At 41.7% G+C, this 249,032-nt stretch overlaps 5 protein-coding genes across 10 annotated transcripts; 4 read left to right on the plus strand and 1 right to left on the minus strand.

Moving 5' to 3' along the window:
- Positions 1-482: 482 nt before the first annotated feature.
- Positions 483-30,562, minus strand: CFI (complement factor I). The gene is made up of 16 exons (XM_084626232.1): positions 30,454-30,562; positions 28,689-28,977; positions 27,862-28,015; positions 22,036-22,211; positions 20,826-20,933; positions 18,701-18,817; positions 17,301-17,330; positions 16,878-16,901; positions 16,661-16,690; positions 15,243-15,278; positions 11,947-11,985; positions 9,812-9,915; positions 6,915-7,021; positions 4,364-4,641; positions 2,508-2,609; positions 483-912 (listed from the first exon to the last, which is right to left on the minus strand). Exons 1-16 carry the CDS (start codon positions 30,514-30,516, stop codon positions 695-697), a joined length of 1,875 nt encoding a protein of 624 aa, XP_084482358.1. The 5' UTR covers positions 30,517-30,562; the 3' UTR covers positions 483-694.
- A 6,609-nt stretch (positions 30,563-37,171) lies between these two features.
- Positions 37,172-48,318, plus strand: GAR1 (GAR1 ribonucleoprotein). The gene is made up of 7 exons (XM_084627527.1): positions 37,172-37,331; positions 40,897-41,087; positions 41,172-41,326; positions 44,933-44,992; positions 45,665-45,788; positions 46,746-46,820; positions 47,188-48,318. Exons 2-7 carry the CDS (start codon positions 40,907-40,909, stop codon positions 47,199-47,201), a joined length of 609 nt encoding a protein of 202 aa, XP_084483653.1. The 5' UTR covers positions 37,172-37,331; positions 40,897-40,906; the 3' UTR covers positions 47,202-48,318.
- Positions 48,319-53,391: 5,073 nt separating this feature from the next.
- On the plus strand, positions 53,392-62,896 carry RRH (retinal pigment epithelium-derived rhodopsin homolog; the record flags this gene model as incomplete). Its single annotated transcript, XM_084627143.1, has 7 exons — positions 53,392-53,530; positions 57,284-57,474; positions 59,048-59,147; positions 59,956-60,109; positions 60,494-60,662; positions 60,770-60,948; positions 62,411-62,896. The coding sequence occupies 7 exons, from the start codon at positions 53,392-53,394 to the stop codon at positions 62,511-62,513; spliced, it is 1,035 nt and encodes a 344-aa protein (XP_084483269.1). The 3' UTR covers positions 62,514-62,896.
- A 1,595-nt stretch (positions 62,897-64,491) lies between these two features.
- On the plus strand, positions 64,492-80,321 carry LRIT3 (leucine rich repeat, Ig-like and transmembrane domains 3; the record flags this gene model as incomplete). The annotated part of the gene is made up of 4 exons (XM_084625647.1): positions 64,492-64,607; positions 65,947-66,422; positions 76,247-76,552; positions 78,981-80,321. The coding sequence occupies 4 exons, from the start codon at positions 64,492-64,494 to the stop codon at positions 80,045-80,047; spliced, it is 1,965 nt and encodes a 654-aa protein (XP_084481773.1). The 3' UTR covers positions 80,048-80,321.
- Positions 80,322-101,099: 20,778 nt separating this feature from the next.
- Positions 101,100-210,508, plus strand: EGF (epidermal growth factor). Of its 6 annotated transcripts, XR_014711241.1 has the most exons (26): positions 101,100-101,681; positions 114,432-114,563; positions 118,816-119,015; positions 120,078-120,259; positions 124,148-124,378; positions 126,926-127,128; positions 132,643-132,768; positions 134,028-134,150; positions 145,681-145,803; positions 147,903-148,028; positions 150,175-150,311; positions 152,839-152,987; positions 154,584-154,688; positions 157,194-157,417; positions 161,351-161,518; positions 162,466-162,615; positions 164,133-164,291; positions 165,197-165,313; positions 168,590-168,715; positions 169,552-169,674; positions 171,099-171,249; positions 173,745-173,909; positions 177,722-177,824; positions 182,254-182,356; positions 200,044-200,222; positions 209,709-210,508. XR_014711241.1 is itself a non-coding variant. In XM_084625645.1 (25 exons), exons 1-25 carry the CDS (start codon positions 101,555-101,557, stop codon positions 209,750-209,752), a joined length of 3,597 nt encoding a protein of 1,198 aa, XP_084481771.1. In that variant the 5' UTR covers positions 101,100-101,554; the 3' UTR covers positions 209,753-210,508. The 6 variants fall into 6 exon arrangements, 5 of the variants coding, with proteins under 5 accessions (XP_084481771.1, XP_084481770.1, XP_084481769.1 ...); XM_084625645.1 differs by lacking the exon at positions 200,044-200,222; XM_084625644.1 differs by lacking the exon at positions 209,709-210,508 and having other exon boundaries at positions 200,044-200,930.
- The last annotated feature ends 38,524 nt before the right edge of the window (positions 210,509-249,032 follow it).

Consider the following 249,032-nt stretch of genomic DNA (forward strand, 5'->3'; position numbering starts at 1 on the left):
TAAATTTAGGAGGAACCAGAATTGAGTTAGAACACTCCTGCTCTGTGCTCCCTTTTTGTTAATGCCCCCAAGCTGTAGTGGCTGATCCTGTACCCACTGAGGTCCATGACAAAGTTCTCACTGACTTCCTTTGTGTGGGATCAGACCCTTACTCTCCCTCTTGGCTGATGCATCCTTTGTTTACGTTAGTGTTTCATTCCTCTGTACCTGGTGCTGGTGGAACGTATTATTCTGAGTGTCTGTTTTAAGGCTTTAGGCATTTCCTCGAGGTTTGTAATCATACTCATGCTGGTGTGACTGACTGGATTTCTTCAGTGTTAAGGTTGCTATACTCGCTGCTCGGTTTGAACAGTCGTGTATTCATTTGATTATTTCTTGTTTTCAGCATAATTTTCCATTTTAACAGCCCATCCCACTGCACAAACATGAAATGTAATATCCCCCTTCCCCAAAGAATCGGATGTTTTAATTTCCTTATAGTATGCATGCATTTATTGCAGTGAACTAATTTCAGTACAAAACACTTTCCACAAGAATCATTACATTTATCGAACACTAACAGCATTTTCAAAGATTTGTTTAAACATTTCTTCCAAAAATTGCAAGTATGTAATAAGATTGCTGATTCTAAGGCAGAACTAATCTTCTTTTTTGTGTGTAGGTGCTGTGAATGTAGTATTTAGTTCCCAAAGCTTCACACATTATATAAAGAAATAACGGACCTTCCCACATGACGGCTAATCCAATCAAAGTATCTGGCTACTTTTGTGTAAACTCCAGGATATCCTTGAACTCCACAGTTTTCACCCCAACTCACAATACCCCACACGTATGCCCTATTATTTGAATCCAGACAGACCAAGGGTCCTCCTGAGTCACCTTTACAGGAATCTATGGAACCATCAAAGGTACCTGAGGCAAAAGAGAGGAAAAACACCAAGGCAAATTTGTTATATGCATGTTTTTCCTATTGTGAAGACTGCAGAACTTATTTTCTAAAATCATAGATGGCCAAATTCTCCTCATTACACTAGCATAACCTTCACTCAGTTACTAGACAGTAATTGAAGTTTTATACCAGAGTATCAGAGCAGAATTCAGTCCATTGTATTTTATATTGTTTCAAAAGTAATCTATAGAAAGTGAACCAAAATAAGCACCAAACATCCTTTTTAAGTGAATACAGTGGTTCTGAAAAATAGATCAAGTATGAAGAATGTGAAAATACAATAATGCAGCACCATTGCCACAGTACTAGAGCATTGCCTAGGACTTTAGCTGTTCTCTTAATAAGAGGCCATCTCCATGCCTATCAAAATGTGGCCTCTCTTCTGAATTTTCCCAAAAACTGTCAGCTGTTGCTGATGGTGGTGGTGTGTTTTGTGATGTGGACAGTGGAGTGTGATGGCCAGCCACACAGTGCTTGATTATGCAACCCTTACTCATGCTGGTGGGTACATACTCTCACAAGTAGCAGTCCTCCGTTCCAAAACCATATTGAAGGTTTGTGTTTGCTGTGGGGACAGAAAGCTTCCCCTTTTCTTCTTGATGTCTAGGAAGTCGATAAGTTCTCTAAAAATTCACCTTTGATTAATATCTTAGGCTTTTAGACTGCTGCCCATTGCTGCAACAGGTGATTGCCTTCCACATAAAAGTACAATCAGTTGAAAAGTATGGCAGACCTAGGAGATAACATGCGTCCCACAGGAGCCAATACTTTGCAGGCATCAGACTCAATTCTCTCACATCTTAATGAGACCACTTTTCACTATTTTTTTTTTAAGCATTGCCTTTGCTTACTTGAATTAAAGGAGGGACAGAACCATCTGTCATATTAATTGGCTACATATTAAATTTAAGAAAGCTTGTGGCAATTCTTCTAGTAGCTTGAAGTTAAAATTTTGAATTCAAGGCTCTAAACTTCAGCTTTTGGAACAGTAGCCTAGAGTGCTAATGCTTTCTGACCAGGTTTGATCATTTCTTCTTTTAAAAAGTTGGTAACATCTTCCAGGGGACAAAGAATGTTGGATCAGGTCATTTCCACCCATCAAAGTGCTTAAGCATGCAAATAGTTAAATTAAATTAAATGGGAATACTCATGTGCTTTAAGTTATACATGCACTTAAATACCTTTCTGAATCTGGGCCAAAGACAGTAAAGGCCAGATTTTCAATTGACAGTAGCCCACTTGTGCACATAAAATCTCTCACAAAATTGCTGAAATTTGCATGCATAATCACAGTAATTGCATGTAGTCATGATAACTGCATTTACAAACATGGCTGTGTAGTTGTACATGCAAGTTGGTACTAAAAGTCTGCATCACTTTACAGCAGATCTAGTAAGAGCATTTTGGCTCCTTACCACTTTGCTAAGAGCTTCACTGTGGTATCTAGTTTACTGTACTTCAGAGTTATAAGAGAGCACTGTGTGGTAGGACTTCAGATTTTCAGGGTGGTGGGCTTGATGAGGACACCAGAAAGAAATAACAGTGATGAATTACTTGCCTGCACATTCCATTTTGTTAAAAAAGCGCTCTTTATAGATATCTGAACAGTTTGGAAATAAATTAATGTTGCCCCATCGAAGAACAAATTGTTTGGTAAAACCTAAAAAAGAAAAGAATAGAACCTTTGAATTTGAAATACATTTTAGATACATTGTCATAAATCAAAAGTTTCATACTTGTTTTCCTGACTTAATATAACCTATTGTGTTATATACAATACATAATTTAAATGCATGCATACTTTCTCCATATATGTAGTGCAAGCACATCAGCCAGATAAAAGAAGTTCTATTTAACTACAGAATCACACACAGCAGTTGCATTTTCTAACACATTTTTAGCTAATCCCAGTTCTTGACCCCCTAGTTTGTTTCCTCATTTTCTGTCGGTGCTTTAAATTTATAGACTACACAATATGACAAACAGTGGTGGAATGCCTTTTGTATTTTCTGTGAGGAGGAGAATGTTAATCTAGGCAATCTCATTTAAGGGAGGACATTATCTATATCTGGGAATATCAGAATCCTTAAAGAATTAAATCCAGACCACACTCAAGACTTACTTTTGTTCAATTTCAGTCTGACCTTTTAGGGGCCTCTAGATAAAAATGTCATGCTTCCCATTCTAGCTCTTCATCTTGGCTTCCTAAATGGACCAGCATCATAAATCCTCACGATCTTGTTCAGAGTAAACAACTCTTGTGATAGCTTGCAGTATTTTCAATGTTTCAAATATTTTTTCTTTCCTCCGCCCATCTTTCCTATCTTTATTTCCCCTCCCTCTTGATCTCTCTTACGTTGTCCTTTTTCTTTTCTTTCTTTTCACAAAAGGAGGGCTACCAGATGACTGAGTCACATCCTATCTTGTGGACAAACTATACTTTTTTGTCCCTCAACAACATTTGATAGAGCGTAGTCTCTTTTGTACCATTTTAATCACAGGCCACTTGCGATCAAAATGGAAATTGGTTTTCTAAGTGGAGTGTCACAAGAGGGTAATATAATTGTAGCCATTGTAAATGTAGCTTCCATGCCAGCCTTTTAATTCACCATATGCTATTAATCCACTGCTGTAATTCGAGAGGGAAATGATCGCCTCTTTGGCAAAAGGAGAGCTCATTAAAAATGTCCAGTGTTTTTACACTCCTTGGAGGACTGGAGCACAGGGCTGCACCTTTGTGTGGCTGAGGTCCAAGAAGAGAAGAGTGATAAAGAAAAATAGGTGGATGCGAACTTTTCAGGTTCCTTCCCTGTGACACACGTCCAGGCCTTTACCCCATGCAGATTGGCAAATAAGTGATCAAAATACACCATTCATCTGTGCAAATCAGTCAGGATGCAGAGTTTTACTTACTATTTCCCTTAATCCTGCCCCTCTCCCATCACTGCAGTACCCTGGCTGCCCAGCCTGGCTCTCCTTACCACCATATTTTTTGCCCTCTTTCTCTTTCCCCTCTTTCCCATTCAGCTTTGCTCTCCCTTTATGTAATTCCCCCCTTCACACCAACAATAATATCCTCCTCTTCACTTCAACCTTGAGTGCCTTCCTCACTCCAGACCAATTGTAAAGTTATGTTTTTGTTATAAATAAAACAAATATACGACAAATAGACATTTAACTAACATGACTTAGTTGATCACTTTACATGAATGTTGTATTCCTTCCCCACCTCTCTCCATATGTTTTTGTTTTGTTTCTTTTTAAAATTTATTTAGATTGTAAACTCTTTGGGACAAGGACTGTGTCTTCCTACCATTTTGTACAGTACTTAGCACAGTGAGGTTCTGATCCAGACTTGAGCCTTTGGACACTACCATAATATAAATAATTCATTATAAACTAAAAATCAAATACCGTCTGCTAGTCCCCAGCCGGAAACCTTGCATTGATGTCCAGATCTAAACAGATATTCTGACCAAGGAACACAGGCAGGTGTGCTGTATGCCAGTGAGCATGGTTTTCCTTTCTCATTAGTTTTCATCTCCAACAAAGCAATGTCATTCAGATAGTTTGAGGCATTATAGTTTTCATGGATTATCACTTGGTTTAATCTAAAAGTATCTATCTCTTTATTATAGAGGATTGTATCTAATATTCCGGTCCATATCCGATACTGATGAACTCGACTTTTTCTGTAAAAGAAATGTCAGTTATATTTTGTTAATAAATACAAGCACAGATGTAAATTCTGGCTTGCAGTAAGTGTTATTCCATTTAGCAATTCATCAACATTTCTGTAGAACAATAATTAATACTACACATATTAAGTATTACTACTCCTCTGCTCAGGGCTTTCTGAACTGTATCAAATGTGGAGACAGATGCCACTTATTGTATAGTGATGTATCTGACATGGAAAAATAATTTAATAGGCCAAAATATATTGTTACCACTGCTTAAAGAGGAACACTAGGAGGATCATGCTTCTCTGGTTGTGCCCCAGTACATAGAAGTACTGTGGTATAGACTCCTCTCTCCTCACCCCACTCTGGTGCGGGTATGCCCAGACCACTCCCTGGGCCAGAGTGGAGAGGATGTTGGGACCATCACTTCCTTCTTCCCATTCATCTGTGCACCCTTTGGGGAAAAGTACACTCCCAAGGGGCACACACAGGGAATAGTTCCTGTTCCCCTCCCCCCCACAAGGACAGTGAAAGATTACAACCTCCCCTTTAATGCATGCTCTGCATTTGACACGGGCAACAGGGACTTTTTCAGTTACTACGCCAACCCCAAACATCCTGCCTTCTCTAATTCTTCTGCAGTAGGTTCTGTTTTCCTGCATCACCTATGCATTGTATAACTTAAGATTTCATGTAAAATGTAGGAGAGACAGAAAAGTTGTCTTCATTCATTTATACATGTTATGGTTATTGAGTCCATGGGAGTTCTGCCATACGGTTTCAGTGAGAGCAGGGTCAGACCAATGACCCAAGAAACACCACCAATCACATCAAGCAACTGCATAGACCTCCTTATCTTTTCATCTTCTAGGTGTAAATGTACATCAACAGTGACACTTCTTTAACAGTAAATAACATCTTAAACAAATAAAATATGTATCTTGGCTGAACAAATTAAATGAACAAGTGGATTAAAAATATATATGGATGAATTTTAGACTTGGTACTCATGCAGCACCACTAAAGCCTTCTTGCAAACTCTGATATTCTAATCCACAACCTGCCAGTTAAATTAAATGGTGACAAAATAAAGCTCACATTTGCTCTATGTTGTTTTTCCACACGTAGGGGAAAGGAAAGGGAGAGTTTTGACTCAAGGAATTTCCTGTTCATTTTTTCAATCAGGTGTATGTGCAGGCTTTTGTTTTCCCCTCCCCCAATTCTCCCCACACCCCTGTGGAACAGATAGGAAATTCAGCTCCCAAAAGAGCAGGTCGCCTGAGGAGGTGTCCCACAGTAGATCATAATCCCTGTCATACCTCCCCTACTGATTTCCCTCCCCTCCACTGGCTGTGTACTAATGCTGCTTCAAGCAGTTGAGCTGCAGTAATCATATATTGGATTCCTGGGGTGAGAATCTGTGCTGCGCTTCAGAGGTGCAGCATTGAACTTGTAGCCCAGGGAGAGTGGGGGATTATGGGGCTTTAAGACTAGAGGGAGCTGGAAACAAAGCCACTTGGGCTGCAGGCCCTTGACTATGCAGTTCCCTTCCTCAGGAATAGCAGACCTAACAAGACCACGTTCAGGACAAATTGCAAGATCCATCCTTTTGCCATAGCTTTTCTATAACACATAAAGAGAAAAAGCACTCAAATCCTCTCCACTGTCTGCCTTTGGAAGAGGGGAAAGAAGAGTAAATTTAGGAGAATCTGGAGGCTGCTCTACTTGCATGAGAATCATGCAGGAGCTGGCAGAATAGCCTTAAGATTTTCTCTAACTCACACGTGGCTCATCTTCCTCCTGAAAAGGAGAAGAGAATTCAGCTTTATAAGAAGACCCCTAATTATAGAATTATGTAATTTTGATACCATAGTGCTGTTCGCTGTCTAAATGCCTAGATAGACAGTATTAAAAAGCAGGAAAGGCTTTTCAGACATTAAGAAGGACCCCATCTGGAAATCCTTTATGGTAGAATCAGTGAACATGCTGAGGGGCTGAGAGAGCTAGAGGGAGTCTGATGTGATGATATTGACCGGGCTGAATCTACCCGACAATGACACTAAGAATTGAGGAGCGGAGCACAGATATTGGTGTGCAGACTCTCTCCTGGGTTTTTGGTGTGTTTCATTATAATAATTTTTGGTTTGCTGACTTGTGCGACTCAATGTATTTTTTCCTCTATGCAATTGAGAGTCAGCAAAAAAGCTGATGAGAAGTACAAGAGCCTATAACATGTTTTCTGTACTTTGCAAGAAGCAAATTGTTTTCAGAATGGTTTTTACCTGACACAATGTGCAGCAGTCAGAATCCAACAGCCACCGATATAAATTCCTCCACAGTTCACTGTACCACTACCCTCCCTAATTGCCACTTGCCAAGGGAATTCACCCTATAAAACAAATCTGCATGGTTCATGTGATAGGATCTGACCCTATATGATCAAATATAATATGTGACTGTATCATTAGGCACTTTACTCAAGTTTTAATTCTGCTTTGACAGGATACTCTTTCTAGCTACAGTATTTTGCTAAATTATTTGCTCCAGTTTTTGCTGGTGTATCTTCACTACACCACCCACTCTGCAGTGCTGAATTACATAACTCCAACGTACAGTTTGCAGCTCTTTAAAATGGTGCAGTAAAAAACACATGCAGTTGTTCAAAATACTACTAGTAGTTTTACAGCTAATATCTTTATTTTCTTATCTTAAAAAAAGGAGAATTGAATGCAAAAATCTTGGTTAAGAATGCATATTGGAGCCAATCCTGTGACACACACTCAACTTCCTTTGAAGAAATAAACTTTCTATTCAAGCCTTAACTATTGCTTTTCCTGACATCTTTGGGTAAGTCTACACTTCAAGCTGGGGGTGTGATTCCCAGCTCAAGGAACATACTCACACTAGCTCTGATCATGCTAGTGTGCTAAAAATAGCATGCATTTGCAGTGGCGCGATGGGCTAGCCACCCTGAGTACGTGCTTGTGTGAGACCATAGGAATGTACTTGAGTGGCTCGTGCTGGTACAGCTGCATTCTATTTTTAGTAGATCTGTCAAGCGATTAAAAAAATTAATCGTGATCTTAAACAACAATAGAATACCATTTATTTTAAATATTTTTGGATGTTTACTACATTTTCAAAGATATTAATTTCAGTTACAACATAGAATACAAAGTGTACAGTGCTCACTTTATATTTATTTTTATTACAGATATTTGAACTGTACAAAACAAAATTATTTTTTCAATTCACCTCATACAAGTACTGTAGTGCAATCTCTTTATCATGAAAGTTGAACTTACAAATGTAGAATTATGTACAAAAAAGCCTGCACTCAAAAATAAAACAATGTAAAAATTAGGGCTGTTATTAGTTAATTGCAGTTAACTCACGTGATTAACTACAAAAATTGATTGCGATTAATCGTACTTACAACAATAGAATACTAATTGAAATGTGTTAAATATTTTTGGATGTTTTTCTACATTTTCAATATTGATTTCAATTACAACATAGAATACAAAGTGCACGGTGCTCACTTTATATTATTTTTATTACAAATATATGCACTGTAAAAATGATAAACAAAAGAAATAGTATTTTTCAATTCACCTCATAAAAGTACTGAAGTGCAGTCTCTTTATCATGAAAGTGTAGCTTACAAATGCGGATTTTTTTTTTGGTTACATGACTGCACTCAAAACCAAAACAGTGCAAAACTTTAGAGCCTACAAGTCCACTCAGTCCTACTTCTTGGTCAGCCAATCACTCAGACAAACAAGGCTGGTTACAATTTGTAGGCGATAATGCTGCCTGCTTCTTGTTTACAATGTCACCTGAAAGTGAGAACAGACGTTGGCATGGCACTTCTGTAGTTGGTGTTTTTTGTTTGTTTGTTTGTTTGTTGTTTTTAAAAGGGATGATTCGCTTTTATTTCAAATCAACTGATCAGCGCCTCCTAGAAATCACTATTACAAGCATGCGCCCTGCTATGGGTGGGGGGGAAGAGACGGGATGGTTAGTGTTACTGATTTCTTTTTATTTCTTTTTTCCCAAATTGCAGACGTGACGAGCTGATGAGGAACGAAACTGTTTAGCACCCAGGGAGCCCAGCAGGAAAGAAACAGCCCAGACGATCAGCTCAGCTTGGAAAGGCCGGCAAGCTACAGACTCTCCTTGTGATCTCTGATTTCCTCCGCGGTGGCTTTCTCCTTCCCCTCTGGCTTGGCCTCTCTTGCGTCCGGGACTCCAGTGGGGTCACTGTTCTTCTCTTTATCCCCTTTGGGGGGGCCTGGGCTTCTGTTTCTCTCCCTCCTTGGGGGCTTCTTTGTTCTCTACTTTCTTCTCCCCTTCCTGGCCCTCCTCCTCTTTGGTGTGTTTAGGGGAGTCCTCCAAGGCATCTTCCAGTGTTGCAAGGTATTTACAAGTGCCATGTGAATGCCTGTTCTCACTTTCAGGTGACATTGTAAATAAGAAGCAGGCAGCGGTATCTCCCGTCAATGTAAAGAAACTTGTTTGTCTTAGCAATTGGCAGAATAAGATGTAGGACTGAGTGGACTTGTAGGCTCTAAAGTTTTGCACTGTTTTGGTTTTGAGTGCAGTTATGTAACCAAAAAAAAAAATCTGCATTTGTAAGCTACACTTTCATGATAAAGAGATTGCACTTCAGTACTTTTATGAGGTGAATTGAAAAATACTATTTCTTTTGTTTATCATTTTTACAGTGCATATATTTGTAATAAAAAATAATATAAAGTGAGCACCGTGCACTTTGTATTCTATGTTGTAATTGAAATCAATATTGAAAATGTAGAAAAACATCCAAAAATATTTAACACATTTCAATTAGTATTCTATTGTTGTAAGTGTGATTAATCGCAATCAATTTTTGTAGTTAATCACGTGAGTTAACTGCAATTAATTAACAGCCCTAATTTTTAGTATACTAACTCAATCAGAATAGCAGGGCTATGTCTCGTTAAGCTGGGAATCACACCCCTAGCTTGAAGTGTAGACTTACCCCTTCTGTTCAAAATTGCAATCTTACACACTGATTAGGTTTCTGCATTTATTATGCTTTAAGACAATACTTCCATTGGTACATCAAGGTGGTGAAAAGCTAAAGACAACAGTGCCCATATACAACTTTTATCAGACTAGGTCACTTTTGTTGTACCTTTCTAGCAGTGTTTCCTCCTATGATTCGCTTCCGTCGAGTTACTGGGTGGCTTGTAACACCACACTTTAACTGAGGCAACAAGGTCTTTAATGTTTTCCTTTCTTTAACAAGGAAAGAGCATGTCATTTAAGGAACACATTAATTTTCATCAAAATGAGATTTTTTTTTAAAATAATTTTATTTCTATGGCCATTCAGGGCAAGATTCAGGGACATTCAGGGACTTAGGCACCTGCCACCAAGTGGAATTCACAGCCTGCAGTTAGGTGCCTAGTATACAATGCACAGGGAGAATTAGGCACCCAAGAATGGAATCCACAAAAGCCAGCAAGCTGAGTGGGGGAGGTGGGGTTCCGGCTGCCTACACCAGCCATTAGGACAGTGGTGCCCAAACTTTTCCTGTCGCACCCCTGATTACCAGTAATGGAATCTGCCTGCATGCTCCCCACACCATTACTGCACAGTTGGCTCAGCAGAGGGGCTTGGGCTAAAGGTGGAGCTGGGGGCTGAACTGGGGCTAGAGAGGGAATGAGGACAGAACTGGCCTGGGGGTGGAGTGGAGCTGCGGCCCAGAGAGGTGCTGCGGCCCGGCCCAAAGCTGGGCGGCTCTCCCTCCCCGCCCCCATGGGGACTGACCCAGGCCCTGCCATGAACCCCCCTAAAAATTCGTCCTTGCCCCCCTACAGGGGCGTTCCCCACAGTTTGTGGACCACTGCACTAGGAAGTTCCAGGAGAGGGGTGTGGCCGGAGCTCCACCCCTCAAAGGGAGCTAGGGATCTAAATCCAGATCACAAGGAGGCACCAATCTGTGCTTGGGAATCACAGGTGTGAACACGCTCCTGAAGTTAGACACCAAAGCTGGTTCTTGCAGGAGGAGGTATTGGTGGCTGTGATCTGGTGCACAAGTTGCAATGCTGCTCAAATTTGGACCAGCTTCCCTTCCGTCATGATGGAGGGGAGGCCAGGCCAAACTTGAGTGGTGGTACGATGCAACCCTGTGTGCCAGGTCACAATGCCACTCACTCAAGAGTGATTTTTTTTTCTTTTCAATTTGTGTGCAAATCTGCACTGGCAAAAAAACCAACCAAACAAAAAAATAAAACAACCCACAACAACAACTCCCCCCGACACCCGCACTAATTTGGGCCCTAGGAATGTTAGGTGGCAGCTGAATGGGGGTTTTGTGAATCCCAATGAACGTTGGACCTAGGTGCCTAACTGCTAGTGAATCTGGCCCACAATTACCTCAGCAATTGTAGGAATTCAACACAGTAGAAATTGGAGACTGATTTAAATTCTTGTTGAAAATATGACATCTGTGAGATACTCTGCATGCTGGGTTCAGGACAAGAGTAACAAAGAATCCAGGGCCACAATTTCTTATTGCTCTTTTTTGTTTTTAAAATCTTGTATAGCTTAGATCAGTGGTTTTCAAACTTTTTTTCTGGCAACCCAGTTGAAGAAAATTGTTGATGCCTATGACCCAACGGAGCTGGGGCAGAGGGGTTTGGGATTTGGGAGGGGTTCAGGGCTGGGGAAGAGGGTTGGGGTCCAGGGGTGAGGGCTGCAGGGTGGGGCTGGGAATGAGGGGTTTGGGGTGCAGAATGGGGCTCCAGGGTGGGGGGGGCTCTGGGTAGGGGATTGGGGCGCAGGCTTACCTTGGGCGGCTCCTGGTCAGTGGCACAGTGGGGGTGCTAAGACAGGCTTCCTGCCTGTCCTGGCACCGTGGACCGTGCTGCACCCTGGAAGCGGCCAGCAGCAAGTCCGGCTCCTAGGCAGAGGCGCACAAGCGGCTCCACGTGGCTCTTGCCTGCAGGCACTGTCCCGTCCCCCCAGCTCCCATTGGCCGGGAACTGGGGCGCAGCGCCATGTCAGCTCAGGTAGGGACTAGCCTGCCTTAGCCGGGCAGCACCACTATCAGGGCTTTTAACGGCCCAGTTGGCAGTGCTGACCAGAACTGCCGAGACCCAGTGCCTTACATTCCGCGATCCAGTACTGGGTCGCAACCCACAGTTTGAAAACCACTGGCTTAGATAAACAATGTAAATGCTCAGTTGAAAAATGCCTGATTGCTTTGGAAAGTTCACCCTGTGACATGGTATCCACCTAGGCTGGAGTTTTAATGAAACTTACCTTCATCCATATTAGAATTTGGGACGAAGTCATGTTGTTCTATAGTAAAATAATGAAATATTAGTACCCAAATATTTACAAACATTTCAAGTTACTCTAGCACTTAAACATATGTTTTTGTGTCAAAATAATGGTAGCATGTTATTTTCCTTAAAAAACAACAACACATATTTCATCCCAGTTCCTAGTGGATGTTGCTGTATATCACAAAATCACTACGTAACATGACGCTCTTTGGCCGTCTCTCTGTAAGTGATCCCCAAATAACAAATGATCCAATTAATAAATATATACCCCATTATTCAAGATTAGAGGGGTATTTTGCATCTAAACTATTACATGCTGTCACTTTCCTCCCTTTCTTTCTTGTTTCACTTGAGTAATATCATCTGGTTCTCCTCCACTATGAGGCCCCCAAAAGTCTTCGTTCTCTGACACCCATCTCAGGAAGTTTTGTGGAGCTCAAAGGAAGGCATGCAGCAGGGTTATTTTATATTTCGATGGTGCGGTCGTGTGTGAAATGCTTTCTTTAGCTTGCTTAATGGAGGTAATTTGACACATATGAAGTTCCTTTACTGGACATGATCCTCCAAGTTTTATTCAAACAAAACATCTAGTGAAATCATTATTGATTTTGCCTAAATAAGGGCTGAAATGAAAGTGCTTTCATTGTTGGTCCTATACCATAATAGCAGAAATGCTGCAGGTCAAGATTAAATGGCTAGTTGATATGGAGATCTTTGCACAGTCTATAGTTAAATATATAAAAATAAAAAGACTTCAAAATATTTCAAAATAAATAAAATTTTGCATTTTAACCTTTGCATATGAACACTCTGTGAATAAAATACAAAAAATCAATATACACCAAATTCTCTCTCTCTCTCACAGACACACATATGCAAATACTCCCCACACTTGTACAGCATTGAGTAGGGAAATATTTATTATACTGCAGTGATTGAAATGACTATAAATATACATACAATAATAGAACATAAAAATATTTGCCTGGAATGTCTGACTTTGTTTTTTGCTCATGTAAGGCTAAAACACAAAAACATCAGTACAGTTTGAACACACTGGTTTGCTGTACATTGTTCCGGTGAGAGAGTTTCCAACTCTACCATTTGCTGATTTTGCAGAAAGCAGTCATTAACTAGATGTTTGGACAGCATTGGAAAAGTCTACTTGCCTTGGCCAAATAATTTATTTATTTGATGGATGAATAAAATACTGTTAATTTCTTTATCATCCTCATAGATAGGTGAATATGTTTTATGCCTTCGCTACTACATTTTGTTGGTGATTTTCCAAGGTTGTATTAGATATGACTGCTGGGAAAAATGCCCGGATTATATGAATCAAGAGTCTTTTTGTTTTTATTCAGAAGAAATATAGTCTTTTCAGAATATGCTATGCATAACCTGAATGTGAAGCTTCGGCCTGATTAGACTATTTCACTACAACAAAACCCACAGCCAAGCAAAAGACAGGTAAAGATGAGTCAGTGGACAAGACACTGTAGAGCAGTTTATCAATCCAAAATGCAATTAAAGATAGGAATGTTTGGACAAATTCTACACAAATAAAATACATAAATGTAGGATTAATAGCTAGAAGGATGTGCTCCTCATTTTCTACTCCTTCAAGTTCAAGCTTCTTATCATCCAAGCACTTAGGTTCTGTCCTTTCCGCTTATTCTCTCTTATCTCTTATTTGTCATTTCCCAATTGCACCGTCTGCTCTGACTGCTAATCTGTCCTGTTCTCCTAAAACCTTATTTGTGCTGACCCTTACATTTGAAACACCCTCCCTCAACAAATCGGTAAAGACATAATCATCTCCTTTAAATCATTCCTAAAGGCCTACTTCTATTGCAGTTTACTAGAAATCAGCTAGCTAATAATGGCCAGATCACAGGCAAACCGCCCTTCCCCAAACCCCAATGCTTTAAACAATTTGGCACCATCAAGCTGTGCATACAGCTACTCTGTGTAACCACATAAACCTCTCCCCATTACCCTCATCCTATATCCCTCTTCCTTGTTGTCTGTCACACTCACTTGTCTTAACAATGTGTCTATAAACCAGTGGTCTCCAACCTTTTTATGCCCAAGATCACTTTTTGAATTTAAGGGCAACCCAGGATGTGCCCTGTCCCGCTCACTCCATTCTCCTGCCCCCGCCCCCACCATCACTCACTTTCATCGGGCTGGGGTAGGGGATTGAGTTTCAGGAGGGGGTGCAGGCTCTGGGCTGGGGGGTCAGGGCTGGAGCTTGGAGTGTAGAAGGGGGTTTGGGGTGCAGGAGAGGGTATGGGGTGCTGGCTCTGGGAGGGAGCTCAGGGCTGGGGCTTGGGGTGTAGAAGGGGGCTTGGGGTGCAGGAGGGGGCTTGGGGTGCTGGCTCTGGGAGGGGGCTCAAGGCTGGGGCTTGGGGTGCAAGAGGGGGTTTGGAGTTGCTGGCTCTGGGAGGGGGCTCAGGGCTGGGGCTTGGGGTGCGACCTCCCGCCAGGCAGCACTTACCTCTGGCGGCTCCCGGTTGGCGGTGTAGTGTGGCTGCCGCTAAAGCAAGCTCCCTGCCTACCCCGGCCCAATGCTGCTCCTGGAAGGGGCCAACACCCCCCTGTGGGGAACAGGGGGCACGTGGCTCCACACACTGCCCCTCTCTGCAAGCACCACTCCTGCAGCTCCCATTGGCCACAGCTCTCCATTCCTAGCCAATGGGAGCTGCACGGGGCAGTGCTTGCAGGCAGGAGCAGTGAGAGGCAGGAGAGCCCGCCCCCAGGGCCGTGCTGGCTACTTCTGGGAGCGGCGTGGAGCCAGGGCAGGCAGGGAGTCTGCCTTAGCAGCAGCCCTGCTCCACTGCCGGAGACTGCAATCGACTGGGAGATCCTCTAGGATCGATCGGGAGATCACGATCTACCAGTTGGTGACCACTGCTGTAAACTCTTCAGATGTGTTTTCTTATGTGTTTGTACAGTACCTAGGACAATGGGATACCCATTCCTCTGTGGGAACCACAATAGTACCAGTAATAACTATGGCTCAGATTCTCAAAGACATTCAGGCACCAAATTCCCATTGGTTTCCATGAAGACAGGTGCCCAAATACCTTTGTGGATCTAGCTTTCTGATATAAACTGAATTTGACTCCCTTTCACCACCTGTTAAACAAAACTAGCATAACTGGTCTGAAATTTCTCATGGATGATCCTCCATCAGAAGAGAATTTAGGGAAAGTTCATCCCATGACATGGCAACCAGGTAGGAAGTGGAGCTTTAATCAATCTTACCTCCATCCATACTGGAAGTTGAGATGTCTTTTTGTTCTGTAATAAAATAATGTAATATTAGTTTAATGTTTATAAACATTTTAAATTACACTATCACTTAAACATGTTTGTGTTAAAAAGGTAGGTTTTTAAAAAATGAAAATATATTGTTCCACACATTATTAGAAATACTCTTTCATCCCAGTTCTTTGTAAATATTTCTCTAAATTTTAAAATCTCTACATAATATGACACTCTTTGGCTTTCTCTGCTTAAAAGTAGCATGCAAATAACAAATGGTCTAATTCATATGTACGTGCTAAATAGACAATTAATCAAGATTAGAGGGGTATTCTGCATCTAAACAATTGCATACTGATATTTTCCTCCCTTTCTTTTTGGTTTCCTTCAAGTAATATCCTCCTCCACTCTGAATCCCTCAAAATTTATCATTCCGTGACACCCATCTCAGGAAGCTTTGTGGCACTCAAAGGAGCAGTATGTGGCAAGGTTATTTTAAATTGTGTACATTGACGAGTTCATCTACCGAGGCTGCAATCAGAGTTCAAACAGTCAAAGCAAAATGGATGTTCTTCAATGAATAAGGCTTGCTGCCTCCTGTGTGACGTCCATGTCTTGCTAATGGATGCAAAAATGTCTTTGCGCTAAGACAAAGTTCCGGATCTATCAAACTTGTGTACTACCTATATTGCTATACAGATGAAAAGCCCAGACTCTCATGCAGGCAGACTTGGAGTGGCTAGAGGCAATCTATATGTGCTGTCAGTGCTAAATCCTGAGCATAAAGTGGTTTGTCTTTGTGTGAAATGCCATAATCTCATAGAGATCTGGCCTTCCTTCAATTTGCTCATTATATTTGAAAAGCTGCGTTGCATACACGTTGGCAATATCTCCAGGATGGACAAAAAATAACCCAGCATACCATGCTCTCAAACTCTCCATTGACATACAAAAGGGGGCGTGCTCCGACCTTACCTCATGCTGTCTGTGGGACCATCCCAGAGATTATTGGATTTGCGGGATTGAGCCAAATCTGGGAACTTCATTACACGATGCCTGGTGTGATGCCATCAATTGTGGTCACTCTGGCTGGCATAACAGTCCTCAGTAGACTATGTGTGTTTGATGATGATTTGAGTTCTGTGCTAAATGCCTCCTTTAGCCTGGTTTTGGGGGTATTTGGATCATAATAAAGTAAATAAAATGTTCCTATTGGACCTTAACCTTCAGGCTTTATCCAAATAAAAACACCCATTGAAATAAATAGGAATTTTGATAATTCGGACCTCCATTTGCAGGTCTTGTACCACAGTAGTAGTAGTGTTGCAGGTCATGATTAAATGCTAATTGATGTGGAGAACTTTGCACAGTGGCGGTCTATAATTAGCATACAAAAAAAAAGACTTCAAAATGTTTACCTTGAATGTTAGCATTTGAATGTGAACGACCTGGGAATAAAACACAAAAACATCAATATATATTAAATTCTTGCTCTCCGTCTGACAAACACACGCAAATGCTTCACACAGGTACTGCACAGCACTGAGAAATATTTATTATAGTAGAGTGACTGAAATGCCTGTAAATACACATACACACACAAATCTGTAAATAACAGAACACCAAAATATTTACCTGAAACTTTTGGCTTTTGATCACCTAGGAATAAAACACAAAAACAACAGCATAGTTTGAACACACTTCTTTGCTGTACATTGTTCATGCAACAAAGAGTTTTCAACTCCTGCACTTTGCTGAATTTGCAGAAAGCAGGCAATAATTGTTTGGACAACCTTGGAAAAGCTTAACCTTTTTTAATTATAACCTTTGCACCTGAATGCACTGAGAATAAAACACAAAAACATCAATATATATATAAAATTCTTGCTCTCCGTCTGACATACACACGCAAATGCTCTCACACTTGTACTGCATTGCTCTGAAAAATATTTATTATATTAGAGTGACCGAAATGTCTGTAAATACAAACACACACACACACACATGCACACACACACACAAATAAATCTATAAATAACAGAACACCAAAATATTTACCTGGAACTTCTGGCTTTGGCTTTTGATCACCTAGAAATAAAGCACAAAAACAACAGGATAGTTTGAACACACTTCCTTGCTGTACATTGTTCCTGAAACAAAATATGTCTTAAATTTACTTTGTAAACACTTCAGGCAAGTCTTCCTATATGTTTGTACAGTGCATAGAATAATGGGATGCCCAATTTGGAAACCACTACAGTACAAATAATAACTATGGCCCAGATCCTGAAAGTATTCAAGCACTTAACTCCTATTGATTTCCATGGAGATAGGTGCCCAAATACCTTTGAGGACTGATCATCTGTCCTCTTTTCCTCAACCATCTTTGTTCTTTCTTCCATGCTGCTCTTCTAACACCCTCCCTCAACGAATCTGTAAGGATACAACCTTAAATCCTTCCTAAAGCCCTACTTCTACTGCACAGTTTACTAGAAATCAGCCAGTTTATGATGGTTGGATCACAGGCAAAACATTCTTCTCAGTACCCCAATGTTTTAAAATAATTCAGAACCATCAAGTTGTGCATATAGCTACCCTGTGTAAACACATAAACTTCTCCCTGTTACCTTCATCTTATCTCCCCCATCCTTGTTGTCTGTCAAACTCACTTGTCTTAAATTTAGATTGTAAACTCTTCAGGACATCTCTTCCTTTATGTTTGCACAGTGCATAGAGCAACATACTGCCCAATTCCCTTTAGACACCACCATAGTACAAATAATAACACAGTGATTAGCTTTCTGAGATAAACTATATTTTGCCTTTCTTCCTTCACCTCCTAGACAAATCAAACAAAATTTGTCTAAAGTTTTTCATGGATAGCCCTCCATCAGAAGAAAATTTGGGGAAATATTTGGAGGTAATCAGATAAGGGAGATGACTGTGTAAGAACTAGAGCAAGAGACAGTATATCAAGCTTAAAAGAAAAAAAATTTTTTTGAAGAGTGGGCTGGTAGCATAGACAGGTTGCATTAATATTTGGTTGGATTCCTCATGGAGCTATTGGGGTGAAATACTTCCAGTACTACCCCCTCCCCGGCCATGGATCTTTGGCACAACCAGTGGCTCTTTGCAAAATCTAGAGAAAATGGGGAGAATAGTACAATACTCCAGATGCAAATGACATTCCCTTCCAATGAAGGTCCCCAAGGCATGTTCTGTTTCCCCAGCCCCTTAGTTGTCTTGCTTTTCCTCTTCCTCTAGAAGGAAGAGGAGAAACAGGCTGTAACGCAACAGAAACCATTAACATAACATTATTACAAATGTCTGCAAAACTTTTTGGAGAATGGTGCATTCTCTTTGTTTTGCAATCAGTTGCATATTTTAAAATATAGGAATTCTTTATTCTCTAGTTTAAACTGACTGGAACAGAGAAGATAAATCTATGAAAGTTTAACCTCCACAGAGAGCTTGAGATTCATCCTCTCCTGCAAGGCAGTCTGCTTCCCTGTTACAGAGGTACTTATTTGGAATACACACGTCGGAGTTACAATGGAAACTCTTGCCTTTGCATTCTGTAACAAAAAGATAATTCAGTTTGTATGGGATGGAGTCAAATTATTCACAAACCTCACCACTGTAGGAGACCTAATTTAACTTCACTACAATGCAGCCACAATTATGACAAAAGTAAACTGTTCATAAATACGTAATGGAACCAGACCCTGGATACATAAAGCAAAACTGATGCTACCAATGCTGTAGACTCCCCATTTTCCAACTTTAAAGCAGAGTTTCAACTTTTCAGGCTTTATTCAGTGTAGTGCTGTAGTTCTCAAATGTTTTGAGCATGACCCGTTACCAGTTTTTTCCAGAACTTCTGCCCACACACAAACCGAGCCAAACACCAACCCACCTTTCAGTCTTGTTAGTGTTCTGGATGATTTCAATGGGAATTTAGGGTGCTCTACATTTCCCAAGACTAGGGCCAACATTTTCAAAAGTAGGAGCCTAAAAGTTAGCATTCTAAACCCATATTTAGGCACCTATATGATTTAAGAGCACAAGTTCTATTAACTGCAATGCTTTTGAAAATCCTACTGGGAAGTGCCTAAATATAGGATTAGGAACTGAACTTTAGGCTTGTACTGTGAAAATGTTGACCATGGCCCTTAATTACAGTCAGGCACTCCTCTATTGGGTGATACATTCCTATAAATTCAGGTAACTGACTTTCTGCTCTATTAGCACAAAAATGTGATACATTTTGAAGGGCAAAGCCAATGGTTTGCCAGGTTTTCTTGACTTACTTTATATTCTCCCATGTAAATCTATATTCAGGGATTTTTTATTTAATGGAAAAGTTGATGGCTCCTTAATGCCAGTATAAGGCCTGGGGAAGAGTGCATTTGATATCAGTAGGCTTTGGATCAGGGCCAGACTGATGAAAAACAGCACTAGTCACATGAACAAGCATTTCTTGGAGTAAATCCTTTCATGCACAAGCTTTGGGGTCAGGAGGTCTGTTCCTCAGGTTCCCATAGTTTAGCATCATCTTTGAAATTTAGAAACTTGATTTCAGTATTGTAAATATAATTTAAATACCATGTGAAAAGGTGAGATTTTGTTTGACACTCCGAAAAATCTAATTTTTATCTACACTTTCCTCACAAATGTTATGTACATTGCAAGAATGTCAGGACAGGGACCTTACCTTCACATGTCTTACTATTAGTAAGCACACTTTGGGTGCAATGATAAAAGTAAAAAGTAATAACTAAGACTGGCAAATACTTTTAAAAATCCATGTATATATGTTAGATTTTTATTAAAAAATTACCTTTTGACTGTGTTTGAACCTCTTTTTTGTTCACTTTCCAGGAATATTCATGCAAATGAATTTACTGGCAGGAACAATCACCAAAACAACAAAATCAACAGTATTTGTGGAAAGATAATATTGAACTTGTAATCATGAGTTCTGGCATCTGAAATCCAATTTCTAAAAGTATGTTCATTCAGTCAGATCACATGGCCTGTCTTTGTTTCCAGTCAAAACAGATGGAATTTTAAATATTTGACCATAGTGACTGCTCAGGAACAAGCTCCAGGCAAAGATATTATTCTGTGAGTAATTTTTTATAAGTAATAACTTAAAAAAATATTAATTGGCTTTACGGACAATTTGCTCACAGAAAAAAGATTTGAATTATTTATTATTTGTCCATCTCTAATAATCCATTTTCAGTCCAACTAGCCACACTTTTTCCTTGGTCTGTGACTCTTTATATTAAATAGTAAACCTTTATATTAAAGTTTGCCTGCTTCCTAAAAATCTTTATTCTCTTTGTCCTAATACTGACAGATCATCCACATGATTCAAGAAGTTAACTGGTGCCTAACATTTCTTGCGTAACTATAAGGAAGCTGTAGTATTGTCACCTTAGAAAGTTGAAAGACCTTTTCCTCAACGGAATTGAAATGTACTGATAGTGCCTTATAACTTTAAGAATTGTTTGAAAGTTTTCTATTGTATTACTGTCCATAACTATGAGACAGTTTAGAAGGGAGAATTACTATTACCTTTACAACACAATTCATCACTTAGGTCTCCGCAGTCATTGATTCCATTACAGGTTTCAGTCAAAGGAATGCATTTCCCATTGACACAAGGGAATTCGTTTGAACATTCTGCAAAGCAGGAAGAAAAATAAAGTTCTTATTTAACTTTCTACATCATCAGAAACATACAAGGAAAAATTTTGTTTATTTTATTTTTGCAACACTTGGGTCACAGCCTTCTTAGGGCCTGATCCAAAGTCCAGGAATCTTTTCATTTATTTCAATGGACTTTGCATCAGACCCTCAACATGGCCTTTTCTTTTCCCCATCCAACTTCCAGCAACTTGGCAAAGGGGATCTGCATTTCTCTTTGTTAAGGACTAAGATGGAGATGCCATTTCAGACCCACTGCTAGGTGGTGCACGTGAGTAATGTGGTGTACACTCTTCTTCTGGAAGGATATTTATCATATTTTAGGTGCCTCTACACTCTTGCTTTTGCCATTGGGTCAAAGACAGAGAACCTCTATCTGTATCTCTCTTTTGACCAGCTGCATCTCCCACTGATGATACTAGAGCAGCCAAAGAAAGCCCAATTATTGTCAATTTCATCACATAGAATACAAAACTATGAAATGTTTTAAGCAAACACCTGGTTTAGTTTACACCAGTGCAGGAATTAAATTGGGACCAATGCTGCAAGGTGCTTAGCACTTGGCAGAAGCACTAGCAATTCACACAATTAGGCTCTTGGCTGGTACCAGGCTACTGGATTCTTCAATGTTCTGAATTGCATGACACAGTCATCCTGTACAGAGCGATGGCTAAAAGGATGCCACTGGCCACCCCTCCAGCTGATCAGGGAAAGACAGAACTTACTAGAGATGGCACAAGTTTCCCCAAGAGAAGGATTTTAAGAAACATTTCTTCAGCTTCAGGGCCTTCATTAGGCTTGGAGGGGGAAGGGAGTTGCAGGCACAACATTTTGCTATGTTTTCTTTTGTGAAATTTTACTCAGAATATTTTGTGAAAGAAGATGAATTATTTTCCTTGTTGAACTAACTAAAGGCTGAAAATTATTTTAAAGACTATAAAATGTGACTACAGTTAGAAGGGGCGGTGCCTGTGGTACCATACTTGATAGGTTATAATGCAACTTCCTAATTGGATGCAGTGATTAAACTGAAGAACCCTAAGTAGAGTGTTTAAAAAAAGACACATATTTTACCAACCTTTATCTTCTTTATGGCACACGACACTAGCAAAATCCTCATTACTATTTCGGCTCTCGATTAAAGTACATTCTGCCAGGCTAGTCTCTAGCCCTCTGCAAGTAGCATGAAGACATTGAGATGAAGTTAAGGCAGATTCTGGGACTTGGAAGGTCTTTTTGTGATATTCAGCTCCTCTATGAAGATGCAAATAAAAAAATCAAAATATATTATCCTTGCACAGAGAATTATCCATATCAGTTACTGTGTAGCAGTGACTTGATTTTCCTCCTGTACCATGAAGGTAAAGGTGTTTACGACATAGCTGGGAAAAATTAACACACATCAACTCCTGACAACACAAAAAGGTACTAGGTCACACTGCATGAGTTTTTTGGAAACAAAATGAGGCCCTCATCCTGCAAATTTTTCCTCACAGTGTGCCTGTGTGCAGCTCCATCAAAGTCAGTAGGGCCAGATCCTGAAGAATATTTACGTGTCTAGTGGAAGTTAGGCACCTAAATATCTGGGTCTCTGCAAGGCCACAGGGGTCTGCTCATGTGGAACAATGTGTAGGATCAGACCTTTATTTGTGGGTGGGTTCTAATGATGCAGAATTTTAGGACCATCCTGCATGATGCTAAGCACCTTCAATTACCATTAAAGTCATTACAGGTTTATGGTGCTGAGGACATTGCTTGATCACGCCCTTAATAAGAATAAGTTGTAAACCTTAGTAACTGCCAGAGTTCCTCCAAATTGTCTAATCTTCCTGACCATCAGAACTGCAACAACAAATATGTCTTTAAAACATCCTGCAACTTTGTTCTTGTTCCAAATTAGACTACCCTAGTCATCTGATTTGTATCCTTATTTTTACTTTATTAGTGCCCTATCATCATGCAAGAAATCTGCATCAAGTAAATAAGGAACCAGAGAGTCTTGCCATGGCTATGTCAGGCATGTAAGCCCCATCTAGGACTGAACGCTCTGTCTCTGCACAAGGCTCAGCCCGTGCTCTCTGAAGAGTTAAAGACCAGGGCTGGGAATTAAACCCCAGTCTCATAGGGACGGTGTGGGGCACTCCAGCAAGATGTCCAGCCCTCACACATGTTTAAATTGTCACTTGGCCCTACGTGACCATGTAAGGGAGTACAAGAGAACAAGGCTGGCCCCTTACGTGTCTCTGCCTGGATAACCCAGATCATGAGTCTGGGCACAGAGTGGAAAACAAGCTCTGTAGAGCTGCTCCTTTGCACAGAGTGGAAAACAAGCTCTGTAGAGCTGCTCCTTTGCACAGAGTGGAAAACAAGCTCTGTAGAGCTGCTCCTTTGCCCTGTGACAAAGTGGGCTGCGTGGTGGTGGAGGAGAGGGCAGAGAGTGGGTGGAGGCTTGGCTCCAGCCCCCAAAATTTTGACCAGTGGAGCACAGCTGGTCATATAGGGGAGCGTTCAGCTGTTGTGACCTGCACTGGATGTGGCATATTTGTCTTTCTTCCACAGGACAGAAGCGACTTTGTCTGTACAAAGTGCAAGCTGGTCTCCATATTGGAAGAGAAGGTTCAAGATCTGGAGCAACAGGTATCAACCCTGTGTTGCATAAGAGAAACTGTAGATTTCCTGGACAGATGTCAGGATATGCTTCTACAGACACAACATTCTGAAGATTCAGAGCAGGCTGCACTGTGGGGACAGGACGACGGTGAAGAAATTTGGCAGCATGTGACCTCCAGAAGAAGAAAGGGGAGCGTCCATGTACCAGCAACGCAGATACAGGTAAGTAACCATTTTCATGTTCTCTCCACAGGTACTAATGCGGAGAGTGGACTAGATGATACATCTGAGGGAAAGGAACAGAAGGAGACTCCGCTGATTGGAAGGCATGAGATGCACTGTCCTAGGGTTGGGGGTTCCACGACCACCGCTCCCAAGAGAAGGAGGTGGGTGGTGGTGGTCGGGAACTCTCTCCTCAGGGGGACTGAGTCATCTATCTGCTGCTCCGACCGGGAAAACCGAGAAGTCTGCTGCTTGCCAGGAGCTAGGATTCACGATGTGATGGAGAGACTGCCGAGACTCATCAAGACCTCGGATCACTACCCCTTCCTGCTTCTCCACGTGGGAACCAATGATACTGCTAAGAATGACCCTGAGCAGATCACTGCGAACTACGTGGCTCTGGGAAAAAGGATAAAGGGGTTTGAGGTGCAAGTGGTGTTCTCGTCCATCCTCCCCATGGAAGGAAAAGGCCTGGGTAGAGACTATCGAATTGTGGAAGTCAACGAATGGCTACGCAGGTGGTGTCAGAGAGAAGGCTTTGGATTCTTTGACCATGGGATGGTGTTCCAAGAAGGAGGAGTGCTAGGCAGAGATGGGCTCCACCTAACGAAGAGAGGGAAGAGCATCTTTGCAAGCAGGCTGGCTAACCTAGTGAGGAGGGCTTTAAACTAGGTTCCCCGGGGTAAGGAGACCAAAGCCCTGAGGTAAGTGGGGAAGTGGGATACGAGCAGGAGCACGCGAGAGGGGAGGGCTCCTGCCTCATACTGAGAAAGAGGGACAACCAGAGAGTTATCTCAAGTGCCTATACACAAATGTAAGAAGCCTAGGAAACAAGCAGGGAGAACTGGAAGTCCTGGCACAGTCAAGGAATTATGATGTGATTGGAATAACAGAGACTTGGTGGGATAACTCACATGACTGGAGTACTGTCATGGATGGATATAAACTGTTCAGGAAGGACAGGCAGGGCAGAAAAGGTGGGGGAGTTGCATTGTATGTAAGGGAGTACTATGACTGCTCAGAGCTCAAGTGTGAAATTGCAGAAAAACCTGAGAGTCTCTGGATTAAGTTTAGAAGTGTGAGCAACAAGGGTGATGTCATGGTGGGAGTCTGCTATAGACCACCATATCAGGGGGATGAGGTGGATGAGGCTTTCTTCCAGCAAGTTACGGAAGTTACTAGCTCGCAGGCCCTGGTTCTCATGGGAGACTTCAGTCACCCTGATTTCTGCTGGGAGAGCAATACAGCAGCGCACAGACAATCCAGGAAGATTTTGGAAAGTGTAGGGAACAATTTCCTGGTGCAAGTGCTGGAGGAACCAACTAGGGGCAGAGCTTTTCTTGACTTGCTGCTCACAAACCGGGAAGAATTAGTAGGGGAAGCAAAAGTGGATGGGAACCTGGGAGGCAGTGACCATGAGATGGTTGAGTTCAGGATCCTGACACAGGGAAGAAAGGAGAGCAGCAGAATACGGACACTGGACTTCAGAAAAGAGACTTTGACAACCTCAGGGAAGTGATGGGCAGGATCCCCTGGGAGAATAACATGAGGGGGAAAGGAGCCCAGGAGAGCTGGCTGTATTTTAAAGAATCCTTATTGAGGTTACAGGGACAAACCATCCCAATGTGTAGAAAGAACAGTAAATATGGCAGGCGACGAGCTTGGCTTAACAGTGAAATCCTTGCTGATCTTAAACACAAAAAAGAAGCTTACAAGAAGTGGAAGATTGGACAAATGACCAGGGAAGAGGATAAAAATATTGCTCGGGCATGCAGGAGTGAAATGAGGAAGGCCAAATCACACCTGCAGTTGCAGCTAGCAAGAGATGTTAAGAGTAACAAGAAGGGCTTCTTCAGGTATGTTAGCAACAAGAAGAAAGTCAAGGAAAGCGTGGGCCCCTTACTGAATGAGGGAGGCAACCTAGTGACAGAGGATGTGGAAAAAGCTAATGTACTCAATGCTTTTTTTGCCTCTGTCTTCACGAACAAGGTCAGCTCTCAGACTACTGCACTGGGCAGCACAGCATGGGGAGGAGGTGACCAGTCCTCTGTGGAGAAAGAAGTGGTTCGGGACTATTTAGAAAAGCTGGACAAGCACAAGTTCATGGGGCCGGATGCGCTGCATCCAAGAGTGCTAAAGGAGTTGGTGGATGTGATTGCAGAGCCATTGGCCATTATCTTTGAAAACTCATGACGATCGGGGGAAGTCCCGGACGACTGGAAAAAGGCTAATGTAGTGCCCATCTTTAAAAAAGGGAAGAAGGAGGATCCTGGGAACTACAGGCCAGTCAGCCTCACCTCAGTCCCTGGAAAAATCATGGAGCAGGTCCTCAAGGAATCAATTCTGAAGCACTTAGAGGAGAGGAAAGTGATCAGGAACAGTCAGCATGGATTCACCAAGGGCAAGTCATGCCTGAATAATCTAATTGCCTTCTATGACGAGATAACTGGCTCTGCAGATGAGGGGAAAGCAGTGCACGTGTTGTTCCTTGACTTTAGAAAAGCTTTTGACATGGTCTCCCACAATATTCTTGCCAGCAAGTTAAAGAAGTATGGGCTGGATGAATGGACTATAAGGTGGATAGAAAGTTGGATAGATTGTCAGGCTCAATGGGTAGTGATCAATGGCTCCATGTCTAGTTGGCAGCCGGTATCAAGTGGAGTGCCCCAAGGGTCAGTCCTGGGGCCAGTTTTGTTCAATATCTTCATAAATGATCTGGAGGATGGTGTGGATTGCATCCTCAGCAAATTTGCAGATGACACTAAACTGGGAGGAGAGGTAGATACGCTGGAGGGTAGGGATAGGATACAGAGGGACCTAGACAAATTAGAGGATTGGGCCAAAAGAAATCTGATGAGGTTCAACAAGGACAAGTGCAGAGTCCTGCACTTAGCACGGAAGAATCCCATGCACCGCTACAGACTAGGGACTGAGTGGCTAGGCAGCAGTTCTGCAGAAAAGGACCTAGGGTTTACAGTGGATGAGAAGCTGGATATGAGTCAACAGTGTGCCGTTGTTGCTAAGAAGGCCAATGGCATTTTGGGATGTATAAGTAGGGGGCACTGCCAGCAAATCGAGGGATGTGATCATTCCCCTCTATTCTACATTGGTGAGGCCTCATCTGGAGTACTGTGTCCAGTTTTGGGCCCCACACTACAAGAAGGATCTGGAAAAATTGGAAAATGTCCAGCGGAGGGCAACAAAAATGATGAGGGGACTGGAACACATGACTTATGAGGAGAGGCTGAGTGAACTGGGATTGTTTAGTCTGCGGAAGAGAAGAATGAGGAGGGATTGATAGCTGCTTTCAACTACCTGAAAGGGGGTTCCAAAGAGGATGGCTCTAGACTGTTCTCAGTGGTAGCAGATGACAGAACAAGGAATAATGGTCTCAAGTTGCAGTGGGGGAGGTTTAGGTTGGATATTAGGGAAAACTTTTTCACTAGGAGAGTGGTGAAACACTGGAATGCGTTACCTAGGGAGGTGGTGGAATCTCCTTCCTTAGAAGTTTTTAAGGTCAGGCTTGACAAAGCCTAGGCTGGGATGATTTAGTTGGGGATTGGTCCTGCTTTGCGCAGGGGGTTGGACTAGATGACCTCCTGAGGTCCCTTCCAACCCTGATATTCTATGATTCTATGATAGCTGGCAGGTGTGGGAGAAGTAAGCTGTGTCCTGTAAAGGGCTACAGTAAATTATTTCCTCTCTGAGTTACAATTATTTCCCAGAGCTCTTTCTGGGGTGGCAGATCTGCAAATTGTCCCTAACATAGGGCTGAGAGAAAATTCCCAATCTCGCCTGCAGTTAATGGTATTTTAAATAAAAATGCTTATGATTTGAATATAAAGTGTGTAACAATTATTGATAATATACTAGATTATCAGGATAGAAATCTCTTGGCTTTTACTCTCAAATGACGAATTACATAGTCTTTATGAGAAGATTACAGTAGATACACTCTCCATGGCTGTCCAATCACATAATTGTCCACAGGTGGGCCACAAGTAAGCAGGAGTGCATTTTCATAAACATTGTGATTATCTAAATGAACACCCCCATACACAAAAAAACTTACATTTTAAAACCAAGATGTCTGCAGACAACATTTGCTTCATTCATACTCCACTCACTGTTACATATAAATAACTTCTCAGTATGATTCCCATGCTTTACTTGAATAAGACCCTCTGATTGTGAATCTGCATAGTCCAAAGAAACTTCAAATTTTTCTAAAAAAAAATTGCAAGAGTGTATCAGATGTAGACAACCACAGCAACAAATACGTCATTATTTTAGAACTTGTAGATAAGTAACATTCATATGGACGGGAAATGCATCAGTGGATAGGGCACTAGATTGGGAATCAAGGGCCTGGGTACTATTTCTTACTCTTCTGCTGACTGACTTTGTGATCTTGGGCCAGTCACTTCATCTCAATATATCGCAGTTTCTCCTTTCAGTAAAATGGGGATAAAGTTTCCCACCTTTGTAAAGTGCTTTGAGATCTATAGAGAAAACTTTCCATAAAAATGCTGGCTCTTATTATTATCTATGAAATACCAAAATTATGGGACTTCTGATAACACAGCCCTGACACTTTGGGCCAAGGGTCAGATCCTGCTCCCACTAAATTAATAATAAAGCTCCAATTGTCTACAGTGGAAGCAGGACTGGGCTGCCAGGAACAGAAGTGCATGTAGGTAGGTAGGTCTGTCAATTATTTGATTTTTTTATGAGTATCAATAAATACTGCCTCATTTCAATTACTTTTCTTTTGCTGCTTCACATTTTACAATTAAACATTTACAAATAAATGACCAGGCTCTCTGAGAATAAAGAGTTGAGCATTCACCATCCACCTAACAGTGACTGATACAGTTTTGGAAAAGGATATTTCAATACCTGAAGGCCCACACTTTGCTTTACTCAGAAACTTCTCTTGCGGGTGCTGGCATTCATAGGTCTTTAGCTGACAATAATTTTTGAATGTCCTTCCATTGGTAGAACAAACCGAAGTGGTATTCTTTGGGCATTGGTAGGGAAGCTTGCAAATACAACTTCCTCCAACACATCTCTGCCATGGGTGACAGAAAACTTTCTTACAAGAGTTATGTGTGTACTGATTATTTAAGCATTCTTTTATCAGGAACGTCTCTTGCTGAACTTGCTCTTCACCTTCAGAGGCTCTGTGCTGCAAGACAGGAAATAAAAAATCAAATAAGATTAAGTAGCAAATCAGCCGATATATAGGGCCCAGTCCAATGCCAACTGAAAACATTGGGAAGTCCCTTCATTGATTCCAATTGGGCGTTAGATCAGTCCCATCACTAGCTTATTCCTTGTATTTTTACTGTCTTCTGTGTGCAACAATGAAGTGTTTCACTTCAGGTTTTTGCAGTAGTATCCTTGGTCACTCCACCTTTCTTATTTCTTATTTTTCTAGGGTTTGATTATCCCTCTTCTCTTTCTTTTTGGATGTTTCATGCAGGATGAGCTCTGCGCTCTCTGATTTGCTTCCAACAGTCCTTGACTTTTCAGCACAACAGATTATAGATTTTTTAAACAAACTCAAATACTGGTGTTGTAGGCAGTGGGATTTACAGTAAATTGTAATTAAAAAGTCTGCAGCTGGATGCTTGGAAACAGATGTTTTTACTGGCCTACTCTTGTTTAATTTTAAAAGTAACTTGCAAATATTTTTAAAGAGCCACAGGTAACCAAACAATAAAGAAAGAAACATGAATCTACACTTAACTTGTTGATTTGGTTTAGGTCAACTGAAGTGACAATTATTTATAACATCCCCTTGGAAACTTGAAAATGCAAACCCCCTGATGTCATCGCAAACAAAGTGCTTTTATTGGCTTATTATTTAAGAAAAAAGAACGTTGAAGCATAAAAGTTGCATGCATGGAATTTGCATATAGAAAAAAAGATAAACCAAAGGGACTATCAACCTTGAATGTGTCCATTAAATCAATACAACTCAAGTCTAAAGCAGCTCATGAAAGCTTATGCTCAAATAAATTTGTTAGTCTCTAAGGTGCCACAAGTACTCCTTTTCTTTTTAGTACTAGAGTGAAATCCTGGCCCCATTGAAGCTGATGAGTGTTTTGTTGTTGACTTCAGAGGGGTCAGGATTTCATCCAAAAACTTTACCCTGTTTTGTAATCGTATTACATACTTCCTGCTATTCTGAGGCCAGTAATTAATTCAGTTAAACTAATTATGCCTCTAAATGTACAGCCCAAACTAAGAGCCAGATCCTGCAGTCCTTATTCTGGCATAACTCCCATTACTCCACTGTACATTTTGCCTGAGTATAAATGGACTGCAGGATTTGATTCGCTAGGGTCCCAATTCTGCAACTGAATCAGGGTAGGCAGACCCCTGGGCCCCTTCAGAACTCCTTGCAGGACGGGGCCTGGGACTATAATTGCAGTAATTTTTCTCTAAACCCCCTTTTTCAGAAGCCTTCTGACATACATTCCCAATTACAGTAATTACATTAAATAAAAATGCATGTCACATTTCAAGTATTCAAGTTTGGATTAAAATAATTGCATCAGTACCATTACAGGAAAACATTTAAAAATAAGATATTTTCACCAGTTATTATTGAAGAAAAACTTGCAGAGGAATCACCTTATTTAAAATAAATTCTTACCTGAAATCCACAAATACAAAAGAAGGAGCATGAAAAAACCAAGAGAACTAGTAATACTTTCATGATGAAGACTTTTTCTCTGTCTAGCTAGAAGAACTTCTCTGTGTCTGATTCTTTTTAGGCTTAGGTATTTGTCTGTGATTAATTTTTAACCATTAGTAAAATATTTAAAAAGGTTGTTTAGAAATAAAGTGCAAGAACCTCCAGATTTACAGATAATTTTGAACTCTTCAGTAAGGATCCTGCCTCAATCTAACGTTTTTTACCGTAACTGTAATACAAGATAACAAAAGTAAAGTCTTTAAAGTAAATGATTAAAAAGAGGATCCCATTAGGAGTTTACTTTTCCATGCCCTAACTCACAATCATTGGTTCCACTGCTGACTTTTGCCAAAGAATACCATTGAAATGCTCAGGCTGCTTCCATTGCTTCTACACTAGTTGTTAGCTGTTTACGTATGTTCCTCCTTTGAGTTATCCTGGAGCAAAACAGACAAAAAGCAGGAACACCAGGATGTACTGAGTACTGTAATTTAATATTTCAAGATTATGCTCAGTACATGTTGCTCAACCGCTTGGCAAGTGAAAGGTCTGTGTATATTGTGTGGTTTATTATGGGAGTGTCAGTTCCTAGGAACACTAGAATGAAGACAAAACCAGAGAAAGGCTATCCTCTAGCACAAGTTACCCCAATTCCAAAAAACTGCAAACAACAGAATTATACACACACACACACTTATACTCTCTTTATTTAAATAACACCTTGGTAGTCAGACAAAAAGACAGGCTTGATCATCAGATAACAGGTTAAAGAGTATTTAGATAAGTCAGATGTATTCAAATCAGCAGGGCCTGACAAAATTCACTCTAGGGTACTTAAGGAGCTAGCTGAAACAATCTCAGAACCATTAGTGATCTTTGAGAACTCATGGAGATGGGTGAGGTCCCAGAGGTCTGGAGTAGGGCAAACATAGTACCTAGCTTTAAAAAGAGGTACAAAGAGAACCTGGGAAATTATAGGCCAGGGTATGCCTACTTGAGCTACGGTCATACCCTATGATTGCACAAAAACATAGCCTGAGTGATCACTGAACCCCAGACAGCTATTTGCTCTAGCATCCTAGGCTGGAACAGCAGCACTCTGGGGAGCTGTGTGTTGACTGATTCCTCCCTGTATTTCAAGGAAGTGCTGCAATTCGGACTACTTTTGGAACCCTCTGGTCACTTGGCCCTGACAACTGCCTCCTGTACACAAGGGTTACTTTGTATTACTAAAAGTCTAAAAGTTGGAGCTTTTGTTTTTCTGAGCAATTTGTGATGTAAATTCCAGCACTTGCATGTTTTATTGTGCATGAGGAAATGCTCAAGCCCCAGGAATTCTAATATATAAACCTAATGATTACAGCTGAAATGTGGTAGACTAGATAACTAGCAATGGGAAATGGATCCTTTCATCTCTAATCACCTATTTGAATCCAGCCTAGGTCATTACCACTAGTGACTGTTTGGTTGCCTATGTGAAATGAATTGGAATCAGAACAGTTCTTAAAGGACAAGTGTCTATGTCCCAAAAATTTCCATCACAGCTTGCACTCTTGTTGGCAGTCTCAGCAATGACCACTGCACGAAGGGGATGGAGACTTACCCTCACTAAGAGAGATCCAAGTCAAGGTCTAAGGCTTGCAACACTGCTGCCCATTCTGACACAGAGAACTTCACTGTCCTGGGGTGTAATTAGGTACTCCTCATGGATGTTAAATACATTTAAAATTATTTCCCCCTCCACTCCTCAAAAAACCTAAAGGGTATGAGAGGCCTTTTGGTGTTTTCTTCTCATGATTCCTTTAAAGTTGTGGGTTAGGAGGCTGCAGAGAATGCAGGAGCCTTCAGAGCCCAGGGAACCCTGAGAAACATTACTTCCACCCCCATGCATCCCAGAAGCACTATTGCACTGTTCCTCTGATGCTTCTTCAGCAGCCATGTGTCCAGGAGTTACCTTCCCAATATACAAAAAAAAAAAGGAGTACTTGTGGCACCTCAGAGACTAACCAATCTATTTGAGCATGAGCTTTTGTGAGCTACAGCTCACTTCATCGGATGCATACCGTGGAAGTTTCCACGGTACGCATCCGATGAAGTGAGCTGTAGCTCCCGAAAGCTCATGCTCAAATAAATTGGTTAGTCTCTAAGGTGCCACAAGTACTCCTTTTCTTTTTGCGAAGACAGACTAACACGGCTGTTACTCTGAAACCTTCCCTATACAGTTTGCAGTAGAAACCTTGAATGTGGATGCAGCATTTACTCCATCATAGATTTCTGCAAGAGTTTGGAGGGAAACATACTGAGGAAAGTGTCTGCTCCCCAGCTCCACTTCCTTTCTTCCCATACCCAAACCCCACACAGAAGGAATTTTGTGGGGCTGTAGGGAATTAGGGAGCATACTGTAGAATTGGCATTCCTCCTCTTTCATGTCCTCATTCTCTCGGGTTTTAATTCCCTCTGCTAGTGCAAATGTTGGAGAGCACAAAACATGAGTCCTTAATTTATTTCTGTCACACCCTGCATTGCAGATTAAGGACAGAATATTAGGCTTAACTTTGATTTAGTGAGTTTTTTTTTACAGTTTGCCTCCAAAAATATTGTAATTTAAATGAAGTAATATTATATTAATATTAAATGACTTTATGTGTTGTAATAATCTCTGGTGAAAACATTAATCTAAAGGCATTTCAAAATGCAGATTATTTACTTGGTTGACCAGAATTTAGTGAAGGAATTGCTGTAATTCATTGCATAGATGCTATAGAAAATAATAAGAAGAAATTAAACTCCCAAATCCTTCCATTATTTTGTCCAGCAGTATCATGAAATCAATATGCAATAAAAGTACTTTTACTTATAAAATGAGTTAGATAGATAACCAGTGAGTTAATACACAGAATTACTGCTACCGCATCAGTATTCTTGTTAGTGCCAGCTATCACTCAATTGATAAACATTTAAAATATGAGGAACTAAAATAACATAGTTAACTCTGCTAATTTATCACTCACTTCTGTATTTCTCAATCATTCCAAATACTAGGGAAAGATTGCAAAATCAGCTGAAGCATTTAAAAAGAGCAGAGGGAGGGAAAGGGCCAAAATATGCTTACATACACCTAAAGATATTCATAAAGAGTTCTTTAATGTTTATAATGATCTGTACAAATTGGAAACAAACCTTTTCATACATGCTTTGGATCTGTTTTTCAAAAAATTTACATTACCACAAATTACACCTGACCAATGTGGAAGACTTAATGCTCCCCTAATGGAAGTCAAGTTAATTGAGGAAATTAAGAAAATGAAAGTAGGGAAAGCCCCCAGCTGGATGGCTTCTCTGCCAAGTTCTATAGATGCTTCTTTGAACTCCCACTGTCAAGATGCTTGAACTGTTTAATGAGTCACTTCTGGAGACCACCTTTCCCTACACACAAGGGAAGCTCTATTATCGGTTATTACTAAACCAAGAAGATATACCTGTGCTCCAATGACAGGCCAATATCACTTAACAGTGATATCAAAATATTGGCAAAAGTTCTGGCAATGAAGGTTGTGGGCTGTGTCAGACACATTTATCAGAGGCTCTGATATAATTTTTTTCTTTAATCATACAAATGCAGCCCAAAGCTTATTCAAGTTTAAAGCAGGAATAGACAAAATATTGTACAACAGCTGTTGACATTAGCTGTAGCTGAAAAAACCCAAGATCGTAGAGGTCTCTAGAATTTCACAGTTCAAAGGGACTTCAGTGTGATACTGCTGGCATATATTGCAGGATCAGGGCCTTTATACAGATTCCCTTGCTACTTGTAAGGGTTTTTCAAACAGCAACGGGGGAACATGTTTTTAAAATCAGGGAAATGTGATTGTGCAATAACAAATATTAGGAGGCAGGGTCAGGGCAGAAATGTTGACCTCAAACTACTGGGTTAATATGATTGAGATTAATTAGATTTCTTTTTGAGGGTTCTAGAATTATAGAAATACAGGGTTGGATGGGACCTCAAACGATAATTTCGTCCATCACCCAGGCTGAGGCAGGATTGAGTCCACCTAGACCAACTCCGTCAGGTGTCTGTCTGACCCGTTCTTAAAACCTACCCAGGTAACTTGTTCCACTGCTTAAGTTTTTCCTAATATCTACTTGAATCTCCCTTGCTGCAAACTACGCCAATTATTTTTTGTCCAACCCTTGGCAAACATGGAGAACAATTGATCACTGTTTTCTTTAAAACAACCTTTTACATATGTATGTTATGACATCCCCCTTCAGCCTTCTCTTATCTAGACTAAGAATACTCAATTCTTTCAACCTTTTCTCATAGATCATGTTTTCTAAACCTCATATCATTTCTCTTGCTCTGGACTCTCTGCAGTGTTACCTTTCTAAAAGTCTGGTGCTCAAAACAGGTCACAGGAGTCCATTTGAGGCCTCATCACTGCCTGGTAATGGCGAGACAATTACCTCCAGTGTCTTACTAATGATACTTCTATTAATACACCCCAGAATGAAATTAGCCTCATTTGCAACAGCATCATACGGTTGTCTCAAATTCAGGACTTGTCTATCCTTACCGCACTGCAGCTGCGCTGCTGTAGCACTTAGTGAAGATGTTATCTATACTGACAGGAGACCTCCTCCCATCGGTGTAGGCTCTCCACCTCCCCGAGAGTCAGTAACTACGATGACGGGAGAAGCCCTCCCGTCGACACAGCGCTATCTACACCAGGAGTTAGGTGGGTGTTATGTGTAAGGTTGCCAACTGTCTAATCGCACAAACCCAAACACTCTTGCCCCACCCCCTGCCCCTTCGAGGCCCTGCCTCCTGCTCACTACAGCCCCCCTCCCTCCATCGCTTGCTCTCCCCCACCCTCACTCACTTTTACTGCACTGGGGCAGGGGTGCGGGCTCTGGGCTGAGGCCAAGGGGTTTGGAGTGAGGGAGGGGGCTCCAGGCTGAGCCTGGGGCAGGAAGTTGGGTGCAGGAGGGAATGCGAGAGGGGGCTCAGGGCTGGGGCAGGTGGTTGGGGTGCGGGATGGTGTTCAGGTTCTAGGAGGGAGTTTGGGTGCAGGAGGGGCTCAGGGCTGGGGTAGGTGGTTGGGGTGCAGGAGAGGGCTCTGGGAGGGAGTTTGGGTGAGGGAGGGGGCTGGGGCAGGGGTTTGGGGTGCGGGAGGGGATTTGGGGTGCAGGCTCTGGTCAAGCGGCGATTACTTCGGGTGGCTCCTGGAAGCAGCAGCATGTCCGGCAGCAGCTTCTATGCCCAGGGGCAGCCAGACCCCTGGCTACAGGCACCGCCCCTACAGTTCCCATTGGCTGTTCCCATTACTGGCCAATGGGAGCTGTGGAGTCGACGCTCTGGACAGAGACCCCCCTGGGTGCGCCGCTGCTGGATATGCCGGCCGCTTCTGGGAGCAACGTGGAACCAGGGCAGGTAGGGAGCCTGCCTTAGCCCCACAGTGCCTCCAGACTTTTAGCAGCCTAAAATCTTCCGGATTGGCTTCAGTAGCCTTCAGGAGATGGAGCCCTATTCCAGGAGGGTTGGCAACCCTAGTTATGTGTTGCTCAGGGGTATGGATTTTCCACACCCCTAAGCAATGTAGTTTTACTGACATAAATTTGTAGTGTAGCATAGTGCTTAGTTTGTGATTCACTATAATCCCCAGATCCTTTTCTGCAGTACTGGTGGCTGGCAGCTATTCCCCATTTTGTAGCTGTGCATTCGTTTTGTTTTGTAGCACTTTAAACTTGCCTTTACTGAATTTCATCATATTGATTTCAGACCAATTCTCCAATTTATCAAGATCATTCGGAATTCTAACAGTGTCCTCCACACTCCTCCTCCCAGCTTGGTGTCATCCACAACTTTTATAAGCATGCTCTTCATGCCATCATCCAAGTCGCTAAGGAAACCACCACACAGTATCAGCCCCAGCCAGGACAGCCCCCCCCCCCCCGAGGCACCCCAGTAGATGCAGCCAGCCAGGACAGCCCCCCCGAGGCACCCCAGTAGATGCAGCCACCCAGTCTGCAAGTGAACCACTCAGTACAGTTCTGCACCCCCAACAGTGACTCCCTCTAGTCTCCCGAGTTTGCTCATGATACAGTCAAGTGGGACAGCGTCTAAAGCCTTGAAGTGTGGTTTGACGCGGGGTCACCCATCTGCTGGGCCGGGCCCGTCCATTCGATGCGTAGCGCATCTGGCAGGCTGGCCACGGCCCCCGCCTGCGCCCCCCATCAGTCTAGAGCAGGGCACAGCAGCTACACCTGGACCCCCCCCCCCGCCCCGTGCGCAGGTGGGCGACCCCAGCCCGCTCAGGGAGCCTGGCGCCCTGCTGGCAGCACGCGCTGAGCAGGGCAAGCAACAGCCTGAGAGCGCGCGGGGCGGGGGGGGGGGGCGTGCTAGGATTGGCGAGGGAAGAAGGAAACGCCGGCACCATCCTCCTGCGCATGCGCCTCCCTCCTCTTCGCGCCTCCGTGTCGCCACTGAGGAGGAAATTCTTCCTCTGGGCGCTACTCTCAGCCGAGGGGGCGGGGACGCGAAGGAAGGAGGCTTTCTTTCATTGGTCCCGCAGCAGCGCTCAGCAGTGCTGCGCCGGCTTGCCGCGGCCCCCAGACTGTCGTAAACATGTTAACTGACGCAAAAGCAAATCCGCGTTGGTGAAAAACGGCCTTTGCTTTACGGCAAATTCCTCTGTCCGCCTCTGGGATTGGCTGAGGAAGAGGCGCGGGCGACCGGAGGCGCGCGCCCGTGTTCGGTCGCGGTTTGTTGACGACATCGGTAGCGGCCGGCTGGCCGGGCCTGTGTAGGGAGCCACGTGGGGCGCTTGTAGTGGGTGAGTGAGGGGTACTCGCACGGGGGGCTGCCGCTACTTTCTCCTAGTTGGCTGCGTTGCTCGGGGGGTCGAAGCTTCCGGCTCCTTGAATAACTGGGTTAACGGTCTCTTCAGAATGAAATACTGACTGCCCCGGTCTCTGGGCTGGGTCCCATCGCACCTCAGAGCCCCCGGTCCCCGGGCTGGGTCCCATCGCACCTCAGAGCCCCCGCTGCCCCGGTCCCCGGGCTGGGTCCCATCGCACCTCAGAGCCCCCGCTGCCCCGGTCCCCGGGCTGGGTCCCATCGCACCTCAGAGCCCCCGCTGCCCCGGTCCCCGGGCTGGGTCCCATCGCACCTCAGAGCCCCCGCTGCCCCGGTCCCCGGGCTGGGTCCCATCGCACCTCAGAGCCCCCGCTGCCCCGGTCCCCGGGCTGGGTCCCATCGCACCTCAGAGCCCCCGCTGCCCCGGTCCCCGGGCTGGGTCCCATCGCACCTCAGAGCCCCCGCTGCCCCGGTCCCCGGGCTGGGTCCCATCGCACCTCAGAGCCCCCGCTGCCCCGGTCCCCGGGCTGGGTCCCATCGCACCTCAGAGCCCCCGCTGCCCCGGTCCCCGGGCTGGGTCCCATCGCACCTCAGAGCCCCCGCTGCCCCGGTCCCCGGGCTGGGTCCCATCGCACCTCAGAGCCCCCGCTGCCCCGGTCCCCGGGCTGGGTCCCATCGCACCTCAGAGCCCCCGCTGCCCCGGTCCCCGGGCTGGGTCCCATCGCACCTCAGAGCCCCCGCTGCCCCGGTCCCCGGGCTGGGTCCCATCGCACCTCAGAGCCCCCGCTGCCCCGGTCCCCGGGCTGGGTCCCATCGCACCTCAGAGCCCCCGCTGCCCCGGTCCCCGGGCTGGGTCCCATCGCACCTCAGAGCCCCCGCTGCCCCGGTCCCCGGGCTGGGTCCCATCGCACCTCAGAGCCCCCGCTGCCCCGGTCCCCGGGCTGGGTCCCATCGCACCTCAGAGCCCCCGCTGCCCCGGTCCCCGGGCTGGGTCCCATCGCACCTCAGAGCCCCCGCTGCCCCGGTCCCCGGGCTGGGTCCCATCGCACCTCAGAGCCCCCGCTGCCCCGGTCCCCGGGCTGGGTCCCATCGCACCTCAGAGCCCCCGCTGCCCCGGTCCCCGGGCTGGGTCCCATCGCACCTCAGAGCCCCCGCTGCCCCGGTCCCCGGGCTGGGTCCCATCGCACCTCAGAGCCCCCGCTGCCCCGGTCCCCGGGCTGGGTCCCATCGCACCTCAGAGCCCCCGCTGCCCCGGTCCCCGGGCTGGGTCCCATCGCACCTCAGAGCTCCCCTTCCACCGGTGGGTTCCATTCAATGTCAGAGGTCCTTCCCCCCCATGCCTGAGGCTACTGCCTGCAATTGATCCTCTCTGAGCCCATTCACCTTCGCCTGGTGCTGCTTTGACGGGCCATCGCTGGGCTTATGCCCCAGCATTGAGGTGGGCAGCCACATGCGAACTGCTCACCTTCTCCCTCCACCTGCTGTGGGGTGTGGCTGCAGATTTCTGCCCCCTCATCAGTGGCCTGGTGTTGGGGATAGTCAGAGAGAGAACCCAGCAGTGCTGGGACCAGGCCCCGTGTGTGGCCAGGCCATGCTGTGCCCCGTACCTAAGCTGGCGCTGTTGGCCGGGTCCCGTGTGCGTCTGACAAAGGGATGTGCTGATCAGTAAACGCAGAACCCACACTAAGCATAGGCAGACTGAGCAAATGCTTAGGGCCCTGAGCACCTCAAGGGGGCCCCAATTCAACTTTTATTATAAGAACTTTTCTGTTTTAGTATTGAAGGGAGCACAAATATTCCTGCTGCAGGCCTCCAATGGGTTCTGAGTAAAACCCATCCTCTGTGTTACTAATAATGCCTCAGCCCGGCAGGTTTCAGGTTCACATGAGAAGCCTGCAGTGTGGAATATGCTGAAGTCATGTCGGGCTGTGTCTGTGCCAGGGAAAGGTGTCCCAATTCCACTCAGCTAACTTGTGTACAATCCTAGTACAGACAAGGCAGTTTGTAGTTTTCTCCTGAGTTAGCACATCAAGATAAACTCTAGGCTACCGCTGTCTCTAAGCCTTCTAAGGGTATGTCTGTACTGCAGTTAAAAACCTGTGACTGGCCCATGCCAACTGACGTTGGCTCATGGGGCTGTTTAAGTGCAGTGTAGACGTTCAGGTTTGGGCTGGAGCCTGGGCTCTAGGACGCTGTGAGGTGGGAGGGTCTCAGAGCTCCGAACACCTACACCGCAGTTAAACAGCCCCTTAGCTTGAGTCCCATGATCCTGAGTCAGCTGGCATGGGCTAACTGTGGGTGCCTGATTGCAGTGTAGACTTACCCGAAGGGTACGGCTACACTGCAGTAAAACCCCTGCAGCAATGGACTTCAGAGCCTGGGCTCTAGCCTGAGCTCAAATGTCTGTATTACAGTTTTATAGTCCCACAAGCCCGAATCAGCTGACATGGGCCAGCTGCAGGTGTTTTATTGTAGATGTACCCTAAAAGTAAGTCTTCACTGCAATGAAAGACCTGTGGCAGCAAGTTTCAGAGCCTGGGTCAACTGACCCGAGCTCATGGTGGGGGGCTAAAAATAGCAGCATAGGTGCTTGGGTTGAAGCCCAGTTCTGAGACCTCACAACCCAAGCCCAAATGTTCACACTGCTCTTTTTTAGCCCTGCAGCCCAAGCCTGAGTCAGTGGACCCAGGCTCTTAAACTTGCTGGTGCATGTCTTTTATTGCAGTGTAGACATATCCTAATTCGTTCTGCCTACTCAGATAAAAACTACAAATTGACTCATCTCCACTAGGATTTTACCTAGATTGGCAAGGTAGATGAAATATTTGGTCTCTGTGTATCCTTACTTAGCCTGCAGCAATACTGGGAGTAAATAAGATTCATTTTGGAGACGTTCAGGATAAAAAATTCAAATGTATGCTAAATCGTGCTTGTTTCGTGGCAATCATTAATTTGTGTCATAGCTGAAATCTGTTGCAGTGTCCAGTCATAGAAAAAGAAGGGGGAGAAGTTTGTCATACAGCACTGTGTGTGTAAAAAGTACCAGTCTAAAATCCTTCCTTTCCCTTCTGCTTCTATGAATGGACTTTGTGGTAGCTTTAATTTTAGATGGAATCTTGAATTGATCAATGAACATATATTTCAGTTAAGAGCCAAATCAATAAGCGTTAAATCAGCAAATGAAGTTGTATGGTCTCAGCTAACTTGAAAACCTGGATTTGTGCTGGAAATGGCCCAACTTGATTATCATACGCATTGTAAGGAGAGTGATCACTTTAGATAAGCTATTACCAGCAGGAGAGTGGGGTGGAGGGAGGTATTTTTTCGTGCTTTGTGTGTATAAAAAGATCTTTTACACTTTCCACAGTATGCATCCGATGAAGTGAGCTGTAGCTCACGAAAGCTTATGCTCAAATAAATTGGTTAGTCTCTAAGGTGCCACAAGTACTCCTTTTCTTTTTGGAAACTTAGTAAGTTATGAAGTGCCCTTGACCATTGCTTTTTAATTGACTGATTTTTTCCCCCTTCCTCTCCCCATTTAGCAGGTAGAAAATGTCTTTTAGAGGCAGAGGAGGAGGCGGAGGTGGCTTCAATCGTGGTGGCGGAGGTGGCTTCAATCGTGGTGGACGAGGTGGCTTCAATCGTGGTGGACGAGGTGGCTTTGGGCGTGGAAGGGGTGGACGTGGAGGCTTCAACAGAGGATATGACCAAGGACCTCCTGAAAGTGTAGTTAGTAAGTTATCTCGAGAGATTGTATTCATTTTCGTTTGGAATGAATGTTCCAGTTTTCAGTACATCTTTTTTTTCCTTACTGCAGTATTGGGAGAGTTCATGCATCCTTGTGAAGATGACATTGTTTGTAAATGCACAACAGAAGAAAACAGAGTGCCTTATTTTAATGCACCAGTTTACTTGGATAATAAAGAACAGATTGGCAAAGTGGATGAAATATTTGGACAGCTAAGAGACTTTGTATCCTTCAAAAGTAGATTGTTCTGGATATTTGTGGTAAAGCCAATTACTGAAGAGAGTTGCTCTGCCATTTGAAAATAGCATAGGATATGTGTACACGAGAATGTTTACTAGTCAAAGTGATATGCCAATGTAGTATGGACGCTTATTTTGGTACAATGACGGCTTTTTTTGGTTTACCTTAAACTCCTTCCAAAGTGATGTAAGCTAAACTTTAAAAAAAAAAAAAAGGGGGCATGGGGGGAATCTTATATTGGGATAAGTGTTTCTACAAGAGGAATTTTACCACCATAATTATATAATTTTAAATTTAGGCCTTGTATTGATATAACTTTCCTGTTAAAGAAGCCCTTAGCCTCTTTGTTTTAGACACTGGAAAACCTGAATTATTTTTTCTTGACTCGTGCCTAATATAAGTCGTATACATAAATATTTAGTCCTGGGGGAATTGTGCGCCACTGCGCGTGCACAGAATTCATGTCCCCTGCAGATTGCTGTGCTTCCCCGCAGAAAAATTACTTCCTCACAGGGAAGAAAAGGAAGCTGCAAGAGTGGTCACGAACCCCTCCGTAGCAGTCCAGGCACCCTGAGCAGTTGGCAGAGAGGTAAATCACCGCGGGGCTGGGGACACCCCAGCTAGTGGCTCCTACCCTGAGCTGGGATCAGCTGCTAGTCCTGGCTGGGCTGGAGGCAGGAGAGGATAGGACTTCCTCTTCCCCGCAAGGAGTGGCTGGGGCTGTGTCAGACCCACCCCCAGACACCTCCTTCAGCTGCAGGAAGCTCAGCATCCTCCACTGCTTCCTGCCCACATCACTCCTCAGCTGTGGGGGAGGGGTCACTATATGGGGAGCTGCTCCCGCATCCACTCAACCCCTGTGCCCCTGGACTTCCCATACCCAGACACCCTGCCAAGCCTTAACCAGTACAGCCAGAACCCCCCTAGCCCTCCATACCTAAACCCTAGCCCACTGAGTCTCAACCCCTGCATCTGGAGCCCAGATCTTCGGATCATGTACTGAGATCACTCCCCACTGACGTCCCTGCACTCAAATTCCCACCTTGATGCCCCACCCCCACACCACTGATCGCCAAACAGCTGCACCCAGACCCCCAGCCCACCAAGGCCCACTCCCCCAGCATCTAGATCCCCTGCTAAGACCCCCACACCCAGACTCTTCTGCTGAGTCCCAACAACCTTTACCTGGAAACCCCTGCAGAGTCCCATTGCACCTGGAACGCCCCCAACAAGCCTCTGTGCATCCAGATCCCCCCCACACCTAGACCCTCCACTGAGCTGCCTGCGCCCAGATTGTCCCACACAGAATATTCTCACCCCACACCTGGATCCCCTCCACACTTGGATCCTGCTTGGTTGAGCCTACCTGCCCCACACATGGTACACCTGGTGCAGAGGGGCAGGGTCCCAGGGTGTTTCTGGAGCAGGCCCAGGCTTTGTGCTGTGTCAGAGTCGGGTGCAGCCTCACCACTGAGTCTGTGTTGGGGGGATTATAGGGAGCTGAAGGGTGATCTTCCACCTTTGTGCAGCCAGTGGCCTGTGCTCCCCACTGCCATGCTGGAGCCTCTGCATTTATTTTATTTATTTTGTGGGGGGGGGGGGAGAGAAAACCTGGATTTGTGCTGGAAATGGCCCACCTTGATTTTCATACACATTGTAAAGAGAGTGGTCACTTTGGATGGGCTATTACCAGCAGGAGAGTGAGTTTGTGTGTGGGGGGCGGAGGGTGAGAAAACCTGGATTTGTGCTGGAAATGGCCCAACTTGATTATCATACATATTTAGATAAGCTATTACCAGCAGGAGAGTGAGGTGGGAGGAGGTATTGTTTCATGGTCTCTGTGTATATAATGTCTTCTGCAGTTTCCACAGTATGCATCCGATGAAGTGAGCTGTAGCTCACGAAAGCTTATGCTCAAATAAATTGGTTAGTCTCTAAGGTGCCACAAGTACTCCTTTTCTTTTTGCATTTATTTATTGACAAATAAAACATGCAGAATTTTAAAATATGGTGCACAGAATTTTTAATCTTTTTGGCACAGAATGCCCTCAGGAATAGATATTGTTTTTGGAGGGTCCTTACATTACTTAGTATTTTTCCTTTTACTATGAACCACAAGAATAGCATTTTCCATTTATAAAACTCGACTACTGTTTATAAGTCTGGGTCATCTCAACTTTCTGTGAAAACTTGTGTATGGATCTACTGAAGGGCACGCTGCAGGAGGAGCAGAGATGGTGGATCCACATGGGCAGCAGAGAATCTATAATATCTTAAAACAGACTAACTTTATGACTGTAGTGATAGAACAAGACAGGCAGGCAGTGGGGTTTTTGCAAATATAGTTTGTTTGGATAGTTCATTTCTTTAAGTGGAGTTCACTGTGCTGGGTATTGGTAATAGGATTGAATCATCCTAGTTATCAGCTCTTAAAAAAACTCAACCAATTCCATTTCCATCTCACCCCACAAAAAACTGCCACCAGCACTCAGTACTGGAATATCTGAACTTGAAACACGGGTGGTATTGAGGATTAAGTTTGGGTTTTGAAAGTCAGGATCTTTTTCCACCATGTGTGACTTTGGGCAAGTTGGTTGACTTTCATTTCTCATTTTCCCCATATCGTTTTTAATAATGCATTAATTTGTTCATTAATGCAAGTGTATTAAACAAATACTAACCTACGTATGGGTGAAAATACTGTGTTTAATAAGTTACACCAGCATACATTTTAGACATTAATGTGGTATTCCAAATGGTGGTGACTCTGGATTGTGTGTGGGTTATGACTTTGTTTTGCTGCTTTTTTCACTTTACTGTTGATGGTATTCATAATGAATTTAAAGTGGGGTTGGTAGACAGAAGCAGAAACCTACAAAGCAAGTTTAATAGATTTGTCTCCTTTTTAGTTTTACTGCTAAATTTTCTCCCTCCTTTTTTGTCACTTACCATAGATGGTTGAAGTTAGGCTCCTAAGTCCATATTTAGGTACCTAACTGAGTGTCCTGGTTTTTCCAACATGCATGCCTCCTAGCAGTTCTCACTCAGTGACTTTATTGGGAACTGGAGTGTTGAGTATATTTGAAAATCAGGATACTTAAGTTTATAGGTCCCTGTTGACTGCCTAATTTTTGGCACTCTGTTTTGAGAATGTTGGCCTTAATGTATTAACTCATGAAACACTTAAAATCTGCAGCTCATTAGTTTTTCATTGTCTCAGTCTTTGATTGTCAAGACGCCAGAGATAATTGAAGCCTAGTCTCTTCCCCTGCCAAATGTGTGGTTATGCAGATTACTATTACCATTTTGCCTTCCTCCCGTTGGTGTGTTTCTGAGTTTCTTCCTTCCCGTATTAAGGTTTAACCATGCCCACAAAATGCTGTCAAATGCACAAAGTAAACTGAAAAGAATAGAAATATGTCTCTAATCTTTCACTTATAGTAATCATGAGTGTAACAGTAAAGAAAAAAATCAGCTGGCTGTGATTTAAATTGATAACCTCATTTTTAGAATACCAACATCTGTCCGTTTATACTGAGAATTATAAATGCAGTTAAGTTACCTTTTATGTTCCTTAAACAAACTAACAGTATTTTTCAGTTAAACTGTCAGAGAACATGAAGGCTTCTTCCTTTAAAAAATTACAAAAGGTGGGTATCTTAATTGCATAAAATTATTCTGATATATTCAATGAGAGAAGAAAATATAACCTTATGAAGAATTTCCAAATAAACCTTTATATAATCTGAATTTCCTATCACCACATTATCTAAAAATACATTCATAATTGAAGTGAAAAACACTAGAGTGCATGTTTAATTGGGACCTTATGAAATGCATATGCAGTAAACAACTATTTTTATGTTGTGCATTGGTTTAATATACATTTAATCTCATTAGGAATTTACTCTCTTTTTTACATGACACTCTAACCAAAAATCTTTAATCTGTTTATTTCTATAGTTATTAGTTCTCTGTTAACATTATCAGAATTTGTGTTCATTTATGTTTCCTGTCTGCTCTCATGTACACTTTTTTAACTACCTCTTTTTAAAAAAAATCGGTGCCTTTGCAAAATCTACTCTTTTAACCACAAATCTTAATCTGCTTACAGAAATAATTTTATGATGTTGACACAAACTACATTTTTAAAAGTTTTGGGCATTTGATGTCCCTCTTTGCAAAGAAGACTTTAAAAATGTTGATGACATAAAGAAAAAATAAGCCAAAATTCTGCATGTATAGAAGAGAGGGAGGAAGGTGGTGAATATTGCACTCATGTTATGCTCTTCCTGAAGCCTAACAGCAGTTATCTCCTGCAGTTTTATATTGACCCAGCAAAGTTATTGCCGTTGCAAAGGTTTCTGCCTAGGCCTCCAGGTGAGAAAGGTGCTCCAAGAGGAGGTGGTAGAGGAGGACGTGGAAGAGGAGGCGGTAGAGGTGGTGGTAAGTGTCTATTTAAAAAAAAATTGTCAGATTTTTTTGTTAAAACCTACAGCCAAGCAAGCACTCATGTGAATTGTTGTATTTCATTAGTATATTTTTAAAGAAATACACGTTTTATACATACTTTTATTTGAGACCACAATGAAAGCTCGTGAAATATGGCTTATTGGAGAAATAAAGGCACAAGATTACGAAAAAGAAAACTTGGTGAATACCAGCGATAATTTTCCAGTGGTAAAATCTATTAGATGACGAAATATACTCCCAAAGTTAATGGCAAAAGCCCCATTTCACGACACATTTAAAATCTATGTTGGACAAAATACTTCAATATAGTGTCTGGTAAACTGTTTTGGGGTGTGGGCTTGGATGACCTGCTAGATCTCTTCCATCTCTTATTACATTTAACTTCATTGTGGTAGCTGCTCCACAAATAAGGTCAAAGCTAGGCCTCTGCTTAAAAGACTGATTTTTCTCTTGACATGCATCTGTACACACAAACACCTAACTTCTCAAAAAAGAAAAAATTGTTCTGAAACTTTATTTTGCATCTCCTCCACGAGTAGATAGTTTCTGAGAAGTTTCATGTAAAACATGAGTTTCAAAGTTATAGTGTCTTGAAAACTTTACCGGTTTACTTTTAAAAAAAAAAAAAAAAAAACTAGCATGTTTTGGCTCTCTATATGTCCAAAATGGCTTGGTATAGAAATTCCAAATATGTTTTGTTTTTGATATGCCTTCTGGTATTTTGAAATGGCTTCTGGTATTTTGGGACAGGAGTTGCGGTGGCTCATGGAGAAGGGGACTGGCGTGAACACTAAACCTTGCTTGTCTTAACAGTTATTTTTGTTTCATTTTCTCATACAGAGGATGTTTGTGCAGTAACTTGTTACATTCTTAGCACAGAACAGACTTGCGAACTAACTTCTGAAAACTTATTTCCTTGCCTTCTTGCAGGTGGCTTCAGAGGAGGAAGAGGTGGTGGAGGCTTCAGAGGAGGAAGAGGTGGAGGTGGTGGCCGTGGTTTCAGGGGTAAGAGTGCTGTTTAATTTCAGGGTGTTTTTAAAAGAGAATTTCAGGACACACAAAAGTTATTGAATACTTGATTCACTTTAATTTTTCTGCCATCAGTCTTGTAAAGAAGCACACATTTCTACTAGTTTTATGCAAAAAGTTACCTGTGTGGTAGTTTCTGCACTTCGCAACAGATTCTCTAGTCCAAGTTCAGTTTTCTGTATTTCCATGTAAGACCAAAACTAACTTGAGCAAAAATGGGGCATAAGAATGGATACCGCTCTAGTTGGCTTCTCAGTGTAGTACTTTGTGCAGTATTTGTGCATTTCAGACGTTTGCTTCAGGGTATGAATTTTTTAATGTACACTTTTCTCTTTCAAAACAGGTAAAGGACGTTAAAAAGTGGAGATATTGGCATCTAACTGCTGAATTTTCTAGTGGACCTGAAAAGTAAAAATTTGTTTTTAAAGCAATCAGAGTAACTAAATGTATTGCCAACCTTAATTGTTACAACTAATGGATACGTATCCACACATGAAGAGGACGTGTTCCCTGATGAAGAATTGGAGGCAGCTCTTTATTCCTCACTTGAAATATACTTGAACGTTTTTTAATTATCGAAGCAGACTTTAAATTTTATGGTTTTAGATTCTTCATTTCTGACAGTCTGTTTTAGTTAGTGCTTGACTTCATGTTGAAGTTGAAAGTATACGATCCACTCAAGAAGTAAAAAAGAAGCTGCAGATTCTCTAAGGGCACAGATATGAATCTGTGTTACACATGGCTGATGTCTTGTTCTCCCTGTCTTTTTATTGTTGCATTTGTTATGCTCTGTATCTTGCACATACCGCGCTTAATTTTTTCTCTTGTTTACTCTTTTGGAATATTTTCAATGATTAACAGAGTCTAAAAGACAAATATTTCAACATTTGTCTTTTTAAAAAATTGAAAATTTGTATAAAATGCACCATGCAAGAAAAGGAGGATAGTAAAGAATGCTTAATACACTTTCCTGAATAAATCTTAATTAAAAGTAAAAATGGGCCTGTAACTTTTGGGAAAGTCCAGGTTGTTAATACCATGTACTTCTATAGGCCACCTCAGTCTTCATCCCAGATTACGTGGAATAATGAAATGGTGTGAAGTGTTTGTCCCTTACAGGTGTGCTGTAAGACAAGTGTTGCAGTAAGGATTCCACAAACTGCTGGCGTGTGTTTGTCCTATGGATCTGGGTTTTGGCAGGGTTGTCCAATGAGGTGCATTGTGGGATGGGTGGAATGCTAATAACTACGGTGGCTCTTCAGAATTTGGGTGGGGGGACAATCTGTACTCTGCAGGCAAACGTGAAAGAAGATTTTTGTAAAACCTTCTTATCAATCAGCAGGGGAAGCTGTTGGTAATATCATTTATACCATGTACTGGGACATTTTATAAGAGGTGTACAAAATAAAGTGGAAATATATGTTTTGTGTAGTGTTCTCAATATGGAAGAAAATAAACTTTGGAGTGGAACATACCTTTATATTCTCATTAATATTAAGCTCATTTTATTGTGAATATATTTTAACATGTTCACCCTTGGTAAAATATTTATTTTTCAGTCCTTGCCGTACTTGGTGAATTATTATTTGTATTACCATAGCCCCTTGCAGCTTTAGTCATGGACCTGGAATTCACTGTACTATGCACTGTACAAACACAGAACAAAAAAACCCAGTTTCTGCCCCAAGAAGCTTACAATCTAAGTATAATAGATGGGTACAGACAGATGGGAGAGTATAAAGTAAAATTCTGGTAGTTGCGTTTTATGGGAGGAAACTGTGTCTACTTGTTCAAGCACAGGAGCTCTTGGATTCAGGAGGTAGAAATTTTCTTCCTAGTTTTGCTACAGACTTGCTGTTAAACCTTAAACTAATCACTTAAACCGAGATTTTAAATGTATTTAGGTAGTGTTCTGTTAAGTGTAAATTGAGTCTCCATGTTTAGTTCAGTTCTTTGCTTATCTGTTGTCATTAACAGTCATGATTTAGATATCTATATGCTGGATACAGGTGGAGATATTCTTACTGATGCCACTAATGACTATTGGATAACAACAAAAACTTTCCATTGGTCTTAACCAAACTGGATCCAATGAAGTGAAAGGTTCCATTTCTTGTAGTCACAAAGCATGACCCCTATCTTGTGTTGCATTACTCATACAGTCCAACAGACAGGCTTGGTATTTTATGGACAAGAAAGATGTGCTATGGCAAAGGATGTTACAATTTTAGATTATATTTAACATACCAAAGACTGACAAAGTGAGAGGATGAAAATGAACATGGGACGATTACTGTTACGTATGCATAATCTTTGGTCCCCTGTCATTTTTTAACAAGGGGAACATTTGCAAAGGCACAAAGAGTGGTCAGGCACTCACCTCCTATTGATGCTCAAAGAGAGGTCGGGTGCTTAACTGCCCTTTTTGCCTTTGCAAATCTGCCCTTACTATAATTTGGGAATAGTGTCCCGAGAAAAGGGCTGGAGTGGAGGACAGTGATGGAAGTGTAAATGTTTTGAGAAGGATTTGAAGACTAGTGCTCAGACTGGGAGGATGTTCTAGGAATGGAATGCAAGAGAGTGAGTAGTTGCTTGTGGAAAAGTCAAATTTGCATGCATAGCACACACAAAGGAAGGGAGGCTATTAGATGTGAGGCAGAGCTATGTATAGCCTTGAAAGGTAGGATGGAGTGTTGAACGTGATACTGTGGGGAAAATAAAATCCATTGTAAACTTGAGGGTGGGGTGGTGCCTGGTGATAGAGCAGTGGTGAGAAAGGTGATCTTGGAGTTTAAGGGTGAATACAAGAGTCAGGATGCCAGAGAAGAGAGTTTGATGTTTTTGTTACAGTTGTGTTAAGTCTTTTTGTCCAGCTCAGATGTTCAGCTATCTGAAACCTACAAATAGTCTAGGATGGAAACAAGCACTATAGATATTGTATCCTTTTAAGATGAATGAAGAGTCTGAGAATAACTCAGAGCAGAACTCACTAGCATCAAACAACTCATTTTCTAGTGGTTCCACATACTAGTGAAACTATACAGAGTAATTCACAGACAAGCTGTAAAACTTTTTATAGGTAAAAGTTGTTACAAGCCAATTGTGAGTAGCAAAAAGCAGCCATTAAAAGGGCAGGAAATTTTAGAGTAAGCTTACAAGAAACCCAAACACTTGAAAATATGCAAATTCACAGTTAAGGTACCCACACTACCTTAATATTGATTCTGGACAATTTCAGTATCCCATCTTTTCTGAGACTCTTGCATTTTTTTTGCAAGATGCTGGTTTTGGATGTCAACTTTTTCTAAGACCTTTTGAGAAGGCTCCAGCCTATGGCTTAAACAGCTAATGAACTTGTAGGTTCACAAGTGGGATAAAAAATGTGTACCTGAGCACTGGCTTTTCCTCCTTCATATCTCCATTGTTGGTTACATCTAATGCCACTGGATCAGCATTAGAAGGCTCAATCCACTGCCTACCAGAGTACTGAGCACCATCTGCAACCTTGCATGACTGGGCCCTTACAGAGTGGGGAATGATTGCCTTCAGTGAGCTATTTGTGTTCAGAAATTTTTTAAATAACATTTTCTGGGGAGTGGCTTTGACATTTAGTAAGGCTAGATGTGGCATAATCGCTATAAGACTAAATCATTCTAGTTCTTGTCACAGGTAACACTATTTCTTATTAACTGATAAAAGTAGTCATGCCAAGAGGCAAAGTGCTAAGTATTTATATATTTAAGGTAGTTTGGTAAATTAATTGTGCATTTCCATATGCACATCCAAATATTTGGGTTAATTATATGCTTTAATTCTAAATTTCTTGCTTTGTTTTTTTTATTTTGTTTTGCCAACTGCAGTGTTCTTATAAGAATTTTTATCCCTAAATTAATGACAGATATTCTTAGTCTTAATTTAATTTTGACATTTTTTGGCTGAGAATTTCCTTACTTTAAAAAAAAATCCTAAATTTGGGAATATAAGGTATCTAAAACAATATGATACCTCTGTGATATTTAGCTGGTTGCACAGATCAGAAAACTGCAATTTTTCTGATAACATGCAAACTTTTATACCTAGTCTTCATTAGCCATTACCTGCGTTTGAAATTCAGTTTAGAATGGAAATAGTTGTGGCCTGTTTTTCATAGGTGCTAACCTCTCTCGACTTACATGGAATTTACAGGAGCTATAGAACTTCTGAAAATTGTGCCAAAACATGTAGGCAAAGAACAGATTTCAACCAGATATCCGTATTCATGGAGGAGAAACATTTTGTGGTTTGGTCTTGTAAAATAAAGCATGGTGCTGAGAGAGTAGTTTCATTGCCAAGACAACATCATCTCTTCTCTCCTCACAGACTCTTCAACCCTGCCCCCATTCCAAAGACCGACTCAAGTGCTCTTGTGACAAAGAAGTACAAGTACTAGCGGCAATGTGAGAACTTACACAAGTGAATGCAGATCTCTAGTCCTAATAGAGGAGATGGGGCTAACTCACAGACTTACCCAGGATCTTCTATAGTATGTGCTCAGCAGTCTAAAAGCAAAGCCAAAAAGACTTTTATGAGGGGAAAGCGGTGGCACACCTCTTACTTTACAACTTGTAATCATTTTTTGTACTGAGAAAAATTGCAGTATGTAAGCTCTCTAGGGACGGAGTGTCATTCACTGTACAGCATCTAGCACAATGGGACCCCAAATTGGTTGGTCTCTCAGTGCTACTATAATGTAGATATCAAATGATAATGTTAAAATGTTTATAATGGTCAAGAGTTTCAAATGGAATTAGTGATTTTGGGCGTTGTCATGTACACATTAGGTTGTAGGGCTGCTACTAGCAGGTCAGGCTTCTGTACCAGGTTTGGACTTGCTACAGAGCTTCCATCCTGGAGAGAGATACAAGAGATGTGTTCTCCTTAAGATACTGTAATCCACTGCCAAGTATGGCTGTTACCAACTGAGGTAAGATATGTTACGCATGAAGCCACCTAGTTTTAGCATTCCAGCACAGGCGCCTTAAGTTTTGGCTGTCCAACTTGAGCCACATCAAAAGGGCCTGCCTTTCAGAAAGTGCTGAGCACCCACCCTCAGAAAATCAGGCCCCTTCAAAGTGTGTCAAATTGGCTGCCAAAAATCGCTACTTTTGAAAATATTGGCTGTTGTTTTTTCTCATTTCAGCCATTCACTTGATTGTAGCGTGTTTGAATTTACTAACAGGGAGATGGCAAAATAACAGGCTCAAATGGAATTATTTAATTTAAAATATTGAAAATTATTTAATTAATACAGTATTAGACTACGTGAAGGAAACCTTCATTACCTCCTCCTGTTAATGGTGAAAGGACGGCACCCTGGTCTCTTCCTTGGTAACTGATGGAATTCTGGCTGTGGTCATTCCCAAACTTTCCTTTTATAGAGTGTGAGGCAAAAATGACTTTTTGGTGGGAAAACTACCTTCCCAGTCTTAATTTCACTATGTGTTCTGTTTTTGATATCTCATTTTATGTGTTTACTTACAGAATTTATTTTATGGAAACTTAGTTTACATAATTGATAAGCTAAAGGAATTTCTAATTCAGTTATTAAGAACACCTGTTGTAATAACCACTTCCTTTGAGTTAAAAACATCTTTCAGTGGGTCATAATTTGTCGTCACAGATGTTTTCTGCGATTTATGAAATGTCCCTGATAAATGACAGAACGTAATTGAGATTATAAACACCCCCTTATCAATTACCCAGTCTTATTTATTTTAACATACTTCCATAGGGTCCCTTCCCTGGATGTCTTGGCTATCTTTGTAAGGTCAGGGTAAAAGGTTACATACATTCCATTACTGGGTTCACTTTCCCTTCATGTACTAGGTTCAACTGAAGGACAAAGAACTTTTCAGTTTCAGTAGGTATAGGGCACTAAACATATAAATATACAACATAAAAAGGATTGTGGTTAACATGTAAAAAAATTATGAGAGTTTAGCATACAGAAATCATGAAAGGTTAATATTTACTAGTAGGATTATTTAAGTCAAATCAACAAAGACTTCTGAGAAGTTATAGTAAGGAGTAAAAGTGGAGTTTAGATGAGGTGTATCCTACATTTTTAGAGAAACTATTTTTTATTTTTAGTGTTCCTATCCTGTGCTCTCTGTGATTATTAGAATTAATTCCAAAGAAGGCTGAAGTTCTATTGAATCTAGCCAACTCTTGTCTAGATCTTCTGAAATGTTGCACAAGAAGTTGAAGTAAAAAGTGTGGGGGCATGTGACAGCTAATCTCTTTAGCAATAAGACTCTGAAATGTAAGCATCTTGTTGGAAATGCACCTAGTTCTTTGCTGCTCTTTGTTTTGCTTAGAAGCTTTTCCTTGCACAAATTGGGCATGTAAACTCCTTTGCATAGTCCAGTTAAATCCTATTGGTAGCTTGTCAGCGGAGGGTGGGGGGACGGGAGTTTTTTAAAATTGTTCAGTGAGTCTGTTTCATAATGGAAGAATTTGCCTGAAAGGATCTGGGAGTGTTTTGTGTATGTCCTCTTGAAGAACTGACATGGAGGGAATACCCCAGTTTCTTCAGTCTAAAATGTTTTGGAATGTTTCAACTAACTCCTCAGAAAGTGAAAATGAAGCTCAGTCAGTCTTTTCACAGACTGAGCACAATATAGTCGCAGCTTACTTAATAACAGCAGGTATGAAGGTTGGTGGGTTATTTATTTTTTTTAATGGGAAGTTAGGCTTCAATATTCATTTTGGGTTATTGCCAATGAAATATCTTTTATATACAAAAAGCAAAAGGTCTAGTGTCTCTCAACTTGAAGGTAGATGAGTAGATAAACAACCGGTGACTGTAAAATGTATAGAAACTTCTAAAATGAGGGGTACAGTTTAAGACTGCATTATTTAAAAAAGTGTATTTTGCTTATACGTGATTATAGCAAAAACTGCGGAATTCTGCCAGCGTGCAAAAGGAATAAGAATAGAAGTTGCAACATTTTGCATTTTTCACTGATATGCTTGAAGTTATCCTGATATGCCTCTGAGGGTCACATGTTCACAACAATGTATGTGTAATCTGAGCATGTGCATGGGTGTCTGTGTGGAGGTTGTAAGCGGAAGTGTTGGAATGTCACTGATAGGGAGGGGACTGCTCATTGATGGGAGATAAGGAGACTCTTGTTTCAGTAGTATGTTTGTTTCACTGATGACCCATTTTTAGGAAAAGTAGCACACATGTTGGGGGCCTGATCCAAAGTCAGTTTACTCCCACTCATTGCAGTGGGCTTTGGGATAAGAGTTGGAGGAGCTGAGATCAAAATATGAAGTAAATAAGATCAAATATGAAATAACTTTTCTTCAAAACTTGTTTATTTCAGTACGACAACTGAATGTTTCAAAAGTAAATTCTTTAATTCTACAATCTAGCACATTTAAAAATATGTCTGGGTTTATTTTATGCCTGTTCAATTGAAAAATTAAGCCATTTTAGGTATACATATTTTTGTTAGGAAATATTGTAAGTTTTGGGCATACTTTTTCCAACCAGTTTCAGCGTTATTAGTTTATGAAGAATTTTCAACTAATTATTCTGATTTTTATGGTTTATGTGCAGTAATTATGAAGGTCAAATTTTACTCAGTGAATCTTTTTTGTATAGAATTTGACAAATCGTTTTTCTGTTTAAGATGAACTCATTTAGTTTTTTTGATACCAAGGCTGATATTTTAAACAGCTCTAATCTTTTTTAAGTTCTCCTTGTAGTTTTGCTAAGAATCTATTGTACTCAATAATAATCTATTGAAACTCCAGATATGCTCTTTTACTCATTGGTGCCACCAGATCATCTGCAGATAAATTGATAATACTGGCACTCTCAGAAATGTAGGTCATTTGTCCAGACTTTGATTTAACTCAAATTGACAGGATTAGGGTTGTAACAATGTCTGGTTTATCAAATAATTTGACCATTTTATGAAGAGCAATATTACCAGGAGATACAGAGATTAGCAAAGGCAAAAACCTCTCCTCTTTCTCTCCCACCTGGGCAACTGACATGTGGGTCTGTTGTATGTATTTGCCAGTTGTGTAAACCTACAGTGCTGGGTTTTGAGTTAAAGGGACATAGTCTACCCAACATTCACACTTCTGTCTGAAAACATTTTACTAACTGTTACAAATACGGTCTGAAATAACTGTAGCTGAAAAATCTTTTTCTTTTCTTTTTCCTTTTCTCTTTCTTGTTACTTTGTCTTAGTTGATTAGGGAAGCAGTGCTAGCAATGATTGCAGCTATAGTATGAACCAAGGTTAAGTGCAGGAACTTTTGCCAATGAGTTTGGTCCATTTCTGAACACCTCATTCTAACAAATTCACATCCTGAACATGTTGGTCAGTAATTGAGTTCCATTGTCATGGGAGAAAGAGCTCATCAGTGGAAGACTTTAATCTCATTGTATTAGTTAGCAGATGGAGAAGATGACAAAGGAAAGGAAATACAGATACAGTGGTCACCATTAAGTCAACATTTATCAACAGCTATCATGCTATAGTATCAGCAGATATTTCACCATGCTCTGAAAATGAAATAACTGCTGGAGCTTGGTTTACAGGGTGGTTATTTTTTGTTTTAATGTTGACCACTGGTATGCTCAAACCATTTCTGTCTCTGTGGCTTGCTCACAATGGTGAAATGGAACCATCTTAAATCAAGTGCTTCATAGTCACAGAATAGCTTCATTACAAGTGAAGGATTACTAACTGAAGCTGCAAACTCCCTCTGTAGTTAAAACATTGTATCTATTCAGGAGTTACATTCTACTTAATTATTTTGAAGTTCACAGTAACAGGGTCCTGCTCTATTGCCTGTTGAATAGAGACTGCCTTAATTTTCTTCCCGTCCGTTAGAAAGAAGAATAAGAGAGGGGAGCCCCCTTTTGCTGTTCTTGATCAAAAAATGTACAAGGCTCTGTTACCTTGATCGTGGCAAATATCACAAGGTTTAATTGAGGAAATCCTTTCATGCCAAGACATCTCACAGAACAAAGTGGAGGCATCCCTATGCTATTTCTGAATCTGGATACGTTTTTCCTTCATTTTAATAGTTTGTGCTGTGCCGTTCCTGCCATTGGTAATCATCAAAACATATGTGGCCTTTAGGTACACTCAGCACCTTCTTGTCATTTAAATGCATGCTGTACAGGAAACTTTTCCCGTCTGAACACATGCCCACTCTGATAGCTGCTAATGTTCTGAACAGCTTGTGATAATAAAAAGAATGCAATATAGCTGAAAAATCAACAAGACTTTGCTACATTTGTGTTTAAAATATTTGATTTAAATATAATAGTTTCTGTAATAAGATTCAGAGCTCAATTGGTGCTGTTGTTTCAGTTTCTCTGGCTGTATATTCAATGAGACAACCATACACTGATGCTCATTGTGAAGCTGTCCCTACTGGTTGAGAATGTAGGAAAAATTAGGGTGCTTTGTTTTAAATGAAATCATTAATGGAGAGACAAGAAAATGGAGACTTCATTCATATTGATCCTGCAGATAGCATGCTGAGCACACGGAAAATAGTGTCTCCAGCATAAGGGCAAGTGCTCAGCACAAAGCAGCTGTGCAGAATGGCCCTCACTTTGGGTCCAACCATGCTACTCGTGAAGCCAATTGGAAAACTCAAAGGAAGCAGGACTGGACTTAAAGGAGTGGAATATATACAATGTGAGCAAACTCCTATGCCTGCAATGAACTGACCACCGATGAGCAGGGAGGAAGTGGGTGTGCCTAGGATGGAGATGGATGATCAAGGCACTCTAGCTTACTCATAATTTAGCACATGCAAATTCTGTGCATAGTAGCCATTTTCATTATTTTAGAGTTCTGCCGCAGAGCTGTCCTTAGCAGAAAGCAAGTTACTGCAGTTGCTGGGAGGGTCTTCCACATAAAGGCTTCTGTTGCATCTTGTGAAGCAGTATCACAGCCAGCAGTTCAATGCCAGAGTGTTTTTGCCAGCCCAACCAGCCTGCCGCACCCACTCCTTTCAGTGTACTTCATTCTGCTGGATCATGACAATGCAGTGTGTTCAGCAGTGCTAGTGAGGGCTCAGCACTACTTCAGCAGGATGGAGCTTTTAAGATTCTAGTCTGAGAGATTCTGGATACTTGCCATACCCATTGAGCTCAGATAGTGAGGCCCTGATTCATCAAGATACTAAAGCATGTCCTTTTGTACTTAAAATTAATCATGTCCTTATAAACCTTAGTGAATCAGAGTTTGAGACCGTAAATTAGGAAAGCTCTCTCTGTTAAATATGATCTTTGCAGATTCAAATAAACCCATTCTATATTTAGATTTCATTATGAGTATGTATTTTGGTTTGTTACTACCTATACTGTATCTTTATTTCTGCCACTTGTAAGGCTTCCTTTTTCTGTGTTTTCACAGGGGTGATAAGCCTTCTCAGTAACATAATTGTGTTAGGCATCTTTGTTAAGTACAAGGAACTTCGGACAGCAACAAATGCAATTATTATTAACCTGGCTTTTACCGACATCGGTGTTAGTGGCATTGGTTATCCTATGTCTGCTGCTTCAGACCTACATGGAAGCTGGAAATTTGGCTACACTGGATGCCAGGTATTTGGGATTTTTTTATATTAAATCAAGGACCAAACAAGTACTAAGCAATTAAACACAAACCTGAATATATGAAAAATACCTTCCTTTTGATTTTTTTAATGTTCTTTAGCAATGGGTCCAGGTCTGGATCTGAACTTCCTTAAAATTCAGTGGTATATGGCTCTGAGGAGTTGCTTAGGACTCATTGCTAATTTTCATTATTTAAACTTTGGAAGATTATTGAAGCATAAACTTGTATTGATGTTAAATATACAATATTAAAATAACTATAATAAAGTAAATCCCATTACTTATTGTAGAATTCATGGATGCTTCTCATCACTCAGTAACCAAGATTTTCAAAGTAACTAGTGATTTTGGGTGCCTCAATCTTTGGGTGGTCAAACGGATACACTTTAAAGTATCTGATCTGCAGAGCTTGGGAGCTTAGCACTTTCAGAAATCAGGCCTCTTTAAGGCATGTCTATTAAGGTACCCATAAAATAGACTTTTGCATAACCAGTAGTCATCTTGAAAATCTTGGTAAATATTCAAAGAAATGGCCATCTTATTTTAGAATTTGCACAATTTTTCTCTCTTCATGTAAAATTGTCACTAAAAACATTGTATCATTAGCAGAAATGTAATAATCTTTGCTTACTGCACATGCAGTTACTTAAATATGATTTTAAATGAGTATTTAGCAGCCATATTCATTATACACCCTGCAAATATTTGTCTGGCAAAAATTAAACAGGACAGCAGAATGCTCCCAACAAGATCTGAAATCACACACAACTTGCCTGATTGCAGATTTAATTTCAAATTCAAAATTTAGCCAATGTTCACCAGCGATCCAGGGCAGCTCATTTAATTGCATCTAGGATGACATATTTTGTGGATGAGATTTGAGAGTTTCCACTGTGCCTTGATTTGAGTTCTTAGGATCTTCAGAACTCTAAACTCAACTTGATCTAAACTGAAGAAATCCTGAAAACTGAAATCGTAGAATAGTGTGAATTTCTGTTTATAACTTCTGCAGTAAGAAAAATGTTTGTGTTTCCCCAATATGCAACAAAAACATTAATTAAAAAATAAACAACTTTGCATCCCAGGATCATGAAATTCATTATTTAACATGAGTTAAAATAAATGGTGACTTTTGGCAAACTTCTTCAATGGGATTTATGAGGTCTTATGCAAGCACACTTATCTTAAAATGTTTAGTTTTACTTAAGCAACTAAAATTGTTAATAAAAAAAGGAGTACTAGTGGCACCTTGGAGACTAACCAATTTATTTGAGCATAAGCTTTTGTGAGCTACAGCTCACTTCATCAGATGCATCAAATAAATGGGTTAGTCTCTAAGGTGCCCCTAGTACTCCTTTTCTTATTGCGAATATAGACTAACATGGCTGCTACTCTGAAACCTGTCAAATTGTTAATAGTTTGTTAAACAAATTGGTCATTGATGAATGCATTGAATATGACCCATGATAACACTTAGCTTCAGGACACAGGAGGAGACTCAAACCTTTGGAAGCATTTGCAGTCGTAAGTGCAATGGACATGTTATCTTTTTAAATTTCAGATCTATGCTGCCTTAAATATCTTCTTTGGAATGGCAAGTATCGGGTTGCTTACAGTTGTTGCAATTGATCGTTACCTGACAATCTGCAGGCCTGATATAGGTACTGTTCTCTTGGATATAACTCTTGCACAAAAATGATCATTTTAATCATTTATTAGTTGACATCTATGAACCTTCATGCAAGTTCTTTTATTTCCTCTTGTGGAAACCTACTTCCAAAATTTGGGCATGGTTCTGCAGTAATTGGTTATGTGAGCTATCCCATATATAGCTAACAAAGTCATGTATATAGAAGGAAGCCATTGGCCTTTATTAGTGGAATGTTTCCTGACAATAATTGAAGCTGGGGGGGGGGCGACAAAATGGGTTAGTTAATATATTTTATTGGATTCACTTCTGTTGGTGAGAGCGACAAGCTTTTGAGCCACGCAGAGCTCTTCAGGTCTGTGAATAATTTAATAATACTAAGAAGACTAATTGAAGCTGACCTGCATTCTTAATATCATTCATTTTCTATATTGTATTTTTCCCTTGATCTTTATTATGGGTTTAAAAATTATAATGGTTAATTTTTTCACTTTCCCTACATCCCCCCGGTCTTTTTCTTTCTCTCAATTCTTTGATATGGCATCAGCAACATCTATTATTGCTAGCTTTGTGTGGGGGAAGGTGTGATAATGCTGAGATTTATTCCTGCTCTGTTTCTGGGTGTATTTAAATGTCATTTATCTGTGATATAGGAGAGCTTAAGTAAAATGGGTGAGCTGCAGTATGCCAGGTGTTTGTAAGGATCATTTATAATTACTATGCTAATTGTCTTGCTTGGAAACATTTTTGGTTCAAATAAAACCTTGGAGAGAGGTAAAAGAATAGAGTGGTTTGATGTAAAAATATTTGCTTGGTTACAGGAAGAAGAATGACTACCTGTACCTATACTTCCCTGATCCTAGCTGCTTGGATAAATGCATTCTTTTGGGCCTTGCTCCCTGTTGTAGGTTGGGCTAGCTATGCCCCAGATCCAACAGGAGCCACCTGCACAATAAACTGGCGGAAAAATGATGCGTAAGATTTTGAAAACTTTGTTTTACTTTTCAAATGTAGACCCATCACTTATTTTTATTCACCACTGTGGTCAATGTTTTCTCCTAAGAACATACCATGCAATTTCTAAAAGTCAATGGCAGTTTAGAAGTAGATACTGAAGTAGTCTATAATAAATCAAAAAAGGATGTTAGAATACTTGACATTGGAAAGCGTTAGGAATCCTAAGTGTAAGAGTCACTGAGCCTAATAAAACGTATCAAGTTGAAGAAATTGTACTTACCTTTTGAAAATGTTTTTTCTGACTGTTTTATTAATAATAAAACATAAGGGAACAATGCATTTTTCAGTCATTTTTCAAAGCTGCACAGTTGTAATATCTTGTATTTATTTTTTGGCTTACAGGTCCTTTGTTTCTTATACAATGACTGTAATTGCTGTTAATTTTGTCGTGCCCTTAACAGTCATGTTTTACTGTTACTACAATATTTCCCGAACAATGAAACAGTACACTACCAGTAACTGCCTGGAGAGCATCAACATAGACTGGTCTGATCAAGTAGATGTCACAAAGGTGATGGAGGAGGGTCTTAATTCTTAAATTAATATAATGTTTGATTTTGCTATTGGTAAGCATATATAAATGGTTTGGTCTATCAAACATTTTTTCTTGTTTTACAGATGTCTATTGTGATGATTGTGATGTTTTTGGTGGCTTGGTCTCCATATTCCATTGTATGCTTATGGTCTTCCTTTGGAGACCCAAAGAAGATTTCTCCTGCAATGGCCATCATAGCACCTCTATTTGCAAAATCTTCCACATTCTATAACCCCTGTATTTATGTCATTGCAAACAAAAAGTAAGTGTCCCATTTTTAAATTAACAGCCTCCATCTACTTTATGATTACTGGGCATCCTAGTTGTGTAGAAAGACCTTCTGTAAGATACAACAAAATGTTTAACAAAGAGATGGAAAGGTTAAACCAGTGTTGAGTTATCTGTGATGAGTTGGATGATCTTTTGGACAGGTTTTAATAAAGGTAGGGGGTAGTATCTGTGCTATATATGTCTGAAGGTGTCTGACAACATTTCCATGATATCTTCAATTTTATCCTCATAAAAATATTTTGCAAAACAATTTCAGATACAGTCCTTTGCCAAGATGGGATCAGGGTGAAATTTGAATCCTATCTGAATCTGGGACTGTCTGCTTTTAATTAAACTGGCTAAAACGTATGGCTGCTTAGGCCCAAGAGATCCTCAAAGTATTTAGCCTCCTAGCTTCCATTAAAGTTAGGAGGCTAAATACCTTGGAGGATCTGGGCCTTAGTGACATGTAGCTCCCATGGATATAATTGCTTGGCTTGGGAAGTGTCCTAGTGGGGTAGTTTGAGACGTTTAAGAGCAAACCTACAAAGCTGCTGGCTCCTCTTCTGTCAAAATAAAACTATATCATATTTTGAGCATAGGTATCATATTGAATTGAGATAATAATTTTGGGACATATTCCTGGTCTCACAAAAACAGCCAAAATCAAAAGGGTTTTGCTTGTGGTTCGGAAGTATACAGGGGTTGGGGATGCTGGAATCCTCCCCTTCCCATTCCCCAACCTGCAAGCAGGGTCTGGGACATCCATACAGATAAGCTGAACTGTTACTGCTGAGTAGTTGATATGGTCTGACTCTTCTCTCCAACCCTGTTGGTTTAGATCTGCCCTTTACCTAGACCCTCATGTACCACACAACCAGCATGCTTCCATTCACCGACTCATGTCCCTACATTTTATCACACAGCTGTGCTGGCGGGCAGCCCAACATGTGCTGGCCTGACTCATGGGGTCCACCAAGCACCACAGGCGGTGCTGCTGTGGGTGCTCTCCCCAGGGGCTAGGGCTGAGTTAAATCAAGTTCTAGAGTTTGCACCAGTATCCCCTGCTCGGGAAATGACCAGTGTTCCCTCTAATTTTTCCCACCCATGTGTGGAATGAATTTTGTTTTGTGCACCAATATGGAGGTGATGTGTGACAAAAAATAAAAAATGGGACTGTCCTGAAAAAAATGGATTGTAAAGGTCACTCGAACAAAATTCCACGCATGCTAGTTTCACACTGATGCAATTCCACAGACCTCCACAGAGTTCCTCTTGATTTACACTGGCAGAAGACGAGACTAGAGACTAATTGAATTCTAAAAGTTTTATTAAAATAAAAAGCCTTATTGTTATAGCACATTTGAGGAATTTGATCTTAATTTATCTCTGTTTTTGCTTCTTTATCTATGCCTCTAATCATCTGAATTTTTGCTTCCCTCCTCACATTGCAGGTTCCGGAGAGCAGTCCTGGCAATGGTTCGATGTCAAACTCGGCAGGAGATAACTATTAATAACACCTTACCAATGAGTGTCTCTCAGAGCACACTGACATGACGAGAAGCTGCTTGAAAGCACTGCCACTTTATTTACCCTATCGTATATGTTTTGTACACTACATGGAAATAAGTGGTCAAACCTGGGCCACAATTAAATTTGTATTACACTGTAATAATAATCCACTCCAACATGCCAGTTTGTTTCTCTTTGTCTCAATAATATTTAATACAGTTTTTTGTAAAATGCCAAGATTTTAGTACTGAAGACTAGGCCAATTGGCATAATATGCTTATCCCTCTTGAAAGGCGATCGTGAATGCTCACTGTGTTTTGTAACTCTTGGATAGTGGGATAAAATGGTGTGGGAGAGAGGAAGGGAGAATAAAGCAGGATCTGCTTAATTGTGCTACAGTAACAGAAATAAATTTTGTGTATGCGTAATTCTTTTGGTATGTGTAATTTTGCTCTTTGAACTCTAAACCAGTTCCCAAAACTTCTGGCACAGTACTACTGTATCCTGCATTCCCTTCCGTGTCTTAAATGCACAGATTGATCTGACCTGAAAAGGTTGCTTCTGTGCGTACTGTAGTATGCAGGCCTATTTAACTCCAGTATTGCCAACTCTCTTTATTATCAGTTTTGCGATATTATGTGGTTTTCTGCCTTCTGGAGTCAAGTGATTATGTGAGAATCTCAGCTTTCATTTTAGAAATAGTAAGATTCTAACCTTCGTGACTGCAGAGAAAATCTTGAAAATGTGACCCAAGCACATGTTAGAAGTTCAAACCAGAAGGCAAGTAACCCCCCCCCCCACACATTTATTATTTTAAGAAAATCTCATGATATTTGAGGCCTGACTCATGGTTTTTGAATGCCTAGGGTTGGCCATCTTGGGAGAATCAGTTTATTCAGGGCTGAAGGGATGAATATCTTTTCAAAGATTCAGTTATAGGTGGTAGTTAACTTGATATTGGTATTTCTGATGTTTGGAGAATAAATATCTTGTCTACCAGTAATATAAAATATGAACAACATTCAGGCAGATCTCAACTAAAACTGCTTCATCTAACTACAGCGACTTAACATATTGAGTTCACTTCCTCTTATCCAGTTGCTGTGCCTTTTTTAAAGAGACACAGACCCTTTTGGAATGCTGGATGTTGAACTTTTTACCTTTCACTGACAATAAAACAGAGAGAGAATATAGTTTGTTCTGACATCTGCTAATCTGTTCTAAAAAGCAAACATTCTAATGCTTCAAGGAAGAATGAAGAACACACATTTTAAAGCACAGTCTAAGGGGATTTCACTTCACATGATATTTTTGGTGCTATCAATTGATAATCAGTAGATGGCACCAACAATTAGTTTATTTCTTTGACTGTTCTATTAACATTTAAGTTTTATATGAAGTCATCTACATTCTTTTCAGAATGCAACTATTATTTAAATATATTTAAGCTTTTTGGTAAAGCCCCAAAAAATTGTTTTAAAAAAGTTGTAAAACCTAACTCGTGCTATTAATCTTGAATGTTTTTAATATTAAAATGCAGGTACATTCTGCATTGTACAGTTATTCAGTCTTAGAATATGCCCCTTTGAGCTTATTATTTCATACTGTCTTTGACATGTTACACCTATATAGTACATTTTCTTCCACAATCGGAGTGCTTTACAAATATTAGCTAACTAAACTGCACAACACCCCTGTGAAGTAAAGGGATATCTCAAAATATATCTAGTAAATCTATAGTCAATATAATTAACTATAAAGATAGTTAATTATATTGCACTGATATGTGATAGGTATAATTTTAACAGAATATTTTCCTTTGGCATAATAAAGAACAAACTGGTTCAACTGATCCTTTTCAGGATACATTTGAAGGTTAAGTAGCTACAGATCTCAACTAATCCACTGTAATCTGCTATTACTAAATGGATGTCTACATTCACATTCATAGCACACAGCACACGAGTGCCTGGGAATAAAAGTTTTTAGATTTTGTTCATATCAATTTTGCTGGGAGGAAGTCATGTATCTGTTTGTTTGTTTATGCATCATGATTAGCTTTTTTGAAGAGGTAAACAGTTTTTGTCCTTCACAATGCACTTGCATTTACCATGGCAGAAGTGATGGCACCGGAACAAGGTATGCCTTTCTTTATTGCCGTTACACAACGTAATTATAGGAAAATAGGTTGATGGAAATTTAGAATAACATTCTCTGACACCACTGATGAATACAGATTGTGTAGTTTTAGTTTTAGTTCATGTACTTTTTAGAAGTATAAAGGGGAAAGTTTATTCCATTTTTATGCCACTTTACATAGTAAGCAATGTGCATGGATGTTAACAGATAGCAATAATTTCTTGTCTTATTGATTTTTACTTAGCAGCTGGATGCCTTTTAAATCTTCAATTTTTACAGAAAGAGACTTCTCTCTGCACTCTAACTTACTAAATGTCGATATTTCCTTGAAAATTCCATTTCTCAAACCAGTTATTCATGGTATGGTAATCCTGGTTTTAGATAAATGCAAACATTTCCTTTAATCTGTAGGAAAATCTCATTGTTCAACAATAGAAAAAGTATGATGACGAAGAAAAAGCTTAACCACTTTGAAATATTTTATAGCAGATGCACTGGACATTGTATTATTGCTCATTTGGGGAATTACAATTTCAGCTAGTTTTATTCTTGTGCTATATCTGATACAAAGTTCTGATGGGAAGAAAGGAAAATGGATGTTCTTCGTAAATCAGCATCTATATGGAGAGAAAGGAGAGACATTAACTTTGATCAAAATTCTCAAACCTGGATGCCTAGACTCCTAAATCCATATATAGGCACTTAAAATAAATTGAAATGGCCTAATTTTCAGAGGTTCTGAGGAAACCCAGCACCACTGAAGTCAATGGAAGTAGAAAGTCGGCAGAATCTCTGCAAACTAGGCCACTTCTATTTAGGTGACTACCTGTGGATTTAGAAGCTTAAATTTAAGCACTGAGTTTGAAAAATTTGTAATCTTCAACCTACTTACAAAAGTAAAGTTCCACAAATATATTTACCCTAGTGCCTTAAATATCTGATATCTCCACACTTGAAGAGAAATTAGAAAAAGTGACACAAACAATTATAGACTTTTTATTAAAATAGAGGTCATGAATCTCCTGTTTCAATGATAAAAATACAAATAAAATCCTTCTGTTCTTGAATTACATTTCTGGCCCTAAAATGACTGGATAAAAGATAGCATTTAAATTTATCTGGAATTAATGCAGCAGTATCATTAATATTTTATATTCACTTTCTCTTTAGAAAGAAAGTCCACCTCTTAATTGTCTCTGTCTTTTAAACATAGAAGACTGCAAGTGATCTGATATTTTGGCAGTAGTGGTGGTGGAAATGGTACTAACACTTTAATATGCATTTGAGATGCAAGTCTCTGGTAATGAAATACAGATCTTTCTTTGTTGTTTGGTGCTAGGTCTGTGCTGTGTAATGACCCTGATATGTTTGAGATCCCTGTGAATGTTCCTGTGGACACAGTAAAACTTCGTGTAGAAAAAACTGTCATACGAAGAATCCCCACTGAAGCCTTTTACTACTTGGTGGACCTTAAATACCTGTGGGTGACCTACAATTGTGTGGCTAACATTGATGCCAGCAGCTTTTATAATTTGAAGCAGCTGCATGAATTGCGTCTGGATGGGAATTTGCTGTCAAGTTTCCCTTGGGAGTCTCTTGTGGAGATGCCCAACTTACGAACCCTTGATTTACATAACAACAAATTGACCAGCATTCCATCTGAGGCCGGTAGATACCTGAGAAACCTCACCTACCTGGATCTATCCAGCAACAAACTAATCACCTTGCCATCAGACCTAATGGACATTTGGCCCCCCTTCTCAGAAGCTACACCGTCCAGGAACACAGATCCGGCAGCACAGAGACTCATATTAGGTAAGCTCACGAGGCCATTGGATTCCTTATTAAAACATCTCTAAATATTCTCTTTAAAAGGGAAGCAGCTTAGTTTAGTGGATAGGACCCTGGACTGGGAGTCGGCAGATCTGGATTCTAATCCTGATTTTGCTGCTGGCTTGTTGTGTGATCACTTATCCTATCTTTGTCATCTGTAAAGTGGAGATAATGAGAGTTTCCCCTCTTCATAAAATAGGTTGGTATCTCCAGATTAAGAGAGCTAAGTAAATATTGCTGAAATCCTTCCCGTAAGTGTGCATGATGTATGGAATATTCAACTGTCATAAAAACTTGTGTTTTTTATTGTTAAGGATTTTTAAAGAATATATGTATTTAAGATGAGATTTCCCTTGTCAATTTACTTGGTGTAGCATTACACCATCTATTACTGGAAACACAGCCATGCCATCTCAGGCAATGATCTCAAAATGTGCCCAAACTAAGCAGGGGGCAGGTTTGATCAGCACTTCAGTGGAATGCCCCAAATAAGTACTGCAGGATGTGGTGTTTGTGGCTCAGTAGAAGGGACTTTTCCCTCTACTATTGAACTACTGTGCCTGCATGGTGACAGGGGAGAGTGAGTTGTTAGAAGAGCTATGTTCCAGATGATATGCTCAACGGAGGCCCTGAACTCCCATGGGGTCTAACTCCCCTCTCAAAGTGTCTGTATGTTGGTGTAACTCCACAGACTCCAGTGCAGTTATTCCTGATTCACACTGGGGTAACTCAGAGTAGAATCAGCCCTGTGGTTTTTAAAGATGCCCTGGCATTTATCACTACAGTGGTAGTGGGAAGGATGTGAGAACTGGCGCTCTGGTCAAACTCAATTTTGCATAATTATATCCTGCCTATTGCTGGGTTCCCTAACTTGCTATTAGTCTAGACCACATCATAGAGAGAGGGTCCTCTGGGTCACCTACCCCTCCTATTTACAATCTCACAGACCACCTTGCACTTCCCCTCCCATTTCTAATCTTGTGTCCTACCTGCTGGCCCCACTTAGCAATTGCATAATATCACCAGGGTAGCTCTAGTTATTGCTTTCTTTCCTGACATTATTTTTCCATTTATTTATATACTGTTAGCCATCTTTTAATACAATGGGAGAGCTAGCACCATGTAACCAGCCAGCTCTCCATAGACAACCACCAGTGAGTCCATACATCACAGCTTGGGGAACCTCCGTCCCATAGTTGTAATTAAATACCATTGTGTAATGTTGTGTTTAGCCATTGTGTTCCACTGCAGAGGCCTGAACCTGCAAACCTTTATTAAGGTAAGAATAATTATCGTGAGTGAGAACTAGTTTGTGCCCACCTTGCTAATACTCTTATATAAGTAAGCAACTCTGTATGTGAGTGGTGCCAGTGGGTTACTTGTATGAATAAGTGTTTGCAGGGTTGAGGCCACAGTTTGTAAAGGGCTTTGGGAACCACTGCTCTACACTGATGGTTACAGGAGGGAGGAGAGTAGGAGCTGGCTATGGGTATGTCTGTACAGCAGCTGTGAGGTGCAGGTGCCGGTCGACATACCTGTGCTCACTCTGCATGAGCTAGTTTGCCTGTGGTAGCTTAGGCTAGCTGCCCTGACACACTCTTTTTTGACCCCCTGACTATGCACTTGGGCGGCTAATCTGAACTGCTGCCTGAACCGCTGTGGCTACACTGCTATTTTTAAGTGCTAGCCTGAGCAGTATGTCTATCTACCTGTGCTGGGGAATTAAACCTCCCTGCTGCTGTGTATGTCAGCTCTAAACCTGCTGATGATTTACCCCATGTCGAAATCCTCATCTCGGGAGTTCTAGCCAACTTCCAGTCTCTTTGTGCTGCCCTTGCTGTGCAAAGATCATGGAATCTGGTTGAGTGCTTGCAGGCACTGTGTAAACTTTTTTCACCAGTCTTTGTCAACAGCCTTTAATCATGACAAGCCTTGCAGCCCTAGCACCTGTGTTCTCTTGAGCACGTGTGACTGATTGTGCCATGTTATGTGATGATTTTATAATGTGCAAAAATGTCCTCAGGAGAATTAGCATGAGACCGTTAGCTCATTTTCATTTGTGAACCAAGTCTGGATTTGAACCTGTATCTCCAGAGATGAAAGGGCGTAGATTCATGGATTCAGGTGTCAATTTGCCTCTAGTTTTTGGATCCTATGTTCTGTGGAGATGGTATGCAATTGCCTATCTTCAGACTTACATACTAAAGTCAAATACCCTGAAAATAAAATGATGATTTCTTTGTAGAGTTTGGAGCAACTATAAATTAGGCTAGCTGTGAATGATTGACTTCATTTCCAGTCATTAATAGACTCACAATAAATGGCTTTGGTAGAGTGCGATCAGATAATGATTGTTATACAATTAATCGGAAGGTGAACAAGAACATTTCCTCTGGAGATCTGAAGTGTCACACCGCTTGTGTTTTGGATTGTTCCATGACCAGCCAACAATCCCCTTCCCACTAAACCTTCTATATTGTCCTCTTTATTGATTGTATTACTGTGGTGCCCTGGTCATGTTTCTCACTCATGTGTGAGCGCATAAGTGGACACACACTCGTGCGCACACGCACACACCCACTCATTGCAGGAGTCTCACCTTCAGGTCTGTGCCACAGGGACAGGGCTGTAACTACCTGATAGATTTTAGGATCTGGTGACAACATCAGAGAGAGGCCGTCCCTGTTGTACTTTTGTTGCTTAAAAATGTACCATGTTGAGTAGGATTTATATGGGCCTGACTATCTTCTTCACTTCTCCAAGCAGAAGGGATTCTGGGTAGAAATAATGAAAAAGGGAGACTGATGGCTCTGTGACATTGCCCTCTCTGATAACCCATGGAAGATCAGCTGGGACTCATTGAGGCTTTCGGGGCTGGGAAAGGAACCAAAGAGCAGTTGTTCTGTGTAGCACTCTCCCCCTTCCCAGAGGTGGTGAGTATCTGCTTGGATTCCATGCCTTAATTAATTCTGCTTGAATTCGTGTTAACTAAGGCTACATTTCTGCACCTCTCAGAGAGGCTGGCCTGCTAATGGTAGCATTTCTCCTGCAGGAACCACATTGCCAGGGGTAAGAAGGGGCCAAAGGAGCTGACCCTCCATTGGACTAAAGCTTCACTTCTTCGCAGATCTGCAGTTTTCTGCACCTTCTGCCTTCTCTGGATGAAAATTCTGCAAAGTGAACCTTCAGAGAGTCCTGGGTACTTTGTCCCCCTCCAGCGGGAGCATCCAGTTAGGTGCTCTATCTCTAGCTGGCTTGTTAGCTGAAAGCATAGTGTCACTGGAAGCTGAAACTCAGAGCTTCCTAGCAGTACTTACAGCAAAGTCAAGTTGTTGAAATGCTGCCAGTAAAATGGCAGTTAGGGTTCTGCTCAATGTGGGCAATGGTTGGCGGAACCAGGACAACCAAGATTATTCGCTGCTGTGTTGAAACAAAATCCAAACCAAGTGATTTTTAACATTTAGAAGGCTCGGCTAGCTGCAGTGTTATAAGTGAACCTGAGGAGGGGAGAGTGCAGGAGAAGGCTCCCTTTCCAAATCTTCAGGCGACGTGACTGCCTGTGCCCCTGGAATACCAGGAGCTGCTTTTGTCTAGCTGACAAGAACCTGGCCTTTCCCTAGCCTTTGTTAGTAATCCCCAACTTTACTTTTGCTTGACCCATTTTGATTCCTTGTGTTTCTTCAGTCAATTTGGGCACTAAGGGCCCAATTCTGTTCCCACTGAAGTCTGTGGTGGCAGGGCTGGGCTGTAGGAGCATACTGTGCTTTGAAATCTGAGGCATGCACAATGGTAATATCATTCCCCTTGTGGTCTCCCTCCTAGAGAGCCATTGAGAGTACGACGGAATACAGCATATGACAGAGCTGCAGTTTGCACTGCATGAAATCTATGTGAAGCCACTGACTAAACCCCAGAGGAGCAGCAGGGGCTGCAGATGGTATTGTAGTTACAGAGAGCCTTGGGTGGAAGAAACATCACAGCTGGGGTGGAGGAAACATCACCTGTTAATGACATCCAGGTTTCGTTTTGAACCTTGACTATTTTATTTATTGCCACTTTACAACCCAGTGAAAGGGGAATAATGTGCATTTAATTACGCTCCGAGGCTGGTTACTGATTTACAGAGAAAATTTCCAACATAGCTCGCCTCTAAGCTAAAGTCCATATTGACACAGTGGCATGTACTGGTGCAGGGGAAACTGTTTACCAAGAAGAAGGGACTGCATAAATGTATTCTTCTGTGATACACATTGGAGTATATAATTCACAGTTGTAACTATGGGCTGTTATTAGGCATTGATGGGGATGAATAACCAAGTGAGTTACTGAGGAAGCAAATTATTTGAGTTTGTTGTGATCACTGCAGCATCCAGGCTTGTCGCCAAATGAATCAGATAAGGACACTTTGTGGGATGTGGCCATTTTCTGTCCATTTGCACAAAAACTCCATTGTGGTTCATTAGGAAGGAAGCTTTGTCTGTTGCTTATTGTACAGTGCTGTCTACTTGTACCATATCATATCCATGTATGGAAAATCAGTGCTTATTGTGCAACAATTTAAAATGTTGGTTTCGTATTAGAAGAAAACCCTGGCTCATAACTGGCTGGAAATAGCCATCATGTGAATGAGGAAATTACCTCCTCAGAGGTCAATGTTGGACATATGGAACTGAAACAGTGTTAATGAATCAACTGTAAATAACTGCATTTTGTTTGGCTGCAGTGAAAACAATTATTTATCTCAGAACCAATTAGATAACTTACGAAAATCTTTGCCTCCCTTATGGAAGACGTTAAGAAAAGAGCCACCTGTCTCTACCTGCAGATTCAGGAGTATATTTATATGTTGGGAAAGAGGCCAGGTGAGTAGCTCTGGGGTTCTACAGCTTTCCCCATTCACAAAATCCAGTGCTTCCAAATGATATGGAAGCCTCAAGGCTAGCCTAAATAACCATGTGACCGTATTACCTTGTTCTTTGCTTCCCTTTCTCTTCTGCTGTTTGTTACTCATTGCTCAGTCTATTTCTATTATACACTCTGTGGGTCAGGGACTGTCTCATATGTTTGTTTGTACAGTGCCTCAGCCAGTGGAGTCTGGATCTGGACTGAATCTTTGGGCACTACTGCAATATGAGCAATAAATAACAAGTCATAACTTCCTATTGGAAAACCTGCAGGAGGGGAAAAGTTAGCCAACGAGGCTTTGTCACAAGCTGTCCATGGGGAGAAGACTCGGCCACCTTGTGAAGGGAGACAAGCTGCTCGCCCTACCAATCTTGAGGGTCCATGCGGAAAGCAAACTTCTAACTCTGGAAATCCTGGGGTCTCCTCATGCCTGAACTTCACTTCCCCACTGCATCGCATCCCCTCAGCTGTATGTTTCTACTCTCTTTGAACAGGAAAGAACAGAGGCCTTATAGGGTAGTTAATCTGGCTTTTAGCATAATTTACTGGTGTGGAAAGCTGACGGTGTTTAAGGGCTTGTTTCAGGAGCAGCCACTCTCCCTTCCAATATCTTAGCGGTACTCTTTTTCTCCAGTCCATAGGGAAGAGAACAGGTCATTTTTTAAAATATCAAGAAGGAATAGATATTTCTCTGAATAAGAATAGCCTCTGCCTCCAGAACAGTTAAAAAATAAAACTGGACAGATTTTAAAGGTAGGCACATGCAGTTGTGTACTTGAGTGAGTTGGACTTGTGAGCAAATATCTGTGCATATACACATGGACAGCAGGCATTCAATTTGTACACCCTCAGCTGTTGTATCTGACATGTTCATGAACACCAGCTATTTTCAGGCATCAGTTAGTCATGTTCAAAGGTCAATGTGCAGTTGCACATGCCTGACTTTGAAACTCTGTCTCTGCAAATGTTAATAATTTCCAGTGGCAGAGAGTTCAACAGGTTACGAGGGTTAGTCGCCTTTTTGAGTAACACACATCTTTAAATGTTCACCTTATATACCATAAGAATTTTGCAATGACTATTAGAGGTTAATGCAGCACAAAACAAATCTCAAATAGTCCTGACATTAATACCTCAAATGAGACAACATATTCCACAAGAAGCTTCCCTAACGTGTTATTACAGCTCAAATTTTATCCTAGCATATATTTAAAGTGCACTGAATGTTTTATTTGGGAAGAGAATTCCCCGTGTGCAACTGAAATAGTGGTACATTCCTCTAAGACAGTGGTGGCCAAACTTTTCCTGCCGCCCCACCTTACCAGTAATGGAATCTGTCCGTGCCCCCTCCCGTAGGTCATTACTGCACAGGTGGCTCAGCAGAGGAGCTGTGGCTAAAGGCAGAGACCTGGGGATGGGGGAGGAGCTGGGGCAGGAGGCAGAGCTGGCCCGGGGGTGGAGAGGAATGAGGGCAGAGCTGGACGGGGGCAGAGAAGTGGGTGGAGTGGAGCTGTTGCTGGGTTGGAACGAGTCAGGGGGAGAGCAGGGGGCTGGGTGGCACTCCCCCTCTGCCACCCTGGGAGGAGGGGGGTTGGCTTGGGCCCTGTGGGCCCCCCCAACCCTCCTCCAGTTTGGGGACCACTGCTCTAGGAGAAACATTGTTCCCTGTCAGTCTGGAATCTGTGTTTTTCTGACGGCAGTAGGAACAAATGCTGCAGTTAATCTTGCCATTCTCCTGGGCAAAACTTACACTGATTTCAGGGAGAGTGTTTCCTAAGAAAAGGATTGTGGCATTAGGACCACTTTCAGTAGAATAAATGTGCTCCAGAGAGCATGCTGGAGGACACTGAGAAGCTGTCTTACAATTAATTCTCTGCAGTGAGATTGGTGGCAGTATCCTGACTCACAAGCAGGATGATGTAGGCAGTGTTGTTCAAGCTGTGTTGGTCCCAGGTTATTAGAGAGTCAAGGCTACAACTGCATTGTACCCATCTTGCCTCTCTAAGTAGGATGTTGCTTTTTTACTATACGGCATTAATATGTCTCACAAACTTCATTAACCATGTATTGCCCTAATAAGAAGCATTTTGCGAAGCATGGACAGATTAGTGAGAAATGAATTTGAGTTAAGAAGCTCCTTTGCATATGAGGTGCCTGACTATTAAATTCTTAATCCTACAACCTTCACTTTCTTTTGCCACAATTGCTTTCAGTGGAATTATTTGTTGATATTTTTGTGTGCCTTTTTATGTTTTAAAAGTTTCATAGTAGACTTATATATTTCAATCACTTGGCCATATTGGTGAATAATTTACCTGTCTAAAGGATTAATCCTGCAAATCCCTATTATCATTATTACTCACATGAGTAAGACTTTGCAGGATCAGACCATTAAAAATGTGATTTATGCTATTTAATTTTTTTAAGAGACATAATTGTCCCAACTCAGCAACATACAAATATTCCAAAATGTGAGAAATGTATATTTAAGAAATGTGGGTAAGTAACATTAAGTAAACCTGGCAGAGATGGTGTCCCTAGCCTCTGTTTGCCAGAAGCTAGGAATGGGTGACAGGGGATGGATCACTTGAGGGTTACCTGTTCTGTTCATTTCCTCTGGGGCACCTGGCATTGGCCATTGTCGGTAGACAGGATACTGGGGTAGATGGACCTTTAGTCTGACCCAGCATGGCTGTTCTTATGTTCTTGGACACCTTTACTTTGCACAATGGTCTCAAGATCCTTACATGGCATGTACATTTACACATCCTGGGAATCAGGGGCCTTACATTGGATTTGTTTGCAATTTATGGCTTTTGGGACACCTGTACTACATATATGAATTGGAAGGAAGTTTATCTTATGTACTAAGGGAGTAGGCTGGAAATTAAGAACATCGACGTTCTCCTTCCCCTGCTAGTTTTATCCACATCCCCACCTTAAGTATACAGTGCAAAGGGGCAGCTACAGATAGGATGGACTGATGTTAAAGGAAACCTGTTGAAATTCACCTCTGGTGAAAATATATATATATATAATAATAATATGCCCAGTTCACCAGAGGTTGTCAGGTTGTATATGATATAACATCACCACAGCTGTATATACTCTCCAAAGCATGTGCACGCGCTCTCTCTTTCTCTCTCTTTGGAGATTAGCTTTTAAAAATACAATAGTTGAACCAGTTTTCTTGGATTTGCCTATTCCTTTTCTTGTGGGTAATAATTAGTCAATAGATTTAAAATCATTCGTGTCTGGAAGGAGTACAATTGGATTGTGATGTCATAAATTTATAATCAAGGAATCTCTTCAGGTCAAGTCTTGTTTTTAAGGGTGGGATTAGTCAGGGTTTATCACTGGTATAACCAATCACTGACTTTGTGTTTAAGATAAGATAATCTTGGTCAGGTGATTAAAGGAAGCATATATTTCTACGTCTACAGATTTTTTTCTAAAAATGCAAAGAGATTAGAAGCCAATGAAATATTAAGAAAGGAGAAAAAGAAAGGTGTTGGTAACATGGAATAATTCCAATTTTTTATTTAATTATTCCTAAAGTTAATGCATCTTTTCACATCATGAGCTGTGTACTGTGTCTCCTTATCTGGGTTTCATTCATGACTGGTTTGCTAAACTGTTCAGAGTGTCCAGTAATTATAGGTTTTCACTGCAAAGTAGTAGCTTTTATTTTATATCTGCCTGCCCACTTTTAATGCACCCATCATGATAGCATTGGAGGCTGTCCTGTGTTACCTACAAAAATAGCTTGGATTGGGAATTAGTTCTATTTATTGTTAATATTCAGAGGAAATAGAGTGTTCCAGGGAGATTTGTACAAAGATCTAAAGTCAGATCAGAAACTATTTAAAGGCATGAATGAAATGCTGTGGACTAGGTCCTCAGCTGGTATAAACAGATATTTCTCTATTGAAGTCAACAGAGCTATGCTGTGTTACACCAATATAAGATCTGGACCTACATTACTATAAAATGGCCAGTGTAATTCACCTGAAATCAAATTCAACAAGAGAAGAAATGTCCCCTCACTCATGCTCTTCATAATCAAAGGGCAAATAGTCTGAAGTCAAATGGGCGGCTCTGGGTCCTTGTGTGCCATCAAAAATGTGAATATCTTTTAATTCTTTCGACAGTTCCTCTGCCCTCCTCCCTCTCTCTCCGCATCCCCCCACAACTTTTAAATATTTTGTATGTAAGAGATTGGCCTGAATGAGATCTCTGAATCCAAACACCCCTGAGCATAAGGAAAGTTCAGATCCAGATCTAAACTTTGTTCGCTTAAAGCCATCTCTGTTCTATGGCAGAAGAGTTGGTATAAGTCATAAACACTTTTATCATTGTTCTCTCCCCAGCCAAAATCCAAGCACTGAAAAAGGTGCCTGAAAAGAAAAGAGAAGTTTAGAAAACTCCATACTTAATGAAGGGGAAGGAGAGCAGAGGAAGTCAAAAGACAACCATAGTTGTCCATAGTTAGAAGATCTACTTGTATTTGAAGGGTCTGCCAAGAAGCCAAACGCTGGTGAAATACCTTACTTGGCAGCTAACCAAGGCTGCTCCTTCTGAGGTTGTTCAAAAGGAATTGAAAAATGGTACAATTTAGTGTAGAATTTGTCAACTCATGTACCATTTTCTGTATAGGTGGTTGTGGGGAAAAGATCTAGTTTATCAAATGTTAACAAAACAGCTTTAACACTCCTTCCTGAACCTCCAAAAATAAATAAATAAATAAAAAAAGAGTATAGAAGGAACAAATTAAATATTTAATGAACTTAAGAGGCACATGACTCTCCCTATTAGCATTTAGATACAATGGTATGTCCCATTCTAATTATGAAATCCAAATAATGCTTGAAACTAACTGTATACTTTTTTTTCTGCTTAAGGTTTGCAGGACAATCCATGGTTTTGTGACTGTCGGATTTCAAAGCTAATTGAATTTTCCAAAATAGTGGACACCTCTGTTATACTTCTGGATCCTCTTGTGGCTTGTAGTGGACCTGAGAGCCTGGCAGGTATCTTGTTCCAGAGAGCAGAGCTGGAACAGTGTCTTAAACCATCAGTGATGACTTCAGCAACAAAAATCACATCACCTCTGGGAAGCAATGTACTGCTACGCTGTGATGCCACTGGATATCCAACCCCACAACTTACCTGGATCAGGTCAGACAATTTACCGGTGAACTATACAGGTATTTCATAATTTATTACTAAGAAATATGAGAACCTAGAAATATTGATCATTCGTGCTTTGAAATGATCTTTGAGATCATTACTGAGGAATGGTGAAAAACGAACAAGACCAAATATTCTCACAATATTTCCACCATTTGGGGCCAGAATCTCTTCACTCCTGTTTGTGTTAAATTCATCCATATCTGAACATGAACAACGCAAACAGGTCACTTCCAATTCTGAACATGACATGGAACCAAGACTGGATAGGAGGCTTAGATTCAGTTTCCCAAAATTGGAGGGAAATTTGGACTTTAAATTTCAGTTTTGGCTTGTCTCCGGTACAAAATGGAAGTTAAAAAAGACAGTGCAGCCATAACTGAGCTACTTAAACACAGCAATTTTTATTATAAGCATTGGCTTTGCAATAAATATTAGTTTTTTTGAATTTTGGTCATTTACCACCAATGTCCATACCGAACGGTAAAGAGACAGTGAATATCAGATATTGTTTTTGAATATCAGCCAATTTTAGTAATTGCATCTAGCAATTCAGAAGTTTTCCTATTTCTAAGTAATGGGTTCATGAGAATGAAACTGTATGACATCTTATTGTAAACCCACAATCATAAATTGTTATATTTATTATGAAAAATTCTTTTAACTCAAAGCAGTAAGCTAATATCACTCATTTAAAACAAAATAAGCTTATCAGTGGAAATGAATTGTTATAGTGCAGTACTGGAGGCTGCCAGTAGATGACATAGTTAGCATCTAAGGATTATCTGTAGGATTTAAGGAAGAACTGTAGAAGAGAAAAGACAGAAAAAGGAAGGGGCTGAGAGTAGGGGAAGCTAGCGAATGTATAAAATCTGCAGCTCCTAGAAAAGCCTGGAAATTAAACTGTTTGCCTCAGAACTCAATTATTTTAATAACTCAAAGTGTTTTGATGATTACATATTCTGTAGAGGTGGGTTTGAAGTCTGAACTCAAAGCCAAACTTTTCCAAAATTTTGGTGGAGAGCTTTTGTAACTGGAATGCTATATATACATATATATATATATATATATAAATTTTTTTCTTTGCTTTTGCTGTTCATGTCACAACTATCATTGTAGAGCACACAAATAGTGGAGATGCAGAAGTCTGTAAGATCGAGATGTCATACATTACAATTGATTTATTATTTATAGTGCCTGTCTTTCACCCTGGGAGCTTATAATAATTAAAATATACAGGGTGAAGAGTAAAATCCACATAATAAAAATAGATATAAATCTATTAATTGTTACGGATCTAACTTAATCTCTTAATCTTGATTTAAAAAACTGGGGGAGAGGGGCTGGGGGACTCTTAAGGGTTCTAGATAGACAGCGCTGGGAAAGTTCAGTCCATAGGACAGGTTAAGCCTGGGTAGTGCAGGCTGCTGCTTCTTACTCCAGCCACAAGCTCCAGTCCTGAGCTGAGGGCTACCTTTAAGTGAAACAGGATAATTCAATTTCCAATACATGTTTAGACTTTAGCCTCCCTTGTGAGGAGGTGTATAAAGTTCCTGGATTAGATGATGATAATTGTCGAATGGGGTTGCATCAGTGCTCTATGTAGTCCAAAACAGTGCCTCAGACAGTTGCGTCAAGCTCCTTAATGGGTAATTATGCAATAACCTGCCCATGGGGAATGTTTCTTGCTAACCTCAGGCAGTCAGCAGCAAGCTTTTACCCTTAAACATAAGAGCTGATGGGTGAAACCTTCAAGACCATTTAAGTGAATTAGGAGCCAAAGTACCATTTCCTAAAGTGACTTAGACGCTTAGGGTTCAAAGTCTTGTTGACAGTCAGTTTAGCTTCTAAAGTCCATGGAATTCAGGCTGCCAAGTCACTTATGCACTTTTGAAACTTTACCCTATATCCCTTTAACCATTTTTGTTTTGTATAATGAAACGGCAAATATTTTTATTTCTCATATAAATGTCTAATTTTATTTTTGAAGCGTACTCGGGGCGAGTCTACACTTAAAACACTGCGTCAGCACAGCTGCACCGATGTAACGGTAGCACTTTAATGAAGACACTCTCTGCTGACGGGTGGTGGTAGCTATGCCAAGAGGTGGTAGCTATGCCAACGGGAGAAGCTCTCCTGCTGACAGAGCTCTGTCTGCACAGGGGGTTAAGTCGGTATAACTATGTCGCTAAGGGGTGTGGATTTTTCAGTGAGTGATGTAGTTTTACTGATGTAGGTCTGTAGTGCAGACCAGACCTCAACTCCTTTTTTCAATACTATCATATGGCAGGGAGTTTTGCAAGTTGTGTTTAAAAAACCAATATGTTCAGTTCAAATGGTTCTTTCTAACATAGCAAAAGCATGGAAGGGGTAATGTCATAGCTTTTTCTCTTTTTTTTATGTTCCTGTTACACTGTTTTACTATATGCATTCATTTTCCTTTAGTAATTCAAGAAACTCCAGGAGAAGGTGTCAGATGGTCCATAATAAGTCTGACAGGGATTTCATACAAGGATGCAGGGGACTACAGATGTAAGGCCAAAAATTTGGCGGGAATGTCAGAAGCTGCTGTTACTGTCACTGTGGTAGGTGTTGTCACTACGACTGTGTCACCACAAAAGTATGGGAAGAAGTTTGAAGCAGACCAACAAAATAACACACAGGAGGAAGCCAAGCAAGAATCTGAAAAAAGCACCACACCTCCTCCACCCTTAACATCGCTACCCACAACAATGGCTACCACTGAAAGGCCAACAGGTGCCAAGATCACAGACAAAAAGCAATCCAAGTCCACTGCTGATGGGAAAAAAAGTTCAAAGGGAGTAACAAATGGAAACAACAAAAAGCCTGAAGAAACCAGCAAAACAGATGAGGAGACTTCATTGAATGCAGCAGCACTGGCTGAACAGAATGTCACCATAAAGTACCTGAAAGTTATTAGTGAAACGGACGAAAGAGTTACCTTAACTTGGAAAACCATCAATGCCACAAGCAACTCTGCAGTGACTGTATTGTACTCAAAGTATGGTGAGAAAGATATGCTGCCTCTGAGTACAGATCCCAGCAAAAACAAAGTCACAATAGATGGTTTGCAGCCTAGTACACAATACATGGCATGTGTCTGTCCCAAAGGAGTCCCACCTACAAAAGATCAATGCATTATTTTCTCCACTGATGGAATACATGATGAGAGTGGTTCTCAAGTTTCCATTTTGGTCATGACTAGCAGTGTGGCATGTGTGATTGTTCTACCTTTGATATTTTTCTTACTCTATAAAGTTTTAAAACTTCACAGGAAACCAAAATCTGCTAGGGAAGCTGACCTTGCAAAAGAGACCTATGTCAAATTTGAAACACTTTCCTTGAAGCCCCGTTCAGTGGGCACAGGAGGAGAGCTCTGGACTCGAAGAGACACTGGTGAGTCAGAAAGACTTCTGCTTTGCTCTAGGTCAAGCATGGATTCTCAGATGACGTTCAAAAGTGAGGGCTCCAGGTCTGAGTACTTCTGTTGAGTGTTGTATACAGTGGACAATGTGAAATACACTAAGGGTAAAACTAATTCCAAACTGCAGTCTTGTATCTGAAAGCAGATCAGTGCCAGGTAGGAAATGCCACTATGAGATATAGCATCTGATACAACTCAGACTATTGTGGTAGGAGGGGGAAAGGGAAATTGATACCAGTATTTGTTTTTTTTTTTGTCTTTTTTACATCCTGTCATGCATCCTGTGACTTCTGATATGAGATAGTGATGTTCCTAGGAGAGTAAATAGAGCATAAAGTAATTCTGCCTGATTTATGTTCTTATATTTTCTGTTTTTATTAAACATTCTGGTATTTATCTTGTCATCTGATTTCATGTGTACAACCTGCAAGTTGTATCCATCAAATATTCCCCGTATTTCTTTTAAAAATGTTATGTACTGGAGAAAAGCTATAGGAGTAGAGCTTAAACTCTGGCTTTGCTTGTGTCGAAGATAGTCACTTATACTTAACGTTTGAAAATACAGATTTTCTGATGACAGCTTGTGCTTCAAAATGTGATAGAGCATTACATTGTATAATCTCTTGGAGTGGGAGTGATTTTGGGTTAATCAAAACTCAAGTCTGTTACCCAGAGGTCATGTGCTTTGTTTCTTGAGATGCAACATAGACCATCTTCATCAAGCTACAAATACTTTTGGAAGGAGCTTCTCGTGGCTTGTGAATTTAAGGTAAGGTTTTGCTGTGTGTAGCCTTGTAAGAGACAATAAGTTGAAACTACTTAATATGGTCCTGTTGCAAAATCAGAGCCTTAGAACATTATACATACTGCAATTTAATTAACGTTGACAGTTATTTACCTTTGACACCATATATCATACATACGTGTATGTATTAGACACATGGTAAGATGAGGTCTTGTCCTCCAATAGCTACAGACAAGATGCAACAGGAGATGTAACAAATAGCAGGAGGGAATGAGGCGAGAGGATGAGGGTAACATTTGGAACGCGTGATTGTGTCAGCGACTTATGAGCACAACTTGACATTTCCAAAATCATATTATATGTTTTAAAAATAAACATCTAGGATTGCCTATCATGAGCCCAATCCTGCGTCCATTAAAGTCCATGACAAGACACCTATTGACTTTGTTGCTGCAGGTTCCAACTCCATGAGTATCACTGTGTGTAAACAGGGAGCCACAATACATGCCAAAATGGATTAAAAAAAAAAAGAGCAAGTATCTTTGATATCTTGGGCCTTTCCATGTGAGTGCTGTGGGAAGCTGGGAATCTTCCCTTCCCAATGGGATGATGATAATTCCTGGATCTTATGTAGTGCTTTTCATCCACAGATCTCAAAGTGCTTTACAAAGCAGGTCAGTGTCTTTCTCCCCATTTGACAGATGAATAACTTGAGGCACAGAGTGGTTAAAGTGACTCTCCCAAGGTCACCCAGTAGATCAGTGGCAGAGCTGGGCATAGAACCCAGGTCTCTTGGATAAACAAGATAAAGCTCCTGTTTCTGCCCCTGCAATAACATGACATAATGGGTTTTCAAGGCGTAACATTTTTAGGTATTATTAGGCTGGGATTAAATCTTTCTCATCTTGGGCAGGTTTAATCTGTGGGGAAAATTTGGGTAAGGAAGAAGAAATATTTTTGTCATAAATTGACTTAGTGTAAACCCCTCACACCGAGGCATCTCTTTGAAGCTGCTCAGTGGGTTAGGATGATAAAAGGAGTGCTAGAGAAATATGGAGTAGTGGGCAGAGAGCAGGTAAGGTAGTCAAAGGTGCTTGATAAATTTATTTGCATAATAGCTCTGTAGTTTGTTAAATTAATAAGAAGTGTATTACTGGTCAGACCAATGGTACATTTAGCCCTGTATCCTGTCTCTGACAGTGCCCAGAGCTGACAGAGCTTCAGGGGGAGTGTACAGAACAGCGCAGTTCTGGAGAGATTCATCCCTGTCTTTCCCTCCTGGTTTCTGTTAGTTAGAAGTTTAGGGTCACCCTTAGCAAGAGGTTGGGTCCCTGACCATCTTGGCTAATAGCCATTGATAGACCTATCCTCCATGAATATCCAGTTCTTCTGTGAAGATTCTTTCTTTTGTCCGAAACACCATCCCATGGCAGAGTTCCACACGGTGATTGTGTGTTGTGTGAAAAGGTATTTCCTCTTGTTCACATTAAACCTGCTGCCTATTAATTTCATCAGGTGACCCTTGGTTTTCATACTGTGGGAAGGGGTAAATAAACATTTCTCTCTTTGCTTTTTCCACACCATTCATGATTTTGTAGCGCTCTATCACAATGGTTCTCAACCAGGGGTACACATATCCCTGGTGGTACACAGAGGTCTTCATAGAGTCATAGAATATCAGGGTTGGAAGGGACCTCAGGAGGTCATCTAGTCCAACCCCCTGCTCAAAGCAGGACCAATCCCCAATTTTTGCCCCAAATGGCCCCCTCAAGGATTGAACTCAGAACCCTGGGTTTAGCAGGCCAATGCTCAAACCACTGAGCTATCCCTCCCCCCCCTTCCCTCTTCCAGGAAGTACTTCAGCTCATCTAGACATTCCCTGAGTTTTACAACAGGCTACATAAAAAGCACTAGTGAAGTTAGTACAAACTAAAATTTCATATAGACAATCACTTGTTTATGCTTCTCTATGCACTATACACTGAAAAGTAAGTACAATATTTATATTCCAAATGATTTATTTTATAATGATATGGTAAAAATGAGAGAGTGAGCTATTTTTCAGCAATAGTGGGCTGTGATACTTTTGTATTTTTATATCTGATTTTGTAAGCAAGTCGTTTTTAAGTAAGATGAAACTTGGGGTACGCAAGACAAATCAGACTCCTGGAAGGGGTACAGTCGTCTGGGAAGGTTCAGAGCCACTGCTCTGTCATATCCTCCTTGTCTCTTTTCTAAGCTGAACAGCCCTAATATATTAGTTTCCCCTTATGGAACCCATTCCATACCCTTGATCATCTTTGTTGCCAGTCTCTGAAACTTTTCCAGTTTCACTGTATCCTTTTTGAGATGGGGCAACCAGAACTGGGCATAGGATCAAGGTGTGGGCATACTTTGGATTTATATACTGGCATTATGATATTTTCTGTCTTATTTTCTATCCATTTCCTAGTAGTTCCAAACATCCTTTTAGCCTTTTTGACCACTGCTGCGAATTGAGATGAAGTTTTCAGAGAACTATCCACAATGACTCCAAGATCTCTTTCTTGAGTGGTAACAGCAAATTTAGAACCCATCGTTATGTATGTATAGTTGGGAATATTTTTTCTAGTGTTCATTGCTTTGCACTTAACAGTGAATTTCATTGGGAACCTTCACAACTTTCCCAGCGCAATGCAATCCACAGACTATTCAACACAACCACCCATGCAACAACACAACCAGCACACACACAGCCATACACATTTCCAAGTTCAACGCAACCCACACATAAAACACAAATCTCCCAGCACAAAACTATGCACACACAATTCCACACAACTCTACCAGCACAACACACACATTTGCACACCTTCACTCATAGTTACCATAAAATCATAAACTTGAGCATCAATGCTGCGAATTCATTGCTAGGAGAGATATAATATGAGTAACACAATTCTCTAAATCAGCTCCAGGTAACCTTTTTTCATAGTCTCAGTCTCTTACTGCAAGCAGCTGAGAATCATGATAGAATCATTGTGAGACAGATTCAGCCACCCTTACTCAAGATGAATAATATCTTAATCTGGGAGATGTCCCATTGATTTCAGTGGGACTATTTGCAGATAACGGTACTAATCAACATGAATAAGGGTGGCAAAATCTGCTCTACTATATAACAGTAAATGATCATGATGATTCAGAAGGGGTGCAGTATGACATGACAATTCTGGTGCACCATACATCTGGTTTTGCAGATTTCTTCCATACATATAGGATACATATAGGATACAGGTGTGATTCTATTGGTTCAGCTAACACCTTAAATTCCTTTCTTTAAAAAAATCTACAATTTCAAAAACAAACAACCCTGTTAATGCTAAAAAGTCTTGAAATGAGCAGTTAAGAATCCCAGCCATTCCCCCTGCTGCCATATAATCCTCCATCACTCACTGTCACTCCACTCATCTTGAACTCTGCAACCGAAAATTTACAAAAATATATGCAAAAATCAAAACAACAAATTAATGGATTATAAAATCTCATTTCCTCTTCAGGGTGTCCATTTCAGATATGCCATAAAACTAACACATACAACAATTTACTGATGACAAAATACTATATATATTGGTTAACAGAATTGAAAATACGAACTTTCAAGTTCTAAATACATGTGCATAAACCTGCAACAGCGTAGAATCAACACAATTCAGAACATCAAATCAGATCTGTCATTCTATTTCTATACACACAAATATTCTCCTCCTCAACCAGTTTCATCACAGTACAGGAAAACTGAACTTAATGTAATCTAGGACTGCATTTCCTGTCAACATCTACACTCTACATAAAATATAAAATCAGATTTATACATTTTAAAACATTGTTCCACTACAGAACAGAACAAAGGGGAAAGTTCAACTTGGGTGAATGATATAAGCGAAGTGGGATGATATAAAAAGACTAGATCCCTTAACTGATCATTCCTAGACTTTTTAATATCTTGAGCTTTACAGTATTTTTCTTTTTTTCTTTTGAAGTTTTAGATTTTTTTTTAAAGTAAAGAGTGCAATTTTGGGGGATGTCAGCTAAATTCCACTGAAAAATTCTTTCAATTTTAACTCTTTGTTAATGCAGGTTTGCTGATCGTGGATATTTTATTATACAGTAGGCATCCATGCAAATAATTAACATATGCTGTGTGCAAGTGTAAAAATGTGTAGTAAAGATTTTGACAGGGATATAGTCCCACATATAATAATACTTGAACATAATGGGCTGCTGTCTACTACAACTTTCCTTTAACAGAGAGCCATTAATAATAGAAAATTCTATATATTCATTGTTGGGAGAGGAAGACAAATTGAATTTCTTATTTGGGCAGATGGGAGAACCACAGTGACCTTGAACTATATTTTTTTACAATCTACCTGGTTGTAGACTTAAACTCATCTTTACCCATATGTCACCTTATTACACTTGTATTGTATATGCTTTGACCTGTGCTGCCCACTTCATATCTTAGTGGTGCGTGAGCAGTTAAATGATAGTGCCAGCTGCCCTGATTGAATTTTAGCATTATTGCTCATTGCTGCTTGCTAGGGTTTTATATATAACAAGAGCTCTGTGGGACATCTCCAACTGAAGGTTTAGACTGGTCTGCAGAATTCAATAGATTCTCTTACATGGTACGGTTTCACTACAGAAACTCTGAGCTAACCCTTTTGATTTTCTCTGTAAAAAAGCAGTATGTGTGTGTGAAAGTGACTGAGGGTCAAATTCTGCTCCCTCTGAAATCAGTGACAAAGCTTTCCCATTGTCTTCAATTGGACCAGGATGCAAAGTATTCCTATGATTAATAAATACCATTTTCCACACTATAATGAATATTGAAGCCCACAGGGTCTCTTTCCCAACAATGGCAAAAGTCCATCTTGAATTGCGTTCCTAAGCAATGAATGCCAGTGATGAAAATTCTGTTTACACTGCCTGTACTGTACAGCATAGATCAATGCTTAGGACAGGAATCTTTACAGCTATCATCACAGTAAAGAGACTTGAGCTAAAGGATGTCTGTCCCAAGACCCAAATAGTATTCAGAAAAGGGATGGAGTTTTTCTGAGTGAGTTTGACTATGAAGTGACTTCCCATCTTCGTTTCTAGAAAAGAATCAGGAATTACTCCAACTACTGCAGCCAATGTGAATTCCATTTTCAAGTACATATTCATCTTTGGTAAAATTCTAGGTCTGGCAGTATTGCAAGCCCTGAAGTTGTTCAGTGTTGGAAGTTTATGAATAGAGACTATTGTACAGATGACTAGAATCTGAACCTTGGATGGTGATTGAAGTCGAGCACCAACTTCCCTACAAAACACAGGGTCACATCATGTTGCAGACCTGGAAGGGGCTCAGAGAAAGGTAGCAAGAATGATCAAGGCCCTAGAAAATCTCTCACGTGAATATAGATGGAAAAGATTAGGAATGTTAATGTAGAAGGGAGACTAATTTTAAAGGGTCATGATAAAACTATATAAATAACACATAGTCTAGAGAAAAATCGATTGGGAACTTTTATTCTCCCTGTCTTGTAACACAAAACAAAGGGACGTGGGTGGCAGATTATCCCACAGCTGCCTAATGCAGTGTTCTTGCACCTTCCTCTGAAGCTCCTGGTATTGTCCGCTGTTGGAGACAGGATACTGGATTAGATGCACTTTGGCTCTGATCCAGTATGGCAATACATTCATTTAGCACAAGTCCATTTTGAATGCCATTGGGCAGTTAAGTGCATGAAACAAATAATTTGTAATTAAGTTGTTAATATTTTCATTCAATAAGTAGAACACTTGTGGGATAGCATTATAGTTCTCAAACAATTGCTTCTTTCTCCAAAACTCTGAAAAGTGAAAGTAAAAACTAATTGTCAAATCATGTTCTTGCTCCCCTCTCGTATATTTCTCATAGTTTAATTTTTTTTTAAAACAAGGAATAAAACAACCAAGGGCGTTAGCCTTGTAGCAAGTTTTTCCAGTCTTTGAAACAATTACATCTTTGTTGATGAGAAAGTTAAATCCAGTACCCATAAGTATTTATTTTCATGTGAAGCCGATTAACTAATGATGCTGAAGTCTAAATTTCTTAACACAGCTGATGCCATGGACTGATCAGGTTGACCTCTGAGTCATGTGTCTTGAATTTTCGAGCTGCTAGCATTGGGCCAAATATTCAGGCTTCCAAAAATAGCTCTTAGCAATTGTATTTTTTAAGTCTTCCTCAGCACAGTCCTTTGCATTTAAGATTAGTGGGACTTTGAGCCACAGGGGAGGAAAATATGAGTGTACTGTAATAATGCACCTGTCCTTTTAAGTTCAGAATATATATAAGTTATGCTAGCTTCTGCATTTGCTGAAGAATTCAGTAATTGGTCTGTCTTTTGGTGGGAGCCTCTGTCTTTTGTTAAAGTAATCTTGCACTATGCTCCTGGTCTCAGATTATAACTGGAGGCAGCAGCATCTAAGGCTGTTCTTCCAAAGCTTACTTTTATTGGTCGTGAGAGAACTTTCTCATGATGGTTGCTTAACACAAAATAATATATTCCTCCCACTCCCTAGCACAAGATGGCCTGGCTGTGTGACATTTTGTACCTGCCACTGCCAGGAGCCTAAGGGGGCTGTGTTATGCCCAGATTGCTGTGGGCTCTGTAAATCTAAGCACTGAGACTCACTTAGGCACCTTTCTATTATTGGCTTCATTGGTCGTATCTGCATTGCATAAATATCCACACAGTACTGAATACCCTTCCAAATCTCTGTCCTGGCAAGCCTTATCCTGATTGAAAAACCTGGGAAGGATTTAATGGGGGCAGGTTGCTCAAAAGTCCTGTTGCTTCTACTTTGCATCTACGTTTGCATTATATACATTTTTTAAAATAAGTGCACAGAACCACAGCATTTGGTTGTTCTTATCTCTTTGATAGCTGAACTGACATGTGATAGAAGAAAGTGACTTGTTCTGTGATTCTTTACCACTGTTACATGACACAAGTGTCAGAAGTTGACTGAATTTGAAACAGGGTTAATAAAAGATGATCCAAAAGTTCAACCCTCCACAAGCCTTTCAGTTTGATGAGGTGGAATTTTGAACCCAACAAATCTTAACACAGCAATGAAGTACAGATCAAGTCATTAGTTCATGCAACAAGGAATTAAGCTGGAGCCTGGAGATATTTAAAAATCATTTGCCTTCATTGAGAAAGAAGAAGAATAACCATTACCATGAAATCATTCTTAGAGAGTTTGATCAGCATTTTGATGCTTAAAAGAATGTAATACTCAAACGGATGTTCTTTTATGGGTGTGCAGAGGCCCAGATACTTCATGGAAGCCTTAATAAAGGCATAATATGAACAAGCATAAGAACACATCAAGGATTGTCTAGTAGTTGGAATTTTAAACGCGGGAATGTCAGAAAAATGAATTATGTCTGAGTTCACTCTGAAATAGGCCATGCAGTTGATAGCCTGATCTAGGGAAAGTGCAAGTTAGTAACAAGAGTGTCATGGAAGCGTGGTACAAGAAGTAGCAAAGAAAAAATTCCCGTAGGGAAGAGAGAAATACAATAAAAAATACTGCTTAGGAGCATTGAGTCACTGAAAAGTAGGAGGTATAATGAAGAACACATTCAAATGAGGTGCACCCAACCAGCGGAGGCATGTGCAAGTAAGGTAAGAGAGAAGGACATTGGGACCATGTCAGTCGAAGCAGAGGGATGAGGATGATAGCCAAAGCAAAGATGAATGATGCTTGTTTCCTGGCATCAGCATCCAAACACACCATTCTTGAACAGGATTTGAATGCTAAATTTAAAATTGATTCAGGTGTTGAGGTCTGACACTGGTTTGTAAACAGACTTTTTAGGAGGTGTTTTCCAGTCATAAATTGGAGCAGCTCTGGGTAGTGCTCAATTGACCCCATGCACAGATAAGATATTTGGGTTAATTCAAAGTCCATACTATCTACAAAGGCAAGGAAGTATGTGTTTGACACTTTGGTTATTAAGGTGGCCGCTGCAAGTTACTACAATCATTGAGGTGGGCCTCACAAAAAACAAAGGAGAAGCTGGAACCATGTTTGGTGAAAACTACCTGCTTAAAGGACAACTAGAGTGGATTGCACTAACAAAAGGGCCTTTCCTTGTGTGTTGAATGCAGTCTGGAGGCTTCCAATCTGCCTTCTTTCCATAATACAGGAGGAACTGGGTAGGAGAGGAAGAAATAGTGTACTTAAAGCACTGACAGAGTGATGTGTTCCTGTGGGGTCTGTCAGTGTCATAGAAAAAAGGACTATACCATATCTTGAGTCCTGAAGGTAGTAGAAGCTGTTTGACACAAATAAGTGTAGAAAAAATGTATGCTACAAGAAATCCCACCATAGTTCAAAGGGCATGTGATTGATAAAGAGGGCTGGGGGCTAGATCCAGAGGAAGTTACAGCTATAGTTGAAATACCATGATCTAAAAGTATATCTGAAATGATTAAATTTATTCTTCCTCTGGTAAATTTTTGGAGCACATTCCACAAAAGCCCAGTCTCCTTATGAACTATTTCAAGCAGACTTTGTGTGGATTTGAGAGAAAGCACACGAAAATTTGGTGGATCTAAATAATCTATTGACCACATCACTGGAACAGGCATTTGATGATGCTTCCAATTCTACAGCCGTTTCAACAGATGCCAGCAGTTAGAGTTGTTGGCGTACTACTCCAGTTTCAGTGAGATGTTTAAAATCCTGTAGCATGTTGTTCCAGACAGCTTTCTGACGCCGAGATCAAGTACACACAACTAGAGAGAATGATTGACAAGTCTATGAGCATGAGAGAGATTCACAAAATGTTTGCAAGGTTTTGATAGCTTCAAGATCGTGACAGACCAGAACTTACTTGTTCTATTAATAAACAATAAAGATTTCGATATGATGTTCATTAGATATCTGATTGCTTATGCATTTTATGAATTTCAAGCCTCTTTTTGAATATGCTCCAGGGAGATCCTTATGGGTGGCTGACACGTTATTGAGGAGCCCTATTAATCACCCATATTCTCCGGAGGCTTGGGACAATTCAGTGGCATCTACCTGTGCTCCTGTATCTCCTGCTAGCCTCAACATATGAGTTAGGACTCATTAAAATATCTGCTAATGCTGATACACAACAGCAAACTATCCATGATTTTAAGAGATAGTTGGCCCTGTTACTTAACAGGGGTCCATATCCAGCCTGTGATTTTTATGCAGAAATTCTAATTACCTATGGAAATCTCATTGTAGTCCTACATTCCTTACAGAATAACATTATTAGAAGACCCAGGGGGCCTTACAGAAAGCTGGGAGTAAGCCTGAATGTCTGTGTAATAACTCAGCACAGAGCAGGACCTAAAATACAGGTTAGAATCCCGCAAGTCTTGCCAAATGACCAGAGAGACAGCTCAAAGAACCTCTCATAACCACCGCTTTGCCAGATAGACCTTTGAAAAGGATAGCACTGGGCCTATAGGAAGAAGGAGGCATGGTTTTCTAGATTTGTGGAAATTCTGCTTCTTAGTAGACTCATAAGTCAACCGGGCATGAAAAAGTTATAAAAGATATTTTTTCTCATTTTGAAATTCTGGAAGAAATAGTCCCTAACTCTGAGCCGCAATTTGCCGGCTCTGAATTCCACACTTTTGGGATGCAATATAGTTTCAGGCATATTATTTCCAGTCCTCACCACCTGTGTGGGAATTGGCTGAGCAGTTCAGTTTGCCAAGAGAATTCTAAAACAAAAGGACTCCACATTATCTTGATTGGACCATAGGGCAACTCCCCCATCAGCCATAGGAGTAGCCCAGCTCATTTGTTTATGGGTTGAAAATTGAATTCTGCCATCTTCAGAGATAAATCTTCATTATGCATGGCCCTGCATTAAGAATGTGAGGCTGATGTGCAAAGACTAGGAACTCTATCTTCTTTAACCATCTGAACATACTCCCAAAGCCTAAACCAGGGGATCCAATCCTGATCCCAGTCTGAGGAAGAAAAATATGGACACCACCAGCTGTGTAACTGCACGCTCAGAGCCTACTAACCACTCAGCATTGCTACACAAACAGCTCTCCCCACAATATCTCAGGTTGCTTTCTGGTTTTGAATTTTTCCTTGTTTAATGGAATTTTCCCTCTCCTTCATTTTATGGCTGAGGTACTGGTAACCGTGAGACTGTACTTGATCCAAAATAGCACTTGTCAATTTAAGATATTTTCACCAGCTCATGTTTCTGAAGAGTAATCTGCATGTTGAATTACAAGTGATTTTATTGGTAGCAGGGACTAGACATTTTGACCTCAATCGCTTGCTGCTGTAGTCACTGAACCCTCCCATACAAATGAAAGAGACATGCAGAAATGGCTACATGGTATGTCCCAATCCCTGACAGCCTAGAGTGGACTCCGGTATAAAATAATATACAGTAGAGGCCAAATCCTAAAGTCTTGATCTGGTTTTATTCAATTCTTACTCAGACAAAGCATGTTTTGACTTCAGTAGGAGTTTTGACTCTAAGATGGAGTAAGGATTTCAGATTTAGGGTAAATACATTTTAAATTATTAAATTAATAATAATAATTGATCAAAACAATAACTTGCAGAACATAAGACTAAAATATCCTGTTCTCAAAGGACCCATTGTCATCCTGACAGATTCACAATCCCATTGAAAAAACGTTTACTTCAGTGGAGCCACACTGATTTACACTAGCTGAGAATCTGTCCCTTTGCTGTAGATAGACTTAGTTCTCCGCTTATTGAAATCCATGGGAGTTTTGCCATTAAATTGAGCATGATCATTTCCTATATGCGGTATAGCTAGAGGGGAAGAGCTGTCACTCCAGATTCTTAATCCTAGAACATGAGGAAGGGCATGTGCTCCAGCAACATGATGAGAGCCCACACCCAAGGTCCACATGTTTGTAGCATCAAGGGATTGTGAACACTGAGAATTCACACAGGAATCGGTTTGTGACTTTTATGCCAACATGCTTAAGGTAAGTCCTGAGATGTCTGTCTATGGATATTGAGATATTATTAGAATGTTACTATTTGATCCAGGTATTTTAGGTATTTAATCTTTTTTTTTTTTTTTGACAACATGTTCTGCATTGCCTGGGAGCCAAGCTCCAAATAAGGCAGGCAAACTCCATACTCACAAATGGAGAGGTTTCAGTAGCATTTGGAAACACATGCAAACTCTCAGAATAGAATTCCCCCGCCCCTCTCCCCTTACTAGAGTCTTGTTTCATTTTGGAAAAGTGGACACAGAGGGTTAATTTTCAAAGCATTGCCCGAGAGGTAAACCTAACCCTTTCCCACTTTCCTGGAAAGATTTGGGTGTGTGACTCCATTTTGAAACTGTACCCCACTGAGCATGACTTGTAAATACTATCATATACTACAGAACAGCCGCAAACACTCTTGTTTGTAACGGTGATACTGCAGTATTTGGAACACTCTTGAAAACTGTGGGTACAGTACTTTGGGGCTATTACAGTAAATAAAACACAGTCATTTTTAATGGCGGTATCTAATAAAATGACACAAGAGGATGAGGTAGCTATCTTTCTAGTGTATAAGCCAGTGATCACTGAGAAATGTTTCCGGATTATTTTCGACTACCTTAGTACTTTTCTAGAGATGTGGTCTGCTAGATTTAGTAAAATCACAGAGGGCTCCTTTGCATGTTGCCTTATCTCGGTGTGTATAGGGACTTTACATAGTTAACCCATTTTGCTCTTAGCTTCCTAGATAGAGTGTTGTGATTTCAGTATGCAATAAAAATATTTACATATCTCAAATGAAAAATTGATATATTTTACCATACTGTAGACATGTATATTCAAGATACTTACTGTTAAGGGACAGTAAATAATATTTTGTAGTTCTCAATGATTTGCAGAAATGTTATGATAATACCATATCATACTCATGGTACAATTCATCAGTACTTTTTCCAAATGCAAATACAGTATAATCCTAACTGGATCTTTTTTTGGTTTGTTTCCCCCATATTTGTTTTCTCTATGTAGTATTCTGTTAGTAGTAATAAATTATAATAAGTGCTTTGCACTTTTGAATTGCACCTTCCATCTGAGCTCAGTGCACTTGACAAATGTTAATGAACTAAGCCTCAAGCAGTCTTTTGAGGGAGGGGAAGTATCAATATCCCCCTTGTATAGGTAAGGAAACTGAGGTGGGGAGAGATTGTGACCTACCCAAAATCACACAGGAAGTCTGTGGCAGAGAGGAAAACAGAACACAGGCCTCCTTGATGCTCAGCGTACATACAGAGGCAGCAGGCTGAGAACTACATGTTGTAGACTTTTATTTTTTCCCTTTCATTTCTGTATATAATGGCTGAGCAATCCCTGATGCCACCTTTTTCCTCCCAGGGCTGCCAGATGCTGGGTTAGACCCCTGTGTAAGTTAGAGGCTGCTCTAACTCTCACTGGCTGGATACAGCCCCTAAAGGGGCTGCTTTGCCAGCTGGGGATTGCCAGAATACAGCAGCACTCCAGCTATGCCTGCTCTCTCCTTGGCTTGCTCCTGACATATCTCCTACATTGTGGGAAGGGAACAGAGTGGTGCAGATCCAGCTCTATGTTAGCGGAGTATCACTCGCGCCGCCCCCAACCCCCACCGTCCCCCGACCAGGAGAAGCCTAATTTGCCCAGAGAGGAACAGAGGGACCATCACGTGAGCCAAGATCTGTCCGAATGTGGCCGATAAAACTGCATCCAAGCATAGCCTATGCAGCTAGTATACATTGCCATATAACTGAGTAGACAGTTTGCAGGTATGCTGCTGATTGATTGTTAGTCCTGTACACCAATAAGAGAATCACTCCACTACTGGATTACAATGAAGCGATTTCCCAGAGCCCTTTAATGCTGAATCCCCTGCACCTTGCTCCCTTGAGTAGTCTCCAATGAAGTCAATGGACCTACGTGTGGGAAACCAAGCAGGATTTGGCCCCTAGGATATTTAGTTGCATGAAAAGCACTCTGGTAATACTCAGTGACTGAGCCAGGTGTTGCAATTGGGTGGGTGGTGGTCTGAAGAGTGAACCCCCCTATACCTGTCTTCGTCAGCTCCTGTACAATGGGGCGTGGCCTGGCTCCCCACTCTGGGCACTGAGACCTGGTACATGGGTTCACAGCGCCGTTCAGGTTTGATCCCGTGACAGAGGGGCAGCCAGGTCAAATTTGAGTGAGTGGCATTGCGTCCTGGTGCCTGGGGTCACAGTGCCGCATGACCCTGTGTGGCATGCTGCAATGCCCAGAGCGGGGATCTGGGCCAGGCCCTATAGGACAGGAGCTGCTGCTGCTGGGTGAGTGTGCAGTGGGCTTTCTCTCCAGCCCTTTGTGTCTCTTACACCTCGTTTTGTCAGTTGCACAATATGCTTGACAAGGTGCCTCACCTAGACCTAATGGCTGTGGGGGGAGGCAAAAAAGGGAAAGTGGCTGGCCCCCGTGCCCTCCATTTGCGCCGCCTCTGGGAATAGTCATGTTTCTGTCTGCTGCCTACTAAAAACACACTTGTGATTACTGCATCACATAGATCCTGTCACGCAGCAGCAACAAACAGAGTAGCGTTACTGTTTGTTTGTTCTCTTCTGAAAACCTGCACATTCTGACTCCAAGATGTTGCATCCACTCAAGCCTGAATCTGAGCCTCCATATGCAAAAAAACTCACTTCTTCCAAAAGTAAGACACCTGTCTGCAGATTTAAAATAAGCAGTGAGTTTATCTGATAAACCATCAGTGCCCTTTAAAAATCAAGCGTAAGTTGTGCCTGCATCGAATACTGCAGCCTGTCTTCCCACCCTGCTCTCTTTTTCTTGTCTTCCCCCAAGAGGAGAATTGACAGCTGTGGCCTCAAACAGGGTGTGTCTTGGATGCCAAGTTCCGGGATATCGTTCTCACAGTGGCATTTGAGGTCCATGATAGGCTCTTTGGCATTGTCTCTTGGCAGCTGTGAGGCTGCTTCTGAAGTTGTGTCAGGTCAGACTGCTTTGTGTATGGCTGGGCCCCTTGCCGATGAGATGCCCCTTCCCCTACCAACTGTAATTACTTCCTAATATGGTACAGCAGATCCACATACAAGACTCTGATGATCAATAGGGAAGGATCCAAATAACCATATATTTTTCACCTTAGATCTATGCAGTACCTTTAGATGAATAAATTGCACTGCAGCTAGCTTTGCTCACTTTTCAGTGCAAGACTCTGCCTTAAGTGGATTCTTCAGGAGGTTCTACAACTTATTCATTACATTTTCTGCATCCCAAGATCACCTCACTGTTTACTCAATACACAATTAAAAATAGATAAATAAATATCACCAGCAATTGGCAACACATTTTATTAATTTTGCTCTTTGCCACCCCCAAAACCACCCCTCAAACCAATGCCTTCTGCCAAATTAAATTAATGGAAATTTCACTGTGCTCAGAAAGTCATAACAAAGGCTCTGCTTAACTGTCGGAGGAAGAGAGTGCCAGAGTTTGGCACCCTTCACTAAGAATGTCTTGCCATCTGCCCCCAAGGAGTTCCACATCTCAGTCAGTCGCAGCCACAACAATGGAAAGAGGCGCTGTTTATTTTTTACTTTGAAAAACTGGCCTACGATGATGTTTGCGTCTACATCTGTTCATTTGTAATCTGCCATAGTATTATGGACAGTATCTGATTTAACTAGACATAAATTAGGAACCCTACAGGATCCTTTTGTAAATGTGTGTACATACATGTGTATCTCTGTGTGTCCTCATATGTGTTTTGATTCTCCTCTCACACCAGTTACACACAAACACACACATTTACCTGTGTCAAGCTGGTGTAAGTTAGCCGAGAATCAAGCTAGCTGGAGATATGGGGCCACACAAACTTGTCAGAGTAAAGGGAGCTAATGCATGAAACTAATCAAGAGATACCACTCCAAATTTCTCAGGAAGTGTTTGTAAAGAAAACCTTAGAATAGACTCAGACATTTATTTACTATAGAGGAACAAGCCTACAGATGAGGAGAGAGAGAAAGTGAGTCATCTGCAGAGATTTGCAATCCACAGACTGAAATTGGCTTTAAATAATTATGTAGTTATAACATTCAAAAACCAGTCGGAGAACACTTCAATCTCTTTGGTCACTCGATTACAGACTTAAAAGTGGCAATTCTTCAACAAAAAAACTTCAAAAACAGACTCCAACGAGAGACTGCTGAATTGGAATTAATTTGCAAACTGCATACAATTAACTTAGGCTTGAATAAAGACTGGGAGATGGGATGGGTCATTACACAAAGTAAAACTATTTCCCCATGTTTATTCCCCCCCCACCCAGCGTTCCTTGACGTTCTTGTCAACTGCTGGAAATGGCCCACCTTGATTATCACTACAAAAGGTTCCCCCCTGCTCTTCTGCTGGTAATAGCTCACCTTACCTGATCACTCTCATTACAGTGTGTATGGTAACACCCATTGTTTCATGTTCTTTGTGTATATAAATCTCCCCACTGTATTTTCCACTAATGCATCCGATGAAGTGAGCTGTAGCTCATGAAAGCTTATGCTCAAATAAATTTGTCAGTCTCTAAGGTGTCACAAGTACTCCTTTTCTTTTTGCAGATACAGACGAACACGACTGCTACTCTGAAACCTGTAGTTATGTTAATTATCCATCTCCCCAGCCAGAACTCATGGGGAAAAATGGTGCACACACAGAGTAGCAATGCATCTGATAATTTGCCTACGGAGTACAAAGGTGTCCTGATAGTCCAAAATTCTAATCACTGCAGCTCCCATTGACTTCAATGGAAGTGTTGAGTGCTCAGCTGCTCTGAAAATCAGTGCCAGATTTCACCCCAAAGGATCTCGCAGCATGTCTGTGTTCCGATACACAGATTAGGAATCATTTTACTACTGGGGGGAGGGAGGGGGGCGGAATACATTTTTGACCAAGGACAGTGAGACGAGGTAGAGTACTGTCAGCCACACAAGCAGTCTTATACTCAGGTTTTAGGTCTCCTCCTAAATATCGTCACATGGTAAATGGTACTGGTATCTATAGCAACTCAAAATAATGAAGGTCTGCTTCAATTTGAGCCATTTGGTTCCAGGGAGTGTCGGTATTCTGAAACCTGATGCTTAGCAGACATAGTGTAGTCATCTAACAGAGAGGTCTAAGGCATCACCCGATAAGGTAACACAGTGGGCTCTACCTGACAAAATAGGCAGATCACTAAATTGTTTCCCTAGAATATTAATACGGTGTTCTATTAAACTGTCTAGCTATTATATTACATTTAAAAAAATTATAACTTTCAGAATATTACACCTCTTTGAATTACTTGTGAAGTCCTTTGAATATCTTCTATCTGGAGAAGTAACTATGCATGATGATTGTTGTCAGGCATCATGTGAAAGCCTACAAGTCAAAATTTAAAAAGTGAAAGTGCCGAAAGTTGATGATGCAAGTTACAGCTAATGCTGTAATTGCTGTTAGTGTAAGAACTTTTTCATGGCTTTTTTGCCTTAAAAAAATCTTAACAGAAGATCCTATTAGAAAAAGGAAAAAATTGTATTTATAACAGAAAAAATATAGAATGTAAGTTGTGAAAACCAGATCAAGGGAGGTATTTGGCACATGAATTATTACGAAATAAATAGTGAGGACAGGAAGCAAAATACTACTTAGTATTCCTAACACTTTTCATTATTAAAGTCCTTTATAAATATCAATTAAATAATCCTCATGACATCTCAGTATTATGACCGTAAGAATTATCCCCCATTTACAGATGAGGAAACTTAGGCAGAGAATTCTGCCTAAGGCCACAGAAAGATCCGTGTCATAGGCAGGCTTAGAATTCAGAAAGCCCTGGCTTTCAGTTGTATGCCCAGAGAACACTAGAATATGGCTCTCGCTTTGTGCCCTTCCTGCTTTGCCTGTGGCGTATGGAATAGCATGAAGATTTATATTCCTTGCATCTGTCCCATATTAAAGCTGTCTGACACACACTTTCAGCTTGTTGATCATATGATCAATAAGTGTGAGAAGGAAGTGAGCACTACTCAGTGGTGTCTTCAGCACTGTCATGGTCATTGGAAGTATTTTCCCCAGGGATGGTAATTCCAGAGATCCACATAAGCTCTCGGTGGAAATGGCACGTTAATAAATACATCATCCTTTTTTCCTGGAGGTTAGCAGAAAACCTCAGAGTTAGGTGCACTTGAATCACTCAGCTACTGTTGTGGAGTTGATTCCCTGGCAAAACCCTGACTGCGAGAAGTCAACTTCAATAGGTATTCTGTACCTGGAGCTTCTACAACTCAGGGCCACTGGGGAGGAACCAGAAGCTGGCTTTTGGGCTTTTCTGTCCAGGACTGTTCCTCACTTCCCCAGTGACAGTCACACTATAAACAGCCACTACATGTTTAGCATCCTTGCCCATTTGGAAGTAATGGTCCTGATTACAACATCTCTGCTCCCTTGTTGCAGCATTTCTCTCCTAAGCACTAAATAATAATATTACCACCTCTCTCTTATATAGTGCTTTTCATCTGTATATCACAAAGGAGGTCAGTATCCCTATCTCTATTTTACAGATAGGGAAACTGAGGCATGGTGAGGCTAAGGCCCAGATTTCTAAAGGTATTTAGACAGTGCTGCACTCAACCTTGCAATGCCTAACTGATTTAGGAGCCTAAATCTCATTTTCAAAAGGGATGTAGGTGCCAAAATCCCATGGCTAGCTGATGGGATTTAGGCTCCTATGTGTCTAAATCCCTTTTGAAAGTAAGATTTAGGCTCCTAAATCAGTTAGGCATTGCAAGGTCGAGTGTCTAAATACCTTTAGAAATTTGGGCCAGGCTGACTTGCTGAAAGTCACCCCGCCAGCCAGTGGAAGAGACAAGAATAGAATCCAGGGTCTCCTGTGACCCAGTCCAGTGCACTCCCTGTATTATGACAGACATTTTAAAATTAGGGTGCTGTAGCAAACAGCCCATGGCACATTTGGACAGGTCACTTGACTGTTGTGGGGCAAGCCAGCGTGTTCAGTGTCCTCTCTTTCTTGGAGATTCCTACTTTGGATTAAGCAAACGAGGCATGATCTCTTTTATCCAGATTTCAATAACTTACATTAAATATTTGCTTTTGGTTTTGTCAAGTCTGAGGCAGCTCTAGCTTTTGGCGATGCCACCACTGATAGAGCGTCTCTCCGGTTTCTGGGGACCCTCTGTGTTTATAGGACAGTCCTGAAATTAATGGGTGATGGGGGTCTGCTGTTGTCTGACTGCACCCAAAGGGGCTCTGCCTAAGGTAAAGGTCGTTGTGGTGTTGGCTGTTCAAACTTTCTCCTTGCTCCCACCTGTGATCTGGGATCTGAGATGGAAGGGAAAACAAAAATCAGTGGGCCACCCTTCTGAGCATGTGTTTGGGTAGAGGGAAGACTGAGTAAAGAATCAGGATAAAAGATGAAGGAGAGGTTGAATAGAGCCATGGGTGGAAAAGGGAAGACTGAGAGAACGAGTCTCCTAGGAATAAAATTGGCCCTGGTCCTAAGGAAAAGGGAGAGATTATTTATTTTTTTCCTCCTTTTTTGTGGGCTTGTTTGAGCCTGACCTGGAAGAGGTCAAAGCCCTTCAGGGGAGGCCCACCTCACAGTTTGGCAAACACTGCCTGGTGATTACTCACAGAGAAGTGATGCATTCCTTTGGTACTGCTCAGGCACTTTCACCCCCACCCCCAACTTGAACTTAGAAGAAAATATGGGGGAAGAAGGGAAGTAAAGCCATGACCCAAAGTCATTTGGTTAGTGAAAATGTACCATTGGGTGAACATCACAATTTACAGCAGATTGTGCAAACCCCAACCTTCAGTGAATACCTCTCATTCACACCAGTAGTCCCATTGAATTCCATAGGGCTTTTTGCATGGGTGAGTGCTATTCAGCAGGAGTCAGGGCTGCAGTTTCTGGCCCTCTATAATTGACATTACTGTTGTTTTATAGTGCACACAGTTGTGAATCCACTCCTGAATGTCTTACAGGAAAACAAAGTTTGCATTTATCAGTACAGATTTAATTAGTGGCTTTCCCCTGTTCTTGCAAGGAAGGCAGTGGATTAAGCAAGCATGGATGTCATGCATGGATATCAACATCAAGAAACAGTTTCACATAGTTGTTCTTGGCAGAGAGTTACACAGCTTAGAATCAATGTTTCATGGTTATTATTTTCAATCAGTACAAGTCCACACGTTTCGTCAATTCAAGCAAATATAGAAAAAAATTCCCAGGGATGGACTAGCATACAGCTGTGCGGGGTTCTGGTGCTGCCAGTGTTCCCAGCTGCTGTATTATCAGAGTATTTATTCCAAAATAATGCCATAAGAATAATATAAAAACCAAACACCGCACAATAGTTAGTGTAACAGGCTCCAGTCCAGCAAAGCACTTAAGCAGCTATTTAAATTTTAGCGCATTTAAATCCATCCATATTCAGCAAATCACTTAGGGACGTGGTTAAATACTTTGCTGAATTGGGTCCATAACGCTCATATGTCGGGGATTTTTGAAGCGGCAGGAAGAAAGTGAGCCTGTTTCATCACTACCTAGCATCTTGTATTCATTTACTCCTGTGAAAAGTGGGTGTAAAAGGCCACTCTGTGAGAATGGTAGCCTTGTATAGCCTCTGTGCATAGATATCAATGACTACAGCAGGTGCAAAACAGAACAGAATCAGACCACATATTGTCTCAGTTCCTAACCATAGCTATCTGCCTGTGATTGTGAAAGAATGATAGGCCAAACTCAGACCAATGTAAGTGGTTGCCAGTTCTGACCCTAATATAATCTACCTTTCCAGGCAAAAATATACATAAGGGAAACTGGAAGAATATATTTTTTCTGTTTATGCACAAATATGTATTTAGGATAAAGTTTGTTTGTGGTAATGAAACACATGATGTTTAAGATGAGTGATTAGTTATTCATAATCATGACTGCACATAGCTTAGTGTAAGTCTGGATACAGCCTCTGAGAAGCTAAAGTACAGCCAGCGTTAAGCAGGTACCTGCTAGGCACCAGGGACTGCTTTTTTTAGATACTGAGTATTTATTATGCATGGTGGGATATCTGCACTTTGGCTGGCTTCCCTATAGTATAGAACTGACAACATTACTATTTGCAAACACAGGCTTCACTCAAGTGGCACTAAAAAGAGAAGAGGTGGGGCAAGCAGAGCTTTAAAAAGGAATGGGGAGTCATTCCAAGTTTGTATATAAAGAGAAACTATGTTTTAGGAGGGATAATACCTATAGATATCTACCCACAAACTCATTTAAGGTCTGTGGTGGGCAGTTTTACAGCTTTTCTGTTTTTAAGATTTATTCCACAGCTTTGCTTGTTGCAAAGAAATTTGTAGTGATCCTCCTGAGATTAGCTTTTAAGCTGTGTTAAATTTGTGGCAAGGGTGTCAGGCATTTCATACTTGACTTAAAAAAAAAAAAAGAGAGAGCGAGAGAGAGAAAACATTGTGTGTGTGGAAGAAATCTTGCTGGAATTTCCTCAAAGGTTGTAGTATGGACTGAAGTGACAAGAAAAGCAAGACAGAGATAAAACTGTGGGGGATTGTGAAAAGATGTCCCATTGCATAAAGCTGGCTGCTGTAGAAACACTCTGGGAATACACATGTTCATCTTGTCGTGGATATGACTGAGTACAAGCAAGTTGCTCTCTATTGACAGTTCAGAAAACATAAGATTATGTTTCTCGTACTTCCTGCTTTTTTGCCAGTATTTTTCAAAATTGGTTTTGTTAGCCTCTCAGCTTTACAGCACTGGAACTGTCCCAGGGGATACCGATTGGGGAATGAAAACTCCACTTGTATAGGTAAGTAAGTGACTTTTACTTTAGACATTCAAATGTTAAGGGAAGCTGCATTTTTTTATCCTCTTACCTGAGTTTCATGTGCTTTTGGTTTTTATGTAATGTGTATGTGTTACTATGATTGGCTCGATAAATCAGCTTTTATATATTTTTGTTTCCCACAACTAACAGGACTGCTATTCCTTTATTTTTATACCAGAACTAGCTAATGCCAATTTAGCTATCTGAAAGTAATCTGTAAGAGAAAGATTAATATTATTAGTAAAGAGATTTGAACTGTCCCTGGTTACCCCGTTCTGTTTTTATGTGTGCTTTTGTAGTGTGTGTGTGTGTGTATACATACACTCATATATAAAAGTATATATATTTGTCTATATATGTGTTATTCTGTGTGTGTGTATATATATATGTACACACACAGAATAACACATAATAGACAAATATATATATATTTATATATATGAGTGTATGTACACACACACACTACAGAGACACATATAAAAACAGAACAGGGTAACCAGGGACAGTTCAAATCTCTTTACTAATAATATTAATCTTTCTCTTACAGATTACTTTCAGATAGCTAAATTGGCATTGGCTAGTTCTGATATAAAAATAAAGGAATAGCAGTCTTGTTAGTTGTGGGAAACAAAAATATATATAAGCTGATTTATTAAGCCAATCATAGTGTGTATATATATGTGTATATATATATATATATATACACACACACATGCATATATAGAGAACTTTTTTTAAAGATATCTAGCTTACATCTCATGGTACATGAGTCAAGGACCTATTTGGTATCATGTATGCTAAAAGACACTGGTAAAAATGGACGTCGTAGGAATATTAGTTTCAATCTTAGTGAAATTAAGATTTATGAACTGGGAGCCCTTTCTCCTGACAGCCTGAAGTTGAGGACAGAACTTTAAGATTGCGGAAAGGCAGAGCCAGTGCTGCATTGGGCTATACGGCAAGGGAGGGAGGAAAAATTCTGGAAGTTTTCAAGGAGGGAACCCAAATATTAGAAGCTAACCCCTTTCCTTGGTTTTCTAGTGCATCAGAAGCTCTGACTCAGTTCTTGACAGGATTCCAGTGATTTAATAACAGATGTGTCTTGGTATGTTCTGGCAAGAAATGGCAACTTGTAAACAGAAGACAAAAGCATGCATCCTAAATGTCTTACTGTTAAGAGAAAAGGAGCAAGGCATACAAGTACAAGATATACAAATGATACACTTACCTGAAGGCCTTTCAGAGACTGAGGCGCGTTTCATCACTCCTTTGGGAGTTCAGTATGATGCCTAAACACATTGTATGGGCCCTGTTGTGTCCTCACTTACACGACAACAACCTCATTGGACGGAAGGATGTTTCCTAGGTATAATTTAGAGCAGACTTTGGCCACTGAAGTTTAAAAGTCTATAAAGATGCATTCTTTCTTCATTTTCTTGCAGTTGACTCAGTTGCACCTTTACTTTATATTTATTAATCTCCAGAAAGTGAGAAATGTTTTGCTGTCTCCTCTTCTTTTCTATAGAGAATGAGAGACACTCCATTCTATTTTTCATACTGTACTTGGAGAGATTTCTTTTTTAAACACCTCAACCACCAGAGCAACTGGCGAGTAGCTCAGCAAGACACTGAAGAAATAGTCATACAATCTGTAGCTATAAAGTCTCTCTGGGTAACCTGTTAGAAGTATGTATTTTGTGCAGTAGCTAAGCCAATGAGTAGATAATGTGATCACAGGTGTTGCTGATGTCAAGTAACATGTTACTGTTCAGAGTATACTGAAATTGAAATGAAATGGGCTGGAATCTGCCCTCAGTTATAGCCTTTTGGGGTTGCGTCAGTGTTATTGAGGCAGAATTTGGCACAGTGCATAGCAGTGAAGAACAACACTTACGTGGAATAACTTTAGATATTTTAAATCCCTCTCTTTATTCTTCTGACACAAGATTCTGGTTGTGTGACCGTAGAACTGTTAATGTTTGAGTCCCTGCAATAATTACATGAATCCGATTAGCAAATAAAAGATGCTGTGCAAACACATGCGAGGAAGCTGAGGGCAGATGCTGAAGGCAACTGAGGGGACAAAAGTGGAGAGTGGGTCTCATGACTCAGACTGGCAAATTGTGAACAATGACAATGCTGGATAGGGCTCGACAAACATCTTTGTCATCTGTAGGTCATAACAAATATACCGGTTATTAATCAGTGCTTCTGACATTGTCTGTTTTCCTGTTAATGTATCAGCATCACGTCAGCCATAAAGGCCTTCACCAAAATGAGAAGGCAACAACAACTTTATGATTAGTGCTTTTTGCAACAGCTCTCTCTTTATCGGAAAGAACACAGGCTTTTCTAGATTTGTTGTTAAATATTATTACTACTGATTTGGGGCTAGCTTGTGATATCCTTATTCACACTGTAGTACTTTACTCCTTGAATTGTTTGTTGATTTCAAGGGATGTTCAAAGATCAAGGTGCCACTTAAGGTAAAGTTATCATAATCTGGCCCTAAGTGTTTTAAAATAGCTTTGTAAGGCAGTTTATTTGAATCCTGGGTTGGTGGACAAACCTACCAAATCAATGAATGGCCCTGTCCCCTCAAGTGAGGGAGGGGCCACAGAGCCCAGAACTCTATAGATAATTGGGAACAAGCAATAAAAAGAACAGGGAGACCAAATCTTCTAAACTGTACGCGAGGAAGAGGATATTATATACTTTATACTGTACATTATAAAGTTATATCATCATTTACAAAAAATTAATGGTTTTAGGCTCTGAACCCTTGTGGGTAGGGAAGCACCTAGTCAGATTGCAGGACTGGGGCCTTAGTTACCAGTTGGTAACTCATCTCTCTCTCTCTCTCATAGATCTTAGTGAATACATGTAAACTTTCACCTATACAGGAAAAGCAGTTTCAGCCATACAGGCATTGTGATACTTTGTACCACAGTCAGAATGTATACCCAGTGTCAGGTTCTTAGAGGAGCTTTAATTCCCAGCACAGCAGACGATCATTTACCTGCATCACTCATATTTTTGAAAGAGTTGCAGTACCTACGCTACTACAGTTGTTTGCTTATGTTTAGTAACTTTCTGCCAGCCGTGCTAATTAAACATTTCACCTTCATAATGCATGACAGGACATTTGATGGGAATCTTGAAAATATTCAACAGAAGATATTTTCCACCGGGGTCTTTATCCAAAGCTCATTGAAGTCAGCTGAAAGACTCCCACTGACTTCAGTGGGCATTGCATCAGGCGTTATATGAATAAATACCATCTTTATGGATTAAAATTTGGAGCATCTTTGAAAATGAGGTATGAACAAGAAGTAACCAGGAAATATTGGAAAGTAATATCACATCTCTCATGGGGCCTTCTCCTAGAAGGTGCCAAGTGCTCGCAACTCACCTTGACTTCAAGGATAACATTTCTTGTCCAAAGGAGCTTTGGGTGGTGTTTTACTAGAGACAGGTCAGTCAGGCTGATAGAATGAAGTGATCTTAGCTTTCCTCATCAATATTTTGTTTGGTGAGGAGTAGCAGGCATTAATGTTGTGTCCAGTCTTATGTCAAGATTTTCAGAAGTGGCCAGTGATTTTGGGTGCCTCAGATTTTGGGTGTCTAGCTTGAGACACTTTTAAAAAGGCCTGATTTTCAGAAAGTGCTGAGCTCTTTCAAAAAAAGGGGCAAAAATAGATTTACCTTGGAAAGGTACCTAAGGCAAGCTAATAATAATAATAATAAAATTAACAATGCATTCAGTAACAGAGAAATGTGGGAAGTAATGATTAGAGCTGGGTGAAATTTTTCAGACAAAACATTTTTTTGCAGAAAAATGCAGATTCTGGTTGATTGAAACATTTAGTGAATTCTTGCTGAATTTGCCAAATTGTTTTGGTCGAAAAAACAAAAAAAACCTTTTTTAAAAAAATTGATACAATTAGTTTCAGTGTTTTTGAAATGAAGCATTTTGATTCAGAATAACTTTTTGTTTTAGAATGGTAGTTTAATTTTATTTTAAAAGATAAACCCTCAAAAATAAATCTGCATTTCGGGTTGAATGAAATGTTTTTTGTTTGACCCAAAACAAATTTTTTTTTTAAACTTTTTTGGCTGGTCAAAAAATTTGAAAAAATTTCATTTCATATTGTCCTGAAATGATTGTTTTAAATTTTTCAGTTCAGCCAGTGAACCAAAAAATTGATTAGTTGCACAGCTCTAGTAGAGAACCATCAAAATTAGATGTTTGACTCAGAACAGCTGTAAGGGCTTTGTATCGGACACCCTGGATACTAACTTGCCCTTACAGTTTATTTTCCTGATCCTTCCCCAAATTGAAAATAGCCTGTTTGCCAGTTCTGGCCCAGACATGGCCACGCTCTTGAGATTTGGGTCTGAGATTGAAAAAGCCTAATGAGTACAGTTTCTCTCTGTGAGATTTCTGCCATTTTCAGTTGATAGCCCTTGAAAGCAACTTGAGAGATTTTGCACCATTGATACTCAGCCCAAAACCTGATTCAGTTTCATACCCAAACCAAAGCCTAAATTCTCTCTGCTTTCAGATCCAAACACCATCTCCTTGGCCCAACTCCACTGAAAAAGTCCAAGGATCGATAATCTCTGTATCATTCTTACAGGGCTCCTGTTTTCATAGTATATCAGAACCTCCCAATCTTTAATATATTTATCCTCACAACACTCCTGTGAGGTAGGGCAGTGCTGTTCTTTCCCAATTTTACAGATGGGGACCTGAGGCACACAGAGACTGAGTGACTTGCCTACGGTCACACAAATAGTCTATGGCAGAGCAATATAATATATGCATGTAGTATAAATGCAATTAAACCTGGGTCTCCCCGGTTCCAGGCTAGCACCCTAAACACTGGACCATCCTTCCTTCTGGGAGCAATGGACAGGTGATATACATGTTTGCAATTATTATTATAGCAAAATCAGGATTTCTGTAAGTATGCTAGGTGCTTTACTGAGCAAATGAAAAAGATATAAGCTCCTTGGGGCAAGAATCACCAGGGTATTGCTCATGTCTCTTAGATTGGCCACAAGTACTTTATTGCTGTGGGTGTTGTAGTAGACGCAGTCTCGATGTATGGTTAGCAGAACTATCAAGCTTATTACAGCTCACTGTGTTACTGCATATATTTGGAATAGCCTTGGACATATGGTATACGTGTCAAGAGAAGCTGGTCAAGGGTCCATATGTCAGAGGAAGGTTAAGAAGCTGATTCTTGGGGTCTTTTTACCAAACCCCCAGTACAAATATTAGCCTTGATCCTCCACTGCATCTGAGCTCATGTGTAGGGGGGTGAACATTAGGGAGCTCATTATGGCTCCCTGATTCTGGGTTGGGAGACTCCTGCATGAGAGAGAATCTAGGGCTGCCGTGACTGATACCAATAAGGTTGCTAATGGAGCTGGGGAGGATAGGCAAATTGCCTGTTTCTTTCCCCTAACCAAATGACCTCCTCTGCTGGGCCAATGCCTTCTCCCCCCATGCTGAGTGGAGGGCAACTTGTGCCGCTTTTGCCAGTGGGGAGTCCCCCTTCCACTGGAGATTTCTCCCCATGTCTGAATGGCACACAGTAACCCAAGTAGAACTGAGAATCTGGCCCATAGTCTTTTACAGATGGACAAGCAGCACACTTGTTTGTTTTGCTTAATTAACTCATCAGAATTGATTTTGACACCTGCTCCTTAGATTCCACCAGCCTAAGACTCAAGAGGTCTGTGTTACAGTCTCAGATTGGTATGCCAGTTTCTGCTGCTTCTTCATAGTAGTGCAATTTCTTTTTTCAGTTCTTGCTATCCTTAGGTCTTTAAACGGTACAATTTTAGCATAAGAGGTCACCACCTCATCCTTCAAATGAATTGTATGTTTGTGCTTGTTGATAAAATTGTGATGGTGACTAGATATAATGGGCTGAATTATTCTCCGGTGGATCTCCACAGGAGCCAAACTTCAGTGAGGTTGCATTTGTAAGTAAATGAAGGCAGACTCTGACTCACAGCCTTCACACACACACTGCTTCTCTGCATCCCTGCCAAGCATGCAAATGCTTCACCTTCTCGGAGCAGAGCATTTCTCAGGACTCTCAATAAACTGAAATATTTGTGTGTAAGGGCATTGAGGACTGCCAGCATCATGAAGACATGATTCATTGTTTTCACCGATTCTCAAGGCATTCTCTGCATAAAGAAGTCTTTGAATACAGAGCAGCACCTCATTCTTCTATTTAGAGCTGCCTGTCAGGGCACTGCAGACAGCCTTTGTGTTCACTAAGCCGATTTCTTTCACAGGGAAAAGTTCTCATTAGTTGTTGCTGGGATACATAAAGCAACTCCGGCAGGATGGCAGCTGCACTTCCCTTTGGCACTAATAGTGCAGGTGAAGGAGAATACTTATGTTGCACCTGGTGGGCAGTTTTAGGATCAGTTTCTCCAAGAGTTTAAGAAATAACCTTTTTACTTCTTAAACTTTGCACAGAGAGGAGCGACCATATTCAGTATTGGGCTATCATCTATTGTTACTGCAATACACTGGGAACATACACAGAGATCCAATACGTTCACTAGTACCCCGTGTAATACTGGCACCTCATCTTTGCCATTGTAATAAACTTTCTCTGATAGCAGAAGGGAGTTATTAATGTGCCTCTGATTTTATATTCGACAGTTATTCTTTCACTATAGCATGCTTTCAGTTAAGGTGCTTGTTCACTCATTAGGGTGTGTGTGGGATTTTCTTTTTCATGTGAACTTTGGTGGCGATGAAAGGTGCCAGAGAGACAAGGAATTTCAGAATTTACGGCTGTCAGTCCACAAAACAAATACAACAGAGGCAGTGTAAGTTCCCTCACCCTGACCAGCCAGTGTGCCCTTGCCTGGAGGAACTATTTCTTAGATTCATCAAGTTTAAGGCCAGGAGGTACCAGTAGATCATCTAGTCTGGCCTCCTGTATCACACAGGCCATAACATTCCACCCAGTTACCCCTGTTTTGTGCCCAACAACTTGTGTTTGACTAAAGTACATCTTCCAGAAAGGCATTCAGTCTGGATATGAAGACATCAGCAGACGAAGAATCTACCACTATCTACCATGATAGTTTTTTCCAGTTTTTAATCACACTCTCTGTTAAGAAATTGTGCCTAATTTCTAATTTTAATTTATTTTGCTTCACCTTCCAGCAGTTGGTTCTTATGATCCTTTCTTTGCAAGAGTGAAATGGTCCTGTAGCCCATTAGCAGTGCCTCAAATGATCCACTTTTGAGATCCACCACTACAAGATTGGAAATAACTGGCTATGTGGTAGCACGGCTGAAAGGGATCTGGTGATTGTGGTGGAGATCAAAGTGAATATGAGTCAACAATGTGATTCAGTTGTGCAAAAGCAAATATCATTCTGGGATGTGTCATATGTAAGACAAGGGAGGTAATTGTCCCACTTTTCTCAGCACTGATGAGGCTTCAGCTGGAATACTGTGGCTGATTCGGGGTGCACACTTTAGGAAAGATGTGGATAAATTGGGAAAAGTCCAGAGGAGAGCAACAGAAATGATAGGTCAGATTTCCTAAATCTATTATGAGGAAAGGTTAAAAAACCTGGGTCTGTTTAGTCCTGAGAAAAGACTAAGGACCTGTTAACAGTCCTCAGATATGTAAAAAGGACCATAATTGTTCCCCATGTCCCCTGAAGATAGGACAAGTAGTAATGGATTTAATCTGCAGCAAAGAAAATGTAGGTCAGATATTAGGAAAAACTTTCTAACCATAAGGGTAGTTAAACTCTGGAATAGATTTCAGGGGAGGTTGTGGAATCCCCATCTCTGGAGGTTTTTAAGAACAGGTTGGACAAACACCTGTCAGGGATGGTCTATTTAGTCCTGACTCAGCGGGGCTGGACTTGATGATCTATCGAGATCCCTTCAAGCCCTACCTTCCTATGATTCTACAACGTGATCCTCCGAAATGGCAATACTGCTAGCACTCAAATTAAAGGCCCAAATCCTGCAGCCTTTATTCATTTGAAACTCTCACTGACATTGACGGGTGTTTTGACTGACAAAGGGTTGCAGGGTTTAGTCCCAAGCATCCGAGATGCAGCTTCTTAATAGCTATAACTATCCTAAGAATCTGCTTAGCAACATGTTGTAAGAAAACTTTTGTTGAGGTTGCTCTTTTGTCTAACTCATTTCAATGCATGTACGCCTTGAAGGGACAATGAATCTGCTTGACCTGGCCTAACACTGTGAAGTTTAGGGGACATTCAGTGTAGCATTTTGCAGAGTTCAGTGTGGTAGGCTAATAACCTTCATGTAGAGGTTTAGGAAGAAGGAAAGGAAGGCTTTCTTTGCAAAGGATGCATATTGAAATAAATGATATACAAAAGGACAGCGTGGTAGGAATCTGTCTCAAAAGACTACTATCAAAATCAATCATATAACAGGATGTTTCAAAAGATAACTTTTAGAAAAAATTGAGGAGAGGGGCTTGATATACAATAATTATTACTAAGCTTTCTGAGGAAGTAGCTGTCTAGCTAGAGACTTTATGAAGTCCCCACTACTGTAGCATGGGAGCACCTTGCAAAGAGTAATGAACTTATCCTCACAACAAAGCCAGGTTCTAGGAAAGTTATTACTCCCATTTTGCAGTTGGGAACTTAAGGAACCAAACAGAAGTACTTCCATTGTATAAAGATGGCATAGAGCCAAAGGAGCAGTTCTCTGCCCCTTCCACCCAGCCCCTAGCGGAGGGGTCCTGTCTGAGGGATGAGTGGCATGGCCAGGGTGAATCTTTGCTCCAGCTATCTCCAGTTGCCAGAACAGCATAGTTGGGCACCTGGGTTTAAATTAGAGCAGTCTTTAAGCTACTGTAACGATGCTGGGGAGTTAACAGGCCTCAGAATCCAGGGGGATCACAAAAGTGGTGTAAAAAACCACCTGTACCCCATGCCTTCTAGAGCTGTGCTAAGCACGTTTCAGACACTGCTCAGAAGCTGGATCAAAATTTGCTGTTTATTTTCCTTCAGTGTGCAGCATATTGAGAATGAAATAAGATGGGGCACTTTGGCTCCTAGTTCCTAGATCTGAATGCCATGGCTTACTTAGTAGAGCGTCCCTGGCTCTGGAATTCAGTTCTCCCACTGGTGTGACAAAAAATGAGAGTCAATTCACCTACAGGGCAGAGTACGTTGCTCATCTGTTTTCTCAGGCTTTTCCCTAAGTGCTTATGGTGATGGTTGGATTATCTTTATGGCTAATGTCATCCAGCATAATATTATGCATAAAATATATGTAAATTTGTCCAGTGACTGATGGGTAGTTTTTATGAATTCAAAATAAAAAAAAATGATGTCACTGATTCTGTCACTAGATTTTGCGTTGGTAAAGAGCAGGAGGAAGTATGGTTTTAAGGGTCTCTTTTGTTTTATGTTACATAGTTCCTCTGTGTAGCCAGCTAAACATGTTGGCAATCCGCATGTCAGCTCTGAACAATCTGAACATAACAACATACCGGTGTGTGATTCACTGCATATATGAGTAAAAGGCTTCTACGTGGATAGAAGGCATTTCTTGTTTTTCTCTATAATGGGCAACTATAGAACTTTTGGGGTGGGCTTTATGTTCAGTTATTATTATTTGTCACATACATACTGCTGTAAGGATCATGCTGTCTAACTCAGTGAAACACAATACACCGAATAACAGTTTAATAAACAATAGGTGCAGATATTGAGTTTTATGCCAGGAGTTTGTTTTAAGGAGAAAGGGAAGTTGCTTGTCACCAGAGAAGTGAGAGGAAGTTCAAAGCATGGGGGTAGGATGGCATGATAGAAGGTGTGAAGCAGAGATTGAGGGAAGAGAGTTTGGAGCAAGGGGAAATGAGTTTAGATCTGGGCTATGTTTTCAAAAGTCTCAATTCAGCCTTCACTTCTGCACACAATCACTTGTAATCACCCTTTTTGGTGCATTATCCCTTATTCGCACAAGTTATAGAACTTATAAATTCAAAATCCAGTTTCATGAAGTCTGCGCTTAGTTTGCACACACAGAGGGGGTTTGTATTTGTAAAGTCTGTTGTTTGTGCGCAAAAGTGATAGTGTGAGAAACCTGTGCACAAAAATGATTAATGCACACACAGTCATGCATGTCCCAAGGGAAGCCATGTTTCAAAATGTAAACCTGATTTATTTTACCCACCGAGGAGCAGCTTTTCCTTCACAGCCCAGGAGCTAAGAAAAGCATTGAAGCACCTCCGAGCATAGTTACCTTATACTGATGGTTCTGATTCGTACATATCTGAAACACTGAAAGTTGCTGCCTCTCTGGTATCTGCTGTTGGTGACTTTGTGCTTTAAGACATTGGGGCAGAGGTTACACTCTCTAGTGGCTGAAGTGGAATTACTGAGGAAGGGGAATGTAGAAGCCAATTAATGTGGAAGTGAGATTGCCTGTATTGGATCACTTCCATGTAAGCGAGGCAGTTTATTTGCAATTAAAAAAAGGATAGAAAAAGGAAATGTAACACCTAATATTGATCATTTAAGGCTGGGTTTGCTCCACCTAATTAATTGGAGAAATTGTTGAAGAACAGCTGAGTTTTGTGAAAAAGTTGAACCTTTGTTATGTTGCAAGGATCAAGGTCAGTTTCTTGACATATCTGGAGAACAAGTGCAATAGCTGTGTCCCTGATTATTGAAAGCACCTTAAATCAAGTCTCTCTACAGTTAAGTGAGATGCATTACTAGGAGCTTTCTTGATCATATTTGAACTATAGGAGTATTCACAAAGCATTCAGTGAATTCCCAAAGCCCTCTTTCAAGTTGCACTGGGCTAATGTTAAAATTTGGGGTGGGTTCTCCAGGCTTTCTCTTGTTTGGTTGTTGAAAAGTCTTGGTCAGGAATATAGAAGGAAAATCCTCAGCAACCTATGCAGTGACTATCATTCTCTGACCTGTATTCCTGACTTTTTAGGAAAAGATGTGTTCAGGAATCAATGCCCTTTTTGTACTTGCAATTGATTGCAACCCTTTTTCAAATGCTGTCTTGCTGCATTTTCTGTTTGTTTGTGTACATTCATGTACTTACTGTGCTGATAAATCCCCCAAAAGAAGCCTTTGATATGCTTTTTTCTCCCTTCATAATGGACAGAAAAATGGATTTTATGCAGGGTAAAAGTCATTAATTAAGAGCCCCTTATATGTCTGTGCCAGTTAGCTTCCTCTGATGTACACTAATAAATACATAAGACCCTGATGGTATTAAGCGCTGAACACCTACTGAGATGTTGCCATCAGCTGCATTTGATTTCAGTTGGAACTGAGGGCTCTCTGTATTTCTGTGGATATGCTCCTTGCAGGAGTTGTCCCTAAGTGTTTAATTCCTTTTCCCATATAAACCCCAAATAAAACCTGCTCTTCAGGAATGACCTTATTTTCCAAAAGTCCTTCACTTGTGTAGCTGTTTCATCGATAATACAGCATAAATACATCAAGCATTTTGTTGATTCCCGAAGGCTCTAGACTAATCTGTCAGTTAGAAGTCAACATTTCTAACTGATTCACTGGTTTTACTGAACTGGTGTTTGGTTTGGGCTAGTTGCTCTCAGAATTCAAAGGGTCTGATTTTTCTATGCAAGACTCAGCTGAATCTCAAATGTACTAGATCCAGTTTGAAATGGGAATGCCTTGGCATTCAGGCACGTTTTACAAACCCTACCGCAGAAGGGGAGGTTGTGGGGGGAGGACTGGCAGGGAGAAGTCAGGCAGCTGCAGACCGAGGTAGTGTGTCAAAATTCATTTAGCAAACTATAATGTCAACCTCAGAAACAAACAAGAGCAGGGCACAAATACATTCCTTTTGTCCGCGAAGCTACTGAACGTTAGTTTAGAATGGAGAGTTGTTAGTTACAATGGATAGTCATTAGGTAGAAGGGGGATTTCCCTGGCTTGTCCCCTGCAACTGAACAAACCCCTTTTAGCAACAAAGAAGCTATATAATATGATTAACGGAATGTCACTCTGTGTGGTCACTCTGAAGCCTAAAATGTCAGTTGAGTCAGTGTGCAGCAATGAAAATAGCTGCAAGTATGGTTTAGAGTTCTTTTTGCTCAAAATATCACCACGTTTCAAGGCCTGTTACTGTCCAATTTTGAAGTTCTCAGCTATTTTGACTTCACGAATTACACCTGTGCAGCGTAGAGAGAGGCATGTGTCGATGCCAAGCCAAGAGTCCTCTAGACCATTGTGATATCAAAGGTAACACAACCAATCACCACCCTTACTCTATGGCTAGTTTACATTTCAACAACTTCAGCGCAACACAACCCACACACGACAACACAACCGGCACACACAACAACCCCGAATACACACATGCCCTCTCTGCAGCACACACCCTTCATTCACAACCTGCAAAAATTTCATGCGCTTCCAGCACAACAGAATCTACAAACAAATCAACACAACTCTCTCGGCACAACACCCACATTCTCCCCCCCCCTCACTTATACTTGCCATAAACTTGACTGGCAAAGCCACAGACCCATTGCTAATGATACCATATAGTCTTCCTACTCTTTTAATAATGGGAGATTAAAAATCTGTAGTTAACACATTATAGTATTGACTAGCTGAGTCATACACATGCTTTCTTTTTGTATTTTGTTCTGTTTTGCTTGCTGAATTCTCCTTTATGTACTTGTATTTCAGATATTGATGAATGCCTTGAAAATGGTCTAGGTACCTGTGGCCAAACCTGTGTCAATGTTCCAGGGTCCTATTTCTGCTCCTGTTTGCCTGGCTACACTCTGGATAATGACAAGTGGGCCTGTTATGTTGATGGTAAGATCATACTTTTAAATGGCTGAAAGGAGCTTTTTAACTTTCTCTAGCAGTTTAGCATCAGTTCACACTGTGAAAATAGTCCAGGCTAGTCTGCTCCTAGCATTGACAGGACATAACTAGGCTACTGGACCATGCGTGGGAAAATGTCACGTGCTGATTGAACAATTGCCACAGCTAACATAAAATTAAAGTGGAAAGTGAGCTTACTGGAATGGGCCCGTGCTCTGACGTTAGCATGACCGTTCACAGACAAAATATAAAGTGTGGTTGTGGTAAGAAATATGAGCATGTAAAATGAGTCCTCCTTACTTAACAGATCAGCTCCCTGTCTCTATGCAGAGTCATAGCATCCATCCATTCACCCACTCATCTCCTAACTAACTCTCCTGTTATCCCTCTCCCCCCAAAATCATGGCACTAACATGACATTTGCTGCCATCTCATTGCTCATTCTGTCTGTATGTTCTACCTCTTTCCCTCACACTCTGTCTTGTCTATTTAGAATGTAAGCTCTTCAGCCAGGAACTGTCTACACCTTTGTTTGTATAATCCTAATACAATGGAGTTCCCAGTCTTGGTTGGGCCCTAGGCACTGCCTTAATAAACATGATTAATAATAACTTCTCTCATGTCCAATACTGTAGTATCTGAGCACTTATGACCAAATCAAGTTTGAATACATTTTACTCCTAGTAGCTCCCCAGTTCCAGTATAGCTAAGGAAGACTGAACAGGATTGGGTCTGGCTCACAAATCAACAACAGAATTGTTAGCTCTTTTCTAGCTTTAGAATCTTCATCACACTGCTGATGACGTGTGAGCCAGAAAGAAACAAGCTTGGCTTTTGGATGCCAGGCTGAGTTCACAAGGCTACAAGCGGTTCAGACAGTTTAAAAGAAGTATTTTTATCTTATATTTACTTGTAAACTATGTACATTTGATCCGGACACCAGGGAGAGGAAAATAATGTAGCTTCACAATACCATTTGTGCACAGATGCTTTTCAGAGAACAGTCCCACATTAAATTGAAAACAATACCAGAGAACGACATCTATATAAGGGATAGTTTCAATGTTTAAAACACTGTCCCAAGAGGTCTTCTGGAACTGTTGTTTGAGTAATTTCCTGTGCTTCTTTGTAAGAATAATACAAGTGTCAAGCCCTAGTCCTGTATATTTTATGTCAGATATAAACAATCTGTATCAGATATGATGTGTGGACAGTCAAAGGAGAGGTGGCTTTTCACTTAAGGGGTTGTCAACATGGGGCAAAACCTTGCAGCTCATATCTCCATCTCTGGATATAAATTCTTCAGTCAGAAGCCCACCAAACAAAATTCCTCCACGTTTTGTAGACTGTAAGGACTTTGGGGCAGAGACTGTCTCTTTCTGTCTGTTTGTACAACACCTGATACAGTGACGCTCTAAACTTGATTGGGGTCTCTGGATGATAATGCAGTATAAATATTAAATAATAATAGTAATAATAACAGGAAGCGCAAACAAAACAAAATTCATCAATGAGTTCAATTCCCCTTCAGTTAGAGCCCTTAATTAAACTACTGTTGTGAGAAATTCACTGACTGGAGAGGACAAAAACAAAATATATGTAAACTCTTGGTCAGTGGAGTAATTGGCAAAAGTGCAAGCAGTACAGCTGTCAGGTTCCTGAGACAAATCAACCTTGCTGCAGTTCAACATTCATTTACCGTTTACATAAACCAAGTCTACATAGTTGAAATAGTCTCACATGGATTTGCTCAGTGCAAACAGCAGAAAAAAGAGAGTCACTAACATCCTAGAAGCAGCTGTTATAATTGGATAATACCTTGAAAACTCCAAGTACAAAAGAGCCTATGATACAAATCACTGTGCTGGTGAACTTTCTCTTGTACAACAGTAAACCAAATCTTGGGTTCTGGTCAAAAACTGCTGCCTAGCCTGCTATTTGAAAGCAGAATCAAACTCAGAAACTTGAGGGGTAAGGAGTCCCATTATCTCGATGGGAGGTGGATCAGGCACAGAGTTTTATTTGTCCACCTTCACCTTGCAAATGTTATGCATCTTGAGGACATCCAGTTCAAGTTTATAGGAATTATGACAACTGAGTTTAGAACCAAAGCTTATGCCTACTGTTAATAAGAATTGTTTAAAAGTTTATGAAACTTATTATTAAAACTGATGTACTTATTCATCCTTGTGAATATTAAATGTATGTGTGAAAACTGGTGGGAGGGTGTGGGTTTGAGGGATTTAAAATTTCCCCTGCAGTATTGGAAACTAAACTCAAGAGGTGACTGGATGGCTATTATAGCTGTAATATATATGGGAGTGATACCCATATTACACATTTCAGGATAACTTTATTAATAGATTTATCATGCATCTTTCCCCTCTTCATGTGCTCTGACCCATTTCAGACACCTTTTAAACATACGCACACAAACTGCCATTGAAATTTTTATTGCTTTCCCCTCCAAAAGTGATTTTGGTGGCAAATTAATGATTAGGCAGCCGCCTGATATGCAAGACATTTTTTAAAAAATGAAAGGCTGAATTATGATTGGTATAGTGAAGCCCCTTCTCTCACCAGCATACCAGTCAATAAGCAATTGCTTGTACTACCTGAGTGAAAAGAAATGTGTACTGCTTGCAACACTGCACGTGCCAAACTGGACCTGTCTGGGCATGGTCAGGGGGTTGTCATACCTCTCTCATCCCTTCTGACTCTGGCTAGTGCCTCTAGGGCTGTACTGTTGGGAATGCATTGTGATACTTTTCTATCAAGGTAGAAAGCATCTCTGCTAAAAGCCCTCATCCCTGAAAAAGAAATCCACAAACATGTGGAGGTATGAAAATGCACAGTAAGGGCACCCAAACAACCTTAACTCTACCCTATAGGGGGAACCATGAGGGTAAAATAAATCTAACAAAACCATAAATTGGTTTAATGTAATCTGGGGCCACAGATACTCTAATGTAAGAATCAAAGTCATATGGCTATTGCATGATGTCACTACAGGGCAGAGTTAAGGTTGTTTGGGTGCCCTAACTGTGCATTTCCATTCCTTACCTTTAACCTCAGTTCTGGATTTCCTGAGTTTAGGATACTTGCAGCACTAAATTAGTGATGTGCTCTCAACCCAAACTCCATCCTGCATGAGTCTGTACGTGCAGCTTTTTCCTGGTTCCCATGAGCTACCTATGCTCAGACCTGGCCAGTCTCTGCTACTTCCCGCCAGGACCTTCATCCCCCAGTGTGGAGATCTGAAAAGACTCTCTGGTTGTCTCTCTGTGATTAGGGCTGGGGCTGCTCTAACCAAAGAGAGAGAGAGATCTGGGAGGATACTAACCATACAGATGCAGCCACTCAGGGCTAGTCAGTGCTGTTGCTATCTCTCTCTAGGCTCAGGAGAGTGGGAGCCCGCAGCACCAGAACACCAAGCAATGGGCCAGGAGCCCAGCTAGAGCATGCCGCATCTGCTGGCAGGAGGCAGCTAGATCCCATGCCCAGCCCAAGGCAACTGGTGGCAGAGCCTCAAGGGGAAACTAGAAATCCCAGGGGAGAGCCTGCAGCCAGCAGGAACAGAGGAATTCCTGTGTTCCTAAAGTGTGTTCTATGCTGCAGTCCGATCAGGTTTATCAAGAGAGTTGCTGTTGTCTGTGTTATTAAAGAGCTCCACATTTATTAAATATCCAGATTAAAGCGTTGAATCATTTGTATGAAGTCTTCAGATTTCTGGGCCCTCATCTCTGACAGGCACGCTATAGTAGACACGTAGGCATTTCAATTCTTGAGCATCTTGACTTTACTCAGTAATTGCTTTATTTTGACTTTCCATTTAGTAGCATCATACCTCTCACCTGCTAAGGCTCAAAGGTGGCCTCACACAGTTTCACTAAGACCCAAAACGAGGGTCACCAAAATTAGCATTCATCCAGGAAACTTAAAATGCTGTGGGATTCCGTCTTTTAGTGTAAACAACTCTTTCTGTGTTCTCTGTTTCATGAGTCTGTAATTTTTGATTCAGTTGACTTTCTACAATAAAAAGTGAAGGGGCATTGAATTTGTGTGAAACACAGATAACTTCTGGGACTAAAATGGGCAGTGACCCTTAGAATGCAGAACGTTGTGAGGTATGAGTATTATAAGTTCTTCCCAACTCTGTGACTGGCATAGTGCTGAAAAGAATTTAGTGTCATGAAAGAAAAATACCTATATATGACCACATTTCTTTCCCCCACCCCAGATCCTGCACCATTCTTAATTTTTAGCCATGGAAATGCCATCTTTAGAGTTGACAGAGAGGGGACCAATCATGAACGGCTAGTTGCTAATGCTGGCGTATCAGTGCTCATAGATTTTCATTACAAAGAAGAGAAAATGTATTGGGTGGACTCTGAAAAACGGCTTCTGCAACGAGTGTACCTGAATGGCACAAAACAAGAGGTAAGGTGGTAATTGCCATGGGATTCTCCAAGAAACCATGCATAATGAGAAATCTGATGTGAGGGGGCTACTCTTCAGATTCAGTGGTGCAGTTTCTGCTTACAGATTTGCAATTGTAAGTGTGCATCTCTGGCACGCTAGCCTTGGCAGCAACGGGGGGACGTGGGGTCTGGGTTCAGTGGGCTACCCCACTGGCATTCACAATACACACAATCTCTTTAATAAGGCGAGGGGATGGTGATAGAATAAAGGCTAAGGGGAGGAAATTCAGACTAATCTAGGTGTGTTGTTCTCGCAGACCGTACTAATTTCTACCAGCTTTAAATATATCACTGGAATTGTGGGATTTTCTCAAATAGACTTTTTCAGAAATCCAAGCTTGCACAGCTAGTATGAAGAGAATGTACGTAACTCCCCTGACATTTTTCTTGAAACTACTAATTGAGACCTAAGATTACATGAACACTCCTTTCAGCATTACCTCTCTTGCTCAGAAACAGCTGTGCTCTATATCTGGCTAAGGTTGTGTGGCAAAGACAAAGGAACTTCAGCACTTCCAGAATCCGAGATGCTGCCAGTTCTGCAGTGGACTACAATGAACTCCTCACAGGTGAACTCCTGTGTCTACATGCAGCCTCACTGACTTATCCTGCATGTATGAACTTGAAGGATTAGGGCTTTTTCCAGTGTGTGAATGGATATTTTATAGCTTAGGAAATACAAGATAAATTTAGGTAAAAGGAAAATCTGGGCAACATTGGGATACCTCTGCCTGATGTGATCTATTTTCATTTGAGAACAGCTCATCCTTGCTTAGCATGACTTAACTCAATGGTTTGCGCTTAAAGATGTAGGTGACAGGAGGGGAGAAATGCAGCACAAATCAAGGTGATTAAAGAGCAAGCAAGGAAATCCAATCTCTGTGGTGCTATTAAAAAGAGGCCAGCCAATGGATTTAAATGGAAGCCTCAGTGTGTTTGCAGGTCACTATTTTGTTTGGTGACAACTTTAGGAAGGTAATTTGGGTTGTTGTTTTTTTATGTTTTTAATTTCTGTTTACAGAGACTACGCTATGTTGAAAATGGTGTTTCGGGGTTTGCCATCAACTGGATAAATCAAGATATTCTTTGGGCCAACCACCGGAAAGCAACTATTGAAGCAACTGACATGAATGGAAACAATTCCCGAGTCCTTTTAAAGGACATAGGTCATCCCACAAGTATTGCTGTTGACCCTGGGAAAAGGTAACTCTGCTTGGGTTTATAAGTTCTTCGAATCAGTCTCAAAATAAACCAAATGCTCTGATGGCTTCTTGTAGGCTAACAGAACAGCTTGCGTACAGTATGTTGATCAAATGTCAAGTGATTGTTACAACTTCCCCAAGAACACAATAAAGATAAATAGGGTGGCAGGTGGCAGCAGCATACCAGAGACCAACACAGAGACTGACCCCCCTAGTTCATCAAGGTGGACTTAGCCAGGTGGAAGAGGAATGAGGAGGTTTTTGACTGTCGGGGAAGGAGCCAATGAGGCCTCAGTTGATGGAGGTGGAGGACTTAAGGGGAATGAGCTTGATCTTCATTTGGTAAAGCAGGAATGGTGGCTGAAAACGCTGAGAAGCCCCAATCTATAACATAATTTGAATTAGGCATATAGTACTTATTTAAAAGTAGGTGACTTTTAGAGAAGAGTTAATGCCATAGTGGTTTTCTTTGTTCCCTTCTTTTTATTATGTTTGTCTCCGATTTTGGTCATCTTGAATATCGGTTATAAAGCTAATGACTGTTGTTACCGTACTATATATAGTAGTGTTTTAGGCTTGATAAGGGAGCTTCTTTAGGCTCAAAACAATTTACATAGAGACCCATTCATAGATGCATCCACGCAGGGAGATTTGGCTGTTCTGAAGAGATATTTGTATTTGTATCATCACCCTGAATACTCTGTGCTGACTTCTCTTGACTGTGCAAAGCTGTTTCATTGGTAATGTTTAAAATAGCAGTGGAGGAGACATTGAGGTACTCCATATTGATATGGCAATAAAATATTTTTGTTGGCACTTTTAATTTATAATGAAGCCACTCATCGCTGCTGTTGAGACATTTTAATGTTAAGGCTCATGTGTCCTCCTCTTTTGCACTTACACATTAACCTTCTTTTCATGCTAACCAACAATATCTATATTCCTCACAGGGTTGCCATTTGAGTATGATTTGAAAAGCTGAATACCAGACTATTTGTTTTCTGTACTGAATGTCACATTTACCGATTTGGAAGTTCTCACAAGTCCTTGTACCCTTTCAGCCTAAAGCCACATAGAAACATTTTATGAATGGAATAATGGAAATATATTTGCTAAACTGTTATGAACTCTGCGGACAGACTAAGGTGTATATACACCTATGTGTGATCAACTAGGGATTTATTTTAAAGCATTACTCACATGTTGCCATGTGAGGCTAGTTAGCTATTAATAAACTGTTTAGGTCCTCCTAGAAGTCTACTTTCTTATGTATCATTTTTATATTTTAGCACATTCTGCTTGTCTGAAAGTCCTGATGGTGCTATTTTAATATTAATATAGTGAAGTCAAGCAGTCGGTAAATTAATTTCCAGAGGGACAAACATATGCAGTGTCAGAAACTAAGAAGAAATATAGCTTCCTGAAAATATGTACAACTCTCAAGTAATGAAGTTCAGCATGATAGCTAAATTAATAATCACATTTTTCTCAAAATAAGCTTGGCTGGTTTTGCTACAGAATAATAATAAAGCAACTTTTTCCCGTATTCCGCTATTTCCTGTGTGGAGTTTAGACATGGTCAAGAATCTGTAAGAGGAGGCGCTGTTGTCTAGGGGTACCGCAATGGATTGTGAGTTAGGCAATCTGGTTTCAGTTCCTCCCACTAATTTGCTATGTGACATTTTACTTGTCATTTGGGCCTGATCCAACTCATGCTGAAGTTAATGGAAGTTCATGTGAATTGGACTGGGCCTTTAATTGCTCTATGTTTCTCCATTTCCCCACCTGTAAAATGGAGATTATAGAATTTAACCAACCTTTTAAAACATGTTAGTATCCTGAGGTAACCAGTACTATAAAAGAGCAAACGATGATTATTGCCGTGTTTGAAAATTGTAATAGTAGCAACCTCGTATTGTCCTTACTAGAACATTTTTTCATCTGTAGTTAATAATCTCCGATTGACTTAGCACATACCACAACAGTTAGATTGTAAACTTCCAGGGGCAAGGTACTGAGTCTTCCTATGGCATTTGTATAGCACCTACCACAGTCAGGTCCTTTCTTGACTGGGGCTTTTGGGTACTCCCATGATATAAATAAGAATAATGATGATACACAGGCTTTGTGGTATATTATTTTGTACATTTAAGAAGCATTGTAGTTCTTTCAAATTCAGTATGATCTGACACTTTTGGTCTGAATGGGATATTTATGTCTAACAATTTCAGTGCTATCAAGCCAATGCAATACACTAATACTTCTTGGAATTTCTGTATGCAACTGTAAAACAAAGAAAGAAGCAAACAGAATTTAAAAAACAAACAAACCCTGTAAAATAAAACAACTATCCATTTATTGTTGGAGGAAGTGTGGCCAAGCCAGGTGTTGGCAAATATTGGCCCTGATCCTTCAAACCTCAAGGGGAACAAGTAATTTTGCACAAGTGAATAATCTCATTGGGCATGCATAGGTGTTTGCAGGATAAAGGCCACATTTTGACTATGCCCTAACATTTAGATTAAAACAAATCAATAAAATAGTAGAAATGGTATTTTTCAGCTAAGTGCCTGTAAAACAGATTCTGGATTAAAATTGCTTGGAATGGAAGAGCTGTATTTATCCACAGAAGAGGTACAACATAGGCATCAGCAGTGCAGGCTTTCCCCAGTTATGTGCCTTTTCCTGACTTGAAGGCATCCCTGCAGGGGTGAGAGGTTCCCAGACAATACCGTCCTCTCTGCTGGGGAGAGTCAACAAGGATGTTGCTAGATCATGACTCACTTTTGGAAACAATGTTTGGTCTACTAAACTGGATCTTCCTTGGGGAGTTTCTAGTGTCTTGTTACCTAATTCTCTCAGCCATCCAGTCCCCTTGAAAACATTTTTAAATGTGAAAAAAAATTGATAAATTGAATCTTAGCTCTACAATGCTTGCCACTGGACAGTCACCTGTTGGTAAAAGATACAACGTAGTAACCAAACTTATTTCCTATTTTAAAGGTGTCCCAAAAAGGAGTAAAATAAGGTGTTAGCCCTATTTACTTTTTATGTATAAAGAAAAACAATAAAGGAGAAAATATTTTCCTGCTAACCTATACATTAAACGCTCAGATCTTGTCTGTTCTGGAAGTCTCTGTAGTGACTGAAGAACTTGTGAAATTATGATATTATGGGGAGCAAGAGGCAGAAAGCTAAGAACTGAGTGCAGGGGCCGTTTTTAGTCAGACTTTATAAAACTTCTTTTTTATTTGTAATTGTTAACATCTATTTAACTCCAATAGCTAATGAACATTTTGGAGAAATTATGGTCACTCATTCAATTAAAGTGAGAGAGCTCCCAATATGTAAACTCTCAGACCCACAACTGCTCCTCCAGCAAAATCAGGGGAGACTAGACTTGACACTTCTGATACATCTGCAGTCTTTTTAAAAAATACAAGCAGGAAAGGTATTTTTAAAAATGTTTCTGATAAGCAACAAATGTATTAAAATTATTTGCCTAAATGACAGAGAGCCTTGAAGCTTGCAAGTCTCAAAGGTCTTTAAGAGATGTAAAGGATAATAGCATCAGTATATCAAGAGCAAGACTCAAATCTGCTTAGATATGTATCTTTTATGGACTTTCAAGTGATACTGCATAAGTATTGAAGAAGGGTATTTTGTAAACATTCTGTTTCTGGTAGCCAGTTTCTGCATATCTGACTTTTCCTTCATGCAACAGATATCTTGGTATTACTCAACTTCTGAATTAGAAGTTTCGGTTCTGGGAATACTGTGATAAAAATGAATACTGAAAAAAAGGGAGGTTAATAACAGATAATACTCATCAGCTGCTGCACGATCTTGCAAATAGTTCTTTCAAAATATGACTCATTTTTGTCTTTAGGTTTTTATTTTGGTCTTCAGATGGTGCTTTTTCTAGCGTTCACAGAGCAATCCTTGATGGAACTGACATGAGAAGTGTTTTGAGGACCACAGAAAAAATAAAGACCATCTCATTGGATTTTATTGACATGAGACTCTTTTGGATCCAGTATGATAGTGAGAAAGATGTTTCACGCATTGGATCATGTGACTATAATGGTGGCTCTATACATTTGCCCAAACATTCTGCCCGGTAAGTTTTTTCTGTGTTGGATAGAAGGAAACTAAACTCTTCCCCTTCTTCTTTGAGTCTGGAAACAATAAAGATTGTAAAGTACAGACAAAATGGCACAACATTTTCAGAAGATGATAGGAAAATAGAATAAACAACCCATTTTCATTGCTGTCTGAATACTCCTCCTCCTTGGCACTTTTCATCTTCAAAGCTTTTAGCAAAGGACAACTCATTAATCCTCAGGACTCTCCTGTTAAGTAGGTATGTATTATTATTAGCTCCTTCCTATATATGGAGAAACTGAGGCAAAGAAGTTAATTGATTTGCCACAGGTCACAGCAGGTGGGCTCAGAGGAGAACTCAGGAGTGTGGGCTTCCAGCCTGTGCTCAGACCACCAATCATGTCTTGTCTTCCTCTTCTGTCTGATAGTCATATACAATCTTGCTGTCCTCTTCAGCTGCTGGATCTGGAGGCTTTCCTGACCCTGGCAGCACTCTATCTACACATTGTCCAATTCTCTGCTGATTTTATTGCTCTGGTCATTTCCAGAGAAACAGAACTAGTGACAATGAGTGTCTCCGTCACCAACGGTCATCATAAGCCTTGTCTATACTAGAGAATTTTGGCATTACAAGCACTTGTGACATTGAACACACAAGAGTGCTTGCAATTGTACACATTGCTTTTGCTTGGAGCAAGGCTTGTTTTTGTTGCATTCTGTGTCAGGTCACTTTGCAGTAATGAACTGACCACAACGTGGATAAAAAGTTGCACTCCTGTAATTGCCAGTTGCTCTCCTGTAATTGCCAGCACTGTACCAGAATGTTCCTTTTACCCTTCCAATGGCTTCTTCCTGAGGTCTGTATAAGTAAAGATCTGTCTCTACACAGTGTAGGAGGTGCTCAGGAATGGTTCCCTTCACCTATAGACCTCAAGATGCTAGGGGAAAATCCCCTCTTTCAGTACCAACTGTCCCCCATGGGTCCTGGTATATCAGTCCTCCCCATCCTGTGTTCCAGTCAAATACTACAATACCTGCCCCCTCTGCCATCCTGTTCACTTCCTGAGAAGGGTTAATGCCCTCGAATGATGGACACTTTAGGAGCTGTACAAGACTGAGCTCCTTTTGCATACATTTTAAGAGTCGCGGAAGAAAGACCAGGACAGTGGACTTTAGAAAGTCTATATCTCCTGTATTAAGGCACCAGTCCTGGGGATCTTCTAGGAACTGTGGGATTGTTATCTAGGGGCTAGATTATTAAATGTATTTGAGTGCCTAAAGATGCAGATATGCACCCAGTGGGAATTTTCAAAAGAACCTAGGCACCTAACTCCCATTGAGTTTCAATCAATTTTGAAATCAATGGGACTTGAGAATTAGGCACTCAGGCACTTTTGAAAATCCTACTAGGTGCCTATCTGCACTTTAAATATCTGGCCCCTAGTGCTTCTGCAATGGTACAGGATTACTGTGTGGACAGATTGCAATAAGCACTTGAAAAAAGGATGCCTACTAAGGATGCCCTGCATCATTGCAACTTACATCAATAGAGCCACACCAATGGAAGTTGCAATGGTACAATTCTCTGTTGTAGACAAGGTTTTATCACATCCTGGTATATATGATATACTCCTCAGACAAACTGCCTTAGAAAAATTGTGTTTTGTATCAACTGCCCTATGTCTGGTCCATAAAACATATCTGTTAAGACTGTAGGTCTGGAAATTGGGAGGTTTTATGCAAATAAAGTGCCACCTAATTGTATGTTTCAGTATGCGTCATCTCATTTGCATACAATTTCCATAAAATCTAAGTTTCCCTGCACACTGTCAAATCTCTATCAGTTGCTCCCATTGAATTTACCCACATCCCATCAACCCAATCTCTCTAGCTCCCTACTTCCTCCTTTGAGTTTCCCTGTGTTCTCAGGGGAAAAATTATTTTCCCTTGAGCTCTGGAAGGGGCAGAGTCTCCTCCTTCCTCCCCATGTGTATGTTCTGGGAAATGGAAACCAGCATACTGCTCTTACTAGCCATCTATACAGCGTTTCTAGCCTCTCTCTTGCTCCTGAGAGGCTCAGGAACCCAGCTGAGGGTGCTAGAAATCAGTAGTCTCCTAAAGAAATGGGGATGCTTAACAGGCATGGTTCCTTCCACAAAGGCACATGGCATAATGTGTTGTCTGTTTTAAACCATGGGCTCAATAGAGTTAGCCAGAATACCAGGACTTTCTCTGTGAAACAGGGCAGTCCTGGTCAACTAGTCACTCAAGCTGCAGGAGCTGTTAGTAATGGTTTGGCTGGCCCCACTGTATCTGCAGTATGTTGTGTGCTATGTTGTGAACAACAGTATATTGTGTCCATAGTGACATTTCAACGGTCATACCATACCTCACAAACCATTCAATCACGTGTTCACAGATTTTAATTTCTGATTAAAAAGTACGTCAGGGTATCTGAAGCAAACATGGTTGATCTAGATGTTCCATGTTTTCAGGAGACATTAAGCAAATGATTAAATAGGGATGAAATCAAATGTTGTTTGTTATTTCTTCTCCACTCCAGACACCGTTTATTTGGCATATCTCTGTTTACTGAGTACTTCTACTATTCAGAGCCGAAAAGTGGCACAATCCAGAGAGCCAATAAATTTACAGGAAAAGTTATAGTGGCAATCAGCCTGAAACCAACATTTTTGCCATCTGCTGAAGTAAAAGTGGTGCATCCATTTAAACAGCCTGGTGCAAGAACAGATGCTCGAGATTTTGGTAAGTCACCACATAATGACATTCTTATGTGTGTAAGAATATTGTCACACGCTCCATTTAATTTTTCAGGATGGAATTTTCTTCAGCAAGAGTTCTGGCCCTTTTGAAGTCGATGACAAAATTCCCATGGGCTGCACTGGGGCCAGGGTTTCACTCAATATGCATGGCTTTAACAGGAGCTTCAGTTAGGAAGTACACAGAGAACAATCCTAATTCTATTAATTTACGAATGAGGAACATCCACGTGAATTAATTTCTTTGTGTGTGTGTGTTCATATCCCTAAGAATATCAAACATACACCTTGGCAACGCCCCTTCTAGGCTAACTTCCTCAATTCCTGTCCCCTCGTGGACCTTTCATTCTAAGGCATAATTGAAAACCTTGCTATCAGTCCTAAGTTGTTCTGAGAAATGTATGAAATTTCCAACCAATAGGATGTATGTATATCTCAGTCCCACTCTGAAGTAACTGGATTAAGGGTCACACTGTTTACCCTAGGACTGATATGGAATTTCAATAGAAACTTTTAAATAAGAAGCGTGAGTCTGTGTGATTTACAGTAAGTCACCTCAAAGTGTGAGCACACCATGGGTATTTTACTGTAGGATCTGAGATGAATATAGGTGAAGGGATCCCCACTATTGCAACATGGCACCTAAATACCACAGTGGTGGGTGCACTATAAATGCCCGGAGAGGAGGAAAAAAAAAACGGGGCCTGACTCTCCACTGTCTTGCCCCTTGTGTAGTCATTTATTCGTATCCAACTGGGTGTGAATGGTTATTATTGAGATGCAGAGATGCAGATTTTGCACTTCTTTTGTACAAAGTGCAGGACAGTGGAGAATCAGGCACCTGAGAGCGTACTATCGTAATTCCACAGCTCCCATGGAAGGTGAAGAACCATGTGATTCTGAGCGACTCAGGTGGTGAGGAACACAGAGTATTTCTTAACAAAAATTATAATGTAAAAAAAACCCTCTTGAAACAGCTTGGAAACTACCCCATATCTTTTGTCCTTCTATTGACCCTTGTCTCCCTTCACTCCATCCGATGCCATATTTGGGCCCACTCTCCCCTTGGAGAGTACCATGGAGTGGTAGAAACCAAGATCTTCAAGAGGTATCGCCTGTGGAAATATTTTAATTTTCACTTCAAGCATTTATTCTGCTGCAGCAGGGATGCTAGCAATTAAAATCAAATGGCAGGTGCTTGCATGACAACAAAACACGCAGCCATGACCTTAAGGAGCCTGTCCCTTTATTCAGAGATTTTTCCACTGCTCTGTACAACATGTCACTTTGAACCTGGCGGACTGAATCATTCCCTTTGAAAAAACACACACACAGCCACCGGACCAGGGTAGGTGTGGGTCAGAGGGTGAAGCGTCTGCATATTGCTTAGCGTGATGCAACTAGTTGACCCAGGTTTGGAAGGTACTGCATAATTTCTCCTAAATCCTGAGCTGGTATTGACCAATAGGGGTGTCTGCATGTGGAAGGGGTGGGGGGAGAAGAAACTGGCTAGTTCATAATTGCTGACACAATGAATGCCAGGGGATGTCAGCTAGGTTATAAGCATTCCCTTGAGGCAAAGTACATAATGTAAAGCTTATTGATTCTGGACACTTTGCTTTTACTCTTCTCATCGGAGCTTTAATGTATTCTCCCCCCCCTTTCCCCCAAAGAGTATATACTGCTTTTCAGTGTCCACTTTTCAGCTGAAAAAGGGTTTTTCCCCTGCTTCTCTTAGTGGATAAATTGTCAAGGTTTTTAAATGCACCATGCTGTCTGTAGCTTTACTGCAAGGATAATTTGGTAGAAGCATGAAAGTAAGTAGTGCTTGTAATGCGTTTTTTCCCTCTCCCAAATGGCTTCTTATAATACATGGGGAGAAAAAGAAGCTTACCTTGCCCAATCCAGATGAACCTTTTGGACTTTACATGTGCATCGCTTAGCTTATCCAGCCCAAGAACCAGGATTGAGAAGGTTAATTAGCCCAGAGCACAAATGAGATTTATAGGGGATCTTACAACAGGGCAACCTGGAGATGAGAGCATGTAGGCTCTAACTGGATGCCCTATTGAGGCTAAGTCAATGTTTATTGCAACACAGCATTAAATGTGAATGATCAAACCTTATTTAAAACAATAACACAGATGGCAAGTAAGTTCTCCTCAGGTAGAAAAGAACCTGACAGGAAATATTTAACTGCTACAATTCCTGCCAAAGATCAAATTTGGGTTATATGCTGCAGGCTTTTTTCACTAGATTAATGCCTTGCTTGGGAGAGGTCCTCCACTATCCCCTTTTTCTTTCACAGGACAGTCTTGAGCTTGTCATGACTGTTTGTTTCACAACTAACAGGACATTAATTTGGCTTTGGGTTCGAGGCAATGTACTCACACAATGTCATGATGTAAATACCACAACCTTCTGATGCAACAACTTTGTTCTGTGGGGCAAAGTGTGAAAGGTGGAAGTGTTCTTCCCAGATGATAAAGAATCTGAGGTAAATAGCTTCAGATTCAGCTGCTGATAAATGTATAACCCCTCTGGAATACTTGCCACTTCTACTTACAGTTTATAGACTGTCAGCGTTGTCCTAACATCTCAAAGACTGATTTCTCCTGTAATTATCTTTTTTCTCCTGTCAATACTGTTCTGTTTAAAGGGATACTAGTGTCAGGCAAAACTTAGCTCCAATTTTAGCTTTTATAGTCAAGCATTTCAAATATGGGTATCTAAATTTAGGTTCTTAAATCCATATATAGACACCTAAATAAAAATCTTTTGATTTTCAGTGGTTCTGAGTATCTGTAACTCCCATTGATCCTTAAAGCAGACATGGTGAAGAAAATGGCCTATATGATTCATTCATTCATGAGACCAATAGAAATATTTCCATGATATTTTTTTACAAAAGTCCACTGGAAGCAGTGTATAGTGTTGCTAATCTCTTTGAGACAAGCAGCTCAAATTCTGACACTTCCAACCAAACCTGAACCAAGAACCTTTTTCATATTTGATTAAATAGTAATTCTTGATGTGCCTTTCTACCAGTTGGCCAGCACTTTCCATATTATGGCTGGGCAGAATAAAATATATGAAATACAATTGTTAGGCTATTTTCCAGGTGGTTGAATTTAGAGGGTGAATTGGAAATAGGGCACGTGAACGAGCTCTCTTGTACGTTCTCACCTGTGTGGTGACATGAGGGTTGTTTGCTGCATGTGTGTGGGTGGGGATGGTTGCATACTAATCTTCAGCAGCAGCAACAACAGTACAGCTATGCTTTGCCTGATCTGACGAAGTGGGTTTTCACCCACGAAAGCTCGTGCTCCAATACGTCTGTTAGCCTATAAGGTGCCACAGGACTCTTTGCTGAGTCTCATCATAAGTAGCGCACAGTAGATAAGGTAAACGAATCTCCATCCTCCAAAGTGACAATGACCTTGACAAGGAAGACAATTCACCGCAAATGTTCCATGAAGTCCAGGCAGCAGAAAAAAGTAGATGATTAATTACTAGCCATCTATAAACAACAGAGAGCAATAAAATGATAATTAGCATATGAAACAGAATGCAATATCATACACGCTGTTCTCAAGGTGATAAGCCCTTTGTAAAGGGACCACTTTTCTGTATGTGTGCAGATAGGTGGAGACAGCAAAGTAGATCACAGAAGCAGACAATCCTTTTCTGGTTGAGGGATCATTTTGCATTTGGCTCAGATGAGTCTCACCCCTCTGACTTTGCAAACCAACAAAAATCATCTTGTGAGCCTCTGACTGTCGACCATGGGTCTTCCGCCAAACCAGTTCTGCCCCTTCTCCTGATGCCTCCGGGAAGTACCTGTGTTGGCAGGTGGCCAGAAATGATCCTACACAGTCATGGCTTTTAGCCTTCCCCCACTCTCCTTTTGGAGCACAAGGAGCTTCATTTTTAGACAGTAGCTTGCTGACTTGATTTTACAAGTCAAAAATGACGATGAGGTTATTTTCCTAGTTTGTGGAGATGGCCGAAGAGAAGCACAAGTTAGAGCCCAGAGCATCTCTGCTCTTAACTGGCAGGATTAAAATAGCCTTCCACTAGAAGAAGCAAAACTTTAAAGAGAAGGAATTTCCTTAGAATTGGCCGATGAATACAGTACACACTAACTAGACTTGGAGCCTACATACTGGAGATCCCGCTTCCCTCCTCCCAGGCCTTTCTGCCACAACTGTGATGGATGGAGGCACTCTAGCTGGACCCTTGGAGTAAAAGTCCAAAATAACCTCTGTTTGTTGACTGTCAGTGCGTGCTTTAGTGGGGACTTTGGGGGTTGTTTGGAGGAGAGGAGTTTAGCATGAGGATAAATATAGTTGGGAGTTGTTTTGTGCTGGTTGGTTAGTTGACGGGTTTATTTCAATTAAGTGTATTTTTAACTTTTGACAGAGGCACCCTACACTATTAGATATTAACATCAATCTCAGTACACAAACAATCAACTTCTTCAGCTACTTTAAATATCACAAAGCAATATCCAGATAAACTGCACATGGCTTCCGTTACTGGTGTGGCTCCCTGGACTGTCTGGAAGAATTTCAGGGGTCTTTAAAGGGCATCTAGAGTATTATTACTGTTTCTAAGGTGATCCCACTTAGTAGGCTTTATTCTCTGTTCATTAAAGAAGCTTCACATTAGTTATTATAATGATTATTGAATACTAAACATACACATAGCACCGTAATCTTGGATGTCTTCACAGTCCCTTCCCCAAAGAATTTTTATAGTCTAAATTGTACAAACATAGAACATGAAAGTAACAAAGGAAGACTGTCGGGAAAGGAGCAATAAAAGTTAAAACAAATACTAATGTCAGTAATACAACAAGAGTTCTGCTGTTTTAAAAGGTTTCAGAGTAGCAGCCGTGTTAGTCTGTATTTGCAAAAGAAAAGGAGTACTAGTGGCATCTTAGAGACTAACCAATTTATTTGAGCATAAGCTTTCGTGAGCTACAGCTCACTTGTAGCTCATGAAAGCTTATGCTCAAATAAATTGGTTAGTCTCTAAGGTGCCACTATTACTCCTTTGCTGTTTTAAAAGACAGACTGAGGCAAGGCAAGCTTTAGATTTGGGGCCTGGATCATCTTTTTGTTCTGTGTTTGTACGGTGCCTAGCACATTGTGGTCTTGATCCAGAACGGGGCTTCTAGGTACTACCACAATGCAAATAATAATAATAATAATTAATAATATAATTAATTAATGAGTAGACAACCCCAAGGTGGAAATCATTGGTGGAAAGCATGGTGAATGGGTTTTGAGGCAGGATTTGGAGGAGGAGATCAAAGATGCTTGTGTCCTTCTTTCTCACTGAATATCATGGGTCTGATTGTGCAGTAGCTCCATGTATGAAACTGTCTTTCAAATCAATGGGACTTCCGCATGAAATGAAATCAGGGTCTGTATGTAAAGCTGAATTTTATATTTTATAAATCAATTTCCATCGTAGAAAACATTTACTCTTCCAGAACACAGATCCTGCCATTTGAACAAAGAAAACTGCAAGAGAAGCATCTGCAGGGATGACTCCAAGACTCATCGGTGCAAGTGTTCAGATGGATTTGTTTTAAGTAGAAGTAGGCAATACTGTGAAGGTAATATATAGATTCAAAACATGGGATGGATGGGGCAGCTGGATAAGTTTTCTCCCACACTTTTACCTTTTCTTAAATCTTGAATTATGTTTCTTTTGAAGGTTCTGTAAATTCCAGTTTACTATCTTTTTTTTTCCCTTATCATATTTCATTTTCTTGTGTCCGGGTTCTGATTGAGTCTAGAAGCAGAAGTACCAAAATACCACAAGAAAGTCTATTCTTGTGAAATGTTGCAGTCTCACTTTGGATTAGTCAAATGATGTTCAGATAAGTGTGCATAATTTTGTATGCTTATAAGAATTCAAATGAATCAAACTCCAAGGGTAAAATGGTCAAAACATGCCTAAGTGATGTAGGCACCTCAGTCACATTTTCAAAAGTTACTCAAGATCCTAAACCTGTTACTTTTCAAAATTTTACCTCACTTGTTTTAATCCAAATTAAACAGTCCAGTATTTTTCTTTGAACTTTTTTCTTTAATTTGTAAAACTTGTTTTAGAATAAAATGTATAAAAGCACACTAATCACTCAGGAGTCAAATTTATAAAGGTATTTAGGCCCTTAAAGAGGCAAATAGGTGCCTAGTAGGATTTTCAAAAGTGTCTAAGCAGGTTAGGTGCCTATATCCTATTGAAATAAAATTGAATCACTTTAGAAAGTGGAACTTAGGATCCTAAATCATTAAGGTGCTTTGAAAATTTTGCCCTGAGTCACTGAGGCACCTAAAGACCTTTAAAAGAATTGGCCCTTAGGCACTTAAAATTTGTACCCTTCATAATTATAAATCAGTACAGTAACTAGCTTGTTTGACTGAACTCTACAAGCTTGTTTTTCATAGTTTAAGACCAGCATATTTGACAAAATGAAATATCCTATCTTCAGTAGAACAACTAAATAAGAATTTCTTCTTGAACTTTGCAAAAAGAAAAGGAGGACTTGTGGCACCTTGGAGACTAACAAATTTATCTGAGCATAAGCTTTCGTGAGCTACAGCTCACTTCATTGGGTGCATTCAGTGGAAAATACTGAATGCATCCGATGAAATGAGCTGTAGCGCACGAAAGCTTATGCTCAGATAAATTGGTTAGTCTCTAAGGTGCCACAAGTACTCCTTTTCTTTTTGCGAATACAGACTAACACGGCTGCTACTCTGAAACGTGTTCTTGAACTTTGTGTTACTTTGCTTTATTAATCCATGACATTGCATGTATTGAATATATAGTGACCCTACTCTATCATACAATTGTTTCTCTTGTCAGATGTCAATGAATGTGCTTTTTGGAACCACGGCTGCACTCTGGGATGTGTAAATATCCCTGGCTCGTATTACTGTACATGCCCACGAGGTTTTATTCTGCTGCCTGATAGAAAAACATGTCATGGTAAGTAGCTGCAATACACAAACATTTAAGGACTGATCCTGGAATCCTCACTTACACAAACCTAGTGTTTCCAGTGTTGCTACATTTCTCTCTTCCAGCCCTTTAATGTGTAAGTCACGTCAGCTTAGACCCAGTGAACCAAATTTAGAGGTCATGTTTGAGGAAGTAGAAACGGTGCTTAATTTGTGCCAGGGCTGAGCCCCACGGCACCTCTATGCTTGGCAGTTCATAGCTCTGGCACCTCTGAGCTTGCTGTTCCACTTATGAATGTAAAAAGAATTGCTTGAGCCCTGGCACCTCTTTCATTACAAATTAAGCACCAACTATAAGTTACATATGGATAATCAAGTGTGAGCCTCATGGAGCCTACAGGAGTTAACTAAGCATCCAAACCCTAGGATGTTTACCTGAACCAGTTCCAAGCTATGAACCTCAACTTTTGGGGTTCTCCCATCCGTCACTGTGTATATAGTTTTGCAATGTTGACAATGGGTTTTTGCAACATTGTGGTGATAAATATCACAATGCAATATATAAGGTAAAGAATGTAGGAGGTAGTGATTTTTTTTATCTTGCTTGATCTTAAAGAGATCTTTAAGAATAACCTGAGAGAGTATCCATTTTGAGATAATGATAATTGAGGTAATCATATAAAATAATATAAAACTCACCAACATGCACACAGAGATTTCACTTGTGTGGGTAGGTAGGAGTCTTGTGGACTTTGGACTTCTGACTTATTTGGAGAACTTTTCCTGAAGAGTTTTTCAAATGATAGCAACCTTGAGATGATTTTTGGGAAAATGACAAACATTTCTAGCAGTTAGGTTAAATTACATCATCCTCTCACTTCTCATGGCCATGTACAGAAGTGATTATATCCAAGAAATCTCTTTTTGAGTGATTTTTGTTTTATTTAGTGAGGTATTATTTTCCATTTACTGGGGTATTCTATAGGTGGTATAACCCTAATACAAGACAACAAGTAACATGTATTTAGAACATAGCATATGTGGGTAGGAAAGATGCCAAATACTCTTAGCCATATAAACATATGTTGTGTGCTTATCCGGCTTAAAACAGCTTGCAGATAGTACAATGAACCATAATGTTTAACATAATATAGATTCCTGTGGTTGATTAATAATGGAAATAATATATCCCCAAAGCATGAAAATTGAAATCATACCTCAATTTCATTCCCCAGCGATAGAAAGATTGTCATTTTCTGACATATATCATTGTGAAGCTGAGCCAATCATTTCTATAGATTCACATCTTACAGTTCCTAGTATTTATGTTATATGAAATACATATAATGCGTACTCTTGGAGTAAGTATCCAATATGCTCTGATATATCAAAATGGAAAGTAGGATAATTTCTTTTTCTTGAAAAAAAAAAAAGGAGTACTTATGGCACCTTAGAGACTAACAAATTTATTAGAGCATAAGGTTTCGTGAGCTACAGCTCACTGTAGCTCACGAAAGTTTATGCTCTAATAAATTTGCTAGTCTCTAAGGTGCCACAAGTACTCCTTTTCTTTTTACAGATACAGACTAACACGGCTGCTACTCTGAAACCTTCTTTTTCTTGGAATATCTTCTATAAATTGATGTTCTGATCATAACCTTTGTAGTTCGAAAGGTTAGGAATTCTGCTTTTTTTGTTTTTCTGTGTAATATTATCCTTGTGTTAGACCCTTCATATCTTCTGGCTGTGATGTGAAATGATCTCCTTATGACACACTTTTCTAGATTTGTTTCTCTGCAGGGTTATGAATTTGACAAGCTCATATATTCCCAATCAGTTGGTCTAATGGGATATCGTTTTAAAATTTCCCTTTTTGCTACTCCAGGTCTTTAGAAGCATTTTAGTAACTGATCTGGATCAATCAAGTAATTTCAACAGTGTTTTATTTATGTTTGATTGGTCTAATTTTTTAGTCATAGTTTCATTCATTTAGAGTTGCCCAGCCAAGATGGCATTTGGCCACACACATATTTCTTTTAGTTTTTATTCCTCGCCATGATTCTATTCTGTTCTGCTCTACGTAGGTTCTTTTACCACACTCATAATCACCATAGTATCTGAGGCCCATTGGGTTCCTAATTTCCATTGGAATCATTGAGGATCCGAGCGTAAGTGCCTCTACACCCATTTCTGTGAGGCAGATCTAGCTGCTGAGTGTAAGACTTGGGAATATGAACACCTAAATCCCTACTGTATGTGGGAACTCGAAAGTAATTTTGTGTACCTAGCTAATTTGGTCAGGAAACAAAGGTGAACCCTCCCCACCCCACACAGTGCACAGAGGTGGGATAAAGCATCAGGCATCATGGAGGTATGATTAACATAATTGTGGGGTAAACAGTGTCTTAATCCCTACTAGGTTAAGAGAGGGGTCACGATGAGAGGACACAGTTTTACACAATAACTAGCAAGAGGGAGTTCTCCAGTACACCCACATTTTCTCTGTCTTTGCTGGCTGCTCTTGGCCCAGCAGGAGAAATGCCTACAGAGAGAGGGGTGAGTGTTCCTCTCCCAGGACTGAGCCAGTCAGGACACAGGGCAGCATTCCTCCGGCTGGTCCCATTAAACTCCCAACCCAGCTGATGTGGGGTGAGGTATGCAGGGTGTGACATGTGCACCATGCTTTGCATCTCTTGTAAAGTGATTTTGCATAAGTTTGCTGACAACAGATTTTAACAGCCTGCCCCTTTAAAGGTCTGGAGGCCTTGAGCCAGCCCTGTTCAATCACCCCTACCTGTACCATAACTAACTGCCTTCCAGCCTGAGGAGGAGGGAAAAATAGGGTCAGCAGGTAGCCTGATGAACACCTGGGTCTTCTAGGGCTGACCGGGAGGAACTCCAGGGAACAGGTTAGGCTTTCATGGAAGGGGGTTTGCTAGAAGCAGGGAATTCCAGACAGCTGTGAGGGTGATTCTAGGAAAAGCAGCCTGGGAATCTGCTCTCTGATGGAGCAAGGAAGATTTAAAGGTAGCCCAGAAGGGGTGGTGGAATCTTTTGTTTGTCTGGACTTTTGTTATCTCAGAAGGGGTTACATTTGTTTTGTGACTTGGCTGGAGGGCCCAGCCACCTCACCAGTTCTGCCCTGTGAGGGGAAGGCTGGGGGAACCTACATCAGAGGAGTAGACTGAGGCAAAGAGTGCCTGTATCACTATGTTTGACCAGGAGGGGACATGGGGCAGTCATGCCTGTGGTGCGGTCTACTATGTACCTTTGTTGAAGCCCTAAAATTCTGTAACCCTCCACTCAAGATTTACACAGATACAATGATCCTTAGGTGTGTCTTGGAAAGTTGGTTGGAAACATGGGCTTGGAAAGTCTGTGTGGTTACCAGTACAACTGGGCTCTTTAACTGGCTTTCCCTTCGTGCTTGCTTAGGATAAGCATGCATATGTATTACGTCCCCTCTACCGGTGCTGTGTTTGTTTTCAGACTGTGGTTGGAAAATGCCTTTTCTTTTACATGCTACACTTACCCATGGGAGAAAGAAGAAAATTTGTTTAAAATAATGGGTCTGTGGGGAGGAGTTGTCCTGTGAAAATTCAGTGCTACCTCTGTTTCCCAGGTGTATTTTAAAGGGGTTTCATTTCACCACTGTACATGCCACTGTTATTTTTCGCAAGTTAGCAATTTGGGTGTGTTCTGTATCTCATGAAATCTCACCCTCACAGCATGTTACTATTGGCTGCTAGTCTGGCACTCATCCCCAGATTGTCCTGGGCTTAGTTGTGGCATTTAGGAATAGGGGATAAGGCACTGCTCTCTCGCAGGAGTAGTATGCTCCAAAAGGTATAAGCCCATTTTGGTGCCCGGTGGGATGGGGGAGGCTGCACTATGGTACTGTAGGATGGTACAGTCTGCTTCTCTTGGTGCATCTGGCCTGCTTGGGAGCTTTTGCTCTGTTTCTCTGCACCTCCATTTGGAGGAAGTGTGAACCCAGAGGCACACAGAGGGAGGAGAAGTTGCTGTGCTCTACTGAGCTCAGGGACTGTGGTTGTGACAGGCCCTTGCATGGAATGCAAAGGCTTAGAGAGGAGGCCCTATTGCAATCTATCCCTCTCTTGGGGTAATTTATTTGTGGTACTATTTTACATGCAACTACTTGGGACTGGAAACGTTTTCAACGCTGCTCATCACTCTGTCAATCCAAGGCGCCTATCAGCTTAGTATTTAAGTGCTGAACAGTGATATAAGGTAAGACGAAGATAATCTGCTTCTGAGACAGGCAACGGACCAAGCATGGATTAATTTAACCCCTAGATTATTGCTGTAACTTCTATAATACAAAATGACTCCCACCCCATATAGTGCGCACATAATCACAACACCAGCACATTCTCTCAACTAAGCAGCGAGATGGAATAGTGGAAGCCCACACAGTAGCCTGAAACTTTAATGATTCCCTGCTTATTATATAAGTCTCTTCATTCTAAAGCCATAAATTCCTATTAGGGTATTAATGTAAGGTCAGTTTCTAGACCTCTTTCAAGGTACTTAGGAGGTCAGAAAAATGCATTGCAGAGCACAGTTGCCTTGGATAAGGAATATTTACAGCAGCTATGTACCATTCAAGCCAGCAGACACAGAAGCATCTGTGGGAAACCTGCATTTGTTCCAGTTTCAGTCCCTCCCAACAGATGTTGCCATGCGGTACTAAGACAGTGCAAAGAAACAAATGTTGGCTGGAAGGAGGACATCTAGAGCTGTTCTTGTCTAATTACTTGAAAGGAAAAGAGAATTAATGAGGGAAACCTAAAGATGTACAGTAGCTGGCACTGTCAACAGTTGTGATAGAAAGTCCTGTCAGTTCTGTGTTTTCACAGGAAGTAATTTACCTTAATGATATTCAAGAAAAAAGGAATAATTCTTTGTATTTATTTATAAATATATGCATATTATGAACCTCTTCCTGAATTTACCAAAAGAATTGAAAGACGCATAACAAGTCTTCTGCCCACAATAGGCAGTATAATGGTTACTGAGACTGATGACAATTTACAATCCCTTGCCAAGAGGAATAGTTACATGGTATCTCACCTTTCCTGTGTGCCTGGAAGATCAATAGTTAAGACTCTGGTGGACTGAGAGAATGTGTTCCAGAGTCAGAACACTGCATTTCCAATCCCTAATGGTTAAATACAGGCTATGTCTGGAGGAATTATCACAGTAGTTGTAGCAGTATTTAAAGAGACAGACAGCACCTTAAGTAACCAGGACCACACCATATTAATTGGATATTAGTGGGATTAGCTGCTAATCTGGTGATTTTTATTCATATGCGCATGGTTGAATTAACCAACAATATACTGCAAGGAAGAAATTTTCCTTCATGGCATATTGGCAAGGAACTTAATTTTTTTTTATTTCCCCCCCACTCTTCTTTGGATCAGTGATCAAATGTTGGGAACAGGTGATTGTATCCCATGTGATCAGTTTCTTATGATGGCTGAACGGGGGAAGGGCATGCATGGGTAGCTCTAGGTTTTTCCCACCACGTACTTCTCCCTTTAGTTACCATTATTATTTATTGTTTGCATTACTGTAGCACTTAGGATATACCTACACTGCAGCTGAGAGAGCGCCTCCCAGCAGGGGTAGACAGACTTGTGCTAGCTTCGTTCGAGCTGCTGAGCTAAAAATAGCAGCGAGGACATTGTGACAATGACAGAGACTCAGGACAGCGGGTGACTAGCCTTGCATCAGTGTCTACGATCCATGGCCCAGCTGCCTTTATTCTTTTATCTCAAGAATCTCCAGTTGACTCCAGGGAAATGGAAGCGCAGCCCCCCTTGGTGTAGTGCAGCAGCTCGGTGAGTCAGCGTTTAACCCTTCTGTTGTCATCTGAACACTCGGGCAAGTACACCATCCGACAGCCTTCTCTATTTGCAATAGAGACTGAGCAGAAGAGGTCTGTTGCATGACTACTTCATGATCACAGGAACATAGTCGGATGTTGGTAAATCTTTGGTGTGAGGCCAGCAAAACTGTGGACTTGAGTAAAAGTACCAGGAATAACCACACATGCCAGCAAATAGCAAAGAAGCTGGCAGTGTTGCAAATTTAATGGAGTGGTGACCAGCGAAGGGAGCAGATGAAGTGGTTTAGGATGGAGCTGACAGGAAAACCAGGAACAAGAACCACACCTTAGGTGACTCGTTGACATCATGTCCATTTTATGAAGCGTTTGATCAGGTGCTGGACAGTGTGCCAAGCAGAGACCCAACTGTGGTACGTGATGGTCAGCCAGGACAATGCTCTGCTGGCCCCAGAATCCAGCATGGGGACCGTTGGGATGGGAGTCAGCAGCAGGTGCTGAGTGCGGACAGTGAAGTGACTCTGTTGCTGAAACCGGTCCCAGAGGAGCAGCACATCTAGGGGCCATACTCTGAGGAGCTGTTTGATGCCACCCCTGGGGAGCAGTCTGCTGTGGAGCCTGCAGCAGACACAGAAGGAACAGAAACTGCCCTGAGTGTGGTAAGTTTCCGGCTCCGTTTTAATGTTTGTTGATACTATAATGGGAGGGATTTCCATTCGATGAACCAATGCAAAAGTTATTAGAAGCCCCAGCACATGTATCTGCTAATGGCCGATTGTCTGCCACCAGCGGCTTGGCTCCCTCTTCCTCCACCGCGTGGCGTTCAAAATGGTGACCAGAAAATGCAAAACAGTAAAAACACCTTGAAAGTGAATATTTATTTGAGACAGCACAGATTTTTGCTAGGGCATTCCTGTTCCTTAAAAATAATAATCGTACATCGCCATGTCTGTAAGTATGCCGTTCTGTAACCACTGAACAACGTAACAAGCCACCTGGAAACAGTGATTCTAGTCCACTTTCAGCAAAAGGCAGTCCATGCAACATAGGTGACAAAATCCAGAGGTGCCAAATTTGACTGGGCATTGAAATTTTGTACAGAAACGTGGCAGGAGGCAGAGGGGTAAGGAAGATGGCTGTGCAGTTCTGGGTGTTTCCATGCAGCCATAACAGGCTAAGCCTTGTGGAAGCTAATGCAGCATCCTGTTGATTTCCCTCATGAATTTTGACCCAATCCCAGGCGTTGATAGTTGCAAACTTTTCCTGAAGCAGGAACTCCAGATACGTAGTAGCATTTTGGAGAAGAGAATATTTTCCAGGGCCACCTCAGTAGCTGACCAGCCCACTTCACTCATAGAAAAACAATTTTGCATTTTTAACTTACCATGGTCTATGCACTTACTTCACTGTGATTAACCAGGCTGTGTCCAGAGGCCTTCTGTGATCTGAAGTATCCCTCTCACAAAATATTGAAGTTTAGTTTGGAAAGTAACATTTTATGTCTTTGAAATTCCAGAAGGATTTTTTCTGTGCTCCTGCATTGAGCTATTTGAGACAATAACCTCGTGTCTTGTCCTGTTCCAGCTCCCTCAACATCTACTGGCTGCAGTACCTCTGCAGCTCACCCACACCGCAACAGAAGTCTGAGCCAGTGTATCTTCATGAGCCATTCCAAGAGGAAGTGTTTCCATGCTGAACTTCTGATTGGAATTCTGGACAGGGCCAACAAGCAGGTCCAGTATCAGACAGAGGAACTTGTGGCTAGAGGAAAGGCATGGTGAGAGGAAAGGCTCAGGCTAGCTGCACAGCTTGAGGACAGGGTTTCAGTGCAGTTCCTGGAACAGGAATGGTGGCTAAGGGAGAAAGAACGGTTTGAGCGGTTAATACCGCTAAAAGTAACAAGAGTACTGGTTTCTGCTTGCATGACCCACACCACAGCGTGAGTCCCCTGTGTGGTACCAAGAGATGCAGTCCAGAAAAAGCTTGAAAAACTCCATGGCTGGGTGACCTAGGCAATTGGGCTCCATGAGTGGCTGAGCAGGGCAGGGGGTGCCTCCACCTCTCCCCCGGTGCCAGGTGCATGGCAAATAGGGAAAGAAGGGAAAGGAGAATGGGGGCCCAAGGGACATGTAGTGGTAAGGGGTTTCTGTCTTGTATATGGTTTCACTGCTTGCCCTTGTCCATACACTTCTTGGTTTTGCTAAGTAGTGGTGAGATAATGGCAGCTGGCCTGCCTGGCAATGGGTGAATGTTGTACTTTTCGAATGCATATTTATAAATAAATCTCTTTATTTTGTCAAGAAAGTTTATTGCTGTCACTGCATCACTTCATACACTTTGTATTTAAAATAATAAAGGTTCACCTCTGGCTTCACAAAGATTGTGAAGAGCACAGCAAGCCACAGTAATGTTCACAGCATTGATGACACTGGAATCCAAGAGTATGCAGTGATCTCCAACAGGATTTCACACTACCAAATGCATTCTGCAACTGCTCAGAGTGTAATCAATGCATCTTTTGCCAGGGCCTCTGGAGTCAGGTTCAGTTTCATAAGCCAAGACAAAAGAGGGCATGCAGGGTCCCCTAGAATAACAGTGGGGACATTAATTCTGTTTATGACAATGTCATTTGGTGGGAATAGTGTACCAGCCTGTCCATGAATGCAGACTCCCAATGGGCAGAAAACCATGGCATTATGAACTTTCCCAGTGCAGCCCCCTGTTGACATTCATAAATTCACCTCTGTGTCCACAAGGGCCTGCATAACAATGTGGTAGTACCCTTTGTGGTTTGTGTACTCCTTGAGGAGGGCAAACTATGGGCATATGAGTTGCATTAATGGCCCCAGTGCAGTTTGAAAACCCCATTCTCTCAAAACCAGCAATTACTTCAGGAATATCTTTTATGCCTGCCATCTTGGGATAAACCAGATGTCTGATTGCCTCAGAAACCTTTGCCACAACTTTACCCACCATTGATTTTCCAACACCAAACTGGTTGGCAATGGATGTTGTCATAAATATAAAGGGAAGGGTAAACTGCTTTGAAATCCCTCCTGGCCAGGGGAAAGCTCCTCTCACCTGTAAAGGGTTAAGAAGCTAAAGGTAACCTCGCTGGCACCTGACCAAAATGACCAATGAGGAGACAAGATACTTTCAAAAGCTGGGAGGAGGGAGAGAAACAAAGGGTCTGTGTGTCTGTCTATACGCTGGTTTCTGCCGGGGATAGACCAGGAATGGAGTCTTAGAACTTTTAGTAAGTAAGCTAGCTAGGTATGTGTTAGATTATGATTTCTTTAAATGGCTGAGAAAAGAATTGTGCTGAATAGAATAACTATTTCCGTCTGTGTATCTTTTTTGTAACTTAAGGTTTTGCCTAGAGGGGTTCTCTATGTTTTTGAATCTAATTACCCTGTAAGATATCTACCATCCTGATTTTACAGGGGGGGGATTTCTTTATTTCTATTTACTTCTATTTTTATTAAAAGTCTTCTTGTAAGAAACTGAATGTTTTTCATTGTTCTCAGATCCAAGGGTTTGGGTCTGTGGTCACCTATGCAAATTGGTGAGGCTTTTTATCCAACACTTCCCAGGAAAGGGGGGGTGCAAGTGTTGGGAGGATTGTTCATTGTTCTTAAGATCCAAGGGTCTGGGTCTGTAGTCACCTAGGCAAATTGGTGAGGCTTTTTACCAAACCTTGTCCAGGAAGTGGGGTGCAAGGTTTTGGGAAGTATTTTGGGGGGAAAGACGCGTCCAAACAGCTCTTCCCCAGTAACCAGTATTTGTTTGGTGGTGGTAGCGGCCAGTCCAAGGACGACGGGTGGAATATTTTGTACCTTGGGGAAGTTTTGACCTAAGCTGGTAAAGATAAGCTTAGGAGGTTTTTCATGCAGGTCCCCACATCTGTACCCTAGAGTTCAGAGTGGGGGAGGAACCTTGACAGATGTATAGCATTCTGGGGTAGCCAGCTTCCAGTTATAGCAACCTGCTTTTGGACGGACATTGGCTACCCTCGTGTGTCTTTACACTGGAGGATCAGGGCAAGCTGCTCGCAGAGCACTAGAAATGTAGCTTTCTTCATCCAAAAGTTCTGGATGCACTGCTGGTCATCCCAGGTCTGCATGATGATGTGGTCCTGCCTAATGAAACCCAGCCTACGTAGGGGGCTTCAGCAGCTATGCCAAGTGTCATGAGTAGCATCAGCCAGTTCGAGTCTGCCATGTCTGTGTCTTCTTCCTCCTGCTCCATCATTAGATCTGTCAGGTGCCTTTGGTGGGTCAGAAAGTGCTGCCAAAATGTCCACCTGAAACTCACAGAAGCTCTGCCTAAAGTGCAAGTAAGAGACGTTCTTCAAATGGCACCTCCTCCGTGTTGCTGGCTCTACAAGCTGGAGCGTACAGACTAAAATGGTGGCTCGGCAGGATGTGTGGGTTGGCTGTTCAAACTTCCTGTAATGTACAGGGTGGACAGTCTTTTTTTCTTACAGTACACCATGGTCAAAGGGCGAGAGCAGCCACATTTCAGGAGGGCACTAGGGAGTCTGGGATATGGTTGGTTTGACTCAGTTCTGTATGCTGCAGTGTGGATGGCAGAGCCCCAGGTTTGAACCCAAGTTAGAAAATTCTTAATGTAGGGTTGACAATCAGTGTAGATGCTCAAGCCCTGGTTTCTGTAAACCAGGGTCCACTATTTGAGTCCTGCTAAGCCTGAGCTTATATTGCAGTGTAGACCTACCCTTAGGGAACTTCTACACTGGAATAAAAGACCTGTGGCACTGCCGTGGCTAGCCTGGGTCAGCTGACTTGGGTTTGCAGGACTCAGGCTGTGTAGATGTCTGGGCTCGGGCTGGAGCCCGGGTTCTGGGACCCTCCCTCCTTGCCCAAATGTCTACATAGCAATTTTACAGCCCCGCAGCCTAAGCCAGCTAACCCAAGCCAGCCATGGGTGTTTAACTGCTGTGTAGACATACCCTTAGGGGCCCTAGCTGAGATCAGGGCTCTGTTGAGATAGGCACTGTGTGTACAGAAGTAAGAGATGGTCCCTGTCGGGAAAACCTTATGATCTAAGGTCCTGATTCATAAAGGTACTTAAGCACATGCCTAACTCGAAGAACATAAGTAGTTCCCATTGACTTCAGTGCTTAAGTGCCTTTCTGAATTATGGTCTAATGACAAAACAAAGAGTGTTGTCCTTGTATAAAGCACTTTACAGATGGAAAACTGAGGCACTGAGTAGATTAACTACTCATGGTCACACAGGGAATACAGGGCAGCGCTGGGAATTGCACCCACATCTCCTAATTTCCAGTTCAGTGCCTTACCCACAAGACCATCCTTCTCTTCAGATGAGCCTTCCTCACAGTTTCAAAGCCCCTGCCCCTGTTCAGTAACTGGGTCAGTTTCACATGCAACAGGTGAGTGTGTCTTTAATTGCTGCTACTTTGCTGACACCACACTAAAATTTTGGAAAGTTTAAAATTACAGGGTACATATTAACAGCTTCAGAGCACAGCAACTATTTCAACTTTCTCCTCCATTATACTTGATAGAGATTTTGAAAAGCAAATAGAAATCTTATCCTGGCTGTGTCCACACATGAATCTTTGTTGTGCCTGTTTAAAAATGCTGATTAACCTTTGTCAAGTTAGTATGTGTTCTGAACCCTTTTCCTTTTCAAATTACTACAGAGCTCATTTCCTGTGAAAATAATCACACTGAATGCAGCCATGGTTGTCTTGAAACATCTAGAGGGCCTGTTTGCTTCTGTCCTGAGGGATCAGTGCTCAGAGTAGATGGCAAAACATGCTCAGGTAGGATTATTAACATTTTTCTTGCTTTAATGAGTGCTAAAGTCTGTGTTTATTGCTGGTGCTGAGCACCAAAGCTGGGTGATGGTGTTTCACACTAGCTTTGTGCAGCTGAGGATGACTGTGCAAGGCAGCTGAGAATCATGCTCTTTGATTGGATGAACAGAACTCATCTGTACCAATAAGCATTTCTTGCCGGCGGCATTTGAACCTCCTCAGGCCGTATTCTGCTTGCCCTTTTTGTAAATGCTAATCTGGACGCTCCATAGACGTTTGTTCCGGAATACACACATTAACAATTTCCCCTTGGCAGAGTCTCTCAGCAGGCACAGCACAGAGAATACAGCTCAAAAGTTGAACAGGGTGGTGGTGGGGATTAGCAGAGGTGACTTTGCAGTTTCCCAGATTCTGGGCTGTCTAACTTATGTCAGCCTTAGCTCAGCTGCCTATGGGCTGCTGTGAGGCCTGAATAGCTGTAGTATAAAGCGTTTTTGTTACTTGCCCTCCACTGCTGACACCTGCTCCCAATGGGGGGACTGTGTAGGGCTACTTTGCCGGCCCTGTGAAGTTTTGGTGTCACAGGAATTCCCCCTGGGCCATTGGGGGCCCCTTTACAGCTCCTCCATATTTTGGAGTGTTATAGGAGCCATGATCTAAGAAGGGTCAAGGGGGTGGGGATAGTTTTAGGCAGTGTGGCTCAGTTGAGTCAGTTTATGTAGCCAATGGGTATGTCTGCACTGTAGCTGGGTGTGTGCCTTTGGACCAGAGGTGGGCAAACTACAGCCTGCGGGCCACATCTGGCCCGTGGGTCCCTCCTGCCCGGCCCTTGAGCTCCCAGCCAGGGAGGCTCGCCCCCTGCCCCCCACTGCAGTCCCCCTCCCCCGCAGTTATGCTGCCGCGTGGGCAGGGCTCTGGGTGGTGGGGCTGTGTGCCCCTGCAGGGCAGCGCAGCAGGCTCCGGCCGGGTGGTGCAGCTGCCAGACATACTGCTCTGAGTGGCATGGTAAGAGGGCCGGGGCTGGGGGGTCTCAGGGGGCAGTCAGGGGACAGGGAGCAGGGGGCGGTTGGATAGGTGTGGGAATCCCGGGGGGCCTGTCAGGGGGCGGGGCTGTGGATAGGGGTCGGGGCAGTCAGGGGCAGAGGGGGTTGGATAGGGGCGGGGGGTCCAGGGAGGGGGCCATCATGGGATAAGGAGCAGGGGTTAGATGGGTCAGGGGTTCTGAGGGGGGCAGTCAGGGGGCGGGAAGTGGGAGGGGGTGGATAGGGGGTGGGGCCAGGCTGTTTGGTGAGGCACAGTCTTTCCTACCCGACCCTCCACACAGTTTTGCAACCCCAATGTAGCCCTCGGGCCAAAAAGTTTGCCCACCCCTGCTTTAGACATTTGTGGCACAGGTAGTGGCTTGGTCTAGCTGTTCAAGTACAAGACCAACCAACCCTCCTCGGTCTGTCCTCAGGTGGCTGGCATGTGCTGCAACATCCACCCAGGTATTTTTATCACGCTAGCTCGTGTGGAGGAATGGTCTCTTTTGGTATGGGTAGGGCTGTGCAGTGATTTATTTTTTTTAAATCTAGTAAATCATTTGCACTCTCCATTCTCCCAACAAGGTGGCTTAAGCTTAGAAAATGAAACAACAAAACATGATGTTCTGGCCTGTCAAGTTAGAAGATCAATGAGTTTCATTGCTTAATTACCCTAACCCATTTCATCTTCTGGTGAGAGAATGGCTTTAATTTGCTGTACCATGGGACAAAGCACAAATATTCAGTGTCTGATGGAAGTAGTTACTTTCTGTAGATTTGACTAGAGTTCTGTTGAGTAAAATAAGCTGACTTAAATAATCAACACCTGCAAACTCTGTTCATATGTCCTACTGCCCCTGTTGTAAATCTTCAACAGGAGATGTAACAGAAGGAGCTGATCATGTTCACCCATGTTGGTAACCTTTGGCCTTTAACAATAATGCGGAAAATCTTTGGCAACAATAAAATCTATCTCATAGTTGAAATCATAATTGTATGGGTTGTTCTGTTGCTGATACTTGTGATTTTATAGTGTTTTATATTATAACTACAATTTAATTCTTAAAAAATGCTCTGTTTAAGGTTGTACATCTCTGGATAATGGTGGATGTAGCCAGATTTGTACCTCTTTAAGTCCATCTTCCTGGGAGTGTGGTTGTTTTCCTGGATATAAGCTGCAGGGGGATAAAAGACACTGCACTGCTATAGGTCAGTATTGAAGAGTTCCTGGATATTCCTGGCCATATAACAAGAAAGTTATAACAACTTTTAAAGGGGATTGGGTATTTTGGATCACTCTTTAACATTTTTTAATTAATTGGAATGAATTTGAGGAATATTGGTAGTTTGGGAAAATAAAACATGGTGAAATATATCACGACGTACATAACTACATAGTTCAGTCTCCCTTGCAACAGATAGTTTCTTTTAGTCAACTTCAGTCATTTGAGGGGCCCCATCCTGCATTGTGTAGCATGGGGGAGGGGATTGTTGTGTCCCAGAAGTAAAGGGGGAGCCGTGTGTGCAGCAGTCTGCTGATGTGCTACACAATGCAGGATTGGGGTCTAGGTTTTTATATGTGAGGGCTGGGCAAGGCATGGCCAGCTGAGGGCCCTCTATTGCATAAGTTATTTTCACCACTGATCCAAAAAAGCCCAAGTTTGTTGACATGTATGTCCCAGTGCAAGGCCCATCTATTTGGGGTGAGGATAGTGGTGGTGGGCAGATAGTAGATTGGTTTTTGGAGTGAATCTTTACTTCTAGATTTTTGTCAGTGTTAGATGTTATGTTATGTATTATACATATGCCCAGAGAGGTTGCATTTTATAAATTTAAAAATGAATCAGTTGCATTGTCAAACATCAGGCATATGACAGTGTGCACATCTGCACTGTGCAGTTTTACTCCGTGCATGTCAATACCAATCTGCAGTCTTTGCTATTACAGTGCAAAGCTCCTTATGGTCCCTCACTGTCAAGTGAACTGGATTGTATGGTGGTGTTGTGATGTACACTTTATACGAGGAAGGATTTTCTTGCTGCTAAGTTGCTGGACTGGCACTGAAGAGATGTGGGTTCAATTTCTGCCTCTGCCACAGACTCTGTGTGCCCTTGGGCAGATGACAGGGCTCTGATCCTGCAAACACTTAACATATGTTTACTTATAGTCTCCTGTGAAGTGGAAAGCATGTACATGCTTGCAGGATTAGGACCTAAGGCTCTGTGCTTCAGTTTCCCCACCCTTCCTTTCATCCTTTGTCATTCACTATTTCTATTTAGATTGTAAATTCTTTGGAGCAGAAAGTCTCTCTTACAACTTGGTTGTACAGTGCCTCACACAGTGGTGCCCTAATCTCTCTTGTAGCCTCTGGGCAACACTGGAATGCAAATGATGACAGCAGCAATAATTAATTTATGTTGGGGGGATTAATTGAGACTGTCAGACTAACTTCATTGGTGAAGTAAGTGAGATTTAAGTCAAGGACCCAAGGGTGAAAGGCTAGTTCAATAAACTAAAGCACTACCAAGCTCCCTTCCTTTGCATTGTAAAATGCTAATTTAGGGTCTGTCGATGCTGCAATCGGAGGTCCGATTGCAGCTCAGGTAGGCGTACCCGAGCTAGCTTTAATTTAGTTAGCGTGGCTAAAAAGAGCAATGAAGATGCAATGGCACAGACACCAGTGTGTGCTAGCAAAGCAAATATGTACCCAGGGTTCTGGGCAGACTTGTACAATCTGCTCTGAAATCCATGTGCTGCTAGCTTGGTTAAAGCTAGCACAAGTATGCCTAATTTTGGTTGCTGCGTTGATGTGCTGTTAGCGGTTCCCACAGTATGGGCTGTGGGGGAAGGAGGGAGTGTGGCTTTCAGTCTATGTTCTTTATTTTAACACTTCCCTTTCTGTTTCTTTGTTAAATAAAAGACATCCTGATTCAGCTTGTGTATACCTGGGCCCAGACTTTCAGCCTTTCCTGAGACAAAACTTCTAATGACTTTTATAGGACTTTGCCTGAGGAAAGAACTGAGTAATAACTAAGTAAGGACTTCATGATTTGCTCTGTGCATGTCCAGCATATCTATGCAGTCACCTGTGCAGAAGAGTTAAGTGCCAGTTTAAAATTTAGCAATAAAAGGAAAAGAGGCAATTGCTTTCAGTGATAGACAATTAACTTTTTCCTTCTTCATTGATGAGATCTTGTTGATGTTGAACTTTGATTAAGATGATGGAAACAAAAGAGCGAGGAGAGACAGAGAGGAGAAATGTGCACTCTAATTGCTTTTTCACACATAAAGCATCTTATGTACAGATTACTTTGGGCGTAGAAGAATTAACATGCATGCAAAATTTCATTAACAGGCCCCAGGCCATTTTTGTTATTTGCAAATGGCCAGGACATCCGCCGCATCAGTTTTGATGGAACAGATTACACAAGTTTACTCGACTGGCAGATGGGCATAGTCTTAGCACTGGACTATGACCCAGTTGAAAGTAAGGTAAGGCATTAAAAATGAGAGGATTTTGAAGTGGTGTGAGGACAAATGGATTGTGCTTCCTTGTACCTTAACCTTTGTGCTGCCAATGATCCAGATGACATGCTGTGCTGATATTATTCCGTTGAATGTCCAGCAACACGGTTGGTGTGGTGTTCTGTCTCAAGTAGGGTGCTAAACACAAGCCCACTGGTTAAATTTGACCCTTCAGTTCTGTCTCTTAGTTTAATGTAGTCCATATGCCAAAATGGCTGGATTTCCCACATAGTTTTAAGCATGACTACAAAGAGATACCGTGGGTCTCTTATATTGGACCAACTTCTGTTTGTGAAAAGGACGCTGTCTAGAACAAAAACATTTGTGTAATCAATTGATTTCTCACTTTAAACTTCAGAATCATTTCCTGGAAATGTATCGGGTGCTTTTATTGAGGGATCATAGAAAATCAAGGCATCTTTACCACTGTTACATATCAAAACCCATACAATATGTAGAGGCTCTTTTAACAAGCATTGCACCCAATTCTCCTAGTAGCGTTAAACCAACCTTCTGCAAATGTGGCAAGCTTGTTAGCCTTACAGAATGTGGTCCTGATTCTGCCTGGTGTTCCTTCTGGACCCAGGAGTCAGCCCACATGGAGCAGCTTGCCAGATTAGGACCAGTGAGTACTGCCTCATCCCAGTGCTCTAAGCTTGGTGAATTTGGAAGAGGGGTAGTCGAATGCTGCTTTGTTAAGCCTTGTATAACAGACAGTTTTCTCCTTATAATGAGACTTATCTCCACTGTTCTCTAAGATAATGCAGTATGCTCAAGTTTATCTGAATACCCTGGGGGACGCAGATTTTATTTGGATAATTGGGAGTTCAGATAAATGAGAGGGCAGCTTCTCACCCCAGTTCCCCAGGGGTCTTCCTTGCTGTCAGAAACAGCTAGACAGGGTATAGACATTGCTGTTGTCACAGCACATGGGCAGTAACAACAAGGCAGCAGACTCCGTAGCACCTGGCTCCTGTGGCTGCTTGGCTGGCGCACACATGCCCCAGCATTACCTCCTGGGGGCAGCTGAGGGAGCAGCATGGAGGCTGCGCAGAAGATGGAGCTGGGCACCTCTGCCCCGCCCCGCTCACTCCATTCCCCCCTCCCTCTGTCACTTGCTCTCCCCCACCCTCACTTACTTTCACTGGGCTGATGCATGGGTTGCGGTGCAAGAGGGGGTGCAGGCTCTGGGCTGGGGCTGAGAGGTTCGGTGGGAGGTGGCTCCAGGCTGAGCTTGGACCAGCTGGTTGGGGTACAGGAGGGGGTGTGGGCTCTGGGAGGGAGTTTGGCTGCTGGAGGGGGCTCGGGGCTGGGGCAGGGGGTTGGGGTGCAGGACGGGGTGACGGGTGCCTCGGTCGGCTCCTGGTTGGCAGCACAGTGGGGCTGAGGCAGGCTCCGTGCCTGCCCTGGCCCCACACCACTCCCAGAAGTGGCCTGCATGTCCCTGCAGCCACTGGTGGGGGAGTCAGGGGGTCTCTGCATGCTGCCCATGCCTGCAGGTACCACCCCCACAGCTCCCATTGGTGGCAGTTCCCGGCCAATGGGAGTTGCAGACTTGGTGCTGTGGGCAGGGGCAGCACACGGAGTGCCCTGTCCCCCCAGGGGTCGCAGGGATGTGGTGGCCACTTCCGGGAGTGGCCAGGTGCCGCCAGACTTTTAGTAGCCTAAAATCTCCCAGTTTGGCTGCAAGCAAAATACCCATTGAAGTTAGTGAGAGTTTGCCCGAGTTGAGTTTTTAAAGGCTCAAGAAAAATCTACAGTCAGTGCAAAGGCATTAATGTTGTTGTTAGCATTTGCAGTGAAGTTTTAGTGTTATTTTGTATGCTGTTTTGCAGTTCAGGATACAATTCTCTGCTGATACCAAATATAAAATGACTTTCCCCCCCCTCCTACAAATGGTGGTAACCATAACTCTAAACAGTGGAGAATTTCAGATTTCGTCTAAGACCTTGCAAGGTTCTCTGTGTAGGCCAGGCCGTTGTGCCTGTCTGCAGCCCCATTAGAGTTGAGTCCTGGAACACCTTGCAGGACAGGGCCTGTTATTTAAGAAAATAACAAAGACAAATGTGAAAAGAGGTGGAACAGGAGGAAATTATATCCATCCCCCTCCACACACATGCTTTCATTTACTTAAATGATCTGGCAACTAAATATTAACACATTTCTTTCTGCCTCCTCCTTCTGTTGTTTCATGGGCTGTGTTCCACTTTAGGAGGTTGCTGTGTAAAAGAGAACCTTAGGTTATTGAGGAGGTGGTATGTAGGACAGCTAGGATTTATTACTAAGCATGCTCAGCCTGCGGAAGTCATTCTGATTGAAGATAAGTGCCTGTTTGTTCGATCAATAATCACAGGATACCAGTTTATAAATAAGTGAATAGGGATTTTTCCAAAAAGAAAATTCATAGTCAGAGATGAAACAGTAAGATCAGGGAAACTGGACAGAAATGATTTGTGAAATAATTGAAAATAATTCTTATGTTTCCTCTTAACAGATTTATTTTGCACACACAGCCTTGAAGTGGATAGAACGAGCTGATCTGGATGGCTCAAATCGTGAAAAAATTATTTGTGAAGCTATAGATATACCTGAAGGTCTTGCTGTGGACTGGATTAACCGTAAATTGTATTGGACAGACAGAGGGTATGCGCTTCTCTCTGCACTGATGCCAGAGCACATGTAACATTGTCACAAGATATATGGAATAACTGAACTGTAATGTGGGAATAATTGAGATGTTACTTTAAATACAGTAGTGTTTTATCAAGTAATTGTAAGTCATTACTGACTGAAAGCTTAGCATCTGAAAATCAATGTCAAGGTGTGTAAAAAATGTGAAAGTGTGTAAAAAAAGAACAATTCTCTGTGATTCTGATATTATACTTCTCGTACAGACAAAATTCCCACTGATTTCAGCAGGAGATTTGTCTTTGTGAGGACCAGGTGATCAGGCTCAATTGCAATGAATGTAGAATATGTGCTGCATATAAGCTCATGAACATTGCTATACTATACACATGACACATCTTGGACATAGCACAGAACCATTGTCTCCTTAATCACAGACCTCCTTGAGTTAAAGGAGACTCTTTGTTAACTCACTGTCATAGAAAGGATTATGCCCTCTTTGTGCCTTAGTCACTAGTGGATAATATGATCACACATGTGAGCCAGCACATCACACTATTCACGGAGGGGAAAAAAAGCCCATCTTTGGCAAAAAGGCAGTGTTGGATTAGAGCAACACCCTAGTGGTTATATGAAAGATGAAGGATGGCTACATAGCATGACCAACATTTTACTAGACAATAAAAATTGATTCTGAATATGCAGATCATCTTCCTACTGTATGTGCTGTACTCTGAATTGCACCTTCCTCACTCTGTGATGTATATACCCAGGCGATTTTTGTTTGTGAACTGTCTGGAAAATATGTGGATCAACGTCCTGTATAAAAATTAGTAAAGTTCCTATGCCTTCCTTCAGAAGGTATCCAGAAGTTCATGGATGGATTTGTACCTTTCACACATTCTGAGCCACTGCTTTTTTTTCTCCCAGGCCTACATTCCTCCTTCCATCCTGACACTGCTGGCCCTTTCCTTTTTGAGTCAGCTAGGAATGGAAGGATGTAGGTTTCCCTTCAGTCAGATGTTAATACTATTCTGACATTTGTTCCTCTGGATAACATTTATGAGAGTAAAGTTTCTGCAATCTTTTCTGGATAAAATACAGGACTGGGAGTCAGGCCATCTGTGTTTGCTTGGGCACCACTCTGACTCAATTTCACTGTCTGTAGAGTGAGGATAATGATATGTACCTGTCTTTGTAAAGTGCTTTGAGACCTATGGATGAAAAGTGCTTTAAGAAAAGTATTTATTACTTTTGTTCTTTAACACTTTTCCTCATTCAGGAGCTTATTCTCTCCTTGATTCCAATTAATGTTCTTAATAAACAGACATCCAATTCTCTACCTACCCGAAAAAAGTAGTTTGATTTCCTGCAGAGAAATCAATTTCCTGCTATCATTCTATTGGACCAGATAATGGAGCTATGACATGAATGATTAAAGCAATGGGCCAGTCAGTGCTGGCAAGACTAGCTTCTGTATTTGAAATGCCATTCATTACACTTTATGGTCAGCTAAAGAAAATGACAGTTTAAAAACTCAGTGAGTATATTTTGCTAAAAAAGGGAATGAAGATAACAGTAATGGCTCAAATTGTGTCCTGTATATTGCAGGAAGTCTTACGTTGGGAGGAGTGAGTTGAACGGAATGCACAGAGAAATGATCATCAAGGAGGACATCTTCCAGCCCCGAGGGATTGCTGTTCACCCGCTAGCTAAGTAAGAAGTAATAGAAACTATTGATCTAAGAGTAGGTGGTGAGGAAGGTAAATATTACAGCTTTCCCCCCCCCTTCTCTAATTAGGAAACCAGTGTTCAGGTCCTGCCTTTTTCCCACATAAACTGCTCTCATCCTAGGATACTTGTCCACTTCTCACTGTTGGAAGTGGACTGCCCAGTGAAGCAGTAATTGGGTGTGTTGAGAGTGAAGATTGATGGAGTTGAGTGGGAGAAGTTTGCAGAGCTCCTGCCATCACTTGGCTCTATCCAGTTCTGTCAATTCTTCATCAATCAGCACCCAATTCACCTTGGAACGGGAAGAAAGCAGTAGATGACTTTTTTCTTCTTCAAGGAACTTTGACTTTTATTGTAAAGACACACATTTGCCTTTGGGACACACTGTGACCACACATGCCATCTGTCTGGTTTTGTGTGGGTGGGCAGCTGTAGCAATGGGAATCTAGAAGCAGATTTTAAAAATACTTATGGTTTCTTTTTCACTGCTGGGCTATTGTTAGTTGAGGATTAATTACAGGAATTATGTTATTACTATACGTTTTATACAATTATCACCTGGCACCGGGGATAAATTGTATATAAATAAAACTAAGCAAATATATATATATATATATATATATATATAGTTAAAGTCACCCTCACTGGTAAATGTTATTAGTTAAAAAGGATTGTATCTTTTGCAGGACACTATATGCTCAGCTTTGAAAGTAATTTTTCCTTTTCACCAGGGAAGGGATTTTATTGCAGTTATCATATTCACGTTTAAGTAACATTGCAGTCTTTGAAGTCATATCCACAATAATCTACTGGATGTGAAGGTGCACGAATATAAACATATATCTGCACTTTTATCTTAATTACATATCTGGTGGTGCATACATAATATGTTGATGGGGACATTAGAACCACCAAGTGATAGATTCGGGTTATTGGTGAAATCCTGGCCTTATTGAAGTTAATGGACTCCTATGGACTTTATTTGGGCCAGGATTTCACCCTGTCTGTAACAGGATGGTTTCTAAAACCTGAAATAGTGTTGCAGGGTTTTTCAGAGTCATTTTGATGTCAGGTATGTTTATCCTGCAGGAAAGTGCACTATAATTACTGCTGAGTGAAAAGAGTAGGTGGACCTTGTTAACCCCATCCAGGAAATAAAAGATTTTGGAAAGTGGTGATGGAACAAGGGTATGGAACACAGAGGGTCTCTAGGGAAAACACTTAGGAATACCTGAGTTTGGGAAGCTAGTTATAAGTTATCAATGGCAATAAAGTAAAATCTCAAGTTGAAAGTAAGATTGACCTATATATAGTGTGTCACAGAATGTCGGAGTTTTATGGTCTAGTTCCTGAAAAAGTAGGCAGAAGTCCAGGCGAGTTTTGATTACTGTTGACAAGATGATTATTTTTGAAACAGTAACTGATGAATCATTGTTTAAAGTTGAAGCAAAAGCTGTATTGGAGAGGGACAGATATGGTGGGGTGTGGAATTAGAGCCCAGTGAAAATGTCCCTGTTGAGAAGTTAAAGGCTAAAGAAACAACAAAGGACTATGGTAGTTTCCATGATGGTAAACGTCAGTATTAAAGATGAAATTCAAAGTCAAACAAGAGTATTAAGAACATTGTGGGACAGATGATACTCTCCATTAGCAGTCCTTTGATGACAGAGGAACTGCTTGTGTCAGGCTAGTAGGATTTGGGGCCTATATGAGTATATTTAACAAAGGCAGATAACTTGGCCAAATTCATCCTTTGATGTAACTCCACTGAAGTCACTGGGATTACACCAGGGAAATTCTGAGGCCCCAAAATGATTAGTGATTCTGCATGCCTTAATTTTTAAATGCCCAACTTGAGTCACTTTAAAGGGGCCTGATTTTCAGAAAATGTTGAGCCCTCAACCTCTGAAAATCAGGCTTCTTTATGCTATCTTGGTTGGGCACCCATAAACTGAGCATCAAGAATCTTTACTTAGTTTGAAAAATTTGGGACAGGGCTCATTTTTGGTTTCTTTTAATATATAAAACAAAATAGAAGAAAATAATTTCCTGGCTGACTTGCTTACAGAGATGTGCATTCAGGATTCCATGTGTGCCCTGTAACAGCTGTTGCTATCACAGTGCCTAAAGCAGCAATCGCTCCATTATTATAGAGTGTTATAGTATTATCATCTGTTGCAATGGAAACGGAGAACCCTAAACTCGGTAAGAAGCTGATGAGGGAAATGTTTCTTCAGAGATTTTATTTTAAACTGCAAAAACGGAATTATGTTCACAACCACACATATATTTAATATAATGATCTGGGATCATAAAACAATTTTTAAAAGATCAGTATTCTAAGTATTTGTTTTGAGGATAGGTGCCTTATGTCTTCCATGTGCCTGACTTGCTACAATCAGTCTGCCATGAAAGAATTCTCCAAAACAAGATCAATTTGAAGGGAAAACATATTTGCTTACTGACTCCTTTGTGTTTTATTCACTAAAGGAGATTATTCTGGACTGACTTGGGGGTCAACCCACGGATCGAAAGTGCTTCCCTACAAGGCATTGATCGTCTGATTATAGCTAGCACTGACCTGGTTTGGCCCAGTGGAATAACTGTCGACTGCTTAGCTGACAAGTTGTACTGGTGTGATGCTAAACAGTCTGTTATTGAAACTGCAAGTCTGGATGGTTCTAAACGCCGAATACTTACACAGTATGATGTAGGTGAGGTTTTGGGGTTGATGATTACTTGTTATGTATATCTGTCTCTGTGTGTATGTGAATCTGAATTATGGGCCAGATTCTTCACTAATTTACGTCCTGTGTAGCTCCGTTGAGATTAATGGGATTGTAGTAGGTAAGTCCATGCAGAATTTAGTATATTCAGCAACACCTGTACTAGAGACAAGCCGTATTAATCACCCTCTAGTTGTAAGAGACCACCCCAAATCTATTGCACAGAGTTCTATGCTGCCTTCCTTAGAAGATCTATCCCATTAAGAAAATGATACGTTGGTTCCTTGAGTTACTGCTTCACTGCATACATACATCAGTGGAGTTACACCTGTGTAAGTGAGAGGAGAAAACAGGCCTTTAGATTTTAAACTCTCTGTATCAAGGACTATGTCTATACAGTCTTCAACATGCAGACATCTCTAAATACATAATACACACATTGCGAGCAATGGAAAGATGATCTTTGCAAGATGCTGGTGGCTATTACTGCTCAGCCTTGCTGTGATTTGAGATGAGAAGATCACCTTGAGAGCTAGAACAGAAGCCTCAGCCCAGGATAACTGATAGTCTAACACATTTAGAACAAACCACATTTTAGTGTTTGTTTGTGTGTGTATACAGAGCAGTGATTGCCCTTCGACGCTGTCACATTGTTGACAGCATATATTTTGTAACTGTGTAGTCAGTCTATAGCAGTGTTGCTCAAAAGGCAGGTCATGGATCAATTGAGGACTGCCATCTGGGTTCAAATAGACCTCCATGTATAATGACCACACTATCACCATATTGTGGTCGTGTTGTTCTGCCAGAGACCACATTAGGCAGCCATCTCATAGTACTAGGCTGCTCTTTTTCCCTGGTGTGGCTTGTGTTTCTTCTTCCATGCCAGATTCCCCGTCACTGATGTGCAGGGCTGCCTGTAAAGATGGGAGGACTCTCCAGTCCCTTGGGTACCAATAGGGCTGAATGGAGTGCCCTTCTAGCATTCCTTTCCCCTCCCCCTCCCCACAGTGCTACTCTGGCCTGTCATTCTTCTTCGTCCCCTCTGTGATAGGTTTGACAGTGAAAAGTACAAACTGTGGTAAACTCCACTTTGCAGCTGAGTCAGGCAGGCTGAGCTGCAAAGAAAAACCTGACAACCTGTTGTAAGTTTCACTTTGTTCTCCAGTGACTATCAAAGGGGTAGCATCTCTCGGGAAGCAAAAGAGAGGACGAGAGAAAGGAACGTCAGAGGAGAGTGGAGGAAAAGAGATGGATCTGAGACTATGGTGTGTGTATTGGGAGACAGAGAGGTGACATCAGACATGAGACTGTGTTTAGGTTGGTGAGCATCAGACTTGTGCATCGGAAGGGGGAAAGAGATACAGAGTGACATCCTGGTCCTGTTGAAGTCGATGGGAATTTTGCCCTTGACATCAGTAGGGCAAGCATTTCACTCTTGGTGTTTTATGGCTTAAAAATGGGACCAAGGGAGGGTTGTCTAAAAATTAATTTTCTTTCTCTCTGGTTTATTTGGAGTTTTTTTTGTTAATTGTCTCTGTCTTAAAATGTGTGGTCTGAGAAAGTCTGTGTGAAGTATTGTATGTATATAATTGTATATTATTTTTAAATGACATACTTTGACAAACACTCAGCTGGACCCATGAACATTTTAAGATTAATACATTGTACCCTGGACAAATATAACTTCAAACCTTCCCAACGGTATCTAAATACCTTATACATACTTTGGGTAAGTATGCATTCTTATTGCACGGGTGCCATCTAGTGTCGCTGTAGTTACAGGTCATATGTGAATAATGAGTAGAATGTACGGACATCCAGTGACAGTTGCATGCAAGGCAGATTAGGTTTTCTTAGATCTGTTCCATCATTATGACTGTTTTGTAGTTTGAGTAAAAACAAAGATGTGAGCACCTGTTCTAGGGGACCAACAGTAAAGGTCTCTGTTTATACAGTCCCTATTGTGTTTGGAGATGCATAGTAATGGTACATAGTCCTGCTTCTACATGATTCTTGTAGGATGGATCCTTATTTCTTATTTTTAATTTTATTGGATCATTTCCCACTTTTATTTTTGATTTTTAAGTTGTGGTTAAGTATAAGTGAAAACTGTGAGGGCTAAATTACTGATGTCCCCATTGGGATGGGAGGATTTTGGTCTTCCAAGGGTGCAGGTTATGTGTAATAAAATAATTCACTATTTGGATGAAGACATTATCCAGGATATTGGCTAGTTTCTCAAACTTCATGGAATGAAATAAGAAGAGAATCAGGCCAAGGGAGTAAGCCTGATGTGGAAGACTTCAGGATATATGCTCATGGGATAGAAAAGGATTCCTAAATCCCAAAACAACATTTAAGAAAAAGTAAACAGTCTTGTCCACATAGGAACATTTCTTTGATATAAATTGAAGTGTGAATTGAAACCAATATGGTTATACTGGTTAAAAACCACTGTGTGGACACACTAATTCTGGTATAAAAGTGGCTTTTTTTTTAGTTTAGCTAATGTCACTTGGGAAAGGGGTTAAGCTAAACTGAAAGAAAGACACATTTATCCTGGAATAAGTATCCAAATGTGGGTGGTATAACTGGTAATATGTTTCTCATATAGACAGTGTTTTTCCAGTTGGGCAAAGGCTTACGTGTAAATTGCGTTACTACAGGAAATACCTGTCACTCAACAGGAATACCTGATGCTACAGGCTGATAAAATGGGGCAAATATCCAAACTCTGGCAAGAGTTTAGAGTTCCCTCCAAAAGCAGCTAAAAATATATGCAGGTCCAGTATATATGATCTGTCCGTGTGTGCACTGAGGAGAGGAATACTTGTCTAAATGTATAGGCCCATAGCAACCTAACAATAATCTCTAACTCTGACACCGATACTCAAATAGCCAGAATTAGACAGCATAGATTTCTTTTAAAAATCTATACAACAGTACTTGGCATCCTTAACTCGGAATTGCCATGCTTGTGTTTGGAAATCATCCCCTTATTCCAATTTCAAAATTTAAGCATATGTTCCGTTACCAGTAGAGACCTGCATGGATACAAAATGTATCTCCGTGGATATAAATTGGTACTTGTGAAGCTGCAGGGCTCTGCTGGGAACCACAACAGTGAAAGCAGTAGCCTGTCATGCTGCCGCTCCCAGGAACCAGGGCCTTGTGCTGGCAGCTCCTCTGACGTGGCTGTACTGCTCCCAGCTCCGCCACAACCCCGCCCACTGGGGCAGGCACCAGGCTCACCCGCAGCTGTCTCTGGCCGTGCTATTGCATTGGGCAGGGCTGGGGGCGATACAGATATGCCGGAGGAGCTCTGGGTACAGGGCACTGGCTCCTGAGCGTGGCGGCCTGACAGGCTACTGCTTTTGCTGCTCTGGGTCCCGGTAGCGCCCTGCAGCTCTGCGGATAATGATTTATATCTGCCGATATCTGCATCTGCAAATATAAATTTTGTATCCATGCAAGGCTCGAGTTACCAAGGGAAAAACTGCTACTCTGTGCACTATTTTGAAAATGTAAGGGTTAATTCTAAGCCGTGTAGGTGAATGGTGTAGTATACTGGCTTGTGCGTGTACACACACGCGCACAGCACTGTCCCTCATAGGATGGAATCAAAATGGAATCAGCTGTATCACAACTTTGCATTGGTAGCAGCTAAAAGAGACTCTTGAGAGGCAAGGGCCTGTGCTTTTGGAGTCGGAAGAGCAGGGTGCGACTGCTCATCAACAACCATTCATGGGCACTGATATTTTCCATCATCTACTGATAGATACATAAAAGTGCAAGTCTGGGTATCTCTACGGTATTGCTGTGTTTCTAGAAAGACGTGTGTGGATACTTATTTTGGTTACGTGCTGACTTGTGTAACTTGAACCTGAACTGGCATTGAAGAGTATAATTGCTTTCTAGGCCATCCATTTGATGTAGCAGTATTTGAGGATCACATTTGGTTCTCTGACTGGGCTAAGCCTTCATTAACGAGGGTGGACAAGAAGACCGGCCAAAACAGGGTACGTCTCCGAGGCAGCATGCTGAGACCCTCGTCAGTGGTTGTAGTTCATCCTTTGGCGAAACCAGGTATTCTGCAAAAGTTAAGCAGTCATTCCCTTACGGGCTTCTTTTTATGTTCGCTGCTATTGGTACAATAGACATTTAGAGGAGGGAATGTTCATCTCTGAAATAGAATTTTCAAAAGACTCCACATACACAGTCAGACTGGCTTTTATTAGAGTCATGAGAAAACTGTTGTTTTCTGGAGCTCTGGAACTCATGGGGGCATTAGCGGGTTTGTTTCCAGCTTGGTGTGTAGACTTTGGACATGCAGCTCCCCCATCAATGCTAATAGCTCTTGCATCTCTAAAGCCATGTGCTTCAAGCTAAGAATATAATACTTTCTGTAGCACTAATCTGACCAATTACCATGAGACCACACTCTTGATATCCATCTATCGCCTTTGTGTAGCTTCTTTCTCCTTATACAAATAATAGTGATGTGTAACACCAAAAAGGCACCTGTGGAACCTCTAAGCTTCTTTGGTTTGAGGGCCAAACCATTTGATTTTTCTGCCAGGGACAAACTCCAACCCATTGGAAGAGCTTGCAGGAAACTTCATATTGCATCTACCTTACTGAAGTGAGTTGTCCTATTGATTTAGATAAGACTACTTGTGTAAATAAGACAGTCACAGTTTGACACAGTGCTTACTATCCTCAGCACAGAAGTAAGCCTTATAGAGGATAATAGGGCTCCAGTGTCCAATAATAAAAAGCATTCATAATAGCTGTAAGTATATCTGTGTATGATGGAAAGCATGCAGTTCTGCTTTACTGTCATTAAGGAACACATATACTTTATTGTACACGTCCCATCTTAACCAAAAAAAAGTGCATTCTCTTCTCTGTCAGTTTTAAATTTTTTAACTGCTTCATATCTGCACTGCCAACAAGATAAGATAATTAATAGTTGAGGATTCTCCGAACGTATGGCTGCATCCTGCTAAGGTTCACATATGTCTCTCCCCTAGGGGCAGATCCCTGCCTTCATGAGAACGGAGGTTGTGATCAGATCTGTGAAGACAGATTTGGAGTTGCTCATTGCTCATGTCACAAAGGCTTTATGAAAACCCAAAATGGAAAAACCTGTCAGGCCCTGAATATTCCTGAGACAGCAGCAGGTATCATATTCTTTTAGTCATGAAAAAAAACTTGTCTTCAAAGGATACTATCAAATAATAATGTAATGTATTTTTCTTACTCTTCACAATTTGTGATAGGCTTGTAGACATTTGAAAACAGCATTTATTTCCCTTTTATAGGCATTTTCTTACTGTGTCACTCCCCTGCCTTTCTTCTCTCTCTCTCTCCTTCCCCTCTGGGTTTTGAATGGAAGTCAGCATGTAACCAGTTTGACTCTGCATATAGTTCATGTCTTCATGCAAAACGATTTACACACAATTCCTAACCACATAGATATGTCGTGTTTTGACTTCATGTGTGAGCAGGACTATTACATGACTGTCAGGTTCTAACTGGGTTCTGCAGGGCAGAATTTCCCAAAGTATCTTGACAACTTACCAAAGTGCATTGCACCAGGTGGAAAAACACCAACTCTCTGCTCTGCTCCTGGCATCAACAGCTGAGGCATTTGGGAAAACTGCTTATATTTTTCCAGGAGTGCATTCATACACACTGGTCATGCATTGTGCTACGTGTGGACAAGCCAATATGGTTGGCACACAGTTGAGCTGGAAAAAATGCTGCTTTGTGGTTGCACTGAATCATGTTAGCTGTGCCTGTGTCAGAGCCTGGATATGTGCAATGTTTCTATTAAGGGTAGGAAGGTCCTGTATTTAACAACATATTTCAGCGTAAGGGTTAGAATTCACAACAATTGTCTCCGAAAATTAAGGCTTTTCCTCAGTGAACTTAAAGAAGCAGCTTGACTAACTCAGCCACTAAAAACTTAAGCAAATCTGACATGTTCTATCCTGTAGGGGGGCAATGATTCACATTCATCCAAGTGATTATATTACAGGAGAGAGCAATGTAGGTAAGCATCTCACAAAGCGCTAGTCAATATACTGTAGGCTACAATTCTTTACTATCCCCCTCAGGATGGATCAAAGGTTCTTTGCACCTCTGATTTTTATGATTCTGTGTTCTGATATGGTACCCCCAGACTGAAAAAAGCATCAACTCTCTACTTTTTTCTCCCATACCCCATAAAATACTGGCTTATACAGTCAGGCTCACCTGAACATCCCAGTATCTTGTGAAGGTGAATTGCTGTGCCTTTGAAGTGAATTGCTGTATCATCTCTAGCATTTTTAAAAAGTTTAAAAAATCACGCTCTTTTACACCTCAGTGGATGACCACTGGGGCAGTAACATATGAATCTGACCTCTGTAGTATTGGACCTTGACACACAGACATCAAAGTATGGACCTTCAATGTTGACAAGTGCAATTGGGGAATTAATTTAATTCCTTCCCATTGTCTTTGAGAGAACCAACCACTGAGTGGATTTTAGGCCTGGGGGAACAGGCCAGAATGAGAACAATCTGACTTTTGTTTTAAATAGAAAGCCACAGATTCTGTGACTTGTGAATTACTGATTTATGTATGACTAAAAATCAGAACTTTGATTCAGTAGACTTCAACCATCTGTTCTACTTGTCTTCAACATTTTCAGGGGGTATCTCTGTACAAAAGAAGGCAGCACCACAGAATAAAACAGCAACACTGGAAACCAGATACCAAAGTCCACTGAATAGTAGGACATATGGGGATACTAACAATGGGGAGGAGCTACAGACCCAACACTTGTTGATGGCTGAAATCATGGTGTTTGGTAAGGTCTACAATTTTATGGTTCACAAAGGTCATGGCTGTTGTACTGAAAGTGAAATTCTGAGCTGGATACAAATTGGTTTATTCAACTGGATCAGAGGTGAGTGGTGGAGCTTAGAGGAAGGAGGGATCAATCTGTAATGGTCATGCTGCCTATAAACACCACCAGGGAGAAGAAACAAACATCAAGATTTAGGCATGGATGATATGAAATTAGAAAGTCTAGTCAGAACCAACCAAAGGTGGGATCCAGAGGGGCACTGGATTAAATATGGAGAGAAGGCTTTTGCTTAACAGGAAAACTGTAAATCACAAAGAACTGGATCAGAAAAACCAAAAAGGGATTAACAGCTTTTCTTGCCTAGACACTTTTATCTCAAGTTAATTGCTATGAACGTTTGTACTTTAAAAATCTGTTAGTTTATGAATTGCCACTATGAGGGTCAAATCCTTTCTTCTCATCAGGCATGGGGGAATTGAACTTGTGACTCCCATGTCCCAGGAGAGTGCTCTAACCACTGGGCTAATGGTTATAACAGCGGCCTGGTCTCCTGGCTGGAAAAATTCATTTTGGGTCCAAAAAAATCATGTTAGCTCAACCCCAAATGGATTTTTTTGATTCATCAAAATTTTACACAATTTTGGGATTCAGCCAAATCAGTTATTCACCCAACTCTGATGCATTGTAAGGTTTTGCTTACACTGGGAAAATGAGTGGTTAAACACTGTTTATACCTAGTGTAGACAAAGACAGTTGTGTTTAAAATTGTTAGCTGGTCATTGTTAACCCTAGGGGGCCATGTTTTAAAACTTTCGCTGTACATGCTTTTGTGTAAAAAATCCATTTGCTCCTTTGATTAACTGAACTAGTCAGTGTGGTGGACTTTGATTTTGTTTGTGCTACAGATCGAGATGACTGTGCTGTGTTAGAATGTAATGTCAACGCCCAGTGTGTTCCCCTGGAAGATGGTGCTATGTGTCAGTGTTTGAAAGGATTTATCAGGGAGGGTAAATCATGCTATGGTAAGAGGAAGTATTAAAATGTTCTAGAAAATGATAGAATTGAAAAAGCCGTCTGTCTTTGACATATCCACAGCATGAGCCATCACAGGAAGGTCGACAAGACTGCTGTGTTCAGACACATCATTTCCATTGAAAAGGATAATGAACAGAGACCATGAAATGGAATGGTTAATTATTACATCCATTATTTTCCCTTGAATCATGAGTGTAAATACTATTCATATCAATGAGTAAGACAAATTTGCCGCAGGTGTAACTCTTCTGACTTTAGTGCTCTCAATTCATAAACATTATACCAGGGATGAATTTAGTCTGTTGTGGGAATAGAGAGAGAAACTATGTGCTACAATGCCCTTAGCAATGGAGGATGCAGCAAAAGGCTGAAGAAGCTCTTCTCATGAATATGTGGGAGAGAGAGCTCAAGTGTGTAAGCGGCAGAGTTATCAGACGAGAAGAGAGTTCCCCTTGAACTCAGTGTGGAATGTGAAAGCAAATAGGATCCACTGAACATTCATGCTCATTGTAGTAGCATTAGCGTTCATAGTTTCTGCAGGCTGCAACCACTAAATATGCACACTTTAACCGATGTAAAAGATTAGCAGGAGTGACAGATTCAGACTATGTAATTAGAGATGAGGCCAATAACAGTAGATATGGTAGAGGGTTATAAATAATTAATGCTACAGAGACCTACTTGCCTTTTCACAGAATGCTAGAACAAGGACACATCCAATGAAACTGAAAGACAGCAAAATTGATATGAGGAAATTGTTACACAACACCAACTATCCTAGGGAACTCATTGCCACAGTCTTTTGTTGAGGACAAGGGCTTGGGGGTAATCAAAAACATTTTATGTATTTAAATGGAGAACATCCACAGCAACATCAGCAGGGTAAAAAAAAAAATCATCAGACCTAAATCCTCGTGCTTCCCAGCATAAGCCAATCACTGGCTGCCTGGGGTTGGGGAGACACTTCTCCTCAAGGCATTTCAATTGTTCAGTATGATTTTGTTTTTACCTCCCTCTGAAGCACCTGGAACTGGCCATTCTTACTGACAAAACAACTGTAGATTGTTCTCACCCAGTATTGCAATTCTGTGTTCCTATGACACGTCAGACATTCTATTCAGTAGAGAGCAGAGATAACAAATACAAATTATGGGGGCAATAGAAATACAAGTATAATATATTTATTTATAAAATGCATCTAATTACAAAAAGCTCAAGGCACATAGATATTATAGTTGATGTATAATTTAGCATTGTGGATTCTCTTAAGGTTTAATGGGTCTAATGCAATGTTTATATTGTATAGTTATGGGAGCTCCTCTGCCTGTCTCTTTCTGGTATTAGAATGTGCTCTTGGGTACTCTTGTGATGAGACCAGCTACAGCACAGTGCAGTTAGCCCATTTGTGCACTCGCAGAAACAATAAATAAAAGCACTTTATCTTACCACAAAGATAAAGACAAGGCAGACCTTGGAAATAAAGCACAGGCAATCATTTGACTGTAAAACACCAACGACACTTGCAGCATTATTTTAATAATAATAATTGGGAGGGAGAATAGATATGAAATGTTTGTTTCATTGAACTATTGCACCTTTTTCTCTTAACCCTTGTTTCTCTTTTCAAAGTCTACATTCCACTTCATATCGTGCTTCTGGAGAGCAAGAAAGGAGGCAGTTTTGAGATTAGGTTATACACTCATGATTCAGGGAATTTATTTGTCACTTAAATTAAATGGAAAGCCAGGCACTGCAGATCAGAGGGGAGGCCACGGGTAAAGAGAGAGAGAGAGAGTGTATATGATGCACCCTCATGGGACAGTAGACTTTGAAGCTGAAAATTGCAATTTCAGAGATAAACACATTATCATGCCTGGTTCTACCTACAGCCCTTTTTTGGCACAAATAGAAATTTACTCAAGTATGTTTTTAAGGCAATTTTGCACCACAACTGAGATCAGCAGGGGTGCTCAAGCTTGATACCCCCATGGTATAAAAGAGGGGCTGCTGGCAGAGCATTCTCCACCTTTACTTTAGAATGCTCACCCACTGCCAGTCCAAAATAGTCTTGCACATACTCTGCAAAGCCCACCTGTTTGAGCGGGCTTTGGGGGACGGCTAATGTGTTTGAGGGTGCCTTGGGGGAATGTGTGGTGGTGGGATTTAAATCATACTGATCATATGACATGGGCATCCAGAGCTTTATTTCGGAGTGCCCTTTGGGCTAAAGTTCTTTTTCTTTGAAATAAAAATCAATCAATAAATAAGCCAGGTATTTTCAAGGAAGCCTAAGGGAATTAGGCATCCAGTTGAATGGGGTTTAGGTGGCTAACTTATTCAGGCTTTTTTGAAAACCCCAGCCTCAATTCATGGCCACAAATAAGGACACCTCACACCCCCTGCTCACTCTTCCCAGTACTTTAGAAGCAAAATGATTGCTCTGTACTACAGAGTAAGGCTGATATAAGGCAGCTTACGTCGACCTAATTATGTCAGTTTACACACTCCAGCCTTGCTCCAGCTGATGTAGGTGTCCTATTAAACCGACATCATAATTCCACCTCCACTGGAGGCATAGGCTCATGTCGGGATAGATCAGGGGGATGTAAAGTCCGTGTAGACACTGTGTTACTTACATCGGCTGTTGGCTGTCATTCTTGTCTACTTTCATCCATGGTGAAGCCCTGAAATTGACAAGAAAGCCATGGGGCAGGTGGTGGGCTCCAGCTAGAGCCCAGCTGCCCCGGGCTCCCCATTCCCAGCCAGGCTGCATGCTCCCCGCTCAGAGCCTGTCTTCTCTCAGGCTTCCTGCTCTCAGCCCAGCTGCTGCCTGGGCTCCCCACTTCCAGCCAGGCTGTGCCCTCCTGGGCTCCCCACTCCCAGCCAGGCTGTGCCCAGCCTACTCCCTGCAGGGAGCCCTGGTGCAGCATGGAGGCTCCTGGCTCCACGCTGCTTGGAGTCTGGCTGCCCTCGGGCTCTTGGCTCCCTGCCTCAGCTGGGCCCCTGGTGGGGAGCTGGGAGCCTCGGTGTAGCCGCCAGGCTCCTGTGGGGAATGGGAAGCTAAGAGTCTTGGTGCAATTAGTATGGTGGTTGTAAGTCGACCCAACATAGGTCGATTTATCTTTCTAGTGTAGACGTGCCCCAAGTAAAGGTAACAGGATTGTTTGCGGGTGGGTCTCATACAGTCATTTCTTTTCCATCATTTCAGCATGTTACTCCATGAATAATGCGTCCCTTGGCTCCTAACATTGTTTTTCTCATAGATATTGATGAGTGTGCTCTTAACATGGACCGCTGTAATCGATACCTATCGGACTGTATCAATACCGAAGGTGGCTATGTCTGCAAGTGTCTGGAGGGATACAGTGGAGATGGGCTTCATTGTTATGGTGAGGGGGAGTGTGAGGGTGACAGGGGGAGTGAGAGGCAGTGACAGAATGAATGAGGAAGTAAGAGACGTGTCTAATGATTTGGATCGGCTATGTGTCAAGATGTGAGAGTTGTGTTAAGTGTCTATAATGATCTATCCCACTACTTGGTCGAAAAATGGCATTGGAGTCTGCATACTAATATTAGACTAGTAAGCTCCCCAAGATGGATGACATTTATCATCTCTACTTTTTTGGCTCTTTTCCTACTGTTTGATGTGTGGCAACATCAGCAGCTGATCAATATGCAAAGCCTCTAGTTGCCAATGGATACTTCCCCTTGGTGTTTACACTTTGGTGGCTATGCTGGGGAAAAAATGTGTGAACCAACAGAGATTTATTGGAAATCATTACCATGCATATAAACTAAAGCAGGTATTCAGTGTGTCATAATACTCCTCAAATAATTCTAGGTTAGTTTAATAGGCATGAGCTTCAAGGTGTTGACATTTACACCCTGAGTACATTTAAAGACGTGTTAATAATCAGATCCACTGATCCCACTGTCCTTTAATTTTATCGGTGAAGCTTCTGCCTTCTCTTTCCAGTGGAGGATCTACTGTCCTTCTCCCAACACTGCAATCCTCTGAGGTGCAGGGATGGATAAGCCTACCTGTCCGCCTCTCACAGAGAGCACACTTTCTTGCTCTTTCATCCCACTTGCTGCCAAGAATACTCTGTGGATCGAAGCTCTGCAGCATTCGTCCCAATGCCAGTAGTGCTGAGCCCATTGCTTCCTGTATAGAATGACACTCAGAGGCATTCGTTCTTCTAACTGCAGACTGTTTGGGTGACAGATATCGATGAATGCAAGCTGGGGACACACACGTGTGCAGAAAACACTGTCTGCACCAATACTGAAGGAAACTACACTTGCACTTGCATTAATGGTCTATCTGGAACTGAGGTCAGCTGTGCTGGTGAGTAAAGTTAGTGAATAAGCCAAATAACCTGGTCCCTAAGTAAGGAAGGTCGAGTGCTCCAATAGATGAATCATCCTGGGAAATTCAGAAATTGCTGAATAATGATGTCAGGCAGCCTGTGAATCCAATTAAATTGGTTCTGGATGCTGCTGTTTGCAAATTGCACTTCCCCAAGAAGAGGTGGGCTGAGGAGACCAGATTTTGGTTTTACAAAGCTGGGCATCATGAGTATTTGATTCCATTTGTTGGAAGTATCAACATTCAGGGCCAGCTCTAATTTCTAAATATAATAGCTTACAGCTAATAACCACTATCTTCTTTAAGAGCAGATATAGTTCTTTGTTGGGGGTAATACCATGCCCCTCTTATGAGATGACCTAAGACTCATCATGTCAAGCCATTTTTCAGGTTCTCCAGGGGTTCAGCCTCTCTGCACAGAGACAGCACAAGGTGTTGTGGCTCAGGGGATACAGCACTAGGCTGGGTCTTGAGAGGATTGAGTTCTAGTCCAGTCTCTGCCACTGACCAGCTGTGTGACCTTAGGCAAGTCACTTCATCTCCCTGTGCCTTTGTTTCCTCATCGTAAAATGGGGATAATAATACTGACCTTCTTTGTAAAGTGCTTTGAGATCTATTGGGGGAAAGTGTTGTATAAGAGCTAGATATTATTATTGTTTAAGTCCTACTTAAGCCCTCAACTAGAGTATAAAGAACAGATTTTCAAGAGTGCTCAGCTCAGTCACCAGAATAAGTGGCCAGATTTTCAGCAGAGATGGGTGTGTTGATTGCTAAGCTCTTTTGAAAATCTGGCCATAAGTGTCACAACAGGAGCTGAGCTTCATTGACGTGCCTCAATGGGAGCTGATCTCCTTTGAAAATGTGGCTTTAAGTGAAGCATAGTCGTCGTGCTGGTCCCCTACCTAGAGGTGAATTTTCCTCTTTCTGGTACACTGTCCAGTGACAGAAAGCATTCTACAAAATTCTCCGAGACCTGTCTGTGCAGAAAAATGAAGGAACTTATGACAATGGAAGGTGACCAGCAGATTCTCATGCCCTCTTTGCAAGAATCCGATTTTTCAGCAGTTTAAGCTGTAACCGGGAAATGGTGACATTAAATTATATATGACTTTATGCCTGATTCAGCTATGGAAATAGATAATGTTTTAAAAATCCAAAGCTTAAGTTTGCTCTGGTTGTTTGTGTGGTGGTAATAGAAAAACATCATAAACTGTAGAAACAAAGAAAGTATATATTGTAGTTCCACCTTAACCATGTGCAGATGAGCGAATCACAATCTGTTTATTGGGGTTAAAGAATCTTACTTATTATCTTGCCTGGAAATGCTGAAGCTCTGTACCAAGCAATTTTGCCAGTTTAGCCGACGACTAAGATGTGCATGCATGTGAAATACTGTATTTCAGAATCTGCTATGCCTTCTACCACGAGCACCAGTGATGACAACATTTCCTCTGAACAAGATGGTTTTATGGGCTGCCCTTCTTCATACGAGTCCTATTGTCTTCATGGTGGAGTTTGTATTTATGTTTCAATTCTACAAGACTATGCATGCACGTAAGTATAGACCTTTGTATCATCTGTGCCAATGTATGCCATCCTAGAGATACTGTGATGGGCATTTCCCTCAAGACAAACAATGAAGTATTTTGCCATATATGTTCTCTGTATTTCCTACAACTGTAAGCAGAGCCTGCCCTTTATATTCAGTTGATATAAGTGATGCTCACTGTGTTCCCGAACATTGCAGTTAACAGTAGCATTTGATTTCTTCCTTGAGTGCTTGATTCTTTTGCACATATTTGCTTCAGAGTCTATAGGTACATCTACACTGCACACTCCTGTTGGTGGCATGTGGAGTACACACACTACCTGTCCCCTATAGCATAGAGATACATGGCAGTGAAGACAATGAGCTGAGCAGAATCAGGACACATCTGACCCCTACTCATCCAGGCGGTGCCTCCCCCAGCTACACTGCTGTTTTTAGCAGTGTAGCGTCCTGTTGCCTCTCCAGTGCTGGAATCTTTCCCAGCCGCAAGGAGAGACAACAGCAACAGAGAGAGGCTCCATCAGCTCCCCACTGCCAAGCCTTTGCCTGCTGTCCTCCCCCCGCCACAGCCTTTCACTGGCACATGTAGCTACACGCCACAGTGTGAATGCAGCCTGCTTTTTTCTGCAGTGCGTAGCTACACGTACCCTACACGTGGTCGCTAGAGGTGCAGTGTAGACACAGCCTTTGTAGGGTAACTGGCCAGACCAAGGTGCCCACAGCTTTAAGGAATACCGGATGCATAACCGTTGCTTTTCATTTCTACTCCTACATATGCATTTATATATTCTTGTATGTGTTTTTCAATAATAATACTTAGTTATCCACATCTCTGCCAACTCACGTGTCCTCCTTGGCCTTTCGGCTTCTCCCCGGGTTGGTTTGCTGCAGCCATCTGTGGTGCTCTGTGATGGGAGAGGACACCTCCATCCATGCCCTTTCAGACTAGTACCAGCCTTCAGCACCTCCACTTAGAGACTGAGGGATTTTTGTCTCTTTTGGGGCAGTCTGTGTGAAATTATCAAATACAACGGTCCTCTTAAAAACAAGGGGTTCATTAGAAAAAAGAGAAAATGGTAATAAAACAACAGAAATGGTTTGCATATCAGACCTCATCTGAATCCTTTCCAAAGCCCAAGAAGGCAGGGCTCTCTTTAGAGGGTGTCTATGCAAACACTTAGTTTGTGGAAAGCTGGGCTATACATCTACCTTGGACGAGCCTGATGTGCGCTAAGTCTTCGTGTGGGCCCTGCTGCCGCAGACAGATTATTTGTGTTTAGAACTATATATCATATGGCAGAGGGCTCCCTTTTGAATGATTATTTTTATATTTGCACACTAGATGGCAGTATTCCCTCATTTAGACTGTAGAATTCACATTAAATACAAGAATGTAGTTAGGGGTGAGAGGGGAACTATGTGTTTAGTGATAAATTGCACATACCAAACATAATTTATTTTAATTTGATTCAAATGCTCATATTAGAGAGTGACCCATTTGGCTTGTATGGAATTTATTGCGGTTTTACATCATAAACATATTAGCATTGTTCTAGCTCTAGTGTGTATTTGTCATATCTTGTGACTGAAACAAGGTGCATGGTCTTAATTTAGTAATTAATGTTTGCACAGCATTTGAGATCATCAGTAAAGGGTACTATAGGCCACATCCTACTTGCTTTACTCGTGGGTGGTTCTGTTGACTTCAGTAAGACCAGTTTGGTGAGTGGGATTTGGGTCTACATTATTAACCCTGAAAGAATTTTAAGAATCTAGTTTACTTTTTGCTGTTTATGTTGCATTGTTCCCGTTTTGTATTTCACTCAGCTTGGACAATGAAACTAGATTGGCGAGATTCCCTTTTATTTTTCAGTTTCTAGTCAATTTCATGAACTTTTTTGTGTGTGTCTGGGGTCACAACACTGAAAGGTGATTTTTTTTTAAAAAAAGCAGCAACTGTTCATTTAAAATTTTAAAAGATCCTGCAGATATTTTCTATCCATAAGAGCTTTTGTAATGCCCCTTCTTCTTCTTTCCCCATTGCGTTTAACAACAACAACAACAACAGTTTGAAAATAAAACCAAATGATTCAGCAAGATCTCATTTTCAAACAGTCTTTTATAGGGAAAAACTTGAAACTTACTTGTTGGAAGATGCTACTTTGAAAATCTCAGAGGAACGTTCCCTTATTGAAAATGCCTGTAGAATTTAATAGAAAATAATTTCTTATAATTTTTTAACCACCTCCTAGAATTGAATAAGGTATTAGATCCCTATTATAAAATTCTATAAGATGTTTCTATAAATAACATCTCGCTATTAAATGGTGGTTAGAGAAATTTCTGTAAAACCCTCTTGGTTTATTTAATCCCTGTTAAACTTTCCAAGACTCTTCCATAAGGGTTGCACTTGATGAAGCAACACCAAAGGTGATTCAAACAGTGACATTTTTCTTTTCCACCATTGGTTACTGTGTGTGCTCATTTGCTTTTTTGATAGCTGTGTGACTGGTTACGTGGGGGAGCGCTGTCAGTTCAGCGACTTGGAATGGTGGGAACAGCAGCATATGGAGCAAATAAAGAAGCGGAACATCACAATTGCCGTTTGTATAGTTGTGCTGATCCTGCTGCTCCTCCTGGGATCTCTTGCTGCTTACTGTTACAGGTAAAACTTTCAATCACAAATTTACAACACAACTCTGAGGTACCAAGCAGTTTTTGCATAACTAATGGTGAGGTATAGGGGCTATGCCAGTTTACAGCAGCTGAGGATCTGGCCCCACATGTATTTTGCTCTTTTTTTCTTTTCGGTAATTTATCCTATGAATTATTCACAATCCTTAGGCATCTGAGCTCCACTCCCTTGTTTGCAGTACACACATTGACATTAATGAGAGTTACATGTGTTGAGGGAGAAGAAGAATAGACCCTATTAGGTTTGAAAAGGATCCATAATTTGTATTGACGAGGAAGTTCAGACGCATGCCCTATAATGCATATTTTTCCCCTAAGGTTTCTCTTCGGTACTGCAGAGCTGCAAAGCAATTGGTAGGGCTTTGCCTTTTCTGTGATAGCCATCCTGTGAGGTTGGGCAGGGGCTGTGCCTGAGAATTTTCTTGGCCTGGGAAGATCAGATATGTTCCCCTTTTATCACCAAGGCGCTGCAATGATACATGTAGCAGAGCATGTGGAAGCAGCAGCTTGCCAGGTACTGGAAGCATCAGCAACAGGGATGTGTCTTCTACGGTGTCTCTGTTGGGAAAGTTCTCCCATCAATCTCTAATGCCTCTTAGGGATTGCACAGGGATGGGCTGCCTTTTGGTGAGAAAATGCCCTATAATCAACATGTTATTTATAAACAAACTGTTCCTATAGATGACAGAGGGTCTCAGTCTTACAATATATTGCAGCCCCCAACTTGCCCAGGTGTCACCGGGAACTGAGAAAGCAGGATCAAACTCTAGGAAAGGAAATTCTCATGCAAATACCTGTATCTGTATTTAAGGACCTCATCACCCAACTGTTCTCGGAGGCTATAGTACAATCTTATAGTTTGTACTTGGAGCAAAATACCCAGCAGCCAAATCAAGACACCCTCCTCCTGCATAGATCAAAAAGAAGGAAATAAACCTGCCTACTAGTATGTGTGGGTGTATGTATGCGTGTGTATGTTTTTTAAGATCAGAGTCCATTAAACACAAATAGCCATTGAAGTTAACGTAATTTTTTTCTTATTTAATTATTCATAGTATATTAGACCAAAGAACTGGAAGTGCTGCCATATTTCTTATGTTCTATTGACTGATTTTAGAGTCCTGGATTTAAACCTAATTGCAGGTTGGCCTGTTTTCATGATTTGGGATTCAAAGACAAGTCAGCTGAATTATGTATATAGAATAAATGAACAGAGTGAGGGTTTCTTAACTCTGTGTCTTTAATTGAAGCTGCCATTTTAACAAAGTGAAAAATACAGATGGCTTGAAGGTGCAGGGATATTCACTGATACAGTATATTTTTTTTTCCCTTTTTTTCCTTTTCTTTCGTAGCTGCACTCTGTTAAAAACAAAATCTTTGTCATTTTGCCCTGATTTACTTTTCTTCTTTATCAGATGGTTTGGATCAATACAACTGTTTACCTCAAGAGCAAGTTTTCAGTTATATGCTTGGCTGGCTTTGTACTATAGCTATTACAAGCCCAACTAGATCAAAATGAAACTACTGATCTAAAATCCCTATTTAAGTGGAGCCTAGAAACCAATATTTCGATTGAAATTGCTGTTTTGTTTTTTCTTGTAGCTGAGTATATTTTGAAACATATTGATTACATTCCATGAACCGATTGGTAATACTCGTACTCTCCCCCCATAAAACACAAACTCGTATCTCTTTATAATTGCAAGAATCTAAGGAAAACTATGTTTATTCACCTCCAAAATTTATAATGTAGAAGGCAAAAGAATTGATGCACTGTGTCAATTTGTTTAGTGGATATGGTCAAATAAAACAGAATTATTGTTGTTAATATTTAGCACCTTACATTTTTATACTGCTGCAGCTGGATAAGCCTCATGTCACTTCTTTGAAGCTGGGAGGTATTAATATCCCTATATGACAGGTGAGAAAAAGTGACTTGCCCAAGGTCACAGGGCAAGTCAGTGGCACAGCTGGGATTAGAATTGAGAAGTTCCTGGTTCCAAGATCATGCTCAGTCAACTGGTGTCACTGCCTCTTCAAATTGTTCTCAAAGTTACACATGGAGATCCTCAAACCTGCCTAGTTGTTCTAGCATGTGGTGTTCTGTATGCTTAAAAAATGAACAATAGAATTCAAACAATCCTTTTAACTGGGATAGGCTGTTGTGAGCACATAGTTCCTGTGTGTGAGTTTTGCTGTGGGTCTGAGTCACTTCTGGAACTGTCGGGCACTAGCTCCCTTTGACAGTTGTCCGTAGAGTGCCAAGTGGTTCACATGTGGCTTCATGAAATACTATCTATCTTCCATCCTGTCCCCTGTCAGGGGGATTTTTCTACATTTGATCCTCTTGGAGTCTATCACTCTTGGGGGAGAGTCCTTGGCTTTGGAATTAACTTTCTCCAGCGATACATCAGAGCCTAGGGTGCAGGATGCAGTGCAGGACACCTCCTCTTAGTCTCATGTTTAGTTTCTAGGGTCAGTAGCTACAGGGAGGTACTTACTATCTGTGGTGGTGATGGGTCTGACTTATCTCCACCAGAAGACAATTTTTGGTTTGTATTTAATTTCTATAAATGTGACAAAATATGATAGTTACGGGCATGATACAAATAGCTAATTAACATGTAAAAGAAAGGTGAAATAAAGAGGAAGATTTTCATTTAATCTAATAAAGATCAATTGGTAACTGGCATTAAAAGTAGAGCTTATCAGATGCAGTAACTCGGTTTCCACTAGAATTAATCTGGAGACATCTCCCAAGTTAAGTTTAGGAGAGAGCATGGATGATAGCTAAAGTATTAACTACTCTAGTTAACGTTTATCAGGAGAAAAGCTGTTTGTGTTTTCTAGTAAATGTATTCTGTCTGTGATCCCAATTCAGGAAACCACTTAAGAACCCGCTTAAAATGAAGTAGGTGTTCAAACTCTGTTCCCCAATAGGGATGCTTTTCCGAAATGGGAGTCATAGTCATTTTCAGTCTTATACTACAGTGATCATTGTTCAACTGCTGAAATAGTGCCTTTGAATTGTGAAATTGACCACTTAGATCTGATTACTTGTATCTTTTTTTCTCCTCTTAATATTATTGGCTTTTTTCAGAACTAAACAGTTTTCCTCTTATATAACTATCTCTGGTAGGCTTACTCCAGAAAATGTTTTAGTTCTTAGAATTTTGAGTACTCTAGATTATTAGTAATATTTACTATATGATTTTCTGAACTTTTGTTGATGTCATTCATGGAAAAACAATGAATAAAAAGGAGGGTTGGATTTTCAGAATTGTATACGCTCAAATAACCATGCAAGAATGCATGCATATTTACTTCCCTGACTTGCACACACGACTGGACACACGGTCATAGCATTTGTGCATGCGTAGCCCTGAGTATCTGGCCTTTTAATAAAGGGGGAAAAAGCCAAATTTGTAAATAAACAAATATTACAATAATAAACAATCTTATGTTTGTTTACTATTCCCTCCCAAATCCTTGTTATTTTTATAAACTACATGATACTGAAGGCACACTGTCACAAACATTTTATTACTGTACCTACTACTGTTTGAACCATTCCACTTTTGTCAAGTCAGGACTTTTTAACCACACATCTGTAATTAGTAGTAATGTACTAATTGCTCTGTATGAAAGAAAACAAAATACATTCACTCATTTGTCAGTATTAGCAAAATATTACCCTTCGCCAATAAAATAAAACGTAAAAGTAAAATGGCATCTGTTCCTCCCAGTGACAGTTAATTTGTCGGGGCTTTTGTTCTGTTGCAGAAGTCAGAACTTCTATAAGAAGAACCCATACGCAGAAGCGATAAGAAATGCCAGCAGCAGTGCCGACAGTGAGAACGTGACACCTACTAGCAATAAGCCTCGGGTAACTATATTAATATGGAAGTAGGAAGGATCAAAGGGTATTAGGGATCCACTTGAGATTATCCATCAAATAATTCTCATCTTAACTATATTAAATAACTGCTAGAGTCATCAAATACTTTGCTGTGAACCGTAGTTCATCTTACCTCATTGTTATCCCGCAAAGTTCACAGCTGCCTGAATGTATTGCAACCATTAGCCAGTGTTATTGTTAGCTTTGAACACAACAGTTGGAACTGTGTTCTAAATTAAGGAAATGGCAAAGTGATGACATGGCATATCACTGAGTTATTTTCACAGGAAAGTATGCCCTCCCTGTAAAAGTTTTCTTGGAAGCCAAGTATTCTGCATGCTGGGCGAGATGTCGAACTTTATATTTGGGTTTGATGCAGTTAAATACCTTTGTATCAGAAGCAGGCTTGAAAAGACAAACATCCAATCTATTATGGCAGCTTAGGCGTGAGCGAATATAAAATATTCTTTTAGCCATTTTTTCTTGATGCAGAGGGTCAAATTCTCCTTGTGGTCAGACTTGTCCAAGTCTGTTGAAGTCACTGGGGTTGCACCAGTGTAATAGAGATAATTTGGCCCCATAAAATCTACATTATGGGCTTACGGCACCTTAGAGACTAACAAATTTATTTGAGCATAAGCTTTCGTGAGCTTTCATTGGAAGTGAGCTGTAGCTCACGAAAGCTTATGTTCAAATAAATTGGTTAGTCTCTAAGGTGCCACAAGTACTCCTTTTCTTTTTGCGGATACAGACTAACACGGCTGCTACTCTGAAACCTGTCACTATGAGCTTGATTTTCATTTACACTAAGGCTATTTTATACTGCTCTGACACAGTAACCGAACCTTAAAGTGGTCCTAAATTACACACTTTGCAAATATGGATACACTGACATTTGCTTTAAGACAGCTTTTCACTGCCAGGGTAGTGTAAAGTGGCCTAAAGCCTTATCTACACACACAAGTTATACAGCTTTCCAGTATAATTAAAGCAGTACATTGCCCCCCTGTCTCCCACCTCTCTGCAATGTGGATTCAGCACTCATATAGTGGAATAATTTATTCTTGTATGGGAAAGGCAATAAGCTAGACCAATGTAAGGTAGCTGTATTGCAGTATAACTGTGTCCACATTACAAGTTGTATCAGTATAACTATTTCAGTTAAAAAAAACCTCACATCCCTTACCTACATAGTTATACCATTACAAAAACTGTGTATAGACCAGGCCTTAGTGTAAAAGAGGCTCAGGCCCTAAATGTTTTTTGTTTTGTTTTTTAAATAATTGAGATATTAGGTTTAATTCTAGATTTGATCTTGAATAAAAAGTTCCTATCTTGAAACTATTGCACCAAGTCTCCAAGTCCAGAGCGATTCCATTTACAGGCCTTGCCAGGTTTGTTTGTAAATTAATACCTGTGAGGGGCTGGAAGATTTTAAATAGCATGTAACATGTATCTGCTCTGAAGATTGTTTTAAGCAACAGTAAAATGACATTTTGCAAATGGACTGGACTGAAGGCTGTGTTTGCAAGTGGGTGGCCACTGAAACGTGCGGTTAAACATATGCAAGGCATGTTGAATTGACTTGACCATGGTTGCAGCGTGAAATAATTCTTTAGCTGGTGAGGCCTCGTGCTGCTGTGGACCTTTTATTACCAGCGTTTCAGTTGCTGAGCCAGTCGGCACTTTGTTCCTGCAGGTATCAGATAGCAAATGCGATGAATTTGAGCCATGCTGGCACTTGTTCATGGGCAGAGAAGAAAAACACAGTTTGCAAAGTAGCTGATGTTTGGGAAATCAGAAACATTTGTTGGAATCGAGAAAAGCCTGTTGGTTTGGACTGAGAAAAGCCTGTGTATTAGGTGGCCTCCGGCTGATCAGCACAGCCCTCACCAGCATCTGTCCCTGCAGCTAATATCAACTGATGATGACGTTTGCATTGAGTATGGGGGTAATTAAACAGCTAAACAATGAACTGAGTCAACAGAAACAAATCCGACCTGCCTAATATACATTCTAGTGATGAATTTCACCACCTACGTTCTTCTACTGGGGGTTGTAAAAATATATTTAATAAAGTAATTAATTTCAAATGACTTGTTACTGGCTCAGCAAGTAATCACACTGCCCCACTACTATTACTTTCTCTTAGAAGTAGTAGATTACTTTTGCATCATGCATTTAATTTGCTCAATGATGATGTAGCCATGAGGATTAAGTACCATGGCATCTTCACACATACTTGGCATGGGAACAGCATTATTGCCAAGAAAAGCATTGGACAGTAATCCACTCCTACTATTCACTCGGAATTATAAGCTTTGTGGGTTTTATTTAAAAAGAAAATTCAGTTACTTTCTGGGGCAGAGACTGTCTCTTCAGCTGTGCCTTTATTGCTCCCAGCACAATAGGGCACCAATCCTGGTTAGGGTCTTTGGGTGCTACCAAAGTGTAAATGGTTAATAATATTATTTAATAATGACTTACTTAAATAGTGGGTGGATCATATGCTATGAGAATACATGTAATAAATAATGCTACTGATGCTACCTGGAGCTGTAAACTGTTAATGAAATTCACCCCTTTCTTGGTAAATGGTCCCAGTAAGCAGTGTTTGTATAGCTAAAAGAGGATTTGGGGGAATGGAATCTGCTCTCTGATCTCTGGGCCAGGTGCAAGACAGCTTCCATGCCTTGTCCCTATTTGGGCCCACCCGCACACCCCCAGCTGTGAAATATGTTGAGTTGATGTGGAGCCCACATGCATGTAAGGGGTCTAACGTTTCCCACCAGCTGCAATCAATTGCCATGGCGTCAGTTACTGGAACTGCTTGGGTAAAATGGTTCAGTTACTCCTGCACCCTATGCCAATGTCCTCTCTCTGCCGCCATCCTTCCAGCTGAGGGAGAATGGTTGCAACTAGCGTTGTGCAAAACATGGCAGTTTGCTGCATGTGGGGTTTATGCCAACAATTCCTTCACTTTCACACTAAGGGAGTTCACAACCTTGAGTGTCATATAGACTTTCAGTTTCAAATAAACACAAACTCAATTGAAACTGTCAGTTTTCACCATGTTTTTGTCAAACCCACATTAAGCTGTGTATTTTGCAGAGGTTTTTTTGTAGGCAATCTCATAAACCAAGCCAGGTTCACTCAGGAGGTGTGGGATCCTTGGCAAACTGTTGGACGAGCCTATTCTGGGTTTAGTTTATTCTGAGACCTGTAATCCAGCAAGTTTAGCTCTACTTTGAAGCAGCTTTTCAAATATCTGCAACATAATGCAGAGTCCACCGGATGCCTGTTACAGCTGTAGGTCTGGAGATTTTTTGCATGTGAATCAATGCCCCCCAGGCCAACATCAAATATTGCTCCAATTTCTCTCTCCTTACCTTCCCTCTGGCTCTCATCTGTGAACATCCCTCTTCCATTTCCCTCCCTTCTTTTTAGCTATCCCTCACGGCCAGTTTCTCCATTCCCCTTTATCTCTGTCTCCCACGCCTTTTCACTCTGTTCTTTCTGGTTCTTCCCTCACACTGCTCTGTTGAATTTCCCCATCTCCCTTGGGGCAGAATTACTCGTCTCCTAACCTCCAGAAGGGGCAAGGTCTTCTTCTTCCTTATGCCCATGGAGTATGTGCTAGGAACTAGGAGTCACAATCATGCTTTCTTCCTCACCCGCTCTGGAGGATTTCCTCTCTCTCCTGTTCCGAGCTGCTGCCTAGTGGCCATTGCCTGCAGACCTGGCTCTCTGTGCTGCTGAGCAGCTGGTGACTCACTCCCCAAAGAGAAAGGAAGAGTAGGGGGCAGATTTTTACAGGTATGTAGATGCGTAAAGTTGCAGATAGACATCTGGAGATTTACAAAAGTGCTGAGGTGCCTTGCTTGGAAATCAAGGGGAATTAGGCCCCAAGTCCCTGGGACAGGGCAGAGCCTGTGGGCTGATTTCAGATGCCTTCTCCTAGGTTCCCAAAAGGCTCATTGAAAATGTGCTCAGGAACCTAGGAGCAGACACTTCCAGGGAAACTGGGAGACTTAACAGCTGTGCTTTCAGTTCAGCAACCTAATTAGCTGGAGAGAAGGGACTGGTGCTGGAGGACATTAGGCACTTTGCTCCACACTGTGGGCTGAGCATGCTGCCCATGCAGCACAATGGCTACTGTTTAGAATCACAGACTCTCAGGGTTGGAAGGGGCCTCACGAGGTCATCTAGTCCAACCCCCATGCTCAAAGCAGGACCAATCCCCAGTTTTTGCCCCAGATCCCCTAAAGGGCCCCCTCAAAGATTGAACTCACAACCCTGGGTTTAGCAGGCCAAGGCTCAAACCACTGAGTGATCCCTCCCCTTATGAGTGTGGCTCACTGTATGTTACTCTGCAAAGAACAATAGACTGTCTACTAGATTTGTATATGTTTTCCAGTTCATTGTTGTGATGGCACGAAACGGTCACAGGGAACGCAGAGCTGTCGATCTAAGGGACTGTGAGACATCAGATCGCGGTCACTCGTGCTCTTCAGAGTCCGGTGAGTAGGGTTTTCTTTAATCTTTGGCAGCAGCTTTACTTGGAAAAAATCTAACAGCTTTCGCAGCAGAGTGTGTCCTTGTATACAGCAGTCCCTCAGAGTTACAGTACAACAGTATACACAAAAGAGGTCATTCCTGGCCCCTTAGCGAGGAGGCAGCATTACAATCCGACAGCTTCACAGACAGCTTGGGGTACTGATGTACAAGTGCAGTCTTCATCTTGCAGAGATCTCGTTTGTTGATGTTTAAGAAGGATCTTCTTGCTTGAGATAGAGGTAAATTGCTAGTTACAGTGTAAACAGTTCCAGCCTATAGCGGCAATTCAAAGACAAGACATAAGTGAGCCTGTCAAGGTTCCTCCCCCACTCTGAACTCTAGGGTACAGATGTGGGGACCTGCATGAAAAACCTCCTAAGCTTATCTTTACCAGCTTAGGTCAAAACTTCCCCAAGGTACAAAATATTACACCTTGGACAGGCCGCTACCACCACCAAACTAATACTGGTTACTGGGGAAGAGCTGTTTGGACGCGTCCTTCCCCCCAAAATACTTCCCAAAACCTTGCACCCCACTTCCTGGACAAGGTTTGGTAAAAAGCCTCACCAATTTGTCTAGGTGACTACAGACCCAGACCCTTGGATCTTAAGAACAATGAACAATCCTCCCAACACTTGCACTCCCCCTTTCCTGGGAAATGTTGGATAAAAAGCCTCACCAATTTGCATAGGTGACCACAGACCCAAACCCTTGGATCTGAGAACAATGAAAAAGCATTCAGTGTTTTACAAGAAGACTTTTAATAAAAAATAGAAGTAAATAGAAATAAAGAAATTCCCCCTGTAAAATCAGGATGGTATATATCTTACAGGGTAATTAGATTCAAAAACATAGAGAACCCCTCTAGGCAAAACCTTAAGTTACAAAAAAGATACACAGACAGAAATAGTTATTCTATTCAGCACAATTCTTTTCTCAGCCATTTAAAGAAATCATAATCTAACACATACCTAGCTAGATTACTTACTAAAAGTTCTAAGACTCCATTCCTGTTCTGTCCCCAGCCAAGACGACTACAGACAGACACAGACCCTTTGTTTCTCTCCCTCCTCCCAGCTTTTGAAAGTATCTTGTCTCCTCATTGGTCATTTTGGTCAGGTGCCAGCGAGGTTACCTTTAGCTTCTTAACCCTTTACAGGTGAGAGGAGCTTTCCCCTGGCCAGGAGGGATTTCAAAGGGGTTTACCCTTCCCTTTATATTTATGACACGCCCCCCAAATCTCAGCTAGGGTGAAACACTGGCTGGGATTTCTTCCTGGAGCTCTAGGAAAACAGAGTTAATAAGACACATGCATCTCTAAATATACTACCAAGTACATAAAGACTAACAATATTTTCCACATCTCAAGGACGATTTTAACCAGTTGATTCTGGGAAACTTTCACGGGAGAGTGCATCAGCCACTTTGTTAGAAGCTCCTGAGATGTGTTGGATGTCGAAATCAAAATCTTGGAGAGCTAAACTCCACCGAAGAAGTTTTTTGTTAGTTTCTTTGACGGTGTGAAGCCACTTTAGTGCAGCATGGTCGGTTTGCAGGTGGAAACGCCGTCCCCAAACATATGGGCGTAGCTTTTCCAGAGCGTAGACAATGGCATAACATTCTTTTTCAGTGACTGACCAGTTGCTTTCCCTCTCAGACAGTTTTTTGCTGAGAAACACTACAGGGTGGAATTCTTGATCAGGTCCTTTCTGCATTAAAACTGCTCCCACACCACGCTCGGATGCATCTGTGGTTACTAGGAACGGTTTGTCAAAGTCTGGGGCCCTTAGTACAGGGTCAGACATGAGTGTCGCTTTAAGCTTGTTAAAGGCCTTCTGACACTTTCCGGTCCACTGAACAGCATTTGGCTGTTTCTTTTTGGTTAGGTCTGTCAGTGGGGCAGCGATTTGGCTGTAGTGCGGTACAAATCGTCTGTAATAACCGGCCAAGCCTAAGAAGGATTGAACCTGTTTCTTTGACTTTGGGACAGGCCACTTTTGGATAGCATCCACTTTGGCCTGTAGGGGGCTGATAGTTCCTTGACCCACCTGGTGTCCAAGGTAAGTCACTCTGTTTAGGCCTATTTGACACTTCTTAGCCTTAACAGTTAGTCCTGCCTCCCTTATGCGCTCAAGGACTTTTTGTAGATGTTCCAGGTGGTCTGCCCAGGAATCCGAAAATATGGCCACATCGTCAAGGTAGGCGACTGCATATTCTCCTAATCCCGCTAGGAGACCATCTACAAGTCTTTGGAAAGTGGCGGGTGCATTTCGCAGCCCGAAAGGGAGTACATTAAATTCATACAGCCCGAGATGTGTGATGAAGGCTGACCTTTCCTTGGCAGATTCATCTAGCGGTACCTGCCAGTACCCCTTGGTTAAGTCCAAGGTAGAGATGAACTGGGCCCTTCCCAGTTTCTCTAATAGTTCATCTGTGCGTGGCATAGGATAGTTGTCTGGGCGAGTTACAGCATTTAGCTTACTGTAGTCCACGCAAAAACGTATTTCCCCATCTGGTTTGGGAACTAGAACCACTGGAGATGCCCATGCACTTTCAGAGGGGCGGATTACACCCATCTGTAACATATCCTGGATCTCCCGTTCTATAGCAGTTTTAGCTTGAGGAGACACCCGGTAAGGTTGGACCCTAATTGGGTGAGCATTACCTGTGTCAATGGAGTGGTATGCCCGTTCAGTCAGTCCTGGGGTGGCTGAGAACGTTGGCGCGTAGCTAGTGCACAGCTCCTGGATCTGCTGTCGCTGCATAGGCCCAAGGGTCATGGAGAGGTTCACCTCTTCCACACCACCAGCACATTTCCCTTCGTAGTAGACACCTTCAGGCCACTCAGCGTCGTCTCCTCCCTGGGCTGTAAACTGACAAACCTTTAATTCTCTGGATCGATTAGAAGAGCTGAGAGGCGGTGGGTTGCTCCGTGCCGCCGTCCAAGCTCTCTGGAGGCTTTCATCTGCTTCCTGTTCGGTCTGGAACTGTTCCCTTGATGCTGGAGACATCAGTTCCTCATGGGATTGTGGACCTAGGCTTGGTCCCTCTGGAAGCGATATAGGGGATGGAGCTGTTTCTGTTGACTGTGAACCGCTCTCCGCTGGTGCACTATGTTGGGATTCAGGCTCCGGCTGAGCCTCTTGTGTAGGGTTATCGGCTGCTGCCAGTTCAGGTTCGGTGGGGCCCTCTGGTGTTGAGGTTGCAAGTACTGGATTCAGTGCTGACACGGGGTCTGGTGTTGGTTGTTTGGCTGGTTCCGGTTCTGGGACTGGTTCCGTCTGGGTCTCCGGGACTGGATCCACTACTGCTGTTGCAGACATTGGCCTGGGGTCCAGGTCCATCACCTCTGACTGGGTCCTGATAGAAGTTTCCGGAACAGAGCTAGGCCTCACGGCTTGTTTAGCCTGGTTGCGGGTGACCATTCCCACCCTCTTGGCCTGCTTCACATGATTGGCCAAGTCTTCCCCCAACAGCATGGGGATGGGATAATCATCATAGACTGCAAAAGTCCACATTCCTGACCAGCCCTTGTACTGGACAGGCAACTTGGCTGTAGGCAAATTGAAAGAGTTGGACTTGAAGGGTTGAATCGTCACTTGGATCTCTGGGTTGATTAAATTGGGGTCCACTAAGGAAGCATGGATAGCTGACACTTGTGCTCCGGTGTCCCTCCACGCGGTGACCTTCTTCCCACCCACACTCACAGTTTCCCTCCGCTCCAAGGGTATCTGGGAGGTATCTGGGCCTGTGGACCTCTGGTGTGATTCCGGTGCAATGAACTGTAATCTGTTGGGGTTCTTGGGGCAGTTGGCCTTTACATGCCCCAGCTCGTTACACTTAAAACATCGTCCAGCTGACGGGTCACTGGGGCGAGGAGGGTTGCTGGAGAACGGGGTGGTGGGACGATAAGGGGTCTGGAGGGTTCTTTGGGAGGTCGGTGGGGCTTTGGGCGGCCCCCGGTAATAGGGTGTGGTCTGGGGTGGTCCCTTCTGGTCTCCGCTCCAACTGCGACCAGTTTTCTTCTTCTCTGCCACCTCCACCCATCTGGCTCCAATCTCTCCTGCCTCAATTACAGTTTTGGGTTTCCCATCTAGGATGTATCTTTCTATTTCCTCAGGAACACCCTCTAAGAATTGTTCCATTTGCATTAGGAAGGGCAAATTTACTGGAGATTCAACACTTGCTCCTGATATCCAGGCATCCCAATGTTTTACAATGTGGTAGGCATGTCGGGTAAATGACATGTCTGGTTTCCACCTTAGGGCTCTGAACCTCCGACGAGACTGCTCGGGTGTTATCCCCATTCTGACTCTCGCCTTGGATTTAAACAGTTCATACTTGTTCATGTGTTCTTTAGGCATTTCAGCTGCCACCTCAGCTAAGGGTCCACTGAGCTGTGGCCTCAGCTCTACCATGTATTGGTCAGTAGAGATGTTGTACCCAAGGCAGGCCCTTTCGAAGTTTTCTAAGAAGGCCTCAGTATCATCACCTGCCTTGTAGGTGGGGAACTTTCTGGGATGGGAAGTGGTACCTGGAGAAGGATTGCTAGGGTTTGTTGGTATATTCTGCTGGGCCTTTATCCTCTCCATCTCCTCCACATGCTTCCTCTCTTTTTCCTTCTCCTCCTCCTTCAGCCGCATGAGTTCTATCTGTCTTTCATGTTCCCTTTGTTTTTCCTCAGCCTGAAATTTGGCTAATTCCAGCTGTAGTCGAGCTGAGGATTTGGCCATTCTAACCTCTCTGTTTTTAACTAACTTTACACCCGAGGTTTAGAAATAAACAAACAAAACTTGGCTGTAAAATTTTGCTGTGCTGGAATAGAATACCTATTCTCTGATAGTGATTGTCAGCCTACAGAAAAAGACAATTCCCTTGTCTCTGCTCTGGGCCCAAATTAAAGCAAAAAACCTCCAACTACTTGGAAACCTGCTTACCCAGCCCAAAGAAGAAAAAAAAATTTTCTTTTCGAACCTGTGCTCCTTGTAAAACAAAAAAAAAAATCAAAATCCTAAAAAAAAACCTGCCACTTTTGTCTCCAGGCAAATGGGTAGAGCACACACCCCCTATTTACTTTTAGGAAGAAAAGAAAAAAAAAAAACCTCTGGGTTGGAAGACTGTGAATTTCCCTGCAGGAGTTAAGTACCCTGCCTCCAGGCAAAGAAAACCTGCAATTCACAAGATAAAATCCCCTTTTGTCTCTGCTTGGCCACAAAGCAGAGAGAAACCAAGCTGCTTTCAGTTTCAAAGCTGCCTTCTGGACTTCCTAAAAATTCCTTTTTAAAATCTGTATTTCTAGTTCAAAAAATCTCAACTGGATCTCAAAATGATTTCAGGTTAATCCCACCACTGTGCCACCATGTCAAGGTTCCTCCCCCACTCTGAACTCTAGGGTACAGATGTGGGGACCTGCATGAAAAACCTCCTAAGCTTATCTTTACCAGCTTAGGTCAAAACTTCCCCAAGGTACAAAATATTACACCTTGGACAGGCCGCTACCACCACCAAACTAATACTGGTTACTGGGGAAGAGCTGTTTGGACGCGTCCTTCCCCCCAAAATACTTCCCAAAACCTTGCACCCCACTTCCTGGACAAGGTTTGGTAAAAAGCCTCACCAATTTGTCTAGGTGACTACAGACCCAGACCCTTGGATCTTAAGAACAATGAACAATCCTCCCAACACTTGCACTCCCCCTTTCCTGGGAAATGTTGGATAAAAAGCCTCACCAATTTGCATAGGTGACCACAGACCCAAACCCTTGGATCTGAGAACAATGAAAAAGCATTCAGTGTTTTACAAGAAGACTTTTAATAAAAAATAGAAGTAAATAGAAATAAAGAAATTCCCCCTGTAAAATCAGGATGGTATATATCTTACAGGGTAATTAGATTCAAAAAACATAGAGAACCCCTCTAGGCAAAACCTTAAGTTACAAAAAAGATACACAGACAGAAATAGTTATTCTATTCAGCACAATTCTTTTCTCAGCCATTTAAAGAAATCATAATCTAACACATACCTAGCTAGATTACTTACTAAAAGTTCTAAGACTCCATTCCTGTTCTGTCCCCGGCCAAGACGACTACAGACAGACACAGACCCTTTGTTTCTCTCCCTCCTCCCAGCTTTTGAAAGTATCTTGTCTCCTCATTGGTCATTTTGGTCAGGTGCCAGCGAGGTTACCTTTAGCTTCTTAACCCTTTACAGGTGAGAGGAGCTTTCCCCTGGCCAGGAGGGATTTCAAAGGGGTTTACCCTTCCCTTTATATTTATGACAGAGCCACATCCTGAAATGCAGTAGTCAGTTCTGCCAGGAGAATAATGAGGAAGTAAGGAGCCTAGATGTGCTCCTTGAGCCAAAAATACTGCTCCTCTAGTGGGCAGTGAGCCTGAGCAGATGTGATAATTTTACTCATAAACACACTGAGAACTTTGTTCTTTTTTTCACAAAAGCTGTATTTCTTTGTTTATGTCACTGAGTCTCTCCCAATGACTTTGTGTTATTCAGCTGGAATTAATGACATTTACATTTAGATTAAGGAGTCGAAAGCTGCACTGAATATTGAATTCTTAATGTCCATTTGCATTCCCTGGCCCTGATTCTCCACCATATTGGAGGGCAGCAGGTGCCAGGGAGCTGGTAGAGGTGTCTTGATTTCAGGGCATAGCCCTGGCACAGTCCTTAACACCAATAGAGTATCAGCCATAGGTGGAGCTCAGCTCTGCCATGCCCCTATGACCTTAGCCCATCCTTGACATGCTCCCTCCTGCCCCTTACATCAGGAGCAGGGGGTAGCTGGTCTAGGAGACAACTTACACTGGGGTCCCCCATGGGAATCCGGGGCCAGTTTAAGGCCACTTGGCACTAGTAAGCATCACTTACCTCACTGCATAATGCCCATTCAGTCCTTGACTGATGATGATTTTGTGATGTGTGCACACATTATCCATTAGGAGCTGGGCAGAGACCAGTACTTTGCGCAGACATCCGAATAACCAGCCATCAGATTCTGAGAATAATAGCACTGTATTTGTATTTATTTAGCACTTCCATGTTCAAAGCACTGTACAAACATTAACTTTTGAAGCCTCCTCGCAACACCCCTGTAATGCAAGCAACCAGGCGTTATCTGCGTTGTACAGATGGGGGAAGTCTGACCTTGGAAAAGATACACTAAATCAGCGGCAGTCCTGGCATGGAACCCAGGAGTTCCTGACGCTTGTGCTTTTTCATTTAGAGCATGCTGCCTTTCAGCTGTCAGCTGGATTCATTGACAGCTGACCAGGGCTGGATTTGAACTGGCAACTGATGGAGGAAAGGCTCCATGTACTGAACCAGTCCTCTCAGTGCTCATATTTAACTCATGTCTACAGCAGTTATCAGGGAACCAAATTCTCTCTGCAACAATTTATAAACACACAGGGCCAGATTTGCAAAGGTATTTAGACACCTAAAAATGCAGATAGACACCGAGAGAGATTTTCCAAAGAGCCTGACCGGACTAGCATTTTTAAATCCTCCGATTTTCCAAAGCACAAATGTTGTGAGAGGTGGGGATTCTAGTGGTAGAACAGGAGACTGGGAACTATGGCACCAGGGTTCTGTTCCCAACATGGCCTCCTATTTGATGAGAGCCCTTGATCAATTTATTTAGGGTAAAGTTCACCCCTATGCTAACAGGGATAGCAGACACCCCCAGTCCAGTTAAACTGCCATGCTTCTGTGTGTGAAAGGGTAGTCGTTGAGCAGTCATATTGAGAGTGAAGTGGAGATGGGCTTCCACATGGCTATTGTGGAAGTGGGTCAACTGGGGGTGGGATGGAGGAGGAGCAGTGTCATGGTGAAGGGGGCCCAAGGCTATATGCATATTGTGGCCACAAACACGTAAGGAAGATGCTTGCAGAGCTGACAGCCCCACGTTCAGATCCTTTGTTGGAGTATTGGCTGAAGAAGGACTGCAGAGCTGCCCGACTTAATGCACCGATGGGTGGTGAATTCCACCCTTAATCCTTCTTCAATTAATTGTACAAAGCTTATTTATTCAGGCTGCGCATGGACAAGGTGAATTTACCCTTTGATTTCTCTAACTCAGTTTCTCTATCTATAAATGAGAATAATACTTAAATGCTTATCCAACTTTTTAAGTTGCTTTGATAAGCTTAGATGAAGGACTCTCTGTGGCAGGGTGACCAGATAGCAGATGTGAAAAATCAGGACAAGGAGTGTGTGGGGGGTCATAGGTGTCTATGTAAGACAAAGCCCCAAATACTGGGACTGTCTCTCTAAAATCGGGACATCTGGTCAGCCTACAAGATGGGAACAGAGTAGTACCATCCATTATTATAGGCACAGCTAGCAGTATCGCCTATAGACAAGGATGCCTGACACTTTCCATTATAAGACCCTGTTCTCGGCTGCTTATAACTTTGTCCAACTTTAACTATTTGGGCTGAAATTCTCCATGGCAGCTGTCTGCCTTAAGGTTGTGTGTTGTTTTGCTCATGTGAAAATGAATTCTTACACCATTTCCTTGAAGTGCTCATATTTCAATGCTTTATAGCAGGAATCTGGCCAAGTTATAAGTCTTTGAAAAATTGTTTCTTAAAATCTCAAGCTTTTTCCTCACTTCTGAATGCTTTCCTCTGGAACCTTTAATGTTCTTTTACCACAGGGTTTTATTCGTAATGATACATTTCCAGTTTTGTTTGTTTCACATCCACTCCCTCTCAAGGTTCCCATGAGTTATTCAGGATAGTTAAGTCCCCAGCAGACTGTGAAGAGTTACAAAGTGATCTGACAAAATTGAGTGACTGGACAACAAAATGGCAGATGAAACTCAGCATTGATAAGTGCAAAGTAATGCACATTGGGAAAATCTAATCCCAACTAATGATGGGTTCTAAATAAGCTGCTAGCACTCAAGAAAGAGCTTTTGGAATCATTGTGGATGGTTCTCTGAAAACTTCAGCTCAGTGTGCAGCAGCAGTCAAAAACGCTAACAGAATGTTAGGAACTATTGGAATAGGGATAGATAATAAAATAGAAAGTGTCAGAATGCCACTATATAATTCGATGGTGTGCCCACACCTTGAATACTGTGTCCAGTTCTGGTTGCCCTATCTCAAAAAGGATATAATGGAACTGGAAAAGGTTCAACAAAGATGATCAAGGGTAAGGAACGGCTTCCATAAAAGGAGAGACTAAAATGATTAGGGCTGTTCAGCTTAGAAAAGAAACTATTAAAGGGGATATGATAGACATCTATAAAATCATGAATGGTGTGGAAAAAAGTGAATAGAAAATAGTTGTTTATCCTTTCCCATGATACAAAAAACAAACAAACCAGGAGATACCCAATGAAATTAATAAGCAGCAGGTTTAATACAGACAAGAGGAAATACTATTTCACAAAATGCACAATTAACCTGTGGAACCCATTGCCATGGGATGTGGAGTCCAAAAGTATAACTGGGTTCAAAAAAGAGCTAGATAAGTTTATGGAGGATAGATACATCAATGGCTATTAGCCAGGATGGTCAGGGATGTAAGTAACCCCATGTTTAGGGCAACCCTAAACCTCTGACTGGCAGAAGCTGGGAGAGGAAGACAGGGCTGGATCTCTCAAAAATTGCCCTGTTCTGTACACTCCCTCTGAAGCTCTGATACTGTTGGAGAAAGGATACTGGACTAGTGGTCTGAGTCAGTATGGCTGCTGTTCTCTTCTGTTCTGAATTTTCTTGCTAGTTGCTATCCCTGTTCTCAGATGGCTCTGAGTAATATTTATCCATTTCGTCCAGCATATGCACAGCCTCAGCCTGCAACAAACAACAAAGCAGCACAGATGGTAGCGGAAGAGGAGAGACAGCAAGGCTGCCGGCAACATTTTCTCAATGGTAGGAAGCCTCAGCTTGGTGAAGCAGAGAGGAGCCCTCACCAGCTTCAGCGGAGCATCAGCCCCATTGCCATGTTGGAAAGTGGCCTTCACTCCCCAGCACCATCCAGTCTGTTAATGCAGCCTGATTAAAGGGTCCGAGAACTGAGCTGAAGCTGGGGTAGTATGGAACTGAAACTTACAAAGTGAAGCAATATTTTTTCTTTAAACTGTACATTAAAAAAAATACCTTGCCAGTCTTTCCTTATCATCTCTGCTTGGAAGCATTGCCGTGATGACAAGACTAGTGCTAAATATTCTATTACATTTTTAATATCCTGTAAAGGTCCTACTAATTACAGTACTTTGCATGTAAAAGGACACTGGATGAGAACTCACCCCAGGTGGTGACCATTAGAAACAAACATCTTCTGAATGATTTTATTGTTATTTTCGGTGTTTGCTTTCGTCATATACATTCAGAAGTCATGAAAACAAAGTAGGTAATGGTAAGCAGGATGACCATATGGAGAAATTTACTGCAATTCTGTAAACTAAGATGATGCAGTAGAATCAGATAAAATGGTTTCTTCATTAAAATACTACTCAGGGACACTGTAGGCTGGATGATCCTCTCCCGTATGCTAGTTTTGTACCAGGATACCTCCTTTGACGTTGGTGGAGTTATTCCTCATAGATACTTATGTAAGTGAGAGCAAATTGAGATTCTATACTTTTAAGATTTAGCTGGACCATAAGAATTTGTGTAAATGAGCATCAATTATATCCAGCAAGGGAGATGTAGCCTCTGGGGAAAGTTATGTCATTTATAAATCTTTCTATCTTCAAAGTCCCTTCAGATCATGAACTGTTTTGTTCCTGGGATGAGACAATGGGCCAGATTCTTCTCAGTATAAATGCACTGGAGTTACTCTCACTTTATATTGATGTGACTGAGAGTGAAATCTGGCTCATTATGGATGGGTCTGGCATATGGAAAGAGTTCCAACCATCTATCACATCAAATACAAACATTTTATAAAAAAAATAGGAAAAAATCCAGTTTGGATTGATGTACACAAAACCGGCTTGTTTGTGCTGCCACATTAAATCCATGGGATTGATTGTAAACATATAAGAGGATTTATTTTTATCGTAGACATCCAAGCAGCTACAATTTACTTCTAATTATTTAATACCTAAGTAAAACTAAGGTTGTAAAACTTAACAGTTGTAAAGCTCTGTTTTTTTAGAGAGTTGTCACTTAGTCGCTTATGATTTCAAATTATTTGAATCCAGCTTATTTGAATTGCTGAGATTGTTTTTAAAGTATTTGCAAATCAGCTATATTACTTATAATATGAATATTCCCATGTGCATCTCCACCCCTCTCATGCAGGCATCTGTTTGCTCACCAGAATCAAACCTCCGATGTTTCTGAGGTTTGTCCTGCACTATTTATGGATCCTCATCTCTAATATCCACTGAGTTGCCCATCACTATTAATAGTGTTATAATTTCTTAATGTAGATAGCTGAAAATGTTATGAAATACATTCACATATATTTGCAATCCTTTTTTTAGAATTCTGCTAAAAAGGCAGGATATATTTCCCATCCATTTATTAAGTTTTGGGTAGTGATTGGAGAAGCAAGTACTCTAAGCAGTTTCAGGGCCAGAATCTCCTTTCACTTACACCAGCTTTATACCTGGGTAACTCCACTGGTGTAAGCAATAGGAGAATTGATCTAGTGCTTTCAATGCAAAGTTATGAAACACCTCTTTTATAAAAGGTTCATAAGCGTTAGAGTTGTTTCATTTCTGCTTGGAAATATTCAAATGTGTTTGTAACTGCCATTAACATTAATTGCAATTACAGCTACTCACATGAACAGATGGACTCCTCTGTTTAGACTGAAGTGATTTGAAGAGTGTTAGAACACTAAATAATATACAAGAGGGGACAACCCTTGTACTGAACCATAAGTTCTCAATATGTAGATTGGACTGTAAAGTAAATAGCTAAACTTTGAACAGAGTAGAGATGGATCATAGTCTCCAAGTGTGGATTTGTATCTGAACCCAAACTTCCCAAGACTTTGCAGGGATATTTGTTTAGGGCAGCGATTTCTCTTGTCTCAGTATAAGAATAGAGGCCAGACAGACAAAAAGGTCCTGATTCAGCAAAGCACTTAGTCACATACTTAGGTTCCATTGACCTCAATGAGACTTAAGCATGTGCTTGAAGTCAAGCATGTTCTTAGGTGCTTCCTTGAATCAGGATTGAGGGTTGGATCTAAACTTCCTCTGTCTTAAACTGTTCAGATTTTGAGTTTGGACCATCTCTAAAACAAAAGTGTTTCAAATGCCTTAAAAATTGTACAGTTTCAAATCCATGCTTCACAGTCTTTCTGCCTTAGTTTTGTATGAAGTATCTCATTTCTAATTTGGTAGCTTTCACTGGAGAGTTTTGAAAGTCAAAAGTATACATTTTTACGTGGGGGTACTGGTGGCGATAACATTAACTGATTTGTTTCCTCAACTCACATAGATCTAAGCAGAAAATGCTTTTTAGTGCTAAAACCACAAGGAAAAGACAGATATATAAATATAATATATTTAGTTTATTTGTATGTTTATAAACTTTGTGATTTATAAAATAAATAATTCCTAGCATTTCCATTGTTTTGATAGAACATAGTGCACAATGATGGCTTAGATTTAATACATGTCACATTTACTAATAATCCAAACTGGTACCCCATAGCTGCAAAAACTAATGTGTACGTACAGCATGCACGGATATGGTTCTTCTCTGACTGTTTAAAGGATAATCCTTATTAGTGTAAATCCTCCATACCTCAAGATTAGATCCCAGCCTTACTAGAGTATCAAATAAGTGTTCAATGTGGGATTTTAGCTATACAACTCTCGTAAGCAGTGAGAAGCTGCATGATTAATTCCTCATGTACTCTGCTGAATATTTACTCCTTTCTGTGCACACAAGAATGTTTCAAAAATGATCTTTTCTACTTACATGTGTAGAAACACGACTGATGGTCTTAGGCTACATTTTCAAAGTGGTCCAAGGTGTTAGCCTAGGATTTACATTGAAGTTAATGGGAGCTGGTGAACTGAGCGTATAAAATCCCACATTGGCAGTAACATGGTTAAGGAGAGCTGGAAAGCCCAATTAGCCCATTTTGTAGCACCTGGAGGGGAGACAGGTAATTAAGGATTAGATCCAGCTGGGGCGAATGGGACTGGATAGTTCCTGTAAAGGAAGACTGGAAGACCAATAGGGGAGAACTGAGAGTGGAGAGCTGCAGTAGGTAACTTATACCCTGGGTCTGGCCCTGAAGGAGAGGGCAGCAGGAGCGAAGGAGTTCCAGGTGACTGCCAGAGAGGCTTGGAAGCTACTTAAACATGGACGCTTCCTCTGCAGACTGGTGAGAAGCTACCCAGGAAGCTCAATCTCCAAGAGGAGAGGACCAGAGGGTGTGATCTCAAGGAACAATCTGCAAGAGGGGCATGGTAGGAAGTAGTCCAGTGGAAAAGCAAGGGGTTGGGAAAGATTGATGCCAATGTCTTTATATGTGGTTCCTGGCTTGGAACCTAAAGGAATGGGTGGGTCTGTGTGCCCCTGCTTAAACCCAGCAAGGAAGTTTATTAAGGCCTAAAACAGGGGTAGGCAACCTATGGCACGCGTGCCAAAGGCTGCATGCGAGCTGATTTTCAGTGGCATTCCCACTGCCCAGGTCCTGGCCACTGGTCTGGGGGGCTCTGCATTTTAATTTAATTTTAAATGAAATTTCTTAAACATTTTAAAAACCTTATTTACTTTACATACAACAATAGTTTAGTTATATATTAAAGACTTATAGAAAAAGACCTTCTAAAAACGTAAAAATGTTTTACTGGCATGCGAAACCTTAAATTAGAGTGAATAAATGAAGACTCAGCACACCACTTCTGAAAGGTTGCCAACCCCTGGCCTAGAACAAGCAAAGATGTTACTTGAAGATGCCAAGGATTGTATTACCTTCACCTAGGGTGATTGACATCTTGATCTATTGGGCTCCTTAGCATCCTGAGAGAGGAAAAGGCTACCGGTGACTTGGCTGGAGGGCTAAGGTTGCAGCAAATGGGCTAAATGGCAATTGGTCCACCAACGAAGGAGGGGAAACTGAGGCAGAGTTGTTATCTGGTTTTCCCACAAGGGTGCGCTGAAGATTGAAGGCTCCCTCCAACATCGTCACATAGCTATATCCCTGCTCACCTCTTTTCTTATCTGATCAGCCACTGCATGTGTCAAAATCCCATTGAAGATAATGAGAGTTCTATAAATGGAGCAGATGTAGAACTGATCCCTAAAAATATACTGGTAAACTTAGCGTTTTATGAGATTAAATTAATATGCATCATGCTAAGCTTTAGAAAGAGGAATTTTAAAACAAAAAGTGAAAAGCGAGACTAAGATTAGTTACAGAGAGATTTCTGCAGGAGGAGAGAACCATTTAGGGGTATAATCCTGTCTTTATTGAAGTCATTGGCAAAACTCCCATTGATACAAGAGAGCTAATATTCATTATAGGCAATACAGGTAGTATCACTTATAGGCAAGGTTGCCTGACACTTTCTATTATAAGATCCTGTTTCTAGTTACTTAAACCTTCACCAAACTTTACCAGTCCAGGCGTAAACTTTCCATACTGGGTGACTGCCTCAGTCTGATTTTTTTTCTTTCTAAAAACTTCAGCAAAAGTGATTTAGTGGCTTTTCAGAATTAGACGGGGGGAGGGTGGGGGAACATATTGTTTTGCCCCCTGTTACAAATATTCTACAACCCTTTCTTCGAGAAGCTGCATTGCTTTCATCCTTTGGGGCAGGGACTTGAAATTTGGTGGTGTGGGGTCAGCTTGGTTTTAGGGATGTCCCTTTTGCTGCACTGTGAAAAATTGCCCATGTGTTGAGCCAAACTTGCATATTCTCAGTAGTGAAACTCCGTGGAGTTTGGCGGCTAAATTATCTGAAGGTTCTAGCTGCTCTGAACATGCTTCAGGGGCTGAGCTGGGCTTTCTCTGCCATTGCTGCTCCTGGTAGTCAGGAGTCTGTCAAGTGAGAGGCAGTGAGAGAAAAGAGACTCTGTATCTCCTGTGCTCTCAGGCAGTGGGGAGCAGGAGTAATAATCAGCCTGACTCAAATACTCAGGCACTGGGCTTGGGGAGATGGCAAGGAGGGAGTGGGGTGGGGAAAAGAGTGGAGGGACGATTATGTGGAGCTGGAGTATAAGGAGACTGGGCCTGTGGTTTGCAGCTGTGGTGGGAGGGACTGAGATGTGGAGCCAAGAAGGGTAGGTGGTTCACTCTAAATTTCCCTCTCATTTTCCCTCCAGTGTTCCCTCTAATTTTCTCCACACGTGCAGAATGAATGGTGTTCCGTGCAGCAATATGGAGGGGATGTGTGACACATCACCTTCATATTGATGCACATAACAAAATTCATGGGGCGGCAGTGGGGCCGAGGGGTTTGGAGTGTGGGAGGGAGCTCAGGGCTGGGGCAAGGGTGTGAGGGCTCTGGATGGGGGTGCGGGCACTGAGGTGGGGCTGGGGATGAGGGATTTGAGGTGCAGGCTGCCCCAGGGCTACAGCAGGGAGAGAGGACTCCCCCCGCAGCAACACCTGGGCTGGGGATGGGGTGGGAGAGGCACCTCTCCCTGCCGCAGCAGCTGTGGGACTGGAGCAGTGGGATGCCCTCCCCTGGCTGTGGCAGGTCCGGGGCGGGTTTGGGCTGGGGGAGGAGTGCCTTGGCCACAGCAGGTCTGGGCCGGGACTGGGTTTAGGCCACCCGCCTCCCAGAATTTCCAATAAGGCCCAGCTGCAGCAGGTCTGGAGGTGAGTTGGGGCCAAGGGAGGGGCTCCCTTCCCCCAGCAATGGCAGGTCCTGACCGGGCAGGTTTCCTAAGCGGCTGCATAGGGAACTTAGGTGGGGACTGGGATGTTGAGTTGAGAATAATAATGCCATCATACCTGTCCATTATACCTTACAGCGATGTTGTGAAAGTAAATTCATTAATGTTTGTATATAAATTCATACATTCCAAAGCCAGAAGGGACCATTATGATCCCCTAGTCTGACCTCCTGTATAACACAGACCATAGAACTTCCCCCAAACAATTCCTAGAGCAAATCTTTAAAAAAAGCATCCAATCTTGATTTTAAAATGGTCAGTGATGGAGAATCCCTTGTGACCATTGGTAAATTGTTCCTGTGGTTAGTTACTCTTACTCTTACTGTTAAAAATTTACACCCTATTTCCAGTCTGGCTAGAAGTTGAAACATTCAGCATTCATTGGATCATGTTATACCTTTATCTGCGAGCTCGGAGAGCTCATTATTAAATATTTGTTCCACATGTAGGTACTTTGTCAGGCACTTAGATGCTGTAGTGATGAGCACTATAGAAAAGCCCATGAGGAAATTAATAATTCTGTCTCTAGAGCAGGTTATGAATAATGTGCAGTAAATAAGGCCTAAGGCACTGAACAATGAGGAGAAAACAAAATATTGAATAGTTGCTCATTAATTGAGCACTGTCCAGTCTGTGTACTGAATCAAGTAGTGAACAAACAGTATATGAGCATGTAATTAAAGACTCTGTGATAAAGCATACCCACAAGGAGGCTGCACTAGGGTTTCCCCAGCAACCTTAATTCTGGCATTTCCTAGCTTTTGAATGTTAGATTTTGCACACTGAACATTCCTTTAATGGAGTTTTTTTTTGTATGTAATATGATATAAAGCAGGTAACTTGCAATGAAAGAACAATGGGAGTCAATGAAATTGAAATGTCACACATTTTGAAATGAGAAACTATTTTACAGAATGAATAACTTGTAGAACTCATTGCAACAAGACATTGTTGAGGCCAAGAGGTCAGTAGGATTTAGATCCTTTTATATGGATAATAAGAAAATCCTCAGTACTTTTTAAAAAAGGAAAAAAGTATATGTATAGGAGCCCTTATGCTTCAGGGCATAAGACAACCAGTAGCTGACGGAGATCAGTAAGAAACTTTCCCTATGTGCAAGGTATTCATTGATTGTACACTACAGGATTTCCTGCAGCTTCCCCTGAAGCGTCAGGTACTGGTCACTGTCAGAGATGGAATACTGAATAAAAGGACCCTGGTCTGATCTGTGTGGCAATTGCTATATGCCTTCAAAGCTTCAGCTGGCCAAAGTATTGTGTTTTCCTTTAAAGGGGGTGTCATTTTATCTCTCATGTTACTTCAAGCTGGTGCTTAAACTGCTCAGTTAACCTACAGCACATCCTTGGTATTGTTGCCTCTGTGACTGACAATTTGCCATCTTTATCCACATGAAAGGGTAAAATAGTAACATCAGTGAAAGCTTCTGCATACAGCCCCAACCTGGAAGCATGGCAGAACGGTTGTGCTCACTCTCTCCTTGGCTTTTCTACTGAGACTGTCACTTAATACCAGTTGTGATGTGGACACCTGTCCTCTAGGAACTGGACAGAGACCACCTAATTTCAGACAGGCCATTCATTATTCAGAGGATGGGAAGGACTTTCAGCCACCACTCACTGCCAAGCAGGGCTGGATTCAGTCCCCAGAGTAAAGCCTGAGTACTTTACTACCAAGGTTTGGAGAAAGTTCTGCAAATTCTACGCATAGAATTTGTCTTTTGAGGCAGCTGCTGCAGAAATCCTTTATTATTGGTGCCTTAGCCACTATCTTGTCTTCCTCCTTAGCGTCCAGGTGCAACAGGCTCAATGGAAACAATTGTCTTCTGCCAGCCTACTCCTCCTTATGAGTTCTCACTCTTCATTCTGCCGGCTCCAGCTATGTACTAAACCAAAGCCCAGAAGGCACTTCCCTGGCAGGCCCCTTTGAGCAGGACATTGCAACCCAGCAGCCCCCTGCTCTCAAGGTAAGAAACTAAAATATGACCCCACCAGGCTTATTGAGTATGCCTGAGTACAGAGTCCCCCGCTCTTCAGGCTCATACTTAGGGGTAAGAGCATCAATGAGTGCCAAACTTCTTCCTTCCCACTTGCACTCCTGCTGAGAGCCTAGTTTCACGTTCTCTCATCCATTGCTGCCTCCCATTCGGTTCCTCTGCTGGGACCCCCACTGGATTATTGTTGCCCTATGCATACTGTCCTTCAGCCAGTTTTCAGTCCAGGAGGCAGAGTTCACCTTATCCAAGAGGCTCTGGTCAAAGCCCATTAGAAATAATGTTTAAGACTGTAGGACAAAGTGAAAGAAACCATATAAGGTAGTTCTCCCACTTCTGATAAGGTTCACAAGCCGCTGCCAGAATATGTATCAGTAAAACAGCAACGGGGGTCATGGCCCATGACAGGGGCTTTCCCAATTCAAATAATTAGTTGATCAAAGAATTAGCTGCTCTTGCCTATTGTCATAAATATAAAGGGAAGGGTAAACCCCTTTGAAATCCCTCCTGGCCAGGGGAAAGCTCCTCTCACCTGTAAAGGGTTAAGAAGCTAAAGGTAACCTCGCTGGCACCTGACCAAAATGACCAATGAGGAGACAAGATACTTTCAAAAGCTGGGAGGAGGGAGAGAAACAAAGGGTCTGTGTGTCTGTCTATATGCTGGTTTCTGCCGGGGATAGACCAGGAATGGAGTCTTAGAACTTTTAGTAAGTAATCTAGCTAGGTATGTGTTAGATTATGATTTCTTTAAATGGCTAAGAAAAGAATTGTGCTGAATAGAATAACTATTTCTGTCTGTGTATCTTTTTTGTAACTTAAGGTTTTGCCTAGAGGGGTTCTCTATGTTTTTTGAATCTAATTACCCTGTAAGATATATACCATCCTGATTTTACAGGGGGGGATTTCTTTATTTCTATTTACTTCTATTTTTATTAAAAGTCATCTTGTAAGAAAACTGAATGCTTTTTCATTGTTCTCAGATCCAAGGGTTTGGGTCTGTGGTCACCTATGCAAATTGGTGAGGCTTTTTATCCAACGTTTCCCAGGAAAGGGGGGGTGCAAGTGTTGGGAGGATTGTTCATTGTTCTTAAGATCCAAGGGTCTGGGTCTGTAGTCACCTAGACAAACTGGTGAGGCTTTTTACCAAACCTTGTCCAGGAAGTGGGGTGCAAGGTTTTGGGAAGTATTTTGGGGGGAAAGACGCGTCCAAACAGCTCTTCCCCAGTAACCAGTATTAGTTTGGTGGTGGTAGCGGCCAATCCAAGGACAACGGGTGGAATATTTTGTACCTTGGGGAAGTTTTGACCTAAGCTGGTAAAGATAAGCTTAGGAGGTTTTTCATGCAGGTCGCCACATCTGTACCCTAGAGTTCAGAGTGGGGGAGGAACCTTGACACCTATGTAGGAAGCTAATTTATTTTTAAAATTAATTTAGAACCATAGAAATGTAAGGCTGGAATTGATTACAGTCTTCCTTATAACAGCCTTTAACATATTTGAAGATTGCTATCAAGTCCAAACTCAAGAAAACTTATTTTCTCAAGACTAAACATGCCCAGTTTTTAGCCTTAACTCACAGGTCAGGTTTTCTAAATCTTTTATAATTTATGTTGCTCTCCTTTGGACTCCATCCAATTTGTCCACATCATTCCAAAAGAGCTGGACACACTACTCAAGCTGAGGACTCACCAGCGCTGAGTAGAGTGGGACAGTTACCACCCTCATCTTGCTTACAACACTCTTGTTAATAACCCCAGAATATATTTTTTTAGCAGCTACATCACTTTGTTGACGTGTATATTCAATTGGAGATTCACTATAAACACCCCCACCCCCAATTCCTTTCAGCAGTACTACCAGCTAGCCAGTTATTCCCCATTTGGCAGTTGTGTATTTGAATTTTCCTTCCTATGTGAAGTACTTTGCATGTATCTTTATTGAATTTTGTCTTGGTGAGTTCTGACCAATTCTCCAATTTGTCAAGATCGTTTTGAATTCTAAACCTGCTCTCCAAAGTGCATGCAACCCCTCCTGAAATTAATTTTGTGGTTTACTCATAACCTCTAGCACACTTTTGGCAGCTCTAGGCCTTTATTTATTGGTTTAAAAATAAATTTTTAATGCACTATTTTCAGCAGTACAGAAGAGATGTGCATTTTAATAGGCAGTATCTTTCTTAAATATTGATTGCACAAAACAATGCAGTTGGCTATGCTATGCTAAATGGAGAGATTGCATAACTGGCATTTTATTAGCCTATTAACCATTGTTAGTCATTATGTATTGTGGTAAAAAGAATGCTGTATTAATATATTGATTCCTCTTCCTCCCACCCCCCTGGTCAATTATAAAGTGAATTATTTCTTCCAGAGCCTGTAGAGAGCTTTGAGGGAGATGGAGAAAGTTAGGGGTGTTACATTAAGGAAAGCAACCCAAGACACTGTCATGCTGCAGTATGATTCAAATAAAATACTTCAAGATTTCAATAGCCGTCTAACCATTTTCCAGTTCTCTCTTTGTGATTAAAGCAAGGGTGTCAAGTTGTTAAAGGGAGGGGGAGGGCAAAAGTAGCATGTGGCCTGAGACTTCCGTCTCTTATGTAAGTAATCTTTACCTTGGACTTTAGTCTGTAATTAATGGGAAATGAGGAAGACACATGTATTTTAAACGACTCTTGAAATATAACCTTTCTAAAGGAATCAATAAACGAAATACAGCCAGATGCGGAACATCTCACCGGAGACATAAAACACTAATCGTTCTGGGATGTCTGAGGTTCCCCTACAGTATTTGTATGAAATAATAGAGTTCAAACTTGTTTCCATTGACCCTGGTGCTGCTTATTAATGATTTTTGCAGGGATGTGGAAACAGTCAAATTCAGGTTAGGTGTTTGGAATCCCAATACAGATAAGAGGAAAAAGGTTAATCCAGTCAATGAAATAGGCCAAAACCAGGACTGCCTAAGTTTGTAGCACCTTTTCCTCATTTGCCACTTGGTCAGTAGCAGTTTGTTTTAATTAATAGCTTTCTCTTAAGTAACAAACCTCCCAGCTGAGGGCCTAACTATAGTATTAACTACCCAATCTATGCCATTGGGATTATCTTTAGGGTCGCAATACTGTGATTTTGGCTTTTGACCTGTGAGAATATTTTTTCTTTGCCTAAGAAAAGAGAAATGTCTTCATCTATATCTTGGGGGACACACATGGGAAATGTAATCCTTCAGGATGTTCGCACTGAGACAGAATTTATAGCTATATGTACGTTATGATTATGTACATTATGTACATTTATTTCTCCATTGCTAAATGACGGTAGGAAACAAACCTATCACTGCCAGAGAACCAAGACCCTAGATCTGAACACCGCTAGGTTCTGAGACATTTTGGAACTGAATCCCTTCTGACCTTAATGTCTATGAGTTTATGAATCTGAAGTGAAATTTAGTGGTAGGCTACTAAAATAAACCAACCAAAAAGCCTAGAGCTAACGCACCCGGCCCCCCAAGAAGCTTGAAAGTTCAGATCTGGATCTGAGCTTTATGACTCAGCCACCTCAAGGAAAAGGGTGATGTGACAGGGTGCGTGTGCCTCCAGTCCTTGGCCACCCCAGGAATTGCTCAGACTCCTTTTTGGGTCCAAGCTGTATAATTTAGTCAAGTCCCACCGCCAATACTTACACAGTACAGCACAGCAGTCCTAATTTCTATAACCTTCAGTTCCTGTTCATCAGGGTACTAGGAGGAAAGGAGAAATCTCTTCCTTGGGATCGCCTTCAACCTGGGTGCAGCTAGCCCTGTCCTCCCTACATCAACACTTAATTTTTGCCTTTATTAAACTAGTTAGCTAATGGGCCAATTAATTCCTTACCTCTCCCAACCTAATACCTGTCTGATTAACTAATTCCTCCCTATCGCCTCAATCAGATGTTGCTGGGGAAACTAATTGAGGCTACAATGATCAGAGTTCTGACTCATCTGTCAGGCCTCAGCACTCTTTCACAAATGGTCTTAGACTAAAGCACAGGACTTGAGGCCAGGAAATCTGGGTTTTGTTCCTAGCTGTGCTACTTGTATGTGGCCTTGGGCAAGTCACTTAACCTTTCTGTGCTTCAATTTCCCCATCTGTAAAATACAAGTACAGATGCTTACCTATATCACGGTTGTTGTGAGGAGTAATTCGTGGCTGCTTTTTTGATCATCTGATGGAAGTTGTTCTAGAAAGACAAAATGCTATCATTCTCATAAACTATGTTGCTCTGAATTCAGTGGAGCAAGAAGAATGAGCAATAATAAAGAGAACTGGATTTGTAATGAAATTGAAATTACTCTAGATTTTCATGACTTTCTGCTTCAGTGCCAGATTCAGACCTGTTGGGGGAAAAAATGGGGTTGAACCCTCTTATACTAGACCTGAATTTGGCCCTCAGTGTCTGAGTGTTACATGCATAATAGGTGACTATTGTGTAAAGTATATAGTCACCCTAATTCATTCAAAAGTATATTTCATTTCCAACTGCTGTAGTCTAGTCTCTTTGCGTTAAATTTGCCCCTGTGCAGAGGGCCCATTCACCATGCAAGTTCTATTTAAACGGTAAGATATAGGTAAGTCATGCTAGTCTACTTATAACTTCTGTACAGAAGACATAGATGTAAGCTTTCAAAATGCTTTGCAAATCACACCCATTGTGGGCTCTCCAGCAGGAGAATTCAATGAGCCAGATAAAGGTGGCTAGGTTCTTTGAATGGTTAGGCCTTAAAAATGATACATTCTTAAGTCTTAGGAAAGAATGTGAGTTTAACAGTGCATTAACTTTGGCAACCAACAGAATAGAAAAGGTAACAGCCAAAAGTTGGCAGATCAGTTCTTGGAATGTAAAGAAAAAAAAGCTCAGAATAGACAGGTTAGGCTTTATTGTTTCCACATGTATTTGTAGAAAGGGGATAGACTTCAGGTCTCAGTTTCTTCCATTTTAATGGGGGGTTTTCTCTTCGTGTGTTTTGCTACCTATTCCTGCATCGGTTCTATTGTAGACCACTCGGCTTTATATTAAGATGGCTTTATAAACTGATGCATTTACAAAATCTGCTGACCAGAAAGGAATATGCATTCATATATTTGTATTTGCATGCCTTCTACTGCAAATTATGATGAGATAATGACTGGCAATAGTAAACTCATCCAAAAACCAAAAGGCAAACAAACTTTCAGGAAGTAAGGGAACAGCTGACTCTGAGATGCGGGCAGATTTTCAAATCTCCTCATTGTAAAAACAGGAATGAAACAAAATTTATTTGTATTGTAAAGGGATTAGAAGTGGAAAGGGACAGAAGAAATAAGTATTTTTGTGTTCCATTTGAAAGGGACAAGCAATAGTTCATAAGAAAGGGTCTCTCTGAAAATAAACAAATCATTTCTAATACCGCCATCATAGAATATCAGGGTTGGAAGGACCTCAGGAGGTCATCTAGTCCAACCCCCTGTGCAAAGCAGGACCAATCCACAACTAAATCATCCCAGCCAGGGCTTTGTCAAGCCTGACCTTAAAAACTTGTAAGGAAGGAGATTCCACCACCTCCCTAGGTAACACATTCCACTGTTTCACCACCCTCCTCGTGAAAAAGTTTTTCCTAATATCCAACCTAACCCTCCCCCCCACTGCAACTTGAGGCCATTACTCCTTGTTCTGTCATCAGCTACCACTAAGAACAGTCTAGAGCCATCCTCTTTGGAACCCCCTTTCAGGTAGTTGAAAGCAGCTATTAAATCCTTCCTCATTCTTCTCTTCCACAGACTAAACAATCCCAGTTCCCTCAGCTTCTCCACATAAGTCATGTGTTCTAGTCCCCTAATCATTTTTGTTGCCCTCCGCTGGACATTTTCCAGTTTTTCCACATCCTTCTTGTAGTGTGGGGCCCAAAACTGGACACAGTACTCCAGATGAAGCCTCACCAATGTCCAATAGAGGGGAACGATCACGTCCCTCGATCTGCTGGCAATGCCCCCTACTTATACATCCCAAAATGCCATTGGCCTTCTTGGCAACAAGGGAACACTGTTGACTCATATCCAGCTTCTCGTCCACTGTAACCCCTAGGTCCTTCTCTGCAGAACTGCAGCCTAGTCATTCGGTCCCTAGTCTGTAGCAGTGCATGGGATTCTTCCGTCCTAAATACAGGGCTCTGCACTTGTCCTTGTTGAACCTCATCAGATTTCTTTTGGTCCAATCCTCTAATTTCTCTAGGTCCCTCTGTATCCTATCCCAACCCTCCAGCGTATCTACCTCTCCTCCCAGTTTAGTGTCATCTGCAAATTTGCTGAGGGTGCAATCCACACCATCCTCCAGATCATTTATGAAGATATTGAACAAAACTGGCCCCAGGACTGACCCTTGGGGCACTCCACTTGATACCGGCTGCCAACTAGACATGGAGCCATTGATCACTACCCATTGAGCCTGACAATCTATCCAACTTTCTATCCACCTTATAGTCCATTCATCCAGCCCATACTTCTTTAACTTGCTGGCAAGAATACTGTGGGAGACCATGTCAAAAGCTTTTCTAAAGTCAAGGAACAACACATCCACTGCTTTCCCCTCATCTGCAGAGCCAGTTATCTCGTCATAGAAGGCAATTAGATTAGTCAGGCATGATGTGCCCTTGGTGAATCCATGCTGACTGTTCCTGATCACTTTCCTCTCCTCTAAGTGCTTCAGAATTGATTCCTTGAGGACCTGCTCCATGATTTTTCCAGGGACTGAGGTGAGGCTGACTGGCCTGTAGCTCCCAGGATCCTCCTTCTTCCCTTTTTTAAAGATGGGCACTACATTAGCCTTTTTCCAGTTGTCCGGGACCTCCCCCGATCACCATGAGTTTTCAAAGATAATGGCCAATGGTTCTGCAATCACATCCACCAACTCCCTTAGCATTCTCGGATGCAGCGCATCGGCCCCATGGACTTGTGCTTGTCCAGCTTTTCTAAATAGTCTCGAACCACTTCTTTCTCCACAGAGGGCTGGTCACCTTCTCCCTGTGCTGTGCTGCCCAGTGCAGTAGTCTGGGAGCTGACCTTGTTCGTGAAGACAGAGGCAAAAAAAGCATTGATTACATTCGCTTTTTCCACATCCTCTGTCACTAGGTTGCCTCCCTCATTCAGTAAGGGGCCCACACTTTCCTTGACTTTGTTGCTAACATACCTGAAGAAACCCTTCTTGTTACTCTTAACATCTCTTGCTAGTTGCAACTCCAGGTGTGATTTGGCCTTCCTCATTTCACTCCTGCATGCCCGAGCAATATTTTTATCCTCTTCCCTGGTCATTTGTCCAATCTTCCACTTCTTGTAAGCTTCTTTTTTGTGTTTAAGATCAGGAAGGATTTCACTGTTAAGCCAAGCTGGTCGCCTGCCATATTTACTATTCTTTCTACACATCGGGATGATTTGTCCCTGTAACCTCAAAAAGGATTCTTTAAAATGCAGCCAGCTCTCCTGGACTCCTTTTTCCCCCCCTATGTTATTCTCCCAGGCGATCCTGCCCATCAGTTCCCTGAGGTTGTCAAAGCCTGCTTTTCTGAAGTCCAGGGTCCATATTCTGCTGCTCTTCTTTCTTCCTTGTGTCAGGATCCTGAACGTGACCATCTCATGGTCACTGCCTCCCAGGTTCCCATCCACTTTTGCTTCCCCTACTAATTCTTCCCGGTTTGTGAGCAGCAGGTCAAGAAGAGCTCTGCCCCTAGTTGGTTCCTCCAGCACTTGCACCAGGAAATTGTCCCCTACACTTTCCAAAAACTTCCTGGATTGTCTGTGCACTGCTGTATTGCTCTCCCAGCAGAAATCAGGGTGATTGAAGTCTCCCATGAGAACCAGGGCTTGCGATCTAGTAACTTCCGTGAGTTGCCAGAAGAAAGCCTCGTCCACCTCATCCCCCTGGTCCGGTGGTCTATAGCAGACTCCCACCACGACATCACCCTTGTTGCTCACACTTCTAAACTTAATCCAGAGACTCTCAGGTTTTTCTGCAGGTTCCTACTGGAGCTCTGAGCAGTCATACTGCTCTCTTGCATACAATGAAACTCCCCCACCTTTTCTGTCCTGCCTGTCCTTCTTGAACAGTTTATATCCATCTATGACAGTACTCTAGTCATGTGAGTTATCCCACCAAGTCTCTGTTATTCCAATCACATCATAATTCCTTGACTGTGCCAGGACTTCCAGTTCTCCCTGCTTGTTTCCCAGGCTTCTAGAATTTGTGTATAGGCACTTGAGAGAACTTGCTGTTTGTCCTGCTTTCTTAGTATGAGGCAGGAGCCCTCCCCTCTCGCGCTCTCCTGCTCGTGCTTCCTCCCGGTATCCCACTTACCTCAGGAATTTGGTCTCCTTCCCCCGGTGAATGTAGTTTAAAGCCCACCTCACTAGGTTAGCCAGCCTGCTTGCGAAGATGCTTTTCCCTCTCTTCGTTAGGTGGAGCCCGTCTCTGCCTAGCACTCCTCCTTCTTGGAACACCATCCCATGGTCAAAGACTCCAAAGCCTTCTCTCTGACACCACCTGTGTAGCCATTCGTTGACTTCCACGATTCGACGGTCTCTACCCAGGCCTTTTCCTCCCACGGGGAGGATGGACGAGAACACCACTTGTATTATATATGCATCAATGCATTATAATGCCGTATTGCCGTATAGAAGCACCATGACTCTTTCACTTACTTCCCCATTGTTTCAGTGGGATCAGTTATAATAATTTCTGCTTTGCCGCTAATATGTGAACACTTGTTGGCTCCAAAACTCACTCTGTCTCCTTTTTAACATTAGTGTAGTTTGCAGATTGATATAACCGAGTAGGGCCCCTGTGAGGGCCCAGTGGATATAGGAGAGAAACAACACAAATCTCAACACAGAGTTGGACATGGTGCTCTTCTGCACTCTCTTTTATGATGAACAGAGGGGCTTTTAGGGCCCCAGCTGATCTAGGAATGCAGACAATGCTACCTCTGGGTGGCATCATTCCACCTCCATACACCAATAGTTCATGGGTTTTCTGAGGGATTCAGGTGCTGGAGATTGGGGAGGAGTAGGCCAGAAGCTGAGCAGAGGGGAAGGCCACTTTCCACAGCACTGTTCCAAGCATCCCAGTGGAAATTTAGGGCCAGATTGTAATACCCTTACTCATATTGAATACCACTGTGTGCTACACATGTTCCCATTGATTTCAGGCTCATTAATGAACGTGAGTCAGATTCTGATACCCTTACTCATGCTGAATATTACCTTAATCCATCACTGCTCCCATTGATTTCAATAGATATAGACATGGTCATGAAATCACTTAAAATTAGCAATGGGTTAAGCCGCACAGTTGATCCAAATCTTTGCCCAAAACGCACATCAGACCAAAATGGAAACTTTAGAGTTTCATAGAGGTTTAACTGTTTTTAAAATTGTTTCATTTTCCGTCCTCTCCAGGTTTTGTCCGCAGATGGGCACAACGTGAGGCGAGCCTTGACTGAGCATGGGGTGAAGGCTGTGCACTGAGTTTTGTTAAACAAATAAGGAATCTGTCTGATGCTTCCAACTGAGATTTTAAGAAACCTAATTTTTCTTTTAAAAATATAATTGTAAATATATAATTTTACTTCCTGGTATCATCTGGCACTACAAAGAGAAGCAAGGATAAGCTATTTACAACTGTAGCTGTTGCAGCATTACCAATTCCCTGGATGCAGGGAAGATCAGAAGAATTAGGAGAGCCTGATAGCTCTGAGTGAGATTTCTAGTCCAGGTTCTGATCCTCTGAGGTCCAGAATACTTACAACTCAGTTATTTTTGGTGGTGCTCAGCAGAATAGAGCTCCAGTTTTGCAGATCCAAGAAATTTGGCTAAGATTCAAATAGGCATCAGAACATGTGATTTCTTATCTGAACTAAGCATTTGAAGGTTCATTCTAAAAGCGTTGGTGAGACCACTGGAGTTTGGTTTTTCAAAACTCTCAATCTACTCTCTAGGTCTCTAAGTGTTTGAGTTCACAAATGGGGGCATGGATCAGTGTTTAAGTCAGGCTCCCTATCAGTGCCTGGCCCAGACTGGGGAAGCTAATGATCAAATCAGAGGAACAAATTTGGTGATGAATCCTGGTCACATGCCATCTGGGTCACATTGCGTATACACTAAGAAGTTCACAAACCTTCCTTCCTGTACTTTAAACTAGGGTTGTCAAGCAATAAAAATATTAATCACACTGTTAAACAATAATAGAATACCATTTATTTAAATATTTTGGATGTTTTCTACATTTTCAAATATATTGATTTCAATTACAACACAATACAAAGTGTACAGTGCTCAATTTATTTTTTATTACAAATATTTGTACTGTAAAAACAAAATAAATAGTATTTTTTCAATTCACCTAATACAAGTACTGTAGTGCAATCTCTTTATCATGAAAGTTGAACTTACAAATGTAGAATTATGTACAAAAAAAAGCCTGCATTCAAAAATAAAACTATTTAAAACTTTAGAGCATACAAGTCCAATTAGTCCAACTTCTTGTTCAGCTAATTGCTCAAACAAACAAGTTTGTTTACATTTGCAGAAGATAATGCTGCCTGCTGCTTGTTTACAATGTCCCCTGAAGAACAGGTGTTTTCATGGCACTGTTGTAGCTAGGGTCTCAAGATATTTACATGCCAGATTCACTAAAGATTAATTTGTCCCTTCATGCTTCAACCACCATTCCAGAGGCCATGCATCCATACTGATGACTGGTTCTGTTTGATAACCACCCAAAGCAGTATAGACAGACACATGTTCATTTTCATCATCAAGAGTCAGATGCCACCAGCAGAAGGTTGATTTTCTTTTTTGGTGATTTGGGTTTTGTAGTTTCAGCATTGGAGTGTTGCTCTTTTAAGACTTCTGAAAGCATGCTCCACACCTCGTCCCTCTTAGATTTTGGAAGGCACTTCAGATTCTTAAACCTTGGGTCAAGTGCTGTAGCTATCTTTAGAAATTTCACACTGGTATCTTCTTTGCATTTTGTTAAATTTGCAGTGAAAGTGTTCTTAAAACTAACAACATGTGCTGGGTCATCATCCGAGACTGCTATAACATGAAATATATGGCAGAATACAGGTAAAACAGAGCAGGAGACATACAATTCTCCAACAAGGAGTTCAGTCACAAATTTAATTAACACAGTATTTTTTAACAAGCATCATCAGCATGGAAGCATGTCCTCTGGAACGATGGCCGAAGCATGAAGAAGCATATGAATCTTTAGTGCATCTGGCACATAAATATCTTGCGACACCAGCTACAACAGTGCCATGTGAACACCTGTTCTCACTTTCAGGGGACATTGTAATTAAGAAGTAGGCAGCATTGTCTCCCGTAAATGTAAACAAACTTATTTCTCTTAGTGATTGGCTGAACAAGAAGTAGGACTGAGTGGACTTGGTAGGCTCTGAAGTTTTACATTGTTTTGTTTTTGAGTGCAATTATGTAACATAAAACTACATTTGTAAGTTACACTTTCACAATGACGAGATTGCACTACAGTACTTGTATGAGGTGAATTGAAAAATACTATTTCTTTTGTTTTTCTTTTTTACAGTGCAACTATTTGTAATAAAAATAATATAAAGTGAGGACTATACACTTTGTATTCTGTGTTGTAATTGAAATAGATATATTTGAAAATGTAGAAAAACCTCCAAAATATTTAATACATTTCACTTCATCTTCTATTGTTTAACAGTGTGATTAATCTCAATTTTTTAATCATCATTAATCGTGTGAGTTAACTGCGATTGATCGACAGCCCTACTTTAAATCCATATTTTTTGTCTAGGAAGAGTAATAAAGAAGCATCTTTGTGGGTAAAGAATGTTTTAAAATGTATCCTGTAACCTCAAGGCCTGTGAAACTCATATGTGAGACAGGTGGAGCTGTATCTTGTCATGTGACCTTGTCATGTGACCTTAGCTTGATTACCTTACTCCACTGCTACCTCTAGCTATCTAAATCATGTATGCAGATGAACATTACACTAGCTATAATCTCAAACACTTGGGAACTATGAAACACCTTCAATTTGGGGTAGAGAGAGAGAGGAAATAATTTCTTTAGCTCTCAGTTCTTATAGCCAGATATCGTAGTCTGTTTTGATTCCACGTGCTAAGGTAAAACCTGACACTATCCTGAAACTGAACTGTGGTGGGTGCACTGGAGGTGTTAGCTACAAACCCATCACCAGCCTTCCACCCTGCAACCCTGCCAGCCAACCGTCTACACTACCGAGCCCCAGCCACCTCTCATCTAGCCCACAGTACCCCAAAACTTATCATTGTTTCTTCTTGTGACCCAAATCTCACAAGCTTTTCTATCAGCAATGATTGCAGAATATAGTGAGTCACAGGATGATTTTCTATGTATTTTGCTGGTCACACAGCAGAAATGATGCAGAACCACTGATCTAGTTGGTAAAGCAAAGGCATAGGGAGGCTGAAGAGGTTTTACAAACCGACATGTTTGTTAATTCTAACATTGTTCTTACTTGTCTTCCTCCAATGTTTATATTAATAAAAAGATTTTTGCCTCAGGCTCCATCTTGGGAATATCAGAAAATGATCACAAGAACTCCTGGGTTGTTTCATGGTGAAATTGTATTTGTGATCTGTCAATAAATCTGTGCTACTATCGGGGATAGATACAGAGGGATCATTATGCAAGTCATAAAAGTGCCAAAAAAAAAATCAAGGTCCCATTTCCATTAGAGATGCAGAAACAAACTACTTTAGGTGTCTATCAGATGCATTGGCTATTGATGCACAATACCAGGCACCATGAATCATGTCTCTATCTGGAAGAAGAGAGCATGGCAGTGAGATGGGACAGTGTTCTTCTCATGTGTCTGACCATGATTGCCTCCAGATTCACTCATGAATCTTGCATGACCACACAGCCTTCAGAGTTGCCCTCCTTGATCACTCTGTGACCCTGAGTGCCTTTCAATTGTTCCAGCTTGACCCATGCATAATCTCATGATGTCCTCACTTGCTATGCATGATGTCATGTGACCCTAGTGTCCTGATATACTGGCTCATTGACCCTTCTCTGACCCAGATTACCTCTAAATTTTCCTCGACCCTCAGCTTCCCACCTTGTTCTTTATGACCATATGCGAACCCACTGCTAGCAGAGTTGCACTCATTGACCTGTCTCTGACCCTGATTGCCTCCAAATTCATTCTCATTAACCTCTCATGAACCCACAGCCTTCAGACTACCCATACTTGACCACCATATGACCCTGAGTGCCTTTAAATTGTTCCAGCTTGACCCATACATGACCCCCACTACATACCCATTTGCAAAGCATGACCTCATGTGAACCCAGTGTGTTGACTTACCCTCTCATTGACCCTTCTGTGAGTTGGAATGACTCCAGATTTTACTCATTGACCCCTGCATGACCCCACAGTCTCCCCAGCTTGTTATACATGACCCCCCCCCCACATGAACCCATTGCCTGCAGAGTTGCTCTCATTGCCCCCATGCTGAGCCTGATTGCCTCAAAATTAATTCTCATTAACCTTACATGACCCCCACAACCTTCAGACTTGCACTCCTTGACCACGCTGTGACCTTAATTGCCTTTAAATTGTTCCAGATTGACCCATGCATACCCCCACTACATATGCACTTGCAATGCATGACCTCATCTGACCCCCAGGGTGTTGATTCACCCTCTCATTGACCGTTCTGTGACCCTCTTGCCTTTAAATTGTTCCAGATTGACCCATGCATAACCCCACTACATACTCACTTGCAATGCATGACCTCATATGAACCCCCCCAGTGTCTTGATATACGCTCTCAGAGACCCTTCTATGACCCTTATTGCCTGCAAGGTTTCCTCATTGACCCCTGCATGACCCCCCTCAACCTCCCACCTTGTTCTTTATGAATATGTGAAGCCACTGCCTGCAGAGTTGCACTCATTGACCTGTCTCTGCCCCTGATTGCCTCCAAATTCATTCTCATTAACCTCGCATGACCCCCACAGCCTTCAGACTTGCCCTCCTTAGTCACTCTGTGACCCTGATTGCCCCCAAATTTATCTTCATTGACCTTGAATAACCCCACAGCCTTCAGCCTTGCACTCCTTGACCACTCTGTGACCCTGATTGCCTTTAAATTGTTCCAGATTGACCCATGCATACCCCCACTACATATGCACTTGTAATGCATGACCTCATCTGACCCCCAGGGTGTTGATTCACCCTCTCATTGACCGTTCTGTGACCCTCTGGCCTTTAAATTGTTCCAGATTGACCCATGCATAACCCCACTACATACACACTTGTAATGCATGTCCTATGTGTCCCCCAGTGTCTTGATATACACTCTCAGTGACCCTTCTATCACCCTGATTGCCTGCAAAGTTTCCTCATTGACTCCTGCATGACCCCCTCAGCCTCCCAGTTTCTTATTCCTGGCCCCATGTGAACCCACTGCCTGGAGAGTTGCACTCATTGACCTGTCGCTGACCCTGATTGTCTCCAAATTCATTCACATTAACCTCACATGACCCCCACAGCCTTCAGACTTGCCCTACTTAATCACTCTGTGACCCTGATTGCCCCCAAATTTACCCTCATTGACCTTGAATAACCCCACAGCCTTCAGACTGGCACTCCGTGACCACTCTGTGACCTTAATTGCCTTTAAATTGTTCCAGATTGACCCATGCATATCCCCACTACATATGCACTTGCAATGCATGACCTCATCTGACCCCCAGCGTGTTGATTCACCCTCTCATTGACCGTTCTGTGACCCGCTTGCCTTTAAATTGTTCCAGGTTGACCCATGCATAACCCCACTACATACTCACTTGCAATGCATGACCTTATGTGACCCCCAGAGTCTTGATATATGCTCTCAGTGACCCTTCTATGACCCTTATTGCCTGCAAGGTTTCCTCATTGAACCCTGCATGACCCCTCAACCTTCCACTTTGTTCTTTATGACCATATGTGAACCCACTGCCTGCAGAGTTGCACTCATTGACCTGTCTCTGCCCCTGATTGCCTCCAAATTCATTCTCATTAACCTCGCTTGACCCCCACAGCCTTCAGACTTGCCCGCCTTAACATACTCTGTGACCCTGATTGCCCCCAAATTTATCCTCATTGACCTTGAATAACCCCACAGCCTTCAGACTTGCACTCCTTGACCACTCTGTGACTCTGATTGCCTTTAAATTGTTCCAGATTGACCCAGGTATAATCCCACTACATATGCACTTGCAATGCATGACCTTATCTGACCACCAATGTGTTGATTCACCCTCTCATTGACCGTTCTGTGACCCTCTTGCCTTTAAATTGTTCCAGATTGACCCATGCATAACCCCACTACATACTCACTTGCAATGCATGACCTCATATGAACCCCCCAGTGTCTTGATATACGCTCTCAGAGACCCTTCTATGACCCTTATTGCCTGCAAGGTTTCCTCATTGACCCCTGCATGACCCCCTCAACCTCCCACCTTGTTCTTTATGAGCACATGTGAAGTCACTGCCTGCAGAGTTGCACTCATTGACCTGTCTCTGACCCTAATTGCCTCCAAATTCATTCTCATTAACCTTGCATGACCCCCACAGCCTTCAGACTTGCCCTCCTTAACCACTCTGTGACCCTGATTTCCGCCAATTTTATCCTCATTGAATAACCCCACTGCTTTCAGGCTTGCCCTCCTTCACCACTCTGTGACACTGATTAACTCCAAGTTTTGCCTGATTGACCCCTCCTCATCAACTCTCTGTCTCCTCAGCTGCAACCCATGACCTAGTGTGACCCCACAGCCTTGATATTCCCCCCCCCATCACCCCTCTGTGTCCCTGATTGCCTCCAAATATGTTGTCATTGATGAAAGAATGACCTCCTAGCTCCAGTCTTGCTCTCCATAATCCCTTGTGAACCCACTGCCTGCAGGATTGCTCTCATTGACCCCTTTTGACCCTGAGGGCATCATATCAAGGGGGTGTGGTTTACACTAAGTTATTGTGCTCAAGGGTGTGGGGTCATGCATTTGAGCATGGATTTGGACCAGTCTGGGTCACAGAGGAGTCAACGCGTGGCATAGCAAGGCTGGTGGTCCAAATGAACTCATGGATTGCAAGGGAGGATATAGTCAGGTTAGGCAAGGGTCAGGCATGAAAAACTTGGATGCAGCCTGGGTCACTTAGAGCAAATTTTCAGGCAGTGGGTTCACATGGGGTCATGAAGATCAAGGCTGGAGGTAGTGGAGGTGATTGAGGGGGTCAATAAGGAATAATTTGGAGGCAATCAGCCTCGCAAAGGGGTCAATGAGAGCAACACCTCAGGTATTGGGTCACAGGGGGTCATAGAGAGCAAGGCTGGAGGTAGTGGGGTCATGCAGGAGTCAACATTGTTACTTTTTTTTCTACTTAGGGGAAGTCTGTGCTGCATCATGTTAGGGAAAGATGACTCCTCCAAAAGCTAGAGTGGCACAAATGAGTACCAAATATGTGGTATAACATAACCCCCCGCCCCCAAGTTACGAGTTTTTACTTGCATAATTCAAGCACTCGGGACTTAGGAAATGTCAGAAATAAGTTAGCTCATCCAACCTTAATTTAGCCCTTTTGTGCATATGCATTATGATAGGATCTTCAGTTATATGCTTACAAACAATTTTTCCTTCCACCGGTCCCCGTGCTCCATTCAGTATACAGGACTGATTTCACTGAGTTGCATCAACAGTGAATTTGGTGCATAGGACCCAGGTTTTTAAACATATTTAGTTGTTGCTGCACTCAGCATTGCAAACTTAACTGATGTAGAAGCTTAAATCTAATTTTCAAAAGGGATTTTGGAGTTTAGGAGCAAAAATCCCATCTATAGTCAGAGGAATTTTGGCTCCTAATTGCCTTGACACCTTTTGAAAATGAGAGTTAGGCTCCTAAATCAGTTAGCATTGCAGTGCTGATTGCAGCAACACCTAAATACCTTTAAAAATCTGGGTCCAAGTGTTTGAGTAGTATTCTACTTGCAATGTATAAACTGTGTATGTATCAGCTGGAAGTGACAGAGGAGGAAAAAAACCTGGGTGTATTGGCTGATCGCAGGATGACTATGTGCCGCCAATGTTATACAGCCATGAAAAAGGCTTTGGATTTGATAGCTGCTTTCAACTACCTGAAAGGGGGTTCCAAAGAGGATGGCTCTAGACTGTTCTCAATGGTAGCAGATGACAGAACGAGGAGTAATGGTCTCAAGTTGCAGTGGGCGAGGTTTAGATTGGATATTAGGAAAAACTTTTTCACTAAGAGGGTGGTGAAACACTGGAATGCGTTACCTAGGGAGGTGGTAGAATCTCCTTCCTTAGAGGTTTTTAAGGTCAGGCTTGGCAAAGCCCTGGCTGGGATGATTTAACTGGGAATTGGTCCTGCTTTGAGCAGGGGGTTGGACTAGATGACCTTCTGGGGTCCCTTCCAACCCTGATATTCTATGATTCTATGATTCTATGAAGGCTAATGCAGCCTGAGGCTGCATCAGGCAAGGTATTTCCACAAGAGACAGGGAAGTGTTAGTACCATTATACACAACATGGGTGAGACCTTATCTGGAATACTGCGTGCAATTTTGGTCTCCTATGTTTAAGAAACTGGAACAGGTACAGAGAAGGGCTATTAGGATGATCCGAGGAATGGAAAACCTATCTTATGAGAGGAGATTCAAAGAGCTTGGCTTGTTTAGCCTAACCAAAAGAAGGCTCAGGGGAGATATGATTGCTCTCTATAAATACATTAGAGGGATAAAGACCAGGGAGGTAGAGGAATTACTTAAGTTATGCACCAATGTGGACACAAGAACAAGTGGATATAAACTGGCCATCAACAAGTTTAGGCTTGAAATTAGATGAAGGTTTCTAACCATCAGAGGAGTGAAGTTCTGGAACAGCCTTCCAAAGGGAATGGGGCAGGGGAGAAACCTAACTGGCTACAAGACTGATCTTGATAAGTTTATGGAAAGGATGCTACGATGAGACTGCCTAGAAGAGGCACCGACTTTCTAATGTGCCAGGGGTGCTCCTGTCCCAGGCCCTGTCCCCATTCACCCCCTGCCTCTTCCCACGCCTACTGCACCTCTTCCTGCCCCCTCCCTCGAGCATGCCCCACCCTCACTCCGCCACCCCTCCCCCCAGCACTTCCTACAAGCCACAGAACAGCTGATTGTGATGGGCGGGAGGTGGAGTGGGAGGTGCTCCAGGGCTGGAGCATCCAGAGCGTTGGCTCCTATACTGCCTGCAATGGCACGTAGGCAATCTACGACTTCTAGCAGAAAATATCTCCAATGGATGGGGATGGGACACTAGATGGGGAGGGCTCTAAGTTCCTAAAGAGAATTCTTTGCCAGGTGTCTGGCCGGTGGGTCTTGACCACATCACCATATTTTGGGTTGAGAAGGAATTTTCCCCTGGTCCAGCTTGGCAGATACCCCGGACTTCCTCTGCAGCATGAGTCACTTAAAGTTACAGAGAATCCACCATTTACACTAGTTTAAACCTCTAAGTCTCTAAACCATGATTTGAGGACTTCAGTAACTCAGTCAGAGGGTAGGAGGGGTGGATGAACTTCTGTGGCCTGCAATGTGCAGGAGGTCAGACTAGATGATCATGATGATCTCGTCTTACCTTAAAGTCTATGAGATGCACTTGAACTGAACCTTGGATCTGAAACTTCAGGAGAGTTCTAATCTGGACAGGAACCTCATGGCTTGGGTCTACTTCTCAAACTTTTATACTTTCACAAAATCAGCGTAATTCAGGAAACTATAAAGTAATGACTGGTGCTGTGTTTTTTGCCCTGTTGTTTTCACTTTTATAAAGTTCTCTGTTAGGAGGACTCAGAATAATGGAAGATCTACTCTATATAGCATAGCCCCAATCCTACACTCTTTTGAACTACATACTGAGACAAAACTTCCATTAAAGTCAATGGACTCTTCCCTGAATAAAATCTGCAGGATCACCCTATGTGTAAGTTGCAACATCCACACACTATGGCATTAGGATAGGATGGAGTTTCAGCTCTAACTGTGAATTTCCTGACTTCTGCCTGAAACCAGATGCTTAATACTGTTCTATCAGAGTTTTAGGGGTAAATACAGCAATATTTTATTTAATAAATCTGTCCTTTCAAATGAATCTAATGGGAACTGTAAAGTAATAATTCGCAATATTGATATTTCAGTGCCCCAACACAGTATATTAAAACAATAGGAATACCTTGCACATGACACAGTTGAGGTGCAAATCCACATGCTACTGCCCTCTATAAATATGTACGAGATGTGGACATAGGCCATTTTTTCAGGATGACATTTAAGGGCCAAGTGTAATCTCTAATGGGACCACCTTACGGATGTTTGTTTCTCATGGCCCCAAAAATATATATGTAAACATTCTTGTGAGATTCTGTCATCATTTGTACCATTGCATTATGTGTAACTCTAGCCCCCTCATAACACGAATGAACTTCTGAGGCTTTTCAGACTTACACTACATGGAGCCAGCAGAGCTCTCTGAGGTGTCGCTTCAATGAAATGTCAAGGAAAATACTGTCAGTTTCACAACCTTTCAAGGAATGAAAGTGAAATAATGTACTTGGAGATATCTAGTGGGAGACCGTTATGAAAGGAGAATTCCTCCCCTGCTCGGAGGACTGATTTGGCCCCACATAGTAGGAGTAACAGTAAGGTTAAGTGTCTAACTCAAGGTCATATTCCAAGTCCATGACAGTCAAGAATATATGCTAGATGATGCCTCAATTGTAATTCCTCTGGTCTAACCACTAGGTCATGTTACCCCCAGCGCTGACAGTCTTTGTATGAACTAGGGCTGGCCTCATTACCCATTATCCATGGCCAGCTTAGAGTTGGGCACCTCTGGGTTCCAATCTGACTTCCTTTCTTCAACAGAAATAAACTGTACTGATACTGTATAATAAGGCCAGGTCTATATTACAAGTTTTTGCCAGCATAGCTGTGCTGGTCATGGGTGTGATTTGTGACTAACGTAACCATGCCAGGAAGAGACCCGAGTGTAGATGTAATTGTACTGACAAAACTCTCCTTTTGCTGATACAGTTCATTCCACTCAGGGGGGCTGGAATAAGCTATGCTGGCAGAAGTGCCATTTTCCTGGTATAAAATGTGTCCACACTGAGAGCGCTTTGCCAGTATAATATATCCAGTATACCTATACTGGCAAAGCACTCCTCGTATAGACCTTGCCTAAGTCCCCCTCTCTTCATTGTGCCTCCCAACCCTACTGAAAGGTGACATTTGGCGTGAAAACCCCTGCTTAATGGAATTTTCCTGAAGACAAGATTTACATGATTTTGTGGCTGGCAGAAGAGAGAGATTTCCTATAACTTAAAAGAAAAAACACCCAGGTATCAATATAGCTTTCTCACTTTGGCTTTATAGTGTTAATAATCATAGTTTGTATTTACATAGATTCTCATCTGTTGAATTGAAAATAATTGCCAGATTGGACAAAATCTATTATTATCCCCATTGTTCAGATGAGATAACTGAGGCAGAAACAGTTGAATGAGTTGGAACTAAAACCATTCCTCCCGACTTCTAGGCCAAGTATCAATATGTGGAAATGCAAGTGAGGACATGATATGGACCAAAGACCATATCTTACTAGGTAAGATTCATCACTGTAACCTTTTGATCTGGGGAAAAATTGTCCATGTCAAATTAGATCCATGTGGTGACTGTGAAGTCAGATTGAGAGAATTATGGAAGCCAAATGCCTGTATTTATCTAAAGATTGAGGATTACCTTCCTGAAGACTGAGACAGTAGGTTCAGTCTCAAATTTCATTCAAACGTTTCCTTTGTTTCAGCAAATCTTGGAATAGAGACATATTGTAGCAAATATGTAATTTTGACATGAAAAACAGATCAATAGCACCTGAAATGAAACCACAAAGTCCGTTCAGTTAGGCTCAGGGATTAAATGTGACTGGCACAATGTTCTCTTGCAATTTGAAATTCTGGGTGAGGGGAGCAGATTATTTTCCCTGAAAACTCATTAACTCTTTCAAGTCTGAATGGTATTGAAGCTTTCTTTTTTATTAAAATGGATTCTTTAAAATCAAACATGGACTGATGCCATTTTATGAGGGTTCTGTTTCTGTCAAGTTTGCACTGGTGGTTATAGGGGTAGGACCTGAAGGAATGAATAATTAGTGTTGTGTCAAGTAGTTTTCGACTCTCAGGCCAACAGAGGAAATATGGCCCACTGGGTTGCATGTTAGCTGGTGACCCTGAAGAGTTGGGTTCCATTCCCATCTCTGTCACCGATCTTTTCTGTGACCTTGGCCAAATCACTACTTCACCATTGTTTCTCCTCCCACAGTTTGTTTGTAATGCTTATTTAGCTTAGAGGCTCTTCGAATCCGTGACTCTCTTACAACGTGTTTGTACACTGCCCAGCACAAATGGGACTGCTAGTTTATATTATGGGAACAACAAACAATATTAATAATCTTCTGTACATTATCTGGGTTACTGTCCAATGAGATGACAATGACTTTAGAATACATTGGACTGAGCCAGATTTAAGAAAAGAAAAAGGTGAGTGAATATTAATCAGCGAATTATGTTTGTTCTTTTGTTTATCTACACATTATCAACCAAATGATCCCAATCTTTATTAGAGAAAAGCCTGATTCAAAGCCCATTGAAGTCCTTCCATTCACATCAGCGGGCTTTGGATTAGACTCTTAGAGAGCATTACATATTAGTAATATTTTTATAAAATATGTAGTAATATTTATTATTATTAAAATTATAATCTAAAGGCTAGGGATTACCTTCCAGAAAGATGAGAATCTCCTACCTCATTCTCAAGTCTCAGATCACATAATACAGTAATAAATATCACTATGTATTTTGGCAGGGGTTGAATGGGAAAATAGAATATATCTATTGTAAACTTGTCAGGGCCTGGACTGTATCTTTGCAGGTGTTTGTCCTGCACCTAGCATAAGGAGGCCCCAACTCTGATCTATGCTACTGTAAAATATAATCTTGATAATTATATATTACCATAGCATGCAGATTTCCTACTCAACCTCTAGCCAATTATGTTCACAACTTCTTAAGAGAAAAATACAGAATAAAATTGAAAATATGATGTGGAAAATTATAAATTCAAATGATCATTTGCATTGACTTATTAGGTAAATCTGAGGCCTTGTTCACTGTGTCATGGATAACAGTCATGCTACTATATATCAGTGGATACAGTTTGACAGCATACTCTTGCAGAGGGATCATATAGAGTAATTTAGTTGCTATCAACAGTAGAAAGTGACAGCTCACTACAGAAACCAGAAGGCAGATGAAATTTCAGTTTTGTTCTAAATGTCCCTTTATTTAAACTGTTGTATTTGAACTGAGAGCAGAGATTTCCAGTGTCATGGATTCACTGAAGGTCTGACTATGAGCTCATTGAAGTCAATGTCAAATCTCAATTTGATATCAGTGGCATAGGACCAAACCCTTAAACATTATAAAGTCTTTCTGCTCCAGTACCTGTTGAAAAAAATTGTTAAAAAAAAATTAAGAAAATTGGATGTTAAGACGTCTAATAAAACTGATTACTTGTTAAGGCAAAATTTTCAAAATGCAATGGGATCCCCTTTGTCTAATAGATTTTAAATTGTACTAGAAGGGATATCCAAAAGGAGGCCATTTCCTGCTTTCTATACAGACATTCGGGGTGGGGGTGGGGATTTTCCTCTTTTACAATCTGATGAACATCATTAGTCTCTTTGGTCAGACTGCTAGGCGCCTCCTGGAGCTTAACCTCAGATTAGCATCTGCTTCATTTTAGTGTCTGCCTCATAATGATATCAATAAACAGCCTTCTTACAGTAAAAATTGATAATTAAACCTGTGCTAGCTGACTCAACATCTCCTGCGCCCTGGAGAATAATTATGGATAATGAGGGTTTAATGGATCAAAATATTTTATGTTTTCCTGAATAATGAACATGGTGTCCTTGAAAGGTGATCGAGAGGTTAATCACCAATGGCAAAGGTTTATCCAGAGCTCATGCAGAGTGCAGACAGGAGCAGGAAAAGCTCTCTCACATTGCTCCAAACTCCAGGCCAAATTCAGGGTTGGTGTAAGTGGGTGAAACTGTTGACTTCAATGGAGTTAGACTTGCTTACACCAGATCTGAATTTCACCCCTCCTCTTTGCATTACAAAGATTAATGGCATCTGCAAAAGAGTGGTGTAAATGGGAAACTCAGGTTAGTAAGGTGTTGCACTGCATATACATTTGTAATTAATAGGGTTTGTATACTACACTAAGCAAGGCTGCTCTCAGGCCTGGTTGCACAGTCCCGCTTAGGAGCAGCATAAAATGCAACTTTCCTGATGTCCTTGTAGTTTGTTTCTCTTGTCTAATGCTATCTGGTAATGAACCTCCTAAACTGATGGGCATAGCAACCAGCTCACTGTCTATACTGGCAGCTGGCACGTTACAGCACCGAAACTTGCAGCCCTCGGGGGGTGTTTTTTCACACCCCTGAGCAAGAAAGTTGCAGCGCTGTAAAGTGCCAGTGTAGACAAGCAATGGTGATGCATAAACAATGTTCTGAATAAACCTGCGAGACAAGGCAGACAGCGCTTGGCCTGAGGAGACAGGTTGCTGGGCACTTTCATCTATTTACATGTGTTCACTGTTAAGAACTGTGCATGTTTCGATAAAATATTTTTGGTAGCTTTTCTTTATACTGCTTATGTTGCATTAGTTAAATAACGAAGTGCAGGTTGTAGAAAATATCACAAGTCTATTCTAATCTATTGTATGTAAGCTCTTTATACGGCCCTCATCACTGCAGCATCTGAGCACCTTACTGCAAATCTCCAGGACTCTGAAGTACTGGCCATGCGGAGCGGTGGTGCCCTCAAGCCCTGTCAGTACATCCAGAGTAGTGCAACAGACAAACCAACTGGTAGAACAACAGCAAAAATGACTTAGGTCCCGGTCTTGCAAAGATTTATGCACATGCTTAACTTTATACACTATGAATAGTCCCACTGACTTCAAAGCAAGTATTCACAGTGCATAAAGTTAAGCATCTGACTAGGTCTAAGCAGAGTCAGTATCTCTGAGATGATTTTTAGGAGAAGAAAGAATAGTGAGGAGAGAGAAAGCAAAGACAAGTTTATTTATTGTGACTTTTAAGCAATTAGCCTTCACTCTAATCCTGCTTTTACATATATACAGAACAAGGAGTAAAATCCACCAAATGCATATTATAGATATGCAGCCTTGTGATATAATACCACAGTAATACCTGCCCACCAAAAACATAAAATGAGAGCTCCTCTCTCCATTTCACACCAAACTCAATCCTAACGGATTCCAGTTTGCCAAAAAGTGACTGCTGGGGATGGCTGAAACAGTTGATATAAACAATTAACTTTAGATGAGAAAAGAGGTAAGAAAGGCCAAAGTTCCACTTCCTATGGGAGCTTTTTTCTGTCTTAGAGCATCTGATACATCTGTTGCAAATATGGACATGTCACTGCTTCCAAAGATGGACCAAGGGGTAGGAGTTTCCTTCTAGATCAGATTTAGGCTATGGTTAGGCAAGTGGATTTGCAGCCAAACCAGGGTTAGGGCTTGCGTTCAATTCCTGATTCAATGGCAGTGAAATCTCGTGAACTGTGCATGTGAGATATTGCCTTTAATAGTGTGAATCTCCCCAATCAGATGCTCTTTTGATTTTTCAGCTTGATCTCAGATAACACAAGAAGTATTATCCTTTCTGTTTTGGATCTGGTCAGGAACAAAAACCACTGCGGGACTTTCATTTCTGAAACCCCATCCCTGAAACCTTGAAGGGGTTTGAATATGAGGTTTTGGATTTGGCTTATCTTGAATTGCTTCTGAAAGAGGGTATCTGAATGCACTTTGCTAATTACTCCTGTTTGGTAGTGGTACAGTCAAACTTTATTCAATTTAATTTTAAAAAAATTCCCTCCACCATCTTCCACCATCTCAGGCTCTAAAGCAGATATAGGTAAAATAGGAAAAATCCCGGCTTGGCCTCATATTTTATGAGCCGTCTAAGTTTAAAGCTTTAGACAAATGATTCTATTTTTGGCTAATTTTGATCATAACACACATTATTTTAGCATTCAGTTAAATACACATTGGTTGAAATCTTGACCCCATTGAAGTCATTGGGAGTTTTACCATTCATTTTAATTGGGTGAAATCCTGGCACCAGTAGTTGAGTAAGTAGTTAGTTATTTTTTGAAATGTTTATTTTAAACTTCTCTTAGAATTTATTACAATTGTCTGTCCAACATGAATTTGTGATTAAGACATTTATAAATGTGTATTATTGATGCAGCTGGTTCCAGTTAGACTTATTGGGCAAAAATTAAATGTGTTCTGTGGAAAAAAAATCCAACATGAAATATCTTTGAAAAGTTCCTTTCTTTATGTGAAATGGCCAAGTGTATTGTTTAAAGCACACAACAAAGCAAAGTGGTCAGAGGTAATTTATTTGAAAAAGCATCTTTATTTTTATGTATTTATTTTGTGTTGAAAGGAACTTTTTTTTTATTTCCAAGGGGAAAGATTTTCTACATTTTGTCAAACAATTTTTTGTAGAATTTGTCACATTGAAATTGGCTAATAGAGTTTTTAAAAGGGGGTTAAACATTAATTTGACAGAGAAAACATCACTTTCACATTGTGACATTTTATAGCAAGGTTTAATCCATAGTGCATTTATAATGAGCTGGAAGCTAGAGCGCAAAGTTGGTACAACAGAAGTTTAAGTAAAGGAACATAGTCTTAACTACAGCAATATGCGTGTGCCATTCTCAACGTGGGGGCTGATTGGCAGTAATTCTGGATAGGGTGAGTTGGGAAGGGTGACATGATGTATTGCTAATCAGTGTTTTAATTGAAAGGGACACACAGTATGAGCGAAGACGGGAGTCTTTTGACCACTTTCTACCACCAGAGGGCACACTAAAGTTTTATTTAGTTTTTTAAAAAACTATTGGAGTTTTATTTTGCATAAGGAAATGGAACTTTTTTTAGGAGTCAGGAAAACTAGGAAAACTATAGCTTTACAATGACTGTCAGGTCTGGAGGAACAAGTACAGGGTTGGGAATCTGGAGAGTCTTAGTTCTTAATCCTTGCTCTGCCATTGATTCACTTGGTGAAATCCTGGCCTGGTTGAAGTCATTGATGCGAGTGGGGCTAAAACGTCACCCACCGTGCTACTCTGAGCATGTCAGTTCACCATTCTGTCTAAGGTGCTGCAGAGGCTTTATGTGGGCTCTGGGGTCCATCCACATGGAGTTCCTTGTAGGATCAGGATCTCCATAAACTGGGAGAAATACTACTTATCTATCTCACAGTGATGTTGTGAGGATTAATTGGTTAATGTCTGTGCTTTGAACATATAAAGTATTGTAAAAATGCTAATAGTTCTCACCTACCAGTGCTGTTTCCTTTAGCACATTTGTAAAGATCCTCAGATGGTCAGGGCTATTCATTTATTCATTATTAATGATCAAAATCAAAACCTAGGCCTGCTTGTCCATTGTTGCCTTGGAAAATTCCATCAGGTAACTTGACTGGTTAATATGAGAAATTGCTTTTACTAAAGGACAGGTGCCAGCTCATATCCTCCACTAACTAACCCCTCTAGACATTTCTGGAAACATCTAAACTCTTCCCAGAATTCTCCAGCTCACTACTTAAGTTTGTTAAAGGAACAGTAAATTCTCAAAGGGCTATAATTGGCCTGCAATTTATAAGTATAGAGATAACATCCTCAGATGGAAGGTGCTAAGTGCTTTGCAGGCATGACTGCAAAGACTGACCCCACAGACCTCACCTGATGTAAGTGTTTTCTTTGTTTTACAAATGGGTAACCTGAGGCACAGAGAGATTGTCATTTTCCTATGGTAACAGTTAATCAGTTGCAGAGCCAGAAAGAGAAACCAGGGGTCAGAGACTGACCACAAACCTCCCAGCATGGATGAATCCCCAGCAGGCATACAGCCGGCTCTCATACCTCCCTCTCTGCAGCCCCGGTTTTAGGGAGCGTGTTGGGGTTTGGGAGAGGGTGGGGCCAGAGCACTGTGCATTTTAGCAATCCCCATCTGGCAGATGGCCCCTTAGGGATCATAGCCAGTGAGCATAGGTTAGAATCTGGCTGCTCTAACCTGCTCTTGAGACAGGCAGAGAATTTTGGAAGGCACTGCTCCCACTGAATCCATCTGAAACTCTTTTCTTCCACAAGACACATAGTGAGTCAGTAATATTCCACATCATCATCCTTGTCTTCCTTTAAACATCAACGAAAACCCCAACAGAATCCCCAAGATGTGCATACACCCAACCTGAGCAATCAGGGGATCTCAATGTCATTAATCTTTGTCCATCCTTCCTCATCCTCTCCACACTGCTTCTCGTCCTTCACTTGCATTGCCCCTCAGACTTAGATGGTAAGTGCTTTCAGAGCAGGGAGTATGTCTTTCGAGGTCTTCTGTGAAGTCCTAGCACATTTTGGGTGCTAAGAAAAGTGTATAGGTAGGGCCCTATGAAATTCACAGTCCCTTTTGGTCAATTTCACGGTCATAGGATTTTTAAAATCGTAAATTTCCTGATTTCAGCTATTTAAATCTGAAATGCCACAGTGTTATAATTGTAGGGGTCCTGACCCATAAAGGAATTGTGCTGGGGGTCAGGGAGGTTGCAAGGTTGGGGTAGAGGGAGTTGTGGCACTGCTACCCCTACTGCACTGCTGCAGATGGTGGTGCTACCTTCAGAGCTGGGCACGGTACGGTGTTGCCACCCTTACTTCTGCGCTGCTCCTGGCTGGGTCAAAGCTGGGTGCCCGGCCAACAGTCCACACTCTCCCGCTATCCAGCTCTGAAGGCAGCGCAGAAGGAAGGATAGCAATACTGCCATTCCCCCTAAAATAACCTTGCAACCCCCCGACAACTCCCTTTTGGGTCAGGACCCCCATTTTGAGAAACTCTGGTCTTCCCCATGAAATCGGTATAGTATAGGGTAAAAGCACAAAAAAGGATAGATTTCACGGGGGGAGACCAGATTTCATGGTCCATGACACATTTTTCATGGCCCTGAATTTAGTGGGGCCCTATGCACAGGTTATTGCTGGCTGGGATAGAACAAGCAGAAACAGACATGTCAAAAGAAAGGGAAATTGTGCTATGTGAGAGTCCCTACATAGGAGCCTGCTGAAGCGGCGTTTATTCCGCAAGCCAATGTGTCTCTTTCTTTCTTTATTCCTTCCTCTGCACGCAGTTTTGAGGAAACTCGATCCTTTGTTAGCTGATGCACAGGGAGAGGCAAGTGACCGTATCAGTGAGCAGTGCTCACAAAGGGGCTCAGGAATTTCCTGAATACTGGTGCTATTGCAAGTCTCAAAGGAAAGTTGTAGAGAATGTAAAGAATTCTCTTGAGATCAAGCCAAAGAAAAATAATTTTCACACCACTGGCTCTTCTCAAGGCTTCCTCTTTTCTTTAAATCCCTGGTTCTGGGATTACTGCTTCATTATTTACACTTGGGGAACCTCTTCAACCTGGGAGGGATTGCTTTGAAGCAGCAACCTGCTCCGTTTAAGATAGTGGAAGATCAGGTGAGTTTTCAATTAGCCAGAGTGGAGCTTTGATACTAGAAACCAATTTTCCCTTGTACTCTTTCTTTCAATGTGTCTAGGCAATAAACGTTCATGGGAGCGACAACCAATTTCTCAGAGCTGAAGGATCTAGGTTCCAAAACTTGGTGGTTATTTTTCTTGTGAAGCTGTAAAATAACATACCATGAAAAACCCTTGCATTTGCCAAGAGTTGCCACATGGTGCTACCTGATGCATCCCAGTTTCCCCCTACTTAAGATAGCAGAGTTATTTCCGATCTCCAAAGCACTCTTGGTAAATGCTGAATGTTTAAATGGCAGCCATTGTAGCTGTCGCCAGGTCCTGCCATTTAGAGAGTTATGTGAATTGGCTCAGGTAAAATAAAAACAACAAATTCTCCCAAAGCTGAAACTGAACCCTTTCTCATGTTTTAAAATAACTTGATAACTTCAAAACAAACACGTCCATGAACAGCTCTGAGATGCTAAGGGTGTTTGTGGTAGAATTTTGTTCATTAGCTGAAATATTGTCTGGGCTGCTTTCACCCAACAGTCCAGTCTTGGGAATGGAACTTTTTAAAAAGGGCCCTAATCCAACTCCCATTGACTTCAATGGATGATGGATGGGTTGGGGCCAGGATTTCTAGCCCAGCTTTACAGGTTTATTCAAATCAGATAGAGAAGTTTTTTAGGCACTAGTCTGAACTGAACCTCCTCATATTTCACCCATCACTTCATCTAAACCCCTATGAACTACCAAAAAGGGCAAATCAAATGGAACATTTCAGTTAAATGTGACGACCATGTCTAAGTTGTATCAAGAGGGAAAAGGTAAATAAAGAAAGATATAAACTTTCAGGAAACCAAATATTGTATTTGGGGCAAATACATTGAGGCCTCCCACTTTTGAAATAAAAGTGGTAAGAAAATCATTTTCTCCTTCTCTTCTGTGTGTGAAGATTTTTTTTTTAAAGGATGTTCTAAAACATTCTTTGGGGTTTAATGTCAATTAAGTTTTAAAAACCGTTGGTTGTGTTTTCACTGCAGTTGGTTAAAAACTCCTGTTGACTGAAATGGTGCAAAACTGAATCCATAGACATGGGTTTGGATATGTAAATTCTATCATTTGGATGCATAAATGATAGGATGAAAAAAATTGAAGGTACCCAATTGGAGGCCAGTTTGAAACCCCTTAGTAAATTTGGCCCGTGGTATCTATCCTTTGTGGGGTCAGACCCATGTACAAGTATTAATCCTATCAGAAGGCAGGATGTAAGAGCCATTGTTACCTACTGTACTATGGCTATGTATTAAACAAGCCCAAGAATTATCTATTTGTCAGATCTAAAAGGGTAGGGTGAAATTAAAGGAAAAACTGTATGTGTGTCTTGTAAGTCTCAGTGGCTCTCACAAACGAGAATTTTTAATAGCTCATATTTCCCCTCCCCAATTTTCAAAAGGTGAGCCAATTCAGTTGTTTTATTTAATCTGACTAACAGGCTCTGAAACAAGTTTATGAACTGAATGAAATATGGAACCTGGCGAAAAATAGTATGGGATCATGTAAGTGGCAGACTATTAATGCAATCACACTGTCCAGTAAGGAGAATGCTGACTTTAGGAGCAAATGCCAACTCTGATTCCTACATAATTGGAGATATTGCACTTTGTTCTATTCAAAAAAGCTCTTGTATCATGCTCATCACTCTGGTGTCGGAGCACCTTCCAGTAGCACTGTAAGCAATGTAAGTAATGTTTGTCACACATTTGTTCTCTCTTCCTCTCTCGGGGGGAGGAGGGGAGGGAAGGGGGAAGTGTGCAATAGAATGTTTGGGTTTGGGTTTTTTTTAAATATAGATATATACACGTTGCTATATGTTAGAAAAGACAAGATCAAAGAAACAAACCTTGCAGTTGATGCAGAAGATGCTAAGGTTTGTGAGGGTTTTAAGTTGTTAGGGAAATTCATTCCAAGGTCTTGGTATGGCCCTGAAGAAAGCTCTGTCTCCTCCACAGATGAGCTTTACCCTTAGAAAGTTCTATAGTGCTAGAGGAGCAAAGATGTTGACCATGGCAAAGCTTTTGTCAATCTTTTAGATATCCTGGGATCAGGCCACTGAGCAGCTTGAAGATCAGGATGGAGACCTTGGACTTGACTCAGTATTCTATGAGACACTACTGTAGAGAACAGAAGACTGGACTGGTGCTAACCTGTGTTACCAAGTAGATGTGCTTCAGTGTTATGTACCAGCTGGCGTTTCCTAAGCACTGCAGGTCATGCCTGGGTATATCGCATTGCTGTAGTCCATCTGAGAGGTGACAAAGGCATGAATAATTATAGGTTGGGTGAGGATAGCATATAATTTTCTCATATTACAGCTACATATCTGGTGAAGCAGTACATTCATAAAACAGAGAATGGTCTCCTACAGCAAGTTGAAAGGCTAGTGTGGGAATTAAATGGTATGTACCCAAAGGGGAAAGAAAACAGATCCAGAAATGTTTAGGTTTCAGAGTAGCAGCCGTGTTAGTCTGTATCCGCAAAAAGAAAAGGAGTACTTGTGGCACCTTAGAGACTAAAATTTATTTGAGCATAAGCTTTCGGTGCCACAAGTACTCCTTTTCTCAGAAATGTTTAAGTGGATGGTGTGAGGATGAAGGAGATAGAAGAGTAAACTTCTAGAATGAAGGCTGAGCTGGTCAAAATATGGGATTTTTTGGGAGAAATGATTTTCTTTTAATCTAAAACTTGAAATTTTTCAACCAGCTCTAATAAAGTTATCTTAAAAACAAAATGAACAAAAAAAAAAAACACACTTAGTAGCAACTGCTCCAAGCATTCAGTGCCTCTAAGAGGAAGAAAATCTTGCACATAGGTCAAAGAATTTGAATTGTAACTTTGATGAGGCAAATGTGTAGAGTTTGCTGATAAGGGAGTGGCATACAAAGTTTGTTTTGCAGAATTCTTCTTCAAAGCCAATACTGCATTTCATTTCATTAATTAAATGAGCCAGAAGAAGGGATTTTATATTCTGTTAGGGTTTTTTGTCTCTTCTGTTCTGCTGTTAAAGATCAATAAATAAAAAATGAACTGAATATGATCAATCCATATATATCCAGGGGGGTTGTCATTTTGGATAAATGTTATGGCCAATTTTGTAGGATACCAATCGTGATAGTCTTCCACGTTCTTGATTATGGCAAATGCTGTAAGCTGATTAACATGCACATTTGTCTTCAATGAAACAATATATATTGTGACCAGGATCCCAGTGGGGGCCTGCTGAGGTCACTCAGTTAGGGCGAACTGCAAAGAATGGGTCAGATAATCCCCAAAGATGGTGGATATTTTCAACACTTAGATTTACCAAGATAGCATAAAACAGCTTCTTTATTACCTCACTGATTGCCCAGAAGCTGACAACACAGTTCCCTTGAAGTAACCCAGCCTCAGGCCTCCATTCAGGTACTTAAAACAAATATGATGAAGATTTCTGAAATTATTATTTCAATCCCAAAGGATCGGACACATTACCTGCCAGGCTACTGAATATTCCAGATCTCACCCAAATACACGCATACAGCCAATTCTTATTAACTAAACTAAAATTTATTAAAAAGCAAAAGAAGGTATGGTTAAAAGATCAGTATACATACAGACATGAGTTCAATTCTTTAGGTTCAGATTCATAGCAGAGATGAGCAGCTTTGTAGTTGCAAAGAGTTTTTAGAATTTAGTCCAACGGTTATAGTCCAATGGCCAATATCATATTTGGGAGTACCAGCATAACTGGGATCTCAATCTGGCAACTCAAACTTCCCAAGATGAAACTTAAGTGGATCTGAAATAAAAAGGATCAGGACCCAAGGATTTTTTATACATCTTTGACAAGTTGGAGTCCCTTGGGGAACAATAGGCCCTCATTTCCTAAGCATTGTCATTAATTATTAACATAAGTCAATTGCCTGCTTTTTCACCATTCACAGATGATTTGCTATACATTTCAAAGAGAGATGAATACAGCGATATCCTATGTTTATAGTTTATTTAAATGTGAAGAAGTTCTTTTGATCTCTGAATTAACAGAATACAGTATAGATAGGGACTGTAGATTACATTGTTGACCACTCCCCATATATATGTAAATACACATAACCACAAACTATCTCCCCATGTGTCTTTAAGGGTTGAACTTGAGTCATTCATTGTGCAGGATGCTTAACCCTTTCTGGCCATGCATAACATATATTTGATATTAAATTCCAGTAGCTGTCCAGGGTCCATTTCATAAACAGGGAGAATAGTGACTCCCACTTGATTTCCCCCCACACAAATAAAATCAAATCCATTTACTCGTGTACATGTAATGTATGTCCATGTAGATAGCCCATTAGAGTGACCTGCTCACCAAGCAGTCAAGAGCCAGTGAACAAACCTTTCCATCCTTGCTGGAGAAGGCTCATAAATCCACTGTCATTTGTTCATAGGGTATGATCCTTCCCGAGTCAATGAGTCTGTGGGCATTGATTTAGGCCCTATGTTCTGGATATTGCAAAAATATTTTCCATGAATACTAGAGTATTTAAATGAAGTTTTGGCAGTTAGGCTCACCCTCCTTTTGTGTTCACTTTCCACAAGCATTCGAAAGAACATTTACTGACACAAATGGTTGCAAAATTGAACTTCAAAATCACATTCATAAGTATTCAACAAAACCAAACTGTACATTTGTAACACACACTTCTTCATGCTGGTATTTGATCACCAGTCAAGGAATAGAAACAATCCCATGTGTGACCAATCATAGCTAAAACAAGTTTAAATTTAGAGTATCAAATTCTTATTCAGGACCTGAGTCTACAAACACTTATGCACATGCTCTTTGAAGTCACTGGGACTATGCCTGTGAGTAAATCTAAGCACTTATGTAATGTTAGCAGGATGAGGGCCTGACAGCAAAACCTGTTACTATCACTCTATAGAATAATTCTTTTTTAAAATGGTAGAATAATGAATACATTTGAGGAAACTTATCTGGAAGCAGAAAAAAAGCTAATTTTTTTGGACATGCTATTTATTGGGAATTATTTGTTCAGCTTTAGATATGGATGAAATATGAGACTTAAATTGGTTGCAAACTGTACAGAGTTATAACTGACTTTCAGAATTCATGGTTAAAAGCTGGGGACTGAAAGGGAGCTACTTCCACACAGCTGAATTGAGATAATTTAGAATGGGATCCCTTTTACATAATCTTGTTCAGAACAAATGCCCCGAGGGAATACAACTGTAGAATTTGCAGAGCACATAGAAAGGAAAAGATAAAACAATAAAGTTAACTGCACAGCTTCAAACTTCAAGAAATGGTTTTGGGGTTCAGGTCAAGTTTGGGTGAAAGGTTGGGTCAGTTACTCTTTTACCTGGACTGTTTTGCTCATTTCTGATTGAAAGGAATTCTAACAAAGAGCTCAGGAAAAGACACGGCATTGAAGATTTTTTATTGTGATTTTTTTTCTGTCAAGGTTGGTCAGCTTTAAAAGCACACTTTGAAGCAGGTTTTAATGGTCTGCTTGTTTTCCAGAAGGGTTCTGAGAGCAGGCAGATAAGCAGAGAAATTGACCGGAACACCAGAAAAAAGTACATTTCATCTTCCTAAATCCATGTAGGGTTGTAAGTCATTTGTGCTGCTGAAGACCAGCTAAGGACCATCTATTTTAGGTACTTACAAACTGCCATGGTACCTGAGTGCCTTCCAATCTTTCTTGTATTTATCCTCACAGCATTCCCTTCCTCACAGGTGGTGTTATTCCCATTCTACAGATGGGGAAATGAGTCACCAAAACATTAAGTGACTTGCCAAACGTCACACAAGAAGTCTGTAGCTGGGCAGAGAATTGAACTTAGGTCTAGCAAGTCCCACCCGACTCAGTAGACCGTTCTTCCTTTCTATCTCTGCTCTACTTAAGCTCCTTTTTGGAGGTATGTAGGGGGCCATAAGTGAATCTGCAGGGGGGCCCACCAAACTTCCCTGTGCACAGCAGAAAGGTTCTCTGTGCAAGTGCTGCATACACCAGCAAGGAGATAGGCTAACAGATCTGCTTTTACTTGGATATAGTGTCACCAACACACCATCCATACAAATAATGTGGAGGTGCAGTAACTCTTAACTTCAGCCTAAAGGCTGTAACAGAGCTTTTATGGGGCTGTGTCCACTAATAAAAAACTTTACATCTATAGATCTCAGAACTCTGCAAAAAGTTGTGTATTGTGATCTCCATTTTACAGGTGGGAAACTGCTCTGGCTCCTATAGGACATGTAAAATTCACCTCCCTAACCCCACTGTAGTTCTGCATAGAGCCTCATTACTCAGGCTTTATGCCAATTAAACGAATTTATCCACAGGGAACAAATGATCAAGAGACTGATCCTGTACCTACTTAAAACAATGGGAATTTTATTTTTGACTTCAGGTGGAGCTGGACTGACACCTGAATAATTAGTACATACAGAGCCATCATGAACAATTGCTTCAGTGGGACTAATCCTGTAAGTAGCTGCTCACCAGTTTGTGTAAGGGGTTCACAGTCTTGTCTATAAAAAAGGGGTTCACAATTTCCCCCAAAGTTTTATGGGCCTTTCCCATACTGAATAGTACTGTCCCCCTCAGCCAGTCCCATTCATTACATTGGGGCTACTCACATACTAAGGTATGACTCAACATGAATAAGGTGCCTGAACCAAGCCCTAGGTAATTGTCATGGCAAATGCCAAAAAGATTTGGGCTACTTGCAGATCAAGGACCACCTGGATTAATCTTTGGTAAAATGCTTAAGATAGTCTGGCTGTATCATCAGTTTAGATCTGTCACTAGCAATCTTACTGCACCACAGAAGCTTTTGGCCCCATGTGATCGCCAGCCATGTAGCAGCATTCCATGGTAAATCTACTTTGGAATGCATTGGTCTTCCATTGTAATATGTCCATACTACCTCAGTGCTGTTGGAAGCAGTTGCTGGGTTTTCCAAATGTGCATCAATGTTGTTGCCTCAAATAATTCACATATTCAAATAAGTTTTGATAAGCACCTGAACTTTAGTGGCTCATCCAGATTGTACCTCCAAATCTTTTCAAGTTCACCCATCACTGCTTCTCTATGGGGATTTATTGAAATGAAATATTATGGCTGACCACTCCTAAGTTGCTCTGATGTAAGGCTGTTTATACTGTAGCTAGACACTTATGGTTGTGCTGTGAAGTTCTTCCTTCTCTTGTGCATTTGTTGTGTTCTTAGGGTGATTGAGCCTTGTGTTTTGTGTTCATTAGCAGTCTGATCCTATATCCACTGAAGTCACTGGCAACACTCCCATTGACTTCAGGGGTGCAGGATTGAATCCTGTGGAAATTATAAAGGGAAGGCTAAGTATACACTTGCTTCTTTGACATATAGTTTCTAACTGCAGTAGAGGAATACAGGACAGGATACAGATTAGGAAATTTACAGGGTTTTAAAACACAGGTAAGAAACTGGAAAGCTTTCTTTCTTCCCAGGCCTATATATAAAAGTGTGGGGCTGTGAAAAGCTGTCGGGAGGTAAAATACACATATCCACTCCAACTACTACCCACCCAGGGTGGTCCTCCAGACATTGTGAAATACAGGATGAAATGGTCAGCATTTTAGAATTTTAGATATTTCAAAGCCAAAACTGTAAACTATACAACTGGTAATTTGCCAGCCAAAATTACAGGATTCCCATTACATCTCTGGATTATTCCACATCAGGAAAACAGAGAAATGTTTAAAGAACAAACTAAAAAAACCCCTCAAAATGTAAACTCTGAACAGGCAAAGACTTTAAATGTCCTGAAATTCTCTGGGCTGCTTCTGTGTCCCCAACTTGTTGAATAAATGTTTCATAATGAATGGTCTGAACAGCTCTCCTGTCCACTCCATTCCCACAGAGCCTTATTCCCTTCCCTTCTGGATATGACTCATTTCTCCCACCCCTTCACAAGTCTCTAATCCCTTAATTCACTATCCTTGCCTATTCTACCTCTCTCATCCTCAGTGATTAGTCTTTATGCCCTCTTTCTGACACCTTGATGCTCTCCTTCCCCATTTTGTCTTTCACTCTTCCCCCTTGATCCTCACACACTACAGGAGGTCTTCCCTCCCCCACTTTCTCAGGTGCTCTTCCCTCAATCCTCCCAAGCCGGGAGGTGGGGGGAGCTTGCCTCTCTCTAATTACTTCCCTAGGCCCTGAGTATCTTCTCCTGTTGAACTTGCCCCTCCTTGGAGGCTTTTATCTTCCTCACCAACCTTCCATCACTCAGAGGCTTCTTCTCCCAAATCCTGTACTCCTTGGGCACACTTCCCTTTTTATCTCTCTGCTTCTACTCTGCCTGCCTCCCTCCCTCCTCAGTCCATCTTGGTTTTGCTTATGAACGTTCTAGCATCTACCTGTGCAGTGGTAGAGTCTATCGCCTCTGGGTGTGGGCGATAATCTACAAAATATCTGCACAGATCTGTGAGAGTGCCAAGGGACATGGCGCACCAGTGCAGGTTGCTTTTAGAAAATCCGGCCCAAAAGATCCAGGCTGGCTTTACATTGTGTGGTGTCAGTCCCAATCTTTGATGGGAGAGGGATCGGATAGAGGCTTGCCTCCCATACTGATCCCTCTGTTTGGGGAAGAGACTGAGCTGATCTAGGAGTTGCAAGCCCACAAGTAGTTGCATGCATTACTTATGCTTCAGGCTGGCCTAACAGAGGGAGCTTTTACACAGAGCAGAAAAGGGATTTAGGCTTCTCTCTCATTGTGAAGAAAATTCATGACCACTAGATACAAGCCCAGAGCTCTCGTGTGTGAAAATAGCCAGTCTGACTAGAATTCACTTACAGCATTTAGTACAAAAGTACAGTGATCGGTTACTGTTCATACAACATGTAAAATGGCAGGAATTATTTGGCATTGGTTATCCTGGTCTGGGCTAATGATGCTTCTAGATGACTAATACAGTATTGTAGCTGATAAGATTAACTCTTCTCTCCTTGGCATTTTGCTCTCCCAGGCGTAGAAGGTTTCAATGAGATTTGTAGAATGTGCTCAACTTGAACTATAACATTCAGTGTTTATTTTCTCTGAGCTAAAAGTTCACAACGAGCCAGCTCCACAGATTGTATAAATTGGAGAAGCTCCAGGGAAGTCAGGGTAGCTGTGCTGAATTACATCAGCTCAAGATTCAGCCCTAGGGATATCGAATAAACTTCTTTATTCCATTTGTGAGATGACCTGCTTGATTTTAAGAATGGATAGTGGCAGTCAAAAAATTATAACTGCATAAAACCTGACATTATATAAATGTTAGAAACTGGAAATGGGTTCAGATAGAATATTCAATTCTCCTCTCCTACACACCCACTTGGAAATTCAGCCATAATGCAAATGGAATTCAAGCCAAAGTTCTTTGAGGTTCCGAAACATCCTGTTGAGTTTGTCTTTTTCATTTTTGTACATTTCTGGTTCTGAGGCTAGTTGAAACTAGTATGAGAAATACTGAAATGCCATGAGGATTATTCCAACTGTATTTCCATCCCATCAGTCTAATCCAGTCTCTAGTTTCTGTAGAATTCCTATATCATGGTTTCTTAAGTGCTTCACAGAAATAAAGAGGCCAGAACAAGACAGCTTGACATTACTTTCATCTGAAAGCCTGTTCTGTGGGAGTTCTACATCACACTTGTAGGCTGATGAGGTTTGGAGAGCTTAGAACATATCTGGCCTGCACATCTGAAATGCTGGGTGTTTATCAAAATAAATCTGAATTCCAAATGTAGACCCGTTAGGGCACTCCTGTTCAGATAAAAATCCCAAACTCACTTTGATGGTATTCACAACCTGGTTATTCATTTTCCCTGATTCATGTGAGTTTGTTGATTTGCCAAAACATTGAGAGAAAGCATAAGTCTTATGAAAACTCAAGCCTGGTCCCAGCTTACCGCGGGGAAGAGAAAGTAGTGTGTGTTTGTGCACAGAGGTTATAACTTTGTGAGGTGCTCAGACACTATGTTGATGGTGTAATGTCAGAACCAGGATGGAGTCTGTTCATTCAGCCCTTTTGAAATCTGAGTTCCCTCTGCTCCCTTTCCCTTTGTAAAAGTTTCGGTTATCCACGCAGGAAGCAGAATCAATCTTCATATGAGCTAGGTGACCAATCTGAAACAATGCCGAATGAGCAGTCATAACAAAAAAAATAGTTCATTTATACCACAGTCTGAAATGGCCACTGTACTCTTGTGGGGATTCTGCATCTTTCCTAAACTTGAGAATATTCAACCAATAATCAGCTGTGTCTAATAGAAAAGTTCCCCACACTTTCATCTTTAGGTGAAGCAAAGCTTAGCATGCATTGATTTTATTTTAAACAGTGTTTTATTCAGTGGGTTTCTGTAATGTGGTCCTCCCCTGAACAGTGTACTATAGTCTCAGTTGGGAAAAAAATTTCAGTTGTAACAATCTAGATTTCCCAAATTAGTGAATTAAACCAATGTTTCCTGCTCATATTCAGCCATAAAACACACAGTATACTATATATTAAAAATACCCAGTCCTATATGGAGGCCAGAATGCATTACGACTTGCTGCTGAAAATCCATATCAAAAACTGGCCCAAGTGAACAGTTTAGAAATACTCGTTTCCCAAAAAGTTGCTGGTATTCTTCCATGATGAGCTATTGATCTCTTACATGCATCCATTTATAACTTATAAGCAGACAATAAAGTCTATGATACTGAAATCTTACCATGCTAACACTGTTCAATGTAACATCTGCTTTAACTTTTGTGTCTTGGTCACTTTCCAAAATTTAACCATAATTCTCCTCCCTCCCTACCCCCCTACCCCAACCTCTTCCTCCAGAAAAAACCATGCTGGAATTTTAGAAAGTCTCAGTTCATATGTAAACAGAATTCATCTCTTCCAAAGTGGTCTTATTTCACCTTCCAAAAATGTGTCACAAGTCATATGTGCTGTCAACGCAGGAAACTTTTAGATTCATTCATAGGTTATGTGAAATTTTGTGGTAACTGTATAGCATTCTGTATGGTCTAGGTGGTTTGATAGAAAAGATAAGCGTTGTAAACTGCATCCTTCCTATGAATATTTCAAAATCAAGATCATGACCACAAATCATCATCATGCTCCAGACAGTCATATGGGACCTGATCTGATGTCCACAGACATCGATGAGTCTCTTTGGATGGATGAGGACCATGGTAAAGGAAAGAGCAGGTGGATTGCTTAATTAGTATTGCGCTGAAGGCTAGAACAGCTTTTGGGAGACCCATGAGATCCTAACAGTTGGTCTATTTGTGCTATTTCTTTTTAAGCATTGGCAAGATTAGAAAATTGGAAGAGTTATGGAGCTCGTATTTCTCTGAAGTCCTCTGCACATCAGCTACTGGGACAGTGAAAATTGTACATTAGTAATGTTTACTAAACAGTAGAGTATTGGTGAATCTTTCAGGTATGGTATGAAACCTAAACTTCTCATCTTTCCTCCAAAACCCATTCACGCTTATCATAAGTGAAAATGCCAATAACTACAAGACCCTTCAGTCTTGTGATTATCTAGTATCCTGCATTTCTTTTTCTCCTCACATCCAGAATCCTCCCCAGGTCTGTAGCCGCTCCTTCCACACATTCTTCTCTAATCCCCATACTAACAACATTAATCTGTGTTCTCATTCACCAGGTTACTGCAGTCTCCATGGCTCTGACTTTTCTGTCTACCCCTGTCACTTCTCCCATCCATTCAGTACTCAGCAGCCAAAATCATATTCCTTGCCATTTGTCTTGATCACATTAACACACTCACCCTCAAATTCCTCCACTGGCTTAATCTCATTCCACCTCAGGTTCAGGCTGCTCATACCGGCCTTCAAGGCTTGGCAGAGCACTGGCCTTGCTGGCATCTCTGCCGTGGTATCTTACTGCCCTTCCATTTGTGCACTATTTTGAGGCAACTCATTCCACCTCATTGAATTTTGCATCTTCGACCCTGGCAACATTCAAGATTATTATTATTATTAATGCAACAGCTCACTGGGAAACTCCAGCGAGGGCTTGATCCTGCAAGATAATTAGAGTCCTCAGAAAGCTCAGCATATGCTATCACCTTCCAGATCATGAAATCAATGGGAATTAGGTGATTAACCTGCTTAGGCATTTTTGAAAAATCCCATTAGGTGCCTATCTACATATTTAGACACCTTAACAACATCTTGCCCTAAGGCAATTTTGAAAATTTTGCCCTATATTCTTGATGACTATTGGTGTTTAATTTATGAGAGCCAGGACACAGAGGGAGTTGATCCATAAAGCTCTCCTGCTTCCCAAGCAGAAATACCCTGAGAAGCTATGAGTAACTGTAGTTAAATGCAGTAGGAAGGCTAATTTAGTCAGTCCTGGCTTTGCTGGGACAATAGGTATAGGCAGCTGCATCTGTGAAAGTGTTCAAATAGGGCTATTAGAAAATGTGTGCATATATATCTTTTTCCACAAGTAAAAAATACTCTCCTTCATTCTGTGCAATTTTACAGTATCAGTTTTTTGCTTCCCAGGAAATGTTCATGAAATGGCTGATAATGCATACAAATATCAGCAGTAGAAAAATCACATTCATAGCATAGCCTCTTCCTTATATAGAAAGGCACCTACTCTCCCCTGAAACATTTTACATGTTTTTACAAAACAAAAAGTAAAATTGTCATGTTTCATGTTAAAATAAATATTTCAAATTAAAATTTTAATCTCAAAATTCAGATTCAGTTACTTGAAATTTTTTTCTTAGTGAAATTTTGCAGGTTTTTCTGCAAAACAAGCAACACCCTTGTGACAAGGTTCCCTCACTGCTTGTGTCGCCTCCTCCTGGCCATACTGGGGATAAGCTCCGTCAGCTGCTTCCTCCTTCTTCCCTGTCTGCAGTCTCTTTCTCCCTCTCAGAGAGGCAGCTTCTGGTTTGTAGCTTGGCCCTCCGGCCAGGTAACAAAGTTCAAAGAAATCACAGTCCCTCTACACCATCTGATCTCTCCAGTGCCCTATGCCACTACCCAGGGACTGATAAAGGAACCTAGGCCCATCCCCTACACTGGGTTCCAGCCCAGGGATCCTATGACATGCAGCAAAGACCTGTACTGTCTTAACTATTGCTGCTGTCTCCCTGGGCTTCTTCCTACATCATGGACTCCCACCCTGTCTAGGTACACCCATCTCTCAACTCCCTCCTCTCAGGAAACAACTTCAGCCTACCTTTCCTGAAGCCCTCCTTGCAGCTCCTAGGCTTTCTACAGGCCTCTCCTGTTCCTGCCCTGCTGTACGTGCCTCTAATTAGTGGCATCCTTGTAGCCTCTCTCCCCCCATTGTTAATTTGCAAATTAGGCTCACTTGGCCTAACTTATTTTCAAGGGCCAGTGTGGCAAATACACCCCCATCACAACCAATGTTCCCTCTAATTTTTGACAAGCTGTGTGTGCAAAAAATTTCTTCTGTGCAAATTTTTGTGCACGTGGTGTTTTGCCATGTGCATGGGGTTCAGGATCTGTGTGCGCGTGCACATGTGCACAGCTTAGAGGGAACAATGATCACAACCCTACAATTTTCAAGGCCCTTACTGAACATTTCACACAGCTCTAGTTGTAAGGATATAATGACAATTTGGCAAGAAATCTCCCTGAAAATTTTTTTGTATTAACTCCACCCGCTACTAGTAGCCACAATCAAAGATGAAGGGTTCCCATTTGCATCAACATCCTAAATCACCCGTGACTTGGTATACCCATAGTGGACCCAATGATTGTCTCCTCTCTGCCTTCTCTGCACAGCTGGGCAGTGCAATGCAGCTGTAAATGCAGTGCATCTGGCTTCCTGATAAGAGAATCCTCCAGTGGCATAGAGCTGTCTGAACATCGCCAAGGCCCCGAGTCAGTAAGGTACTGAAGCACGTGCCTCATTTTAAGCAAGAATTGTCTCACTGCAGTCAATGGGATTTACTTGTGCGCTTGGAGCCGTCCCATTGATTTCAATAGGGTTTGGATCAGGCTCAGGGTGAGGCATGTGCTAAAGTACATTACTGTGCCAGGTCCCAAGACCATTTGGGCTTCTCCTGCAACACTCAGCTGGAGTAGAGGATGTGGCCCACTGAAATTTGACTCGGGTAAATACACTATAGGGCCAAAAATCTTAGTAAAGAAAAAGCATTCAGAGAGTAGCACTGATATTAACATTTATAAAACAAGCTGCTCAGCTCTAGCAATAAAACCCAATTTCCTCCATTACCCAAAATGGACCTTTTTTATTGACAGTCTCAGTTTACAAGACTGGTTGGCAGGGGCAACTAGCAAAGCATGGTGATCTGAATTAGCTTCTGTGTTCCCAGCAGGTCTGATCTGGCAGTCCTTACTGACACAAGTAGCCCCACTGGATTCAGGTGAATTATTTAAGTGACTGATAACTGCTGTATGGGATTTGCATTTTTATGCATTTTAATGTTTTTGACTAAATTAGGTGCAGCTCAGTCTTATAATGAAGATACGATCCATTGTATTAGTAGAATGAACTTGGGGCCCTTTTTTTCCTCCCAAAGACAGTGATTTATTCTACAAAGCCCTATTGAAATGAATGAGATGTTTTCACATTACAATAATTTCATATTGCATATAAGCCTATTTGGCACAAGACTTCTCCAGGACATGGTACAAGCTTCCCTGGAAGAGCTGCTAGGCAGCCATGGCTGGCTACAGGTACCACATCCAGCCTTCTCTCTCATTCACTCAGGTATTTGACAAATACATAGATGGGATAGATCATCCAGCAATAGTTCCTGATGGGTCTATGGTACTGGACAGCACCATTTGGAGAAGCACTGCTTAACACGGAAGGAGATGGATATAACATGTAAACAGGAGTGGTCAGTGGCCTGCCAGAATATGCGAGAGAGCACATGGTGATAGGGATTGGGGGGGGGAGGGGGGGAGGAGGGCAGAGAGGAGAGAAAGAAGAGAGGAGAGAGACCTGGGACTGGTAAGGAGCTAACAGTTGGAAGAGGGATTAACAGACAAAACAAGATGGGGGGCGGGGGGTGGGAGACTATGCAGAAAAAAAGCTGGAGAGTGAAGCTGGATCAACAGTAAGTGTGGTCAGGGGAGCCATTGCTCTGGGACATGCTCCTTTCCCTTCCCCCATCCTATGGAAATCCCTGTGCAGGTTGGGAAAGGGAGAGGATGGGTGTCTCTTTATAGCAGCATCCCCCCACAACCCAAAGGGATTCCTCTACGTGGGCTAATGTTACTTTACATGGTGAGCCCCCTCTATACAAGGAAATCCCTGTGAAAGTGAATATGGACCAGCTCATACTGGGGAATGCACTGTAGCAGAGCTCCTGAGTGAGCAATTTCCATGGGGTGGTCCACAGATGCTTTGAGATCTGATGGAGAAAGCCCATGGACACCTGTAGTTTCAAGGAGCTGAACTACCTGTCTGCTGGGCTGTGCAGAGCATGGGTCAAAATTTTTCGAATTATTCTTTGTCAAAAATGGACTATTTTTCAAAATTTTTTGGTTAACATTTTAAATTTTTTTTTACTAAAACTATTTTTGGTAAGTTAAAATGGATTTGAGAGTAGCAAAAGTGTCACCAAAAACATGAAAAATGGGGCTATTTTGAACCCTGCCCAATGAAAACAACTTTGAAATCTGAAGTCAGCATATTTTGTGAAAATGTTATTCATTTTCCATCCAGCATAGGAGGTGGTGTTGGTGGATTGTCTGGTTCAGATGGAACGCCAGGAATTCTCTCTCAGTTACAAAGAATTTCCTCCTTCCACATATTCCTTCACAGAAAAGGACAAGATGGCCTTCTGGAAGAGATGTACTATAATATATATTACATCTCCCCTGTAAGCAACAGTCCACTTACAGTGGTGAGCTGTAACACACTGGGTATCTTATCAAAGAATGGATTAAATTAATTAAATAAGATATTGCATTTAGACAGCAGGTGAAATGCATTAGAAAAAGGAACCATTCACATCTCAGCTGATATATAAATAGCCACTGAGGAAGCTGCCCTGAGTAGTTCAGGAAATACAACAAGCCACTGAGTTTCATTCATTATATACTATATTGAATAGTTTCTATGTGTTTAGGTAAATCTGAGCCAACTTTGCTAAGTCTTACTATAAAGTGTCCTTGGGGTTTGATAGGATATTCAAGGAAAACATAGATAAATAGACTAGTTGAACACAGACCTGTATTTCACCTGGTGTTGATATAGGTCATTCCTTTTTCAAAGAGGTAGAGAGATTTTCAAAAGATACTATCACAGGGTGCACCACTGGTCTGGCACATCCTGCTGGTCACTCTGGGTATTAGCTCCTGAGGTAGATATTCCCCATCTGCAGTTTGCACACCATGGCTGTGATTCTGGTCTACAACACCTCTTTCTCCAAGACCTGCAGCATTTCCATCATGACTTAGCCCTCTGGCTAGGTCACTGAGTGTTTCCCCTTCCAGGGTACAGTCCATCAGTGGCCCTAGGCAGTCCTTTCATTCACTGCCTCATTTCTATGCCACACCCTCAGCGGCTGGCAAGGGAAACCAGGCTCCCCTCTTCTCTAGGTTCCAGTCCAGGGATCCGCAGCTCTGAGCATCCTCTCTCTGCCCTTCCAGGACTACTTCCTACCACTCTGGTTCCCATTATCTCTCTGAGTATATCAGCTCCAAGAAACTGCTTCCCAGGGTGAGGCTGCTGCCAGTCTTCCTGCAGCCTTTCCCACCAGCCAGATCTGGCCTCAGCTTCTGGGCTTTATAGGCTTCACCTCTTCCTGTCCAGCTGAGCCTCCTTTAATCAACTGCCTCCAGCCTAAAGTTCCCCTGTTTGCAGCATAATTAACTGATTGGGCCCACCTGGCCCAACCCAGCTCTTGCGGGGTTCGTGTGGGGAGCTCACCCCATCACAGACACATACAGTTCTTATAACACTGTTAGTGGGAAAAACTCCACCACCCTCAAAATCTGACACAGAAAGCAGATTGCAAGCTCTTTAGGACAAGGGGCTGCCCACTTATTATGTGTACAATGACAAGCACAAATGAGCCACAGCCTTGTGGAGACCTCTAGGTGGTACTGCAGTACACATGTATAATAATGATTAGGGCTCCATGTTTGTCACAGAGGTCATGGAAGTCACGGATTCCATGACTTACTGCAACCTCCATTACTTCTGCAGTGGCCAGTGTAGCTGACCCCAGGGCTGCCCAAGGAGCCAGCTGCTCAGGCGGCCCTGGGACAGCCATGTCGGCTGTTGCTGGAGCGGCTCTGCAGCCAGTCACTTGGGTGGCCCTGGGGCCAGCCGCACCAGCCACTGCTCTGGCAATCCCGGGCAGCTGACCCTGGGGACCACCCGAGGAGTGGCCAATGTGGCTGGCCACAGGGACCGCCCGAGCAGCAGCCAATGCAGCTGGCCCTGGGGACTGCCTGAGCAGTGGTGCCAGGGGCAGCTGGAGCCGCTGCTGGCCCCCCGGGGCACACCCCACCGTGGTGGCCAGAGCAGCCATTGGCCTCCTGGGGCTTCCCCCTGGCAACTGGTGCAATGGGCCCCCCGCCCCCATGGCAGCCTCCCCTCCTAAGATTCAATCAGGGGTATTTATGGGATAAGTTATGGACAGGCCGTGATTTTTTGTTTCTTGCCTCTGACCTGTCCATGACTTCTACTAAAAATACCGGTGATTAAATTGTAGCCTTAATAATGATATGCTAAACTGGCACGCATTTAGTATATGAAGGTCATCAAGAATCCTGTAGAAAACATGTCTAGGGACCCCGTGATGGTATTAAATGATGAAACTTTATTTTTTCCTCAGTAATACAAGCAGACACCCAGAGCCCAATGCCTCAAGATACATAAAAAGGTATATCAACAGCTGACGTTCCCCTGCTACCCACACACACAGCCAGACAGCCATATGGCGATACAGTGGCGCTGAAAAGAAAAGGATCTGCAGATATTTTACAGGTGCCACCATGATGGATGTTTAACATGAGTCCAAGAGTGGAACAGGCTGCTGTGACTAAGAAAATCACACAGAGAAGTGTCCGTTAGAAAGAAAAAGAGACTGATTTAGAGTCTCCTTTGCTTCATTCAGCTACCACAGCATTGTTGCCAAGTACCATCTATTCTGTATGTAACACCCCTTTTAAAAAAATGTAAAGTATGGCAAAAACGTTAATTTCCAATTTAATGTAACAGAATTGTCAAAACTTACTGGCATTATTTAGGCTTCTATTAAACATGTGTCCTAAAATATAACCCCTTACATTAATACAAGGCTATAATTTAGGCCCCGTCCTGAGAAAGGGGCAGTGTTTATTCTGCGCCACCCCCAGGAAGCATTGTGCCTCAGAAGGCAAAACTCCTCCCCTCCCTACTCTGTGGTAGTACTTTGAACCCCTACGTGCTGACTCAGCAGCACTGGGCAGTGAGTTGGTGGGTAGCACCAAAGCTCCTCCCATTCCTCACCCTTCTCAATTCACTGGCTCTGGAGTGGAAGTAAATGGATTTGGAGTGGCTGCTTACTGCTGCATAGATATCTTGCACAGGATGGGTAAGGGGAGTTCTTACTCCCATCTACAAGTATGCAGTCCCTCACAATTTAGTCCTTAGTTTTACTCACTGTTGTCTAATGATCTGTATGTGATCCTGTGAGCAGAAGGATGTTCTGGACAGTATGTAGAAAACCACACTTGCAGAATCTTTTGGCTATAACAATTTACTCCATTAGCTAGCTCTTTATAGTCACATTAGTAACTGGACAACATGCTAGAATAAGATTGAGAAGATAAATTCCTTCCCGGTCTTTCAAAATTTCTATTTTTAACCATACTTTGCAGGTCTAATAACTGGCTATATAAAAGCACTTTGGGCTGAAACCGTGTATGACAGGGGTGGGCAAACTTTTTGGCCTGAGGGCCACAACGGCATTGAGAAACTGTATGGAGGGCCGGATAGGGAAGGCTGTGCCTCCCCAAACAGCCTGGCCCCTGCCCACTATCTGCCCCCTCCCACTTCCCGCCCCCCTCAGAATCCCTGACCCACCCACTCCGTCTGCTCCTTGTCCCCTGACCGCCCCCTCTTGGGAACCCCACCCCTAACCTCCTCCCGGGACTCCACCCCCATCCAACCCCCCCTGCTCTCTGTCCCCTGACTGCCCCGACCCCTGTCCACACCTCCGCCCCCAAGACAGGCCCCGCAGGACTCCCAAGCCTATCCAACCTCCCCTGTTCCCCGTCCCCTGACCTCCCCCAGAACCTCCACCCCATCCAATCTCCCCTGCTCCCTGTCCCCTGACTGCCCCAACCCTATCCACACCCCCACTCCTAACTGCCCCCTGGGACCCCATCCCCATCCAACCCCCCCTGCTCCCTGTCCCCTGACTGCCCCCAGGACCCCCTGCCCCTTATCCAACCCCCCCGCTCCCCGCCTCCTTACCATGCTGCTCAGAGCAGCAGGAGCTCGCAGCCCTGCCGGAGCCAGCCATGCCGCCCGCACTGCACGGCAGGAGCAGCGGGCGGGGGTGGGGAGGACAGCAGGGGAGGGAGCTCAGGGGCTGGACAGGACAGTCCCGCGGGCCAGATGTGTCCCACGGGCCGTAGTTTGCCCAACTCTGATGTATGGTATACAAACTATTAGCAAGAATGCAGCTTTGCTTCACACACTTTATATTTTTTGCCAGAGTCTAGCAAAAAAAAATTTTTTTTCCTTAAAGAAATCACATTTAAAGGCATTTACAGAGGTTACTATTCCCAAGTAGAAAGATCTCAGGGGAAAACTTGTGCTTCTCTCCTGGGTTTTTCACTTCTGTCAGTGAAAATGAATGAGGCACTTGCAAGGACTCCCAGAGCATCATACATTTTAAAGCAAGCTCCTATTTGTTTTGCACTGGACAGCTCAGATGATGCT

Source organism: Lepidochelys olivacea, assembly GCF_965140295.1.
Source record: "Lepidochelys olivacea isolate rLepOli2 genome assembly, chromosome: 4".
Lineage (NCBI taxonomy): Eukaryota > Metazoa > Chordata > Testudines > Cheloniidae > Lepidochelys > Lepidochelys olivacea.

Coding starts and splice junctions, on each gene's coding strand:
- EGF (XM_084625642.1), top strand. CDS start 101,555: ATGTTTCTCGTACTTCCTGCTTTTTTGCCAGTATTTTTCAAAATTGGT. Junction 101,682..114,431: donor TGAAAACTCCACTTGTATAG/GTAAGTAAGTGA, acceptor CTTGTATTTCAG/ATATTGATGAATGCCTTGAA. Junction 154,689..157,193: donor GCTGTTCACCCGCTAGCTAA/GTAAGAAGTAAT, acceptor TATTCACTAAAG/GAGATTATTCTGGACTGACT.
- CFI (XM_084626232.1), bottom strand. CDS start 30,516: ATGAAAGTATTACTAGTTCTCTTGGTTTTTTCATGCTCCTTCTTTTGT. Junction 18,818..20,825: donor TGATGAATTGTGTTGTAAAG/GTAATAGTAATT, acceptor TTTTTGTTACAG/AATGCAAAGGCAAGAGTTTC. Junction 7,022..9,811: donor GAGGAAACACTGCTAGAAAG/GTACAACAAAAG, acceptor TTTGTTTTATAG/GGTGAATTCCCTTGGCAAGT.
- GAR1 (XM_084627527.1), top strand. CDS start 40,907: ATGTCTTTTAGAGGCAGAGGAGGAGGCGGAGGTGGCTTCAATCGTGGT. Junction 41,088..41,171: donor ACCTCCTGAAAGTGTAGTTA/GTAAGTTATCTC, acceptor TCCTTACTGCAG/TATTGGGAGAGTTCATGCAT. Junction 45,789..46,745: donor AGGAGGCGGTAGAGGTGGTG/GTAAGTGTCTAT, acceptor GCCTTCTTGCAG/GTGGCTTCAGAGGAGGAAGA.